The sequence below is a fragment of the Octopus bimaculoides genome, chromosome 4 (genome assembly GCF_046866305.1).
Source record: "Octopus bimaculoides isolate indiv1 chromosome 4, ASM4686630v1, whole genome shotgun sequence".
Classification (NCBI taxonomy): domain Eukaryota; kingdom Metazoa; phylum Mollusca; class Cephalopoda; order Octopoda; family Octopodidae; genus Octopus; species Octopus bimaculoides.
In genome coordinates, this window is record NC_142931.1 from 115883567 (window position 1) to 116171924 (window position 288358).

At 36.6% G+C, this 288358-nt stretch overlaps 8 protein-coding genes and 1 long non-coding RNA gene across 23 annotated transcripts in view; 4 read left to right on the forward strand and 5 right to left on the reverse strand.

Annotated features, from left to right (window-relative positions):
• Positions 1 to 7567, reverse strand: part of LOC128247691 (uncharacterized) — a 9544-nt gene extending 1977 nt beyond the window's left edge. For 2 of the 3 annotated variants that reach the window (XR_016241651.1, XR_016241650.1), the window contains exons 1-2: positions 6996 to 7567; positions 6158 to 6253 (exon numbers count right to left, since the gene is read on the reverse strand). This is a non-coding gene — a long non-coding RNA (uncharacterized LOC128247691). Of the gene's footprint in view, positions 1 to 2256; positions 2361 to 6157; positions 6254 to 6995 lie in introns of all 3 variants that reach the window. The other variant, XR_008264054.2, reaches the window with a different exon arrangement.
• A 14340-nt stretch (positions 7568 to 21907) lies between these two features.
• LOC106872123 (CCR4-NOT transcription complex subunit 1-like) lies at positions 21908 to 86664 on the forward strand. Of its 5 annotated transcripts, none has more exons than XM_089351192.1 (50): positions 21908 to 22216; positions 25472 to 25579; positions 30129 to 30227; positions 30555 to 30735; positions 31592 to 31735; positions 32813 to 32922; positions 33628 to 33683; positions 34886 to 35000; positions 35895 to 35984; positions 37130 to 37300; positions 38899 to 39026; positions 39210 to 39342; positions 39865 to 39972; positions 41216 to 41335; positions 42789 to 42911; positions 46121 to 46269; positions 46660 to 46819; positions 48761 to 48968; positions 51067 to 51183; positions 51881 to 52053; positions 52940 to 53064; positions 53168 to 53278; positions 53433 to 53511; positions 54940 to 55164; positions 56435 to 56575; positions 56864 to 57043; positions 57345 to 57461; positions 57575 to 57685; positions 58452 to 58586; positions 58689 to 58961; positions 59602 to 59742; positions 61415 to 61570; positions 63366 to 63506; positions 64190 to 64294; positions 64405 to 64527; positions 66312 to 66497; positions 66614 to 66759; positions 68099 to 68207; positions 68568 to 68666; positions 69294 to 69361; positions 70926 to 71160; positions 71987 to 72223; positions 73118 to 73281; positions 74135 to 74252; positions 75963 to 76064; positions 78820 to 79101; positions 80093 to 80161; positions 82399 to 82709; positions 84104 to 84238; positions 84919 to 86664. In XM_089351192.1, the coding sequence occupies exons 1-50, from the start codon at positions 22115 to 22117 to the stop codon at positions 85001 to 85003; spliced, it is 7104 nt and encodes a 2367-aa protein (XP_089207318.1). In that variant the 5' UTR covers positions 21908 to 22114; the 3' UTR covers positions 85004 to 86664. The 5 variants fall into 5 exon arrangements, with proteins under 5 accessions (XP_089207318.1, XP_089207319.1, XP_089207321.1 ...); XM_089351193.1 differs by having other exon boundaries at positions 78844 to 79101; XM_089351195.1 differs by lacking the exon at positions 30555 to 30735.
• A 9634-nt stretch (positions 86665 to 96298) lies between these two features.
• Positions 96299 to 158424, reverse strand: LOC106872116 (PHD finger protein 14). 8 transcript variants are annotated; one of them, XM_089351200.1, is made up of 22 exons: positions 158177 to 158312; positions 140611 to 140782; positions 136727 to 136849; positions 134662 to 134936; positions 132073 to 132170; positions 129720 to 129775; positions 127023 to 127123; positions 125417 to 125472; positions 122880 to 122991; positions 121982 to 122076; positions 120304 to 120352; positions 119318 to 119458; positions 118031 to 118106; positions 116392 to 116486; positions 115339 to 115429; positions 113942 to 114048; positions 112280 to 112375; positions 111079 to 111179; positions 108252 to 108404; positions 100030 to 100165; positions 96789 to 96840; positions 96299 to 96643 (listed from the first exon to the last, which is right to left on the reverse strand). In XM_089351200.1, the coding sequence occupies exons 2-22, from the start codon at positions 140672 to 140674 to the stop codon at positions 96612 to 96614; spliced, it is 2109 nt and encodes a 702-aa protein (XP_089207326.1). In that variant the 5' UTR covers positions 140675 to 140782; positions 158177 to 158312; the 3' UTR covers positions 96299 to 96611. The 8 variants fall into 8 exon arrangements, with proteins under 8 accessions (XP_089207326.1, XP_089207324.1, XP_089207325.1 ...); XM_089351198.1 differs by lacking the exon at positions 96789 to 96840 and having other exon boundaries at positions 140611 to 140759; positions 158177 to 158316; XM_089351199.1 differs by lacking the exon at positions 96789 to 96840 and having other exon boundaries at positions 134668 to 134936.
• LOC106872125 (cytochrome c oxidase subunit FA4) lies at positions 140814 to 150041 on the forward strand. Its single transcript, XM_014918994.3, has 4 exons — positions 140814 to 141060; positions 144332 to 144420; positions 145745 to 145802; positions 149834 to 150041. Exons 1-4 carry the CDS (start codon positions 141019 to 141021, stop codon positions 149894 to 149896), a joined length of 252 nt encoding a protein of 83 aa, XP_014774480.1. The 5' UTR covers positions 140814 to 141018; the 3' UTR covers positions 149897 to 150041.
• A 4055-nt stretch (positions 158425 to 162479) lies between the features above and the next one.
• Positions 162480 to 168267, reverse strand: LOC106872127 (large ribosomal subunit protein bL32m). The gene is made up of 3 exons (XM_014918997.3): positions 168135 to 168267; positions 165210 to 165449; positions 162480 to 162741 (listed from the first exon to the last, which is right to left on the reverse strand). Exons 1-3 carry the CDS (start codon positions 168202 to 168204, stop codon positions 162536 to 162538), a joined length of 516 nt encoding a protein of 171 aa, XP_014774483.1. The 5' UTR covers positions 168205 to 168267; the 3' UTR covers positions 162480 to 162535.
• Positions 168268 to 168318: 51 nt separating this feature from the next.
• On the forward strand, positions 168319 to 180307 carry LOC106872126 (proteasome subunit alpha type-2). The gene is made up of 7 exons (XM_014918995.2): positions 168319 to 168471; positions 170983 to 171059; positions 172574 to 172706; positions 173043 to 173165; positions 174764 to 174851; positions 178543 to 178616; positions 179992 to 180307. The coding sequence occupies exons 1-7, from the start codon at positions 168434 to 168436 to the stop codon at positions 180164 to 180166; spliced, it is 708 nt and encodes a 235-aa protein (XP_014774481.1). The 5' UTR covers positions 168319 to 168433; the 3' UTR covers positions 180167 to 180307.
• Positions 180308 to 189905: 9598 nt separating this feature from the next.
• LOC106872117 (src kinase-associated phosphoprotein 2) lies at positions 189906 to 218551 on the forward strand. Its single transcript, XM_089351208.1, has 8 exons — positions 189906 to 190109; positions 204836 to 205009; positions 206753 to 206848; positions 210892 to 210966; positions 211692 to 211808; positions 213476 to 213570; positions 214821 to 214917; positions 217225 to 218551. The coding sequence occupies exons 1-8, from the start codon at positions 190070 to 190072 to the stop codon at positions 217767 to 217769; spliced, it is 1239 nt and encodes a 412-aa protein (XP_089207334.1). The 5' UTR covers positions 189906 to 190069; the 3' UTR covers positions 217770 to 218551.
• A 2902-nt stretch (positions 218552 to 221453) lies between these two features.
• Positions 221454 to 254418, reverse strand: LOC106872128 (alkylglycerol monooxygenase). 2 transcript variants are annotated; one of them, XM_014918998.3, is made up of 11 exons: positions 253991 to 254418; positions 246747 to 246874; positions 242196 to 242347; positions 240337 to 240440; positions 239079 to 239174; positions 237346 to 237478; positions 234685 to 234764; positions 230469 to 230588; positions 225496 to 225612; positions 224424 to 224506; positions 221454 to 221882 (listed from the first exon to the last, which is right to left on the reverse strand). In XM_014918998.3, exons 1-11 carry the CDS (start codon positions 254114 to 254116, stop codon positions 221675 to 221677), a joined length of 1347 nt encoding a protein of 448 aa, XP_014774484.1. In that variant the 5' UTR covers positions 254117 to 254418; the 3' UTR covers positions 221454 to 221674. The 2 variants fall into 2 exon arrangements, with proteins under 2 accessions (XP_014774484.1, XP_089207333.1); XM_089351207.1 differs by lacking the exon at positions 246747 to 246874 and having other exon boundaries at positions 253991 to 254155.
• A 10509-nt stretch (positions 254419 to 264927) lies between these two features.
• Positions 264928 to 265665, reverse strand: LOC106872118 (uncharacterized). Its single transcript, XM_014918984.1, has one exon. It carries the CDS (start codon positions 265663 to 265665, stop codon positions 264928 to 264930), a length of 738 nt encoding a protein of 245 aa, XP_014774470.1.
• Between the last annotated feature and the right edge of the window lie 22693 nt (positions 265666 to 288358).

Here is a 288358-nt window from a genome sequence, read left to right on the forward strand (position 1 = left end):
CTATTTCTAACAGCTCAAGCGATCGTGATTTTAATTTAATTTGCCAAATTTGGCCGGACTGTATTCTAAGTTGAAATAAAACATCGGCTAACTTGTGAACTACATGATATAGTTATATGTGTTTAAAATACAACACATGTAATGTAACTTGAACCGGTTTCTAACCCCGATCGAAACGATTTCCCATTAATTGCATTTTTCAATGTTTTGAGGCAGAACATTCTATTTTTCCATCTCGTGTAGTGAAACTCTAACCAACTCCAAGATTTATATAGCTATCAAACCCCAATTCCCATTTTTAATTTCGTATTCATTTGTTTCTGAGTATCGTAAGATTTTCACTTTTTCTCATATTTATAGGATCCAATCAACACAACAACAGGTCTTTTTAAATCCATTTTTATGAGAAGAACTTGTAAATGTTGTAAGCTGAAAGACTACGATGTTGGTTATAATATTGATTTTCAACAAAAGACAAAAACCATTGAAACGACTTCATTTAAAAGAGGGTAACAAGCACTCGATGCCCTCTAGAACAGCTTTTTCAAACTTTTTTGTCGCGACCCACTGAAGAGCCGGGGCCCCCAGTTTGAAAAACGCTGCTCTAGAATGATGTATAATTGAGGGAGTGATTTTTTTTTTTCACAATGTTCTTATTGTATACTTTAATAAATTGTGTTCTTTTTCATTAAATTATTGTTGTTCTGAATGATTTTAATATTCTCAAATATCGGCTGGTTGTTTATATCTAGCACTTAATTTTTATCAAATTTGGAGAACAAAGTCGGGTACAGTTCAATTTGAACTCTGTCCGTCGATGGATGGAATTATATGCTAAAAGACATATCCTGTTTAAATTAATCATAATATTCGTTTAAGTGTGGAGTCGCAATGGCCCAGTGGACTCGGGTCCATAGGATCGCGATTTCGATTCCCAGACCGGGCGTTGTGAGTGCTTATTGAGCGAAAACACCTAAAGCTCCACAAGGCTCCTGCAGGGGATGGTGGTGAACCCTGCTGTTCTCTCTCGCCAAAACTTTCTCTCACTCTTACTTCCTGTTTCTGTTGTGCCTGTATTTCAAAGGGTCAGCCTTGTCACACTTTGTCATGCTGAATATCCCCGAGAACTACGTTAAGGGTACACGTGTCTGTGGAGTGCTCAGCCACTGGCACGTTAATTTCACGAGCAGGCTGTTCCGTTGATCGGATCAACTGGAACCCTCGACGTCGTAAGCGACGGAGTGCCAACAAACAAACAGTTCGTTTAATTACATTGGATAAATAAGTGAAAAACTGTAGAGTGAAATCCGTTATCTGAGGAAACAAGGTGATAGTCGTTAATTTTGGCTGAAAATAATCATGGAAGTGTACGATAAGCTCAATTATCTCTAACCAATCCCGACCGAAGCATTTTTTCTCCCTTCCTCACTGATGAAGGGCAAAGAGCCAACAACGTTCGAGTTGTCATTGTTCGCAATAGCTGAACTTAGCAAACTGCAGACTATAAATGTTGGCTTTTAATTTTCCCAGAAGTCAAGGATAATCCAGTAACAAGAAAGACCACTATAAGCTTAATCAAAGAATTTAACTTACATAACAAACAGAAATCTGGTGCTCTAAAATGCTGAGTCACCGTTCCGATTGCCAGTTAATATCATGTTGTTGATATTTATTTTACATGTTATTTATTTTTTAAGAGCTTTTCACGAAATTTGATATATAACTTTTCATTTTTTATATACCATTTTATTTGTATTTTATTTATGATCTTTCTCAATAAATTTAATTTCTGCATATTAAAAACACGCACATATATCGTTATCATTTCCAAAACCTGTTGATGTATAAAGATAAATAAAGTATAAACAGGGTATTCAAGGCCGCGAGAGACTAACGAAATAACATAAATATGAGTCTCTGACTTAAAGAAATGAGATGCGATGTTGTTTAGCCCAAGGTTAAAACTTATTGATGTGATATATAAACAAAGGTATTCTATCCGTGACCATCCCATCTTTCTATTGGTTTCTAAGCGTATCATTATCTAATATGTCTTTTACTTTTTCAGACAGTAATGTGTGGTTTAATGGTAATTTAACGGTTATTTCTAGCACGTAGAATCTCCCTTCTACTCGTGGTGTTATGAGGTAAAAAGTCCCCTTCTTCTTTCTTGTTTGTGTGTGTGTGTACGCGAACGCGCTTGAGTCTGTGCATGTGTATTTTCACGTAAATTTAACCCAAGGAACGAGCTTCTACCTGGTCTCTTTCACCTTCCTAGAAGTAGTCTCCTAATATCCTTCAGAATTCACTCTCACGATAGAAAGGACACACGGAATAACATATTCCTAGATATATTAACTCTGAAAAAAAAAAAAAAAATGAAACAGGATTGGCATAGCTGAAATGCTCTTCATAATAGGTTGCTCAGCAGGGTCTGAACTGGGCTGGCTAAACAACTATCCAAATTAATTGCAACAGAAATAAGCTTGTTCAGTCTTTACTTTCAACTATTGATTCTGTTAAACTTTTGCTGCAGATAAATAAATCTATTTATATAATTAGCTGCATGTCTCTATCTCTTTGTCTGACCCTCTGGCATAATACATCATTATCATTACCGTCATCAACATCACCATCATCATTTTAACGTCCATTTTTCCATGTTCGCATGGGTTGGAGTTTATTGAGGCAGATTTTCTATGCCTGGATGCTCTTCCTGTCGCCAACTCCAACTTTTACTGAGCAAGGTAATATTTTCCCCATGGCTAGACATGTTTTTGCTGAATACTGGAAATAAATGATACTGCTTATATGATAGTTTACAAGTATCATGTAATGTCAAGATGAGACAAAAATGTACACACTTATGCACATGTACAACCACACACATATATACATACATAAGCACACACGTGTGTGTGTGAACTCATGTGGTTTAGTATTAGGGTGTTTGGCTCATAATTGTAAGGTTGTAAGTTCAATTCTTGGTGGTACATTGTGTCCTTGAGTAAAACACTTTATTTCATGTTCTACTCCACTCAATTGGCAAAAATTACCTGTAATTCAAAGGATCAGCCTTGTCACATTGAATCTCCTAAGAACATTAAGGGTATGTGTGTTTTCGGAGTGCTCAGCTGCTTGCACTGCTCAGATCAACTGGAACACACATCATCATAACCGATGGAGTACCAGTTTATATATATATATGCTACTTCAGGCTGATGACGAGCAAAGACTCAGAAACATGTCCCTGAATGCTGGGACATAAGGACACAGGAAATGTGTCAAGGCCGACAGGAAGCGGTCCAGCTTCCTAAGGCTAAATAGTAGTATATTCCCTTATTGGGACTGTCGCGTTAAGTTGGCAAACAGGAAGGCTTTGATTGGTCTGGGGTAACAGTGAAAAACACTTACCCAAGATGCCATGCAGTGGGACTGAACACAAAACCATGCAGTTGAAAAGCAAACTTCACAACCGTGCAGCTATGCCTGCACCTATACATCACTGACAAAGAGCTCTGGTGGTATGTAGTGAAACTTTTGCCTAGTTTTGAACCATCTTGCTCATAAAAAGTAAAACCAGCAACAATAAATTAACTGTATCACCATAAAAGGCAAGAATGTCTGCATAAACATGGTTCAACCAATTAGCTGGTATGTAGCCAATGAAATGGTATGCTTAAAAAGAGGTGTGACATTTGCACCAAGTAGTTTTTCTGAAGTTTTGCTAAAAGTTATAAAAGGCTGAAATATTGAACTCCAAGACAGAACAATCCCATGCATGACATGGAACTCTGTCATTCAGTTCCGTAATTCCATGATAGGTTTTTCAATAACTACAGACAATTATCATACAATAAACTAAAATATTATTTCTATTTTACCCAGTAAAAAATTAAAATTCTCTTGTATACTATAATGTGTAAGTTTTTCAATTTAATTTTTCATAGTACATACATGAATACTACTGTTTGAAGTAATAAAATACAGAAATATATATCATTATTAGTGTGACCATTAAAGGCAGCAAGCTGGAAAACTTGTTAGATAGCTGGTCAAAGTGCTTAGCACCATCTAGTCTGTCTTTATGTTCTGAGTTCAAATTCTGCTGAGGTCAGCTTTGCCTTTCATCCTTTTCAGGTCAATAAAATAAGTACCATCTGGGTTGATATGATTGACTTACTCCTTCGTTCGAAATTGCTGGCCTTATGCCAAAATTTGAAACCATTATTAGTGAGGTCATTCTCACTTTAGCACACAGCTTACCAGCCTACCTTCTACCTTCTTACTGTTGTGTATTACCAATGATGACATTATGACGACCACTTCCTGCCAAGGTTACCTTTACCTTTCATCCTTTTGCAGCCGATAAATAAAATACCAATCTATTACTAGGAGTGATAAATATAATACCAATCCAGTCTTGGGTGATTCTCTCTCTCAAAAAAAAAAAAAATCAATTTATGGCAGGAGTGGCTATGTGGTAAGTAGCTTGCTTACCAACCACATGGTTCCGGGTTCAGTCCCACTGCGTGGCACCTTAGGCAAGTGTCTTCTACTATAGCCTCGGGCCAACTAAAGCCTTGTGAGTAGATTTTGTAGATGGAAACTGAAAGAAGCCCGTCGTATATATATATATATATATTTTCGAGCGTGGCCGTTTTCGTGCGGGTGACACGTAAAAGCACCCACTACACTCTCTGAGTGGTTGGCGTTAGGAAGGGCATCCAGCTGTAGAAACTCTGCCAAATTAGATTGGAACCTGGTGTAGCCATCCGGTTGCACCAGTCCTCAGTCAAATCGTCCAACCCATGCTAGCATGGAAAGCGGACGTTAAACGATGATGATGATGATATATATATATTTATGTATGTGCATGTATATGTTTGTGTTTGTCCCCCCCCCCCCAGGACATCGCTTGACAACCGATGCTGGTGTGTTTACGTCCCCGTAACTTAGCGGTTCGGCAAAAGAGACCGATAGAATAAGTACTAGGCTTACAAAGAATAAGTCCTGGGGTCGATTTGCCCGACTAAAGGCGGTGCTCCAGCATGGCCGCAGTCAAATGACTGAAACAAGTAAAAGAGTAAAGAGAGACCTGGGAGAGATGAGCTCTGCCAAGTTTAAACTGCCTAAGACACACTGTATTTCATGATGGCTCCATCAGAAGTTGAGGACCCAAGGCAAGACGTGGCACAGCAATGCTGTGTTAATACAGCAAAGATACCAACAGATGCAAAATATTCAGTGATTCATATCTCCTGTAGCACACATCCCCTTTAACACACTGGAGTGGTACAGATGACCAAGTTGATAGGGTATCCTGGATGACAAGTTCATATTCTGTTATTATGAGTGTTCTTAATATGGCCAATACTTGTGCCCTCAATAACTAGGTCCACCTATCTCAAAATAATTTGGTGTTTAGATCAAACAAAAATGAACTAAGAGAAATAACTCAGAATAGTTAGTGGCATGTTATAAGAAGATGAACATAAACAATTACTAGTCTCTTATGTCTTTTACAGTTCTACTTCAAAGGAAATTAGTGGCAGGGCAGGAAAATAAAACCTGTCTGCTTATGGACTTGATTTTGGCTGTATAACTTTACTGTTGTCTGGTTTTGTCATAGTTGCTTTGCAAGTCAATTAAAGACGCTATTAATTCAAAATTTACTTGCACACACTGAATATCCTCGAGAACTAAGTTAAGGGTACACGTGTCTGTGGAGTGCTCAGCCACTTACACGTTAATTTCACGAGCAGACTGTTCCGTTGATCGGATCAACTGGAACCCTCGACGTCGTAAGCGACAGAGTGCCAACAACAACAACTTAAAAGGCCTCCAAATACGCTCATACTTAAATACATCTTTTTCCATATTCATATCTATTCATTTAGAATTTTGAGTTTAGACTCAAAAAAGAAATATAATGCTTAGGATAACCTTAGGTTTGCTTGTTCTCGAATGAAAAGCTATAAATAAATAAATAAATAAAATTGAAGTGATTGCGTCCTAACAAAAAAAATATCATATATTTGAGGTTTGTAGACTGATCAGAGCTGAAATATTTTCTATCACTGAAAAGAAAGGTAAGCTTTAGGAGTGCAATATAATAGGTGTATGCACAATGCACAGCATCCACGCCCAACCTTACCTTCATTGTTGTCCTTTTTATTGTCATCGTAGTCATCATATTCTCGCATACCCTTACATGTGTGCAACCCCACACCACGAATTTGATTCTTCATGACTTTTTAAAAAATAAGTATTTCTAAATGAAATTTTCTTCATGTACTTATTAAATGGTATAGTTTACAGTTATATCAGAATTTAATGTGGAAAAACGTAGTCACCATATTCTGGGATACCTATACAAGTGTGCCCACCATCAACTTTGTTTCCTCATAACTTTCAGAAAAATGAATATTTTGATGAACTCACTACAACTACCTTTCCGATGGTGTAGATTACAATTATATCGAAATTTAATGTGGGGGGAAAAAATTGGGGGACGCGCACACATACATAGTGGCACGTATCACATGTAATATCTACAAAATGAAACTTAAAATTTTGAAAAAATAATAAATTAAGTGAAGTTTATCACTATGTACGTGTGTGCACAAACCATTAAATCTTTTTTTTTTTTTTTTTTTGTTAACATTTATTTCCGATATCGTCATATATACCATCTGAAAGCTATTTGTAAGAAATTTCATTTAAAAAATATCATTTTTTCTGTAAGTTATGAAAAAACAAAGTCAACTTGTGTGAATTATTCGAAACTCCTGTTCCTCTTCCCCACAAAAAAATTTTTGCCCAACAAATTCCGATATAATTGGAATTTGTCTTATCTGAAAGGTATTGAAATTTTCATTTAAAAATATCTATTTTTCCGAAAATGATAAAGAAACGAAGCCAGGAGAAGGTATACACTTGTTTAGATATGTCCATATTAATTTTTTATTCATATAATAGAGTTAAGTACGAACCAGGTACTTGCATCAGTAAGACCGAGTATGTTCCCTTCGCTTAAATTGACATTCCTATGGCTATGAAAGAAATCAATACAATGACTCGGAAGTATGTATAAAGAAATCAAGAAATGTAACTCTGAGACTGCAAAATCATAATTATCTCCCTTGATACTATGGTCTCCGACTGATGTACAAATTTGAGTTAAGTAATGTCATCTCCCTCTGTACTTTAGTGATACTTTTTTTTATTTTACCGACCCCGAAAGGATGAAAGACAACGTTGATCGGGATGGCATGTCAAATTATGGCTAACGATTCTATCGTCGCCTTTCCGCCTTAGTATAACAGCCTTTAATTAAAGAAAAAAGAAAAAGCCGGCAGTTTTTAAAGAAAGGTATTAGTCGAAGCCATCGACCCCAGAGTCGAGCTTCTTCCAGTTTCCATCTATCAAATCCATTGGCTTTAATCGACCTAAAGTGCAAGTGTCACCTGGTCCACTGAACCGAAAATTAGAAGGTAAACTTCTAACCACAGGGTCACACCTGCACCTGTGTATGTGTGTACCTGCTACATGGTCAGATCATCAGTAACTGAACTGGCAACCCCACTGAGCTTGTTTAGTAAGGTGTATGTGAGTATATATATATACATATATATATATATATATATATATATATATGGATGTATAATGTCAGTGTGCATACTCGACAGAGTGTAGTACCTTGAGAGAAAAAATGAACCTAAGAAGCATCAGTTGTGGTGTGCAAGAGAGACGATTACGCTGGTATGGTCATGTGGCTAGAATGGATGAAGATAACTGTGTGAAAAAGTGCCACACCCTAGCGGTTGAGGGAACTTGTGAAAGAGGTAGACCTAGGAAGACCTGGGATGAGGTGGTGAAGCACGACAGTCGGTTGCTGGCTTTGCTGGGTGGAGGTGCTTATCTCCCCTTTGAAAACATAAGGACACAGAAAATGTGTAATGGCCAACCGGAAACGGTGTTTCCTGGGGCTAAATAGCAGTAGTATTCTTCCCCTTTCATGGGACTGTCACATTAGGTTGACAACATACCATCACTTTATCATGCTGTTACTGTATAAATCTCTCTGAGAGATTTAGAAATGTAATATTTCTATGTATATATATATTTATCATTGTTATTGTTATTTTGGTGACTAAATGTCCTCCCTAATGCCAACTATGTAACAGCAGTGCCAGTGAAGTCACCATACAACTTGAAGACCCTGAACCTAAGAATGGTGGCTTTATGCTAAGGGAGGAGGGGTCAAAGTATGAGAGGAGGAGCCACAGCAGCTACATGGCCATTCACAATTTTTTTTTAAAAAGGGTAACGCGGTGGTGATCAAGGTGGGGTTGGAAAGACATACAAATAGTTGTAATATGATACCTGGGTGGAAGGCAGTGAGCTGGTAGAATCGTTAGCACACTGGGCAAAATGCTTGACAGCATTTTGTCCATCTTGAAGTTCTGAGTTCAAATGCTGCCAAGATGGACTTTGCCTTTCAGGGTTGATAAAACAAGTACCAGTTGAGTACTGGGGTTGATTTAATTGTCCATCCCTTCCTCTAAACTTGCTGGCCTTGTGCCAAAATTTGAAATCAGTATGATATCTGGGTGGATCCTCAAAGCACAAGGTATATAGAAGTGGGTAAGGACAAAGGAATTGGGAATGTGGTTGGATAAAGGCTGTAAAAGTGTATAGGAGAGTGAGAGCAGGGGAATGAGTGAGGAGTGTATGCATGTAATGAATGAAAAACAAGGGTTGACTGGTAGATGTAGTGAATGGTGGATAAGGAGTGTGGTGTCAATGATGCAGTGGAAGTGCATGGCTTAATGGTTAGGGTGTTGGACTCATGATCATAAAATTGTGGTTTTGATTCATGGACCGAGCGATGCGTTGTGTTCTCGAGCAAAACACTTCATTTCATGTTGCTCCAGTCCACTCAGGTGGCATAAATGAGTAATCCTGCAATGGACCATTGTCCTGTCCAGGTGAGGAATATATACACCATGAAACCAGGAAACCAGCCCATATGAAGAAAAGCAACAAAATGATAAATGTTGAAACTCAATACAATGGAGAGAGAGAGAGAGATGACATGTGATTGGGTTGGCTGCCAGTGTGTAGGGGAGAGAGATAAGCATAGTGCATGGGAGTGTGAATGATATATGATATTAGAGAAGGAGAGGCAATTTGGTGGGTGGTGGGTGGTGATCAATGTAAAATTCAGGTAGAGAGGACAGTATAAAGATGAAAGATAAATATCAAAGGAAATGGTTCAAGAAAAAGCTGCTGTTAGAAAGTTGATGGGAGGTGGAGTGACTTGAGAAGAAATTGGGTGAGGAGCCTAGCACGTAAAAAGTACCCATTACACTCTTAGAGTGGTTGGCATTCAGAAAGGCATCCAACCATAGAAACCTTGCCAAATCAGACTGGAACCTGGTGCAGCCCTCCAGCTTACAAATTTCAGTCAAACCATCTAACCTATGCCAGCATGGAAAACACGTTAAATGATGATGATGATGATGATGATGATGATGATGATGATGATGATGATGATGATGATGATGATGATGATGATACATGTGTGCGTGTGTGTATATCATCAGTGGATCATATATCTGAAAAGGAAGCACATTCTAAAGGTTACAGTCATAATGTATTTACAGGAAGTTAATTACATGGCTGGCCATAGAGTGACCAATGGTTTTGCATCGATAAATGGCCATTGGAGTCTGACGAGTCATCTATAAGTGCTTTATGGATGTGAAACCATCAGTCACTCTATGACTGGCCATATAATTAACTTTCTGAAAAAAAAAAAAAAAATATATATATATATATATATATATATATATATATATATATATTCACTTCACTACATTTTTATATTTGCATTTGTTATCATTATTGGCATAATGATTCACCCAAGACACAACAAAATATATGCACACACACACACACACACACACACACACACACACACACACACACACACACAGTGTTATGCTTCAAGAACATAATTTTAGCTGAACTGGACAGGTCTTTTCTGGGACTGCACAATGCCAGTCATTTCAGTCCCTTGTCATCTTCTCTGTGAACTTCAAGGTCCTGAGATCAGCCATCACTACTTTGTTCCAAATCTCTCTGAGCTCCCCTCTTCTACAAAATCCATCCACCATAAATGATCAGCCCTTCTTTATACAACTGCTTCATTCACATACATCAAACGTCATGTCCATACCAGTACAGTCTCCTTTCTTGCAGACTACATCTGATTCTTCTTTCTTTTTACTACCCTCAAGGGGCTAAACACAGAGGGGACAAACAAGGACAGACAAAGGGATTAAGTCGATTACAGCGACCCAAGTGTGTAACTGGTACTTAATTTATCGACCTTGAAAGGATGAAAGGCAAAGTCGACCTCGGCGGAATTTGAACTCAGAACGTAACGGCAGACGAAATACCGCTAAGAATTTCGCCCGACGTGCTAACATTCCTGCCAGCTCACCGCCCTGCAGACTACATCTGATTCTTCATATACCCATTTTATTTCTCAGCACGTTTCATTTCTACTATGTGGTTCATGCACACTTACATTGCTTATCTGACAGAACATGCTCACCTTGTTTCTTCCCAGTCTTCACAATTCCTCTCTATACTCACTATCAAACAGTATCACAGTTTCTAACACAAGCTTCATATAATCTGCCTTACACTTTGAGGGAGAAGACACTTGTTGCCAGTTTTGCTCCATTTATTATTTTTAACTGTCTCTCCCCTACTTTTACACACACAAACACACACACACATGCACACACACACACACACACACATGGGCACACACATGCAAATGAACACGTTTTCTCTCATTGCCTGTCAAATATTTTAATTTATTCTTGATAATATTTCATCAGTTTCCAAGAAATTTACAAAAATGCACAGATGTGAGTTCACACACACACACATACATACACACGCACGCACACACACACACACACACACACACACATGCACATACATGCTCATACACACACGTGGGTACACGCGAGCAAATGAACATGTTTTCTCTCACTGCCTGTCAAATATTATTTTACTTTCGTCAGTTTCCCAGAAATTTGCAAAGATGCACAGAAGTGAGTGCACACACACACACATATACACACACACACACACACACACTCTCTCACATGCACATACACACACATGGGTGCACACGTGCAGATGAACACGTTTTCTCTCATTGCCTGTGAGATTTTATTTTACTTTATTCTTGATAACATTTCATTAGCTTCCAAGAAAGTGAGTGCACACACACACACACACACACACACACACACACACACACACACACTCGCACGCACACACACACACACACACACTTTACTTTCATTTTCAATGCTTTAAGTATCTGACTTTCTTTCTCCCTTCACCCCATTGTTCATTTTCTCTCCTTTTTCCTTGACTTTCACATCTAATCTCACCCTTTTCAGTCACTCCTCTTACTCTATCTCTCTATCTCTTTTTACTCCTCCCTCCCCCTTCACACATTTCATTTAAATGTTACAAACAGGAAAAATTAATATACAAATGCACCACCCCATTATTATATTGGATCTTCTGTAACTCTTGCTGTTAGTATATTTAGTTGAAAATAACTCTAGCTCTTGATTTATAGTATATGAGAAGAGACAAATATATTCATCATAAACTCGGCATAAATTCTGCACTATGGCACTTACTAAAAAGCTTTTAAATTGATTTCTTACACAGAGTAAAGGTGCATGCTTCTTTTCCTTTCATTTTTGAATATTTAGGTGAGCGGAAAATAAGATCTTAAGATATTTCTGTCGTCATAAACAGCATTAACCAAAGTTCAATTAATGAAGTGGAGTGTTACTAGCAAGAAACTGAAATTTGATTAGTGTGCGTATGTGTGCATGCATGCATGCATGTGCGCGCACGCGTGTGTGTGTGAATGAGGAGTGGGATCAAACTGATTTCTACTTTATAAGTATAGCATAAAGATTTAGCAGTCCCAAAATACCTAGGAAATGAAACCAGATTGCTAAGTCCCAGTAATCAGGATTTCATTAGAGATCAGTGACATCAGTGGACAGCAGAAATCACTGTATCAACATGAATGCAATTCCCCACTTTTCCACTGCCACTTGGTGACCAGTGTTGGTTTGTTTATGTCCCTATAATTTAGCAGGTCAATGAAAGAGACCAATAGAATAAATACCATACTTTTAAAATCTGGGGTCGATTTGTCCAACTAAACACTTTGAGACATAGCCCTAGCATAGTTACAGTCTTATGACTGAAATATGTGAAAAGGAAAAGATATATTTCAGGATTCATTTGTAGAACAATGATGGACATCTTTGTTCTAAGCATAATCAAACATCATATACAAACTTAGACTTAGAACTCTTATGAGCCCTCAGACCTTCATGAGCCCTAGGACCCTCATGAGCCCAAGGCCAGAACTTAACCTGATTTCCATGGCATATAAGTGACTGAGATTACAACACTCCCATTGGATGAGATGCCAATTCCTCGCAGGATTAACTTCCCAGTTTTTGCCAGAACTCATTTATAGCTGTGTGAATTGGAATAGTGAAGTAGAATGAAGTGTTTTGCTTAAGAGCACAATGCACCAGCCAGTCGGGAACCAAAACCACAATATGATTGGGATTGTGGCATGGAGGTCCAACTTTCCAAGTTCTTTTACAGGGCTTAGAAAAACTGAATGACTGGTGCAATAAGTGTGTGAATCTGAGAGAGGAATATGTTGAGTAAAATCATAATTAACTGATCCTCCTGTATTTTCTTTTACCCAAAGCCAGGAACTTTTCAGCACCCCCTTGTAACATTTGTAATGGAATAAGCCCAAATTTTTAGGAGATGGCTGGGTGTAGAAATGGATTATTGGGACAACACAAGAAAATTCATCTCCATATAGTATATTTACCACAAGCCAACTTGGCAGTATTCAAACCTGTCCAACCTACACTCACAGAAGTTGGACTTCACAGTGCAAGCAAATGAAACAGACAATTTCACAGACCTCCTCTCAGCCTATCACTGCATGCTGTTAAACACAGTGGTATATCTGTATACAGTGAAACAGAGTAAGACATTTGAAAGTGAAATGTCTTTTTCACAAATGAAATGCACTACTGCACTACCAGTAACAGGGCACAAGTACAACATAGTTATCAAATATTCTATTGACACAGTTTATATTTTGACAAAAATAAATATCACAAACGAAGACAATACTATGATATTTCAAGTCTTCTATGCTTAATGTTCCTACCACTTCTCTTTATAAAACAGAGAGAAAGTGCACCAGTTGCATTGTCACCACCACCACCACAGCCGTTGCTGTTGCAGCCACCATCAAAGTCACCACCATCACCACCAGCACCACCACCACCACTGCTGCTGCTGATGTTACCACTGCTACCACTACCACCACCACCACCATCACCACCACGATCTTTTATGTCTTTATGTCAATTTGTTCTCTCCCTGTTCTGGCATTGATTGCACAAGATTGCACAAGATTGCACTAGTTTTTGACAGTTCTCACCTTTTTGTTTTTTTAATTTTTATTGTATTTTTTTTTTGCAATATACTTGACATCAGAATAAACCTGTAACATCTTGTTTGTTGCTTTCATTTTGTCATTGTTATTCACATATCACCATTTAATGATACTTGTTTAGGTCTATTTATAACACCTCCTCTTCCCCTCCTCCTCCTCCTCACTATCACCATCACCATCGTCGTCGTCGTCGTCGTCGTTGTCGTCGTCATCATCATCATCATCATCATCGTCGTCATTGTCGTCATCGTCATCATCACCACCATCATCATTGCCACCATAATTTTAACATCAATTTTTCCATGCTTGCAAGGGTCAATCAGAATACATTGTTGCAAATTTTCTAAGGCTGGACGTCCTTCCTGCCACCAACCTTTACTTGTTTCCAAGCAAGGTAATAGTTTTCCTATGGCTGGACATATCTTTTTTTGCAAAAAACAAGAAACAAGTGACACTATGTACTGGTGACATTCATTTACTATAATTGCATGATATGAAGGCAAGGACACACACACACACAAACAAATGTACATTACCTTCCTTATCATCATTTAATGTCTGTTTTCCATGCTGGTATCGGTTGGGCAGTTTTGACTGGAGCTGGCAGGTCAGAGGACTGCACCAAGCTCTATTGTTTGCTCTGGCATGCACTAGCATGGCTAGAGTGGGGTGGAGTGGGTGGTCTGCCCTAGGCAGCATTTTTATGGGGGCAGTACCACTTTTGGGTCTGCTGTAGGCAATATGTATTTCTTGTGGGGCCCAAGAGTGGAGAGGGAGAAGGAAAAGAGAAGATAGTAAAGACGTAGCAGTGTTTCACTCATGTTACAGGGAGGGGGTATATATATATATATATATATAGAGAGAGAGAGAGAGAGAGATAGATAGATTTATATATATATATCAGGGACACACCATCTAGGTAGGCAGTGCCTACCTTGGATAAAATAGACTAATAGCAACATTTTCCTTTCATGGCAAAATATGCACCTAATCCAATAAAATTATGAAGGTTACTCTGATTACTATGTATAAAATGGAAAATATTTTAATTTTTTATAGATTAGGTAGTCATAATTTGTCCCTGCGTTTCAATCTCAGTATTTAAGCTACACATAATACTGCTGTAGTACATGTATTGTTTACATTCCTACAACAACGTTTTCTTTACAGGCTATAAAGGCAGAAGTAAATCTGCCTAGAACTCAGTTGTTTGCCCATGTTTCGCTTATTTTTTGTGTGTTTTACTACATAAAGGTCACCGACTGCCAACCTGAGTAATTACTGACGGCACGTGCCTGATACATATATAATAATAATAAAAAGTGCCATTAATAGCCGACAAGAATGCATCGTAGCTCTTAGCACCAGCATTTGAAACTCTGAGTACTATTATGACAATTTACTGATTGTCCTAAACTATACATATATATATATATATATATATATATATATATATATATCATCATCATCATCATTTAACGTCTGCTTTCCATGCTGGCATGGGCTGGACGGTTTCACTGAGGACTGGCAAGCCAGAAGGCTGCACCAGGCTCCAATCTGATCTGGCAAGGTTTCTACAGCTGGATGCCCTTCCTAATGCCAACCACTCTGAGAATGTAGTGGGTGCTTTTTACATGCCAAGTGAAGTGGGATCTAGGATTCGATAGGGTGAGTGGGTGGGTAAGTCTGTAAGGTTGTGAAGAGGATAGTGGGGAGGTGGGTGGATGGGAGGGAATGTAGTGAGTGGGCAGAAATAGTGGGAGGGGTTGTTAGAAGGATGTGTTTGGAGAAGAGACTCTACATGGGAGATAGAAGCTAGGGTGAAGGGGAGGGGAGTACAGCAGTTTGTGAGCATAGCTGTTGAGAAGTTGGGACGAGGGGGAAAAGATTTGTCGGGGGAGGGGAGATTGTGTGCAGTGGTGGGGGTGGGGGCATGTACATAAAGGACCTGCCTTTATGGCTTCGATTTTACATAGCTGGGCAGGACTTTTCAGGTACAAGAAATCATGTCCTCATGGTTAAGGTATTGCATTCCCAATTGCAATTTCATGGTTTTGATTCCCACTCTGGCAATGCGTTGTGTTCTTGAGCAAAACACTTCATTTCATGTTACTCCAGTCCATTTAGCTATAAAGGAGTAACCCTGTGAAGGAATGATGTTCCATGCAAGGGTAGTCTATTCAGTGATATATATATATATATATATATATATATATATATATATATATATGTCCTCCTTCAAATGCTTCAAGATATCACAGTCCTCACAGTAGAACTCTCAATTGATGGTTTGAACTTGGGAGACGAATTCTCACTGCTAGCTCTCACTGTGCATGCAACCATGTGCATGCACATCTGTTGGTGCGCTATAGAACCAGTCTGGGAACTTTTTGATACCACCTCATAGTATGTTTCACTATTTTGTGATCACTTTCTGTGAGCTTTGTCTTCTGTCTAGAATTATGCTTGCCAGAGCTGGTTTTGCCGAGATTTTAGAATGCCAATATGATTTTAGAGATTGTATCTCTCAGAAATATTAAACAATTCAACAGTTTTAAAGACTGAAGCTACAGCCATTCATGCTCCAACGAGCTGTCTTCTTTGGAAATCAGATTGGTTACACATTTTAACTTATTTAAACACAAATATCTGCCAAGAAAGAAAAACAGAGGTCTATATTATAAAGTATAGCATATTCATAAAGGATACGACCACATATGTGCAGACAAGAACAGTTCTGAATTTCTCATATAGAAAAATTATTTTAATAAGAAGAGGCTTTTCCATTATTTTGTCCATACATTGTATAAGTGTTGTGGCGGACGCCCTCCCCCCCTTGAGAGAAGTGGGCTGTTCCACAACCAATAAATAGTGGACAGACGCAACAAGTAGTGTCAGTCTGCAAGGCACTTTTGGTTGTGGCAGTGTGTTTTTTTTATGATTCTGTTCAAGTAAGTGGTGATATTCTTAAAGGTCTCCCCTTGTGGGTGTAACACATCTGTTCCTTGTTGAAATTGCTGTTTGTACTAATGAGTTTTTGTTGAATTGTGTTTTTTCTTCCCATTTATGAGAGAACCGACGAAAAGAAGTGTCATGGAGATTGAACCAGTGAAGAGCCACAGTTATACGGCTGCAACTGGCAGAAGAATTGAAGTAGAAGCTTTGGCGGCTGGGGAAGTTAAAATTGAGCCAAAAAAGCTGAAAGAATGCAGCAAGCTACTAGATAAGGAAGGCCACAACCTTAAACTGACGCCCCCGCTCAAGTTAACAAATGGAGTGAAGAAACGAACTGTGGTTTACAAAACACTAAAAGTATCAACAAGGAAAATTGGAATTGCATCCATAGAAGATATTGAGAAATGTTTAAAAGAGGTTAAAAAGGTGACTAAATTCATAAGAGGAAGAAGATATGGCACAGTGGAGGTGTGATTCGCAAGTGAAGACAAAGCAATAAAGCACTCTACTGATGCCATAAAGACAGAAGAGTGGGTGCTCCTACTGACATACTGTGGCAAGCAAGTTGTCAGAGTAAGGGTGGGAAAAGTACCACCAGAGTTGAATGAAACATGGCTGCAGGGAGGATGTGAAGATCCTGAGAGTAACAAGAACGAAAAGAGTCAACTGGTGGGATATGGAATCGAGATATCAGTACAGACAACTGTAAGTGACATGAATAAGATTCCAGAAGAAATTATATTACCCGAAGATATGAGATTAAGAGTGGTGGTGGAGGGCTGGCCGCCCATATGCTTCTTATGTGGCGAGAAAAGCCCCATGAAGACGAGGTGCCCCAGAGAGAAGAGAAAGAGCAACAAATGGAACAGTCTGAGCAGGAAAGAATGAACGATGTGGTACAGGAGGATGAGAAGGAGACAACAGGAATAGAGGAGGAATTTGAAGTGGTTAAAAAAGAAAGAGGAAGGGCTCTCCACCGGAGAAGCAGAAAAAGGAAAAAAGAGGCAGATAAGGAGATTGAGGAAGAAGTCGTAAAGAATGTTGAAAAAGAGATCAAGAAAGGGGTAGAAAAGGAGGTTGAGAAGGAGGTTATGGAGGAGGAAGAGACAGAAACAAGCATACTTAAAGAGTTTTTAACCAATGAAGTAGAACAGCAATGAGAAGAAACAGCGACACTAACTGAAATGGAAAAAGTGGCACCAAGAGTGGAACATTGCAAACAAGCAAGAAGGCAAAGAAAACAGTTGGAATTTTGTGACATATGCTAAAAGCATAAATACAGAAAAAAATGATAATGAAACTGAAATCCATTATAAGGGTTAAGTTGCTCAAGGACATATATGGTGAAACTGTGAAAGCAATTTTAATCGACAAGGAAAAATATAGCAAGTTGAAGGAAAAAATGTAATGTTGAACGACCAGGATTCGTGGTGGAGTTCGATGAACTATCACCAGTAGTAAAACTAAGCGAAATAGAGCCATACATAAGGTATTAAAAAAAGAGAGTAAATTGTCTTTAAAAAAAATGAAAAAAATGAAAAAAAAAAGAGTAAACAAAATGGTGCTAATAGAAAAAAACACAGAAAAAGAAAAAGATTATAAACTGAAAGTAAGAACATTCACATGGTACTGCATGTGAGTGGGCACATGCAGCCATTTCATCACCATCGATTTCATTGTACATTTTTTCCATTTTTCATTCGTTTTATGTTTTTTGTTCCCACTGTGTTGTTCTGTCTGTCCTTGTGTTGTCTCCTCTGTGTCATGGCTTATGTGCCAAATAAAAAGAATTATAGTTGGGTTGGCAAGTAATTTTTTTTTTTGGTTGTGGCAGTGTGTTTGTTATAATTGTGGTGATATTGTTATAATTGTTAAAGGTCTCCCCTCAAGGGTGTACTACGTTTTGTTCCTTGTTGAAATTTCTGTTTCTACTAACGAGTCTTTGTTGAATTGTGTTTTTTCTTCCCATTTATGGGAGAGCTGGAGAGAGGAAGTGAAGTGGAAACTGGACCAGCAAATAGCTACAGTTATGCGGCTGCAACTGGCAGAGGAACAGAAGTAGAAGCCTTGGAAGTTTGAGAAGTTAAAATTGAGCCAAGAAAGCTGAAAGAATGCGGGAAACTGCTGGAAAAGGAAGGCCACAACCTTAAGTTGATGCCCCCAGTTGACTTAACAAATGGAGTTTAAAAAAAGACAGTGATATACAAAACACTGAAGGTATCGACAAGGAAAATCGAAATAGCTATGATAGAAGACATTGAGAAGTGTTTAAAAGAGGTCAAAAAGGTCACCATGTTTATAACAAGAGGAAGAAGATATGGCACAGTGGAGGTGCAATTCACAAGCGAAGAAGAAGCGATAAAGTACTCCACAGATGCAATAAAGACAGAAGAGTGGGTGCTCCTACCGACATACTGTGGCAAGTGAGTTGTCTAAGTGAGGGTAGGAAGAGTGCCACCAGAGTTGACTGAAACATGGTTGGTTGCCACAGTAATGTACAGTATGGAGGAGTCTGCGAAAATACTGAGAGTAACAAGAACGAAAAGAGTGAACTAATGGGGATACGGAATCGAGATGACAGTACAAGCAAGTGTGAGTGATGTGAATAAAATTCCAGAAGAAATTATCCTACCTGAAGATATGAGATTGAGAGTGGTAGCGGGGGGTAGGCTTCCCATATGCTACCTGTGTGGCAAAAAAGGCCACATGAAGGTGAGGTGCCCCTGGAAAGAGAAAGAGGGAGCAGGAGAGGGTGCATGATGTGGTCCAGGAAGATGAGAAGGAGACAACATGAAGAGAGGAGGAATTTGAAGTGGTTAAAAAAACGAAAAATTTAATCTTACATACAAGCTTATCCCTTGCAACCCTCTCTAGCTGAGCATCCCTAATCTTGTGGGCTCATAAAGTGTTGGTGCCACGTAAAAAAGCACCTGTACTAGTGTTGCATAAAATCACTCAGTACACTCTGTAAAGTGGTTGGCATTAGGAAGAGCATCCAGCCAGCCATAGAGACTATGCCAAAACAGACATGTAGCCTGAACAGCCCTTCAGCTCCTGTCAAACTGTCCAACCCATGCCAGCATGGAAAACAGATGTTAAACGATGAGGATAATGATGTTGACGTGCATCATCATAGCATGTCAGCAAATAGTTTTTTCACTATTTATATAGAATCATAGCCTGGCAATTTGACTTGTCCCTCGTTAGATTCAGATACATGATGTTGATAAGCCACAGAAATGGCGAAATATGGGTATCCATCACTCCTGAATTCGATCCAAAGTTGTCTTGCCTGTCTATAACTTTTAGATGCTTTAACACACAGCATTATGAGGGAGTTGTCCCCAAGTGCTATACCGCAGTGAATCTGACAAACAAATAAAACACACACATTGAATATGTATGATTGAATATATATATATATATTTTATTATATGTATTTATTTTCTCCTAGTTAATAATTAACTCGGACAAAATAAATTGGTTAATAGATACCAGGGTAGCAAAGATCACAAAATGACTGTGGTGTAACTTCTGTTTATGAGGTAGAAACTCCTTGTTATTTTGGGTACTTGAGTAAATATATAAATTTAGTAAATGGAGTAAAACGCATATGTTAAATGAATTCCTTTAACATATGCGTTTTACTCCATTTACTAAATTTATATCTATATATATATATATATATATATATATATATATATATATATATATATATATACACATACACAGTAGGCTCTTTCAGTTTCTGTCTACCAAATCCACTTATGAGGCTTTGGTCAGCACAGGGCTGTAGTAGAAAACACTTGCTCATGGTGCCATGCAGTGGGACTGAACCTGGAACCATATGGTTGGGAAGCAAATTTTCTACACAGCTACACCTAAAACTTTTCCTTGATTGCTCAAAATAGGCTTGAGTTTCAATTTTATTGATGAAGTTTAATAGGACTGGAATATATCCATAGTTGTCATCTTTCCTCGCCTGCAAGTAAAGATGAGATTTTCTCTTATGCATAAATTAATTTTTGTGAAATTTATTCTTAATTGCTAAAAATGTTCTGATTACTGCCTGATATTTTTCTTTTTCCAACTTAGGAGTTAATTTCAATTACTTAGGAATATTTTGCATATGCTATTCAGACATCACTCTTTAACTTATTCATCTCAAGTTATAACTGGTCCAATTGAGTTATATCCCTTCGTTAATTTAATAAAGGTGGAGTTCAAGGCAAACCAATGTTCAACTCCAGAAGAAATTTTTTACCAAATTAATTCCAAACTTTACTTTCTTTTTAATTTACATATATAATTCCTGTCATAAACATCTGTGTGGCTATTTAGCAAAGATTGAGTCGAGGTCAAACGAACTACTAGTTACAAAGTATATTCACAAACGAAAAGAGCAAATCATGAGGAGAAAAACAGAAAGAGAAAATAAAAATTATTTATCCTTAGAAATAAAATGCTAACAATAGTGGAAGCTGGGCAAAGATCGCTTGCTCTATTACCACCAACAACACACCATGAGAAATGTTTTGTATTTGATAGAGTATAAGAACCACAGAAAACATCCCACTCATTAGTTTGACAAGACATCAAGAAAAAGGAGGAATGCATAGGAGAGAGGGAAGGTCGGATAAAGAATAAAAAAATAATAAACAGACGAGAAGGAAAAAAAAGAAAGTAAAGTAAATCACCAGTGGATATGAACTGACCAACAAAGACAAAGTGAAATGGTGTCAGTGATCAGGTCATACATGTACAAATGAATGACTTTTACAACTAATATATAATTACAAAATAGCGGTAAAATAAAAATGACCATAACAGTAACAGTGTATTTTTATTAACTATAACGACACTATTACAATGTAATAATTAGGGAAAATCTCTTTAAAGAATGGTATTTTAGCTTATTACATAATGTATATTCGATTGTTTACTATAGATTTTATGAATTTTTTTTAGATAGATGCTGATAAAAATTAAATTTTCATAAAATATTTTGAACTACAAAAACTTTTATATTTAAATAAAATGCGTATAAAGTAAATAGAAAGAAATTAGGAAATCGGGAATGATAGTAACGAAAAAAAAAAAAAAAAAACTTGTATTAGTGTTACTCATGACAGGAAATGCAGAGAATAGCTCGGGCTGTAGATCATCACGTCTGCACATACATCACGTGATTAAGTTTTAATAATGTTATTACTATTTTCTTTAAGATATTATTTGTTTTTGATTTATTTAACCTTTCTTTAATTAAAAAAAAAATCTTGAGCCTGATTGCTGTTAATTTTCAAGTATTTTAAAAAGTGTTATTTAAATTAGTTCAATATTGTGTGGGGTACGTCTTCAACATGGCCACTGGGATGCCATGTCAGATTCTATAAGCTTATGTGTCAGTGAGAGGGTGTCCCAATGTCGACCCTATTTGGGTCCTAAAACAGGACAGTTGCTCGACGAGACCTTCAGAACTTAAGATAGTCTGAAGAAGGCTTCAAAGTAATTTGAGGCTTTCGCTATTTGTGTTCATGGAATATGAATCTCGATTCGCTGTCGCTTGCTTTGGCTGAAATAAGTAATTCAGTGGCTACTTTAACAAAGAAAAATTATAAGACTATTGTGCCGCAAATTAATCATGTAAGTATTTGATTTCAGTTTCTGTTGTTTGAATAATAATCTTTCAAAAATTATAGCTTACAATTTTTTCGTACCTTAGACTATTTATTTTCCTTTTATAATGTTTATTTTACCCAGTAGTCGTGCAATCCTTTCAAGGCAAACATACCTTGTTTTAATATTCTCACATTACCTCATTCGAATCTTTACTTTATTTCTTCTTCCTTTTATTTTTTCCTGTATTTATATATCTACGTCAATTTTGGACGTCGAAGTAGTTAGTTTTACTATAATGTCCAAAATATTTTTATATTACACTCTTGTTCCAGTAACATGGCGAACGAATTCTTTTAATATGTAAGTGAATTAATAATGTGAGCACGCGTATGTTATCGAATGTGTGCATATATACATATATATTATATATATACATACGCATAGAACTTGGGTTATTAAAAAATAAATATATATCTTAATTTCCCTTGCGTTGTGTATCATTTATATAATACCTCTGAACTAAGTTTCATATGTTGAAGATATACGATTCTACAATATATCAAACAATTTCCAGATTTGGTGTGTACTAATTAACTTATCTAACCTTGATTGGAAGAAGTGAAATAAAAAATTTTTAAATTGTCATTTTTATTCTCCGAAAAATCTGCATTGGAATTTTCTGCTGCTCTGTACCATAACACATTTTTGCCTGCTTTTTTTTTTTTTTTATCTTTTTTTAATGAAGTTATATTTATTTCTATTTGTTTTCCTTTCCAATTATTTTCTTCCGAATTATATTAACTCTAAATAAAATGTATTTTTCTATTAAAAGTGAATCCATTAAAAAAAATAATAACTGCCCCTTGTATTTAGTTTCGAAATTTTAAGAATCAGGCTAAAGACTTAAAAAACAAACAAAAAATTGTACTCTTCGACGATCATGAGTTCTTGAATCACCTGGTCAAAATAGGAATACCCACCCACACCTCATTTGCGTTACTCATGGGTAGGATATTAACTTAGCAGTGCAGCAATACTTTATACACACGCACATACGCACAAACAACTCGATTGACCTGTATAAACAGTTAAGCTCTTGCTCCTTATTTCACATATATTGAATTGATTGTGTTTGTACTAGAAGCTCCATTAAAAAACAACAACAAAAAGAAACATGGAAACACTTCGTTCAATTGAATAATTTGTTTTAAAATGAAGAATATAAAAAAAGTTAAAATTTTAATGTCGCCTTTGGTTGTCGATCAAATTAGAAATATTTTTCATGTGCTATACATGTGTATCTATATATCTATATATATCTGTGTTTTTCACAAAATAAAAATATTCATTAGGTTTTTCACGAAATAAACCCTCATTATGTAAATAAATTTTACACCCGAGTTAAAATCTTCGTTCCTTAACTGTGAAATTAGTCTGTCATTTCTAGGATCCAATAAAAAAAGTCTTTTTAATTTGGAATTTCAACCTGGTGTTACAGGAAACTATCCATGAGGACAATATATATAGTTACTATTGTATCTTAATTGATGCTTAAGGTAGGGGTGGAGCACAGAGAGTAAGATATACTGCATTTTTGACTCTGAGGAAAAAAATTTTTTTTTCTAATGTCGACTACCTTACAAAAACTAGATAAGTAAATGACCTTCCCTAAATGCCTTAAAAATACTAATCTGAACATAATCTGAACACTATTTCAGAAAATTATCTCCATTCTCTTTGAGCATATAGAAAACAAATTAAGGTGGGGCAAAATGAGTAAGACAAGGTCAATTTACCTCTTCGGTTCAGAATTACATTTGAGAAAAGACCTATTACACATCAAGATCCATCCTTAGATCAGAAATGCAACAAAAATTTAAAATATGTAAGTTAAATTGAGGATCTTGGGAAAATAGCACATGATATGAAAGTAATGAAACTCGACTAAATCTAAAAACTCAGCACAAAATATTCTGTACAGCTTCTTGATCTGTTGTAGTGGTTCTCTTCATAATATATTTATGCAGTTAAAGAGATGAAATTATTGAAGTTAGTCATTACTCATTTTGCCCCAGTTCAGACTTTTTTTTTTTTTGAAAATTATCAAATTAGACATTTGTGTAGGAAAATATTGACTTGGAATCCAACAGAAAGAAGGATGTTGGTTGTTAACACAAAAAATTATCTATATATTTTATTAGCAACCATAATTACAATTGTGCCAAATTCAAGGAGAGGTTCCTTAAAAAAGGCACCTGTCACCTGACTTATTTCAAACTCTCAAGTTTTCAGGCTAATTTTTACTTCCAAAAATGATGCAATAGTTGCAATGTAATGATTTCAAACCAGTCAGGAGAAAATGAAAAATCAGAAATTACTCATTTTACCCCAGTTACCAATCTTGTGTTCCCCCACCACCACCATCTATAGAAGAAGAAACGTTTAGAGTGGGACAGCTGATGAATAGAGAAGAAATTATTTTCTGTGTAAATAGAAGATCAGTTTCTGTTAAATGCTATGAAATCCTGATCAACCCACTTCAGTTTACTTCTAGTTCTTACTTCTATCAAACTAGATTTTAATCTTTATTCATTTGCTGATACTGCATTTTGGAATGTGTGTGTGGGTGGATGAGAGGATTATGTTGCTTCCAAATTATCTGGTGATAAAATGTAGTCAGTGGAATAAGAAGTACATTTTTGTGTTATATAACTGAGGTAGCTCCTCCTGTGCCCCTGTGATGTGTTTATTAGAAAAGGGTCTCGCAAATTACTACATTTTATAAAATTGAAGTTTCAAATTTGTTCACAATTGCGAAGAAAGAATTATATAAATTATATATAGGTAGCTTCAAGATCTATTTGTCTGCTTTCATTAATCCCTTTTTATACCAATCTACACAAGACTCTGGTTCTATGATACAAACTTCATGCGAATTTACTTTCCAAATGAGTTATTCCAAATGAGTTATTTCCAAATGAGCTTAATAGAGTTATTTTACTAAAGTCTTCATTTCTAAAATTACTTTAAGCAAAGGCAGAAATATGGTAACAGAAGGGTTAATAAAGAAGAGTGATGCAAAAAAAAAAAAAAAAAAAAATTGCTAGTGTTTTTGGAAAGTGAAAAATGTTATTTCATAGTTTGAAAACTTAGTGAAAGGAGTTTAACAAGGAGTTTAGATTGTCACAACTAATTTGTTCCTCATTATATTCGTTTATATATTTTTATTTTCCATATCTTTAAGGCTCCCTTTTGTCAGAAACCTATTTTTCTTTACAGCTAACCAGTGTACACTGTGCTGATGCAGATCGGTACCTTTTCCGCTGCCTCTTTTCTCACGTTGATTTCAGTGGCGATGGTAAGAGTGGCGGAAAAGATTTCCATCAAGTAAGTTGGATTTTGAGTATTAGATATTTTTTAAAGAATTCCTATTTCTAAATTCTTTAATTTTGTCTAGTGATAAGTATATTTTAAAATATAAGCATTGAAAATCAGGTTTTGTGAGTCCATCACAGATCAGCATTTCTAAGTATTCTGTTCGATCTGTACATTGGATGTTGCAGAAATAACTTTTAGTATAGTAGAGAATGAATGACTTAAAAATTTTGTGATATCGTTTCTCATACTGCTACATATTTGGTTTTGTATGTCTAAAGACATTCAGCATTCAGAGAAAAGGAATGAGGCAATTTCATATTTTCCTGTTACTTGAAACAAGCCCAAAACCAAATAACAGCCTGGGGATAAAATGCTCCTTGTTGATGGTAAAATGGTTGCACTTTGAGACGCTTCCTTTTCAGTAGCAATAACAGCAGCCTTGGAGTCCTTTTACATGACAGCAGTCCAGTCAGTAGCTGTTGAAGCAACTTCCTATGCAGAGCACTTTATACAAAAGAATTTGACAAGCTCTGAAAGCTACATGAAACAGCATCTTTTTGATAATGAAATGTCAGCTTTTTAAAAGTATAACGAAAAAGATAATGTTTTTATAATTACGTTTTATTTTTCAATTTGCTTGAGAACATTGTGTGAGCTACATTAACATATGAAGAATAAAGTTTTGCAATGTATGTGTCAGTGAAAGAACCTATACTTGTTTCGTAGAGAGGAACAAGCTGAATGATCTGCTGGATGTGCAGTATAAACTTGAGCCGAATTTAGCCCAAATCATTTGAAAAAAAGTTCTTAGAGATAAACCCTGCGAGTGAGGTGATTGGTGTGGACAAGCCTAGAATAAGTGGATGCAGCTGAGTGGCAGTTTTGGGTGTTGATGGTTGAGGTAAGCCAAAAACTTGAACAAATTGGATTTCATCTAAGAACAAATACTTCATAAAGGGTTTGAAAAGGCTTGTTTTTAACCTATGTCAAGATGGAAAAGCAAAATCTAAAACTGTGTACCATATATTTTGTTTCTATAATTTAACTGTATATTTTCTATTAGTGTTAATATTTGGAAGCTGTATCAAAATGGCATTGTTTGATTCTGTAGAACATTAATTGGTGCGGGTGTGGCTGTGTGGTTAAGAAGTTTGCTTTCCAACCACATAGTTTTAGGTTCAGTCCCACTGTATGGCACCTTCGTTCTGCTTGACCAAAGCCTTGTAAATGTATTTGAGAGATGGAAACTGAAAGACACCCATTGCATATGTATGTCTATGTTTGCATCTCCATGTTTTAATGTTGTGTGATAGTTATGAGTGTCACTGTTATTCAAGCAGTGTTACGCATTTCCAACATATCCTGTGAAAACATGCCTGGCCAGGGGGAAATATTTCCTTGCTTGTTAACAGGTGAGGGTTGATAATTGGCATCTACTCATAGAAAATACGTCTCAGTCAAATCTGTCTGACGCATGCAAGCATGGAAAAGTGGCTGTTGCATGACTGATGATTGGATCAAATTTTGCTGGTTTAAAGTTTAATGTGCAGAATGCTCCTTATATGGAGCTTTAGCTGATACTGTGCTTTGAAGTGGTGGTGGAGCTTTCTCAATGTTTACAATATAGGATTATATTACATTTCAAGGACATTTTTAGATGGCCATGTTATCTTAAGTGGTCTGTACATTGTTCTTCTGTCTTTAGTACTGCATTGCTTTTCCCTTGTATATATTTTACTATAATTAGATTACACAGTACTTTACCTTAGCTGTTGTCCAATTTTTCATGAACATTGTTACTCCCGCTTTTAAATGTTAAATCAGGTGTTGAGTATTAGCTTGTCTTTTCAAAGGAAAGAGAAGTTAATAGGTAACTTTTGTATATTTTGATGTTTGAAATAATTAAATATTTAAAGTGCATAGGGACACTGTTGAGCAATGGGTGAGCTGTGAGCAGCAAGTATGGTAATAGTTTCTATTTGTTTGAAGCTGTTTTGCTTGTTTTATGCCACTAGTTATCATCTTCATCATAAGCAGTTTGATGGTCAATGATAACTGTCCATATGAGATGTCCTCAATCATATCAGAAGTGACTTGATCTCCACTGGTTTCTATATTTAGTTGTGGGTATCAATGTCCCATCTCATGTTTAGCCACTTTCTTCACCGGGCAGCTGTGAGTAGAGTATTTATCTTGACATCTGAGTGCTTTCCACTTTTTGAACATATTAAAGGATCAGAGGTTTTGATATCTCTTCCATGCTATGGTGCTTAACTTTTTCTGAAATTGGCAGTGTTTCTGGCTTTGTCTTTCCAAGTGATGTTCAGGTTCTCTATTGAGAGTCTTGTCATTAATGTATACAATTTTCTCTACATCCATTTACTTCCCATCCATACCTTTGAACTGTAATAGAGTGGCTAATATTATTACTTGGTTTACTTCCCACTTCATTTAGACTGACTAGTGCTTGATATTCACAGCTGCTTACTCAATCTTTGGAATGTTGAGCTGACCTTCAATCAATCTCATTGTGTACCATCATTATTGATAAAGTAGCTTGCTGCTACCAGTTCCTGTCTTTTGATTGTGATGAGCTTAGGTTGTAACCCTTGGCATGAGTCAGGACTTGGCTGGTAATTATCTTCAGTCTTATGGCTGTTAATTTTCAATGTGAATTTTGTGGCTGTATTGTTCAAAAGCATCCAACTTTTGCATGTTCTCTGCATTATGAGAAATGTGCACAGTCGTCAGCAAACAACTATTCTTTCATTAACATGTTGTCTTTGTTTTAGTTTTGATGTGCAACACCTTGAAAGCTTAACATCAGGGCTTGACTGTCTATGTTTTTGTTTGTGTTACAGAACATCCTATTGAGCATCACTAATAAAGTGAAAGTAACATTGGTGATAGCATGAGGACCTGCTTAATTCCCACTGTAACGTAAGACAATGTAGAATTGGAGTCCATTTGTGTTACCTGAGCCTCATGCCAGGATATAGAAACTCTATCATATGAGTGAACTTTAAGCATCCAAACCTAACTGCATGCAGTAGGTCTCAGCAGTTTACTTTGTTGAATGTCTTTGATAGTATCAGTGACACCATACAATGCTTTAATCTTTCCCCTTATTTATCCCACATATATTGGAGACTGAACACTATCCTTGTATGTTTCATTTGAATCTACATTGTCCGGTAGAACCTCGGCTGTAATATTCTCATTCAGTTGTGTTGGACAATATTCTTGCAAGGGTTCCCTCCACTACAGCAAATAAAAAAAAAATCCTTTGATATGTCCCACAGTCATTCTTATTTTTCACACTCCTGGGAGCCTGGAGTTACTTCTGGCAAGCTTGGTTGCATTGAGTCAACAGTGAAGCATGACTAGATCCTTGCATTAGACTTGTCTTTCTTGTTAGTTTATTAAGCACAGCTTTAGCTGTGCCGTGAAGCAAGGACCATCTTGTATTTATACTGCTTGGTTTTTGATGTTAACCATGAATCTAGAGCCTTGTGCATAGCTCTTTCCAGAATAGCTTACACGTCCTTTCCACCAACTGATCCTGTTCCATTTAGAAACTATTATGAAGGTTATGCTCCATTGAAGGTTATGCTCCATTGAAGCATTTGGTGATATATGTTGCATACCCTTTCATCACTTGTGTACATTACCTCTGTCCTGCATAATTATGATATCTAGATGTCAATACTTTGCTCAGAGGTGCATAAAGAACACTTTCCAATCTTACTTCCAATTAATGATGTTGGTAATGACTGTTGAGAGCATAAAGCAAGAAAATCTCCATTTCAGAAGTATTTCCCTGCCACACTTTTTGCTGATGTTACCAGATTACTTGTTTCTGCTTGTCCAGTGTGGTGTAGAAATCCTGCATTTATATTGTTTGCCTCATTGGGACACACTTCTTATAGTCATTTGTAAAGTACTTTAGAAATTCTCTTTTGCATCGTCAGGCTTGTTGAAGGTGGTATAACCTCTCTCTATGATGGAAACTTTCACATCGTTATTCAGTTTTAATTTGGGTTACATCTCTGCTTTGCTGGTGTCTCACTAAACGGGGGGAAAAAAGGTGTACCCCATCTCCATGTTACTATTATCTTGCAGCTGTTTGGTCTTGTGGAAAGTAGCTATATTGATGTATCTTTCGATCTTCACTTCCATGTATGTGGAATACCTCTTTGACAAGGTTTTCCCATACCATTGAGCTAGATAAACACTCAGTTTCTTGTATCCAAGTAAACTTTTTGCTTAGAATGAGAGACAGCTTGCAGAATCCTTTGTAACCAGCCCCGTATACTTTTCACTTATTGGCATTGTTTCATGGGATTGTTTGTGCAAGATTTGAGTGTTAAAGGCTTTTGCAGTTGCAAGTAGTAACACCCTGAGGGAAAAAAAACAAGAATTTAACAATGTTTTCTCCATTCAGTATATAGCATCTGGTTACTTGATGAAAACTCTTATAATAAATATTGATTACTTAATTGCTATATGTTTTAAATTGTTTCACAAATATCATTAATATAATTTTTTTTTTTTTCAGACCCAGTATTTGATACAAGAGTTCACAACTCTCTTCAGTAAACCTAATTTTGTCTCAACTCTTTGTTACGTTATTGACAATCCATTACAACATCAAAAGGTTTGTGTTGCAAATTTGATCTTTTAATAAATTAAATCTGGTTTAAAACAGTTCTGCTAAAAAAACTTCTGATGTCATGGAAATTAATTTTGTTTGATAGTCTTTGATTATCTGTAAATATTGAAGTTTACAGTTAATGAGTCCCTCTCCCAAAACTTTCTATTCACGAGTAAAATCTTATATAAATTATATGGAAGATGAAAATCTATAAATACTTTAGTTTTATGAAATAAAGTATCAATTATTTCATCTTGAATTTATTTAAATATTTTAATATTTTTTTTTTAATGTCAACTTCTTTATTTTTTTTTTTTCTTCCATGGGTAGTCTTTGAAAGCAAGTCCTCAGTTATTCCCACAACTGAGTAAAGTTTTAAAGTTGACCAGAGTGCAAGAGGTGGTATTTGGCTTGGCTTTGTTGAATTCGTCCAATCCTGATACTCAGAATTACGCGGCCAACTTTGTTAAACAGAAATTACCTGATTTATTGCGATCTTACGTAGATGCAGGTTTGTATATTGAAGGCTTTTCCTATTTCTTTTTGTAGTAAATATTCATACAGTTGAAGGACAGCTTAGGATAAGTAAAAAGATATAGATTAAGTTTGAACTATACATTCATATTCCTAGATTGCAAAAAAATTTGAGTTACTTCTGAACTAAAATTCCTGTTTCTTTGGTTTGGAGAGACTTGTACATATGAGACTGTACTTATTGCTGCTCATGACCTAAATACAGTTACAGGCTAGCATCTAAACAACTGGAGAATATTCAGTTGTAATCCACTTTGTAGCTCAAAGACTTTTTTTTCCTACTTTCAATTCAATACAAAGTGGGTGTTGGTCGTGATTTTATTTCTTTTCATTGATCAGTAGACCTGTTAAAACCTCTTGTACTTAGCTTTTTAAAAGTATATTTAGTAAATAAGGAATATCAATTTCTTCACAACTGTTTTTCATTTTTTTTTTCCCTTATAGCATATACTTTCTTTTAATGTTCATGCATTTAAAAGTATTTCTATCAATTTTAGCAGTGATAGTTCTTTGGTTCTTCATGCTAGTGCATGTGAGGAGCATATTTGTAAAACTTTAAAAAATGTTGGTAAATTTTATAAAAGGTGTAATTTTGAAGGAAAATTTTTAATTAGATTTTAGGGTTGCATGTGTTAGATTTAGGGAAAATTTGTTCGTTCCTCGTCTTTTTAGTTGCATTTGGGACTTACAGTAATAGAATATGAAAACATTGTGTGTGAATACATTGTGTGAATTCCTAGTGATATTAAAAACTAATAATTTTTTTCTCTGCTAGTTAGTTCAATTCTACCTATTTATTTACAACTAAAATTGGCAATTCAATTTATTAACAGATACTAATGTGAGGCAAGAAGGTGGATTACAAGACATTGCTATTGAGGGACTACACCTTCTTTTAACTCATCTTGTTCGTGGGAAAGATCAACTTGGAATTGGAGCTGATCAGAAAGAGGCATTTCTAAATACTTTACGCAAAGGTAAGTTTTATCATTTTTATGGAAGTCATTTATTTAAAATGTTTACGGCATATTTTTGAGTTAGAATGTAATTTGTGTGTTAGTTTGCACCTAGAAGTAGTTTCTTAACAGTTGCAATTGAAACCTTTCAGAATTTGAATAAGAGTGAAATGTAGTTGGAAAAACTGACGGTAGTTGAAAGCAACTTAATGAACTTGCGGAGTTATTTTGTCCATGTAATTAAGTTGTGTAACCTTTCATTACTGTATTTCTTTTGAAATGCACTAATTTTGTTTCAATTAATTTTGAAAATAATGAAGAACTTCGTAAAACAATTTTGTCGTTATTTGGTTGCTGTTTGGCACATAAATTAGCATGGAATTTTGATGGAAAGTTTTAATTTAGATCACTTTAAAGTAGCAAGTTTATATTATAGAACCAGTCTCAGGTGTGTTAGTATCAAGAGGGTTAATCCCTTAGATTGAAAGATGGATGTGAAACCTGAATGTTATCCTGATCATAATGCATTGGTGAATTAACAACTAATGATTACGCAGGAGATTTAGATATTATGAGAAGAATTATCATGAGATAATTAATGCAGTATGTGTAAAGTAGCAACAAACTCTATTTGCAGAAAATGGACCTTGGAAGACAATTAGCACTAATTACTTACTTAATCCTTTTGATACTAATCCACTTGAGACTGCTCCTGCTATTAGGAAACAAACTTGTTTTAAAGTGTTAATTTGAAACCTTTCATTTGTTGGGTTTCAAATATCGGACAGTGTATTTCAACAGACATGGTAACAAAAGGATTAAAGGTTTGCCATACTGTATCAGTTTTTCTCTTTTGGAACATATGCAATAAAGTTGTCTTTGCCTTTCATTTTTTTTTTTTTACTGTTAGGCTTGGCTTATAATACTGGACTATGGTTTTTCTTGTAATTGAACAATATATTTCATTTGATGTACATGTTTTTGCTTATGACTTCAGATATATAAAAGAGTATTAGTCATGGATTTTAATATTAGCTTATTTAATTTTTTATTAGTTGTGATATAGTATCTAATATTTTTTTTTTTTTTTGTCTTTAGATTTTCCTAGGGCGTGTGTTCCTGTTGTTTTAAGTCCATTACTGTATCCAGAAACAGAAGATATTAGTTTAGATACATTTTCAGATACTCTCACCATGCCTGTATCAATGGTAAGTTGTTCACAATTGTTATGTTGTAATTTGAAACAACTGGCATATTATAATTGTTCATTAAAATGGAGGAAATTGTAAAGAGCCAGAGCATATATTAATGTTGAGTTTCTTACTCTTGAATTATGAGTTTGGATCTCACTAGGGTTTTTGACCTTCAGTCTTCAGCGACTGGTAAAATAATCACCAATAACATGCTTGTGCCAATGCAATCAGTTTGACCTCTCGACTCTTAGTTCTGTGCCGAAGTAAAATAAATGGATTGCCTATTGTCAATTTCTTTTCCTCTCAAATATAATAATGTAATTGAAATTGCAATTAGCACATTATTATGAAGAAATCTGCTTACAAGACAGACTTGTGTTTATTCAACCCACCTCCTAATTTACAAAAAACAAATTTTTTTTCTTACCTTTTTACATTCAATAAAATGCATTATTGTGCTAATCAGAAATTGATTAGTTTCAATCTGACATTAATGTTGATCAATGACAACAAAACTGTTGAAAGCACTCCCAATATAATACTAGTAATACCAAGCTTTATATCTGTTCAACAATTCTAACAGTTTGAATCAAATGAAAATGAATTTTCATCTAATTAAGAGAATAACTGAATATATCAACATGGTATAATAAATTTTCTGATGTATCTATTGATTACTTTTCGTTATATAACTAATGAAGTTAAATTTACTTTCATCAGAATGAAGCCTCCTTAGCAGACATGGTCCTAGAAGCTGGCTGTGCTTGTACAAGCAGGTGAGAAGATTGTGGAAATATTTTGCTTTCATTATTTATCTTAATGTTTTCAGTCTTTAGTAATATGTCATGTATTTGGAATATATAAAGAATGGCTATAGTTTTTATATTAATGTGATTGAATCAACCTGAAGAGAAGTGATTTTGAAAATGAAATGGAAAAGTATTGTGAGAAACAATTTTATTTATAGAAATCTTATCTCATCTTTTTTTGGTTCTAGAGGTCAGCAAATATTTACCCCTGTGGGTGTGTGGGTCTATCCAAGTAGTTCATAAACACCTGAAATGATTTTGAGCATTAAGAGTGCTGATTTATTAGTGAACTGAATTTAGAAGAGCTTGGTAATTTGAAACTAAAACTTATTTCTAGCTAAATAATGTGTCAGTTTTGTAAAGTACCACTCTGCAGAGTAGTTTGTTTCAGGAAGGGCATCCAGCTTTAAGAACCATGCCAAAACAGACAACAAAGCATGGTGCAGTCTTCTGCCTAACCAGCTCCTGTCAAACTATCCAACCCATGCCAGCATAGAAAGCAGATATTAAATGATGATTTTCATTAAATGTCTTCAAATATTTCTTATGAAAAAAGCTGTAATGATACAAAAGAATTATTTTTAAATCAAGAAATTTTGTATTAATTATACTTTTTGATTTTAGAAGTTTTCCGGATGGAGTTGGTAAGTTATTAATGATTTCATGAAGGGTTCGATGACCTAAGTTAGCCAACACCTGGTCTAAACACAGTCATCATCCTCTTTTAATGTCCGTTTTCCTTGTGGCATGGGTCTGACCAGAGCTGGCAAACCAGAGAGCTGTACCAAGTTCCAGTCTGATTTGGCTTGGGTTCTACAGCTGGATGCCCTTTCTAATACCAACCACTTCAGTGTGTGCTGGGTGCTTTTAATGCGGCACCAGTATGAGTGCTTTTTACCTTGCGCTGGCACAGGACTCTTGTAGGCTAATCCTCTTCACCAGGGGGAGAAGCCTTAACACTTCTACTGTGGAGGATGGGTCTTCTTTAGCACGGCCAGATGCCAGGCATCCCAGTCCTTTGTCATTTTGCTTGAAAGATTCAGTGTCCTGAAGAATGTTAATAATTACCTAAGATATCTTGTTTCTATTTGTCTTTTTTAACTGCCAGGTTTTGTTTTATATACATGGTTCAATTAATTTGTAATTTTTTGGTTTTTATTTTTTTTAAGTGTGGAAGAATGTCGAAATACACTTTTACAGTTTGGTCCAAAAGAGTTAACGCCATCATCTGTAGCTAAAGTAATGGGGATGATGGCCAAAAATCCATGTGGTCAAATTGACCAGGTAAGTTTCATTTGAAGAATAAATTCTGTTCCAAAATATTTGTCTAGGTAGATAGATAATTGACTTTTACCATAATTGTACACATTTTTTCTTCATAGTCATTTATTTGAATATACAAACGAGCTTCATATGATGCAAGGATTTTAGACAGTTTATATTTAGTCAGTTCTGATCAACCAGCCCTATGACTTAGACATTCTTAAGCATTATATATATATATATATATATATATAATCTGGGAATAGGTTGTCTAATGTAAATTAAATTTTAAAGATAGTTGATAGTTTGAGAGATTTGGCTGCTATTCCCTGGCAGTTGAGTAACCACAAAGAGGGATTTCAATGGCTTGGTTCATCTTCAGTGTTTATCACCACAGAAGTTGACCAAAATATCCTATGTAATCAGACCAGTTAAAACCAGTAGTTGGTAACAACCTTCCCCTACCCATTCTCTGAAAATACATGTCTGTTCTAGAACACTTTGTATATTCCTTACTACAGTGTTTGTTTGTATGACATGCACTGTGGCAGTAATTAAGACATATTACCAATTTTGATGCCACTTCTCTTTTGATTACTTTTGGAATGGCCACATCCATTATAAGCAAGATGGACTCTGTTGGCACATAATCCTTTTTGGAGGAATTTAATGTGGAATTGGCTTTCACTCAGTTTTGCCCTTGCCATTGTCCAATTGTATGTTCAGGAAATAAGACACTTGAAATACTAAATCATAAGAACTTCTTTATCCTCAATGGTTGGGTGCTCAGTGCTCTGCTTTGAATGTATCAAGTTTCTTGTGAGATGCTTACTCTAGCCCTGTTTTAAAATGCTTAATCTAGGAAGAGACAAATATTAGTAATGTTATGTCATTTCAACTTTTGCTTGTTTTCAGAATTCAAATTGGAACAGTGATAAAGAAAAAGACACACCTGGAGTGACAACTTGGAATGTGGATATATTTGTTCAAATTGTTCAGGAGTTGGTAAGATAGTTTGGATGGCTTTTTCTCTTGGATTTTGTTATTTGAAAGTGACTATTGGTGCAGACGTGGATGTGTGGTTAAGAAATTTGCTTCTTCACCTCATGGTTTTGGGTTCACTTTTGCTGCATGGCATCTTAAGCAATTGTCTCTTAAAACCCCTAACCAACCAAAATTTTGTGAGTGGCTTTGGTAGATGGAGAGTGAAAGAAGCCTGTTGTGTGTGTGTGTGTGCATTTGTGAATATATAATGTGTATGGGTGTCTCTTTGTCTTGATATTGTGTGATAGTTGTAAATGAATCTCTCGTACAAGTAGTGTTGTTCATTTTCAATATTCTGGAAAAACATGTCTGGCCTTGGGGAAATACTACCTTATTTGGAAACTTGAAGTTTTGTGTTAATGGCATCCAATCATAGAAAACCTGCTTTAGTGGACATCAAAATGATGATTATTTTTGACTTTACTCTTTTACTCTTTTACTTGTTTCAGTCTTTTGACTGTGGCCATGCTGGAGCACCGCCTTTTAGTCGAGCAAATCGACCCCAGGACTTATTCTTTAGAAGCCTAGTACTTATTCTATCAGTCTCTTTTGCCGAACCGCTAAGTTACGGGGACATAAATACACCAGCATCGGTTGTCAAGCGATGTTGGGACAAACACACACATACAAACATACACACACACATACATATATATATACATATATATACGACGGGCTTCTTTCAGTTTCCGTCTACCAAATCCACTCACAAGGCTTTGGTCGGCCCGAGGCTATAGTAGAAAACACTTGCCCAAGATGCCGCGCAGTGGGACTGAACCCGGGACCATGTGGTTGGTAAGCTAGCTACTTACCACACAGCCACTCGTTAAAATTTATTAAATATTTTTAGACATATTAATGAAATACACTTAATTTCAGTTTATTTTGAAAATAATCAATGATGACTTTAATTATATAACTTCATTTTCATTGAAAAAATTGTATAAGGAAAATTATTTAGCTATGAACACTTTAAAACACAAGTTTTGTGTCATAGAACTTAAACATTTTCAAAGGGATTGGTAACAAGAGTTAATTACTTTGATAAAAGTTTTAAAATTTTCGCTTATTTTGAAATTTGTTTTGTTTTTCTTTTTGTAATCAAGGCTCCAAAATTACAATGGACCGAAGTTGTTGCAGAACTGGATTATGCAAATTTTTCTATACAAAATAAAAAAGGCATGAAACTACTTATTCAAGGCCTCATAAAAGCCTTAACAAATGAAACCTTTCCAGTGAAGCATATTTACAAATCCTGGAAAAATTCCGAAGGACAGGTAATTTAAAAGCAATTTAAAAAAAAAATATTTTTAAGTGATCCATGTGTTTAATTCTAGTTGATTTTGCATGTATATTATTTTAATTTAAGTGGGGGTTTTTTATGTTGAAAATAATTTTAAATTGTCTCTGAAAGGAAAAATTTTGTGTGGAAAATGCATACAAAAAGAAACAAGAAATTTTAGGTTTTGTTGAAAAACTATAGTTAGTTTTGTTCATAAAAGCCTATTGGAAATGTCAATCACTTGGAATGTCAGATTTATATGCTTGGTTGGTGTAGAATAAGTAAAAACTATTTCTTTAAATCTTCTACGTCAGTTGTCATTTTGTAGTAGCCTGGAAACATTGATGTTGACACAATTGTATGTGTTGTATTGATAAATCAACTTGTACAAACTGTATGTTATTATAGCTTATAACTTTTAGGACTTTGTACCTGGACATCCTCTATAATGTATTGAGCATTGTTTAGCGTGGTTTGTTGTTCATAGTTTAGTTGATTTTTAGTCAGATTATGTAAATACCTGAATGGTTTTATATCAATGTTATATCAGTATTGTTAATTTTTCCAAACAAGCAGTTGTTGATGTACTGTGTTTTTGATGGCAACTGGGTGCAGAACAAATGTCTTGAATATGTTTGCTTTCTCACTGAACATAGACATATTGTTTTAATGTCTACTTTTCCATACTTGCATGGGTCAGTTGAGAGCATGTTGGAGCAGAGTTTTCTACAACTGGATGCCTTTCATGTCATCAATCGCCACCTGTTTCCAAGTGGAGGTAATCCCATTCTGTCAAACAACAAACATCCTAGATGTATTTACGTGGACAAATGGAGATATATAACACTGCATGGGCAATCCTTTTGTTTACAAAGATCACACAGCATATCAAGAAGCCTAGACATGCTTTTGCAGTAGACTGTAAGTTAATGATACTGTTAGCAAAGCAGTGTTTTATAATCAGTGATTGAAACATACCTGTTGATGAAGGACATACAAACTCTTTCACGCACTCTTGTCTGTCTGTCTCTATACATACATACATACATACATGTGTGTGTATATATATATATATATGTATATATATATATATATATATATATATATATATATATATATATATATATATATACACACATATATATATATAAAAGCACCCACTACACTGTCTGAGTAGTTGGCGTTAGGAAGGGCATCCAGCTGTAGAAACTCTGCCAAATCAGATTGGAGCCTGGTGTAGCCATCTGGTTTCACCAGTCCTCAGTCAAATCGTCCAACCCATGCTAGCATGGAAAGCGGACGTTAAATGATGATGATGATGATATATATCGAGAGAGAGACACGCATTCATATACACACATACATCCATCCAGCTTGAGTTTCTCTCTACCAAATTCATTCACAAAGTTTTGGTCAGCTTTAGATGATAGATGACACTTGCATAAGGTGCCTGGCAGGTAGAACTGAACCCGAAACCATGTAGTTACTAAGTGAACTTCTTAACCACCCAACCACCTATATATTATAATTTTCATCTTTTGTCAATTTTTCATTTCCTTATATTCATGCTCTATTTTCTTTTGGTATTTTCAGTTGTCTTTTCTAACTCATGCGTTGAAAAATCCAGATATCTTCTGCTTAGCTGATTATCCATATGAGCCAGTGATAACAGATGTTCTTAAAGCCGCTCCTGATGAAGATAACAAAGAAATTCTCACATGGTTTGTATAATTGTCTTTTGGTATTCTAATTGCAATCTGTTTCTATAAATTTTTTTTAACATAACTATGACTTTGATAAAAAAATTACTGCTTTGCTAATAGTTTATTCATTGTTAAAGCGTTTTTAGTATCCCTTAGAAATACAAGACTTTATATTTGTTTAAATATAAATTTTATTTGCAGGAAATCCAAAGACCTTGTCCAAGCTTTGCTTAGACTTTCAGATCTTGGTCATTACCCATTTGTAACAGATCTATTCAAATTTCCTGTCCAAAATTGTCCAGATATGTTGACTTTAGGATTGCTCCAAATTGATGTAAGTTGACTTCAAAAATAATTTAACTCTACTAGAAATCTAGTTTTTTTCACTTGGCCAATTTTGATTGGGCAGCTCTTCTGGCAGTTTATTTCATTTTTTTCTATTTTGGCATACTCGATCTTGGACTATTTAAGCTAATGTGTTCTTTTTTTTTGGCTGGTTCAGTGTGATTTTATGGTTTTGTTGTAATTTATAGCGATTTGCAGCCATATAGAATCTCCTTTACTGGTTCATAACACTGTATTTGTGGTTTGTAAATCTAAACTTACCAGCATATTCCTGGAAGGTGTTACAGGAGGGGATCTATGAATAATGTCTCTCTTGGAGGAAAATGCAGAGAACATTGTATTGATATAGAATCTGTATTAAGGAGGAATAATGCATGTTGGATGAAAAAAATTGCTAAATCTTAAGGGGATTTACAAAAAAAAAAAAAGTGGGGGATGGAGATTAACTTTGTAATTATGTTAGTGATTGTAAAACATTTGCAGTAATATTTAAATGCAAAATTTATTTCAGCTCACATGGAATATCTTGAAACAAGAACTTCTATCCAGTCTGATTCCAATTTTCCTAAATAACCACCCAAATTCAGCTATTGTTTTAAATTATGCATGGCATTATACTGTAAGTACTTGCATGTTTATATTTAATTTTGTTTATTTCCATATTTTTGTTAAAATAAAATATGCTTGGTTTCAGTTAATTTTGAAAATAATAAAGAATTTTAGTAAAATAACTCATTTAATATTAAACTGGTGTTTGGAACATAAATCAACATGAAATTTTGACAAAGTTTTAATTTGGATCACTTTAAAACAAAGTCTGTATCAGATTCTATCATAGAACTAGGGGTGATCTCGGGTAGATTGGTATTAAAAGCGTTTTGGACTTTTTATACTGAGGCTTGATGTATTGGGTTTATGAGAGAGATAAATGGTGGTTGGTGATGCCTGTTCTTTTTTCAACTGTGTGAGTATTATTGTAGCAGTTGAAACTGAAGAGAAAGCTGTGTTATAAACTGTTAAGATTTTAGTAACCCAGTGAAGTTACTCTCCCACCACCCCTTTCCATCTTTGCAAGTTGGGTATTGTGAAATAATCTGCTGGTAAGCGTATGCTTATAGCATCTAAATTGCTTTCGGTTTGAATGCTGAAGATCTGTCCTTGTCTTGACATTGTGCAATAGTTACGAGTGTCATTGTCATACAAGTGGTGTCATCTGTTTCCAATCTTCTGCAAGAATATATCCAACTATGCAAAAATATCATCCTACTTGGAAAGAAGCGATGTGTGGGTTGGTGACAGGAAGGCCATGCAGCCATGGGAAATCTGTCTCAACAAATTCCATATGACTCATGTCATAATGGAAAAAGTAGATGTTAAAGTGATAATACTGTTTTTCATTTTAATTTTTAAGGCATCTAGTTAAATATATATATATATATATATATATATATGGCCGTTGCCAGTACCGCCTGACTGGCCTTCGTGCGGGTGGCACGTAAAAGCACCCACTACACTCTCAGTGGTTGGCATTAGGAAGGGCATCCAGCTGCAGAAACTCTGCCACATCAGATTGGAGCCTGGTGTAGCCATCTGGTTTCAACAGTCCTCAGTCAAGTCGTCCAACCCATGCTAGCATGGAAAGCGGACGTTAAACGACGACGATGATGATGATATATATATATATATATATATATATATATATATATATATAGAAGTGCATGAAGTCATTGGAACTAAAGAAATCCTGAGAACTAAACTTGTGAATCTGTTGAACCCAGTTGTGGAAATGTAGTTACTAGATCCTTTAATTTTGGTACTTGTAAAATGTTTATATTAAAACTTCTATATATAATTTGTTTCAGAATCTTTCCACTAATATTCGCACATTAATAATGCACTCTATGGCTGATTGGTACATGAGGAGCGATTGTCAAGATCAGATTAGACTTGCTAGAATATTAGATGTTGCTCAAGATCTTAAGGTAAGCTTAAATCAAAAATTGTTTGTATTATGTAAGCATAAATATTTATCATGTGTAAGACATCTGACAGTAGAACAACGTAAATATAAACCATTGTTTCTGAAAGACTAACTTTAGGTGCTGTTTTTTTTTTTTGCTTGCATACTAATCCCAGTAAGTGTTAATACATCCAGTAGATGTTGTGACAAAGATAGCGATTTGAAATCAATTTCCATAATTATTGATTTCAAATTTTGGGACTATGCCAGCAACTTCCAGTCAGATAGATAGACTCCAGTGTTCAACTGGTACTTATTTTACTTTATTCCAAAAGAATAAAGGGCAAAGTCAACCTTGGTGGAATTTGAACTCAGAATGTAAAGATGGACAAAATGCTGCTCAGCATTTTGCCTGGTGTGCTAACAATTCTGCCAAGCTTGCCACCTTAATTCCCATAATAGTTGAAAATTTAATCTAGAGAGTAGACCTAATAGAAATAAATTAGACATCTCAGTATCTTTGTTTCACCTCATATCTAACATTCTCAACACCCTCATGTCTTCCATTGACATCCTCCCTCCCCTTCCCCCACTCACTATAACTACTACTACATACCTCTGACTGTGAACTCTCCTCTCCCACTTTGCCTCCCCACACATCTCCATTTTCCAATCTATCTACAGGTTTATTATGCTACTGGTTACTTTCTATCCTGTGCCACTGCTTATAACCTTTTCCTTTTTTGAGGTATTTCTTAGACCTTCCTACCCCATACTGATATTTACCATTGACCACACCCCCACCCTTATGACATTAACTACATTCCGCTCTCTAGCCATCTGTCACTTCTCTTATGAGCTTATCTACCCACCCATCTCAATCCTCAGATCATATTCTCTCTTATATCCATCTTGTACTATCAGATTATACTCTGACACCTTGTCACCAACATCTTTGTCATCTTTTTGGCTACTCTTACCCATTCTTGCTTCTTTCTTGGCAATCTCACTTGTGCTGATGTCATGATAAAAAGCACCCAATACCTTTTGTAAAGTGGTTGGTGTTAGGAAGGGAATCCACCTATAGGAGCTATCAAAATAGACATTAGAGCGTGTAGTCCTCCAGTTCATTGGATTCTGCCAAACTGTCCAGCTTGGAAGACAGATGTTAATTGATGATAGTATACATATGTGTTTTCCAGTGATTTCAGTTTACATTATTATCTGGTTTCACAACTGATCATGTTTGGTAAATTTACACTATCCTTCTTTTCTAACCATTTTCGGTGTTACCTTTTAAATAATCCCCACTCCCATTGCCTTTTAAGGGACATTCTTACATCTCTCTCGATCAGTTTCTAAGTTTCTACTGGTTTACAAACTTAAATAGTATTGATTAAATTGTCCTAATACTCATGTTAATTCTGTTAACTGTCCTTAATAATTGATATTAATGATTTTCATTTTTATTGTAGGCTCTGTCTATGCTGTTGAATGCAACACCATTTCCATTTGTAATTGACCTAGCATGTCTTGCTTCTCGTCGGGAATATCTAAAGCTTGATAAATGGCTCTCGGACAAAATAAGAGAACATAGAGTTAGTATAAAATTTCCAGCATTTAAAAATATTGTTAATAAAAACTATAAAAATAGATGTGAATCCAATTTTTTTAATGTATTATGTACAGATGCAAGCATTGCTTCTTGGTTAAGTTTGCTTTGGAGCCATGTACTGCTGTTTGATAGCACTGTGTGGTACTTTGGGACTACCTATGTCTTGAGTGAAATTTCGTTGATGGAAACTGCTTGGAGCTCTGTTTTGTGTGTGTGTGTGTGTGTGTATAAAAGCACATTACTCGATGGTTAGAGCATCAGGCTCACAATCATGAGGTAGTGGGTTCGATTCTCAGTCTGGGCTCTGTGTTGTGTTCTTGAGCAAGACCCTTTATTTCACATTGCTCCAGTTCACTCAGCTGCTGTGATGTCACTGGTGCTAAGCTGTATTTGCCTTTGCCTTTCCCTTGGATAACATTGGTGGCATGGAGCTAGGAGGCTGGTATGTATGGGTGACTGCTAGCCTTCTATAAACAACCTTGCCCAGACTTGTTCTTCAGAGGGGAACTTTCTGGGCACATCCTATGGTCATTCATGACTAAAGGGAGTCTTTACCCTTATATAGATATATATATATATCAGTGGTGACTGTGGCACTCGGGCTGTTCGGTCTTAGCCCAAGTATAAATTTAGTAAAGTGAACATGTATTTGCAAACTGATTTAATTTCTACCAATACTGACTTCAAATATGTAATTGCAGCCAATAACTCTGGCTCCTTTTATTGAGCCTGGTTGCATTTAATTTATTTTTGTTCAGCATCTGGTGGTGTCTTAGAAGTACCCTGTGGCAAAAAAATATCATTCGTTAGCAGACATTCTCTCGACATCGTTCACCCATGCTTGATTCGGGCTCAGAAGTTAGCCTGAATTGTTATCTATAATCGTAAAAATTAAAAGTAATTCAAATCCAATGTTTTCTTGAAACAATAAATTTCTATAGAGATTAGTATTTAAATTCCAATCTATGAAAAGTTCCCATTCTACAATATTCTTACAGGAACAAAACTTTATCTAGCAACTCGGGCTTATATGAACACGCCTAGTAGGTGTAAAAGACTGTCATCTGTGCTCTTGATAAAAGATGCCAGTTAGATCACTGATATTTATTATGCACTCAGCTGTCATTATTTGATTGCTGTTATTCTGTGTATCTGTGTGCAAAGATCAGTTGTGTTTTGCAGGGTTGCTTTATTTTAACCTTTAACTTAGAAATGGAGAAAGACATAGTGCTAAATATAAAAAGTAAGCCATTTGGGACTAGAAATTTTGCGGAAAAACATAAAATTCTTCAAGCAGGCATGTCTTAAGCAAAATCTGTGAGCCTGAGTGACGCTGATGTGTGTGTGTGTATATATATATATATATATATATATATATATATAATAATAATAATATTAGGGACAAAATCCAAAATTACAGGTAAAAACTCAATTCAAATCAATTTATAAAAAATTAAAATTAAATTGAGCTTTATAGATTATAATATATAAAAATATATAGTTTTAGGGAAAAGAACCAAGTTTCAAGAACTCATCGATGAAAATCCACTATCACATATAGAAAAATTAATAATTAAAAGCACAATAAATGAGTATAATATAAAACAAAGTAAATATCATAATATAAAGATATTGTGCTTTTAATTATTAATTTTTCTATATGTGATAGTGGATTTTCATCGATGAGTTCTTGAAACTTGGTTCTTTTCCCTAAAACTATATGTGTGTGTGTGTGTGTGTGTGTGTGTGTGTATATATACGTATGTATATATATACGTATGTATATATATACGTATGTATATATATACGTATGTATATATATACGTATGTATATATATACGTATGTATATATATACGTATGTATATATATACGTATGTATATGTATACGTATGTATATGTATACGTATGTATATGTATACGTATGTATATGTATACGTATGTATATGTATACGTATGTATATGTATACGTATGTATATGTATACGTATGTATATGTATACGTATGTATATGTATACGTATGTATATGTATACGTATGTATATGTATACGTATGTATATATACGTATGTATATGTATACGTATGTATATATACGTATGTATATATACGTATGTATGTATATATACGTATGTATGTATATATACGTATGTATGTATATATACGTATGTATGTATATATACGTATGTATGTATATATACGTATGTATGTATATATACGTATGTATGTATATATACGTATGTATGTATATATACGTATGTATGTATATATACGTATGTATGTATATATACGTATGTATGTATATATACGTATGTATGTATATATACGTATGTATGTATATATACGTATGTATGTATATATACGTATGTATGTATATATACGTATGTATGTATATATACGTATGTATGTATATATACGTATGTATGTATATGTACGTATGTATGTATATATACGTATGTATGTATATATACGTATGTATGTATATGTACGTATGTATATATGTACGTGTGTATACGTACGTGTGTATACGTACGTGTGTATACGTACGTGTGTATACGTACGTGTGTATACGTACGTGTGTATACGTACGTGTGTATACGTACGTGTGTATACGTACGTGTGTATATACGTACGTGTGTATATACGTACGTGTGTATATACGTACGTGTGTATATACGTACGTGTGTATATACGTACGTGTGTATATACGTACGTGTGTATATACGTACGTGTGTATATACGTACGTGTGTATGTGTGTACGTGTGTATGTGTGTGTGTGTATATGTGTGTGTGTGTATATGTCTGTATATGTCTGTGTGTGTATGTATGTATGTGTGTATATATATGTGTGTGTGTATATATATGTGTGTATATATATATAAATAAAATTAGAAAGTTGCCACAAATACAGATCTCAAAAATAATCACAGTGGTGGATTTGATTCACTAAAACCCTTGCAAGCAGTGCTCCAGCATGGTTACAGTCTTATAACTGGTGACAGCAAATGATTGTGTGTAAGTATATTTGTGTTAGTGTGTGTGTGTGTGTGTGTGTATACATGCATAAGGAAAACCAGTATGACAAGTTTTTCTCCACTTTAAATGTACTAATATTAATTAGTTGCTTAAGAATTTGCTTTCCAGAGGTACCTGACTTGCTCTTCTCCTCTGTGATACTTTTAATTTAATTTTGTAGGAGCCATTTGTTCAAGCTTGTGTAAACTTTCTGAAACGCCGTTTCCCAGCTGTGACAAGTGGTGCAGTTAAAGAAGAACATCAAACAAAGAACAGACTGCCAACAGAGACTGTGCAAACTATGTTATCTTGTTTACAAAACTATGCAAAGTAAGCTACCTTGTATATTTGTTTAAGCTAGCTCTAAGTGATGTTTTATATATATATAGATATATATATATATATATATAGAGAGAGAGAGAGAGAGCTATGTGTATTTTTAAAGTTTTCCTTAGAATTTTTGAGCTTGGATAAGTAAAACATTAAAATGGTACACGACAAATTCTTACATGGTAACAATATGAATTATTGGTTGCTATCTTAGCATGTTTGCCATTTTTCATTAACGTCTGTTGTCCATACTGGCATGGGTTGGACTGTGTGACTAGAGCTGGCGGGGGTGTATGATTGTAGTTTATTGTTTCACATGAAATTCTGCTTCAGGAAATAGTTTTAATACTCAATTGCTGATATATACATTTTATATTTTGAAACTTTCAGCCAAGTCACATCACATGAATTATCTGAAGCCATCTTAACTATAGCTGCTAATGCTAATCAAATATTGAATAAACAACGGCAAATACCGCCTGGAGCTGTTGGAGCCAAACTTAATCAATCTGCTATTAATCCTGCTCAACCAAGTCCAGTTATTGTGAATGTAAGTTGTATTTTTTTTTTTTTAGGAATTATGTTTTCTTTACTACATAAGCACAAGTATTGTAGCTGAATCTGCTGTTTTGTAACTGAAATTTTTGAAAAACTACAATATCACCTGGTGTTACTGTGCACTCTTGAGTTCAAATCCTGCTGAGGTCCTTTTTGAGTTTAAATCCTGTCATGGCCTATTTGGGTGGTAGGTTTAATTTGTGTTATATATATATACATCATTTTATATTTCTTATGCTGTTGGATTAAAATTTTAATAGGACAAAGATATGTCTAGGATAATTTTGTTTTGTTTTGAAGATTTGAAACAAATAATAAAAAGATTCTCTTGATGCATGTTACTTTCATTATTCTAAACAGTTTTTATAAGTTTTTCTTTACCATGTTACTTTGCCAAAGGTTTGTTTCACAAATAGGAATGCAACCGGGGAAAAATATATTTTAGAAATCTGTCTGGTATCAATCCGGTCATTTGTTCACATCATGATTTTCTGTTTTAATTTTTGAAATCACAAAAACTAATGTCTTGTCTATTATATCAATGTGCTGACAATTAATTCCTGTGGTTAATAAAAACAAAAACTTTCATGTTTGGAAAGGAGATAGTAAAAGAAATTCAAACAAATGCTACTGGCCTCTGCACCCACTCACTTATGAAGGAAGGCTATTGGTGCATGCACACACTGCAAGTATTCATATGTATGTGTATACTCTTTACTCTTTTACTTGTTTCAGTCATTTGACTGCGGCCATGCTGCAGCACCACCTTTTAGTCGAGCAAATCGACCCCAGGACTTATTCTTTGTAAGCCTGGTACTTATTCTATCGGTCTCTTTTGCCGAACTGCTAAGTTACGGGGACGTAAACACACCAGCATCGGTTGTCAAGCGATGTTGGGGGGACGAACACAAACACACACACACACACACACATATATATATATACGACGGGCTTCTTTTCAGTTTCTGTCTACCAAATCCACTCACAAAGCTTTGGTCGACCCAAGGCTATAGTAGAAGACACTTGCCCAAGGTGCCACACAGTGGGACTGAACCCGGAACCGTGTGGTTAGTAAGCAAGCTACTTAGCACACAGCCACTCCTTGCAAATGTCTGTAGTGTTAGTTTGACTCTCATTATTTAGTGATGATTTAACACCTGCATCTTAGGGTATGTCACTTGTGAACATTGCTCCAATCTACTCAGCTACAGAAATGAGTTTCAGCAATAGCTAGATTAATCCTAGTGGGGGTGTGTAGCTTAGTGGTTAGGGTATTTGGCCCATGATTGTCATGTTGTGAATCTGATTGCCAGCAGTACATTGTGTCCTTGAGCAGGACACTTTCATGTTGCTCCAGTCCACTCAACTGGCAAAAATGAGTTGTACCTGTAAATCAAAGGTCCAGCCTTGTCACATTTTGTGTCATTCATTTCACAAGCAGGCTGTTTTGTTGATTGGATCAATTGGAACACTTGTCTTCATAACCAACGGAGTGACAGTTCTAGGAAATTAATCTTGTGATGGACTGATGACCTGTCCAAGATGGGTTGTTGTAATCTTAGTTGTGTAAACACATGGAAACCAAGTTAACCTCCAACCTAATGGGTTCTAGGGTTTATGGTGGACTTAAGTCTGTCAATATTGGAAATATGAAAGGCCATGTTTGAATGTGAATTTGGAACTGAGGAACTAAATAATGTCATTGATTATGTTTTTATTGTTACCTTCAATTTTTTTTCTTTTTTCTTTTTTTGTATATAAAAATTTTTGTATATAGTAATTCTGCAAGAACACCCTGATTTTCGAAAGCTGTCTCTGTTTCTTGTTGCAAGATTGTTTGTATATGTCTGCATCTCCCACATATACAGTAATTTTGCATTTATCATCATGCAAACTTTAGGTATCAAAGCAGCTTACACACTTTCTTTTCTAGATGGCTCCCCTTCCTAACATGAATGCTTTGGATATGGGTACCCCGGCAGTGAGTGGAACGTTCCCACAAAGTTTGGCTACCCTGAGTTCTGCTGCTGCAGCTGCTGTAGCTACTGGTGCACCTGGTTCACCTGCAAAAGGATTTCCTGGAATAAACCAAGTCCCAGCTGGTTATGGGTCTATTCAGAATTTAACTACACAATTACAAAGTAATTTTTTCTTTTAATGATTTTTATCTTTCAGAAGTTTGCTTAGTTTATTTGGTGCTTTTTAAAAAATATTCTTTGAAATTGTCTTTTTCTTTACTGGTAGTTTGATTGGGAGTGGGCTGAAGGAAAGAGAGTATAAAGATTTAAAGATTCCCAAACTTTGTAGTACTGAAGATTAAAAAAATTTTTTTTTTTAGTTATTCTAAAACAATGGTTCTCAACTGAGGCCCATATGACCCCAGGTGGTCCAGGTAAGATTTTGGGGTGGGGTGGGGGGCACACAAGCAAAATAGTAAATTGGGGATCCACACAGAAGTATTTCAAGGGTCCATGACAAAATTTTGATTTAGATGTATTTATTACAAGAAACCTTTTACATAGTTCAACCTACAGAAATTATTGTGTGAAAAACTAAACAGGAATTTTGAAAGTACCTATAAAACTAGCTTTTCAACTCCAAACGGCTATGGGGTCCATCAGTAAAATAGTAATCAAGGGGGTACATAGGTAAAAAAATGGTCGATTAAATCAAGGCATATCTACTAAATACTAGATTAAGTATTTTAATAGTATTTTGTTTCTAGAAATAAATCTTGCAAAAATGGTGTCCATTTACTTTTGAGATGTGTGTGTGTATATATATAGTGAGAATTTACAAAAAAAAACAAAGGACAAAGACGTGTGTGTAAACAACAAATAGATCTGTTAGTTTAACGCTCAGGAAGTGAGAAAGTATTTTACATTTCAAGCCTTCGCTCTTTGACAGAAAGGAACACACAAATAAACAGGGAGAGAAAATAAAAAAGGTTTAGTGGCTAGCGATCTATCATGGCAAAATATATATATATATATATATATATATATATATATATTTGTATGTGGTCTTGTCTTGATATCAGATGAGGATTACAAATGAGCATCACTGCCATTTACAATCATGGGGAAATATTACCTTGCTTGGAAACAGGAAGGATATGCAACCATAAAAATTATCTGCCTTTACAAATTCTGTCTGACCCTTGCAAGCATGGAAAGAGAGATGGTAATCATTGATGATAATGATGATGAATGTACAGCAGTATTTTGCTTTTGTGCTGTGTTCCTCGCAGTTTTAGTCTTTTGAATTAATATATATGATATTGATATTCACTGCCATTTGTTTTTAACATCCACTTTTCAATGCTTGCATGGGTTGGACAGAATTTGTTGAGGTAGATTTTCTGTGGTTGGATGCCCTTGTCACCAACCCTCACCTGTTTCCAAGCAAAGTAATATTTCTCCATGGCCAGACATATTTTCATGGAAGATTGGAAATGAATGACACTGCATGTGTGATAGCACTTAACTATCTTGTGAAATCAAGTAATATCCATGTACACGTGTGCACATACACACGTAGACACCTTTCATCTTGTTTCAGCCATGCTGGGGCACCTCCTTGAAGAGTTTTTGTAAATGAATTGTCTCCAGTACTTATTTCTTGTTAAGCTTGGTACTTATTCTGTCAGTATCTTTTGCCGAACTGCTAAGTTAAGGGGATGTAAACACACCAGCACCAGTTGTCTGGTGGTGGTGGTGGACAATCACTAACATAAAGACACACACATATATAGATATATATAAGACGGGCTACTTTCAGTTTCTATCTACCAAATCCACTGAGAAGGCTTTGGTCAGCCTAAGGCTATAGAAGACACTTGTCTAAGTGCCATGCAGTGGGACTGGACCTGAAACATGCCATGAAGCAAACTTCTCACCACACAACCATTATACTTAGATTCTTATTAAAATCATTTTATATTTCTAATGATACTACCTGATTGGAACCTTGGCAATCTTTGTGCCATAATGTCCATCTAGCTAGATTACGAAAGTTGCCAAAAAAAAAAAAAATTTTTTTTTTTTTAGTCTGTTTTAGAGTTTAGTGTATTATATCAGCTAAAACTGATTTATAATTGGATATCTTCCTATAAAAAAGGACATTTTTTATGGTTTGTGAGTTTATTTCTAAACGAATGTTGCAGCAACGTCATTTCTAATATAGTTTACATCCTTGATTTTCAATATTTCAAATATTATTTTTGAAACTTTTTCTTAGATTTAAACTTACAAGCTCCATTGATGACTAGCCGAAATGCTGTCTATTCTCTTGGATCACTGGGTGCACAAGCGACTCTAAAACAACAACCACCATCAAATATAGATAATAAAATGGGTATGACTTGTTTTTTTATTTTACTCTTTTAACCCTTTTGATATATTTCTGTTGAAATTACACTACTTTAAAAAAAAAAATTTTTAATAGTTTCAGCTTAGAGCTGTGAATGAATTAAAAAAAAAAAAAAAAACTTGGTCACTATTAAGCTCCTGTTTGAAACAAATTCCTATGAAATTTAATGAGAAGTTTTAATTTAGATTGCTTTAACCCTTTTGTTGATATATTTTTAATTGAAATTGCACTTCCTTTGTTTCAATTTTGAAAGTAATGAAGAATTTAATAGTAAGATGATTGGGTGCTTAAGGTACATGAGCTGGCAGACACATTAGCATGCCAGGCAAAATGCTTTGCAGTTTTTTTGTTTTTTTTTGGCTCTTTGTGTTCTGAGTTCAAGTGCTAGTGAGATTGACTTTTCATCCCTTCAGGGTTAAAATAAGCATCGATTGAGCGTTGGGGTTGATGTAATCAACTTGCTTCCCCTCTAAAATTGCTAACCTTATGCTGAAATTTGAAATCGTTATTAATCTGCTGTGGAAGGTTTTAATTTAGGTCACAGGACTAGTGGAGTCTCAGGTGGGTTGGTATCAAAAGTTGTATTTTTTTTTTAAAGAATTTTTTTTTTCTTCCATATTTGTTGTGCTAATCTTTGTGTGCTAAGTTGATTTTTTTTTTTCTTCTTTTCTCCTGTTCATAGGCGAACTCAACATATTTCCTGAGAGTAGTCAACAATTCAGTAAAGATGTTGAAGATGAAGCGAATTCCTATTTTCAGAAGATTTACAATCAACCACCCCATCAAGCCTTGTCTATCGACGAAGTGCTTGAGATGTTAAAAAGATTCAGGGAGTCCCAAAATAAAAGAGAGCGGGTAAAGTATTTGTATATAAGATAATTATTATTAGTGATGCAAACTGCAGTAATATTTTCCATTCTAGTTTCCTGGTGTCCTCCAATATATATGCCATCCTGATATAACTTACATTTTAAGTGTGCAGATTTTCATGAGCAAATCCTGTCACAATAGTTAGCAAAGTTGGATAAAGTAACAAGTAGTAGCCAAAGTCTTCTGTACAATACTGCACAATTGTTATTTGTTAATGTTAGGCCAATGTCTGTAACGTTAGCCTAACTTATATTTTAATCAGTGCCTCCGATCCAGACAAATTTCTTCTTTACAATTTCTTGTGTACTCTTGGGGAGGTGTACACTTTTCTTATCTGAATAAAATGCTCAGAAGTTGTAGGTCAGCCTTTACTTGATTTCATAATTATAAATTTTATCCTTCTGACTAATTTCCATGAAATCTCATGTGTGACATTTGTATGCTTTGTCTGTGATAGATTCATTAAAATTGCTGTCTTATTGACCCATTCCTATTTTTAGTTTGTTTGTTTTTTTTTTTAACTTTAAATACTTAGTTATGTATTTCACTTGATGTTATGTATTAAATACTTAATGTTACATATTTCACTTTTACTCTTGTTTGAATACTGATACATTGTTTTTCCCCAAGCCTAGGGAAGCTGTTAACACTCAAGATTTTGTCACTAGAGTTCTTTCTCTTATAGATTACCTATATTCACAACATATTAGTTACTATAAGTAGCTATGGGCTTAATATGCTAAAATGTTTAGACATTTCTTGTAATATGCGATCTTTTGATAGCCTTTCAGTCAGTCCATTTTGTTTGTATTTATTGTAAAGCTTTTTAAAAAATTTTTTATCATGAAATTTTTTTTCTTTTAATTTGTAGGAAGTATGTCAATGTATGCTGCGAAATCTATTTGAAGAATATTGCTTTTTCCCTCAATATCCAGAAAGGGAGCTTCACATCACAGCCGTCCTCTTTGGTGGGATCATTGAACAGGGATTAGTCACGTAAGTTGACGAAATCTTTGTATATTGTATACAGCTTGTTTTATTTTATTTTTTAAAAATTTGTTTTGCAAGCCTTTTTTTGAAATTATTAAAATTTTTTCAGCTATATGTCCCTTGGAATAGCATTACGATATGTATTAGAAGCACTTCGGAAACCACATGCAAGTAAGATGTATTTTTTTGGGATTGCAGCTTTAGACAAGTTCAAAACTCGGTAGGTGGCTATTTACATTTGGTTTATTACTAATTTTTACTCTTGAAATATTTTCCTATATCTTCACATATTTTATTTACGTAATCCAGTTTACTCAATATTTTCTGACTGAATGATGTGATATTTTGTATCTTTTTTTAACCTATTCTTTCAGATTAAAAGATTATCCTCAATATTGTCAGCATGTAGCCGCTATACCTCATTTCTCTCAGTTCCCGCAGCATCTAATTGATGTAAATATTTCACCATAATTTTATTGTTTAAAAAATCTAATTTTTTTTTTTCTCTCCTTGCATCATCATCATCATCATCGTTTAACGTCCGCTTTCCATGCTAGCATGGGTTGGACGATTTGACTGAGGACTGGTGAACCAGATGGCTACACCAGGCTCCAATCTGATTTGGCGGTGTTTCTACAGCTGGATGCCCTTCCTAATACCAACCACTCCGAGAGTGTAGTGGGTGCTTTTACGTGCCACCGGCATGAAGGCCAGTCAGGCGGTACTGGCAACGGCCACGCTCAAAATGGTGTATTTTACATGCCACCTGCACAGGAGCCAGTCCAGCGGCACTGGCAACGATCTCGCTCAAAAGTCTTTACACGTGCCACCGGCACATGTGCCAGAAAGGTGACGCTGGGCACAGGTGCCTGTAATATTTCAAGCATTTCCCTGGATAGATTGTGCTGGTGTTTAGAAGTTTTAAACAGTTTTCGTTATTGCTATGTTTAAACTACTGATAATTGTTGCATCAATATTATTGCCTGGATGGATCACTGACCCATGCCATCACTGCTTTTAACCTACTCTTTCACCATTACCACTTTGTCTCTCCCTTTTCCTTTACACTAATCCCTAACCTCTCTCTATCCCTTCCCTTCTCCCCTATCTCCTTTGTTACTCCCACCCCATCCTTGTTCCGTCTCTTCTCTTTATTTCCATTCTCTCTATCTTGGAGACTCTTCTACTCTGGGCTTCAAGGCAACTCCACCTGTGTTGGTACCGCAAAAGTGCCCAGTACACTCTTTAGGTGGTTAGTAATTGATTGAAGCAGCAACAACGCACAGCTTTAGAGGGTTCTTTAGTCTTGTTGATGGCGAAGGCAATCTCTGTAGTGCTGGTCTCATGAAAAAAATGCGAGTACACCATGCAGAGTGGTTGACATTAAGAAGTGTGTCTGGCTGTAGAAGCCATGTCAAAAATGGGACATTGGAACATGACAGGTCCTCTGACCCATTGGATCCTGTTGAACTTTTCAACTCCTGCTAGCATGAAGAATGGACATAATGTTGATGAAAGTGGAAGGTTTTCTGTTTATTCCAACTTGGACCTCAGTTAACCTTCCTTAACTATCGACCTCCCCACCATTTATTTTTTAATAACTAATTGGGTATACAATTGAATGTAATCTATAACAAAATAATTTTTAAATTATAAACTTAGAAATTAAAAGTTAAAACTCTATGATTGTTTTACAGTGTTTGTTTTCTAGTATAAAATTGAATTGAATTTTTGAAAGTATGTTTTAAAAAGTATATCTTATTTCAGTTTTATTACAATGTCAGTATAAAAGTTATACTTTAGCAAACCTTTGAATGAAAAATCTGTTTTACATCTCTTATTTAAAAACTGTTAATTTAACATAATCGTTTTATTTTTCAGTTTGTGGAGTATGGAGCTACATCTCAAGAACCACCATCACATTCTCAGACCACTCAAAATCTTACGGGAGCAGGTATGGCTATTGTTCCTGCACAAGTGCCTGTTACCACTGTACCTAGCGTTCCAAAGAGCTTGCAGCCGTTATCTATTCCTTCCACAACTGCACCATCAGTTTCAAATGCTATCAATTCAAATGCGATCAGTAAACCTGGGACCATACCAAAAGTAAGTTATTTTCCTGACATTTCTTTGTATTTCTTGTTTTAGTCATTGGTCTGCAGCCATGCAGGGGCATGGCATTGAATGGTTTAGTCAAACAGATTGACCCAACACTTATTTTTAAAATTTGGTATTCTGTCTCTGTTGTCAAATCATTGAGTATAGAGACATAAACAAACTAACACTGGTTGTCCGGTAGTGTGGAAGGACAAACAGAAAACACATACATACATACACATGGTTGGCTGTCACATGGTTTCCCTCTGCCAAATCCACTCATAAGGCTTTGGTCAGCCTGGAACTATAATAGACACTTACCCAGGGTGCTGCACAAAGGAACTGAACCTAAGACCTTGTTCAGAATCAAGCTTCTTATCCACATAACCATATCTGTGCCTTTAGATTCAGTAGTTAATGGTTAGGTCTGTGTTTAAGTTTATAGATGTCCCTAAGATTTACAAGCAATCTCTTTATATTAATTTCTCTTAAAGAAATACTTCTTTGAAGCCATAATTCTCTCATGGAAATAGAGGTAGAGATAGGGAATCAGGTTTGCAGTGATTATTTCGGCAACACCTCAAAATATTTTACTAGTGTAGGTATGACTCAGAAAGAGTTGAGTGCTGTATGTTGTAATTAAATTGAAATCTCACCATGTTATGTACTGCTGTGTACATGTCTTTATCTGTAAGACCACCAAAATATCCTCTTCATTGTGTTGGTGGTCTTGTTGGTAAAGACTTGTTGATGGGCATGACAGCATGGTCAAGAAGTTTGCTTTACAAGCACATAGTTTTGTGTTCAATCCCACTGCATGGCACCTTGGGCAAGTGTCTTCTATTATAGCCCCAAGCCACCCAAAGCTTTGCGAGTGGAGTTGGTAGTGGGACCTGAAAGTAGCTAATTACTTGTGTGTGGGTGTGTTTGTATCACCTTGTCTTGGCATTGCCCGATAATTGTAAATGGGGGTCACTGTCATACAAGTAGTGTCATTCTTTTTAATATTCTGCAAAAAACATGCCCGGCCATGGGGGAAATATTGCATTACTTGGTAACAAGTGAGGGTTAGCAATGGGAAGGGCATCCGGCTAAAGAAGTTCTGTTTTGATAAACTCCATGTGACCCTTATAAGCATGGGAAGATGGATGTTGAAATGATGAAATTTAAAACTCCCAAATAAATTTTATAGTACAGATTTTTAATATATTGTACACATCAAAATGGAATTTTAATTAAAATAGTGTTTGATTATAAGATGTAATTTAACCTTTTGTAGCCTTCCATTGCTAACGCCACCAACATCGACACACTGATTGCTGGACAACAGAAAGAAGAAATTGCTATTCCACCTGAGACGTTTCAAGATAAAGTATTTTTCATATTCAATAATCTTTCCATGTCGAATATGGTCCAAAAGGTAAGTTTTTTTTTTTTTTTTTCCTTTTCTATACCGACCCACTAGAGACTCCCTTTGGTTTTGGGGATAAAAATTTCCAGTTTTAAAGTGATCTAGATTAAACCCTTCCTTTAAAATTTTATGCTAATTTACATCTTAAATACCAGTTAAATAACAAGGTTATTTTCCTAAATTCTTCATTATTTTCAAAATTGATTAAAACAAAGGCAGAATATTTCAATAGAAACATGGTAACAAAGTCATTAAACTATAAATGTTTTAAAAATTGCCCTTTTTTCTTATTACTAGGCAGAAGAATTGCAAGAACATGCTACAGAGGAATATGTACCTTGGATTGCTATGTATATGGTTATGAAGAGGGCCAGTATTGAACCAAACTTCCATGTTTTGTATGCCAACTTTGTAGATGTTCTCCAGATAAATAATTTTTATTCTATGGTGCTGAAAGAAACTTTCAGAAATATCAAGGTAATATATGGAATATTAAACTTATTTTAAAATGTATACATGATGTGATAAATGAATTTATTTTTGAAATTAGAATTTAATTGTATGGTTAAAGATTTCCTGGTTAAAGATTTTTTTTTTACCTGTGCTACATTGCAAGAACATGCCATAGAGCAAGTATGTACCTTGGATTGCTATGTATATAGTTATGAAGAGAGCCATTCTTTTAATTCAAAAAAAATTTTGAAATGAAATCTCAAGCTGAATGAGAACTATTGCAAATATTGTATTTTATTTTTATGGAATAAACTTCTAATTGTAGGTACTATTGCGAAGTGATAAAGGAGTGGCAAACTTTTCTGATAGATCTCTCTTGAAGAATTTGGGACATTGGCTAGGAATGCTTACTTTGGCAAAAAACAAGCCCATTTTACAGATTGTACGTATTCAACATAATTTTTTTTTTTTTTTTGATATTTTTATGAACAAGGTAAAATAGAATGATTATTTGTTAAATTGGTTAATAAATCAATTTTGTTTTTTTTATTTTAGGATATTGATTTGAAAGCTCTACTTTATGAAGCTTATAATAAGGGAGCGCAAGAGCTACTCTATGTTGTCCCATTTACTGCCAAAGTCCTGCAGTCTTGTGCCAAAAGCAAGGTATGTAGTTTTGAACCGACTCAATCGGTCTTCTTAATTATGTAAATTATTATAAGCTTGAGTTATATTTTCAAATGTAGTGTTGGATCCAGTCCCACTGCATAGCAACTATAGTCCTCGGCTGACCAAAGTCTTGTGAGCAGATTTAGTAGATGGAAACTGAAAGAAGCTTGTGTGTGTGTTGGTTGTAAATGAACATCATCATACATGTGAGGTTATCCCTCTCCAGTTTTCAGTGAAAAACATAGTTATGGGGAAAGTATTATCTTGGTTTTAAAAACTGATGGTTAGCAGCAGTAAGAGCATCAGACTGTACAAAATCCATCTTATCAAATTACGTTTGATTCATGCAAGCTTGGTAAAGTGGCCATTAAATGATGCTGGAAGACCATAACTATGTGTTTTGAAGTATGTTAATTGTTAAGCTTTGTTTTTATTTTAATTTTAACTTCGACAATAATAGCAGCAGTGATAAACTAGGTAGTGAGCTCTCTTCCCTCCCCTCCTCTCCTTTGCGACTTAACCCTCCTCATTATTATGAGATCCTTGTAGGCAATGTTGTGCATCTTATAAAAGACCCCTGTCCCTCTTTCCTTTCTCTCTTTGAATTGTTTCCTCAAGATCTTTTCATGTGTACACTAATTATAAATTTTAGTCTACAAGATTAAATCTCTTTGAAATAAATGAGCTAGTTTTAATGCAGTTGAAATACATTTTTAAAAATTGCGAGATGAAAGCTGTATTTTATTTTATTCATTTATTTCAGGTTTTCAAACCACCAAACCCTTGGACAATGGCAGGTATGAATGTTTTGGCTGAATTGCATCAGGAACAAGAACTGAAATTAAACCTAAAGTTTGAGATTGAGGTTTTATGCAAGAATTTACAGTTAGATGTTTCAGTAAGTTGCCTATTTTAAAGAATTGGTGGTTTATTATGCAGATATGAATTAAGTTACATAACTGAATTTTTCCGTTTTTGTTCATTTCTCTTCTTTTTGTAGGAACTAAAAGCTACGAGTTACTTGAAAGATTTAAGTCGATTAAGTACCATTGAAAATCAGCTGTCTGCTCCAGTTAAACCACCTCCATCAGGAACTCCTCAGCAGGATGATATGTCTGTAGCTGTTGTAAGTGCTAGTACTCCAACTGTAATATCAACACCAACTACAACTATTGCTAATGCTATACCAATACCACAGCAACCTCAATTTAGGTACCAAGATATTACCAACCTAGCGTCTGGAATTAGTCACCAGATTGTTATCAATGAACAGGTAAGCTTAACTTTTTAATTAAATCTGTGGTTATGAAGTTTGCCATGCTGGAGCAGTGCCTTCAAGGAGTTGGAGTAGATTGACTCCCAATACTTGCTTTTTTTTTTTTTGTCTGGTGCTTGTTCCATCGGACTTTCTTGCCAAACATCTGGGTTGCAGGGATGTAAACAAACCAACACCAGTTGGTGGTGAGACATACGCACGCATACACATACTACTGAAGCCTTGTGGGTGAATTTGGTACATGGAAACTGAAAGAAGCCCATCGTACGCGTGTGTATGTTTGCTACTGTCTACTTGCCTTCACATTGCATGATTGGTTGTAAATGAATGTTGCTGTCATACAAGTGGTTCCTTCCTTCCCAATCTTCTGTGAAAACGTGTCTGGTCATGAGGAAATATTACGTCACTTGGAAATTGGTGGGGGGTTGGTGACTGGAAGGGTAGCCAGCCCTAGAAAATCTGCCTCAACCAGTTTCATTCTACCCATGCAAGCATAGAAAAGAAAATGTAATGATACTTTGTGAGAATATGCTAAGTGGAATTAGGAAGTAATTTCAATGTAAAATGGTAAGCCATTTTGGTTACATTTTCCAATAAGATATATGAATATCTTTCTTTTCTTTTCTTTTATTTTCAGATTTTGTTGTTCCATAATCATCAGAGTCTAAAGCAGTGTGTCCGTCCTGCCATTGAAAGAGCTATTCATGAACTTCTTCCACCTGTTGTTGATAGGTCAATAAAAATTGCTCTTACAACATGTGAACAAATAACCAAAAAGGTAAATTTTCTGTAATAATGATGCAAATACAAGGTGGGCCAAGTCATGCACAAATTAAGTTCAATACTACTACTACTACTACTGCCACATGTACACACACATGTACACACACACACACACACACACACACACACACACACACAGAGGTGCCATTTAAAAAGTATCTAATACACTCTGTAAAGTAGTTAGAAAGGGTATCCAGCCATAGAAATCATGCCGAAGCTGACAGAGCTTAGCACAATCCTCTGTTATCAGCTTCTGTCAAACCATCCAACTCGTTCCAGCTTGGGAAAACAGATATTGAATGATGTCAGGTTGCATTGTTCTAATGTTTACATGTGCACTATGTTTCTAGGGTGTTAGCTGTCATGTGATGGGCAACTTTTGAAGTATCAAGTATCACAGTATCACATGGCATCATCATTTAATGTCCATTCTCCATGTTGGCATAATTTGGACGTTTTGACGAGAGCTGCACCAGGTTGCAATCTGGTTTGGCTTTGGTTTCTACTGTTGGATGCCTTTCCTAATGCCAACCACTTACAGTCTATGCTGAGTGTTTTTTATGTGGCACCAGCATGGGGCTCTTGCAGGCCAATCCTCTTCAGCAGAGGGAGTAGCATTACCACTTTTTTCTGCTTGTATAGGATGATGAAAGGAATACAAATTTTCAAGAGAAAAATATTTATTACCTTAAATCTTTGGCATTTAACTGGCCATATCCTGGACAATCACATCATCGAAATATCTTAACTATGAAATAATGCATAATTAATTCAAAATAATGTGAATGCTAAATGATTAAAATAAGGGGAATAAAATTCTCATTTGTGTAACTGCTCTGTTATTTACTCTCTCTGTTCTCCTCTGTTCTAATGATACATTCTTTCACAGTCTGTGTGTTTGTATGTAGCATATCTTCATTGCCTGCCACCAAGCCTAGTATGTGCACTCATCCTGGCACCTCTCATGTTAAATGATTTCTCTAGACACGCTTCCAATGTATACAAGAAAGAGTAGAGATACAATCAACCAACCAACATTTATATTGGCTTATTAGAGATATATGGTGTTATGTTACTATCAATCATGATGCTCCACTGTTGTGTGTGCGCGCGTGCACACACACACACACACACACACACACACACACACACACACACACACACACACACACACACACACACAATGGGTCCAGGCTTGGCTGTATAATTAAGAAGTTTGCCTCTCAGTCACATGGTTTCAGGTTTAGTTCTATTGTGTGGCACCTTGGGCAAGTGTTTTTTAATATAGCCCCATACCAACTAAAGCCTTGTGAGTAGATTTGGTAGATGAAAAATGAAAGAAGCCTGTCATATATGTATACATGTGTATGTGTGTTTGCATGCGTGCATGCATGTTTGTGTATCTTTGTTTTGACATTGTATGACAGTTTCGTCATTTCCGCTATTCTGTGAAAAAAACCTGTCTTGCCATGGGGAAATATTACCTTGCTTCGAAACGGGTAAGGGTTTGGTGATGGGAATGGCATTCATTCACAGAGTATCTTCCTCAAATACTCTCTGACCTATGCAAGCATGGGAAAATGGATCTTAAAACAACGGTTATATATGTTCTGAAGAAATTTAGTAGGGTGCAATTATTTATAGGATTTATGTGCTTTTATTTATAGGATTTTGCATTGGATCCTGATGAAAACAGAATGCGTACTGCAGCTCAGAATATGATTTGTAGTATGACAGCAGGATTAACTCTCATCACTTGTCGAGAACCAGTTTTCATGGCCCTCAATAACCATTTGAAACAAGCCTTCTTGAACGTCTTGCGTGTAAGTAATTAATTAGGAATTTAACACAACCACTTTCCAACTTTACTTGAAGATCACTTGTAAATTTGCAAAACTTCAAATGCTTCCTTATCAAATACAATCATATTTTTGAAGTGGTCTCCTTACTATATGTGTTATTGTCTAAAGGGAGGTATTCTCTGTTGATGGAAAGCAACAGCGATTAGATATTCATGTTTGTATCTGCTAGAATGTATTAAGTATGAATAGATATGGTGGTGTTCAGATTCTCGTTGTTCTTGCACCTCATGAATTATCTTTTTATGTCTTCATTCATTTTGGAAATTAAGAATTTGCAAAGATTTAGTGAAACAACTTTTTTTAAGAAAATTTGTATATTAAACTGGTATTTGGAATATTATATAAGATATTCATATAAATTATGGGAAGTTTTAATTTAGATATGAACAGTTTAATATGACGGATGTATTATAAAATCAAAGACGGATGTATTATAAAATCAAAGGCAGTCCTATGCTGTTTATTAAGAGTTAAGATAAACACTGTCATGTCACAAGACATTGTGATTTAGTTTACTATAAATATACAATGACTTTTAGTATATGGAAATTATATGCAGCATACACTGTTATCTCATGCTGTTATGTAGTATGGGATAAAATCTCTAGGTGTATTCTGTAACCCAGTATAGCATTAAAACAAATGACTTATCACTCCAGTAATTAAGTGAACTAGCTACCAATATGTTCTATATGTAAATTGGTCTATCCAATTTATTTAAGCCCTTGGTAATATATTTACCGGTAATCTTTTCATGTACAGTTAAGAGGGTAATGGAGCACTGATGAAACCTTTGCACAGAATTAAGTGTAAACTGCTCTTTTTTGTCCCTGAAAATATATAAAGACAATATGTTTACAACTGTCCATTTACATATGGTACTGGCTAAAATCTAGAAATATGTTTTGTATTAGTTATAAGAATACAAGAATCTTTATTGGAAAGTATATACAAAATTCTTTTCTATTTTTATCATATTCATGTTTTTCCTCATATGCTGAAATGTTTCTTGTACTTTCTTGGGCTTCTGTTGGCTCTTTGAAACTACTACCCTGAGCTACTACAATATATCCTGGCATTCAGATTTTGGTGGATATGTGGGTTTCTAACGATGCTATGGCAAAAATACTTGGAAAGCTCAGTTGTAAAATGCGTAGCTTAAACCTTTTATTACCATGTCTGTTGAAATACACTACCTTTGTTTCAATTAATTTTGAAAATAATGAATTTAGTAAAGTAACTTTGTTAATTAATGTTTGGAACATAAATTGATAGAAAATTTTGATGAAAGGCTTTCATTGAGATAATATTAAACAGAAAGTTTATATTGTTGAACCTCAGGAGGGTTGGCATCAAATAATCCGTTAATGAATTCTTTAGGTTACAAATGTAGAAGTTGAAGAAAAATCTTATCTTGCAAATGATAGTTTGATGTAAATATCATTTGAGGCTAATCCAGTATTCATTAATGTTAGAATTCAAATATTTAACTTCCCTTAGCTACTGAAAGCTTCCATATTGAATTTTGAAACTTCAGAATTAAATATAGGTGTTTTGAATAAAGTTAGATTAAAAGATGTTTTTGATGAATCATATAACCAAGGTATTTAATAATTGTTTTATTAAATCCACTCAGTTATTTGCGTAACTTTTAAATTATTTTATATGTGTAAAAGGTTTTATAGCAGCTTTTTCAATGATTTACTTAGATTTATAACTGATATATTTTTTAGTATACTGTCTTCTCTTTTCATAGAATGCTAGTATAACTCAAAAAGAACTTGTTGACCAAGCAGTAACTCAGTTGGCTCAGGACAATACAGAACTTGCATCAGCTATTATACAGAAAAGTGCAGTTGAAAAAGCTCTTCCAGAAATGGACCGACGTCTTTCTACTGTGAGTATAATAAACTGGAATTAAAAATGTGAATGAATAGAAGTATTTCTAATAAATTTTGTGTAGTCATATCATGTTTAATGTTGAATTACCTGTGTACAAACTTGCGGCTACTGGTGCAGTCTTGCCTGCATCTGCATCTGGTGTCAGCACAGGTGTGACTGTGTGGTTAAGAAGCTTGCTTCCCAATAATGTGGTTTTGGATTTGATCCCATTTTGCAATCAAAGCTTTGCAGGTAGATTTGATAGATGGAAACTGGAAAAGGTCTTGTGTATGTGCATGTGTGTGCTCTCGACTTGCTGCCCATTTCCAATATTCCATGAAAATAGTTTTGTCCAAGGGGAAATATTACATTGCTTGGGAAAGGGTGAGGGTTGGTGACAGGAAGGGGACCTGGCCACAGAAAATTTGCCTCAATGAATTGTCTGACCTATGCAAGCATGAAAATGGTGAACATTCAAACATAAACACTTCGCTAGATTGTTTGAAAATGAGAAAATTTAAAGGCAAAAGTCTGATTCAGCTCAAACTAATATTGCTAGTATGTAAATTCATTCTTGCATTTATCTGATTTTTAGATTGGCAGATATTTTATGTTGAAAAAAATTTTTTCTTTTTTAGTTTTTATTATATTTCTCTTCAATTTAGTTCATTTATTGAAAGGCTACTTCTTAAATTTTAGGAATTTGAACTCCGACGCCATGCACGTGGTGAAGGTCGTCGTTATTGTGATCCAGTAGTCCTTACTTACCAAGCTGAAAGGATGCCTGAGCAAATACGATTACGTGTAAGTAATAGTGTGTTTCTGCTTATGTGATTTCTGTTCTTGTTATTTTACATAGAAGGCCTTCTTGTTGCAAACTGTTTATATAATTTGAAATCTATTTTCCACAAAAGGTTGGTGGTGTCACTCCAGTACAAGTAGCAGTCTATGATGAATTTGCACGCAACATACCTGGCTTCTTACCAATAAATGAAACCAGAGTACCATCTGGCATAATAACAAAGGCACTTCCCCCTGTAAGAATATTTTAATTTTAGTTCAAGCTTTTTTCTTATAATACAGTTCTATATTTAAGAGATGAGAAATTATATACATTATTTACATTTGACGGATATCCGTCAAATGTAAATAATGTGCTTTTTTCTAATACCTTACATTATGCAAATTTTGGGTTGCTTTTTTTATTTTCTCTTATGTTAATATTTATAATTTTCGTTTCTTTTATACATTAAATATTTGACTAAAATTCTTCATAGTGGTGCCCCTGCATGGTCACACTATAATGACTGAAACAAGAGAAAGATGAGATATATATAATAGTAGATAAAGCAATAAGATAGTGAAGTAGGTAAAGCCATAGATAATATCCTGTAGAATATTGGCTTTCCTCAGTCAAATCATCCAACCCATGCTAGCATGGAAAACGGACGTTAAACAATGATGATGATGATTTTATGAAAATATGTTGAAGATTGGGGTTTTTTAAGCCAATATTTTACAGGCTATTGTTTGTTGTTGACACTCCATCGCTTGCGACGTCGAGGGTTCAAGTTGATCCGATCAACGGAACAGCCTGCTCGTGAAATTAACGTGCAAGTGACTGAGCACTCCACAGACACGTGTACCCTTAACGTAGTTCTCGGGGATATTCAGCGTGACACAGTGTGACAAGGCTGACCCTTTGAATTACAGGCACAACAGAAACAGGAAGTAAGAGTGAGAGAAAGTTGTGGTGAAAGAGTAGAGCAGGGTTCGCCACCGTCCCCTGCCGGAGCCTCGTGGAGCTTTAGGTGTTTTTGCTCAATAAACACTCACAACGCCCGGTCTGGGAATCGAAACCATGATCCTATGACAGCGAGTCCGCTACCCTAACCACTGGGCCATTGCGCCTCCACACAGGCTATTATAGTTTTATCTACATCCAGTTTCGCCATGAAAGAAACAAAGAAAATTATCCTCTTAGTTTATAGATTCTTATAATGTCAATAAATGTCTTAGAATTTTCGCTGGTAAGAACAAAATTTCTAAAATAGATGAATGTTGCTGTCATACAAGTAGTTCCTTCATTTCCAATCTTCTGTGAAGCTTCATCTACCTTGAGTTCTACCGAAAACATAATCTATTTCAATTCTCTTCATCAACCTTAATATCTGTTTTTCATGCTGGCATGGGTTGGACAGTTTGAACCAGAGCTCAGCAGGTTCGTTTGATTTGGCATGGTTTCTATGTCTGGATGCCCGCCCTTTCTAACAGCAACCACTTTACAGTGTGTGCTGGGTGCTTTTAACATGGCGCGGCACTGGCACAGGACTCTTGCAGGCCAATCCTCTTCGCCAGCGGGAGCAGCCTTGATGCTTTTATGTAGGATGGGTCTTCTTGAGTATAATAAAGCATCAGGTAGAATTTTTATAATGGAGTGGTTAGTAATTGGAAGGTCATCCAGCTATAGAAACAATGCCAAATCAGATTGGAACCTGGTGCACTCTCCAGCTTACCAGTTTCATTCAAACTGTTTAGCCCATGCCAGCATGGAAAGCAGACACTAAATGATGGTTATGATGTAAGCATATACACACACACACACATACACACATAATTTACGTTTAGGCTGCTTGACAATAGCTTAGCTGGCCAAAACTTTAAAGTCACTGTCAACAACATCCTTGTATAAGAATGATAAATTTGTACTCTACAAAAATATTGAGTAACCTATCAGCTTAATGTTAAATGTTATTTATTATAACTGAACATAAAAACAATTATTAATATAATTTATACATTTGTTTTGTTTTCATTATAGAGCTATCCAGATGGTATGAGCCAAGTATTTGACAAAGTCATTCGTGACATTGAGCAGAATTGCCAGCAACTGTTAAACAGTGTGACCTCTACCCACCTAGGTTTACAGTTGCAAGGAGTCATTGATGCTATTCTTGTTGCCAGAACTAATAGAGATGTACCATCATCATCTGCTCTCGTCCAAAAGGTGATGAAATTTTTTTTTCTTCTTTTTTTACTTTTACAAAATGTACTTTTTTGCTTTTTATCTTGAGCAATTCTGTAAATATAAGCCTATAATAACTTTTTGTTTGATTGTTTTAGGTTGTCGAGGCACTTGTTGAACATTACAGCAGCAGCATGGCCGATCAAGACATGATGAGATTCTGTGAATGTTGCTTGCATGTCCTCAAAGGACTTAGTGACATCAGAGTTTTTGGTCCCCAATGGACAATGAAACAAGTTACTAGGTTTAGTATTTTCTTTAAATTATCTTTGTAACTTTTATTTTATTTTTTCCATAATCATCATCATCGTCATCATTTAGCCTCTGTTGTCTGTGCTGGCATGGGTTGGACAGTTTGACCAGAGCTGAGGGGCTGCACCAGACTCAAGTCTGATTTGGCATGGTTTCTATGACTAGATGCCCTTCCTAATGCCAACCACTCTGAGAATGTCATGGGTGCCTTTATGTGCCACTGGCGCAGGTGCCAGTTGTATGACAGCAGTGTCTGTCACGACTACGATTTCACTTCTCTTGATGGGTCTTCTTCTCAAGCACAGCAATGATTGTTAGACATTTGTTGGTTTTGAATTAATCATACATTATCGTGTAGCTTTGAGATTTCGATGATGAAATTGTTTATCTTATGACATTGTAGGATAGGTGTGGTAGGCAGAATCTGGATGGTTTGAGCATAAAAACTGGTAGAATATTTGGGTTGCATATGGCTGGTTTAAATGAAATTGTGTTTAATGCTTACTCTGACACCACAATCTTTTATTCCTTTTTCCAGCTCCACATGTATTACTCTCACTCACACTTATATCATGCAAGGTAGTTGTTTATTTCCTCTACAGCAAGAAACTCATTCCTGTTCGTTTTCATACCTTACTGTCAAGCCCAAGTATAAAGCCACTTCCCTCTCTTTTATAGTCCCTCTTAGTCGAGAGGGTGGGGTGGGGTCTTAGTCTTGTGAGTTATGTAGTAATCTTACTGGTGCTGGCACCAGGAAACAATAGACACCCCTTACACTCCGTAAGTGGTTGGTGTTAGGAATGGTGACCAGATGTAGAAGTCAGGCCATAGCAGATATTAGAGTACAACACTATCCTTTATCTTGTTTGATCCTGTTGAAATATCCAGCCCATACTTGCATGGAAGATGGATGTTGAATGATGATGATATGCCATTAGCCATTTAATTTTTTTTTTTTAAATGCAAAAATATGAGGTCAGTCGGAGGTTTATTTATATATCACCTTTTAAGGTCCAACTTAGGATCTAAAGAGTCCAAGGACTGAATCCTGTTCCAATTTACACACACACTATATATATATATATATATATATATATATATAATATATGATTGAAATTCTCCTTACTTTCTACTGTCTATAAATCATATGGTAGCAAAAATGAGATTATTAGACCTGACATTTTCACTCTTTGAACATTTTCATTTGTTTAGAAACAGCTATTTTATAATTTTTTTTTGTTTAAACACACATTTAAAATTGTCATAAAGTGTATGCTAGTTTACTTTCTTATTCTATAATTTACACCGCACTTTTTCTTTTAAAATTTCAGATCTGTTTTTGACTGCAGGGAAGAAATAAAATATAATTTAGATGCCTTTGAGCAGCTGCTGAAAAACCATTTCCTCAATATTCAGCAGTTTGATATGTACCTTGCCCAAGTATGTCATTGTATGTTTTTATTTTAGTAGTTTGTAGTCACTCATCTGGTGTCTACTTATATGAAATACTTGTTTAAGATTTAGGTCCTTGAAAATAATCCCTTGTTCTTTAAGTTGGGAAAATAAAATGACTTACTATGAAGTAGCTGTAGATTGTTCTAGCATTTTGTAACTTGAGCCAAGGCTTCATTTTTCTCAAGAATAAGTAATTAGAATTCATTTGTTAAATTCTATTTGAATTCAGTGTTCTCATACCGAACTAGTATCTTCGGAAAAAAAGTAAATACAAATACATTACACTGAAAATCTTTAAATGGTATTTGAGTAATAAGTTTTTTTTTTCTTTTCTCCCCAAACCAGCAAATTGATAATGGAATAAATTACATTGTAATGGTCTTTGCTATTGCCTTGGTACAAAAATTTGTCATTGATGATAAAGCAAGTGGTCTTGTCACTGAGGTAAGTTTGTACTAATTTCACCAAAGAATTGATATATCCCCCACCCATCCCCCAAACAAAAGAAAAAAAAACTTGGGTACAGGTGGGCTGTATGGTTTGAGAAGTTTGCTTCCCAACCACCTGGATTTGGGATTCAGTCCTACTGTGCGGCGCCTTGGGCAAGTCTCTTCTGCCATGATCCTGAGCTGATCCAAACCTTTTAAGTGGATTTGGTTGACAGAAATTGAAGAAGCTCATATATGTGTGTTTGTTCCCTTGTCTTGAGATTACATGATAATCATAAATGAATGTCACTGTCCCACAGGTAATGCCAGTCATTTGCAATAGTCTGTGGAAAAAAGTCTAGCCAAAAGTAAATAATTACCTTGGTTGGAAACAGGTGAAGGTTGGTGACAGGATGGGCATCCAGCTGATGAAACTCTGCCTCAGACTGTCCAACCCATGCCAGCATAGAAAAGTGGACGTCAAAGTGTAAATTTTCCTTTTCCATTTTTAGATTAATTTTTTTTCTTTCATAAGCAGTAAAGCTAGTTTTAGTATACAAGCTTAAACCTTTTTTAATTATAATTTATTTCTAAAATACATTATCTTTCTTAGCTGTTAGTCTTACAAAAATCTCTTTTACAGGCTGACCTTCATAACACTATTGAAGTGTTATTGAGGATACATTCTCGTTCGAGACCTTCTCCTGATGGGTTAGTGATTTATTATTATTTTCTCTCTCTCTCTCTCAAAACCTAAATTTTCCTCTTTTTTTCTTTTTTTTCTTTAACTTTTGCAATTTATGCACATGTGGCCATATGGTTAGTAGCTTGCTTCCCAAAAGCCTTGTGAGTGGATTTAGTAGACAGAACTGAAAGAAGCTTGTGTGCACTTATTGCTTACCAAATAAAGTTGTAAATGCTACTTGCTCTTTCTATACAGACTGTAGAAGTTGCATATACACCCTCTGACAGACATTAACACATTCACAGTCAACACTGGAGTTTTCCAAGAGGACACCTTAGCTTCTTTCTTTTTCATTATAGTCTTGGTTTGTGTAGTATGGTATGCAATTGTATCTGAACTCGGCATAACTTTCCCTGCTAAGGTGGATGTCATTTACTATCGCACCTCACTGACTTTGTAGATGATACTGCACTTGTCTCGTATGCAATCACAAATGCTCGAACTTTCCTCACGAACCTGGAATCTGTTGTTATTGAAGTCCATCTCTCAATAAACTGCTCAAAAACTAAGACCATAATTGTTAGTGGAAATGCTGGTAGGGTAATCTTAAACTTTCATTAGGGCCCATTAAGTCAGTTTCTGGTTTCTGCTATCTGAGTTCTCTTATTTTCTCTACCAGCACAAGATGGTCTGCATCTGACATGCTGTGAAAAAATTTAAAACACATCAGAGCTGTCATCAGACCTAAAACTACGCTTGTTTCATGCTACACAGTAGAATCTGTTCTGCTCTATTGTTCTGAATGCTGATCTCTTGTGTGGCCTAACAGCCATTCCTGGACAGTATATACACTTGCCTTCTATGCAAGGCTTTTAACATGTCTTATGCTGTTAATGTATCAAACAAGTTACTATACGGATTTTTACCATCTGTCAGCCAGACTCGATCAAAGACTTCTAAAATTTGTAGGCTATTATTTTTGTTGAACAAATCAACCTGTCACTGCACTTTTTTCTGTCTATAACTCCATGGGGCATTCTAATCTGCTGGTCAGGTCTGCATGGTGTATTTATTTATTTATGTGTTTCAGCCAAGTGGCTGCGGTCATGCTGGTGCACCACCGTGTATGTCTATGAATTTATGCTATGTGGCCTCGGGACTGCACTGTCTCACAGTTGGCACATTCAATGTCATCTCACAGCCTAGAAGGAAATTTGCTTGCAAGTTGGAGTCCTGTTTAGGTTATGTGACGTAGCCTAAAAGAAGTGTCTGTGTTTGTTCACATCCCCATGACTTAAAAGTTCGACAAAATGGACTGATAGAATGAGTTGTAGATTTTAAAACAAAGATAAGTACTGGGATCAATCTATTCAATTAAACCCTTCAACGTTGTGCCCCAGTATGGTCATGGTTCAAACACTGGTACAAGTCGAGATACTCTTTGTCTAATAACTAGTTTTGGACCCCAAAGGGCAATGAAATACAACTCCCTACTTTTTATTCTCGTACATGTTTCACCATACTTGAGTAGCTCTTTGTGTATTCATTAAGGACATTCACGAAAATATTTTTTTGTTTCCTTGTTAATAGATTGGCACATTTGGTGGAATGCTTGCGGAACAATGGTGACTGTGTCTTGCTGGATAGAGCCCCTGGAGGTCCTACTTCAATGATGCAATCAGGGATTAGTCAGGCAAGAGAATATGATGATCCCCCTTGGCTACATGAAAAAACAGAGAATTTACTGAGAGAATGGGTGAATATGTTTCATTCTGCGGCTGCAGGAAGAGACAGTACAAAAGCCTTCACTGCATTTGTTCAACAGGTAAATATATTTTTTCTTTTTTTCCTTTTTATTTGATTCTCAGAGTGTAAGTATCTTGAGAGAAAAGCTGAACATTAGAAGCATCAGTTGTGGTGTGCAAGAGAGACTATTGCGCTGGTATGGACATGTGGTGAGAATGGATGAGGATAGCTGTGTGAAAAAGTGCCACACCCTAACAGTTGAGGGAACCCGTGGAAGAGGTAGGCCCAGGAAGACCTGGGCTGAGGTGGTGAGGCAAGACCTTCGTACATTGGGCCTCACCGAGGCGATGACTACTGACCGAGACCTTTGGAAATGTGCTGTGCATGAGAAGACCCGGCAAGCCAAGTAAGATCGTTGCCAGTGCCCCTGGACTGGCTCTTGTGCGGGTGGCACATGAGATGCACCATTTTGAGCGTGGCCGTTGCCAGTACCGCCTGACTGGCTCCCGTAGGATTTTCGAGTGAGATCGTTGCCAGTGCCCCTGGACTGGCTTGTGTGGGTGGCACATAAAAGACACCATTTCGACTGTGGCCGTTTTCGTGCGGGTGACACGTAAAAGCACCCACTACACTCTCTGAGTGGTTGGCGTTAGGAAGGGCATCCAGCTGTAGAAACTCTGCCAAATTAGATTGGAGCCTGGTGTTGCCATCCGGTTTCACCAGTCCTCAGTCAAATCGTCCAACCCATGCTAGCATGGAAAGCGGACGTTAAACGATGATGATGATTATTATTGTTGTTGTTGTTGTCGTCATTATTATTATTATTATTATCAGATATACTACTCAGCATTTGAAAATCTAATTAACCATCCTTGTGTTTCTTTCTTTTCTTTTTCTAACTTTAGATGCATGTTCAAGGTATACTGAAAACTGATGATTTGATAACAAGATTCTTCCGATTGTGTACAGAAATGTGTGTTGATTTGTGTTATCGAGCTCTTGGAGAACAACTGCTCAACCCAACATCAATTCGAACGAAATGTTTCCAAACACTAGATGCTTTTGTTCGGCTCATTGCCCTCCTTGTTAAACATTCTGGAGATGCTGCAAATACTGTGACTAAAATTAACTTACTTAATAAGGTCAGTTATGTTTTCATGCCTACCTTCATCTTAACAACATATTTGGTTTTTAGATTGGAAACAATAGTTTTGAGTGATAAAATTTGTTGAAGCTAAATTTTTTTGTTTTAGCCAATTTTGCTTTGGTGTGAAAAATTTTCAAAAGAGCTCTTAACTTTGATTTGTAACCTTTAGTAGATGATACCGTCTTTTAAACAATATGTTCATTTTTAAGCTTCACTCTTAAAAAAATTTTACTTTTTCTAGTGATTAATCGAAGTTCGTATTTGAGGTTGAGCATTGAATGATTTCTGGCTCTTACGAAATTGCTTATATAAATAATTAAAACTGTTTAATAAATTTCACGATTCAAAATTGTAAATAGAAGATTGAGTAGTACATTGGACAAAATACCTTGTGGTACTTAGTTACATTGTAATCAACTTAGTCTGAAAATTCTGTTCTTCAATATGGCCACAGTTCTATGACTGGACCAATGACAGAATATTTTTAATTGAATTGATATATTTGAAAAAGAAGATTACTATTTAAAATAAAGGAGATTATGCCTAAATTTGATTAATTCTCAAGTTAAGTGTATTTATTAACTCTTTTAGTATATTCCTATTGAAATACACTGCTTTTGTTTTAACTAATTTTGAAAAGAGCAAAGAATTTAGAAATTCTGGAACATAAATTTACTTAGAATTTTCAAAGAAAATATTAATTTAAATCACTTTAAAACATATAGTTTGTATTCCAGGACCAGTGGTAGTCTTGGGTAAGTTGATATCAAAAGGGTTAGAGAAAATTTACTCAAGTTATTGTTCTTCAACTAAAATATCAGACATATTACATTCATAAAATTTTTAGGAAATCAAGACTAATGATTTTCTTTTGATTCTGTTTCTTTAGGTTCTTGGAATAGTGGCTGGAGTGTTGTTACAGGATCATGAAATTAGGCACACAGAGTTTCAGCAAATGCCGTATCATCGTATTTTCATAATGCTGTTTATAGAATTAAATGCTCCTGAACCTATTCTTGAGGCTATCAACTTTCAGGTCCTTACAGCATTTTGGTAAGTCTTCATTTGGTTTTGTAGAACTTGAAATGAAATATTGGTCAGTATGACAATTACAGAAATGTTTGCACTATTCTAATACAAGTTGTACAGAAAAGGTGCAGCCAGTAGTGATTCATAAATGAGTGCTACTTAATTACATTGTAGCAAGCTTTTGCTAATTGTTTTTAGGTACCAACATAGTTGTGAGCAGACAGATACTTTTATCTCCACTTTACCTTTGATCTAGTGAAAATCCAGGATGTGACATTTAGAGGGAGAGAGGTCGATACCAGCAGTCAGCTGGTGTTCATTTACAACTTAACATGTAAGGAAAATGCTGCCTGGGCCAAGAATTGAACCCATGATCTTAGCCAAACCCCCTAATCATTCGGCTGCCCACCTTCGTATCAGTATAAGTTGTAATGTGTAGACAAAAGAGTGGACTATAGACTTATATATGCTTGCATGTATATATTTTTATTGAAAGGGGATTTAATCAATTGTAGCAATAGACATTTTTTTCTGATTTCATTGAATGCCTTACTCAAGAATTAACACAAAACGAAACTGGAGATAGTAAAAAGCAAGAAACTAGTCAGCTGTTCTTAATTCTCAACAGAATGCTAGCTTTAATAAACCATTTAATGCCTATTTTAGAGCTTTTTTTTTTAAAGCAAGAAAAGAATAGGTAGATTAGCAAGATTTCAACCATTTTACAGTGCTCTTTAACAAGAGCAGTTCGAGTTTCTGACCAAGCTAATTCATGTACCTGTGAAAGTTGGTCTCTGTATTTTTTGGTATGTGTATTTTTATTTCCAGATTAAAGGTATTCTAAACAGCCATTTTTTTCTTCTTTTTTTTTCTCTAGCAATACATTCCACATTCTTAGACCTGCACGAGCACCTGGTTTTGCATTCGCTTGGCTGGAATTGATCTCTCATCGTGTATTCATTGGAAGAATGCTTGCCCTAACACCACAACAGCGAGTAAGTACAATTATTTATACAGATACAAATTTTACTTGTAGTTTATGAAACATGTTCATTAATACTGATGGCACTGTCTACAAAGTACAATAGCCTGTAGGCTTATCTTCAAAATAGTTTTTGGTTAATTATTGAACATGAAATTCAGTGTTCATTATCCTTGCTAATGACACAATTTTGAATTTGATTTATTTAATTGGGGAAAAACAATATTTTTGATAAGAAACTTGATGAGACCTCTTCATGCTAGTGTGTGTGTCTGTGTGCATACAATAATGTAAAAATGGTAAAAGTAATTTTGGATTTACTGTAAACTGAATGAAACTGGTGTTAACATTTCTGTTGTACAAGAGCTATATACTTGGGCTGTCCCTTGGGTGTTCTACAAATTCATTCTACATCTCTTTATTCAAGATATTAATGCAGTATTAAATTCTACTACATTAAAGATTTCTTCTAGTCCTTTGGTATTGTTTGCCAAATGAATAATTTTTTTTTTAATCACCCAAACAATATCTTTTGATTTGAGTGAAAAGTAACTGGAAGATGATAGTGTTACAAAAGTGTACAATGTTCAATATCTGGAAGGATAAAAATATGGAAAAGCATTAATGGTTGTATTCTTAAAATTTTATCACTGTTGCTGTGTTGGCAGTCTTGTGATCAATGCATTTAGTTTGGGGATTCTTTAAAATTGCTAAATCAGCAGAAATAATCTTGAAATGTCAGCTTAAACTCAATGTTTCAGTACATGTTAGGGGAGACTGCCTACAAAAATAGGCAAAAAATGACAGCTTGTGGTTTAGTAACATTTGGATTATATGAACTAACTTTATGGTTATATTCCTTTGCCTTTGTTTTAAAGGGTAGTGAAATATGGGCAAACAATAAATAACCAGTCTATGTATTTAGATTGGTGTATCTTTATTTCTAAGTTCAAAACTTCACACTTTGACCGGATATGTAAAGGTTGATTAGCCCTTTTGAAACTAACCCACCTGAGACCACCCCTAGTTCTATGATATTAATTTCCACTTTTAACCCTTTACCTTCTGGATTACTCTGTCAAATATAATGCTTATTTATTGACATGCATTATTTCATAACTTCAAGATTTCAATAATGTAATTGTTTATTTTCACTATGGCATTGTAAAGTAGGTGAGAGGGGCCAGATCTGGCCAATTTGAACATAAAACAAGAAGAATATTTGGGTCAGAGTGGCTGGTTTAACCCTTTAGCATTTAAACCAGCCATATCTGGCAAAGATATTCTACTTGTTTTACACTAAAACCAGCCAGGTCTGACCTCTCACATTTGTCCTACAATGTCATTCTAAGACTATGCAATCATCATTGAAATTTCAAAGCTATAAGATAAAGTATGATTAATCCAAAGCAATGTGAATAAATAGCTATTACGTTTGGCAGAACTGAATGTTAAAGTAAAACCTTCCATCAAAATCTTATGTTAATTTATGTTTCCAAACTCCTGCTTAAAAACATGTTATATTCAATAAATCTTTCATTATTTTTGAACTTCATTGAAACACAGGCTGTACAATTTTGAAAGAAATATGGTAACAAAAGGATTAAATCTGCTACACTTAAAAAAAAAATTTTGTAGTAAATATAAAATACATGACTTGAGTTTTTTTTAAAGAAATTTTGTTTCCTAGTTAATAACTGAACTCTTCATTTTCTGTTTTTAGGGCTGGGGGATGTATGCCCAATTGTTGATTGATCTATTCCGCTATCTTGCTCCGTTCCTTCGCAATGCAGACCTAACTAAACCAACACAATTACTTTACAAGGTAAGCTGTGCATGTTTCGTTTCTCTCTGACTCTTTAGCTCCTGCTGAAGTACGAATATTTCCTCGCTTATACAGCCACGCTCATCAAGCAATTTACTTCATTGTGTGTGTACATTGGAGATCTGTTTAGTGTATTTGCTGCAGGGGCTTCTCTTTGCTTCTCAAAAGAGACTTTTGGAATTTTTTAGTTTCAGTTTTAAAGCTGTCCAGGATTATCTCTCTTCAGTATTTCCCATTGAGGAAGACTAAAGAGCTAGAAATGTACATCTGGGAATCCACTAGAGAGAAGCACTGGGCAGATGTGATGTTTTTACTCCTTTTACAATTAGAGAGAATTGTTTCGCCACAGTAACTGCTATCACCAACATACTTTAACTAAAAGTTTGTTTATTCCTAATCACTGCTTGGGGCTATTATATATATATATATATATATATATATATATAATATAGGTTAGTGTTGCACTTGCAATCTAAAGGTTGTGATTTCAATTCCTAGACAGGGCGTTACATTGTGTTCTTGAGCAAAACACTTCATCTTATGTTGCTCTGCAATCACTTCGACACCTGACAAATGGCACACTGCATCTGTTCAGACACTGTTGATTTGATAGAGAGAGTTAGCTATGTGGCATGAACATTTGATCACTATAAAATCATTTGTGCAGATCATTCTGCAAATGCTGGATGCTCATACATTGTCTTTGACAGGAGTCCATCATATATATATATATATATATATATATATATATATATAGATAAATTTAATAAAAAAATTTTTTTTCACATTTACCTCCTTTTCATTTACCTGCTAAATACATGACAAATTTTAATCAATTTGGATTGTGAATCCTGTGTTTCTGTGTATTTGTTTATGTATGTTTTGGACTTTATTTCATTTAGTTGCTGGCATCTGTTTCATTTCCTAGCTTTCTTCAGACAAATTCCAGTATTTCGTTTTGTTTTATCTTTACGGTACAGCTGTTTCTTTCTATTTTACCTTTTTGATACACCTGTCTTATGTAAATGAAGTTCAACTAATAGATAATCCAGTAATTTGCACAATTTTGTTGTGTACTACTTTAATATTGGCTGATAACTGATTATCTATGCTGATTTAAATTCAAATAATGTTATATTTTGTTGTTGAATTTGCCTGTAATTAGATTCACTTTGAGACAAAAATTATGAAACAGATTTGTAAATTGTGTTGAGAAATAAACTTGGTTGTTTCATGAAACAAGTCTATATTCACAGATATTGTAGAATTTAATTGAAACACATAAGAGGTGTATTTTGGTTAGAAATATAGTAACAAAAGTGTTAAAAAGACAAATATTTACTTGTGCATTCAATTCTGGTTTTGCTGCCAATTTTTTAAATATCTCTTTAATCTTCTTCAAGCATAACCTGATCTTTGTAACTAGATTCTATTTTCTCTTCTTTTCTGGACGATCTTCATTTTGGTAGCAGTTAGCATTGGTGTGCTAGTGTAGCATATTCGGCCATCTAATTAGGTTAATCAACTAACTTTAATGGTTCGAGTGACTTTAAAAGCCTTCATGTGTTCAATATTCTCCAAGGTTTTATCTTGTTTTTAATTACCTTTATCACTTATCTGTTGGCTTGTATCTGTTCCACTGGTTAGTATCCTTTTTTTCTTCTTTTTCTGCTTTCATACTTTGAGTTCACTTAGTTCTCAAGTTGTTTTTTTCCTTGTCATTTACACTGAACATTTGTCTCATTTTCAACCTGCCATTTCTCAAGTCATTTTGCTTTGTACCTAATCAGCATTTTACAAAAGGAATAGGTTATATTCTCTTCCATATAATGTAGGACATTGACCAACTGTCTTTTTCTAAGAATTCTGACCTTGTAGGTACTGTTCAGTTCATTCATTGTATTGACTCATTCAAAACTTCTTTTGCACTGATGGAATTATCATCACTATTTTAATGTCTACTTTTCCATTCTTGCATTATTTGCATGGATTCATCATAGTGGATTTTGTATAGCTGGATGCCATCCTATTGCCAACCTTTATCTGCTTCCAAGTATAGTAATCTTTCTCCTTGGCTGGATAGGTTTTTACGACAGATTGAAAACAATGGACACCGCTTGTATGGCAGTGATGTTTATGTACGACTTTTCACGCAATGTCAAGACGAGGAATAACATAGCATATACATAAAACCTAGTATTTTTTTTTTTATGTCATGTGATTGGTTTTATAAGAATTGTGTGTGTGAGGTGTGGGGCGGGGAGCAGATTGCATAATTCCAGTATTGCTTAAATGTGGATATTATTTTAGCTTTCATTATTAATCGTTAATATCTAGAACAGAATTAAGGCAGTGAGCTGGCAGAATCATTAGCAAGCTGGGCAGAATGCTTAGCAGTATTTCGTCCTTCTTTACGTTCTGAGTTCAAATTCTGCTGAGGTTGATATTTTTTTTCCTTTCATCCCTCCTGAGTTGAGTAAGTACCAGTTTAACACTGGGGTCGATGCTATCAACTTACTCCCTCCCACAAAATGACTGGCTTTGTCAGAATTTGAAACCTAAATCTAGAACAAAACTAGAATTTTACTTTTTTTTTTTTAATGCAAAATATATTCAATTTGTTTCAGTCTTCTCAATATGAAACTTACTATTTTCTAATAGTAGGTTACCTGAATCTTTCAAATCAAACTATTTACATTTTCTTTGGTAAATTTTATTCAGTAAATTTTTAATATTGTCAATTTTAACCTCATAGATATGGTTCGGTCGTTGCTTTCAGGGAATGTTGAGGGCTTTGCTGGTGCTCTTACATGACTTCCCAGAGTTCCTCTGTGATTACCATTATGCATTCTGTGATGCTATTCCACCCAACTGCATACAGATGAGAAATCTCATTCTGAGTGCCTTCCCTCGTAATATGCGAATGCCGGATCCTTTCACACCAAATTTAAAGGTTGATGTACTCCCAGATATTGGCAGACCACCAAGAATCCTCACCAACTTCGCTAATATGATCCAACCAGAGACATTTAAAAAGGTACTTTCAATCACATTTTTTTTCTTTATCATTGTGAAAATTTTGTAATGTCCACTTTTCAGTGCTTGTTGCCAAACCTAATCTGTTCCCAGGCAAGCTAATGTTTCCCCATGGCCTGGCATGTTTTCATGGAAGATTGGGAATAGGGGACACTGTATGACAGAGAGAGAGAGTGTGTGTGTGTGTGTGTGTGTATATATATATATGTCTTTATATTAAATGATAGCCATTATGTAATATCAAGGCAGATATACACAACAGGTATGATAGGCTACTTTTATTCCTCATCTGTCAAATCCATTAACAAGACTTTGATTGGTCTGCGATTGTTGTTGAAGACACTTTCCCAGGGACCATGCAATGGGACTGAATCCAAGACCATGTGTTTGGGAAGTGAATGTCTTAATCGCACAGCCATACCTACACCTGCTACAGCTATGCATGTATGTATAGCTATTTGGAATTTTGCTAATTTCAATTGCTTCAGACAATTTCAGGATAGTGTCATACTATTTCAATCAAATTGTTTTTTCATCATCATTTAATACTTATGTTTCCATGCTTGGATGGATCAAATGGAATTTGTCGAGGCAGATTTCCTGTGGCTGGATGTCTTTCCTATTGCCAACTCTCACTTCTTTCCAAGCAAGGCAATATTTCCCATGGTCAGAATACCAGAAACAAAACATCAGTTCTATGACTGTTCAGGTCAAGACACCTAAACACATGCATGTGTGCACATGTATTTGTGTGTGTATGTATGTGTACACACACTATGATAGGCTTTATTCAGTTGTTATCTACCAAATCCACTTGTAAGGTTTTGGTTAGACTTGAGCTATAGTAGACACTTGTCCACAGGGCTGCACAATGGAACTGACCCTGAGACTACATGTTTGGGAAGCAAACTTAAGCACACAGCCACAAATAGTAAATTCATGTCAGTAAAATACATTCATTGGAATTTAATTTTATTTATTTTCTCTTACAGGATCTTGATTCTTACTTAAAATCAAGATCTCCTGTTACCTTTTTGTCAGACCTTCGGAGCAACTTACAAGTGAGTCTTTTGTTTTTATATTTATAATATTATTTGTAAACATCCAAAAGAATGACAAAAAAAAAAAAAAAGAATAAGTTTCATTTGTATCAATTTAGCTAAGAGGAGTTTAGTTTCATTACAGTAACAACAGAGTACCTGTTTGTAATGCCTGCTCTACAAATATCTTAGTGTTATCTTTACCATGTCATAGAGGAGTTGCTCATGGAATTCACAGGTGTAAATTGTTTTGTTGTCTGTAGCATAATTCTGATGACGTACTTTTCATTGCAGTACTATATGCTATAATATGTGGAGGCGCAATGGCCCAGTGGTTAGGACAGCGAACTCGCTGTCTGAGGGTCACGGTTTTGATTCCCAGACCGGGCGTTGTGTGTGTTTATTGAGCGAAACACCTAAGCTCCACGAGGCTCTGGCAGGGGGTGGTGGCGACCCCTGTTGTACTCTTTCGCCCTAACTTTCTCTCACTCTTTCTTCCTGTTTCTTGAGTAACGCTGCGATGGACTGGCGTCCCGTCCAGCTGGGGGGAACACATACGCAATAGAAACCGGGCCCATGAGCCTGGCTAGGCTTTGAAAGGGCGGCGTTTATCGTTTTTTTACTATATACTATAATAGCAGAATAAGCTGCTGTTAAATAGCTGCTTCAGGTACAAATAGATGTATTTGTATCCATTTAACACATTTGAAAATATACAACCTAATATTTCAGTGTTACTATTTTCTGTAAAAATCTCAGATTTATGTATAATATAAAAACAAAAGATTTAAAAAAAAAATTGAGTATAGTTTTTCAAGATTGATAATAGAAAAATATGAAAACAGTGAAATAAAGGACGAAGACCTCCATAAAATTTGAATAAATAAAATGAACGATCAAAAATTTACTTCCTCTATGCATATATGCAAATAAACAAAAACAAACATGGTATTGATTCATTCCTGTCACTTATACACTTTGCGTAATTTTTGTGTGTTCTTTGACTTTCTGTATGACCTTACCTGGTATCTGTTATGAGCACTGGAAACACTATTTCTATTTTTCAGTTTTTTTTTTTTCCCCTGTGACTTCATGTCTAAATGTGAAACTTCCAAGTTGATGGACTTCATATTTTGCTAATTAATGCTCTTTATTGATAACTGATCTTACTACTTATACACATCAGTATAATTTTCATTTACAATACATGCATTAAAACCCAGACTATATTGTATCTTATCTCTATCATTATATATATATATAATGACAGAGAGAGGGGTAAGCAATTAACCTGCAGAGAAAATATATAGTTATAAAAAAACTTTGGCAGATGTTTTCAAATTTCAGTCCTTGATTGATTATATGCTATTCCAGATTAATATCAGTAGATACCTCTAGTGATTATCTTTCAGATTTCAACTTGTCCCTTTTATTTAAAAAAAAAAAAAAAAAAAAAAACCTTTATCAATACTATTCAGGATTCCTTTTCTGTTTTCACAGTGACACAAACTACTTTAGCATTTCCCTAAGGTTTTAGAAATAAATTCAGAGAAGAGAAACTGTTGCAATAAATATGATGGCCTGAGTAAAACAGAAGTTGCAAGTCTGCTGCCAAAATAGTTATTCAGAAGTGGTCATTTTACTTTCCCATATAGACTAGTCATTGAGTAGATTTGCATTACTGTAGACTTTGATACTTGTATAAATTGTAAAGGCTTTTGTAGCCAGTTGTAGCTTAGCGTGTGAATTATAAGCATTGTAAAAATTATTTCATACTGTTTTTATGAAAGCATGTGAGTTTATCATGTCCAAGATTAATTTTTCAGATGATTTACTGAGTTATTAGTCATCTGGTTTTTCAATTTTCTTGTAAGAAATCAGTGTTTCAATTTCTTTTTTCCCTGTTAAGGTAGGAAACTTACGTGATTTTATTTTTTCATTGTTGTTTCTAGTGTGCCAATTAAATATACTGGTGTTTAGTTTCATTTTACAATTTTATAGAATGAGCTGATATTTAGCCATTTTTGAAAAATTAGTATCCTTTAAATAATATAAACAATAACATTTTTTCTACACATAACTGGTAATTTATAAGAAATAATTTTTTCCTAATTGTCATCCAGTTTTCTATCTAAATCTATTTTGCTATTGAGTAACAAACTAGATATTACTTTCTTGAATTTACTTTCTTATTGCAGTTTTATTTTGAATTTCTTGAATTTTCTAATTAATTTCTTTTTTCTTTTTTTTTTTTCCAGTCAACTGACCCTGGTTCCAAGTACAACATATCTCTAATTAACGCTCTAGTGCTTTATGTTGGCACACAAGCTATAGATTACATCCATAACACTGGTTACAAACCAAGCATGCGAACAATTGCTCATTCCTCACACATGGACATCTTTCAGAACTTGGCTGTTGATCTCGATACCGAAGGCCGGTACTTGTTCCTCACTGCCATAACTAATCAACTGCGCTATCCAAACAGTCATACACACTATTTCAGTTGTACTTTATTGTATCTATTTGTTGAAGCCAATGCAGAAGCTATTCAAGAACAAATAACTAGGTATGCTTTCTCTCTTTAAACATTTCTTTAGTTTTTATTTATATCATCGGCATTTAACATCCATTTCCCATGCTGGCATGGATTGGACAGTTTGAAAGGATCTGGCTAACTGCAGGGCTGCAATAAGGTCTAATGTCAGCTTTGGCATACTTTTTGTGGCCAGATTCCCTTCCTGATACACAACTAACATGTATCACTGTCTTAATTGAATCTAAATGATGTGAATGAAGACTTGAAAATATACCTTTAAATATGAGACTTTATCCCTGTATTTTTTGTTTTTAACTCTTTTTAAATAGTAATCGGAGATAATCTAACCTCTTGGAGTTTCCATTTTTTTTTTTTAAGTCGTAGGCGGCATTTGTACAAAATATATTCTAAATTAAAGTGTTTTAAATTGGTATTGAGCTGCATTAGTAGAATGAAACTGGATTAAAAGTCTTTGATGGTTTCATGTTCTCCATTGATTCACCACTTGAGCACGATCGTTTCCAGCTTTGCCTTACTGGCACTTGTGCTGGTGGCATGTGAACAAAACATTGGACTGACTCCTGTGCAGGTGGCACATAAAAAACACCATTTGAATGTGGCCGTTGCCAGTACTGCTAGACTGGCCCTCGTGCAGGTGGCACGTAAAAAGCACCCACTACACTCTCGGAGTGGTTGGCGTTAGGAAGGGCATCCAGCTGTAGAAACTCTGCCAGATCAGATTGAAGTCTGGTGTAGCCATCCGCTTCACCACTCCCCAATCAAATTGTCCAACCCATGCTAGCATGGAAAGCAGACGTTAAAGGATGATGATGATGAGTATTGTCTTACTAATGTGCACACCTTGTGGTCTCATCGATGATCCTGATAAACATCTCTTCATGAAAAAGTGGAAGAAAATGGGTTTTGTTTCTTATTTCAGGACCTTTGTAAAGCCAGCATCATGAACAAAATCATTGATGCCATGATCAAATACATGCTCACTCCATTCCTTACAAAATTGATAAATCCCAATATCACTTAGATTGCTGGTGTGTGCACATGCCACTAAAATATCGCTAATAATTTTCTCCAAGTCCAAACTTCAAGTTTCCTGCACAGATTACAATAGCTCCTGTTTAAACAACTACATTTTTCTGAATTGCTATTACATATGAATTGAAATTTGATAATATTTGCAGTTATTTGTAGCACAGAACGTTGGATTAAATAATCACTTAAATTTATATTTTTCAAGCTTGAATAAGAGTAGTGACTAAATTTGTTGATTTAATCTCTAATGTCAAGCATCTTCCTTTGTTTTAAATCTACTGGTCAAATGAGTAATATTATAAAAAAAAATTTTTTTAAGTATTGTTGTTATCATTATAACTTAAGATTGCTTTCAATTTAATATTTTGCTTCAGGGTCCTACTTGAAAGACTAATAGTGAATCGCCCTCATCCATGGGGTCTGCTTATAACATTCATTGAACTCATCAAAAACCCCCAGTTCAAGTTCTGGTCTCATGAATTCGTGCGTTGTGCTCCTGAAATTGAAAAGCAAGTATCTTATAGTCATGACTTATTTTGAAGATTGAACCCACTCTGTTTTATCAAGTATTGAATGCTTTATACTGTATGCACCAGTCTCGTTAAACTAGAAATTGATTCAAAACAACTTAATGCAGTATTATTTTTCCTTTAGAATGTTATTTGTTTTGGCTATTAAAAGTGCTCTTCTGAGAAATTTGAATACATATACACACAGTATAATCTGAGTGATGTGGAGGCGCAATGGCCCAGTGGTTAGGGCAGCGGACTCGCGGTCATAGGATCGCGGTTTCGATTCCCAAACTGGGCGTTTTGAGTGTTTATTGAGCGAAAACACCTAAAGCTCCACGAGGCTCCAGCAGGGGATGGTGGTGAACTCTGCTGTACTCTTTCACCACAACTTTCTCTCACTCTTACTCCTGTTTCTGTTGTGCCTGTAATTCAAAGGGTCAGCCTTGTCACACTGTGTCACGCTGAATATCCCTAAGAACTACGTTAAGGGTACACGTGTCTGTGGAGTGCTCAGCCACTTGCACGTTAATTTTATGAGCAGGCTGTTCTGTTGATTGGATCAACTGGAACCCTCGACGTCGTAAGCGACGGAGTGCCAACAACAACAATATGAGTGTGTGTGTGTTTCTGTATTTTGTTTTGCTATATTTTTCATCGATTGTACTCATCTTTTTCAGGTTATTTGAGTCTGTAGCTCGATCTTGTATTCAACCTAAGCAGGCACCCAATATTCGGGAACAAGATGCAACAGATGTACATTAATACAAGCACCACCACCACCACCACCACCCCTCCTTAAAAAAAAACACCAAAGACATAAAAGAATTCTGGTCAATGGCAGTGTTACAGCAGTGTTGCACTTGCAACATTTTTTCTCAATGAAGATTGACTTTAATCAATCTTCTAAACTGTATGAGTGTTGTCATATATCCATTGCCATTGGAATAATTTCTTGGATCAAATTATTACTGTCCCGATTTCTAATCAGGCTTTTTCAACTAACATCCTGTTTTTTTTTTTTTCCTCTCTCTCTTTCTGTCTCTCTCTCTCTCTCTTTTTATATAGATAATTTATTTTAATGTTCATTTATCTTGTACTATAAAGATAATCAAATATTTTTAATAGACTTCCAAAAAGACAGTAATTTTCTTTTATGACCAAATTCTCTTTTGTTAATTTTCCTTATGTACAGTGAATCTATTTTATGTTTTATTCTTGTAGTAAAGACATAGTTTATAAATTCTTGAAAAGATAATAGTGTTTCTACTGGGCCATGCTTCAGCTACTATTAAACATTCATGTCTTGATTTTCTTTTTGTAATATATTTTGAAAATTCTCCATTGGAACTCCTAGACTTACTTTTAACCATGCTTTGGTTAAAAGCAATAAATATTTCTAGCTTGGTCAGTTTATCGACTGAGTTTATTTTAATTTTTTTTTTCCTTCTCTCTTTTGACTTACTGGAATTTTCATGGTTATTTGCTTTTTGATTGAATTCTAACTTATCAAAAGAATTCCAGTTTACACAAGCTTTTTTTTTCTCTTGCCATATCATTTTAAAAATGGTTTCTATTTGTGACTTTTGTAAATGCTTATTGAAAATTTTGTATGAAATTCTTTTTGTTTTTCCTTTCTTTCTTTCTTTTGTAAATTTGTTTCTCTTCATTTTCAAACCATCTTTTTATATCAAATTCCTGTATAAAAACTGCTGAAATGTGAATCTGTCGATGCAGTTTAAATGTCAATTGTTTTCACTTCCTAAGTGCCACTGTATCTTTTCTGTTGTGAATATCTCATCTGGATCCAATCATCATCTAGCATATGATATCACCATTTTGTGCAAATAGCCTTACTTAGGGCTCTTGTGACTCCTTTCTGTGAATATCTCCTATGTAGCTAGAGCATTGGCCTGGTCTGGGATGTCGGGGTGCCATTTCCTCCTTTTGCTTCCCAGTAATGATGTTTAAAACTGACCTGTTATTAAGGTCTTGGACTTGAACTTTTCAGCAGATGTGAACTTGGATGAGGAGACTTTCAAAGAAGGGTGGGATCTGAAAATAATACAAACATACATACAACAAAGACAAGGCAGCAAGCAGAACTTGGATATGATTTCTCACCTATGTGATACTTATGCTGAAATTTGAAATAAATTGTTTTTTTTTTTTGTTTTTTTTTTTTGTGCTATATATCATTTTTTCTTCTTCCCCTTTTTATTTAAAACCCAGAAATAATGCTGCTTGATACAGCAATACCTTCATCCCCAATAGTGCCATAATCAATTGTAACCATTTCACCAAATGTATTTTTCCATAACTGCAGACTTGACTTGTATATTTTGTCAAACCATGGAGTATTTTCATCCCCTCTCTCCCTTTTTAAATAAAATTTCTTGGAAGGTTAAGTTTGTGAGAATCTCAAACATGCTTATTTTTTGTTTGTTTTTAATGGTCAGTCTAGTTGAAAACTTTTAAAACATCCATCATATTTTAAATTCTCTTAGATGTTCTTTTTTTTTCTCTTTATTTTTAGTATTTATTCCTTTCTTTTTTAATGTTGCAGATTTCTTAAAACTTGGGTATTAGGTAACATGTGAATCTAATTAAATTAAATTAAAATTAAAATCATAATTTTTGTTCTTAGTTTTCCCTCTCATATTTTTTATTTCCTCAATTTTGATATCACAGATAAGGTTTAGATTTAGATATTTGTTTTGATCTTATAAGTGTTTTAGTTGCTTTGCTAGTAAATCAACCCTATTATTATTTTTTAAAATAGTTTAATACAACTGCATTTAGGATTTTAATAATTTTGGTGGGCAAAGTTAAAACCTTGTACCACATAATACTTAGGCTTATTATGCCAATGCTTGTAGATATTACAAGGTCCTGAACCCGACTCATTTTAAATGTGATTGGAAATTTTGATTATATATTAGGTTAATTAGGATAGCTTCAGAACTCAGTCAGTGAAACTCTTCATTTTCATTGGTTTTTAATTTAATTCTACACTTATACTGTCCTGCATTTCAGTCCATCTTACTCTATAAGTTTGAACCATCTGAAACCATATTCTTGTGCACAACAGCTTTTTACTAAACCGTTTATAGTTTGTGTTTTGCCCCTGTATTCTGTGAACATTTATTTTACCTTGTTCTGGTAATATAAATTTATACTACTTCCTCTTGAGATTCTATAACCATATAATGGTTATATATTTTATGAGCATATTTGCGTACATGTCTTGTCTGCATACACTTTGCTAATATTTGAACTAGATTCCTTTTTAATCACAAATAAAATTAATTTGAATTGATTATTAGGTATACAATTTCAAGATGGCAATGTTTATAATTGATACTTTGGGATATAATGAAATTGATTTATTGTTGGCTTTATAGTTTAGATTTTTTTTTTTTTTTTTAACAGAACTAAAGTCATTTCTTGTAAGAGAGTGACTTGGTAGTATGTATTTTGCTTTTGCTAATTGTTTTTAGGTGCCTATGTAGTCATAAGTAGACATAGGTCCCTTCTTGAGCCTCTTGCTCCATTAGCTACACCAATATTAAACTGGTACTCATTTCATTTGACTAGACTGGAGCAGTGTAACATAATTCCTTGCTCAAGGACATGACACACTTCCCATCCAGGAATTGAACCCATGACCTTATGATTGTGAGTCCAACACTCTAAGGGGAGGCGTCTTCACTAAAGTTCTGTATAATAGCTTGGATTGTTATACTTTTTTTTTTTATCCCCTAAATTGTGTTATTACAAAATTTTTTTTTTTCTCTCAGTATTTTTGAAGGGTAAAATCTAACCTAACTACATAATTTTTCTGAATTTCATTGCCTTGTTCATGAATTTTGCTGACATCTTAATTTTTTACCCCAACACTCCTGATCGGTATATGATAATTCTCAAACATAAGTTTACTGCAGTGTTTGTCATACCCTTCCATCTCCATGATGCATTTTATAGTATCAGAGCCTGCTTAAATCAAAAGTGTTATGACACTATCTGGCCCAAATTTTCTATCAGATTTGGCCTCTCATGCCTGCTCTACAATGTCATTCTAAAAATAAACAAACACGTCATTGAAATCCTAAATCTTCAAGATAATGCATGATTAATTCAAAACAGTGTGAATAAATATAGGCATCATATTTAATAGAGTAATCTGAATGCTAAGGGATTAAACAAAGTATATTATCTTAGAATCGGGAGCAGCCTTGAGTGGGTTGATACCAAATGCTTAAACCAATTGACTTCAACATTGTCACTTTGTACAGTACTGCCAAGTTTCCTCATTGCACATTCTTGACATTTTATAATCCTGCAAATTTTCTAAATGATCTTTATTTATTTATTTTTTTTAAATGGTTGACACAATAATAAGCATATTACATTTCATCTTTTCAGCATATATATATATATTTAATGATTTAAACCCAGGGTTTCTCAAATTAACTATCACCTTTTTTTTTTTTCCTGACATTTTTGCTGTAATTCAACAAAATTACATCACCATTGTTTTAATGTCCACTTTTCCATACTTGCATGTCTCAGATGGAATTTGTTGATTCAGATTCTCTATCTTCAGATGTCATTCCTGTTGCCAAATGAGGTAATATATCACCCAAGCTGAACATGTTTTCATGGAAGGTTGGAAACAAAGGATACCACTTTTATGACAGTAACACTAATTTCCCAACTTGTATGTGTTGCCAAGACAAGGAGATACTAACAGGCACATGACCAGCTTCTTTCAGTTTATCTATCACATCAACGCAGAAGGCTTCTGTTGACCTGGAGTATAGTAGATACTTGCTCAAGGGGCCATGCAGTGGCACTGAACCTAAGACCATATGGTTAGGAAGTAAACTGTTCAATCACAGCCATAGTTGATTCCTGTTAAAAACTAGCAGAAACATAAATATTTGTCAATATAATATGGAATGTTAGAACAATATTTTGATCAGTAATATTGTTTTCAAATTTTGGCACTAAGCCAGCAATTTTGAGGACTAAGTTGATTACATCAGCCCCAGTACTCGACTGGTACTTTATTGATCCTGAGAGGCAAAGTCCTCAGCAGAACTTGGAATATAAGGATGGACGAAATGCTAAGAATTTTGCCCATTGTGCTAATGATTTTGCTAACTTAACTTGCCACCTTTTTTTAATTTTTTTATCACTATTAGATGATCCTTGGGCCTCATGGAGTCAATGACAAGTAACCGAGACCTTTGGAGATATGCTGTGCTTCAGAACTCCCAGCAAGCCAAGTGAGACCGTGGCGTATACCAGTGCAGCATCACCGGCCTATCAAAGAGTACCTTTCAATCATTGGGCAGTAAACTACGCTTTTGAAGACATGTTGAGTCAAGTGAAGTCGTGGCCGATGACGGTACCGCCTGATTGGCACCTGTGCCGGTGACGCGTAAAAAGCACCATTCCAACATGGTCGATACCAGTGCCGCATGACTGGTCCTGTGCCAATGGCACGTAAAAAAAAGTACTATTCGAGTTTGATCATTGCCAGTGCTGCTTGACTGGCTCCTGTGCTGGTGGCACATAAAAAGTACCTACTATACTCTTGGAGTAGTTGGTGTTAGGCAGGCAGGGCATCCAGCTCTGCCAGATAAGATTGGAGCTTGGTGCAGCCTTCTGGCTTGCTAGCTCTCAGTCAAACCGTCCAATCCATGCCAGCATGGAAAGCGGACATTAAACGATGATGATAATCTATATTCAATAAAAATGCCAAATAATTTTGAAATTTAAGGCAGTTAAAAGATGAACTTATCACCCACTCTTTTTGACTCCCAATACTATTATATAAAAGTTTCCACTTTCCTACCAGGCTCTGGTGGCACCAACCACTCTGACAAGGACTGATCAAAACTAATGAGGGCCTAAAACAATTATCTGTTCATCAATCATCTTAGAATTTACTAGTGTAGAATTATTGACATTTTTTTGTGCTTATTTTTTAAAATCTAAATTTTTTTTTTTTTAGCCTTTTATGGCTGCCATAATCAAAATGTATTGCATTTACAAAAATTTGGTATCCCCACCCTTTTTTTTTTCTGTTGCTCAGAATGGTGAAAAAAAAAAAAAATCCCAAATGAAATTTTGTGTAACCATTCATGTGATAATGAATTTATTTTAATATGAACATTAACGTGCGGGTGACACGTAAAAGCACCCACTACACTCTGAGTGGTTGGCGTTAGGAAGGGCATCCAGCTGTAGAAACTCTGCCAAATCAGATTGGAGGCTGGTGTAGCCATCCGGTTTCACCAGTCCTCAGTCAAATCGTCCAACCCATGCTAGCATGGAAAGCGGACGATGATGATGATGATTAACCCTGTCAAGCCATGGCAGGAATGGCTTAATTGTCTTCTGTACCAAATTCCCACTAAAGCAGTAATGATCAATGTGCACAGAAAACGATGGTAAAATACTAAAATCAACTTGCAGCTTTGTCGTCAAGTGTGTTTGTTTCTAACTCATAGGTGTTGTTTGCTTTTGTTTTTAATTGTGAAGAAAAAAAAACGATATGTGATGAACCCAGCACTTTCTCTTGTAAACTAACAAAGCCTGGATTCTGCAGTTGAGGATATTCTTCGGAGGAAGAGTTTACACTTACGCTGGCAATGGGAGTGATTCAAACTGGTGTACATGATGAAAGTAACAATTCAAGTGAACAAATATGGTAGTTGACAGAAAGATCTCTTATTCTAAATTTTTTTTTTTTTTTTTTGTGTGACTTTTCATTTGTTTGTTTGTAATCATTACTCTTGAGCTGTATATGCAAATATTTATTTTTTGATTCAGGATCCCAGGTTTGAGAGGGTAAATTAAAAGGGTGGTTGGATTGGTGATGTAGGAAATGTAGTGATTTGAGGCTAGTATTGAAATAGGTGCAGGCATGGCTGTGTGGTAGAAAGTTTGTTTCCCGGCAACACAATTCCCAGTTCAGTCACTGTTTGTCCCCAGACCAACCAAATCCTTGTGGGTGGTTTTGGTAGATGGAAATTGAAAGAAGTCCGTCATATTTGTGTATGTATATATTACTGTCTCCTTGCCTTGACATAGTGTGATAGCTGTAAACGAGTGTCCTTCATTTCCCGTATTCTGTGAAGATATATCTGTTCATGGGGAAATATCACCCTACTTGGAAATGGGTGCAGATTAGTGACAGGAAGGGCATCCCACTAGAAAGTTCACTTCAACTAAATCCATCCAATTCATGTGAGTATTGAAAAGTAGATTTTAACCTTTAAACTGGCCATATCTGGCCTAAATACTCTGCCTGTTTTATGTTCAAACTGGCCAGATCCAACCTTCTCACACCCACCCTAAACTAATCACATCATTAAAAGCTTGAAGCTATGAGATAATGCATGCTTAGTTCAGAACAATGTACATAAATAAGCATCATATTTGACAGTAATCTGAATGCTAAATGGTTAAAATGATGGTTTCATCACCCACCCCTCTTAGTGATCTACTCATGAAAAATATTTCCTCTGCTGAAGGTTTTTTTTTTTTTATACAACCATTCCCATTTGCTGTATTCATTAAGTAACAATATTTGTTTATGCCTGGCTTTTAATACTTGCACTTTGATTTCAAGTTCTATTATTTTTCTGTTCTATCTGTCAGTATATCAATTCCCTTTTTTAGTGACATGCTGTTTCTATTTCACTTTTATGGGTCAAATGGATGATAAGCACCGGTTAAGAATTTTTTGTGTTTTAGCTCCCTCAAACACCCTGCCCCCTTTTTTTTTTAACCAGAACAGGAACTTGTAATTTTCTTTAAAGAAAAAAGAAATTGCTTAGCCACAGATCAATTGAATATAATTTGAGAGATCTAACTGTTGTTAATGTTGCTAAGCAACCATGAAGTTGCATGCCATCTACCTTTTTATTCATCCCAATGTGCTTGCAACTTCAGCATTGCCTTCCTGGTATTTTCACATATCTTTCTTGAACATAAAGATGCTGGTATGGTTGTATGGTAAGAAGTTTCCTAACCACATGGTTCTGGGTTCAGTCCAACTGCATGGCACCCTGGGCAGGTATCCTCTATAGCCTCAGGTTGAACAAAGACTTGTGAGTGGATTTGGTAAACAGAAACTGAAAGAAGCCAGTTGTATATATATATATATATATATTTTTTTTTTTATACTCTGCTTTTGCTGGTTTCAGTCATAGAACCAGTGATAAGGCTGGGACACTGTTTTCAAGAGTTTTGTTTAATTATATCAACTTGCCTGTCCATTACCCATCTCTTTATCTTAACTGGTTACATTCCATCCTCCCATTTTTAAGAGTTACTTCCCTTTCGGCAATAAATATCAACTCAATGGTTTTAGTACAATTCAACTCAAGCCCTATTAGTCACTTATCCAAGGTGCCACTCACTAGCATGGTTGTGAAGTATCCTTTCTAACTACTCCACTACTTTTTTTTTTTTCTATTTTAAAGCTCAAGGGTTGGGGGCCAGGATTATTCCTAAACAATTGTGTAGGAAATGCATTGACAACTGAATTTAATGTCTGTTGCCACTAATGATATAACTAGATTTTTATTTAATTAATAATTTCTCCTTTCATTTTACAGCCACTCTAGCTGTAAAATGATCACAAATTTAAAGTGGGTTAAGGATGAGAATTCTGTTGCACAGCCTTACCTTAAAAACAAATGTTGCATTAGCATAAGTTTAAAATTCAAACTGTTTTGGAGTAAGTATAGTTCAATGCAAGTTTTCCTTTTTAAACCACCTCCCCTGTATCACTTGGTATTGCATTCTTTTCAACTAATCTTGAGTGCAATGTCTGTCATAAACACCATTTTGAGACAAAAAGAAATATAGGTTTTACTAACAGAATGCAAACCATTTACCTATTTGCTTCAGTCTAAAATTTTTACTTATGTTAACATTTACATCAATCCACGAACATTCTTCTACATTACTGCTGTCCTGAGTTCTGTGAAACTTTCATAAAGCAAAATTAAAAAAAAAAAAATCTATATATTCAGACAATAATTTCAGTGTTGCATCACTACTACTGTGATTGCTGTTTCTCTTGCCTGTTTGCAGGGAGATGTCTATAAGAAAAGAATACACATAGATATTTCTATGAAGTTACATTCTAGAATTACAGCAAAGATAATCTAATGTAGATTACTTTTGCAGAAATAATGTTATGCATTTGTTGGTCAGACTTGTCAGGTGACATAATCAGTAATGGTTATTTTTGGTGTTGGTTATACAATATATATATGGTTTGATTGTTTTTCTTATCTAGCTGGGTTGCAGCTGTACCTGACTAGTGAAGCCAATGGAGCTGATGTTGAGTTTCCAGTGCTTAGATATTTTGAATCTGTTAGGTTGAAATACATTTGGTGTAAGTAATTGGTGCAGGTGTGGCTATGGTGAAGTAGTTTGCTTCCCAGCAGCATGGTTTCAGGTTCGGTCCCACTGGTGGACTCTACATTTGTATTAACATTACCTATCAGAGCAAAGTTTAAATACAAAGTAGCCTGGGTACCAGGGATGAGTTAAGAGAGAGAATTAGGTTTTTTTTTTTTTTTTTTTTTTTTCTTGAAAAAAAAAAAGAATTTTATGTTAGTAAGAAGTGGCAGGTATGGTTCATGTTAGATAAATGTCAAACGATGTTTGTGTCAAGAAGGAGAATTATCCAATAGACTTTGGTTTTATTGGTCATATTTGTCAGGAAAAAAACAGAAACTGAAACTCATGAATTGGTGCTATTGACTTCAATTACTTATAAGTAATTGAATGTTTGTATTTGTGTGGTTGAGAAGTTTGCTTCCTAACCACAAGGTTTCAGGTGCAGTCTCGCTATCTAGGCTAGGTTCTACAATAGCCCCGAGTCAACCAAAGCTTTATAAGTGGATTTGACAGATGGAAACTGAAAGAAGCCTGTCATATAAAAGTATATGTATGTACATTTGTGTTTCCTTGTCTTGACATCATGTGATAGTTGTAAATGAATACAATTGTCATACAAGCATTTCATTTCCAACATTCTGCATAAACATGTCTGACCAAAGAGGAAATATTACTTTGCTTGGAAAAGAAGGGCATCTGGCCAAAAAAAATCTGCAAGCATAGAAAAGTGGACGATTTGTGTCAGGCATTCATCTAAGAGGAATAGAATTCTGGTTAGAGAATCCACAGCATTGTGAACCAAAGGCAACCATCCACAGTGAACCTAGACATCTGAATTGGAGATCACTGACCAGTCACAATTCCAACAGAAGATACCATATAATGTGAGGATCAGATATTGATTCAAGATCCAACTTGTTTGTAGTAAGCCATCTTTTTTTCAGCTACCCATCCTGTTCTTCACATATTCTTAGGGCGAGTTATGGAATGACTACAATGCATCACAGAGGTATTTACAAGGGATGACAAGGTGTGTGACCAGACCAGTGGAAGTGTCTTTTGAACAAGACTTCTCGTAAGTAGCCCAACTGAAGTCAGTGAGTATGGGGAGGCCTCTTGGGTTACCATTCACAAACTGGAGTAGAAGAAAATATGGGTTTATAGGTCTGCTGATTATATAGGACAACCACCAGAGGCATTATTCATGGGCCCTGTTTTTTTTACAAGGTAAGATGCAGTTAGAAACAATGTGTTAGGACATCATGGACTCTCTAACTGAGAACTTGACCTGAGGGATTAATAGCATTAACAATACTACAGATAGATAGCCTCCCAAAGAGGTTGTTTTACTGGACTCTGGTTCCCCTGCAAGTGGAAGCAACCAGGGCTCCTGAATAGGTTACTTTCTTGCAGATGGCAGAAGCATATATAAGAAATGTGGTGCTATATCACATTGAAACATTGGTACTAAATACAGTAATTAGAAAGTAGTAAAGGCACATGGCTCAGCAGTTATTGTTGGGCTCACAATCATGAGGTAGTGAGTTCGATTCCTGGACTGGGCTCTATGTTGTTTGTGAGCAAGACACTTTATTTCATATAGCTCCAGTTCACTCAGCTGCAGAAATGAGTTGCAATGTCACTGGTGCCAAGCAGTATCAGGCTTTGCCTTTCCCTTGGATAACATCGGTGGCATGGAGAGGGGTGATTGGTATGCATGGGTGACTGCTAGTCTTCTATAAACAACCTTGTCCAGATTTGTGCCATTGAGGAGAACTTTCTAGGTGCATCCCCATGGTTATTTTTGACCAAAGGGGTCTATTTTAAGGAACTGAGGATGATAAGCATTGTCAAAGTAAGGAAGGAAGTTGGCTGCACTGGTTGTGGATGGTACTCTGAGAAGAGGTAGACTGAAGAAGACTTGAAATAAAATAGTTAAATCAGACATGAGCAGAAATGCTGTATTCCTGCAGATTTTTAGCAAGCCTGGGTTAGCTAAGAAAAAGAATGAAACCTTCAAATCCTATTAAGCATTTATATAACAATTCTGTTGACCACCAGTGTAATCAATGGATTAGTTTTTGTCTTTATATTTCAACATTTTATTTCAATTCTAAAGGAATAAAATGGTGAAGGATCTTTAGATATTTGAGCAAGAAATTAACCCTTTTCATATCAACCTGCAAGACCACCCCTGATTTTATGACATAAACTCCGTAAATGATCTAAATTAGAACCGCCCATCAAAATTTTATAATAATTTGTTCCAAACAACAGATTAGTAAAGACAAAGTTATTATACTAAATTCTCCATTAGTTTCAAAATTGATTAAAACAAAAGCACTGAATTTCTACAGAAATATGGTAACAAAAGGATTAAAGAGAAAAAAAAAAACGTTTCTCTGGAACACTGACTTTACCATGAGAAATTTACTTCAATGATTATTATGATCACCTTGTTGAAATTTTAATTGTTTGACTAATCTTTAATCAATCATATTGTACATTTTAAAATTGCTTTGAAGGACACTGGTGATCAACTAAATTTAACATTTCTGAGCTAAAACAGTTGATTGACTCGTTTAATTTTAGCCCAGAATTTAACAAAAATTCACAAAACACATCATAGAACAATAAATACACATTTCATTTTCAGGAAATTAATCTTCATTTAAATATTTTAAATGTAAATTAAAAACTAATTCATAGCAAATTCTTTTTTTTTTTTTCTTTTTTTTTTTTAATTGAAGAAAAATTATCCAGTCACTAGTGTTTGTAAGCTGCATGGTGATATGATAATTACAATGTAACCATTGTAATTAGTTACAACAAATTGAGAGAAATGAATCAGAGTTCCATGACTTCTTCAGAATCTTCATTCTCTTCTCGTTTGCCAACCTTTTCTAGTTTCATAGACTTCCGTTTCTTTCCCTTTTTCTGTTTAGAATTTGATCGATTCCGTAGACGCTTTTCCTATTAAAGTGAAGTAAAACACAACAAACAAAAATATTACAAGACACTATCCACAGGAGATTTGTCTGAGAGAAATTAAATGGTTTTTGTTGGTCATTCAATATGAAGGTATCAATAATTCCATGATTTTAATATAAGTTTTTACCTTGTGTATCAGCTGCTATTGTAGTTTTTTTTTTTAGATTTTTTTCTGTGAACTTACAAAGAAAAAAATATGTGAATAAAAAAGATAGGGAATTATTTACAATCAAGTGATATACATATACATTTAGAAGAAGCTGGAAATGTTTCTATAAATGATACTGTCATGAAAGCAAGTATCTTCTAACTTTTGAATAATAATAGTAATAATAATAATAATGATGATGATTAGTTGTTATATAATAATACAAATGTAGTACAGTAGGGAGGAGAACAAAGGAAAACAGGAAAAAGCGCACTCAAGTTATAGTAAGCAAGAAAACAAACAGAACTCTACTCCCTTCAGGTAAATTGCCTTGCTTGATATGTAGGAATGGTGTGGGTAGGAACTCTATACAGTGTACCCAGTGCAAGCTATGGACACATAAGAAGAATCACAGGAAGGTTAATAGAGAAAGTAGTGTTTGTATGTGGAAAGATGCAGAGGAACCATAAACACTAGGGATACATGGGAAATTGATTTTATTCAAAAGCTCTGAAGGATCCCTAAAGGAAGTCAATAGTTTCTGTTACTTAGCTGACCTAATTAGCAGTGGAGGAGGGCATTCCAAAAGTATAGCTGCTAGAATAAGAACAAGCTGGAGCAAGTTCAGTGAGCTGTTACCTCTCTCTGTTGGTAACAAAAAGTCTCTCCTGATGAGTGAAAAGCAGATCGTATGATGCTTGTGTATGAACAACAATGCTACACAGTAGTGAGATGCGGATCCTGAATGCAGAGGACTTAAGACTAGAGAGGAATGAAGCTAATATGCTATGGTGGATGTGCAATAACAGTATGCAATTACCACTAAATGCTAATGTATTGAGAGAAAAATTAGGTGCAAGAGGAATCTGATATAGTATGCAAGAGAGAAGACAATGCTGGTTTGGCCATGCGATGTGTATGGATGAGAACAGCTACATAAAGTGGTTGGAATTTCAGGAAAAGGGGGACCCAGGAAGACATGGAAGGAACTAGTGAAGACTGATCTCAAGATACTGAACCTTAAAGAGGAGACTCAGATGATTGACAGCTTGCTGTACTTGAGGAGACCCATTCATTACAGCAAAAATGATGTTCTAAAACAACCTTTCAGGACCATGTACCTCCTTTCTCTATGTTCCATCAAGCATTTCCCACATCTCATCCTCTAACAACCATCACTCCTCTATCTATGGTACTACTTGGCTGCTGCAATCACTTGAGAGCAGAATTAGCACATATTACAATCCCCTCCCCACTTTCTTTTTGGTTTCAGTAACCTTCCCTCATTCCTGGAATCACTTCCATTTTTCATTATCATCCTTGCCCACCACCTTTCTGTGCCTTCAGCTAGTTCTCTCTCTCTTTTCTATCATACTCCTTCTTAACATCTGCTTTCATACTCAATACCCTCTAATATCTGCTAACTCACCCCATTTACTAAAGCACCCACCCTATGTACCTCTACATCTCCCTTCCTACTGCTTCTAAACCTTGCACATCATGTCACTACTTTCTGATCTATTCTCCTTCCCAAGCCACTTCTGTATATCTCACCTGACCCCTCTCTATACTAATATCTCCCATCAACCACACCTCCACCCTTGTTCATCACTCACTACATTCACCTCTACCCCCCCCCCCCCAATCTCTTATTCTCCTCTCACACCAGCAACTCCCACTAACCCTTATATAATATGTGTGGTAGACTTGTATTTCCTGCATAGAAAGACATCTGAGCTTGTCTCCAAACAGATTTTAGCCTTTCGACACATGGCATAGAACCACTGTCTCTCTTCCCCCTCTCACAGACACCCCTCCCCATTTAGTCAAAGAGGCTTCTTCATTTTTCCTTCATCCTGTTCTTTTCTTTCTTGCAAGTTACTTGGCAACCTCACTAGGGCTGGTGGCATGAAAAAAGCACCCACTACACACTGTGAAGTTGTTGCCTTTAAAAAGGGCATCCAACCATGAAAACCATGCCCAAGCTGACACTGGAGCTTGATGTGGCCCTGTGGATTACTAGATCCTGTCAAACTGGCCAACTCATGCCAGCTTTTTATCGAAGTCAAGAGAATGAAAGGTTAAATTGACCAAGGCAGAATTTGAACTCACAATGTAAAGCTGCTAAGCATTTTGCCCGGCGTGCTAATGATTCTGCCAGTTCCTCACAACAACAACAACAACAATAATAATAATAATAATAATAATAATAATGATAATAATAATTACAACAGTAACAACAATTTGAAATTTTGATACAAGACCAGTAAGTTCGGGGGATGGGGTAAGCCAATTACATCAATCCCAATGTTCAACTGGTGCTTATTTTTTTTACCCCAAAAGGATGAAAGACAAAGCCATTCTCGACAGAATTTGAATTCAGAATGTAGAGATGTATGAAATGTCACTAAGCATTTTGCCCAGTGTGCTAACACTTCTGCCAACTTGCTGCCTTTAATAATAATAATAATAATAATAATAATAAATGCCCTGATGCAGTACCAGGCAGTGGCTTTCATGGCTTCTCATCTTAACTGATTGGAAGTGTTATGTACATTGTTCAGTATTGGTATAAAAGATGGGCTACAGCAAATATTCTGTTCAATACCACAGATATGCTTGTCAGTTATTTAACCTTAACCAGTTGAGCATATCTCTTGGTGGCTGACGATATGTGTATCTCTGATCACGAGCAGAAGTAGTGGGAGAGCATCATAGCCATGTGTTGAGAGGAATTCTTTTGGGGTTTGGATAATTCAACTCTGGAAACATGGGTGTTTTGTTCAACATCCTTAAACAACCTTTATTCAGGGACTTTTTCAGCGGGATGGGCTACTTGATCCGAAGAAAATTCTAACTGGGCCCCACCTGCAAGGTCATGTGCTGTTTATCTTGATATGAGATCATGTCACGCACATATGGTTGTAATGCATGTGCCTGGTGTACCCTTATCAGATGGGTAGTCATGATGAGTATATTGGGCTTTGTATATTTTACCCCAGTGTCACTTTGATGGCATGCATTGCTCTCTCATTCAATAATAATAATAATGATGATGATGATAACGGTTTCAAATTTTGGCGCAAAGCCAGCAAGTTCAAGGAAGGGGTAAATTGATTACATCAACAGCAGTGTTCAACTACTACTACTACTACTACTACTACTGATGATGATGAGGAGGATGATGACAGAGAAAAAGAAAACTAATAATAATACTTACTGATTTTATATCTAATTGTAACTGCTCAAACTTAATTGGTTCCTTGATCTTTTCACGTAGTTTACGAGGAGCGTCAACGTCAACTCCAGTTTCTTCTGAAACATCACTACTTGAGCTGGCACATTCTGAACATTGCCTGATTAGGGAGAGAGAGACACACATACAAAAAAGTAAAATGAAATGAAATGAAAGACCATGGGAAGAAAAACTAACAAAATAAATAACTCTGCAAAAAATAATAATTCTTTCTACTGTAAGCAAAAGGCATGATACTTTGGAGGAGGGGGGATAGTGGATTACATTGACCCCAGTGTTCAACTGGTACTGATTTAATTGACCCTGAGAGGATGAAATGCAAAGTCAACCTGGATGGAATTTGAACTTAGAATGTAAAAACAGATAAAATACCACTAAGCATTTTGTCTGGCGTGCTAATGATTCTGCCAGCTTACTGCTTTAATTAATTAATTAATTAATTAATTAATTAATAATAATAATAATAATAATAATAATAATAATAATAATAATAATAATAATAATAATAAAATCATAATATTTCTTTTGGCACAAGGCCAGTAATTTTGATGGGGTGGGGATAATTTGATTACGTAGACACCAGTACTTAAATGATACTTTATTTTATTGACCCCTAAAGGATGAAAGGTAAAGTTGACTGTGGTGACATTTGAACTCAGAATGTAACAGAAGGTAAAAACAACAACAATAGTTTTAACAATCTGTTGTGATATGGAAAACATTTAGAAGCTGAAAGACAATGCTATAATTAAACACACATGAATTTAATATTAATGCTGAAAAATAAAAAAATGAAATAATTTAAAATTATACGTTAATAAGAGATAAAGCTGAAATATAAAATACTTGAGGTTTCATTAAAAATTCAGCCCCTTTGTAAATTTCTTTGAGATATAACAAGACATATTCAATTATAAATTACCAAGTCTAAACTTTGATGAGCTCTAATAAAACTCAAAATCATGTCCAGAATTAATAAGTCCCATATTAATACTACCTCCATTGCGAATATTTATTTTTCAATAAGCCTACTGGCCACATGTGACATCAGTGACTGAAAATTCAGAGTTATTCTATATATCATTAACAGTAAGGTTTGGCTAGTATAAAGTGAGTGGACACCTGTCACTGAGGAAATGCAGTATGTTGAAATCATGTGATCTAGCTTTTTCAGTGTCCATGCCAGATGGTTCTCATCTGTTAACATTATATGTCTGTGTCCTTAGCATTGTGTCTGTATGCACAGTATTTGGTATTCTAATAATAGATCTACATTAAATAAGATACATAGATTGCCAATCAGTATTAATACTGCTTCCCTCACCAATATTCATTTTATGTCCAGAATTGTCTCCCTTATTAAAATACTACTATCAATATTTAATAAATTAATTATATATATTATGTTACATTATTAGATAAGGGACTAGTAATTAGGAACAGATTGAAGCTCTGCAACTAGCAACTTCTGCAACAAAGGAACTTCACATCACCTACACCACACCACACCACACCACTCAAATCCTAAACAAAAGATGTGAACTTATTTCAACTTGCCGACATCAAATGCTTAAATTATTTCACGTTTCAAAGATGACACACTTGATGCACAATAAATGAGAGCTGACTTCAATAAGTATGTGATCACTTGCAAACACAGTAACCCCAATTTATAAATTAACTGTCATTGTATTGTATATCAATCCATTGATTCAGTACAGTCAATTGAGAGGCAGAGTGAAAGTACGGTACGGAAATGGAATTCCTGTTTACTTTACACATACATAAATATATACATTATATCATGTAGAAGCAAAATGACTAAGCGGACATAATTTTAAAACTCCTTGCACTTGCTTATAAATTGGGAGCTAGATGATTATGTTGAGGCATTGGCTTACAGTTGGATGTTCTTCCTGTGACTAACCTGTAACTATTTTTCAAATAATGGATTGTTTTTTTTTTAATTCCATTCATTTTTGAAAGTACAAGGCTATGATTTATAAGCAGAAAATGAGATGATTTGTAAGTGCCACTGTTTTTGGCTCAATGCTTTTAATGCAAAGATGCAGAAAGTAAACAATTACACTCATATATTATATGAAGAATTTTTCTAGTTTCCATCAACCACTATCACTCATAAGGTATATGTATGTGTGTGTATATGGTGCTCCAGCATGACCACAGCCATAAATAAATAAATAAATATATATATATATCTTCATTATAAGATCATAAATTAGAAGAAGAACATACCCTATAAAATATAGCGCAGTTATTTATTTCTGTATGTGTAAAGTAACAGTTTTAGAGAAAAAAACCATTGGCTTCATATCTAGCATGAACTAAGCAAATCCTTAGTTTCTCTAAATGATAACTGTTCTCAGCAAAGAATGTTTTTTAAAAACACAAGACATAAAGAAGGTATCTAATTTCTTTTTATGGCATAACACAATCGAGGTGTTACATTGCTTTGAGACCAAACGAAGCACTTTTAGAGCAAAGTTCATACGATTCGATATAGTAGACATTTATCCATCGATATCAAAAATGTTACTTGATAGGGCATTAGTATATACGAGACGAATTACCGACATAAGTGATAGAGAAATAGATATAATTATGCACGCTAGGAAAATGCTACTGTTCAACCAGGATTCAACCTGAGTCAAATGAACTGACTCTGAAGGCTCCTTCGACATCGCGATGGGGGCATATGACAGCACTGATATTTGCGACCTTATAGGGTTTTACATTCTGGACACCCTAGGTAATAAATTCTCCTCTGTCCACTTCGGCTTATATTGAGATGATGCCTTAGCCATCTCCAGCTACCTGAACTCCAGGATGGAAGCCGTGGGGAGTTGTTAACATTTTCGGAAATTTTTACTTCAAAATTGGAAAACCTAGCTATCTAGTGAAAGAAGACAACTCGCCCGGCTAAAATTTTTTCAGACGAATATATCTTCAACTATCACCATGCGTTCTTGTGTTTTAACAAAACATTCTTTGCTGAGAACAGTTATCATTTAGAGAAACTGAAGATATATCTAGTTCACACTAGATATGAAACCGATGGGCTAAATGGATGCCCAGAAGATGACCAGCATGGAGGAGAAGGGTCTGGAAGCTTAAAGATCCCGCGAATGGACAGAGATTTAGAGACGTATTACTCAAAGCCTTTGATGAAATAGAAGGAGATATAGCATCACATGATGTGGAAGACAACTGGAGGTTTCTATGAGACAACCTGCTGAGGGCCACTAACCAGATCTGTGGATGGTGCAAAGTCCCCTCTTGACCCAAAGTAACGTCGTGGTGGAACAATGTTGTGACAGGGCTATTAGAGAAAAGAAACAGTCTTGGAAGTACGGTGGTAGCAGGGAATTGTATGAGACTGCCAGAAGGGAAGCTAGGAGACAGGTTTATTTAGCCAGAAGGGAAGCAGATAAGAAAAAATTTGCCAATGTTCTGCACTGTGAGGACCAAAGGCTTGAGGTATTTCGTGTTGCAAGACAGTGTGTGAGAGAGAATCATGATGTCGTAGGAGAAAAATGTGTCCACATGGATGATGGTTCACTTGCATTAAAGGAGGCTGCAAAGAGAGAGGTTTGGAGATGCCACTATGAAAGGTTGCTCAATAAAGAGAATGAATGGGAGAAAGAAAGTCTGCCGAATGTCAACCCAACAGCTATCCAGATTGACAGTACCTTGGTAGATAAAGCAATTAAGGGTATGAAGACAGGGAAAGTCCCCGGCCCATCAGGAATCCCTGCAGAGATGCTCAAAATATCTGGCAGTGTCGGTTATAGCCTAGTCACCCGTATAGTTAACCAGGTGATACATGAAGGAGTCATACCCAGTGACTGGTGTAGCAGCACCATAGTCAACTGCTACAAAGGTAAAGGTGACACTTTAGATACAAATAATTACAGAGGTATCAAGTTGTTGGATCAGGTAATGAAGGTGACGGAGAGGGTCATAGCCCAACTAATTAGGGAGAGAGTCAGTTTAGATGAGATGCAGTTTGGGTTTGTGTTGGGGAAAAGCACCACTGATGCTATATTTCTGGTAAGACAGCTACAAGAGAAATACCTAGCCAAAGATAAACCTCTGTACCTGGCTTTCGTTGACATGGAGAAAGCCTTTGACAGGGTCCCCTGATCTCTTATCTGGTGGTCAATGAGGAAACTAAGGATAGATGAATGGTTAGTGAGAGCTGTGCAAGCCATGTACAGGGATGCTGTCAGTAAGGTGAGGGTTGGCAATGAGTACAGTGAAGAATTCCGAGTAGGGGTAGGGGCCAACAAGGATCAGTCCTCAGCCCCCTCCTATTCATCATAGTCCTCCAGGCAATAACAGAGGAATTCAAGACAGGATGCCCCTGGGAGCTCCTCTATGCTGACGACCTTGCTCTAATTGCTGAGTCACTATCAGAACTAGAGGAAAAGTTTCAGGTGTGGAAGCAAGGATTAGAATCGAAGGGTCTTAGAGTCAATCTAGCTAAAACCAAAGTCTTAACAAGTAGGAAGGCAGACAAACCACAAATCCCTTCAAGTAGATGGCCCTGCTTGATCTGTAGAAAAGGTGTAGGTAGAAACTCCATTAGATGTACCCAGTGTAAGCTATGGACGCATAGGAGGTGCAGCAATAGCAAAGGGAGGCTAACTGGGAAGATAGTTTTTGTATGTGGCAAATACTCAGGTGCTATAAACACAGAAAATGTGCAGAGAACAGCTTCTGTCACATTCCAGGGAGAAAAACTAGAAGTAGTTGATAGCTTCCGTTACCTAGGGGGCCAAGTCAGTAGCAGGGGTGGATGCTCTGAAAGTGTAGCTGCTAGAATAAGAATAGCCTGGGCAAAGTTCTGCTGAGGACATATGTAAGCTTGCAAGGAATGAAGCCAGTATGCTCAGCTGGATGTGTAATGTCAGTGTGCATACGCGACAGAGTGTAAGTGCCCTGAGAGAAAAGTTGGATTTAAGAAGCATCAGATGTGGTGTGCAAGAGAGACGACTGCACTGGTGTGGTCATGTGTTGCGAATGAATGAGGACAACTGTGTGAAAAAGTGTCACACCCTAGCAGTTGAGGGAACCTGTGGATTGAATGCCACGCATCCATTTCCAAGTGTGTGTGTATATATATATATATATATATATATATGCAAAGATAGGTGGGAGAAATAAATGAGGGTGATGACTGACATGTATACGAACAACATAGATAATTAAAGGTATATCAAATACCGTACAACATAAATTCTTGATGTATTACAATTATCTTTGTATCTACCATATGGCAATTGAGACCAAGGCAATGATCTCAAGAATCAAGATTTCTCCCTAACTGACATGTCATTAAAAGGACACACAGACAGGAATGCACGCACGCACGCACTCGTGTGAGTAGGCCAACACAACATTACCCCTAATTGAAAGGGGAACAGAACAATGTGAAATGAAGAATACAATGCATTGTCCAGCCTGGAAAGGAAACTGAACCCACAGTCTAATGATCACGAATGCAACAGCCTAACTATTTGGCCATGCGCCTTCATACATACACACATGTATATATGTGTATATAAGTATGTGTGCGTGTACATATATACACTTCTAGTCTTTGAGGATATCACATCATCAATAAGGGTAAACCATCTACTAACGAATCTACAGTTCAAATTTTCAAATGTTATTTCTTTTCCCCACTTTAATTCTAGTTTCCAGTGTACTTCTGTATAATGACAATGAAAAGAATAGAGACAGATTAAGACTTAATCTTCATGTCATCCAAACCTCCTAGAAAAAGAAACAACAAACAAAAAAAAAAGAACTATACTGTTGTAGTTGTAGTGGTGGTAATGGTGGTGATAATCTAATTAATGACTGTTACTGAAAAATGAGTAAAATGTGTTCGGCACATTCTTGTACAAGAAAGTGAACTAATTCTGTATGGAAACCTCTCCAGAGTAGTTGCAGGGTAGCTAGCTGCCTTATGGATGGATTGAACTGTGTAACTTTATAGTGTTCTTTCTCTTTTTGATTTTTTTTCCCAACATGTTTGTCAATTTTTGTGGAAATCCTTGCATGACAACATCTTAAATTGTTAGTTCATTAACAATTTGTGAAAATAAATAAAGTAGTAGTAGTTAGTAGAAATATCTCTGAAACTAAGCAAAAGTATCGACTGGTTTCACAAATGGAACTTATTAATTAAATAACTTTTAAAATATGAAAAGTAAAAAAACAAAAAAAAAAAAAACACATACTCAAACACTCAGTACATGCAAAGTAAATAAATGTATTAAAAAGAAAACCAAAAAACAAACAACAAAGCAAAAAAAAAAAAAAGCCCAGAACATTCACCCAGCCCTCTCCTGAAACTCTGCCACAAGCAAGCCAGTGTACAGTAAACAGCTTGGCAACATCATATTGCCTGGTATATATTTTATGTATGTCAAAGAACTATGTGTGTATTTATGTATGTCAAGGAAACGATCAACCAACAACATGCTCAGCAGGGATGATCTCAGAATAAAAATGCTGCCAAAACATCTATCTTTTTATCTTTTCTTTGTTTCAGTCATTTGACTGCGGCCATGCAAGGGCACTGCCTTGAGGAATTTTTCATCAAATGAATCGACCCCAGCACTTATATTTTTTAAAGCCTGGTACTTATTCTATCGGTTCTTTTTTGCCAAACTGCTAAGTTACAGGGACGTAAAAGCACCAAAACTGGTGGTGGCAGGGGAAAAACACACACACACACACACACACACACATATATATATATATATATATATATATATATATATATATATATATATATATATATGTGTGTGTATGTATACATACACACACACACACACACACACAATGGGCTTCTTTCAGTTTCTGTCTATCAAATCTACTCACAAGGCTTTGGTTGGCCTGAGGCTAGTCTATAGTAGAAGACCCTTGTCCAAGGTGCCATGCAGAGGGACTGAACCCAAGACCATATGGTTGGGAAGCAAACTTCTTACCACATAGCCATGCCTGCACCTATATTTATATGTATAATATTTTATCCAATATGTATAATATCTAATCCAATAGAATTCTAAACAAAATTCAGAAACAGTTACAAACAATCTGTTTATTTCAGTAAGTTTTCAGTCTTTTATAATGAAACTTTCTTTCTGTGTTTTCTGCTTTTAATAAAATAACTACCTTGAACTTGTAATGGAATCTCTTATTACACATTGCTCCAGTTAAACATTTTATTATCACTATCTGTAGCCATTATATTTATATATCTAGATCATATATGTAGTCCTTCACCAGCTAAGTGCTTTCCCTTCAGAACACCTGGCTCACATATTTTCAATCAACAGCTTAAATCTTGCCTAGAGTATATCAATTTATGTCCCTTTTCCTTTCAGCCAATACATAAAAAAAAGAAACTGACCAAATGATAAAAGAAAGTAAATAAGTATTAACTAAACCTAGTATAAGAAAATGTATAGTTTTCACCAAAACTTTTATGACCAGAAGTATTTAAACTTTTTAAACCAGAAAATGACTCCTGAGAAATGCACACAAAATCCATTTTATTATGAATTGCTCTGGGATAAGGATGAAGTTTGATTAAATTTATTTTTTTTAATGTTTGTTTTTTATTCTTCTGAAGTTACCTTTAACAACCATTTTGTTGTTGTTACTGAACTTAAAACCTGAGAAATTCTACAAGAGCCCAAATTTTTAACTTATTTTCCCCTTGCATCTTTAGCATTTAAACCGGTCATATGTTTTGTGTTCAAAGTGGCCAGATCTGGCCTCTCACACCTACCTTACAATGTCATTCTAAAAACATCATCGAAATCTTGAAGCTATGAGATAATGCATAATTAAATCAAAACAATATGAATAAATAAGCATTACATTCAACAGAGTAATCTGAATGCTAGAGGGTTAATAGAGCATGTAAGATGAAATCTACCCCAAAGATCTATTCACTGTAAAAGAAAAATTTAATGTCCATAATAACTTCATTCCATTTCAGTGCTTATACCATACAAAAACATAAATTTATTCATTTAGCAGCCTTGAAGTAAGTGAATAGTAGAAATGGTGAAATCTTGACATTTCTAGTTTGGTTGCTTTCTAGATAAAAATCAGTTTTAGTAAGGGAGTTGCCGGTTACTTACCAGCCTTGTAGCTTGGTTTTCTTGGGCATACGTGAGAGCGGTGGATCAAGACAGCCAAGATGGTAGTGTTTGCTACATGAATCACATTTGGCCAACAGATGTTGGTTTGTTGATTTCTTACAGATTCCACAACTGCCAATTAACAAGTTATATCTAATAAATAAATAGTAAGAAAAATCCTAAAGTTAATTTTGATGCATTAGCGATGGCCGTTTTTACATTGATTCTTTAATATTCTTGAACGGAGAAAGAACAATGAATACCTAGAGGCAAAATTTAGAAATGCTTTTAAATAAAAAGTCTGTCTAAAAAAAAAAAACAGTCATTAGGAATGAAGATAATCAAGTCACGTAGTAACAGAACTAAACAGCCAGAACCCACTACCCCCATCAAAGAAGTTGAAGAATTAAAGGTGAAAGTGGGATGATGAATTTGTCATGGTCATTATCTAAAAACATACTCAGACATCAGCATCATTTTAACATTCACTTTTTCATACTTGCATGGATCAGATGGAGTTTATTGAGGTGGATTTTCTATAGATGTATGCCTTTACTGTCTCCAACCCTCAATTCTTTCAAAGCAAGATGATATTTCCCCATCACATGTTTTCACAGAACACTGGAAACGAATAATAATGCTTGCATGACAGCGACACTCATCTACAAATGTCATGCAATATCAAGACGAGACACAAACACACACACACACATGTATGTACAATGATGGGCTTTTTCAAATTTCTGTCTGCCATATCCTCTCATATGACTTTGGTCAACCTAGGGCTACAGTAGAAGACATTTTACCCAAGGTATCACACAGCGGGAGAGAACCTGAAACCATGTGGCTGGTGTATTCCACAAAATCCAATTACACTTCAAACAAACAAAACTAATTTCCATTTGTTCCAGGGTGGGACTTATACAGTTGTACAACACAGTAGACTCACATAGTCAGTCTATTAAGATACAAAAGTGAGCCTTTAAATTTAGTTACTGAAACTAGCACAAAGTAAGAATGTGAAACTTTCAATGATACAAACTGTAAAAGTCCATGTATATTACATAGAAGCACTTATTCTTTTGTATGTTTCATTTTTCTATTTAACCCACCTGAGACCAGCTGTGGTCCCATAATATGAACTTGCCACTTTAAAGTGATCTAAATTAAAACCTTCCTTCAAGATTTCAATGTTACTTTATGTTTCAAACACCAGCTTAATAGAGACAAATATATTTTCAAATTAATTGAAAGCATGGCAGTGTATTTCAACAGAAATATGGGTAACAAAAAAGTTAATATATTCTTTCAAGTGCCACTCTGCATTTAGTTGGTCAACTGCATTCATAAGGAAATTACTATAATAAATATTATTATAAATAATATAACAGTGTTATATTATTCAATAAAACATCATTCCAGAAAAACAGGCCAATAAAACACATTTTTGTTTTTCTGAATCAATACAAAACTCAAAAATCATGCAATTTCAGAAGGTAAAGTTGTTAATCATAGAATAAAAAAAAGAAGGGCATGAGAATGGAAATTTTAATAGAACTCTTTCGTGACTAAATCTTATCTACAAAATTAAAATAAGGGTTACAGTTAAGCCTATTTTTTATTACGTCTTTATTATAATTTAAGAAAAGTTATATTGAAACTTGAATCTGTTGTTCTAAATCTGATGGACATTTCAACATTATCATTAATTATTATTATTTAATGTCCATCTTCCATACAGGAATTGGTTGGACTGTTTGCCACAATCCAATGGGTTGGAGAACTGCAACAAACTCCATTGTTTCTATAGCCCTTCCTAAAGCTAACTTCTTTATAGAGTGTACTGGGTGCTTTTTCGTGGCACTGGCATTAAGGAGCTATAGTTGTTGGCTACTAATAACAAAATATTGCCAAAAACACATCAGTGTTTTGAAAGACATTCTTGAAAGCAAAACAGTCTCATTTTTATTTAAATTCTTTAACTTTTTGATACATTTTTACATAATTAATATGTGAATGTCTAGAAATAAGAATACACATTCCCTTTCTATAAAGATATTTCTGTTTATTATTAACAGAAATTTGAAATAAGCTTGTATGCCAATCAACGGCAATATGTATAAATCACAGATGCATATCTGGAAAACCCTAATTAAAACAAATTATTCACTGGCAAAATTTCCCCTTTTTGTTTTATATATACTGAAGATGGTTATAATCATCCTTATTATCTTTTTTAATGTCATATCCTATATATTATAAAACCACAATAGAGAAGTACTTATATATATATATATATATATATAAGTACTGCTCTATTGTTTTATGAGCTAATGTCTAAGCTGGCTGTCATACCTATCTTACTATACAGTTGTTTCAATTACTACCAACATCTCATAACAATCATTTTGTACAGTCTTGCCATGCATTCATATTGTCCAATCATAATATTGAATTTTACCACACATTTATATAATATAGTCTTTTTTTTCTGAAAACAACACTTGATGCCCGCTGTACTTTTCTTAACATTGGATGGAATCATGGGAAATTAAGGGTTTCAGAATTAATGACTATTTAGTAAGCAGCAATGAAACAACAACAACAGCAGTTTTGAAGAACAGTAGAGAAGATAAATAAAATGGAAAGTTAAAAGGGGAAAAAGTGGGGGATGAGATAAAATGTTTTAAAAAGAAAAATGCAAATGTAGAATAAGCAAAACTAAACAAGAGAAAGAGAGAGAGAGAGAGAGAGAGAGGGAAAGAGAGAGAGAGGGAAAGAGAGAGAGAGGAACTGACTGAACTGAAACTGAGGAAGCACAACTTACTGTTGAATGGCAGGTGCTGAAGGAGATTTAGGTTGAGGGTCCCGTTTTGTTGGAGAGCGAGGAGATTTACGTACACGGAACATCTCTGGAGTGTTAATTTCCTATGAATTAATACCAAGGTTTTAGAATGAGACAAGACCAAAGTGGAACATTAAATAACAAATTATACCTAAGGTCATTCCTCAGACACTCAAAATAAAAGATTATGGATGGACTCACAGAATCATTAAGAAAATTATTTGGTTTTGATGAAAGATTTATTTTCTTTAATCCTTTAGTACTCAGATTATTATGTTGAAGGTAATGCTTATTTATTCACATTGCTTTGTATTAACCATGCATTATCTTGTAGCTTTGAGATTTTGATGATGTGACAGTTTTATTCTTAGAATGACCTTGTAGGATATGTAGTAAAGGGTGGATCTGGTCAGTAGAATATTTTGGCCGGATTTGGCCAGTTTAAATGCTAAAAGGTTAATGCTCAAGTAGTTTATAGGTTAGAAGTCCAAATCCTTCGCAAAACTAATTCAGTTCTCCACTCTGACAAGACAGAAATTATTCTACTAGTACATGTTACCTGTCTCCACTTACAATGGAGTTAGTTTCAAGAAAGTTTATGATTTGTGTATTAAAAAAAATGTCCAACAGAACACATACTAATGCTGAAATCTGCAGATTAGCCTGAGTTTCAAGCTGTACTTAAAGCAGTGTTTTTCATAGGGGGTGGTTCTATGAGATTTGAAAACCAGAGAGGACAAACAACAATAACAACAGCAGTAGCACATTTCTATGCTTATGTGGGTCTGATGGAATTCGTTGAGGCAGATTTTGTATGGCCAGATGCCAACGCCCACCTAATCATTTGGCTAGACATGTTTTTTTGCAAAAACTGGAAATAAACGACACTCATATACAACTATCATGTGACATCAAGACAAAGAGATACAAACACGAGTACACACACACACACACACACAATGGGTTTCTTTTAGTTTCTCTCAACTTAATCCACTCACAAGGTCTTGGGTAGCCTGAGGTAATGGTGGAAAGCTCTTACCCAAGGTACTATGTAGTAGGATTGAACCTCAAATCATGTGGTTGTGAGGCAAGCTTTTTAACCACAGAGCCATGCTTGTTTTCAAAGGGAGAAAACTATACATTACAAAAATGGTTATTAATGATAGTAAATTTTTATATTTACCTGTCCTGAAAGATCAGTTAAAATACTCCAGGTTTCTTCTCCGTTTTGTTGCAGCTTGTGAGTGGAATCTTTCAACCGATTCATTTCATTCAGTAACTGAAAAAATTCAAATATAAATACTAGAAACAGAATCACTCAGACAGCTGAAATCTAAATCATTTTCTCTCATCTACAGATAGGGGTCATACTAAAGAAAAAAAACAAAAAAAAGCCCTGTTATTGTTACATGTAAGTCTTAGTAATGCCTTATGTATCTAGTTTGGAAACTAAGAGTTTTGAATTCAATTCCCACAGGAATTGAATATCTCTATAAGGAAAAGAAACAACAGCAAAAGAACGAAAACAAATGAAGTGAATAACCCCTAAGGTGTAAAAAAACAAAACAAAACAAAAAGCAGTCAATATATTTATACTCAGACATATTAGAACGCATATTAGAAACGGTTACATGCTGCACAGGTACAATTAGTGTATTCACAGATACCAAATAAACTGACAAGGGAATAATGATGCTAGTCTACAAACAACATATTAGAATTCATCAATGGCGGCGAGCTGGCAGAAACGTTAGCACGCCGGGCGAAATGCTTAACGGTATTTCGTCTGCCGTTACGTTCTGAGTTCAAATTCCGCCGAGGTCGACTTTGCCTTTCATCCTTTTGGGGTCGATAAATTAAGTACCAGTTGTGTACTGAGGTCGATGTAATCGACTTAATCCCTTTGTCTGTACTTGTTTGTCCCCTCTATGTTTAGCCCCTTGTGGGCAATAAAGAAATAAGAATTCATCAAATACTGCACCATGTCCTGTCTCAGTTCTAAATATTTACACATTAAACTAGAAAGTGTGAAGGCACATGGTTCAGTGGTTAGGGCTCACAATCTGTTGTGTTTTTGAGCAAGACACTTTATTTCACATTGCTCCAGTTCACTCAGCTGTAGAAATGAGTTGCGACATCACTGGTGCCAAGCTGTATTGGCCTTTGCCTTTCCCTTGGATAACATTAGTGGTGTGGAGAAGGGAGACCAGTATGCATGGGCGACTGCTGGACTTCCATAAACAACCTTGCCCGGATATGTGCCTCGGAGGGGAACTTTCTAGGCATATCCCATGGTCATTCATGACTGAAGGGGGTCTTTATCCTAAACTAGAGACAACACAAAAACAGTGTAATTCACACAATTACAGGCTGTATTCAGATATTGAGATTACTCACACATCTGGATAGCATTTAAAAAATATTTAAAAGAAAGCGTGTCCACTTATGATAAATCACTGCTGAGTTATCATACATGCATAATATAGAGTCTCACATGCTAAAACATTTGTCTGGGGTAATTGATCTGTGACATATGCTTAGTCACCGAAAAAGTCTGCTCCTTCAGTTATCTGTTGTGGTGATGACGGTGGAAGAAGCATAAAAAAAAAAGGAGGCAGAAGCTGAATAAGAAGGAAGAAAAAGAAGATGATGAAGGAGAAAGAGTGAAGGGAGAAAAAAAAAAGGAAGAAGAAAAGTAGCAGGAGGAGAACATCTACAACAAAAACAGTAGCAGCAACAAGGTCGAATTTGTCAATGTTATAATGAATTTATTTTTTTCAAGATTCTGTATTTAAATTTATTAATGCTCTGCTTTCTGACTTGAATTTTCTACATCATTACTTACCTGATCATATTGGACTCTTAATATTTTTTGTTGTTCTTGAAGTTTACAGTTCTGAGTTGACAATTCCTTCATGTTAATTCTCATTGTATCTATACGAGCATTTCTATCTATAAAAATGATAAAAAAAGATCTTACATTAGTTTGTTATTAACTAATAAACTGAAAAAAATTTTTTTAATATACAAGTGTGTTCTAACTGCGAAACAACAGTTATTAACCAAATTCTTTCTTCGTAAGACTGTAAAACTTAGCTTGTGAGGAAATTTAAAAGCAGGGAATGTTTTGCTTTATTCATTAATTGTCTCACTACATGTTCGAAACTTTGTCATAAACAATGGACTAAATGGTTTTCAAAGGAGGATTGTTGTTCTAATTGTACCAACGGACCTAACTGGAAATAGACTGGAGATTGCTGTTGTATTATCATCAACTCAATTATATTATAATGAGCAATCAGCAGGGAACCATCTAAATGGCCACTCAATCTGCTAGAAACAGCAACCAAATACCCCTCAAATCACACCTTTTAAAAAACAGAACACATTAGTGACTACAGTCATAGATATAATATGACAGACAAAAGAAAAAAAAAAGAGTGGGTGGGATGGTTACATCTAGAATGCCTCTCATCACAAAGCTGCTGGATCAGCACTGAGATGGGAGGGAGTTAATAAAAAACAACATGCTATGACAGTACACCCCTCATGCATCATCAATCAATGTTTGTGTTTTTTTTTCACTTCACGTTTGTCATTTTTCAGATTAAAACAATCTACTTTATTCCCTGGTTTCCCAGTCATATGGCAATTTAGGCAACATGTTCTCTACAGTCTAAACATCATCATCAATACCATTTCACACCAGCTTTCCATGCTGGCATGACTTGGATTGGTCATCACAGTCTAAGTTGACTCCCATTGGGAACTATGGGAATATGTCATTTGCATGTGTCATTTGTCTTAGTTACTGTGGTTGGATGCCCTTTCTAATGCCAACCACTATACAGTACTGGGTGCATTTTCTTGTGGTACCAATACTAGAAAGGTTAACTAGTCCTTGATGAGACAGGATAGAGGGACCTCAGAGCCCTACACTTTGTTGGCCATTTAACCAACCACTTTACAGTGTGAACAGGAGATGCCAAGTTTCTAATGTGTATTTTTTAATGCCTTTTTTAATGCCTTTTGTGAATGGTGGGTGAGAGGAGAGGAAGGGTTACTGGCATAAGAAGCAGCAGATCAAGACATTTAGTAATCCTGGTCTAAAAGCTTGTAACAGAGTTAACCCCACTAAAAGCTCAGAAAGGATAAGATGGTGATGTTAAACAATAAATACAAAAAAACAAAGAAAGAAAGAAAAATCCTTCAAAAGATGAAATGAAAGATATGCAAACATACCAAGATAGTAGCTTATATATTCTAAGGACATGGCTGGCGACAAGTGCCACTTTTTCCGAGATTCTTGTTTATCTTGAGATACACTTTGGACCTGGTAAAAAAAAAAAAAAAAAAAAAAAAAAAAATCAGTTTGATGTTTGTTTTATGTTCATTATTTTTTTCAAGTTAATGCAGGATAGATGGAGATATCTTTTGAAGTAGCACTTTATAGCTGGATGCACTTCTTACTATCAGCCCTTAATTGTTTTTCAAGTAAGGCGGACCTCTTTATTCCACTGGTCTTCAAAAGTGTAGAGTAACTGGTCATAATGTCAGCAGGGATTGTAAACCTGACATTACTGCTTTACTCACCTAGCAATAATTGACATGGCATGTCAACATCTGCACACACATACACACACAAGCAGACAGACATGCGTGCGTGCACACACATAATTTATTGAAACTGAATGTTTATTTTGAGACTAGAGTTTCATGCCATTGCAATCTTCAAGCAAGAATTGTTACAATATTTTGTATACACACACACACACTCAAGTTTCCATACAATTTCCCCTTCACCAATTGCATTCATAAGGAAAACGTATTTCATGTGTTCATTTTTACAACTGTTTATCCTTGTTAGCATGGTTAGACAAATACACTATTGGATGCCTTTCCTGTTACTAACCATTACCTATGTTTCAATTTTATTTTACATTCTTTGAAGGAGCAAAGCTGGCAGACAAAGAACTGACAGCAATGTTACTGCTGGTAATTGAGCAATATAGACAGAGAAGGCAAATATACATACACACAAGCACACATGTCTATATAAAAAGGAGCTTCTTTCAGTTTCTATCTCTCCACTCATAAGGGTTTAGTAGAAAACATTTAAATCAAGAGAACCTGAAAACATGTGGTTGGGAAGCAATATGCCATGACAGTACACAAGGCCTGTGCCTATATATATATATATATATATATATATATATATATATATATATCATGTGTATGCATGCACACACACACACACACACACACACACATTTAGGGAAACGAGATGTAACTGACCTGTGTTATTATTCCCATCAGCTCAGCTTTTCGCAACATTTTCTTTACGACAGATGGACTTGATGATAAATGTCTAATTAATTTTTGAGTTGGTACTGGTAGAAATGTACAAAAAAATGGAACTGAATTAAAGACAGCTATGCAGAAAAAAAAAAAAAAAAAACATTGAATTTAACAGATATTCTTTGAAAATGATAACTTGTAAAATTAACAAGCTGTACAAAAATCTGTAGAGTGAAAATGTTTTTGTAGAAATTCAAAACTTTAATAACACTTCAGATAATCATATATTTTGGATATTGAACAGAAATCATGGACTTGTGGATTCCCTTGCTGTAGATGACAGATGAAGCTTCAGCAATTTCTTGCTGAACAACTTGCACAGATTTGATTACTGTGGTCAAATCTCTCTGCTGTACATTAGCTCGTAAAATCAACATTGCCTGTAGAGGTGCATAGTGTCCCACATGTCTGAACAGAAATAAATTCATAAAAATCTCCCCTGCTTAAAGCATGCTGTATAATATATATCTCACAGGAAACTGATATAATAGAAGCATTTTGAGTCTAGGTAATGCTGAGTCTTACAACCAAATGTCATTATATGCTATATATATATTGGATTGGTGCATAATTATTGCGGCTTTTTTTCAACAAAAACATCTTTAAATGATGGTCTGACTGTCTGCCAAGCAAATGGGAAGCATGAAGTAGATGGTGAATATGCTCCGGAATAATCATTTAAAGATGTTTTTGCTACATGCTGTTATTGTTTTTGTTGAAAAAAAAGCCACAGGAATTATGCACCAACCCAATATATATATATATATATATATATATATATATATATATATATATATATATATATATATATATATATATATATATATATCACTGGGAACTGATATAAGATGAGCAGTTTGAGTTCAGGTAATGCTGAACCTTACAACTGCATGTCATTAAGATTTTCTTTAGGATATTTCTTCATTGTGATTTTTGTAGAGTAGAGGCAAAATGGCTGACTACATGAGATCAGTGTCACCACACTTTCATAAGTATATTTCTGTTGAACTACACTTTGCTTGTTTCAATTTATTTTTAAAAGGAAGTTAACAAAATAACTTTAATTTTTATCAAGCTAGTGTTTCGAATAAACACTTTAAAAATAGTAGGCTTGTATCATAGAACAAGGAACAATCTCAGACAGGTCATTATCAAAAGGGTTAAGCATGGGCTACACTGGGTAATTGACACTCTCACCCCGTGCTAATGTATGATGTTAGAAGGGCCCTGAATGAGATATTGAATTTGCAGCTTGAGTTCAGATCAAGCTTCACACATTTCACGATATCTGAAAGCAAGAGCCTCTGTTTTACATTCTTCTATTGAATGTTATCTGCATCAACTAGCATTCAAGATATTTGCCTCCACCTAAAAAGCACAAGAATTAATCCTTGACTAAATAACCCTAAAGGTCTGTGAAAAGAGATGAACTTAAAAAACATCCTATGATGTCCTTAAGTTCAACTGATACCCCATTGGTGATAAATGTTGTAATGCATAGCAATAGACACAGGGAAATCTTAACAGCAGGGGCAGGTTGGTTCCTGTTAATTTAGATGATGACTTACAGCCTTACCCCATGATGGTGTACTTCGTGCTTTTGCAAGAAGATACTTCTGACGACGCCTGTTCAGTTTCCTTTGAAATCTAGCCTGAAAAATAAGTTTAAGCACATATATATATATATATATAAGTATACACATACACACACACACACATCAAACAAAGAAGAGAGTAATCACTACTAAAGTTGTAGTAAATATTTATGTCATATATACAGCTGGCCAGCCGTAGAAACTCTGCCAAATCAGATTGGAGCCTGGTGCAGCCTTCTGGCTTGCCAGTCCTCAGTTAAATCGTCCAACCCATGCTAGCATGGAAAACGGACGTTAAACGATGATGATGATGATGACACATGTCCTTGGTAGAAGCAGTCATATTATGTGCAGAAGCTAATGTACGAAAAAGTAGAATAACATCTTATTATCATTATTTATGTCTAGCAGAACTGTTTAGTGCCTCAGACTAAATATTTTGTAGCATTTCCTCTGCATCTTTACATTCTGGGTTCGAATCCATGCTGAGGTCAGCTTTACTTTTCCTCTTTTCAGAGTTGATAAAATAAAGCATCAGTCGAGTACCAGGATCAATGTAATCAACAACTTCATCCTTCTAAAACTATTGGCCCTGTGTTATAATTAGAAAAAATTATATCAGTCTACTTTCTAGGTTTTTACATTTTTAATATAATTATTCCAATATTAAAGAGCCAGTTTGCAAAATGTCTACAGCCTTCTATCCACCACCATCCCAGCTTAATAGCCAGTAGTCCCAACAAATAAGCATAGAGATAACCTTAGCTACCATAGACTACAGCAGTAAAATCTCTTTTACTGCCACAATATGAGCTCAACTGACATTATGGACAGATTTACCTCCCCTGTAGTATTGAGCCTTATGAAATGTCTCTTAACCTGGTAACACATCTCAAAGACAACTTCAGCTGTCTTAAGATTTGTACACTAAATTTCTCCTGCTCTCATAAAGCCATGGTGAACACCTGTAGCATTATTATGGTCAGATAAGGTTTTTTCTGCCATAGTGACCCCTCTAGTATAAATAACTTGATAGTTAATTTTCCCATCATCCTACCAAAACAATCAAGATTTGGAAGGTTTTCCCAAACTGATAGTCCTTTTTCTATCAATCAAACCTATAAATGTTTAATGAAGGGAATTAGAGAGGAGCTAAGTATTTTCATAATGATATGGGTGTAGCAATTTTAGTTATCTAACTTTTATAGCTTGTATTAGTTACAAATAGGTAAATACACACAAATTTTTTTTTCTTAAAATGTGCCTACTTTTTCTTTTTCATCTTCTATCTCTTTTTCTGAATGCATTTTCACATGTGACTGAATGGCCAGCCAATTGCGTCTCTTTGCTCGAGCTGTTGTTTTGTCAGCATGCATTTTGCAGTATGCAAAAAATGGATCAGCAATATCCTGAAATTACAAAATAATCAAAAATTGAAGAATTTTTTTCCCCACTGTATCATCACACACAAGACTGATAATTGAATCATTGATAATTGACATATTGATTACTTTAATACATGAGCTGGCATGCTGCTGATGAAGCTAACAAGCAGAAATATAGTTTTTAAGATATTCTCTCAAAACAAATACTACAGTTTAAAAGGCTTTCAACATATACACATTTTAAGTATGTATACAGATGGTTAACTTTGAACACTGCTTCCATTGTCAATAATGAAAATATACATATTATACATATATATATATATATATATATATATATATATACACACACACAGGGTGCAATGTGTATATATACACACATACATACACACACACATTAATATTGAACAATGGGAATGAGTGCTCAACACCACATTGATGGATAAAGATTCTTTATTTATAGGTTAAGGTTACCATTAGTTTCATGTAAAAAGAGAAATCCCTTAACAATTACCAAACCTGCCACATGGAGGACTGGAGTTTGTCTACACACACACACACACATATTATATTATATATGGTGGGCTTCTTTCCGTTTCCATCACTTACAAGGCTTTGGTTGGCTTGGGGCTATAGTATAACACATTCACCCAAGGTGCCATGCAGTGGGATTGAACCCATAACCATGTGGTTGGGAAGTAAACTTCTTAACCACACAGCCACACCTGAGCCTACCTTCATTTTTAGAGTACAACAGGGATTATTGAAAAAATGCGATTTAGAATTTTTCATGAAGAAATCAGATCATCATTAATAGTAGGAGTAGTAGTAGTAGTAGTAGTAGTAGTAGTAGTAGTAGTAGTACATACCATTACTTCTTCAGGAGGAGCTTCAGCTAATAAACCTTCTCGTTGAGCACTGCATTAGAAATTAACAAAAATATTTTCAGATGGAAGAAAATCAAAGGGTATTGCAAAGACTTCTGAGAAATTATTTATGACTTCTTAAAAGAAAACTAAAGATTTATAGTATAATTAATGAAGCTGAAAATATGATAATTTGAGAAATTATTTTATTGTAGCATGTTTTCACTATGATGTGAAAGGTTTAAAAAATAGTAATTAAAAAGAATCATTTCAGATGTTAAAACCATTTATCACAAGATTTTATTAAAAGACTGCATTACAATTAATCATGGATGTACACATGGCTGTATTAATAAGTTTGCTTTGCATCTACATTTTATTGAGCTGGAATGCACTGCACAGCACCTTAAATATCTTTTACCATCGCCATCTGTGTATCATACACACATAAACCATTCACAGGCATGATGCTGTGGTTTTATTCCAAGAGAAAATGTCTTCATATACATATTGTGTTGACAACAAAATACATTGGAGTGAGACAAACATCCCAGCAGTGACTCTATGCCTAAAAACAATTCCTCCCTACCCAATATATAGGAAACTGTGATTAATACATTCACTGATGTTACAGAAAGCTTGTTGGGCTGTAATAAACTTAGTGTATGCAACTGAAGCAGAATTATATGGAAATCACCATACTTAATGTGTTGTTGTTGTTGGCACTCTGTCGCTTACGGCGTCGAGGGTTGCAGTTGATTCGATCAACGGAACAGCCTGCTCGTGAAATTAACGTGCAAGTGGCTGAGCACTCCACAGACACGTGTACCCTTAACGTAGTTCTCGGGGATATTCAGCGTGACAGTGTGACAAGGCTGACCCTTTGAATTACAGGCACAACAGAAACAGGAAGTAAGAGTAAGAGAAAGTTGTGGTGAAAGAATACAGCAGGGTTCGCCACCATCCCCTGCCGGAGCCTCGTGGAGCTTTAGGTGTTTTCACTCAATAAACACTTACAACGTCCGTTCTGGGAATCGAAACCGCGATCCTATGACCGCGAGTCCGCTGCCTTAACCACTGGGCCACTGCGCCTCCACTACTTAATGTGTACATACATCTGAAAGGCATTATACCATAGTTTTTGTCCGAGAGAAACTGGTTTCATCGACATGTATCAAAAACAATAAGTGCTACACGTCCTACTCTGCTCAGACAATTAAAGAAAGAGAACTCTGAAGATATTGAACAATGATACAAAATTGTTATTTAAGAGTACACAGCAGGTTGAATTTAATAATAGAGCAACTGGGGAAGGTTGAAATGTTGTATACATTGATTGACTCTGTATTGCACTTAACTCACAATAACCCTGACCAGCTAGTGTTAAATAAGTTTACAGTTCACTACTTTAGGGAACAGGAGCATCGTATAATCAACAAATGTTTTATAAGCTTCCACAAAGCTGGAAACTGGAGATGGCATTGGGAAGTTATATTATTGTATATTTCCCTGAACTGCACCAATAGGATAAAGATTATGGTGATGCATCAATAAATCCAATGGATTACAGAACATTATTATTTTCCTTTTGAAGGAAACATTAGGAAAGAACATAAACATTTTAAAAAATGTGTTAAAAAAAAATAACAGTAAAACCATAGAATAATGATAAGAATCTTACCAAGTAACATGAAAGTAAGCCCGGCACATTCCTGCATCACAGCTAATACACACTCCAGTTCGACTAAAGCGGTTATCTTCACATAATGAACAGTCCTAATAAAGAAATAACAAAAGTATTGCAGTATTTCAGTTGAAAAAAGAATTTTACATCAACACAGCAATTAACAGATAAACCATCCAATCATAAACATGCTGCAAAACTGAAAAGTAAGCTTTTATAGTTTTAGAAGGGCAACAAGCCTGACATTTGAAGGGACTCTGTGAATGTTGATATGTATACATACATATCACACACACACACACACACACATATATATATATATATATATATATATATATGAGATTTACAGAAGAACAAAAAACGAAGACAGATGCATAAACAACAAACAGGTGTATTAGTTTGACGCTCGGGAAGGTGAGAAAATCTTAGAAAGGAACATGAGGAAATAAACAGAGAGAGAATACAAAAAGCTTTTGGAGCTAGTGAATGATACATAAATACACACACACATATATATGCATATACATACATATACATATATATATATATATATATATATATATATACACATATATACATGCATATATGGGTATAGGACGTCACAAACAGTGAACAACATGACATACGAAAACAAATAAGTTGAATACATAAACGAGAGAAACAAATGGAAAACAAGACAAGTAACATAAAGAACGACCCTTCATCAGTTGTCAGCTGCCTATCTACTCATTTCAAGCATTGAACGACAATATGAGTTTTCAAAGGCAGTTGCTCCACAAAAGCCAAAATAAAATTTGGAATTTTATGGAGGGTCAAAATAGATAGATGGATGGATAGATAGATAGATAGAGAGTCTAAAAGAAACATTGTAGCAATTGATAAAAAAATTAATTACTTTGGCTCCCCATCTTGCATATGGCATTTCAAATAATGTGACAGCACTCAGTCGGTCAACATCTCCAAATGCTACACCTGGGGTATATAATGCACACACCAAATGAACCCATCTGAAGAAAAACAAAAAGATTAAAATCACCAATGAACTAATGATTATTAGTCACATTAATTTTATCAATAAACACCTTTTTACCATTATACTGATGTCTTACATAAGCAGAAGGCTCTCATGATTTACATGGGAAAGGGAATACATTTCTCAATAATAGGTGAAACGACTACATCATTTAATTTGGAGGAGAATGTAAGCATTGAGAAGAAAACTGTAAAAAAAAAAAAAGACTGGGAATTAAGTCCCTTCCTAGACCTGTTTTGCACTAAGTTAATGGTAAAGAATCATGTCACTTTTGCTGTTCAAAAATCCAATGAACCTGTGATATTACTCCAAGTTATTTAGAATGGTGCTCTAACGTTCTCAAATATTCGTCAGCTCTTTCTTTCAACTATATAGAAAATTGATTCCCAGGAGAAATAGTCAAAATGACTTGAATCTACTCCGGTATCATCTTAATAGGGCTTTTCATCTATCATTAGGGGAATGGAAAAATAAAATCAACACTGTGGTATTTGAAATAAGTTTAATCTGGAAATAAATAAATAAATAAAATAAAACAATCAGATATTTTTTAGAGCACACTAAAAAGAAAAAAAGGATATTTTTATAGTATATAGACTAGAAAGTTCACTTGCTATACGGCAATAGGAAAACGTTTATAGAATTGATATGCTTCTGGCTGATTAGAAAACGGCAAAAAGTGAGAGACACAGAAGAATTTGCATGAGGTTTGTTAAATGTGACTCTCAGAGTAAGTAGATTAACATCTCAGTGCAACAGTATGTATTGGATAGTTACTATTTATCAGTGGTTCTTGACCACTTTTTTTGTGGCATCCCTTTTTAAGTAGTAGTTATGCCTAAATGGCAAGTGAGGTATCACTACTAAACTAACTTAACATAGAGGATAATTTATAAATTCTACTCAAAAAACGGATTGTATAGGCTTTTAATAGTGAAATGATAAAAAATGAAGGAAGACAGAAGTTGTAAATTTACTTTATACATTGCAAGTTAATGACTTCCTGTGTCTAGAGAGACCTGGCTAAATTTTCTAAATCAGGCTGAGCAACTGTTTAGATTCTACACAGTTATTCAACCTGCTACAAATAGCAGCATTCTACTCATCCCTCATTTTATTTTAATAACCATTACTAGTTTTAACATGTATATGGCTTTCGTGCGGGTGACACGTAAAAGCACCCACTACACTCTCTGAGTGGTTGGCGTTAGGAAGGGCATCCAGCTGTAGAAACTCTGCCAAATCAGATTGGAGCCTGGTGTAGCCATCTGGTTTCACCAGTCCTCAGTCAAATCGTCCAACCCATGGAAAGCGGACGTTAAACGACGATGATGATGATGATGAATGCAATTACAACAATAGGTAAAATTTAGTATGCTAATTATGTTACCTCACTTGCCCCCTCACTGATCCCTTTGGGGCAGTATTGCCTACATTGAGAAATCCTGCTGTATATCATAAATTTGAAACAATCCAATGTATAGAAATGAAGAGTAAATAAATGACACATGATGGATGATGTGATAGAAGTAATGTAACCAAGAATGGATAATTTAAGGAATAATACATTATATATTTACTTAATCACTTGTGCAGACAGGCACAGTGCAAGTATGCTGGGCTCATAACCCAGAGTTCTGTAGACTGGAACTAACTCTGAAGAAATGCAGAATATTTTTTGATACTTAGACATTGCAATTGAATCATCTACAAATATCCCAATTATATACATGTACATATGCCTACAGGGATACATACAAATTATATTATGCAACAGAAATATATACGAGGTCAAGGGAGTCACCAAGAGACTAGGGTACAATAAAACTCAAGTTGCATAGTGGACATAAATAACAACAACAGGACTTGTAGCAGTGGTTCTCAACCTGGGTCTATATGAGATTTTGTTGTTAAAATTTATCTGCAATAAATTGGTTATACTTCAAAAATACACAATATATTTTAACAACAGTTATTAATAATATTTAAGCATAAAAATATAAGATTTTTTAAGCATTTTAAACATTGAGGATCTAGTACAGTAAAATAGGAATTAAAGGGGTCTATAGGCCAAAAATAGTTGAGAACCACTGGTTCATAGGATATACAGCATATATATCCAGTCAAGATATTCTGTTTTATGTTCAAACTGGCCAGATTTAGCCCCTCACACCAACCTTACAGTGTCATTCTAAAACTAAACAATCACACCACTGAAATCTCAAAGCTATGAAATAATGCATGATTCATACAAAACAATGTGAATAAATAAGCATCACATTTGACAGAGTAATCTGGATGCTAAAGGGTTAGTTTGTTTTATCGATAAAGAAAATAAAATGAAGAAAATCTAGAAGTGAGATTAAGAATAGCAGAAATTATATTTTGGTTATACTTACTTGCCTGCATCTGTTTCTTTAAAAATTCCACCATAGTTTGGACATAATTCACAACTCTATCAGGCAGGGAAAGATTAAAGAAACAAAAATAATAACAAATAAAAAAAGGGTTAATTTCTTTCCATCTTGCAAATCTTTTATCTTAGAAAAAGATTTATGGGTTAAAACAAAAATATATTTTATGGATATTGGAAGGAGAAAGGTAAAGTTGACATAGGCAAGATATGAACTCAGAATATAATAAGACTTAAATACCACTAGGTGCTCAACTGATTCTGTAAATCTACTGTCCCATTACTTATGGTCATTGATAAAACAATTATTCTCATCAGCACTAATTGCCCCAATTTATGGTTAAATGCTATTTAATATGATATGATGTATTAAGGCAGCATGCTGGCAGAATTGTTAGCATGCTGGGCAAAATGCTTAGCAGCATTTCATCCGACTTTGTTCCGAGTTCAAATTCTGCGAAAGTCTACTTTGCCTTTCATCCTTTTAGGGCTGATAAAATAAGTACCAGTTGAGCACTGGGGTCAATGTAATTGACTAGCCCTGTCCCCCAAACCTGCTGGCCTTGTGCCAAATTTGTAACCAATATGATATGATGTATTTGTGAGCCTTACTGGCGTTCCCACTAATAAGACTCATAACTACAGCACACCAGACTCAGGTATGATAAACATTAGGCTGTTTATCATACCTGAACAAAACGTCCTGATGTTGCCCAAAATGGCCATCGAAATCCCAGCTGTGATGACAAAGTTGCTGTCACCTGTTATTAAAATAATTTGCAAAATGAGCTCACAGAATACATCTCTCTGCATGCACTTCTCAGAGATTCCTCCTCATTGTTTTAACATCCACTTTATCATGCACACAATATGTGTGTGCGTGTGTGTGTGTGTGTGTTTGTGTCCGCCTGTCTGCATATGCATGCATGCATACATTCACATAGGCATGGTTATGCGGTTAAGAAGCTTGTGTCCCAACTATGTGGTTTCAGGTTCAATTCCATTGCATGCCAACTTGTGCAAATGCATTCTATTATATCCTTGGGCTGATCAAAGCTTTCTAAGTAAATTTGCTAGGCAGGTGTATGTGTGTGTTTGTGTGTGTGTGTCCCCTTGTCTTGATATTGTATGACGGTTGCAAATGAGTGTCATTCCTTTCTATTCCTCTGCAAAAGAACATTTCTGATCATGGAGAAATTTTAATTTTGCAGTGAAACAGACAGGGGTTAGTGACAGGAAACGAATCAAGTTGTAGAAAATCTACTTCAATGAATTCCTTCTGACCCATATAAGCACAGAAATGTGGACATTAAAATGATATACATACATCCACACACACACAAGTATGCCTTTGTTTGATGCTAAAGCTTTGCTTTTTCCCTGCTCCAATGTCCACACCTGACATCTGACAGGAAACTCAGAGTAGCCCCAGAATGAATGTTTAACCATTAAAAATGAATGAATTTTACGATATTTATAAACATTAAGTATTTGGGCTTACAAGCATCAAGCATATTTATTTTTTCTTTTGTTTGTATACCAACACATATATAAAAGACAAAACCCAAAACGTAAGTATCATGACTACTTACAGGTTTAACACCAGCTTTACAAGCATCACAAAACCAAGGTTCTGTACTTGCAGATGATTCTGTGCTTGCAGCAGACTGGTTATCACTAATTCCATAACAACCTGCAGTGAACAAATTTTTGTTGATATAATCAATACAGAAAGTTTAAGTCATAAAATTCCTTTGTAAATATCAGATCATTCATAATAAAACAAAGCTACGACAACAATTACATTATAATAATAACAAGAGCACTCAGAGAGCGCAAACCTCTGCCATGGCAATACCAATGTCCTCTCAACGATTAGCCGGAGATGATTTTTAAAATGAGAATATCTGAAATAAACTCGACTACTCTCACAAACATGAAATTCTAAAAATGAACCCGACCACTCTCAAAAATTAAGTAAAAAAAAACCAGAAAAATAATCCAGAATCCTTGTCTGGTACCTGACTGATCCCAATGGTAGTCATGGAATGTGAAGGTAGGTGTGCGGGCTGTGTTTGTAATGTAATGTGTGTCGTCTATGGTGGGAACAGGGACAGTTTTCTCTATGAAAGCCTTTTTAAGTCTATCCACTAAGATAAGTGTTTTTACGACCATTAAAGTCTATAGTGAAACAGTTATCCGTATGTGAAAGAAAACAGAAAGGACCTGCATACGGTGCTACTAACAGAGTTTTAACAACATTGTTGCGCACAAAAACATGAGTCCAAGAAGTAAAACTTCCTTCAAGGTAGAACTAGAAATGCAACTGTCAAGTAGCTAAGAAGTTTTAAACAGGAGCGATATATTCAAAATTGGTAAAACTAAAAATTGTCGAGGATAAATGAAATTTATTACTGTTACTGAATATGTTAGTGTTATTTAATTTCTGAATGGTTTTGCTCCCGTTTGTATAAGTAGTTTGATTTCTTTATCCATCAGTTTCTACTAAGATAGAAATGTGAGTAATATGAATAATAGAGAAACGAAAATAAAACTTTGGAAACAGCAACACCACCATAATTTGTGTGGAAACCATGAGTGAGCTTTCAAGGGAGATAATTAGAGAAAGACTTGAAAGTCAATGTAAGATCGTAATACTACATGTAAAGTAAATATAGCAAATAATCCGGAATCCTTGTCCGGTACTGGATTGATCCCAAAATCTAATCAGTTCATGCTAGTGACAAGGTCAAACATCCCTGAAAGTTTCATCCAAATCCATCGAGCAGTTCTGGAGATATCTTGTCTACAGACAAACAAACACAACTGAAAACAATACCTCTGCCTTCGCTAAGGCAGAGGTAATAATAATAATAATAATAATAATAATAATAATAATAGATGGAATACTAGGCAGTGGCTCTCATGGTTTCTGATCTTAACTAATTGGAACTGTTATCATGTACATGTTTTGCCTTGGTGTAAAAGGTGGTTTACAGCAAATATTTCCCTCAATACTACATATTTGCTTGACCATAACCAGTTAAGCATGTCCCTTAGTGGTTGACGATATGTGCATCTCTGATCATGAGCAGAAGTAGTGGAGGAGCATCATAGCCATGTGTTGAGAGGAATTCTTTGGAGTTTGAATAATTCAGCTCTGGAAACATGAGCATTTCATTCTTCATCCTTTAACAACATTTTTCAAGGACTTTTTGAGCAGAATGGGCTGCTAGACCTGAAGAAAATTCTAACTGGGCTCCAGCTGCAAGGCTATGCGCTGTTTATCTTGATATGAGATCACCATGTCATGCACATGCTTGTGATGCATGTGCCTGGTGTACCCTTATCAGATGAGTGATCATGATGGGTATATTGGGCTTTGTATATTTTTACTCATGTCATTTTGATGGCATGTGCTGCTCTCTCACTCAATAATAATAATAATAAGCCTACAACTTGTCAGGAAAGAATAAAAGAGGTGACAGAAAGTAGCAATGAGACAAGTAAAGACAGACAGTAATGGAAGCCAAAAGTGCATGCATAGTATTCAGGATATCATAAAAAGACAGAAAAGTGAACAATAAAAGAGCCATAAAGTGAGGAAATGGTGCAGAGGTATATGCCAAGAGCATTGAATTTTGGAAAGCATGGAATTTTTGAAGGATGCAGTATTCTGACAGCTATTAACTGATGCTGGTGGTATATTCCATACTCCAACAAATCTGATTGTGAAAAAGTGTTTCTGAAAGTCATGGTGCTGTGTTGTCTCTTGATTTCATAAGTATGCCCATGAATGGTTGAGATACTGAATTCAAATAACATGGCCTATGTTGTTGTTGGAAAGACGGTGAATAAACTTATGGGCTTCTAAGTCAGCTGCAAGACATCAAAATTTTATTCATTTGCTTGAAGCTAAAGCTTCACTCTGCTGTTGTTTCAAGGTCCACTTATTTATCTTCAGATTATTTTAATATGAAATCAATTTAAACTACAGAAGAGCCAGTGAATTAAGATAAAGCTTATAGTTTAGTTATTCATTAAAATATTGCTAGAAAATGAAAATACACTTGAAAAATTTTATGTGAGAGGAAGTACTCATCTTTAATAGTCAAGACAAATATATGCTTTCTCCCTTTGAGAGACATTCTACAAGGTAGAACAAGAATGGCTTCCAGTTTCCCATTTTTTTAAAGAAGCCTAGATAAGCCCCTATCTGGCTCTATAATCTTCAGACAGATTTACTGGTAGATACATTAAAATATACATTTAAAAAATATAGCCCTTACCTTCATGAACAGATACACCACAATTATCACATTCAACAATTTCATCATCTTCTTCACTATAAATGAAAGAAAAATAAGACTTAAATAAAAATTATAAACAATAAACAAAACATAACATTAATCCTTTTGATACCAACCTGGCTGAAATCACTTCTGGCTCTGTAGTACAAATGCCTTGTTTTTAAAAGTTCTCAATTAAAATCTTCCACCAAACCTTAGTCACTATCTATGTTCCTAACACTAGCTTAATGATAACTACGTTATTTTACTAAATTCTTTGTTATATTTAAGATTATTTGGAAGAAACACAGAGCACTTCAACAGAAATATGGTAACAAATGGGTTAATAAAAAGAAAACAATTTCATGTCTTATAATGGCTTATGAAGTGTAAATGATAGAATTTTGAGATGTTCTTTTATTCTTTTACTTGATTCAGTCATATGACTACAGCCATGATGGAGTACCACCTTAAAGGATTTTAGTTGAAGAAATCGACTGCAGGACTTATTCTTTGCAAGCTTAGTACTTATTCTACCAGTCTCTTTTGCTGAACCGCTAGCTTATGGAGACATAAACACACTAGCATCGGTTGCCAAGTGATGGCAGGAGGACAAACACAGATACACACATGTACATAAACATGTACATATATATATATATATATATATGCAGGTGCATCCAGTCCACACTGTAAAGTGGTTGGCATTTGGAAGGGCATCCAGCTGTAAAAACCTTGCCAAAACTGACCTCGCCTATGCTTGTACCACGTAAAAAACACTAAGTCGACTCTGCTGGGTGGTGGGTGTTAGGAAGGGCATCTTGCTGTAAAATCCTGTCAAGACAGTGACAGAAGTTTACCGCAGGCTTCTGCCTTGCCAGCTCTAGCCAAACCGTCCCACCAATGCCAGCATGAAAGACAGACGTTAAATGATGATGATGATGATATACAGGGTGTGATGGGTAAATTGTCACCATTTTATATTTTTTAATTACACACATGCGCATTGTTTGTTTTTGATTTTGTCAACTACACAGCATAGTAGGGTCAGTTGGGCACTGTCTGTGAGAAAAACAGCACCATGATGTAATTCACTCTGCTAGAAATTTGGAAATGACATACTGTACTGCTTGGCATTCAGGCCAGAAATTCCAATACTAACATTTCAGAGTGTTTGGGTGTCAATCTGAGGACATGTACCGAGAGTGATAAAAATCAAACATCCAGTCAACACCATGGTGTTTAGAGTGATCACTAGTGATGGCGACGTTATGCCTCCATTCATCTCCCCACACGGCCTCAGACTCAATGTGGAGGCCTACATCAAGTGCCTGGAGGAGGTAGTGCTGCCCTGGGTCAAAAGGGTGGCTGCTGGAAGACCCTATGTCTGGCAACAGGACTCTGCACCATGCCACACAAGCAGAAGAACTCAGTCATGGCTGCCAGATAATTTCTGCGTCCACATCATCCGTAACATCTGGCCATCTAACTCCCCAGACTGCAACCCGCTTGATTATTATGTGTGAGACGCAGTTGAGTGAGAGACCAATAAAACTCCTTGTGACACCAAGGATGAAGTGAAAGCAAGGATTATGGCAGCATACACCAACTTAAACAAGGAGACCATCCAGAAGAGTTACAGGAAATTCCAAAGTCATCTGGAGGCCATGGCTGAAGCCAATGGCAATTTTATTGAATAAATTTATTCTTTAGTATTTCAAAATATTTTAATGTAATTTTGGTAAATATATGTTAAAATGTGATGTCAGTGTTACTTTCATTTTTGTGTAATTTAGATGACAGTTTATTCACCATACCCTTTATATACAATGGGCTTTTTTCAGTTTCCATGTAGCAAATCCACTCATTATCATTTCTATGTCATTATCAGTAAGGTACTATCAAAGAAATTTTAAAAAATGATGTGTATAACATTTATAATGTATGTACAAATATTGAATGGCAACTAGCTGAAATATTTTGTGTCTGAGAAACTTCTTGAAGATACTTATGTGTTTAAAAAAACACACGTTTTCATATACATTACAAATATTATTTTCCAGCTATAAACTGATGTCACAAGAACGAAAGCATGTTCAGCTCACAACTGAAAATAGTAGTGGTATAAGAAAAGCAGAACATTATTTATCCAAAATATGTGGGTCCAGAATGATTTTGGATTTCAGAATGATTGTATATTTATATCTATAAATTACTGCATGTAAATTTTCAATTTAAGTAGACTGCAAGGAATGGAGCCATCTAAGTTGCCTAAGAACACAGTGAAGATATTTGCTAACACACTCACACTCACTCACATATGGAAGGTAAAAATATGTAAGATTCCATTTACCTAATATCACCTAAACATACACAACAGATAAGAATCTTGATTTGACCAGCTTTGGTTGGAATTGGTGTAGCTGAAGTAATGACATTTCCTTGGAGAGGCTACAAGTAAGAAATAGATTAATAGAATATTAGATTATTAAAAAAACACGCAAAACAAAAAAAAAAAACAAATAAGAAAATGTTCCTTTTAAAATCTTTAGGTTAATAAATTCACATTAGCAGTATTCGTGGAAATTTTGAGTTACTCTGAAAGCTGTAAATGGTTAGAAATTTATAAGAAAACCATGAAATATATCCTTACATATATATCTACATATATACATACTGACATACATCATCATCATCATCATCATCATCGTTTAACGTCCGCTTTCCATGCTAGCATGGGTTGGACGATTTGACTGAGGACTGGTGAAACCGGATGGCAACACCAGGCTCCAGTCTGATTTGGCAGAGTTTCTACAGCTGGATGCCCTTCCTAACGCCAACCACTCAGAGAGTGTAGTGGGTGCTTTTACGTGTCACCCGCACGAAAACGGCCACGCTCGAAATGGTGTCTTTTATGTGCCACCCGCACAAGCCAGTCCAGGGGCACTGGCAACGATCTCGCTCGAAAATCCTACAGGAGCCAGTCAGGCGGTACTGGCAACGGCCACGCTCAAAATGGTGCATCTCATGTGCCACCCGCACAAGAACCAGTCCAGGGGCACTGGCAACGATCTTACTTGGCTTGCCGGGTCTTCTCACGCACAGCCCATTTCCAAAGGTCTCGGTCCGTAGTCATCGCCTCGGTGAGGCCCAATGTACGAAGGTCTTGCCTCACCACCTCAGCCCAGGTCTTCCTGGGCCTACCTCTTCCACGGGTTCCCTCAACTGTTAGGGTGTGGCACTTTTTCACGCAGCTATCCTCCTCCATTCTCACCACATGTCCATACCAGCGCAATCGTCTCTCTTGCACGCCACAACTGATGCTTCTAATGTTCAGCTTTTCTCTCAAGATACGTAGAGAGCTTTCAATGAGTATTTCATATACTTCAAACATTCCTTAAACAAACGTTTTCCACTTCCATATTCCCTTCAGTAAGTACACTCTATCACTCCTTTTGCCTCTCCTTTCCTCTATATCACAACCTCCTATGATAAAAATGTTCTATTGCACTCTTTCTCTCCAACTCTTCTTTCACCTGACTATTTAACTGCATAACACAACAGAAATCACTTTCTCCTAGCTCTTATCACTAATACTCTTCTCTGTTTCTCTTTTTCCCCCTCTTCTTTCAAATAATCATGTGACAGCATCACATATTAAGCCTTAGCATATTAACATATAGATACTAAGGACCTTTTACATCGATTTTGAAAGAGGTTTGATCCGAGATCATAGCAAGAAACTCAATCTGTTTTCTTGTTACATAGGAATAAAACATCAGTAACAAGGTCGTACATTTATTAATGTACTTCGTAAATTTACACTAAAAAAATAATAAAACAAGACATTCAAATAATAACTATAATAATACTACACTCTCTGAGTGGTTGGCGTTAGGAAGGGCATCCAGCTGTAGAAACTCTGCCAAATCAGATTGGAGGCTGGTGTTGCCATCCGGTTTCACCAGTCCTCAGTCAAATCGTCCAACCCATGCTAGCATGGAAAGCGGACGTTAAACGATGATGACGATGATGATGAATAATATCTTCTTCAGTTAGATGACTTCAGCATCAAAATTAAATACATGAACTAAATTTCTAATTATGCTCAAATAAACAGGGAGTTTAAATATATGTCTTGGGACCATACTTTGGTCTAATTCATATCAAGACACTATACTTTCAAAATAAATAGAAAGAATCTGACACAGCATTTTTTGTTAGTAAACTTCAGACGTATGTAACCTTTCAGAGATATTGTAATCTTTCTATAGGGGGAGATAATTGTTAGCTTTATATAGACAGATGGCTATAACAAGATAAATATAAAAGAAATGGTGAATATGACTGGTGCTTAATTTTATTTTCTTTCAGATTAAGTGAGTGAAAGATGTATCTCACCAGGACAGTACACAAATCTATTAAGGAGCTTCTTCAAAAAGTGTTAGTGCTACATGAACTGTAATACGGTACACAATTTCCTGCTCAGACACACAAGTCTACTTTTTAAATGCACACATTTTCTATAACGTGCAAGTGTACATCATAGTTCATTTACTTAGTGGATTCTCTCATCACTGCTTCGGCAAGCGTGGTGAAGAGGTTTAATAATGTCAGTTCTTGAAGAAATAGAAACAGGATTTCTGGTAACTATTAGGCAGAGAGAGCTACAATATTTGGCGCATGTCATCAGTGCCTAGCATCTCAGTACTTTATATTCAACATAGAAGATTCAATAGGAAATGAGAAAGAGAGAAACTAAGAAGACACTGGTTCTACAACATCATAATATGGACCAGAAGGCCTCTGGCTGAAAATACAACCATGATCAGAATCAAGAATCAATGGAGAGAGAAATATTGCAAGCATCCATTGCCCCTGACCTTCAGCAGTAGGGATGGGAGTAGACAAGACAAGGTAATAAGAAATATAAGTTATTTACATTTACCAGCTGAGTCTCTGGACATTTGTCAAAAGACTTTTCTGTAAAGACATTAACATCAGTTGATTTGTCTTTTTCACTTAACAAAGGACCCATCAATGAACTGAGTGTTGTCGTTTCATCTTCCTCCTCATCATCCTCATCATCATCATCATCGTCGTCGCTTGGCTCATGGGCAGCATCAGGGTACTTGAGTTCAGAACCAGGAACACTCCGATCAGAATCACTTGCATCATCTTCTTCCTTAATAGATATGTCGCTTCCAGAGTCAGATCCTAGAAATAATTAATATCATATATAATTATAAATAAAACATTTTATATATATATATATATATATATATATATATATATATATATATATGTAATGAGTATGTAGGGATAAATTATCCAGGTGAGTACCATCATAGATCTCAGGTATATTCCAGGTTCTAATTAACCACATCAAGTAGTAATAAACATTAATGATTGCTTAGTGTGAGCAATCATGCTGTAATTTTTTTGGTGGGTAAGTTCAGGTTTGCTTCTCTAGATTATGAATATTTTGAAGAGTGTAAATACAGAGACTGTACATCTTCAAATTTTTCTTTTAATTTTATCAATTAAGTTATACAGCATAACTAACTATTAAATTACTACTATAGCCCCAGGTCAACCAAAGCCTTGTGATTCGATCTGGTAGACAGAAACTGAAAAAGGTCTGTTACATATGTATACACACACAGAATCGTTAGCATGCCAAGCAAAATGCTTAGCAATATTTTGTCTGCCATTACGTTCTGAGTTCAAACTCCACTGAGGTCGACTTTGCCTTTCATCCTTTCGGGGTTTATTAAATAAGTACCAGCTATGCACTGGGGGGGGGGGGGGGTCAATGTAATTGACTTAAACCCTTTGTCTGTCCTTGTTTGTCTCCTATATGTTTAGTCCCCTGTGGGCAATAAAGAAATATATATATATATATATATCAAGAGATAATATTTATCTCCACTTAAATATGGATGTTCTATTAGAAGAAACTATACTGCAGTAGTTACCATGAGAGAAACTCTTATATTGGCTTTTGGTGTTTATATCGTTAGCATAGAAATAAATTCCCACCACCTCCATATATACATCATACACATACACACACACGTGTGTGTGTGTATTTATTTCTGTACTTCTTCCTTTTACTCTTGCACTCTCTGTCAATGGTACCATATAACAACAAGAATTATTATTATAGTTAGGCTGGGCTTGTGCCAAAATTTGAAACCATTATTATGGCTATATGAATTATTTATCAATAATTATTAGTAATGAACATTCATCTAACGACTCACACACATAAAAGATTATTGATTATCAATAACTGTGTACAAGGTCGGTGGTCAGTATCATCAGTCACCATATTTACTAGCCAAAACAGTGGACAATCAAGTCAACTCTAGTCTTGTAGTCTTTCCATTTCTTCCAAAGGTCATTTATCAATATTTTATATACCAAGTCTAAAGGGACATAACAAAATACCAGTAAGTACTTATGCTTACCATTGCACCAGATCCCATTTTGTTTAGGACAAATAATGACAAAAAAAAAAAAAAAAAATTTGTGGCCAATACCAGTGTCATGCAGCTGGCACATAAAAAGCACCCTTCAAATGTTGGGTGATATGCTGTGCTTGAGAAGACCCGTCAAGCCAAGTGAAATCATAGTTGTGGCCGATGCCAGTGTTGCATAACTGGTAACTATGCTGGTGACATGTAAAAATCACAGTTTCAAACATTGGGCCTCACACAAGCAGAGACAAGTGACCGAGACCTTTGGTGATATACCATGCTGAGATCGTAGTCATGGCTGATGCCGGTGTTGTGTAACTGATACATGTGCTGGAGGCACATAAAAAGCATCCATTACACTCTTGGACTGGTTGGCATTAGGAAGGGTATCCAGCTGTAGAAACCATGCCAAAGCAGATTGGAACCTGATGCAGCTCCCCAACTTACCAGTTTTCAGCCAAACCGTCCAACCCATGCCAGATGGAAAATAGATGCTAAATGATGATGATGATGATGATGATATACCTTTCACATGTTTTTCAACTTCGAAGTCACTATCGTCTTCACTATCATCTAATCCTCCAAAATCTATCTGTATTAGGTGCTTTTGAACAGGTTTTACACGCCGTTTCCGAGGGTCCCGTTGAACTGAAAAATAATAACAAAATTTAGAAAATAAATAAGATTTTTACAAAATTAATAGAATGACATAAATATATACTTTATATACATATATACATTAATGCCTCGATATGCAAGTTAATTTGTTCCTGGAGACCGCTTGTAAAGCAGAGTAATAATTTCCCATGGTAGTAATGTTATAAATTGTAATTCGGTCTCCGAAAAATATTTTACCTATAAAATTTATAATATTCATAAATAAATGGCAATAAAACAACAATAAGATGTAAAGAATATTTTGTGTAAATAAAAAAGAATGTTAAGATCATTTATAATAAAAAATATTATTATTATAATTGTTTTCTGAATCACTTTCACTCGCACTAGACTTGCACATACCCTCTCACTTGTAGACGTGATCGGCAATTCACAAGCACTTGTAGACATCATGATCATCATCATCCTCGTTTAATGTCCGCTTTCCATGCTAGCATGGGTTGGACGATTTGACTGAGGACTGGTGAACCAGATGGCTACACCGGGCTCCAATCTGATTTGGCAGAGTTTCTACAGCTGGATGCCTCCTGCAGTTGTCTTACTACAAATATAGTATCAGTGGTGCTTTTCCCTGGCACGAACCCAAACTGCATCTCATCTAAACTGACTCTCTCCCTAATTAGTTGGGCTATGACCCTCTCCATGACTTTCATTACCTGATCCAACAACTTGATACCTCTGTAATTATTTGTATCTAAAGCGTCACCTTTACCTTTGTAGCAGTTGACTATGGTGCTGCTACTCCAGTCATTGGGTATGACTCCTTCGTGTATCACCTGGTTCGTAATATGGGTGACTAGGCTATAGCCGACACTGCCAGATATTTTGAGCATCTCTGCAGTGATTCCTGATGGGCCAGGGGCTTTCCCTGTCTTCATACTCTTAATTACTTTATATATCATCATCGTTTAACGTCCACTTTCCATGCTAGCATGGGTTGAACGATTTGACTGAGGACTGGTGAACCAGATGGCTACACCAGGCTCCAATCTGATTTGGCAGAGTTTCTACAGCTGGATGCCCTTCCTAATGCCAACCACTCCGAGAGTGTAGTGGGTGCTTTTACGTGCCACCGGCACGAAGGCCAGTCAGGCCGTACTGGCAATGGCCACACACACACATATATATATATATATATATATATATATATATATACTAGCAGCTAAGCCCGGTTTCACCTAGTCAGTTTGGATGATGTGGCTATAAAACCTGCTCTGTGTAAGCACTCGACTTGTTTGGGCATGCTTACATTAAAAAACAATTTTAGAATGACTTTTTTCTGTCAAAACGCTAAAAATAACTGACCAAGAAAAAAAAAAAAACCCCAAATACTAAGCAAAGATGAACCATCCCATAAATATACACACACACGTGTGTGTATGTGTGCATATATCAACTTATTTGTAATTCTCCTTATAGAAAGGTCCAGGTTATTCATTGTTTGATAGGCTCATGGCTCATGCCCAGACATAATATTTTGTACAGCAGACTCTTCTTCCATTTCCTCAAAGCCTTTAACGTCTCTTGGAGGCACAGCTTCAAGCCATGCTGAGCTCCAAGCAGCATGTAAACAACATACTGAAACCTCCTTCCAAACAGCTACAATCATTAACACTGCTATTGAACTTATTTTTCAAATAGTCTTTTCGGGTCACATCATTGGAAGAAGTGGCCTGAATACATTTTCAAAAGAGAGTCTTTGTATAAAGTTTTTTTTTTGTTGCTTTTTTTACATTTGAAATGACCTGCTGGTACATGAGCATAAGAGAGGAAGTTTTGTTGGTAGGTAGGAATAGCACTTTTACAAAACTAAAGTGTTCTGGTTATTGGTCCATCAAATAATGAGGGTAGGTTGGGTATTATCCATGATTACTATGGCTAATAGGGGAAGAGTGTTGTCTGTGAGGTACTCATGCACAGTGGGGTAAAACACCTCAGATAACCAGTCAGCAAAAAGATCTCTGATCACTCAAACTTTGTGCTTCAACCACCACAAAACACCAAGGTAGTTCTTATAAACGTCTCTGAATGCTCTGGGGTTTTCTGAATGGTAAATGAAAAGACGTTTTACCTTACAGCCCTCAGAAATAAGGTCAACAGGTCTTTCATCAGCCTGACTGAACTCTCCCACTTAATATTCCACAAAGCATCTTCGTTTGTGGTTCGTTAATCAAATTTTAGTTCATCATACGAGTTTAATTTTCTTTAGAAAAAACGTTCGTTATTCAATTTGTTCATTGGAGAACCGGTCATATATGTGAACACAACAGTATATGTGTGGGTATTTTTTAATTGACAAATGTTAGAAAAGTGACTCAAGGGCAGAAAGTCTCATGCATGGTATCTATCAAAAGAAATTGTTAAGCCTTGACTTATTTTTGCAACTTTCTGAATACATACATACATAAACACACACACACACGTGTTTGTACATGTTATATATATTCATATATGGGTTAGTGCCATGCACGAAACTTTCAGCCTTTGAGTCAGTTTGTAACTTCTGTTAATTAGAAAAAAAAAATATATATATATATATATATATATATTCATGTTTAAATATTCACACACATACGTACATATGTGTGTGTGTGTGTGTGTGGAGGTGGGGGAAGAAATAAAGAGATGTTCTGATGTAGTGTTTAACTTTAGAAATATTTAGAGAATTAACCGACTGAAAAATATTGGAGAATGGAAACTGAAACACACACACAAATGCGTAATCAGTAAATGTATAACTACAAAGCCGGTTTTTTTACATTATGCAACATCTTTTATGGCCTATGTCTTCTAATTCTAGTAACCGCGTAAAACTAGTAGGGTTGGAACAAGAATTATATATATATATATATATATATATATATATATATATATATATATATATATATATATATATATATAGCAATAATAAAGTCTGGAAATTTTAATCAATTTTCGATACTGCAGAACTTCATCTTTCAAGAATTACAAGGGTTCTTTTGATGCGTCAATGTTCTGATTAGAAGCACCAATTGGACAGAATTTCAAGAAATTGTCTAATTGATAATAGCATCAGATCTTTTAAAAAATATCAGCATGATTAATAAAGGAAAATAATATAAATCATAGAACAAAGGAATATAAGTATGTCCAGGAGAAATTATTTCTTTGGAACTGCAACAAGCTTCTTGTAATGTTGGACTTAGGTAACCCATGGCTGCGGGTGATTTATCAATCATGTGCAAACTTCAGGCCATTTTCATAAAGGCACAATCTGCTATTGCATAATTTTGTTGATTTTTTTTTTGTTTTTCTTTTTTCATTATTCGAAATTAACCAAATTCTTTAATAATTTTAGAAATCAAACTGAAAGTCAAGTAAAAGCGAAAAAAAAAATGTACTAATTTATTTCTCGAAATGTGATAATCAATTAACAATATTTCAAACTGAAACACTAATTTCTACATTAAAAAAATCAGAACAAAACAATTTTCTATAGAGTTGGTCATAAAAAAAAAGAAACAAGAAACGAACAAAAGGAAAGTTGTATGTGTTTGCTATAAGTTTATCTGTTTTGAGAATAGAGTTAATGATTAGCGAAAGAGGAGATTAGATGCAAAAACAGAAAGGCATTTCCAAGAAATAACCGGCTTTTACCAATTCCATTCCCAAATGTCACAGCAGAAAATTAGAGCCGAAATCCCGTGAGAGTAACAAGAGATGGATGTAAAACAAAGACATAAACTACTTACGCATTGTTTTATATAAAAAGCCCACACTAGGGTCAACACCGTCTATACTTAAATCTTCAGACATTTTATTAGCAATTTTCACAATTCCCAGTTGTTAATATTTTGGTTCAACACATAACATAGTGGTATACATAACCGGAAGTTAACCTCTATAACATCGGAGAAAAAAGACCTAAAATAATTATTTAAGAAAAAAATATATAAAGTCAACATATAAATAGAAAAAAATTAAATCATATCATAAATATTAATTTGATTAAATATTTAGTGCTCATAAAATAACTACTAATATTGTAGTTACTGCAAACCTTAAATCTACCTCCGGTCACTGATCTCATCTGTCGACGTTCGTGGAAGCTTCATCTCTGGTAAATTGTTCAAAGGGGAACTTTTGAATTTCAACTAACAATGAAAGGATTGAGTTTGCAGAGTCTGAAGACTCACCCATCTGTATGTATCTTGGAAACAGTTTTATCTTTGTTAACTATTTTCAGTTATTTTAATTTACCAAGGTCACTCCTCATGTTGATGATAATTTTAGCGAAGGAATATAACACTCATCTGTTTCTATCAAGAATTTTGTTTATCTCGCTATCGTTTTAGGAACATTTCCCCTTATTTTCAGAAAAAAAATCCCAATTAATATTTCCATTAATTAATAAGGTAATAAAATTAACCATCTCACCTCCTCCTTTCCCTCTGCCCTTTACTTTCCCTCTTAAAAGATGTTTTATTTTACACTTCACGCAAAGTTTTTGTTATCTTTTAAAAGTGTTATAATTTTAATTCTGATTACGAAAACGTTTTAAAATGTTGAAAGCACTCCAAGATAGCATTTTCAACATGTGTTTATGTTACAATATTAATTGTTCTTTGTATGAATTTGTCCTAAAGTTGTTTACTTTAACCTCTTACTTCTGTGTCCTTCATGAAGGTTACTTTTGTTAAATATTTTACCTTTTATTTTCATTAATTTATTTTGGAGATGCTAGACTGCGGTCACATCCCCTGTTGTTTGTGTGTGTGTGTGTGTTTTTTTGCTTTTTAGATTAGTGGGTGTGGAGTAAATACTAACTCTCGGTTAAGATGGGATTGGTATGTTTCCAAATTCTAACAAAAGAAAATTTATTTAAAACTAGGCAAATGAAATTAACGTATGGCTTCGATGGGAATTGCAAGATGCTACTGCTAATAATTTAACACAAGCATAGCTAAAGTCCCAATGGGTGGTTGCAAGGAAATATAAGAAAGTACAAAGTTCATCTGCAAACCAATTATTGGGTGTTGGTTACTGATGGTGGTGGTTTAACTCTAAATCAGCCATGATCACCCAGGTATATGATGAAAGAATCAAATAATACCGATGAAAGACCCTCCAGTGTGACCAAGCCGCCGTCTTTTGAAATAACCAGAGCTATATTGTCTCATCATTCTTTTCTTTTTTGAGACGTTAGTGTGTAATTTGAGTGAGAATTTGCTGGCGGCATATCAGGTGGGCGAATTATTTATTCTCAGCTGTTTATATGTCAGATGTCACCATTCCGTGTGTGTGTTGAAGGTTAGAATCTTTTGAAAGGTTATCAAAGATTGTAAGACCTGAGTAGAGAGGATACATGTAATGACGCAATGTTATTGAAAACATTTTCTTGTGCAAGCATTCATTCGAACTGCGAGATTATATAAGCATTTTTTAAAGAATTATTTTCGGTCTTTCGCCGATGTCAGAGACATTATAACAGTCTGCTGATGCAAGAGCATAGAAACATTTTTAACTTTTAAGAACACATCTCAAAGATTGAAAAACCAAGCTGATTGCGACAGCGATGATATTATGTTTTTAGATAAAAGTTTCATTGTAATTGTCTCGATAATAGCAGTACTAGCTAATTAGAAAACTAAAAATGTAAATCTTAAGAACAATGAAAAAGAATTGTTACAAACACTGACCAATTTAAGATGAATGCCTTGAATATGAGATATCCAAATCACAAATAACGAGTGTAAGTGAACTTAAATCCAAGGCCATGAGATCATCATCGTCATCGTTTAAACATCCAGTTTTCCTTCACCTGTTTGCAAGTAGTGTGATATTTCCCCATTGCCAGACATTCTTTTGCAGAATATTAGGAATGACGGTCACCATTTCTGTAACAGTGACACCTGTGTACAACTATCACTTGATGTCAAAATAAGGAGACCCTAGTACTCACACGTACATGTGTATATATATATATATATATATATTATCATCATCATCATCATCGTCGTTTAACGTCCGCTTTCCATGCTAGCATGGGTTGGACGATTTGACTGAGGACTGGTGGACCAGGAGGCGACACCAGGCTCCAATCTGATTTGGCAGAGTTTCTACAGCTGGATGCCCTTCCTAACGCCAACCACTTCGGGAGTGTAGTGGGTGCTTTTACGTGCCACTGGCATGAGGGCCAGTCAGTCGGGTACTGGCAACGGCCACACTTGAAATGGTGTATTACGTGTCACCTGCACAGGAGCCAGTCCATCGGCACTGGCAACGATCTCGCTCGAATGTCTTTTCACGTGCCACTGGCACAAGTGCCAAGAAGGCAACGTTGGTAACAATCTACAGCCACGCTCGAAATATATATACACACAAACACACACACACACACACACACGTGTGTGTGTGTATGTATGTATAACAGACTTCTTTCATTTTCTGCCAACCAAATTTACTTACATGGTTTTGGGCAGCTCAGGGCTATACTGGAAGACACTTGCCCAAAGTGCCTTCGCAGTGGCAGTGAATCTTAAACTAAGTGGTTGGGAAGCAAGCTTCTTAAACACATAACTGTGCCTATCTCTTTAGCCATTCCTGAGATATCAGCTGAAAATTGCTGGATTTTCTACAAATGAAGTGGAAAACTATTAAGTATTTTCCAAGACTATCAAGAAAGAACAAAGATGAATATTTTCATGTGTAAATAGTACATTGTTAGCATCAGAGGTAGATATGAACTTAAACTTTTGAAAGAGCTTATGTGTGGAAAATTAAATTCTCCTGTGCTAATTTTTAAAATTTTCATTGAGAGTCCTGATTTACAGATCACCTTGTGATGAAGGAAAGATGAAATAGCATCCCAACCACATAGTTCTGGGTTCAGTCCCATTGCTTGGAATCTTCTACTTTAGTCCCATTTTGACCAAAGCTTTGTAAGTGGATTTGGTAGGTGGAAACTGAAAGAAGTCTGTGATATGTTTGTGTGTGTTTTAGTGTTTATGTTTGTTCCTCACCACTGCTTGACATTTGGTGTTGGTTTGTTTACATCCCCATAACTTAGTGATTTTGCAAAAGAAACAGTAGAATAAGTACCAGGCTTTAAAAAAAAAAAAAAAGCACTGGGGTTGAGTTGTTTGACTAAAAGCCCTTTAAGGTGGTGCCCCTGTATGGCTGCCATCCAATGATCAAAACCACCCTTGGTTCTTTGATACTAAATTTATCTAAATTTAAACCTATCAAAATTTCATGTGTTCCAAAATTATTTTCACTAAATTCGTCATTATTTTCAAAATTAATTGAAACAAAGGTTGTGTATTTCTACAGAAATCTGGTAACAATAGGGTTATCATCATCATCACTACTAGCATCATCATCGTTTAACATTATTTTCTGAAAAAAAAACGAAAATTATTTTGATGTTTAATGAAATTAAGTAAACTAACATGTTAACTGAAAATTTTTCAGCTGGTACCTCTCTATGTGTTCGTTGGTGCTGGAATGGCGGGTGCCTTTTTTTACATTACAAGGTTAGCCACAAGGTCTCTTGATGTCAGGTTAGTAGTCTTTTACTTTATTTTTATTTTTTTAACACAACGCATGATTGCTATATTAATGTGGTTATGAGTAAAATCAGTGTGTACTCATACTGGATTCCTGGAAGCAATATTATATTAGTACAGAGAGGTTTCTCATTTTGTGTTATGTCTTGTTTTACTTCTCTTCTTTTCAACAGTAGCATGACCTTGTAAAAACACAAGATTGGATTGATAAGTAGTTTATAATAATAATCATCATCATCGTTTAATGTCCACTTACTATGCTGGTATGATACAGAGCTGAACCCGGAGCCATATATTTGGAAAGCAAGCTTCTTACAAGTGCTTTGATATGTTTAAATATATTGATATCATATGCAGTCTCTTGAGAGCCTTTTTTCTGATTTACCAGTGATTATCCACTCTGATAGATGCTTACAGTAGTTGTAGCAAGCTGTTGTTGTGAAGCAGCTATTTTTATGAATCGGTCTCCAGGAATAGAACATCTTCAGGCTGTTTTATTTAAGAAAAATATCTTAGTATTTTGGTATTAATATTTCTTTGATGTAAAATTAGTGTTTCACTTGGTGGTACTTTCCATCACTTGCTCTCGTGGCCTGAAACCTCAACTGGTCATTTATATTGACCAAAATAAGAATGGCTCCAAATTTAATTGAAACTCACTTTTTTTTTAATGTTTTTGACTATCCCATCACCCCACATGTTCATATATATATATTCATAAAGGCCTTTAACATATTCTGAAACAGGGTGTTGCTAATGTAGTATAATATAGTACATAGTACATAATATTGAAACACTACTTATCTCTGGAAATCCAAATCACAGTATCCTCTTTTGAGCAGTTTCTAAACATCTTAACTCTTATGACCTTTCATCATATCTAGATTAAGATTTCTCAACTACAAAAAAATTTGGCCCCTGACATATCTGGCTCTTTATATAGTTTTGAAATTCTGCACTATAGAATATTGATCCAAGTTTGGCAAAAAATTGAATACATGAAAAGGCTGTTGCTTGATAAGCAAACTTTCCATCACAAATTTTCTCTTCAGCCAACCCAGGCCATCTCAGCTTGAACATGTTATCTACTGGTACTCATTTTGTCATATTTCCTGCTCTTTATACCTTGGTCAAGCTTTCTTTAGAATTTCATCCTTCTCTTGAAATGTAACTATTTACAGCTTCTCATCTGTTATTATTGGTGATTCAAATTTACTCATTCATCATAGATTATAATCAAATTGAAGATATGAAAATAATCATAAATTATCTTGTTTTGTAAGTTAACATTTTCTTTCTTCTTTGTATTCTCTAAAAGCTGGACAAAGAGCACTGAACTCCCATGGACTCAAGTGTCCCCTACACATCAGTATAAGGTAAAATCATTCTTTCTTTAACTCTGTTGGTACCAAGTTATCTGAAACCATCCTTGGACATTTTGATACAAATCTCTTGTTTTAAAGTGATCTATAGGCGCAGGAGTGACTGTGTGGTAAGTAGCTTGCTTACCAACCACATGGTTCTGGGTTCAGTCCCACTGCGTGGCACCTTGGGCAAGTGTCTTCTACTATAGCTTCGGGCTGACCAAAGCCTTGTGAGTGGATTTGGTAGACAGAAACTGAAAGAAGCCTGTTGTATATATGTATATGTATGTCTGTGTTTGTCCCCCCAACATCGCTTGACAACCGATGCTGGTGTGTTTACGTCCCCATAACATAGCGGTTCAGCAAAAAGAGACCGATAGAATAAGTACTAGGCTTACAAAGAATAAGTCCTGGGGTCGATTTTGTCGACTAAAGGCGGTGCTCCAGCATGGCCGCAGTCAAATGACTGAAACAAGTAAAAGAGTAAATTAAATCCTTCCATCAAAATTTCATGTTAATTTATATTGCAAACATCAACTTAATAGTGACAAAGTTATTTTAATAATTTTTGATTATTTTAAAAATTAAACAAAGGTGGTGTGAGTGACCATAAACATGAGAACAAAAAGTTTAACCTTTTGGTGTTCTGATTACTCTGTCAAATGTAATGCTTATTTATTCATATTGTTTGAAATTAATCCTTCATTATCTTGTGGCTTAGAGATTTCAATGATGTAATTGCTTATTTTCAAAATAACATTGTAGGTAGGTGTGATAGGCCAGACACAGCTGGTTTAAATGCTAAAGGGTTAATCATCAGAGACAAACTGATAGACATTTGTTTTTTCTGAGCAAAATGCTATTGTCCATCTCTGTTACTTTAGTTCTCCTAAATCTCAAGGATTGATTATCGGATTATCTGCAAATATAGCCTAGCAATCGATCTAGTGAGAAATTTCTCTCTCATCTGCTTATTAACTTAAAGTTGAAACCACACACTGGCTCTCTGAAAATTGTTTAGGAAATGCTTGTTATTTTTAACTATGCTAGAATTTAATACAAACAAAAGATTTTTGATGCTTAATTAAATTAGTTATTTATTAACAACTAGCTGTTGCACCCGGCATTGCTTGTGTTTTGCGTGTTGAAGTTAAGCCCACCTCTGACTTTGTATTGAAATCTTCTACGTTCTCTGTGCAACTATTACTCATTAAGATGTTATATCTGGTTCAGCATAGATTTTACCTGGTTAATGCTTTTGACATACTCCTACATACTGGACCATCTGAAATCGCAGTCAAACTTTTGGGTGTAGCTTGCCCTGTTGAGAGTGATGTTTGTTTATTTCTCTCCCCTTAATGCCACCCTCTGTACAAAATTGATCAATGTGTCCACTCTCAGCACAATCTGAAGAAAAGTGTTAAGGTTATGTCAGAAAATAGAATCCATGTGACCATTTACATGAAAATATCCCATTGACTTTTAAATCTCAATGCATTATATGAATAATTGGTGTTTCATATGTCGAAGTGCTTAATTTTATTCATGGGTCAATTTTATTCATTATTTTATTGTGAGTGAATTTTGATGAGTTCTGCCTTTCACCAGTTTAATTTTAATTCTACCATATGACTCTGACCATAAACTTTACCTAAATGTCAAATTTCATCAAAATCTGATGATTTCTTAAAATCCCCCATTCATGCACAATTATTGATTATTTTTTTCTAACTCTCTTCCTTCCGTGTTCTGTCACTAACCTCCTCCTTCCCAAGACACTCATATCCCTCCATTGATCATGCCTCCAATCTTGTTCCATTCACTGCATTCATCTCTAAGCATCTGTCACTCTCCTTTTATACTCTAAAAAAGAGCTTATCCGTCCCCGCTTCCAGATTCTTGCTATTTTCTCCTATACTCATGTACTTGTGGAGGCGCAATGGCCCAGTGGTTAGGGCAGTGGACTTGCGGTCATAGGACCGCGGTTTCGATTCCCAGACCGGGCGTTGTGAGTGTTTATTGAGCGAAAACACCTAAAGCTCCACGAGGCTCCAGCAGGGGATGGTGGCGAACCCTGCTGTACTCTTCCACCACAACTTTCTCTCACTCTTTCTTCCTGTTTTTGTTGTGCCTGTAATTCAAATGGTCAGCCTTGTCACGCTGAATATCCCCGAGAACTCTGTTAAGGGTACACGTGTCTGTGGAGTGCTCAGCCACTTGCACGTTAATTTCACGAGCAGGCTGTTCCGTTGATCGGATCAACTGGAATCCTCGACGTCGTAAGCGACAGAGTGCCAACAACATGTACTTGTATCTTAAAAGTATGCTCTAACACTTCATCACCACCTTCATTGTCTTCTTCACAGCTATTCCCACTCACCTTATATAATGTTGGGCAGCCATGCATCACCTTTATAACAAGACAGTTGTACCTGTCCGTCTGTCATACTTAAGCCTCTCGACACCTGGCATAAAGCCACCACTCTTTCTACTATAACCCCACTCAGTTGAGGGGTCTTTTTCTTTGTTTAAAAGGGATAAACTTGGCCACCAATGTAAAAGCAGATCCAAATGGACTAAGTATATAATACAATATTTTTCTTGGGTGCATTAGAAAAAGGGATTCTGGACATTTCTATTGTTCACCTTTATAATAAATATTTCTTACATAATAATTTTAGAAGTGGCAAAAAAAAGGGAAAGAAGATATTTGCTTTTCTCAAGGCTATGAGGAGAAAATATCACCATGGCTGTGTGGTAATTAGCTTGCTTACCAACCATGTGGTTCCGTGTTCAGTCCCACTGCGTGGCACCTTGGGCAAGTGTCTTCTACTATAGCCTCAGACTGACCAAAGCCTTGTGAGTGGATTTGGTAGACGGAAACTGAAAGAAGCCTGTCGTATGTATGTATGTATATATATATATATATATATATATATATAATACATACAAAAATAAGAGGAATGACCAGCAAAAGTGAATATGCTAGACCACTGGTTTTAATTGATTAATATCAATTTCTACCCTCATTAATAAATTTTATATATATATATATATATATAATATGTTTGTGTTTGCCCCCCCCCCCCATCGCTTGACAACTGATGCTGGTGTGTTTACATCCCCATAACTTAGCGGTTTGGCAAAAGAGACCAATAGAATAAGTACTAGGCTTACAAAGAATAAGTCCTGGGGTCAATTTTCTCGACTAAAGGCAGTGCCCCAGCATGGCCACAGTCAAATGACTGAAACAAGTAAAAGAATAAAAGAAAGAATCATCTCTAGGGTTCATTATCATTGTTAGCATTTCAGCATTTAAAAAATTTCTCTCCCCCCTCACTCACTCTCTCTTTCTCTCTCTTTCTCTCTCTCTCTTTCTCTCTCTCTCTTTCTCTCTCTCTCTCTCTCTCTCTCTCTATATATATATATATATATATATATATATATATATATATATATATATTTCGTTTTTGTATCTGTATGCGTGTATTAATCATATTGGTGTAATGGCTCTCTCTAGACAAAAAATATACACTCACACACACACAGTGTGTAGAACACAAAGTGTGGTAGAGATATTGCAGAATAGGATTTAGATGGATGAGAACTTGAAGTCCCAACTCCTTCATCCATGACTAGTGCCTCCACTGTTAAAAGTTAGATAAAAGAATGATCCTTGTTGAGCTGTTATGGAGGTAACAAGAAAGATAAACACAAATGAACCTTATGCAAATAATTACATGGAATACAAAATACAGAATAAGGAATAAAGTAAACCAAAGAGATTGTGTAATAGTCTATTACATGACTCCATTTGTTTACTTTATTCCATGCTCTGTATATTTTATTCTATGTAGATATTCACATTAAGCCTACTTCTGTTTATCTGCCTTTCTAACCCTCTCCATATATATTCATATATTCCTGTTGACATAGATAATCTACTATCTGGCACATTGCCACTCCTTGAAATGTTTATTTGATATATGCCAAATTCATAAACTTTCATTTCCTCTTTTATTTTTTTAATTTGTATTTTTCAGTTCTATTCACCAAATATAAAGTACAGTGAACTAAAACACCCCGAAGAACGACCAGACATTTAAATTAATTATGTCTTAGGACAAATGAGCAAGCAGCATTAGGAACTTTCGACAAGATCTTTGGGTTTTTTTTGTTTTTTTGCAAATCTAATTAGTTATACAATTGTTGTACATCAATAATAAAAGATCTTTCGTGAACCAATCCTAATATTTCTCTTTTGTTATTTTCTACAAGCATTAATTGTTGACCTTGTTAAATGAAGGCAAAAGAAATAACAAATTTCAAGCCCACTATCTATGAATAGTTAGTGGGCTGTCCTGTGTATCACATATGAGATTCCTTGTCATCCATGCATCATAAATGATACACATTCCTAATTTTTTTTCAACTTCCAAAGTAACAGGGGACATTTTAAAAGAAAACTTTGTTACTCAGAACATATAAAACAAGCGCTAACTAAAAATTTCAGAACAAACTTGTAAAAGTGCTTTGGTTAGACAAAGAACCAGGACAGAGGAATTTATTAACGGTCTGGTGGGTGTGAGTGGTAGTGTCAGGCTGTTCTGTTTATGCCTGTTTTAAAACTTTTGAACTGGATAACCATGACTTTGCCAAGCTTTGTCTTTCTTTGGTTGAACACCATAAACCTATCATTGGTGTCTTATACATGCATGTATGTGTGTGTGTATATATATATTGTTTGTTGTTGGCACTCCGTCGCTTACGACGTCGAGGGTTCCAATTGATCCTATCAACGGAACAGCCTGCTCGTGAAATTAACATGCAAGTGGCTGAGCACTCCACAGACACGTGTACCCGTAATGTAGTTCTCGGGGATAATCAGCGTGACATGGCTGACCCTTTGAATTACAGGCACAAGAGAAACGGAGTAAGAGTGAGAGAAAGTTGTGGTGGAAGAGTACAGCAGGGTTCGCCACCATCCCCTGCCGGAGCCTCGTGGAGCTTTAGGTGTTTTCGCTCAATAAACACTCACAACGCCCGGCCTGGGAATTGAAACCGAGATCCTACGACCACGAGTCCGCTGCCCTAACCACTGGGCCATTGCGCCTCCAAACATATATACACACACACACACACATACAAACACGTAATATAATTTTGAAATTACAAACGTCTAGCCACTTGAGACTTGTGAGTCCTCTCTCTTCATGATCCTAGCGGACAAAATGGAAAAGGCGTTGCCCTGGTAGATGGTGAGGGAGACATACTGGAACATCCACTCTTGGTTCATGGGGTTCACATTTGCTGATAGTCATCTCTGCCCTGATAGCAGTGATGTAGTGTAGGACCCAAGAACACTGCCACAGGCTTGACCACAAATGTCAGAGAGCAGCTGATACTTTGACAATTTGCCCTTTTCAGCTTGATGAGCAGCAAAGCCTGGGCTGGTGCTAAACACCAGGTTGCTGCTCAAAAACACAGACACCAAGCCTTGGGAAAACACCAATGTGTAAATAATTGCTATTCAACTGAGTGCCGGTTGAGAGTGATGACACTATTGTGGGGCTGGGAGGCTGAGTGGAAACATGCCAGATGGTACACCTGGTTGTCTGATCAAGCTACACTGGATGGCATTATATTTGTTTTGACAGGATTGGGGGGTCTACAAAGGGGAGAAGGAAATGGATATCTGCAGGGGGTGAAGGAAGAGCTGGTTTCATGTCAGGGTCAATTGCATCTAAGGAAGTAATGATTGCACACTGAGACAAGCCATGAAGTCCTCTGCATCATAATTAATATGCATGATCTCTGACTTGGACAAGTTGATCTGAAGGCCAATGTTCGCCAGAGTGGGAACTATCGATCAGAAATCAAGGCAGACACTTTCTGTGAACATCTCATTGTCCGGTTACCAGATGTTGAAAGCAGCTGTGATGATCTGAGCAATGCTGTCCACCCTGAAAGCAAAGAGATGGGGGTGGGGGTCCAGTGGATCATCCTGTTGGACGTCAGTCAAGAGGTGTATGACCTTATCTGCTATGAGGAACATGCTCAGAGACCCATATAATAGGCAAGGCAGTGGGTAGGCAGACAGGCAGGCCTAAAGCAAGTGGTCATGGTGCAGAGAGTTGAAGGTATTTTTCATGTCAAGCTTAATGAAGTGCCTAGGATCACTTGATGCTGGCTGAGTAGGACAGTCATCAAAGAACTGTCTTGCAGTGTGGGCAGCTCCCTTGCACCTGCTGGCTGCACCAGGCTGAGTTTCTTGCCTAGTTCAGATGTGAGAGACCTGCAGGTGACCTTGGTTGCAAGCCTCCAAAAGACATTGCCCACAGCAATGAGGCATATGCCACCATCCTTCTTCATGAGAGCTTTTATGTGGATTGAAAAGATTATGTGGCTTGGAAATAAGGGTCCAGGGTACCGTAAATAAACTCATTAGTGAGAGCCATAATTGTATGCAGCAGGTGCATCCAGCTTCGGCAGTAAGGGGAGACATCAAATTTTTGAGATGGTTGGGTCAGAGATCATCAATGTCTCTGTTGTTAGTGGCAGGTAAGCCTTCAGAGCAGAGAGGATGTCTTTCTTGGAGGCCATGTATTGTAACTGAGAGTTGGGTAGAGCTATGGGTCTGGTCTGCAGATGGCTCAGGATGTTTGAGCTAAAGGGTGGCCAAGACCTCCTTGATAAAATAGAGGACGGTTTATTCAGAAACTACTCTGATGGCAGCTGAGACATCACCCTCATTGTGTTTGTTTATCCACTTGTACGAATGCTTTGAGCTAGTGTCAGAGGTGGAGGACTGCAGGCTCATGAATGAATGGAGTGCAGCATGTTCAGACACACTGGACATGAGCGCCTGCTGCCTGAATGTCAAAATGTTGACCCAGATGAAAATTTTTGACAGGCCACCTTGATCAGCACCTTTATTGAGGAGGCTGATTGCAACTAGAGCAATATATAATAGTCAGTTCCAATCACTGAGTTGACCAGAGTCCAAAGCTATACCAACTGAAGATGTGTTGGCATCAACCACCAGCACTCAGGTCGCTTTCAGGATCTCAAGAAGGATGTTTCGAAGCTTCCTGAGCCAGGTGATATTGGACATTGAGCAGGCATGCTGTTTTGTTCAAGGGTGTGGTGGATGACTGCAGGTGTACAGCTGAGGGGAATAGGCAACTGCTGCATCTCTACGTCGCGTGCACATTCAAGGTCTGTCGTGTGAGGCCAACTCAGGAGAAATGATGGGAGCAACCACACCCTGAGCAGTTCACACCTCTTCTACCTGTTACAATAAAAGGGAAGAGACAAACCTGAAAGAAAAGTTTTAGATATTCGAAATCTTGCCCCCTTTTTTCCCTTTCCTTCTCTTTTTTCTTTTACCCCGTGTTAAGCACAATACTCGCATGGGATCTGCTTGTCCAGTGAATTTCAACTATTTTTATGTGTAAATGGTGAAGGCATGTGGCTTAGTGGTTAGGGTATAGGCTCATGATCATGAGGTTGTGAGTGCAATTTCCAGTGACGCGTCGTGTCCTTGAGCAAGACACTTTATTTCACGTTGCTTCAGTCCACTCAGCTGGTAAAAATGAGTAGTACCTGTATTTCAAAGGGCCAGCCTCGTCACACTCTGTGTCACGCTGAATCCCACTGAGAACTACGTTAAGGGTACACGTGTCTGTGGATTACTCAGTCACTTGCACGTTAATTTCACGAGTAAGCTGTTCCGTTGATCGTATCAGCTGGGACTCTCGTCGTCGTAACCGACGGAGTGCTCTTTTGTGAAGGCGCAATGGCCCAGTGGTTAGGGCAGCGGACTTGCGGTCGTAGGCTCGCGGTTTCGATCCCCAGACCGGACGTTGTGAGTGTTTATTGAGGGAAAACACTTAAAGCTCCACATGGCTCCCGCAGGAGGTGGCGGCGAACCCTGTTGTACTCTTTCACCACAACTTTCTCTCACTCTCTCTTCCTGTTTGTGTTGTACCTGTATGTCAAAGGGCTAGTGTGTCACGGTGAATCTACCCGAGAACTACAGTAAGGGTAAACATGTCTGTGGAGTGCTCAGCCACTTGCACATTAATTTCACAAGCAGGCTGTTCTGTCGATCAGATCAACTGGAACCCTCGTCATCATAACCGACGGAGTGTCACAATGTGTAAATTAATTGCAGAAGCAATGTATGCAAGGGAGATAACTTCTGAGGGCTTATAATGTGAATCATGTGAAATGTTTAATTGGTAGCACACACACTCGTAAAAAAAAAAAAAAAAAAAAGACTTCGGAATGTGTAACAATAGCTAACATTCAAAACGACCTCTTGCATGAAATGATGCCAAGTCAAGAAACTGGAAAATTTGATGCATTGCAAATCTTTTCTAACACGTACTAGCTAGTATATACAAACGAGTTCAAACAATATATCTAATGATAATTCTAATTTTGGCTCAAAGCCCGAAAATTTGAGTTGTGGGGAGCAAGTCGATTACATCAACCCCTCTACTTACCCAGCCCGAAATGATGAAAAGAAAAGTAAGCCTTGTTAGAATTTTAACTCAGAAGGTAAAAAACCAGAAGAAATGCTACAGAGAAGTTTGTTTGAAATGCTAACAATTCTTCCAGCTTGCTGCTATCTGTTCATGAAAATACTAATAATAAGAGAGTATTGTAGTTCGCTCGAAGCATTGTGTATTGTTTGTAAAGAATAAAAAGTTTAGAATGGTATAACAATGCACTATAGAACAAAAAATGGACTATATACCTGTTGTAACTTGGTTATCTATAGTCCGATGATATTTCGGAATTACAATTCCTTCTTCAGATCTTATTTGCTGGAGTCTAGAGACTAATAATAAGCTTATTGTATATAATGAGATGTGCTACAACTCGTTGGAAAAGTGTAAAGGCGGGGTACAGAAAGGGGTAATAAATCAAATAAACAAAGGTATCAATAATAGCCTAATAGATCACAAAAAGACAAAAATGAATTGTAAAAAAGCCATAAAGAGGAAAAGGTATGTTGAATAATGTCTGAATTTTGGGAAGCGTGCAATTTTTGAAGGAAGCAGTACCCTGACAGGTAACAACCAATATGGATAGTTTATTCCATGCTTTGACAGTTCTGAGCATGAAACCATGTTTCCTGAGGTCATGGGTGCTATGCAATGCCCGGTCTGGGAATTGAAACCGCAAGCCTACGACTGCAAGTCCACTGCCCTAACCACTGGGCCATTGCGCCTTCACAAAGGAGCACTCCGTCGGTTACGACGACAAGAGTCCCAGCTAATACGATCAACGGAACAGCTTGCTCATGAAATTAACGTAAACATGAATTAGACTACCATCATGAGCTATGTATATATTGGTTTTAAATTTTGGCGCAAAGCCTACAAATTCAAGGGAGGGGGTAAGTCGATTACATCGACCCCAGTGCTAAACTGGTGCTTATTCTATCGACCCCCAAAAAGGGACGACAGGCTAGGTTGACCTTGGCAGAATTTGACCTCTGAATGTAAAGATGGACGAAATGCCACTAAGCATTTTTGCCCAACGCAGTAACAATTCTGCCAGCTCGCTGCTTTCATGAGCTCTAAATATATAATTAACTATAGGCAAGAAAGTTTTAAGCATTTCAGCTTACCTATTGAGCTACAGATGCAAAGTACTTTGTTAATTTAATGTCCGTTTTTTTTTTTGTTGTCATATGTATATATATATGTGTGTGTGTGTCTGTGTTTGTACCCCCAACATCGCTTGACAACCGATGCTGGTGTGTTTACGTCACCGTAACTTAGCGGTTCGGAAAAAGAGACCGATAGAATAAGTACTAGGCTTACAAAGAATAAGTCCTGGGATCGACTTGCACGACTAAAGGCAGTGCTCCAGCATGGCCACAGTCAAATGACTGAAACAAGTAAAAGAGTATTGTTTAGAATGTGGAAATGTGTATGATAGACTGCAGTTCTATTAGAGTTAATGTTATGTAGTCTTGAGTTGAGTATCTACTTTGCTTTCTTCTGTGGAAAATTTTTTATTTGTTCAAGTCAGTTTACTAATACTCGTACTCCGTGTTCCATGAGGAAAGAGCAAAATAAAGTAAAGAGATCATACACTAATTAGCATTGAATAATTCTTTCTGAAATACATCATCAAAATTTCTTAGTGTTATAAAGAATTATGTAGACTAGCTCTGCTGTTTAACAGACATTTATCACCATCAATAGTTAATGTCCGTTTTCCATGCTGGAATGGGTTGGATGGTATAACAGGATCTAAGAAGCCATAGGACAGCACTGGGCTCCAATGCTGGCTTTGACATGTTTTCTATAACTAGATGCCCTTCCTAACACCAGCCTCTTTACATTATATCTATTGCTTTTTTTCGTAACCCCAGCACTAATGAGATCGCCAAGTAACTTGCAAGACAAAGTAAAGAAAGGGAAAAAAAAAACTCTTGACTGAGTGAGGGGTATATCTGAGAGAGTGGGAGGTAGCTTTAAGCCAGGTGTTGAAGGCTACAGTAAGAGAGAAAGCATAGAAAAGTGGGCATAGAAATGATGGATGACTGATGATAAACATACACACATACATGCATACATACATTTCAAATTTTAGCACAAAGCCAGCAATTTTGGGGAAGTGGGGAAGTTGATTACATTGACCCCAGTGTTCAACTGCTACTTATTTTATCAACCCTAAAAGGATGAAAGGCAGCCTTGGCAGAATTTGATCTCAGAACATAAATATGGGTAAAAATTCTGCTAAGCATTTTACCCAGTATGCTAATGATTCTTATTTCTTTATTGCCCACAAGGGGCTAAACATAGAGGGGGCAAACAAGGACAGACAAATGGATTAAGTCTATTACATCGAACCCAGTGTGTAACTGGTACTTAATCTATCGACCCCGAAAGGATGAAAGGCAAAGTCAACTTCGGCGGAATTTGAACTCAGAATGTAACGGCAAACAAAATACCGCTAAGCATTTCGCCCGCCATGCTAATGATTCTACCAACTCGCTGCCTTATGCTAATGATTTGTCACCAGTATGCTAATAATTCTGCCAGCTTACTGCCTTTATACATGCAAACATATTGACAAGAAGTAAGCTACTGACAGCCTATATAATCATATAATGAGTCATCGAATCAACTTATGTGATGTGTCAAGGGTATATTTGCCTTTCAAAACATCTCTCTCTCTCTCTCTTTTAATTTGAAAGATATGGGCTACTATTTAATATTACAAGTTCAAAGGAGTGAAGTTGGGAAGTAAAAATGCATCACAGACACTGTTTGTTGAAAGCTTACTCTCTGAGGGAAAAGATTTTCTCTCCAGTGAAGGACAGATTATATTATGCTTGTGTATCAAGTGCAATATTATATGGGAGTAAAACAAGGACAATAATTATGAAGAATTGCGCTGACACTAGAAATGAATTAGGGACGCATGTTCTATTTGATGTGTAATGTTAGCATGCATAAATGATGGAGCACAAATGAACTGAGAGAAAAATAATGTGTGTATGTGCGTGCATATGTGATGTGTCATCATCATCATTTAACATTCACTTTTCCATGCCTGCATGGGCTGAATGGTGATTATGGAGGCAGATTTTCTATACTCAGATACCTTTCCTGTCACTAATCCTTTCTTGTTTCACAGCAACTCTTTTACTTGTTCCAGTCATTTGACTGTGGCCATACTGGAGCACCGCCTTTAGTCGAGAAAATCGACCCCAGGACTTATTCTTTGTAAGCCTAGTACTTATTCTATCGGTCTCTTTTTGCCGAACCGCTAAGTTACGGGGGACGTAAACACACCAGCATCGGTTGTCAAGCGATGGTGGGGGGACAAACACAAACACACATATATATATACATATATACGACGGGCTTCTTTCAGTTTCCGTCTACCAAATCCACTCAGAAGGTTTTGGTCGGCCCGAGGCTATAGTAGAAGACACTTACCCAAGGTGCCACGCAGTGGGACTGAACCCGGAACCATGTTGATATTTTTTGCAGAATATTGGACATGAATGACACTGCTTGTGTGACAGTTTCATTCATTTACAACTATCACCCAATATCAAAACAAAGGGACACAAACACACACACAGAGTCATGCTCATACACACATACCTTCACGCAAACACATTCACACACACATGTAGGATAGACTTCTTTCAGGGTTCGGTTCACTAAATCCACTCACAAGGCTTTGGTCAGCCTGTAGCTTTAAGAGAAAATACTTGCCCAGGTGTCATACAGTGGGACTGAATCCAAAATGATGTGGTTCGGAAACAAACTTCTTAACTATGCCACCATAACTGTGCCTGTTATTATAAGAAATTTGAAGTTTACAAATAATAAATGGGATCTTACCTTTTCTTTATCCTCCATATGTAATAGGCACTTTTTAAAAAATATCTGTTTGTGTAGTTTCTGTGGCCATGATACTTAATGCTAAGTTCATTTAGTTCTAAATAAAGATTTGATCAGTTTGTGTAAGTGTTGAAAAATTGTACATTGCTTTTCTTAGTCGGTTCTGCTAAAATTCAAGTTTTCCTGTTTGCTGCTTTGAATTACTATAGGAAAACCACATTTATCAGCAATGCTCCTTAAATCTTATTGAGTCATATCAGTGTTAGACTTGTTGTATACTTCCGTTACACAAAACAAATATCTTTATTCTTATATATATATATCTCCAATGGAAGCCACTTATAATCATACATATTACCAAATGGTTATTGTTATCAGTCAACTGTTTTTATTGAAAGGCCTTCATCCTAAAAGGATCATAATAAGAGGCCTCCAGTGTATGTGTGTATATATATATATATATATATATATATATATATATATATATATATATATACATAAAAAGCACTTAGTCCACTCTATGGGGTAGTTAGTGTTGGGAAGGGCATCCAGCAGTAAAAATCATGCCAAAACAGACACAGTAGCCTGGCTGGCTCCTGTCAAGCCATCCAACCCATGCCAGCATGGAAGACGGACGTTAGATGAAGATGATACATACATGATTACATACAAATTACGTCTTGGTTTTGTTTAGTGGCTAAAATTAAAGCATGTTTGATGTTCTAATTTGCTTCATAAATTTTCTTCCTCCTCTAGTTTCCATTTGAAAAGTATCCATTGGTAATGCCAATTGTCCAGTTGTACGTGTGTGCAAACTATATGTTAATGGAGAGTCTATAGTGGTCTTCATTGCAGTCTATATATGACTGAAAATAAGGCTTAGGGAAGGAAATCAGTTAAATTTAATAACCTGATATAAAGATATGTTTGCTTTTGTTACTAGAACTTTGACCCGGATAAGTTTTCAATTTCCTTTTAGTTTTTAATATACTTGGTAATATTCAAATTCCTTCTCATAAAATTAGTAATCCAGAACCAGTGTTTTATTACACTTCATTTTATAAAACATAGATATATTATACAAGTTCCTTTTTGAAAAATATACTTGACTTGTGAATATTTTCTCAACCTGCAAATATCTTGAACTTTATTCTCGTAAATAAATAACTATGTTAGCATTATTATTTACATTACTTTCTTTCTCTCTATTTGTTAAAATGGACTTTGTACTTATTTCAAAAATGCATTTTATGCAGTTATCAGCTTAGTAATTTAAGTGCACACTTGACAATTGCTATCTTCTTGCATATTTTCTGTGTTAATAATATCAAGAATTAGAATAAAATGGAAAGAAATGGGAGATCACTAGACGAAATTTCCCTACAATATTTAATTGTATGAGTCTGTTAGTGAGTGTGTGTTTGTTACGTATGTTAGGCTGATGTCTGAGAAGCAAATAAAAAATAAAAATTTTGCTACACAGTGTAATTATTTACTTCTACCAAGAAAGAAAGATAGATAGATAGACAGACAACTATCTATCTATCTATCTATTTATCTATATAGCTAGCTATATATATATATATAAATATTTGTATGTATGTATTTATTTATGTGTATATATTATATGTGGAGGCGCAATAGCCCAGTGGTTAGGGCAGCGGACTCGTGGTCACAGGATCGCGGTTTTGATTCCCAGACCGGGCGTTGTGAGTGTTTATTGAGCGAAAACACCTAAAGCTCCACGAGGCTCCTGCAGGGGATGGTGGCGAACCCTGCTGTACTCTTTTACCACAACTTTCTCTCACTCTTACTTCCTGTTTCTGTTGTGCCTGTAATTCAAAGGGTCAGCCTTGTCACACTGTGTCACGCTGAATATCCCCGAGAACTACGTTAAGGGTACACATGTCTGTGGAGTGCTCAGCCACTTGCACGTTAATTTCACGAGCAGGCTGTTCCGTTGATCAGATCGACTGGAACCCTCGACGTCGTAAGCGACGGAGTGCCAACAACAACATATATCATATATATATATATATATATTTTACTCTCTTACATGTTTCAGTCATTAGACTGTGGCCATGCTAGTGTGCTGCCTTTAGTCAAAGATACTGACTCCAGGACTTATTGTTTGTAAGCCTAGTACTTATTCTATCAGTCTCTTTTGCGAAACCGCTAAGTTTCAGGGACGTAAACACACCAACATTGGTTGTCTAGTGATGGTGGGGAGGCGGGGCAGACAAACACAGACACAAAGACACACACACATAAATATATATACAGGCATACCTCGACTTAAGTCATTTCGATTATATGTCGTTTTTCAAAAATAATATATGAAAAAATAAAAATCAAGTCAAGTCATTTTACTCGACTTTACATCTGTCTGCCACAAATATTGGAATCATAAAATTACTAGAAAACCGTTAAAAGCACATAAAATCATGTTACTGTACAATAAATAAGAATAAAAGCATATAAAATCATATTAAAATATGTACTGTAAATGTTAAGATACACACCATAAAGTAAGCGAAATCATGAAATCAGCCGTGTTGTCTTATTTATCGGTCTTTTGGAGCTCATATTGTACAGTATCCCAATATCTACCATTAGGTGTCGTTGTCACTTGTGATTCCTGCGATTGTTCTGAATGCAGATTTGCTTATGTCTGTTTATTGGCTACTTTCTCATTCTCGTTCATTTGTGGCTTTATTTTTTGCCCCTATGGTTCCTAAGAAAATTCATAGTGAAAGTGCTAAGCGTCATGCTATAGTGCTGGAAGATAAACTGGCTATGATAAAATGCCATGAAAGAGATGAAAAAGTGGTAGTAATTGCATGATCTTTTGGGATGAGTCAGACAACTGTATTGATTATTGTACATCATAAAGACAAGATTTTAGCACGTGTCAGATCTGAAGCACCAGGGATGAAGAACACTGTCAATAAGAAAAGAGGCAAAATCTTTGAAGAACTGGAAAGTCTTCTTTTTCTTTGGATTGTTAGATTGAATCGTCAGCATGCTACTATTAGTCAAGAAATCATTCAAGAGAAAGTGTTGTCTTTGTTTGAGAACCTGAAGAAAAAAATATCCAAATGAGAAAGATGTAGAGTTCAAGGCAAGTCAAGGATGGTTCATGAGATTTAAGGAGCAAAGAAGTTATCACTCCTTTAAGAAGCAAGGTGAAAGTGCATGAGCTGTTGAACAAGCAGCAGAATTTCCTAATGCATTAAAGAAAATAATCGAAGAAAACAGGTTTCTTCCCGAACAGATTTTCAACGTAGATGAAACTGGATTGTATTGGAAAAAATTGCCAGACCGTTCATTCATTCTCAAGGAGAAAACTATTTCAGGCTGCAAGGTCTCAAAAGAATGTGTGACCGTTATTGTTAGAAGGTAATTTTACAGATTTTAAGTTAAAACCATTGCTTGTGTCATGCACACAACTCCTGTGCCCAGAAGAACATACCCAAGGCATCTCTCTCTATTATATGGATGGTTAATTCAAAAGCATGGGTTACTGTTGTTGTTTTTGAAGATTGGTTCTTCAATCATTTTATTCTAGCAGCAGAGAAGTACTGAAAGGAAAAGGGAATTCCTTTTAAGGTTTTACTTATCTTAGGTAATGCTCCTGGCCACCTGCAAAACATCGTAGATTTTGACCCCAATGTTACCGTCGTATACCTCCCTCCGAACACCATGTCTCTTCTGCAGCCAATGGATAAGGGAATAATTGCTATCTTCAAGCGTTACTATATGAAGTGTATGTTGCGGCAAGCAATAACTGCAACTGATCTTGATGAGTCCGTCACACTTTGTGACTTTTTTTTTCATATTCGTTTACTACATGTTGTACATCTATTACACGATTAAAAAATTTTATTTTTGCTCAAGTCAAACACTAGAATTTAAAGGTCATGGTCTGACGATGTGAATTTTCCGATTTCTCTCCTCCACCACCCCTGTTCACAAGCATGCATTTTTTTCATATTCGTTTAGAGCAAGTTGTTTTACACCTATTACACTATTTTTTCTTTTTCTTGCTCAGGTCAAACACTAGAGTTTAAAGGCCATGGTCTGACGATGTGAATTTTCCGAGTCCTCTCCCCGACCCCCCCCCCCGTTCGTGAGCACGCATTCTTTTTTTCATATTCGTTTACACCTATTACACTATTTTTTCTCTTTTGTTTTTTGCTCGGGTCAAACCCTTTAGTTTGGACCAAAACCTTTTAGTGTTTTTACTGTTTTTTGAATAAAGAACAGCATAAAAATAAGAAATAAATTCATAACAACCATTGCATTTGTTTCAATCATTTACTTTAATATAAAATACTAATAAAAACTAATCTCAAAAATTCATTTAGCTTTAATTAATAAGCTTTTCGCAAACCAGGAAGGTCTCGTTTTCTTCACTTTCACAACGTATTTATCATGAATACTTTCTTCTTTTTCATTTTCATAAAGCACCACTACTTCTTTCAGAGGAGCAGAATATTTCAGATCATCTTTGAAAGCTTTCTGCATGAGTTTAGTCTCTTGTCGTACTTTATCGTAGCAGTTACCTGTTCAAAGTGAGACAGAAAGACAATAATGACAGGTAATGAAATTGAATAATTTCTTATATTATATCTCATCTCTCAGTCACAAGTCACTCTTTCTAAGTACTGATTTCCCTATATATTTGATATAACAAGTCACTAATAATATACAACTTGCAATCACTGTGGTTAAGAAGTATGCTTTACAACCATGCGATGCAGGTGGGATCTTCCTCAGTGGTACTTTGGACAAGTTTCTTTTACCAAAGCTTTGGACTGACCAATGTTTTGTGATTTGAGTATGGAAACAGTGTGGAAATGTAATGCCTATTTTTTCACAATGTATGTTGGCCAAAAGATCAATGAAGTGGTTTGCTTTGCTATCATATGGTTTTGGGTTCCACTCCCTGCATGCCCTGTTAGATATGTGCCTTTTACTATACCCTTGGGCTGACTAATATCTCACAAGTGAAATTTGTTGAATGGAAACTGTATAGAAGCCTGTTGTGAATGTGTGTGCTTCAGCATGTTTCACATTGTCACCATATTAACAAAAATGGTAAGTGTTTACATCAGATGCTGGCAGAATCGTTAGCATGCCAGGCGAAATTCTTAACAATATTTCCTCTGACACTATGTTCTGAGTTCAAATTCCGCCAAAGTCGACTTTGCTTTTCATCCTTTCGGGGTCGATTAAATAAGTACCAGATACGCACTGGGGTCAATGTAATTGACTTAGTCCCTTTGTCTGTCCTTGTTTGTCCCCTCTTTGTTTAGCCCCTTGTGGGCAATAAAGAATTAAATAATGCCTAATAGCTTAGCAGTTTTATCATGTGTGAAGATCAGTGGAATAAAATACCTTACTTGAAAAAGAGGTAGAAGTTGGCAACAGGAGGAGCATCTGGCTACAGAATACTGCCTTATAGTAAAAGGAGCAAATGTAAAAAGGGTGATGATGACGTTTTTGAATAAAAATACCCTGTACAGTGTTTGTTCTGCCTGAGTTGCAGAGACAATCTCATGTTTTTCTATCCACTAAAAACAGTAAATTGGTGACCAAAATTACTATTATTCACCAAATGTATTAAAATCGATAAATTAGATAGCAATAAGTTCTACAGATGTCATGTATCTGCTACATATTAAGATTAAGGATTTTCAGTTAATTAATTTCATCTTTAGAGATGCGTCAGTGTCCTAGAGTATAAAAACATTATTACTCTCAATTTAGAAATTATAGCTCCAAGTGTGAATTAAATCTGGTACCACATACACCTCCAGGGATAACATAAACTGAAATGTAATGCATATCATCATCATCATGATAACATCTACTTTTCCAAGCTAGCACAGATCAGATGCCCTTCCTGTTGCAAACCCTCACCTATTTCAAAGTAAAGTAAAAAGTCTTCCATGGCCAGACATATTTTCAAAGAAGACTAGGAACTTGTGTGATGCTGACACTATCTTACAACTATCATGTGATGTCTGAGATGGGGAGACACAAACAAACACACTCACATATATATATGATGGACTTCTTTCAGTTTCTGTTAACTGAATCCACTCACAGAGCTTTGTTGACTTGGAGCAGTAGTAGAAAACACTTGCCCACGGTGCCATGCAGTGGGACTGAACCCAAAACCACATGGTTGGGAAGTGAGCCTTTTAACAACACTGCTATACCCAATATAAAATTTTACTTTGTTCATCATCGTTTACTGTCTGCTTTCCATGCTGGCATGGATTGGACAGTTTGACATGGAGCTGTCCAGGGACCAACTGTCTGTTGTGGCATGGCTTCTACAGCTGGATGCCCTTCCTAATGCCAACCACTTAGCAGAGTGTGCTGGATGCTTTTTATGTGCCACTAGCATAGGTGCTTCCCAAGTGGCATATCATTTAAAAAATAGTCTGCACTACAGTATATTCCACTTCTTAAGTCTACACCTTTTATTTAACTACATTTTTTCTTGTGTCTTCCGTCATGGGTGCCTTCTATTCACATGTTGTTGGCACTCCGTCGCTTACGACGTCGAGGGTTCCAGTTGATCTGATCAATGGAACGGCCAGCTCGTGAAATTAACGTGCAAGTGGCTGAGCACTCCACAGACACGTGTACCCTTATCGTAGTTCTCAGGGATATTCAGCGTGACACAGTGTGACAAGGCTGACCCTTTGAATTACAGGCACAACAGAAACAGGAAGAGTGAGAGAAAGTTGTGGTGAAAGAGTACAGCAGGGTTCGCCACCATCCCTTGCTGGAGCCTCGTGGAGCTTTAGGTGTTTTCGTTCAATAAACACTCACAACGCCCGGTCTGGGAATAGAAAGGGCGATATTATGACGACGAGTCGGCTGCCCTAACAACTGGGCCATTGCGCCTCCACTCACAACATGTAACACAATTATGAAATAATAAAAGTAACAACAATATTGCCAAGAAACTAATTGTGTTTAATAAGATGATATGAGATTCTTTAACAGTTCTTACCGCAAATAGTGTCATTTTCGTGATAATGTCCACACTGAAGACATGCAATAATATTTTGCTTTGGTCTTGCATGTTCAAAATGTTTCAGTTCTGACATTTTGCGTATTTTACGTTTTTCAGTTGATCGTCTGCTTTTTGGGGCACCCCACAAGAAACTTTCAAAAATGGAATCAAGAATATTTGAGGCCTTCTGGTAAACGTCATTTTCGGTATCGGTTGTAACAAATGCTAGAGCTGGTTCTGAAACATGAATTTAATATTTCCATTAATTAATTAATAAATTAATAATTTGTGTATAACTAATAAAAAAAAATATTATAAACTTCTTTCATTGTATTTATAATATGGATTAGAAATTTTCTAATATATTCTTTTCTAATTTCCTAAAAGACTTTCCTCAGAATTGGGTACATGTTTTCAACACACAGGTAGTTTATCAAAGAAATAGCTTTTTCTCCAGTTTCAAGAAGGTAGGCTGTAGGCTTGTAGTACTTCTGGAGATGGAGCACAAAGAATATTATAGACCAGATTTTAAAGAAGGAAATTAAACAAATAATAATTATCGCCACCATTTCTGTTTTATGTCTGCTGTCCAAGCTAGTATGAGCTGGATAAATCTGTCTCCCAAATTAGGTTGGTAGGCAGAGGGTTACCACATGTTTCATTTTGGCTTAGTTTTGATGGCTAGATGCCCTTTCCTAGTACCAGCCACTTTACAGAGAGTAGGAGATGCTTGTCTATGCCACTGGCATAGAGGTAACTTTAATCACGTCCTTGACTAGACTAAAGGGTCTTAACAATCACACACTTTACAATGTGTACTGGATGTGTTTTTTATGACACCATCACTAAAGAGTTATCCATGTCCTCATCACCACTAAAGGAACTTTATAACACCATGTCGCTGTCTGCTCATCAATCTCTTTACAAAGAAGCACGAGTGATGGGAGAAATGCCTAATAGTGGAATGAGTGACAGGAGTACTCTGTATTCTGAGAAAGGTATTCAAGGCAATATGACTGGGATAGTAGGGAGGTGGCAGAAATCTATGTTAGCCAGGGGATAGAGTGATGGCAGAAGCACAGGACGTGAAGGAAAAAAAGTAATCTAAATTAAAACCTTCCATCAAAATCCCATGTAAATTTAGATTTTAAACATCTGCTTAATAATGGAAAGTTATTTTGCTTCAATTCTTCATTATTTTGAAAATTAACTGAAACAAAAGCAGCATATTCTAACAGAAATTTAGTAACAAAAGGGTTAATGCTTCTGGTTTAAAGTGAACAGGCTCTAGTTTTCTAGTACCTTTGATAACAGAGTTCAGAAGGATTCTTTTTTCACTGAATAACGTTAGAAGTTAACTGTAGGTTGAAGTAAGGGAGATAATTCGTTTATCACCTGATACTTTTTTTTTTTACTTGCTCAGGTTAAAAGAAGACACAGTGCCCATAGGTTTTCAGACCTCTTGGCACAGGTAAAACTGAAGCTATTAAGGTTCTTCTTGAATGTTTGTAAGACAATACTTGCAGAAAGACATGAACAGGCAAGAATTTCAAGAGGAACGATGATCTACGACGGAAAGCCGAAATGGGAGATTAATACGGGGCCTGAGAGAGTTGGTCATAAGAGAGGAGTTGGTAGATAGAGGCGACATGAGTTCAACCATTTCCGAGAAACAGAAGCCATTATAATTGGAGAGAGAGAGAGAGAGAGAGAGAGAGAGAAAGCGAACAGTTTGCTTGTGGGTCTGTGAGTGACATTATGCCATTCAGTTAGGTGGCCTTTTTTCTGGATGCAGTCTAAGATGTCTGTGTTTGTGTCGCAGTAACACCACCCCAGCTTTGCGGGCATTACTCCACCGTGGGCCTCATTTGGGCTTTGTAGAATACCAATAATTGTTGGGTGGAGTTGGGTGATTTATCTTCTGGTTCAGAGGATATGGGCAAGTCGTTGGGTTGTGATTGTAGCTATGTTGCATAACATTTAGACTGATTTTTATACATTCTAATTTCAAATCCCGTTAAAAACAGCTTTTTCGAATAACCAGATGGGGCGATTTTCCCGGACCAATGTAACTCTTCCACGCCAGACACCTCGATCAAGCAATGAAGCATGAATGTCTGGTCTGGCCTTAATCACATTGGTCTTTTGCTAATTAAAATATCTCATCTGCGTACGCCACAACTGCATAGATGATAACAGTAGCTCGCTAACTGAACTGATTGACCCTGGCAGTTGATAGTTTGTTGTTCGTTCATCCTTGCCATTGATTCAATTAGTTCATTTTCCGAAACAGTTCACATGTTGCATCCCAATGATTTCAAGGTACCCTGGCTCGGATGGTTCCATGCTGTTTAACCTATAGTTGGGACCATGATAGGTGCCACTACTGCGGAACAATAGTAGCTAAGAGGTGATTCCACATTCTTCAAAACTCCAGAATTCCCGAAATAGGGTCCAATTACAGGATGCAGTTTAAAGGACTTAAACAAATTTGAATCCTCCAACAATCGATATAAGTACCAGTTATATACTGAGTCCATTCAGTCGACCGTATCTTATAAAGTTTGGCTGTGGCTTTGCTGTAATTTAAAAGAAAATATAACTATAAACTGAACTTGAAAAAAAAAAAAATTATCAGGAATATTAAAATGTATAAGCAGACCGTCTCTTAATATTTTATGGGTAAGACTTACAGGATCACATGTAACTGAAAAGGAACAGCAGTTTCATGAGATTATATTTACTAAAATAAAAATTGAACAACAAATATTTGTTGATTTGTGTGTGACATTGAAACGTGTGCTGAATGTTATAGTGTGTAGGACCGAGTTTCAAATGAAGTCTCAAGATTTTTCAAACAAAATTGATAAACACAAACACTTACAACTGATAAATAAATATAATTTCAAAACTAAATCTTACTTGGTGATTGATTCCAATTCAATAATCGAAAAATATCTCGTTCCAGTCGAAGAACTACATTTCTCAACATGCTGTCTGTAGTTTAACTAGTTTATGGTATATATATAAACTATAGTTACGTATAAATATTACAATATCTGAAATTAAGAATTAGCAGCAAAAATAAAAGAAATCAATAATATTTATTTTAATTAAATATTATATGTGAATTTTGTAGTCAATTTATATCTAATATTTTATTCATCATTTAATTTTATCTTCGGCTATGAAATTTACTTTAACACAATTCATTAACCAAAATGTCTGAACGATACAGTTTTTCCCTGACAACATTCAGGTAATGTATTTACATATTTATTTATATATATTACGATATTTTTCACTGTTGATCATTTCATTTTACGGAATACTCTATTGTCTCTATCTTTTGTTATGATTATTGTATTCTGCAACTCAAGGAAATATATATTAAGGAATCCCTGAAACTCGTTCAATTTCTGCTTTCTCATCCATTCGCAGCATGACCGGTCTCTTTGTCGCTTCAGAATGTTTTAAGATATTTCACTATATTATTTATATTTGTTCTTAACTATACAATCCCGAAACCGTAAGATCTGTAAGTTACTAAATCAATTTGTAAAATTATGTTCTTACCATCGTGAATATCTCTATTTTTAAATACTTGGTACTTTAACTGCTTTTGCATAATTGTATTTTCAAAATGTTTTTATCCTCGTGTTGGAAGGTTTGAGATTGTTGGGCAAAAGAAAGAAATATTGGTTAATTAAAACAAAACAATTCTGATAGCAACTGGAAACCGTACGATTAACATCTTGGTACTCTTCTTGAATAGTACCTAACATCTTTAGCTGTTAATTCTGTACAAATTGGCAAGTTCGAGACTAATCGAAAGAATGTCGTTAATTTTTGTATAAAGTATTCCACGAGAAACGTGCGTGAGTATAATGCTATATTGCTGGATTATTGTATATAAAGATTGTTTTCCCTCATTTTCATTAATTGAAAATATTCTTTTTACTTAAAAATCTCCTATTGAAAGTTCAAAGACGTAATCTTTTCATGATCACAAGTTCCGTACGAAGTCTGGGGTTTCCGTAGCGGTAAGGTATTGGAGAACAAACCTTACTCTGTTGGACAAGAAATTTCTCTAGAAAACCCTACTATCTATTCCCAACAGCTAAAGAAACTCATACCAGAAAGAGGAGATTTGGACGTATGAGTTTGCTGTCCATTACGCTATCTGCACGACCATTTAATCTCAGACAACTTCTGGAAGTAGGCTTATAGCTTCAGTTCTTTTTCATTTGGTCTTATTTGACAGTAGTCACAGCGGCTTTGGTTGAATCTCTGCTCCTTATTCTTCCAGGCATGGTTCAGTCTTTCAAACCCCACTTATTTTGATTTACTACCCTTTCCTTGAGATTGTTCAAAGTATTCACAACTCACGAAACGAATTTGTTTACTCTCATTCTTACTTACTGTTTGTGCATTTTCTTATCGTGCTTCCCTGTCATTTCTTCTTGGTTCACAAATATATCGTCACAAAATTCTTTATTTAGCTTCCATTCATGATCTTAAAAACCTTAATCATGTCCCATGTGATTTATTGTAAGCAAGGGCAAGCAAAGCTATCTCCCTGATTTGTTCCTCATATGAGAGTTTTCTTAATGCTGGGAGAAACTTTGTGACTCTTTGCTGTACATTTTCTACTATTTTGGTGTCCTTCAGTTTATATAGGCACCAGACCTGGATTGATTACCTCACTGATGCTGTATTCAATGTCTTGAATATTGCTTTATTCAGTATACTGAAGGATCTTATAAACCCTACTAACCTGTTATTTATTTTCTCTACTGAGTGCTCCCTAAACTTCAGACAGTTGCCTGCCAGAACACACCTGGCTCTTTTTCTTATGAAATTTTTTATTCACCTATTTCATACTTTTTTCTTGTTATTCTTCCTATCTCATAAATCTGCATTTTTTTTTTTACTGTTATGTTCCATCTTATATCTGACTATCTTTCTCTTCACTATGGTTTTCCTAATTTTATGCACAACACCGGTGAGACTTACTGGTTCATAGTTTCCAGAATCACACTTTTCCCCATTCTTGAAGACTAGTAATTTTAGCTTTCTTCAGTTCCTTGGATATATCTTATATGGCTTGCTAATAAAAAGATGAAAATTAATTCCTTTGACCTCAGAAGTGATTCTATTATCTCTTTGACAACTTTTCAGGTCTAGGAGATTTGTATCTCTTTAATATAATGCTAGCTTTCTTAATGTGTGTTTTATCTCCATGGTTATTAAATAACTAGAACCTTGTAGGGATTTCTGTCAGGTTCTTTTGTGGACACACTACTAAGAAATCCTGTGGGTACGTTAGCATTTTATTGTTGTTAATTATTTATGTCACACCCATGCTATTCCTATACAGCTCACTTAATCAGGATTTGTTTTCTTCTGTTTGTCTTCAAACATATTTTTAGAATATTTGAAGATTTGTCATATTTAGGCATATGTCAATTTGGGTTTGACATCTTGAATCATTTCCGATAACAACCTCTCTGCTCTTTTGATTTTGTACAGTGTTAAAGTTCTCTCTTATTCTAGCTATATCTCATTCCATTTTCTCAATTTTGTTAGTTGCACCTTCAAAAAAAGCCGGATCCTCTTCAATTTTATTGTCACTCTGTTAAGTAGTTTGCACTAAGTTGCAATTGTAAAACACTTTAAAATTGTGAATCAACTTAAAGCCCTATCAATACTTGCAGTTGAATAATGTTTCTTTTTTTTTTTTTTGCTTTATTTTATTTTCATTTTACAGCCCTTCAGGTAAACTTGTCCAAATTGAATATGCTCTGGCAGCAGTTGCAGCTGGTGCACCTTCTGTTGGGATTAAAGGTAAATACATTAATATAATTTTAATAGATGTACATATGAATTCCTGTTTTTATTGGCTCAGTCACTTTATTAGTAGCATCTAAATGTGTGACAGGTTAGTCATCTATGTACTGTGAGGTAATATACAGTACTACATTTCCATTAGTAAATTTTCATGTCAGTTAATGCTTGATATTTCTTTTTCCCATTATCTTTTATCAAATCATCATCATCATCATCATCCTTTAACATCTGTTTTTGATGTTGGCACGGGTTGAACAGTTTGACCAGAGCTGGCAAGCCAGAGAGCTGCACTAGGTTTCAGTCTGATTTGGATTGGTTTCTATAGCTGGATGCCCTTCCTAATGCCAACCACTTTACAGTGTGTGTTGGGTGCCTTTAACATGGCACCAGTATGAACACATTTATATGACATTGACACAGGACTCTTGCAGGCCAAGAGTACTTTAAAGGGTATAGTTCTAGCAGCTATTTCCATTTTCTTTCTATTATTCAAAATACTGTTTTACATCCATTTTTCCATACTAGTACAGCAATAGATTTTGTTGCAACAATTTTTTTTTAACAACCGGATACCTTTCCTGTTGCTAACCACTCAGCTGTATAGTCAATATGGGATCTATTAACAGTTAAGCAGTTATATGCCATCTCTACATTACAATACTTTACCCGTAATTGTCAGCTCTGTTGATAGTCATATTGGTTGCCTTACTAGGTGGACTGAGGCAAGCAGTATGATGAGCTTTACCCAGAAACATAACACAATAGGTATAGTAAAATTTTAAATAATGGTCAGGTGCTCAGTAGTTAAGCACCTTTACCTCACATCCCATCTACTTGTACTGTTGTACCTTCTTAGTAATCTTGTCTTCATCTCTTACTAAATTTACTAACCCTGTCTTAAAACGACCTTCAGTATTGTCTTAGGAACTCAGGGTTCTGCCTGGATTGACTCTTTTTCTTTTTTTTTTTATCCTTTGCAACTGATAAAATAAGTATCACTAACATACTATAAATACTACATGTACAACATTGATTTTCTGGCTCCTTTGATTTCAAAGCCTTTCCAGATTATTGATTTTGCTGAACCCAAGGGTGTTCATTTTGGTCTACACATCCTAAATTAAACAAATATTAAATTTAAATGATTAAATCAAGTACAGGTTTCTGTAGATTACTATATATGATACTAGGTTATTAATACTGTACTGTGCAAGATACCAGTAAACTAGTCTGGCAGCCATGGGAATTTGAAGTTCTTGCTTGTAAATTAGTGCAGATTATAAGAGGTTCTGGACCATCATAGTTTACGAAATGGTTTTTTTTTTTTTTTTTTTTTAATATACTTGTACTTGAATTCAAGAAAGGTTGCAGTTCTTAATCCCTCTTGTGTTGTGGTTGGTAGAAATAAAGGTAAAAATAAATTTTTAATGTAATACATCTAATTAGGAAAATCATTAATGATAGCATCATTATATTTCAGAGATTTAAAAAAAATTCTTTTACATTTTCAGCATCCAATGGTGTAGTTTTGGCCACTGAGAAAAAACAAAAATCTATCTTGTATGAAGAACATAGCATTCATAAGGTTGAATGCTTGACTAAGAATATTGGAATGGTATACAGTGGAATGGGTCCTGACTATAGGTAAATATTCACAGCATCAGCTCCTCTTAAGTTCATTAATCTTAAAGAATTCACTTTTCAGCTAGATTTCCATACTGCTAATAAAAAGATACAATTTACTTATCTTCAGCAATTTTTTCTGTACTGCAGATAACATAACCAACTGTGAGACTTCCACAACTAACGATTAGCATTTTTCAAATTTAATAAATTATTTTAAAAAATTCATGTGCATAGCTGCTTGTCAAAGACAAGGGCAAGCTTATACCAGACTATATCAGATAAACAAAAATATAGACATCACTGCTATTTAAGTTCTGTATTTCTGTTAAAGAATTATTCTTTCCTTTTCTGCAGAGTATTGGTGCGCCGTGCTCGCAAACTTGCTCAACAGTACTATCTTGTGTACCAAGAACAGATTCCTACAGCTCAGCTAGTCCAAAGAGTTGCTAATGTTATGCAAGAATTCACACAGTCTGGGTAAGTAAATTTAGCTATTGTGGTAAACTTATAAAACACTATAAATTACGTCAAAAAAATTTTTCCTTTTTTTTCACATATGTTTAAATATGCTTGTATTAGTGAGGTTGATCTGTTGGATTAATTATTTTTTTCATAGCTTGATGCAGTTGGTGAATCCTATACTTCAGCTGACGAGGCTTTATATGCAATAATGTACTGAGTTGTCTCCCGTGCTTCCGCAGCTCGAAGCAATGTTAGCTAATTCTTAACGTTTTTACTTTGAGCAATTAACCTTATAATATTGTAAGCATTTGTAATAATCGTTTCTGCTAAAGGCACAAGACTTGAAATTTGTGATGAGGGGACTTGGCTGGTACTTATTTCATCGACCCTGAAAGGACGAAAGGTGGAATTTGTAGCATTTATAATAATAAAATTTGCTGCTTTTAAATAATTTTTGCAAACTTAAGTAAACAGAATTATGTACCTTACTCAGAGAACAAAACAACAGTCAACATAGTTAAATATGAACTTCTAAACATGTTAGTAGTCAGATACTTCAGCCTTATAACTGTTGTGTTCCTTGATAAAAATAGAATAATATTATTGATAATTGTTTATTTGTAGTAAAGATTGTTTGCCAACATAACATGGCAGTCCTAGTTTAGGACGAATGTTGCTGTAATTTAACCCCAGGAGACATCGTCTCCAGCTGGCTATACGACACGATCAGTGTCCTTATATTTTCGAACAAGGGAATCTAGCACCCCCACTTGTATATTTATTTTCAATTTAAGAGCTATAACATTTAGTTTGTTCCCTGTACACTTGGGACTACCTGTCAACACACAAAGGTCAATAAATAAAGGTGTTAGTGGTGTAATATGTCAATTTAGTTAACTACATCCCCCACATCAAACATTTGTCAAATTACTGTTGATGGAAAGTTCTCTGTGATACAGCAGGCAATGCAATAGTTTCATAATCCAAATTCTTGCCTGGTTACATGTAAAAAATACCCAGGCCACTCACTCTGTAAGGTGGTTGGTGTTAGGAAGGGCCTTCAGCTGTAAAAACTATGCCAAAACAGACAGTGAAGCCTGCTGCAGTCTCCTGCTTAGCCAGCTCCTGTCAAGCCGTCCAACCCATGCCAGCATGGAAAACGGATGTTAAATAATAATGATGATGATGTGTAAATATGTGTTATTTCACATTTTAAAGTTCAAATTTTTCATATTTCTCTGGCATCAATAACAAAAATCACTATCTTGTTCTGACGTTGCTTTATAATCTTTTTTCTCTCCTGAAAAAAGGTGTCACTAGGCATAGTAGATTATTATTATTGCTGCTCTTTTGAAGATGCAATAAATATACAAAATAAGGTACTAGATTTGCTATTGTTGATTGAGTAAATAACGTACAGGGTTTTAGGCACTTTTTAAAGAAACTCTGTTAACTAAGTTAGCTCCAGCCAATAATTGCTTGCATTGTTTCATAGCATTTTTAACAATACAAAACAAATAACATTGGCTTGTCATCATTATCATTTTGTGTCTGCTTTTCCATGCTTGTATAATAATGATTATTTGCTTATCTTAAACTGTCTTTTATTGTAGAGGTGTTCGTCCATTTGGTGTTTCTCTTCTGGTAGCTGGCTGGGATGAAGATGAGCAGAAGCCATATTTATATCAATGTGATCCATCAGTAAGTTTTTAACATGTTCTATTACTGGTTTTAGTTACTGCACTGTAGCTGTGCTAAGATGCTGCCTTCAAGGATATGGTTGATTGTATTAATCCTGGACTGGCTCTTGTGCGGGTGGCACATAAAATACACCATTTTGAGTGTGGCCGTTGCCAGTACCGCCTGACTGGCTTTCGTGCCGGTGGCATGTAAAAGCACCCTCTACACTCTCTGAGTGGTTGGCGTTAGGAAGGGCATCCAGCTGTAGAAACTCTGCCAAATCAGATTGGAGCCTGGTGTAGCCATCTGGTTTCACCAGTCCTCAGTCAAATCGTCCAACCCATGCTAGCATGGAAAGCGGACGTTAAACGACGATGATGAAAGGATAAAGTAAACCTGGGCAAGATTTGAACTCAAAATCTAAAATAACATAACCAAATACAAGGTACTTTACCCAACTTATCTACTGATTATGTCACCCACTCATCATAAGGCTTACAGAGTGACCTGAGGCTTACAGCACTTGGGTCACTCCAAGCAGTCACCCATCAAAGTACTAATCAAGTGTTCAACTGAGAATCTGTATTTTCAGTATGATATTATTGTCTTCTTCATCTTTGTCATTGTTTTACACCTAATTTTTCTATGCTGGCACAAATTGGATGGGTAGAGCCATGTTTGTTTGGTTAAGAAGTTCACTTCCCAATCATGTAATTTTAGGTTTAGTCCCACTGCATGGTATCTTGGGCAAGCGCCTTCTCCTGTGACCTCAAGCCAACAAAATCCTTGTGAATGGATCTGATTGGCAGAAGCTACAAGAAGAATCTGTTGTGTATATCTATGTAAATGTGGCTCTGTGTGTCTTTGTCACCATTATACAAGTAGTATCACTGATTTCTTGTCTTCAGTGGAAACATGTCTGGCGATAAGGGAGATATTAGCTTGCTTGAAAGCAGGTGAAGATTGGCAGCAAGAAGGGCATCAAACCCTAGAATTAAGCATAGAAAAGAGGACATTAAAATGATGATGATGAGATTGAATGGGTTTGTTCTAGCAGAAGGCCTCATCTCTTGTTATAGTCCTTCATTATCGGTGATGATATTACTTGCATGATAAGGCACTGAGCTGGCAGAACTGTTAAGATGCTGGGCAAAATGCTTAGTGGCATTTTGTCTGTCTTTACGTTCTGAGATCAGCTGTCTGTTATCCTCTTGAGGTCAATGAAGTAAGTACTGTCAAGCGCTTGGGTTGATGTAACTGACTTCCCCTTCCCCTCTGAAATTGCTGACCTTGTGCTAAAATTTGTAACTGATATTACTTGCATAATAATTAGCAACTAATAGTTAGTAACTGAGGAGTGGCTGTGTGGTAAGTAGCTTGCTTACCAACCACATGGTTCCAGGTTCAGTCCCACTGCGTGGCACCTTGGGCAAGTGTCTTCTACTATAGCCTCGGGCCGACCAAAGCCTTGTGAGTGGATTTGGTAGACGGAAACTGAAAGAAGCCCGTCGTATATATATATGTATATGTGTGTATATTTGTGTGTCTGTGTTTGTCCCCCTAGCATTGCTTGACAACCGATGCTGGTTTATGTCCCCGTCACTTAGCGGTTCGGCAAAAGAAACCGATAGAATAAGTACTAGGCTTACAAAGAGTAAGTCCCGGGGTCGATTTGCTCGACTAAAGGCGATGATCCAGCATGGCCGCAGTCAAATGACTGAAACAAATAAAAGAGTAAAAAAAAAGAGAGAGATATAATCATATTCATTTATGATGACCTGCATTAGGGAAGGAGTTATTTTCTGTCACAGTAAACACATTCTCATAGTTCATTCATTTGTATTATGAAGGTAATTATTGCTCAGTAATTATGTCTATAGCATAAACTAAACATTTACCCTTCTGTTACCATATTTCTGTTGAAATACAACACTGCCTTTGTTTCAGTTAATTTTGAAAATAGTGAAGTTTATTTAGTAAAATAACTTTCTTGTTAACATGGAATTTTGATGAGAGGGTTTAATTTAGATCACATTAAAATAGGGAATTTATATAATAGAATTAAGGGTGGTCCCAGTCAGGTTGGTCTCAAAAGGGTTAAGGACAATAAACATTCTCAGGTTTTCATATTTTATCGTACTGCAATTTTATTTATTTATTTACTTATAATTATTAGCATGTATATTTTTATACTAACATGAGCAATGGTTTTAGTTAAAGCAATTATTGTACAGATATATACCATATTTATTGCTAACTACAGATGCAAGTTTAGTGGGGTGGTCAAGTTCATTTCACAACTATGTGGTTTCAGGATCTGTTCCATCATCCCTTAGTGTGGTTCCTTGGGCAGTTATCTTCTACTGTGAAACTATAGACCAAAGCTATAGTATTTTGAATTTTTACCATACGTTATAAAATTGGCTGTCTCTGACCCCAGAATAAAACATCTACTGAAAGTGATAAGTGAGAGTAGATAGTATGTGAAAGAAAGGAGCAGGAGACAATTCCAAAAGAAGGAGTTAATGAATTGTCTTCCCTTCATTATTTTAAACTCAATGACATATAAACCAAGGGTGAGGGAAAGACCTCGCATTTTAATGTATTTGCTTATCCTCTTTGTGTTATATTGTATATTCCATTTTCATGCTCTAAAATGTGATGTATGAAAGAGTATACATATCAGTATTGTTGGGCTGTATGCTATTAACAACCTCATAATTATGAGGTTGTATCAAAAAGTTCCCAGACTAGTTGTGTTTAAGAAAAAATAACTTATTTACCTTAAGTTTTAACACCATCTCCTTCGAAATAGTCACCTTGCACAGCAATACACCAATCCCAGCGTTCCTGCCACTTTCGGAATCTGACCTGGAAGTCATTTTCTGTAAGCAAGTTGAGGAGCTTCTGCAATTCACTTTTGATCTCAACAATGGTGTTAAAACGATAACCTTTGAGCTGCATTTTCATCTTCGGAGAAGAGACGGAAGTCTGCAGGTGCTAAATCTGGCAAATAGAGCAGGTGTGGAAGTGATACCATGCTGGTTTTTGTGAGAAACTCATGAGTGAGGAGAGCTCAGTGATAGAGTGCACTGTCATCATGAAGAATCTAATCCTTTGTGCTCCACAGATCCAGTTACTTTCTCCGAATGTCTTTCCTCAAATGCTTCAAAGCGTCTTAGAAGAACTCTCAGTTGATAGTCTGGTCCTGGTGGGCAAATTCTCAATGCATAATATTGCGAATGTAGCAAAAAACGATGATCATGCTCTTGATTGAGCTGCAACTCTGTCATGCCTTATGAAACGCATAGACCACTTGAAACATTGCGGACAACCCATTGCCTCATCGCCATAGGCTTGCCAAAGCATGCTCAATGTCTCTAGCAGATTTCTCAAGTTTAATGCAAAATTTCACGTTGATTCTTTGTTCCCGTCTCTGACAAACTCACAAGCTACAACATACATGTGATCACAAAAATACAAATTTCACAACTTGCATAGTAAACACAGTGATTTCACTTGATACATTGCCTTATAAAGGTTCACTGCTAGCTCTCATTGCACACACAGCCATGTGCTGCCATCTATTGGTGTGCTACAGAACCAGCTTGGGAACTTTCTGATACCAACTTGTATAATATCTCTTGTGTCAAATGTGTTTAAAATTATTGCATGAACTACAGGACTGATAATTTTGTTTTTTTCCTTACAGGGTGCATATTTTGCATGGAAGGCTACAGCAATGGGTAAAAATTATGTGAATGGGAAGACTTTTCTTGAAAAAAGGTCAGCATTTTATAATTTTCGTTTCAGATTTGTATTCATTGGTTTTTTTAATCAGTGTTTCTCAAACTAAGTTGTACTAGGGATAGTGGAGACAAACAAGGTGGTCAGTAGTGGTGAGTGATAAATGCAGCTGTACAGGGTTTTTTTTCCAGTCTTTGTCTCCTGTTTAAATACTCTGTGTGTGTGTGTGCATATCATAGGGTAATATTAGTGGCTAAAATTTTGTTTTGACATTCCATATTATATTGATGACTTAGGTACAGGTAGTCTTTTAATGCTGACCAACTTGTCAGCAGCAATTTTTGAAACTCTGCCAAATCAGATTGGAGCCTAGTGTAGCCATCTGGTCCACCAGTCCTCAGTCAAATCGTCCAACCCATGCTAGCATGGAAAGCAGACGTTAAACGATGATGATGATGATGATGATGAATTGTAGCAAAGGGAGCATTAAAAAAGTGTTAGTAAAAAAAGAAGCAACAGTGAAACAGAGTTTGAGAAGCACTGTTTTAAATAAAGAGATATTTTTTGTTAGACTTTCAAAACTGCTATTTCGGTTTAAAGAGAATTTGAGTCTTGTGCAAACTACACTGAACAATAATTATTATATGTGTGATGTAGCTGTGTGGTTGAGAAGCAAGCTTTTTAATCACATAGCCATGCCTCCACTTACAACTCTCTCTTTTTTCTTTATAACACACACACACATACACTGATTGACTTTAGAGGAGGTATCAGACATTGAAATATCTAGTTTCACATATCTGATATATATTATTAAAGTGATATATTGATGGCTCTTATTGGGCAATCTTTATAACTTACCACACACCTAGAAATAATGATTCTAAGAAAACACCAATAAGAAAGTTAAAGAAGTGATTTTAAATTCTCAATCGCAGAATAATGCTAATAATATAGCCTGAACAGGATAAACTACCCCTATTTTGCAGAAAAAAGTGTAGGTGGCTAGCTGTGTTTCTGCAAAATAGGGGTAGTTTATCCTGTTCAGGCTATATTATTAGCATTATTCTGCGATTGAGAATTTAAACTCACTTCTCTAACTTTCTAAGACATCTCAACGCTTCTAAAAGCAAACTTCGTTTGTTTATTTACGTTTGTCGTAATTTGAATTTAACCAATAAGAAGTTTAGTGTGTTGGCTGTTATGATTATTATCATTATAATCATGTTTGACACAATTAATATCTCAAGGAGCTAGGGTTAAAGCAAAAATATTAACTTTTCTTTCTGCAAAGCTGTAATGTTTTTTTGGTAACCATTTCAGAAATCTTCTAACAAGCTTTTGAGAAGTGTTGTCTGTTATCATATCTGGACTGTTTAAATTTTGATTAAATTGATGTTTATTCTGCTTGTAGGTATAATGAAAATTTGGAACTTGAAGATGCTGTGCACACAGCTATTTTAACATTGAAGGAAAGCTTTGAGGGGCAGATGACAGAAAGCAACATAGAAATTGGAATCTGTAATGCTCAAGGTTTCCGGCGCCTTGAACCATCTGAAGTCAAAGACTATCTTGCTTCAGTATCCTAATTTGTTACTCTTCTTCGCTGTTCTTCATCCTACTTTATTCTGTATCTAATGATCAAAACATCTCAGTGGGCCAACTGTCAATAGTGAAACTTAATATCAGCTTTTATGGTGTTTATTGAAATAAACTCTACACTTATCACATCTTGTGTATTTTCATTATTTTTAAACCAAATTCTTAGCAGTTCTATTTGAATGTAAAGTTTTTTTTATTTTACATGTATGTATGTATGTATATAGATATGTATAATAGCAAATCTACCCATCTACAATGGGAGCATAAAATGAGGGAGGAAAGTCATAACAGCAGTATGTATTGAGAAATGTGTAAATGGACTTGACAGATTACTGGGTGATGTCTTAGAGAAATTACATTATTGTTGATACTACAGCATTCTATTGTAGCTACATGACGTGTTTGCGACTAAGTGATGTGATGACAACTCCCGAACTAAAATAGGCTCTCACTAGGGCTCGAAACCGGTTTTATAAAACCGGTTAAAACCGGTTTTATATTATGATCAGTAAAACCGAAACGGATTTGCCAAAACCGATTTTAATGCTTGTTGTTTCTTTTTTTTTTTTTTTCGCAAAACATTTCTTCATTTTTTTCTTTTGAAGAAATATCGTTGAAACTGAACTAACTGAACTGTTGTCGGTCGCCTTTAGTTGAAAGTGCTGTCTGTTTCATTGAAACATATCGCAACATATCAACATATTCTTACCTTCTCTCCCCTTGAACCTTAGATCAGCACCTTGTCATTTCCTTCACTAACCCCTGGCTGACTCTTTGAATTTGGAGGTAACTGACTTTATTCAGAGCAAGTCAAGGGGATGCTGTTAGTCATCAGTCAGATGATCTTTCCCATTGAGCATATGTAATAACCAGTTCAAGATTCATTTCAAGGAAGAAGCACTAACTAATTATTTTCTTAATTATTTTCATTAGCCCTAGCATGATAAAAAGAAAATCAACTGTTTGGAATTTTTTCGATAGGAAAAACAAAGATGAAGCTTAATGCAACAAGTGTGATAAGATCATGAAGTCTTCTGGAGGATCTACTACGTCTCTGATCTTGCACTTGAATAAAATTCATCAAATCGACATAAATCAAGATGCAAACCAGCCTCCTGTGAAGATGACAAGAACAATGGAACACTTTTTAACAAAGAAATCAATGGAAGAAGTAGTTTCAAAATTAGCTGATATGGATGGATTCTCTTTCAATTCAATCGCCAAAAGCGATTTTATACAGAGAAATCTTCATAGTCAGAGAGGCAAATATGATAAATTACAACTAACATCTGCAAACGGAGCCAGGAATATGGTAATGAATTATTACATAACCAAGAAAGAAGAACTTATTCGTTATTTCGAAAAAGAAGTAGCGCTGGGGATTCACTACTCATTGACATTGGATGAATACACATCAATTCAAAATAAACGATATATGAACATAAATGTTCATGAGAAAGACAATCATTGGTCGTCGGGTCTTATTGAGATCCACGGCTCCCTTAATAGCAGGAGAACAGAGCAATTTGTGAGAGGACGTCTTAGTGAATTTGGATTGGATTTGGATATACACATTGTTGGCTGTACGACGGATGGTGCTTCTATGATGGTGAAATTCGGAAAAGAAATAAGACCTGATCACCAACAATGTCTCACACATTGCATACATCTGTCTGTGATCGACATTCTCTATCAAAAAAATATTGAAAATATTGCCTCAACCGATGAGACTGATAAAAAAAGGGAAGAGATCGCTATAACAGACGATAGTGATGATGAAGCTGACATAAGCCAACAGGACATACTTTTTCAAACAGATTTGGCTCACGAAAATGCTTGTTTTCCCCAGCTAAAACTTGAATTTAACAAAGTTTTAAATAAGGTAAGAAAAATTTCAAAACTTTTCCGTAAATCTCCTACAAAAAATGAAATTTTGCAAGATTTTGTACGAGCGAACTTTGATAACAGAGGATATAAACTTATACTGGATTGCAGAACTAGGTGGAATAGCATATTCCATATGATTGAGAGATTTTTGAAATTGAAAAGCTGCATTCCTAATGTTCTACGAGCAGTACTTTCCACATATGCTGTGGCTGACGAAGAATGGAAATCTCTCGATTTACTATATGAAATTCTGCATCCAGTAGAAATTATTTTGAAGGTTATTTGCACTGATGATATGGATTTACTGAAAGCGGAATATTCTATAGAATTTTTATTGAATAAACTTAATATCGTCGGCAACCCTTTGGCTCGTGAAAGGCTTATGCATAGATATAAGAGAAGAAATGTTGAAACCTTGACTCCCTTGAGGTATTTACATAACCCAAGGAAGTTTAAAGATGAATTAATTTCTGGACCTTTTCTTTTTTTAACGAAACAACATTTAAGGAAGTATGCTGAACAAACATTTAGGAGATAATTTCCTGAACATGACGCTGAGAACACAACAGAATTATACAAAGAAAATGAAATAGGAGGAGACCTAAAAACAAATGTTACTGTTGTCCCATCTACTTACGAAGGTAATGAACTCATGCGTGAATATACAAGCGCAATGAAGGAAGAGCCCAAGATAGTAGCAGATGGATTTGAAATCTCTAAAGAATTCAAATATTTTAAAGCAACTTCGAACAGAAGTGAAAAGCTCGAGAAATTTTATAGAGCATTGCTTACAACTAAAGTAACTAGTGTCCAGTCGGAAAGAGCTTTTTCAGTTACTGGACTTTTCAACACAAAAATTAGGACAAGTTTGTCAGGTAAAACACTGAATGCATTGTGTTTTTTAAAAGATTATTTTCGAAGGAAAGTGAATCATCAAGCAAGTCAAGAAACTTGATTGATTCTCAAAAATAGAACGACTTGGAAAAACGTTGCATTCCTGATTAAATAAATAAAATACCATTTTTTGTTATTGTTTGTACATAGATACAGATACAGGCACCACCAACATATTTGTGGATATCAGTCAAACTGTTACTTTCTCTCTTTCTCTGTGTATGTATATAAACAAAATACAATATATGACAAACTTCTTCGTTACAGGGACACCGCTCTAAATCCACGAAAACCTGTTTTTAACCGGTTTTGAGAATTACTTGTACTTAAACTCGGTTTTTTGAATTATCGGTTTTGTGCGAGCCCTAGCTCTCACCCTCTGTGTCATGAACAGTTATGTGGCCCACTCTTAATAAAAGCCAGAGCTTCCTTCGACCACTACATAAAAAATATTAAGAAAAATTGTTATTTAGATATATTTTTATTTTAGTTGTTTACACTATTTTACACTTGTTTATACTTTTATACATTCAAAATTCACAAACTTCTTTATTTAAATTATGAATCATATTCCTTTTGATAATTCAAATTACTGGAGTCCATTTCTCTACTCATAGGAGTGGGTAAAAATACAACTACACGATCTAAAGTCTGACCCTGTGCTTTGTTTGCTGTGAATGCGCAAGTGAAATCTTTAGGGTCGCAAAAAAGCAAACTTAGACTTTACCTCTCACTGTCCTATGTAAATAATCTTTTCTACTCTAGGTACAAAGCCTGAAATTTTTGGAGAGGGGCCAGTTGATTAGATCAACCCCAATATGCAACTGGTACTTAATTTATCAACCCTGAAAGAATTGAAAGGCAAAGTCAACCTCAGTGGAATTTGAACTCAAGAACATAAAGACAGACAAAATACTGCTAAGCATTTCACCTGGTGTGCTAATGTTTCTTCCAGCTTGCCACCTTGTTCTATGCGAATAATGTCTGGATGTTCTCGTACCATGGGTTATTTTGATTGACAAAACTGAGATGTAAACAACAGCTGCTTCGATTAGCCATTTCAAATCCTGCTCGAGACTGACACACTTTAATAACCACTAAATAATCAAACACTTTTTCCATTTCATTTTTGCTATTAACCATCCTCACGACCCCCTTTGTGTCTGATCACTCTTAGCAGACGGCTGGACCAATAGTTATGATATTTTGGGGGATTACAAAAACTCTCATCAGGAAGGTTTTTGGCATAAAAAAATCAGCAAGTATGATTATTTCGTGGCTATCAATTTTTGAATTGATAAACCACCTTCACATTTTTATTAAAAATTCACCAACCACGAGTAACTCTGAATTTTCATCTTATAGTTCATGGTAGCACAGGGCTTGGAATTTTTCAGCATTAGACTGCATATTATTATCCTCAGTCCATCTGTAAATTGAGTTCAACTCCTGCTGCAGGTGTGTAACGTTGCTGGGGTTCTGTATCCTCTCCGAGACTTTCATATCATCTGTGTAGCTAGTAAGGGTGACTATCCAGGCAGTTGAGGGCATATCTGAGAGGGCTACTATGAAAAGCAGTGGTTCCAAGATAGTACCCTGTGAAACACCGCTCACTATTTGTGTTTGCATTGAGGTGGCTCCATTGGCCTTTACTGCCTGGATTCTATCTTTCAGAAAGTCATGTAACCACTCTCCAAGTTTTCCAGCTATGCCGAGATCATGCAGTTTGTGGCATATCATACCATGATCCACTTTATCAAAAGCTTTTACAAAATCAAGGTATATTACATCCACATTTGAGTTGTTGAGTAACTGCCTCAACGCCCAATCATAGTGCTGTAAGAGCTGGGTCAGGCAGCTCCTACCTGGTTGAAAGCCATGCTGGGTATCACTCAGCAAGTTGTTTTCTTCAAGGAATGCGATTAGTTTCCTTCTGACTATCCATTCCATGACTTTGCTGATGTTTGAAGTCAGAGAGATAGGCCTATAGTTTTTGGCATCTGCTCTGCTTCCCTCTTTATGGATTGGGCATATTATTCCCTCCTCCAGTTTGCTTGGCGGCTTGCCATTTGCAAGAAAGCTCTGGAAGAGAATCTGTAGGAGTTTTGCCAGAGCATGCTTACACAATTTGAGGTGGATTGCTGGGAAACCATCAGGACCAGCAGTTGAGTTTGTGTCCACCTCATCTATGGCTAGTAGTATATCTTCTTCACTAATGTTGATGTAATCCATCGTAACTGCCTCACTGGTTATAAGTGAGGCTGCAGAGAAATTCACTGGTTTGTTCACTTGTCTGTGTTCCAACAGGGTGGTAAGGACACTTTTGAACTAGTCATTCAGTACCTCACTGATCCTGGTTGGACTATCTGTGAGGGAACCATCTTTTTGGAAGAGGGGTCCTATCTTGCAGGTTGTAGTTTGCACAGTCCAGCATCTCTTGAGCAATTTCCATGCGGAGTTGATTCTGCTGCTCCACCAGTACCTTGGGGACAAATTTTGTTAACACTTTTTGCATTCACAAATCTTCCATTAAAATGCAATGTGCTGATCCTGTGCTTATTCCCACTTTGTGTGCAACTTCCTGGATTGTTACATGATGATCTTCTATGACTGCTCGCTCAATTGGCATCTTCTCAATTGGCATCTTCTCAATTGGCATCTTCTCAATTGGCATCACAGTTCAGCTTGTGGATGGCCTGCCTGAGTGTGCCTAGCTCTCACTTAGATGTGGCCATATCTGAAGTGGTTGTACCACTCCTTGATCTGAGTTTTGCCCATGACATCATTGCCAAAGGCCTGCTGAATAATCTGGATGGTTTGAATGAGTATCACGAAGCTTTTGGCAAAACTTGATGCAATATCATTGCTCGATGCATTTGGTGAAACAAAAATCTAATGAGACGCACTACACGTCTGTACTCTAGGCATAACAGCTGAGAACTGACAATTGTGTGAAATTTTTCACACATGCACAGAAAGTGGGGCATCATCAACCGAAAGGATTTTGCCTATTCAGCATTAATTTTGGTGGGAAATAAATAAAGTCAGCTACCTTTTTGAATGCATCTCATATATGTGTGTGTATGTTTGTGTCTCCTTGTCCTGATGTGGCATAATAGTTGGAAGTAAGTGTTGTAGTCATAGAAGCAGTGTTGTTCATTTTCAATATTCTTTATAAACATGTCTGGCCATGGGGAAATGTAACTTTACCTGGAAACAGGTGAGTATTGGTAACAGAAATGGCATCTGATTGGAAAATCTGCCTTAACAAGCTCCATTTGTCCCATACAAGAATAGACAAGTGAGCATTGAAATGATGATGATAATGATTGGATGTTGGTTAAGATGTTTTGGGAAAAGTTTTATATAAGTACATATGCAGAGTACTTTTGCATATATATAATTATGCTAAAACATTAAGACGATCAATTGGCAGAGTCATTAGAGTATTGGGTAGGCTGCTTTGCAGTATTCATCATGGATCTCTGCATTCGGAGATCAAATCCACCATGGTCAACTTTCCCTTTTTTGAGGAAAATAAATAAAATACTGCTCTTAATTCTTCTCTCTCACTTTTTCTCGGGAAGAAATAGGCTGTGTTTCAGATATAGAGAGGTATGGGCTTTGCCAAATTGAATAAAATTTTTTTTTTAATCCCAAAACTTGACTCCATCAAGTGTTGAGTGCACCTGTCACCTATCATATTTAAATTCTTTTAACAAAAATATGACCAACAAGTTTTGCAATTTTATTTTCTATGAGAGAGCAAATGATTGTATTTATATGTTATCAGACAAGTGCTAATGTCAGTGGCTACCCTAATACCAACACTGCATTGTATTCATTGTGGACTATTATCTCTCAAAAGGGGCTGGTAGCCACCCTCCCTAGGGGTGGGGGTTGAGTGTGCTGGAAAATTGTGTATGGATACTCTAAATAGAGAACGGAAATAGGGAAGGTGATAGATGCGTCTGTACAGTTGTTTTTAATCTTTGCTTTCTGTGTATAATATTCAAACAAATTTTGATGTAATATTATAAAACTATTTATTGTCCACAATCACAATAACTATGACAATATCAACAATAATAATAGACTTTGGAATGAGTAAATAAATAAAAGCAAATATATATGACCTATACATGTAAGTTACATAGAAAGGAAGAATTTAAAAGACATTGTCAATATTTGTGGGTTTTTTCATATATGTAATAAAGATGGCCACTTCGTCTATAGCATTAGGTCCTGATGTGTGTGCTTCTGCTCATTGTCACAACCCTTTAGCATTTAAACCAGCCAAATCCAGCCCATATATTCAACCCCTTTTATGTACAAACTGGCTAGATCTAATCTTTCACACCTACTCTGCAATGTCATTCTAAAAATAAATAATGACATCATTGAAACCTCAAAGCTATAAGACATTGCATGATTATTTCTAAATAATGTGAATGAATAAGCATTACATTTGACAGAGTAATATGAATGCTAAAGGGATAATACATCAAGAGTAAATCAGTTCAGCCTGAACTTGCCAGTGTTATTAAAATTTTTGGTGTTACTGGGGTAGTCATGATGGGTATATCAGGCTTTGTATATTTGTGCCTCAGTGTCACTTTGATAGCAGGCAGTGGCTCTCATGGTTTCTGATCTTAACTGATTGGAAGTGTTATCATGTACATTGTTTTGTCTTGGTATAAAAAGATGGGCTACAGCAAATATTCTGCTTAATACCACAGATTTGCTTGTCAGTTATTTGACCTTAACCAGTTGAGCATGTCCCTTGGTGGCTGACGATATGTGCATCTCTGATCATGAGCAGAAGTAGTGAAGGAACATCATAGCCATGTGTTGAGAGGAATTCTTTTGGGGTTTGGATAATTCAACTCTGAAAACATGGGTGTTTTGCTCAACATCCTTAAACAAACCTTATTCAAGGACCTTTTGAGCGAGATGGGCTACTTGACCTGAAGAAAATTCTATCTGGGCCCCACCTGCGAGGTCATGTGCTGTTTATCTTGATATGAGATCACCATGTCGCGCACATATGGTTGTGATGCATGTGCCTGATGTACCCTTATCAGACGGGTAGTCACAATGGGTATAATGGGCTTTGTATATTTTACCCCAGTGTCACTTTGATGGCATGCATTGCTCTCTCATTCAATAATAATAATAATGATGATGATGTGCTAACGATTCTGCCAGCTCGCCACCTTAATTATAATTCTTTCTACTGGAAGCACAAGGCCTCAAATTTCGGGGAAGGGAATAAATCGATTACATCGACCCCAGTGCATAACTGGTATTTATTTAATCGCTCTCGAAAGGATAAAAGGCAAAGTCGACTTCAGTGGAATTTGAACTCAGAACATAGTGACAGACGAAATACCGTTAAGCATGATAATAATAATAATAAAACGATGGCAAGAAAAGCCCCTACATGGTAAATACTGGGCTAAACTAAATGCGAAAGAAATAGACAGAGAAAAATCCCAGCAATGGCTGAGAAGCTCAGGACTCAAAGCAGAGACTGAAGGATTTTTAATTGCTGCACAAGACCAAAGCCTCCCCACCAGAAATTACCAAAAACACATAATGAAAAGAAATATAACAAGTAACTGTAGAATATGTGGAGATCGACAAGAAACAATAAATCATATTATCTCTGGCTGCCCAGTCCTGGCTAAGAAGGAATATATTCACAGACACGACAGAGCTGGGACCTATATACACTGGAAGCTATGCCAACATTATGGAATAGCAACAGAAAAAAGATGGTATAAACACACGCCAGAAAAGGTCACAGAAAACGAGAAAGCAACCATACTCTGGGATATGCCAATACACACAGATAGAGAAATTAAGGCAAATAGACCAGATATAGTTGTCAAAGATCATGAAGGAAAAAAATGCCTTCTAATTGATGTTTCAATACCAGCAGATGACAACGTTTCTCTAAAAGAAATGGAAAAACTTTCAAAATACAAAGACCTGGAAATAGAGATAACTCGAATGTGGAATCTAAAAACAGAAACAATTCCTATCATAGTAGGTGCCTTAGGTATAATAAAAAAATATTCAGACAAATACATAACAAAAACACCAGGACTTACAAATATATATAACATACAGAAAATTGCACTACTGGGTACTGCACACATTCTACGCAAAACACTTTCAATACAGTAAACATAAGAGCACCACAGCAAACCACAGCACATACCCAAGGCGCACAGAGCTGCGCTCGGTAGTGAAGTGAAAGCACGTTATAAAAATAAAACTACTGAATAATAATAATAATAATAATAATAATGGTTTCTTAAACATTCTCTAGAACAACACTGTACAAATCCAAATATATGGTACCCTAGGCATAACACCTACATGAACTTCTAGCTTGTTCTCTCTTGAGGTCTCTGGGTGAGACTTGGATCCAACTTGTACAAATGCAAAGCAAAAGTCAAACATAAAATAATATGCATATTGCGCTCAGGTTCGCCACAACTCATCGAAAAGGGTAAATGAGGGGACAAAAAGAAGCGATAATAAAGTAAAGAAAGACAGCAATGAAAGCTGGATGTGCATGCATAGTACACAGGATAAAACACGTAAAAGTGCTGTAGAGAAGAAAGGGTACAAGTGGCACATCAGGAGTGGTGTAAGCAAATTTTGCGAAGCGTGGAATTTTTGAAGGAAGCAGTGTTACTGACAGCTAGCAACCGATGATGATGCTGGTGATGATGATGATAATAATGATGACGACGACGACGATGATGATGATGCCGATCCTCCTCTTGTTTCTTTTCATTATCATCATTACCACCATCACCACCACTATTACCATCATCCTCATCATTAGTATGCAAAAGATGAAGGCTTCAATGACGACGACGACCCTGCAAGTCAGTTAGTAGAATACGCATGCGGGTCCGAAAACTAGTTGCAGTTTACGGATGTAGGCAGACAAGCGAAGAGAAGGCAGCAAGGCAGTAAAACAGACACAAGTTTGACAACCAACAAACTGACATTTTATTTATCCATTTTTCGTCGTTGTCAGTTTTTCGGCGAAAACAGTTGGTTTTCTTGTTTTCATGTGATTTTGGAGAATGGCGAAAATTTACGAACCGGTCGGTAATCTACTGAGAGGTACGTGTTTAATTTGTTACATTCCTACATCACACACACACACACACACACACATACAGATATTATATTCCTTACATACTCTTACAGGGAAATGCAGATTTCAATTAATAGAAAAACCTTTGAAGTTCTGTCTCATTTTCTCTCTCGTATACATCATATTCGGTTCATTTAAATCTTCATTCATTTAGTTCCTCAATAAAAGTAAATACCAAACGTACAGAATAAACCATTTACTAAAATACAAAATCAGGAACACACAAATACACATACATTCGGAGACATACTAATACATAGTCGTATAAGCTTATTAAATGTAGTTTCAGTTAAGTGTTAATTCTAGTTTGTTCCTACGTAGGATAAAATGGTAAGGAGCGGAACAGGCGTCGAGGCTGGTTTTGTTCTCATCTATGTCGTACCTCCGAGATGGAGTCATTCTTGCTTTATTGTTGTTGTTTAACCGCAGGTCAGCTCTGATGAATCAGATCTATGATCAAAGAGACAGGACGGTCACTTTTTAGCCGCGGACATTCCGTCTTTTTAAAAATTTTGTTATATCAAGAACTACATTGTCTATTGTATTCCCCTTTATCAAATAAAAAAGAAAAAGGAAAAATTCGACTGCTATTTTCAGCAGATAGGATGGCTGTATAGAGGTCTGTAGGAAAACGTTTATTCGTTGCATTTTATTTTGCTTGTCTGCTCGAAGCTCGATTTTCCTATCATATCGGAATGATTGATAATTTAATGTTTACGTGTACCGTCACAGTCCGATATATAAATATATACATTAAAGTATAAAACCAATAATCGCCAATATACGAATGATATATAGGCACGAACCCAGATCTTGTTCATTTTGATCATACATACATACACATATACACACGCATATATACTCGACATTACTTTTGCCCTTGCGATTTTGTTGTACACACATACATACGTGTGTGTGTTTAGGGCAAACGTAAATATAACCACACACACACACACACACACAGTACAAATGCACAAAGCGATTTACATGAATACATTGAATACATTTATATACATAAACAAAATATAACCCATCATAGACATTTTTTCAGTATCAGCCGGTGCAGCTGGTGTACATCGCTAGTGTTACTTACATTTATGAAATTATAAATAACAATTCTTGCATTTATTCATCTTTAAATATTATGAAACAACATAATCGAATCTTCCTCAGCACGGGCCGTTTGGTGTCATGTTACTATCGTTTTGTGAAATTAACATTTGACATCCTGGAGTAGCTTCAGAATTCCCAGTTACGAAATTCTAATATCTAAGCAAATCAAGGTATTAGCATTCTTGAAATAAATAAGATGGTTGTATAAGTGTGTGTGTGTGTAGGCATAAGTTCCATGCCTCTCTCTCTCTCTCTCTCTCTCTCTATATATATATATATATATATGCATATGTATGTATGTATGTATGCAGATATATATATCATCAGTTAACGTCCGCTTTCCATGCTAGAATGGGTTGGACGATTTGACTGGGGACTGGCGAACCAGATGGCTACACAAGACTCCAATCTGATCTGGCAGAGTTTCTACAGGTGGATGCCCTTCCTAACGCCAACAACTCCGAGACTGTAGTGGGTGCTTTTTACATGCCACTAGCACGTATATATATATATATATATATATATATATATATATATATATGCATATATATATATATATATATATATATATGCATATATATATGTATGCATATATATGTGGGATCTTTATGGTGTGCATATACATATATATGCATGGGGGTGGGTGTGTATATATATATATATATGCATACATATATATGTGTGTGTGTATAATACAATATATATACGTATAATATCTATCTGCTTATAATTACTATAAGTTACCAAATAAATATGCTTTTTGCTTGAGTTATGTGTGTATGTATACATACTCACACTCGTGTCTGTATGTATAATATATATATATATATATATATATATATATATATATATATATATATATATATATATATATATACATGCACACACACACAAACACACACCGTGAACAGTCTGTTACGCAAACTAGGTGCTGTAATTATAAGTTGTTCTGTAAACCTTTGTCGCCATGATACATCTTCCTCTTTAAACTTGCTGTTTTTTTAAAATCAGCATCTGCATTTTTGTGGTTAGATTTTCGAAAACCTGTAAAAAGGAGTGTGATAGTCAATTCTGAGATGCTTCAAGTGCTGACTCTAATTTTTCTCGAGAACCTGTTTCGTTTACGAAAAGGCTTATTATTATTTTCGGCAGGCACCTCAAACAGTTTCATATTCTAAATGACTGTTTTACTTTTAGCCATTTAGTGTTATATTACGTTAATTGATAAATTATTCAAACACTTAATTAATTTGTAAAGAGATTATAGATATTAGTTTATCGTTTTATAAAAAATTTAGTGTTTATTACTTTGGGTGATTGGAGTGATTGATGCCGTTATAAATTTGGTTATAATTTACATTACATTTTTAATGTATTTCTGTTGTAATTTTATATTTAATAGCATCTAAAAATAAAACAGTTGTTAAATAAATAAATTATTAAATATAAAAGGCGGTGAGTGTGTATCTCCTACAAAAAGAAAAATATAACACAAACTGTTGATTTTTGCTTTACTTAATTACAGAATTTGTCATAGGGCAAAACATCTTACGATGGGAAAATCCTGTTGCTTGCAATAGAATCCGGATATATTTTATTGTTAACAATATTTAACCTATGTAATTATATACTGATAAAAAGAAAATGTGAGTCAATGAAATAGTATGAACTAATAGATTTATCAGGTTATAAGTTATATAACGCTTATATAATACAGTTCAGTTTGTTAGCAATGGATGTCCTGTATTCAATATTTTCTGTTCACTGTTCAATATCTGTTCATGCATATCATACTACACTGGAAATTTCTGTATTTCTTGCTGATGGAGAGAAATGGTATGAGTCATCTGTGTGTATTGAAAAGCAAGAGACTCGGAGTAGTGATGGGAATGAATCATCAGCTTTAGCTAAATAAATTAATTTCTTCTAGTTGTATTGGGTACCTTATTTTGTTTTGCATACACAAACTGATCTCTCTCACACTTTGTATTTGTGTTATCTTCCTCCCTCCCTTCCTCTCTTTATGCCTGTGTATGTATGTGTGTCTATGCGTGTATATATATGTATGTGTATGTATATATATATGTGTATATATATATATATATATATATATATATATATATATATATATATATATATATATATGAAGGGCTACGCCCGAAACGTCATACACACTCTCTCTTTCCTTTCCTGAGCGTCCAATAATACTATCCATATCACGTCCTCACTTTGTTGTTTTTTGTTTTTTTGTTATTGTTTTTTTAACTATATATATATATATATATATATATATAGAGAGAGAGAGAGAGAGAGAGATGTGTATAAGTGTATTAATGATAGTCTGTATATGTATATATATATATATATATATGTGTGTGTGTGTGTGTGTGTGTGTGTATATATATGTATATGTGCATGCATGTGTAGATTTTTTGTGTGCATGTTTATAGTTTTAAAGCAATCTCACCTCAATGCACTCAGAAGTAGAGTTATATATATTTACTATTGGTTAGTTTACAGCTTTATAAACCTGTTTCAGACAAAATCACAAAGACTGAATCAGGTTTAGGAAGCTTTTAAATGTGCCAAGAGAAATGAAGTGCCATTCAAAACTTTTTATTCTTTACAAACAATACACAATGCTTCAAGCGAACTACAATACTCTCCTATAAATATAATCATTGTCATCTTCATGTCTGCTTTCCATGCTAGCATAGGTGGGACTGTTGAACAGGGTCCAGTAGGTCAGAAAATCACATTTTGCTCTAGTGTTAGGAAGGCCATCCAGCTGCAGAAACCATTTGGGAAGTTTTCTATAATTGGATGCTCTTCCTAATGTCAGCCATTTTACAATGTACCAAGTGCTCTTCATGGCACCAATACTAGTGAAGTCACTGTGTGGCTTGTAGCACTAAAGTGGTTGGTGTAGTAGAAAGGGAGGTGGTTTTATGCTAGGTGTTGAGCGGTTAAAGCATGATAGATGGTGCCAGAACAGAATAGAAGTTTCTTGTTGTAAGAGATACATGGCTATCTTGCATTATATAAGGGTAGGTTGAAGTAATTAGGGTGGAGCTGGAAACAGAGATAACGATAAGTGTGATGATGTGTCTGAGTCCAAGTTCAATGGAAGAGTGAATGGGACAGAAGATCAAGTGGATGGATAAAGGCTGCAAGAGTACTGGAAATAGTAAGAGATGGGGCACAGGAGTGAATATAGCAAATGGTCAGTGGTAATTGTGAGTGTGAGAATTGGCGATATGAATGAGGGATAGATGTCAGGAGAAGTGGCTCAGTGGAGAGGAAGTGATAACTGGCACTTATAGAAAGTGGTGAACAGAAAAGAAGCCAAGAGTGTCAGGGAGAGTGAAACACAGATAATAGCAGAGGTGGAGGTGGTTAGAGGTACATAGGGGTGAATGTAGTGAGTAGCAAACAAAAGTGGCGGCTGGTCAATGATAAATATGAGATGACGTTAAGAGTGAGGTATGTGTGTCAATAGTAAGTGGCTTGGAGGAGAGAGAGTGAGGACTGGCAGCTTAGAAATGAGGAACCATAATGTTAAGTATGAAGGATGGATGTCTAAAAGAAGTGGTTCCACAGAAAGAGAGAGAGAGAGAGGGATGGTGTTATATGTAATTCTACTTTAATTACAGTAGCAAAATAATGCAATATTTAGAAGAGTGATGGAAGGATAAGGGGTGGGGAGATGATTTTGATAATAGTGCACTTTGAGTACCATTTGGCTTTTGAATGCTTTTAGCAGAGTTCACACTGTTATAAGCATTTGGACCAGGCCTCTGGTTTAGTGATTTCCATGAGCATTCTATGTACCATCACCTTCTACACTTTCTTGCCCAATTCTTTCCCCTCTTTTCAAACATTCAAGGATTTCTCACCAACCCTGATCCCTCACATCTCTTACACCCTAACCACACTTAATTCTCTCTAAGGTAGAAATTTCTCAGCCCCTATCTATCTCTCTTGTCCATAGTACACTCTCTACTCAAATTTGGCTTCAAAATGTGGTGTCTGCATATATATATATATATATATATATATATATATATATATATATATATATATAGACTCCACTCTCTCTGCCTTTCATTTTTCTTGCCTGAATTTGAACAATAATGACTTCCAGTCATTCTGGCTCAGTTTTCTCTCTCCCTCATTCACCTAAATATATATGCCCCTTCTATCACCCTCTGAACTTCCTAAACCTTCAGCAATTCTTTGACTGCATCTCCTGTTGCACTGAGAACATTTGTCTCCCTTTTTGAAATTATTGTCCTAGGTGACTTCAATGTTCACTACTCCTCATGGTTCCCACACTGATGCTGCCAGTGCAAAGGCTGAATCCTTTGCTATTCTCAACTTTTTACACCAATGCATTTTATTTCCTGCACGCATCCCACATGGACTCAGACACTCAAACACCCTTTTCTAACCTAAAAACTCGACCATTTCTAAACCATATCCTTCTCTGTACCTATTGAATCATCTAACTACTGCTTCATTGCAATTGTCCAATGTGCTATCACATATTTGCATAGTACCCCCTTTCTTTAGATACTATAGCTCTTCAAGACTGGTTGGGATTCTACCAGTTTTATGTCACTTACCCCTGGCTGTACATGTGCTTAATTCTTGACCTACAAATATACTGTCTCTTGTCTCTCTACCTTTTCTGTCACTTCTATAAGGGTCTCTGTTTCTTGGAGCTGGCTGGCTTTGTGCCTCCTCCATTTAGGTACCTATGACACACCCATCTCCCCACTTCTCCTCATTCTTGGTGCATCCAACTTTCTCAGCCCTGCATTAACCAATACACCCTTTCTCTCCAGAAACTTCTCCCTGTTCACGTCTTTCCTGTTTGGTTTAAACAGAACAATTATAATATCAAGCTTAGCCTCTTGGACAGCCTATCCCTTCTCCAGACTTCAAAAGTGAAATATATGTGTGTGTGTGTGTGTGTGTGTGTGTGTGTGTGTGTGTGTGTTAAGTGAAAATGCATGGCCTAGTGGTTAGGGTGTGGTACTTACAATCACAAATTGTGGTTTCAATTCTCAGACCAGGTGTTGTGTTGTGTTCTTGAGCCAAACACTTCATTTCATGCTGCTCTGTGATCATTTTGATATTTGACATGCAACACGCTTGTGCACCTGTACAGGTAATGTCAGTTTCATGGAGGGAGTGAGTTTATGTGAACACAAACATCTGATCGCTATAAGTAAATCATCTGTGTGGTTGTTCAGCAAGAAATTGCAGAACTCTCATCTGTTGTCTAATGACAGAAGAGCTCATAAGACACACACACACACACTATATATATATATATATATATATATATGCACTACATGTATACTTATATTCTCTCTCACACACAGACACACTCATACAATAAGCTTTCTACACTTTTTGTGTACTATATTCACTCATATAGCACTAGTTGGACTAAAGTTAGAGACTCTTGCCCAAGTTTCTGCACAGTTGGACTGAATTCTAGAAACTATGTGACTAAACCTGAAACCTGAAACCATGCAAAGTGGATTTCTTAACCACATAGCCACACACATGATTTTTCATTGAGTTTTATTTAAGTTCTTCTTAAGAACATTCAAGTCGTTCACTAACAAAGTGACAAGACTTTCTGGAGTTAAGAGAGTTCCTGGTCTTGAGTTGGTGTGTTGATTGAGCTGCTGATGCATACACCTAAATGTGTGTATCTATTTGCCTAAAAAATCTCAGATGTAGAATCCTTGGAATGTTTTACAAATCTTCACTGTGCTGCTAACACTAGTCTGCATTTGGGAATTTTTTATTTTTATTCATGGATGTGATGTTACATATTCTTGGGGTGCTGATTTTAAATATCTAAACCATTTTGCTCTGTCACATAAGGATGTTGAATAAAATGCAAATTATTAATAATAATGAAAAATGTGAATTTTTAATAAATCATTACTTTATTAAAATGAAGCAAATAATCAAGGAAAAACTCATTCTGTTAGTTTTAAGAACATATGTTTTCCAAATCAACATGAAATGAACCACGTTCATCATGAAATGAATTAGAATTATCAACATCAAACCAAATGAATGTAAAAAATATGCTCCTAATGGTTAGCCTACATATTGATTCAAAGGAAGGACTGTTTTGATTTCTGCTTGTGTTGTCTCCTTGTATTGAGTTTCCTATTTCTTTATTGCCCACAAGGGGCTAAACATAGAGGGAACAAATAAGGACAGACAAAGGGATTAAGTCGATTACATCGACCCCAGTGCGTAACTGGTACTTAATTTATCGACCCCGAAAGGATGAAAGGTAAAGTCGACCTCGGCGGAATTTGAACTCAGAACGTAACGGCAGACAAAATACTGCTAAGCATTTCGCCCGGCGTGCTAACGTTTCTGCCAGCTCGCCGCCTTTATTGTGTCCTTGTATTGAGTTTCCATGCTGCAAATGTCTTCACGGAACTGCTCACCTTGTTCCTCACTGTAGTCCCCACAATTCTTGAGGAAATCTTCACACTTATTCTAGACCCAAGTTGTTGGAAACTTGATATCAGGTCTTGGATCATTTTTTCATATTCTGGGGAGCGGCTGTTTCTCAAGAAGTTTTGGTCACTTCGACACCTGCTATAATACTTCCTCAAAATGCTTGTCCCTCATCAGTTCCTGAATCTGAGGGCCAACAAAGATTTCTGCTTTTAGCTTGCCTTCACTTATATGAGGACATTTTGACTCCAGGAACTTGAAAGCAGCTCCATTCTTGTTCAGGGCGTTTGCAAAATTTTTCATAAGCCCTAATTTGATGTGGAGTGGTGGCTGTTATGTTTCCCTCGGGTGACTCGTAGAGATAACACAACGAGTTATACAATTTAATTATTACATTTATTGTTCAATTACATACAAAGAACGCACTCACCCAATGTTCGTTATGAATAAACAAAAGTCATGTCCGCCATATATATATCAATGACATTATACTACGACAGTCCCACAAGACAACAACAATGAAACAATGAACTCAGACGAACCACATGACACACGGAACGTCAGACGAATTACATATCTAACAGTCCATATAACACCTCCCCACTGAAATTGATGCTACACAAGAAGTATCAACAGCAAAGTCTCTCTTGGGTTTTACGGGTTCTCTTGGACCGTCTTGGGTTGTCTGGTCCATACTCTGGAACGGGTAACATGGTCTTGGGTCTGGTTTGTCTTTGTGTTAGTGGCACAGTTTCCGAGATCTCCATCGGGTGATCTGTTGCAAATTCAAATACAGTGTTTTCTGCATCACCAGGTTCATTGTCTTCCTCAGTTGTGTACCGCGGTCGCAGCTGTTCCCAGTGTCGTCTCCACATCGGGCCATGAGGTATGACCTTCACGTTAAAGCAGCGAGTACCCAATGACTTCTTAATGATTGCTGGTACCCATCGGGGATCTTTGTCTCGGCGAGGTCCATAGTATAGTGCATACACAGGATCTCCGGCCTTGTACTGCCTGGTAACTTTAGCGACATCAGCCGAGCTTGGAGTCACCTGAGACTTATGTGCTTCCTTAGACTGTTTGCCTTGAGCAATATGTGCTGGCGATGGCAGCAGAGAATCAATCCTTGTTCGTATCTGCCGGTGATTCAAAAGTTCACTTGGAGAGAATCCACAGGATGTTGGTGTTCTCCGGTACTGCATCAAGAATTCTTGAAGTGCTCGTGTTGGCGGAAGAGAAGACTTCCTCAGAGCTTGTTTGAAGGTCTGCACCAAACGTTCCGCTGCTCCGTTGGTAGCTGGGTGGTAAGGTGCCCCTGTCAGGTGTGTGATCCCGCGTTCTTTGCACCAGCTCTGGAACTCCTCAGACGTAAAAGTTGGTGCATTATCGGTGACCAGTGTGTGAGGAAATCCAAAGTGCGCAAAGTCTTCCTCAAGCAGATTCAAAGTGGCTTTGGAGGACGTGGAGGAAGTAGGATGAATGCATGGGTACTTGGAATAAGCATCTGTGATCACCAGTCAATCTCTACCCATAAAATTTATTGCATGGTCCAGATGTAAGCGGCTCCACGGCTTTTCTGGTAACATCCATGGGTGAACTGGAGGCTTAGATGGCTGCCTTTGATGTTCGTTACATGAATCACATCGTCGACTGGCTATCTCTATAGCAGCATCGATACCAGGCCAATAAACAGCAGTTCTTGCTAGTTGTTTCATGCGTTCCATGCCAAAATGTCCAAGATGCAGAAGATTAAGGATCTTTGGCTGCAAGCTATGTGGAATCACAGCTCTAGATCCATGTATAAGGCATCCATGACAGATACTAAGTGAGTTTGATAACTTACGGAACTTGTTGACTTCGTCATTGATCTCCATGTTCTTTGGTGGCCAGCCTTCACGGACGTAGCGCATCACTGCAGATATCACTGGATCTTTCCCTGACTCTTGACGGAGGACGTTAGCATCCACAGGTTGGACTTGAATACTAAGAGCTTTGATGGCACACACCATGTCTATGTCTTCACCATTTTCCTTTCTGTCAAAGTCGTTGTCATCACCGAATGGCAAGCGACTGAGGGCATCAGCATTGCCATGATCTGCTGATTTCCGATATTCAATGGTGTAGTCAAACTGGTTCAGCCACAGGGCCCATCGTGCTAGTCTGTTAGCAGCGAGAAGTGGCGTCCCTTTCCTCGGACTGAATAGTGATGTCAGTGGCTTGTGGTCAGTCACGAGTACGAATTTACGACCGTACAAATATTGGTAAAACTTCTGCAAGCCAAATATGATAGCTAGGGCTTCCTTTTGAATTTGACTGTAGTTACGCTGTGCAGAAGTGAGAGTCTTGGACATATTGGATATTGGGCGCTCGCTTCCATCAGGATAGCGGTGAAACAGGACTGCTCCAATACCAACGTTTGATGCGTCACAGGCTAGTCCCAAAGTTTTGTTTGGATCGAAGTGTATCAGAACTTGACTTGATGAAAGTACATTTTTCAAGTGATCAAAAGCTGACTGTTCCTCATCTCCCCACTTCCAAATAGTTGACTTTTTTGTAAGGCAATAGAATGGCTCTGCTATACTGGCTAGGTTTGGGATAAACTTTCCATAAAACTGAACTGAACCTAGGAAAGATTTCAAGCTTGATTCGTTCGTTGGAGATGGCATCTTTAAGACTGCTTCGACTTTGGATCCCTTAGTGATCCCCTCAGTCGACAAAATGTGTCCAAGGTATTGTACACTGGGTAGTGCAAACTGGCACTTTTCACGGCGACATCTGAGTCCATTGTCGCTTAGACGTGTGAGCAGACACTTTAGGTTGTTTAAGTGACTGTTTGCATCTTTCCCACTGACGAGCATGTCATCCTGGAAGACGGCCACTCCAGGTAGATCATGGGTCAGGTTTTCCATGATCTCCTGAAAGTAACCAGGTGCTGACTTGATTCCGAAAGGGAGTCGTTGTTGCAGGAGTACTCCACGGTGAGTGCTGAGTGCGAGTCTGCGTTGACTTTCTGGAGCCAGCTTGATCTGATTATAGGCATCAGCAAGGTCTATCTTTGTATATCTGAATCCACCTCCGAGTTTCTGCATCAGTTCAGCAGGGAGTGGCATTGGATGACGGTGATCAGCAAGTTGGTCATTAATTCCCACAGAGTAGTCACCACAAATCCGTAGTTTGGGCTTCAGGTTGCTTGAAGCGTGTGCTTTACGAATCGGTACCACTGGCGTTCCGTATTCATTGAATTGAACAGGCTTCCAGATTCCCTTGGCGATGCCGTCTTCGTAACCTTTGGCCAGGTCATCACGAAGAGCAAATGGGACCGGACGTGCCTTGTGAAAGACTGGTGTTGCGTCCGATTTGAACTTCACTTCCAGTTCAAAGTTCTTGAGACATCCCAATTCTTGCTTGAAAAGATCTGGAAATTCATCACACATGTTGTGACAATCTTGCTGCAGGGAAACATAGGGCTCGCTTGAGGTCTTTGGATACATCCCTTCTGCACCTTCCCTCTTAGCTTGGCTGTCTATGCTTTTCAAACCTAGAGCAGTGTCTACGGAAATTCCCAGAGTCTGGATAGCATTCCGACCCAGCAAATTAAGATCAGAGATCTTGGTGACTATGTAAGGTATAAGATCCTGCTTACCAGTTGTTGGATCCTTGGTTTGGCCCATGAAAGTTCCTAGAACAGGCAGGTTGTGCTTGCTGGCAGATTCATAGCGATGCGTGACATCTTGCAGCTTTGGTCTTCCAAGTTGTTTCCAGACTGACAAGGAAACAAAATTGCCTGTAGTAGCAGTGTCCAATTCCATTGTGAACAGTCTGTTCTGGATTGTTACTGGCACAATTAAACTATGAGTGTCTCGGGGAAACTTCACCTAGGATCGCCTTGACTAGCTCAGCTTTTGTGATTCTTTTCACGGGAGTTTGTGAATGACCATTGCGTTGCTGATGTTGTTTTTTCCTACACACCGCTTGCAAATGACCCTTTTTATCACAAAAATGACATTTGGTTTCCCTGAAAGGACAGTCTGTTGCTTTGTGGGCCTTTCCACATCGGTAGCATTTCTCCTGGTTTGTGGAATAAGACTGCTGATGTTTCTTTTGAGGACTCTTATTCCTGTTCTGCTGGACCTTGTACACCTGCTTGGTTTTGGAACTGTATACAGTTTCTTTTGCAACCTTTGCTGCGTCTTCAGTCTCAATGGCAACCTGGACAGCACGGGCAAAATCTAGTTCTGAGTCTTTTATCTTAAAAAGCGCCTTCAGAACCGCTTCATTGTTAACCGAACATATGAATCTCTGTCTCAGAGCTTCATCCTGTGGGTTGGTGATCGCTGGAAAATCACAGGTAGCTGCATCCTGGCGTATACGTGCTGCCAGCTCCTGGAGAGTTTCGCCTGGCTTCCGCTGCATATCACTCCAAAACTTGAAACGCTCTCTCACAATGAAAAGTTTAGGGTCGAACTGTTCCATCATGAAGTCAACGATTTCGTCCATTATCAAGTTGTTGATATCTTTAGGCGGATTTTGTTGGGTAGCCAGATTAGCAAGTTGTTTGTAAACAGTAGCAGTCTGATTGGTCAGGAACACTTGTGCCATGCGTTTTTTCAGGTACAGCATTAGCAGCCACAAACGTACGGAATCTTGACCAGTAATCAGGCCATAGTTCTGTCGCTGAATCAAATGCAGTAAATGGTGGAATCGACACTGTTGTTGAAGCAGCTGAAAAATAGCCACTAGAATCGCCTTCAACTTGTCGAGCACCAAACAGTTTTAACAGAGCGTCCATATCTCTCTGATGTTGTTGCATTTGCTTGTCCATTTGTTCCCTAAACAATTTAATAAGTTCTACTGTCTGTTTTTCAGCCATTGTTATTACGATGAATAATTTTACGGTAAAGTAAGCATGTATCCTATCGGTCCTATCGGCGACGCCAATAAACTCTGTTATGTTTCCCTCGGGTGACTCGTAGAGATAACACAACGAGTTATACAATTTAATTATTACATTTATTGTTCAATTACATACAAAGAACGCACTCACCCAATGTTCGTTATGAATAAACAAAAGTCATGTCCGCCATATATATATCAATGACATTATACTACGACAGTCCCACAAGACAACAACAATGAAACAATGAACTCAGACGAACCACATGACACACGGAACGTCAGACGAATTACATATCTAACAGTCCATATAACAGTGGCAGTAGACTTTTTGTGGGGTCAACTAGTGGCATAGCTTTCACATTGTGATTTCTGGGTAAGAAGCTGGTTCTTGATAGCTAGTCTTTTTGTTCATTTTGTTGGCTGTCTGCCCTACTATCTCAAAGACATAGCAAACAGGGATACCTAGTGTATCCCTCTTGAAAACCTAGTAGGAGAGCAATAACTTTTAAATCACCAGAAATGAGAAAATTGTGATTATGGTACTTGATTGCAGTTATTATTGTCTTCATATTTTTCTATGTTTCTGGCATTTGGACACTATGGCCAGTTGGCACAGATTCAGTTGTGTTGCCATTGTAGAGAAGAACAGCCTTTAACTTCTGTTAGAAGAATCAATGAAGAACCTCTATTCATCTGCTTTGTATGACATCCCCATGTGTTCAATAAGGCCAGACATTTGAATAGAAAACTAAAGAATCCTCTTTCTCAAAGAACTCAGTGAATTCCGCTTCACGATGATGGTACCAAGCAAATGTTGTTCCAGGAGCCAGGAGCTTGTGTTCCTGCAGTTTAGAGCCAAATAACTGTGCACTTTCTTTTGGAAGGTTAAGGTCTCTAACCAAGTCATTGAGCTCAACTTGGTTGAATAATTTGGGATCATCATTTGTTGGTGGCTCATAGTCTACTTCCATCTCATTAGCATCACTGGTATCAGACTCTGATGGAATTTCCCATGTTTCAGGAGGCATGGGTACAGGAATATCATTTGAGTGTGGAACAGGCCTTATTGCTGAAGGAATATTTGGGTATATTATGTGATCTATAGTCTTCTTGTTGAATCCAAAGTAGCAGTCATCATAGTGGTTCATCTGCTCCCACCATACCAAAGGTCATACATTTAAGTTTTCCAACTGACCACATTTGAGGCTTACTGAATCAACTCTTGCAAGCTTTATGAGGTGCAAATGGCTTGTCCTGGTCTCCCAGTTTGCAGCCAAAATATGTTAAGTAGCAGCACTTCAACAAAGGAGTAATATTGCTCTGGGAATCTGAAAGGGTGAATTACCCACTGACATACAATATATCTGGTTAATTGATGCAGCCTCTAGACATTTTAACAGACTGAAAATAAAGAAAAATATATTAGATTTAACATTTAAGTTGATATAAAGTATGCATTTTAATTTATCATTTACTTATGTTATACAAAAAGAGAAAAATGGCGTCTCTGTATAACTTGACAACTTGATGTGATAGAGATGAATAAAAAACACAATGACTCATTATTTTTCCATATATATTCAGAAAAAGATACCATACAGTCAAAAAAAAAAAAAAATCATGCAGACCAGTGTAATAAATTGGATTTGGAGAATCCACATCAGTTTCTTTTGCTGTTTCTTTGACAAACCTAGTATTTCTTGGGTTTTGCATAAATTTGTAGGTACAAATTACAAATGAGAATTTATAGTCAGGGTACAGGAGCTGTAAGTTCCACATTAATTCACCATAAGTGTTCTCTTTTTGCTTAGATTTTTGATAGTGCATGTATGTATGTGTGTGTGTGTGAGATGTTTTCTGAGTAATATTTTCTGCAAGACTTAGGATAGGAGACAAAAATATTATGAGTGATAAGAAGTAGAGCGATGAGTATAATGACTAGTTTTAAGTGTTATTTCTCTTACTTAAAGACCAACAATATTGTTAGTCATAATGTTGAAATTTGAAATTAAGCATTTTATCTACCAAGCTTTTACACAATTCCTTTTTTTTTTGTCTTCTTGAAAAACTAAAATTTTTGTTTTAAATGACAAAAATACAAACAAGACAACACAACTTAGTGCTTTTTAAAGTGATATTTGAAAATTAAAAAAAATCTTTTTTGTTATTTATTTCCATTCAGATGTAGAAAAATTTCTTTTGGAAACATTAAAAAATGAGAATCTCAGTAGCAGTACAAACAAAAGCCGGAACTTACTTTTGGATAAGTTAAATTATTTGAAGCAAGAATACCCTCAGCTTCAACTTGATGTTGTTCCACCAGTAGGAACTAGTCCAAAAAGTGTGCCGAAATCAAGTGAGTAGTAATTCTTTCTCTTTTGATTAAATTTGAAATTAAACATTTTATTATGTATGTGTTAAAACATTTCCTGTATAATAAGGAAATTATTATAATTTGGTCTAGAGTGTGCCAAAAATCAAGTAAAAATGAATTTTTTCTCTTTTAAACAATGAATTATTTTATGTAAATACTAAAACAATTTCACTATAATAAGGAATTATAATTTGCTTCCAAAAGTGTGCCAAATCAAGAATTCTTTCTCTTTTAAATAATGGTTTTTATTATGTCAGTACTAAAGCAATTTCAATATAAGGAATTTCTTATAATTTGGCACAGTCTTTATGAACTAAGATGCTGTTCCACTAGCTACATCAAATTTTACTTTAGCCATTTTGTCTTACTTCTGAAGCTGTTAGCGTTTAAACTGGCTATATTCAACCCAAATATTCTCCCAGTTTTGAACTGGCCAGATCCAGTCCCTCACACCTACTCTACAGTGTCATTATAAAAATAAACAATTACATCATTGAAATCTTGAAGCTACAAGACGATGCATGATTAATTCAAAACATTTGACAGAGTAATATGAATTCTAAGGGATTAAAAACTGAAGTAAAAATAACTATGCAGTTGCTTCATCATCATCATCATTTGATGTCCATTTTCTATGCCGGCATGGGTTGGACAGTTTGATAGGAGCTGACCAGCTGAAGGGCTATTCAAGCACCATGTCTGTTTTGGCATGGTTTCTATGGTTGGATTCCCCTCCTTATGCCAACCACTTTACAGAGCGTACTGGGTGCTTTTATGCAGCACCAATATGGGTGCTTTTTACATGGCACCAGCACTTACAAGCCTGCAAGATTAAGGATGCTCAGCTGGAGAGGGTTGCAGGGGATGAGTCTGTATGCAAGGGCAACTATGCTTAGCTTGACATGTTTTTTCAAGCACAGCAAACCGCCAGAAGTCTTGGTCCCCTGTCATCCACTCTGTGAGGAAACAAAACAAATATAAAATATTAGTCAATGACTAATATTTTAATAATTTTAATTTTGGCAAGTTCAAAAGATAACTCTGGATGTTTCAGTGCTATTATGACCTCATCAGTTGAGTATAGACTTCACTATATTCAAGAGACAGTCATTTAAATAAATGTACATTATTTGTTAGTGTAGGAATATGGAATTGTTCTAAGAATATATTATTTGGATAACAGCTATGTAAAAAACTAGTGAAATTGGTGTTAAAATATTTAATCCTTTTTTATTCCAACCCACCTGAGACCATCACAGGTTCTATGACACAGACTGCCTGTGAAAAAGTGATCTAAACTAAAGCCTCTCATCAAATTTTCACCAGCTCAATAACGACAATGTTATTTTGCTAAATTCTTCATTATTTTCAAAATTAATTGAAACAAAGGAGATGTACTTCAGAAGAAATATGGTAACAAAAGGGTTAATGAATGGAATATTAAAGATTTACTTGAAATGATTATGTGGTAAGGAAAAACAATAGAAGAAGACCAAACTGGACAGATAATACACCATGCTTAATGTTTCAGTTTTCACTGTTCTGGGTTTAAATTCTGCTAGGATCTACCCTGCTTTTCATACTTAGTAAACTACTGAGGCTGATTCAGGTGGCCATATCCTACCTCTTTACTTTAACAGCTATCTTCATTATATTATCATTTAAAACTCTGTTGTATTCTCTGTTGTTTTATAAAATATTCCTGGAGTTCTGTTTCCATTTTAGGTAGCAGTGTTGGTTTGTCAGATGATAGCAGAGATGAGTCTGCATTTACTGGGGGAAGTACAAACACTGAGGAAGATGAAGTTGGATATTCAGACTGTAAGTATATTCCATGTTTTACATTTTTGTATTTATCACAAGAATTTATCACTGTTTTATTCATTTTCTGTTTACAATTTTGAATTTAAGAATGGCATGGTATTATTTTCCATTGTTGTAGTGTTATGGATTAACAGAAATGTTGGAATGTGAGACATAGCACTCGTAATATTTTGTCTACCAATTCTTGTTTAAAAATAGTTCTGAACTCAAATATATGGCTTTCATCCTTCAGAGATTTATAGAATAATTAATAGGTATGCACTGGTGTTAATGACTTCAGGTATAGCTGTTTTGTTAAGAAGTTCACTTTGTAACCACATGATTCCTGGTTCCATCTGAGAGTATGACATTTTGGTCAAATATCTTTTGCCACAGCCTCAGGTTGACCAATGCTATGTGAGTGGAATTTGGTAGAGAGAAGCCTTATAGAGGTCTGCAATCTACATTTGTGTATATCAGTGAAGGGTGTAAACATTGTTAAGAAACCAACATGTTAGTGTCACACCCATGCTACATTTGTCTTCAGAAATGTAGTAAACTAGCGATCAATTACTGAAAATTCATAATCAGTGATGCCATTGTTCATAAATTGTGGCATAAAAGAAAAAACAAACAAAACAATTGACTACACCATTTTGAGCGTGGCCGTTGCCAGTACCGCCTGACTGGCCTTCGTGCCAGTGGCATGTAAAAGCACCCACTACACTCTCGGAGTGGTTGGCGTTAGGAAGGGCATCCAGCTGTAGAAACTCTGCCAAATCAGATTGGAGCCTGGTGTAGCCATCTGGTTCACCAGTCCTCAGTCAACTCGTCCAACCCATGCTAGCATGGAAAGCAGACGTTAAATGATGATGAGGATGATGATGTAATGTTAGGAGACACTTATTCTGATTGCCATGCAATCTAGTTGAACTGGGAACCTTGTGATTATATAGTGAACTCCTTGATTATTCAGCCAAGCTGTGTCATAATCATCATTTAATATTTGCTCTTCTTGCTGGCATGGGTTGGATGGTTTGAAAGGATCTGATGAGCCAGAGGAATGTATTAAACTTCAATATCTACTTTGGTATGGTCTCATCAGCTGGATGTCCTTTCTAATACCAACCATTTGATAGGATAATGGGTATATTTTCATGGTACCAGCATTATACCCACATTAGTGAGGTCACTGTGCAACCTGCAAGACTAAAGGGGCTCGTGTGACTGAAAATAATTAGGAGAGACAGAGAAGGCAAGACAATTTTAGGTTAGATGCTGGATGAAGGAAAAATAGGGATGGAAGGAACAGATGTGTAGTTATGAGAGGGTAGTAATGGAGAGAATAATAGAGTAGTTACTATTGGGGGAAAGAGTATGGAAGGAACAAAAGAAGAGAAAACTCAGCGATTAGTGAGAAAGGGAGGAACAGTGGTAAGGGTGAGGAAGTGGGTTGTGTAGAGAGGGTCCAGGGCTACTCCTGCAGTATAAGGGTGAGTATGGGCAGAAAGTCTTACACCTTCTGCCTATACGAAAGAGAGAAAATAGATGAGCATGGCTCATACAAACTAAATGAAATTTTGTTTCATTTTCATTTCTAATGTTCTGTTGAATAGATTAAAATTCTACTTAACTTTAAGTAGCTTCTGTTAATAAGATGAAATTGAATCAAAATATTACTGACATACAATATAGACACAGGCATGGCTTCATAGTTAAGATGTTCGGTCTTTTTCAACTGTGTTGTCTTGGGTTCAGTCCCACTGCTAGCACCTTGGGAAGGTGTCTTCACTTTAGTTCCAGGCTGACAAAAGACTTGTGAGTGGATTTGGTAGCTGAAACTGAAAGGAGCCCTTTGTATATATATATATATGTACTTATACATACTCTGGGGTCTTGAATAATCGTTCCCCCACTGCCCGCTTATTAATTTTTCAGATTTTTCCACCCTCCCCATTTTTATTCCAACCCTCCTGCTAATTAAATTTTGCTTATCTATCTACGGTGAAACTTAATTGTAAGCTATTCATATTCATGCGACAGCCTGAGAATCTAATGATAATTTTATTTTACGTTAAAAACATTGTATATATAAAGAATAAAAGGTTTTGAATGGTACAACAATCCACTATAATACAAAAAATGGACTATATATCTTGGACTATAGATAACTAAATTACAACAGGTATATAATCCATTTTTTTGTATTATAGTGCATTGTTGTACCATTCAAAACCTTTTATTCTTTACAAACAATACACAATGCTTCAAGCGAACTACAATACTCTCCTATTTTATATATATATATATATATATTGATAGAAATGGTAAGACAACAAAAGAATGAAAGAGACCTCGATATTATGTAAATAGAAGAATTTATCTGTAAATATAATATGTGACAATTATTCGGTAGCCATGATAAAACTCCGAGTTTTGGATGTCGGGGCGGAATCCCACGCTGGCATCTCTTCAGTTATCGGGCCATCAAAAAAATGCATTTTTTTGATGGTCCTATAACTGAAGAGATACTGGCGTGGGTTTCCACCCCGACATCCAAAACTCAGAGTTTTATCATGGCTACCGAATAATTGTCACATATCATATATATATATATATATATATATATATATATATATATATATATATGACAAAAAAGAACAAGTAATACTATTTGTTATAAAATAAATAGGATATATAAACTAAATAACTAATTCTGGTTTAATAAAAAAAATCAAAGGGGACAACGTAGAAAATTTTAAAGAATGATTTCTCATTTAGGCACAAGGCCAACAATTTGTGGGGGAGGCACAAGTGAGTTAAAGCGACCCAGTACATTATTGGTGCTTTATTTTATCGACCCTGTAGATATGAAAGATAAAGCTAACCTCAGCAAGATTGAACTCAGAATGTAATGGGCCATAACTCTATGCTGCAAAGCACGTTGCCCGATGATTAGGCACAAGGCCAGCAATTTAAAGGGAAGAGGAAAGTCGATTAAACCGACTCCCGTTACTAGTAGAAAACAACAAACTCTAGGGAATTCATTATTATTTCGACTGGCACAAATTGTAAATCAATGCACTGGGTCCAATAGTATTTACTGACAGGAGGCCACAACATACATAGATCAGAATTGGGCCCCTAAGATCTGTGAGACACTCTGAGCAACTGCCCAGTGTGCTCATGCCTTAAGTCTGCACTGCTTCTTCTTCCCCTTATGACTGGGTTCCAACCTGGGCTGCAGCAACAAAGTTTACCTGCCACACTTCCCAGTCTAACATCACTGCCTCAGTGTCCTGAATACATTCCAGGCCAGTATCTGCCATCAAGTTGTTGATGTGAGTGTGACGATTTTTCCTCTTCTTACATCACCATGAAATGGGTTCCACAAGACTACTCTGGATGCTTCCAGTTCTGGGTGTTGCACCTAGTGACCAGATAATTGTAGCAGTCTACTTAATCTTCTCACTAACTTTTGGCAGGTCTCCATAAAGGCATTCGTCATATGTTGCTGCTATATCACATTTAGGGACATTCATTGCATCCATATCAAAACCAATGCTATTATATGGCAGTGAAACAAGGACACTGACAAAGAAATTGTCAAACAAGCTAGATGCTTCTGGGGTTGATAAAATAAAGTACTGGTCGAGAAATCTGATTTTATTTCTATGGTGCATCCTAGTTGTGAATGGAGTTATAACAGAAAACAAGACAAGATATTGTTTTTTAGGAAAAACTATCAATCACCTTATTAATTTCTCATTTTGCCATTAAATTGGGGTTGAAAATTTATATAGCTTGCAGTGGAAGCAAATATTTTCATTTCTTTTTTAATTATTTACTCTTAGAAGTTGAATACATCCAACTATTGCTAAAACATAACAACGAACAATGAAACATTCATAGGTCTCAAAGTTTTGCTAGTGATCTAACACTAACCCTAACTCAGCTGTTAGCATCTAGATTTGTACAAATAATAAAATAATAAGGAAGGAAAAAATTCTCAATTTATTTCACTGTATTATTGTTGAAATTTTGTTTTTCTTTCTTCACAGCAATTCCCTTCATAGCTGCCACAGACATTGTAAACGCTACCAAAACCGGCTTTTTAGAAAAGAAACGCAGAAAAGGTTCCGTTTTTGAAAAATATATTTCAGATTTGCAATATTTCAGCATATATGTTTTTTAATTTTATTTGTAACATTCTGATATATCATTGTCATCATCATCTCACATATATGTATGGCACTCTGTCGGTTATGAAAACAAGGGTTTCACTTGATCCAATCAGTGGAACAGCTTGCTCGTGAAATTAATGTGCAAGTGGCTGAGCACTCCACAGACACATGTGCCCTTAACCTAGTTCTCAGGGAAAGTTCACCGTCATCAAATCACCACAGGGAAAGTTCACCATCATCAGTTCACCATCATCAATTCACCATTTTTTTTCAATAAAATAGTTTTTAACTATTAATGGTGAGATATTAGGGATATATTTTTTTGGTGAACTTTCCTTGTGGTGAATTTTATTCAGGGTGAATTGATGGCAGTGAACTTACCTGTAATCTAGATATACACACATATATATGTGTACCTCTCTCTCTTAATATATATATATATGATGTTAAACAATATAGTCATCTCATCCAATCTAGCACAGATTAACAGACTTTTAAAAAATGAACTAGCAAATGAACAATATATATATCATCATCATTTTATGTCTGTTTTGCATGCAAGCATGGATTGGATATATGAGATTTGTTGTTCAGAAATTAAAACTATTTTTAACATAATAAATGTATCTATCATATTATCGTATGATTATTTGTGAATCAATTAATTTCTATTTCAGAAAATGTACTGCTTTTCAAGTCCTATCAAAAGCGCTGGTGTGTTCTCAAGGATAATATTTTATACTATTATGATAAATCTTCAGATAAACGTCAATTGGGTGCTTTTATCCTGAAGGGTAAGTTTCATCCACAATTTTTACCCTTTTCTTGTTCTTTTTGAATAATGTTTTGAAATTTGTAATTTTCATGCTTAGAGGGTTGGGTAGGAACTCTCTCTCTCTCTCTCTTCATGATGCCTGTTTTACAAATGTCAGTAATCATGGTCTTCTATGCAAAAGTCTAAAGATTCATGCATTTTCTTTGTAAAGATAAAGCAGTGTTTTCTCATTGTGTTCTACAATTCTCCAAACTCCTGAACTCTTGATCAAGAAGCCTTACCACCAGATGTGGTTTAATGTCTTTCCTGGGACATTGGGTAGGAACAATGATGGCTAAATTAGCAGAGTACTGGACAACTAGCCAAGCGATGAAGTCATATCTTGTGACTAGTGTTATGTTGTGTCATGGCTATGCAGGCAATGAGTATGTGTAGAGGTTAATGAGGCTATTGATACTGCAGCTGATTTTTTTGTCTGGGTTTAGTGTTTCATTTTTTTATCTGGGTTGAGTGTTTCATGGTGTACTCAGGGCTTCCATGAGAAATTTTGTGAAGTGATAGTTGTTTCTGGGTTCTGCTGGTGGTGGTAGTATTGGTAGTGAAAGGAGAACTCCCCTCAAAATTCAATGTAACTGAGAAGTTTTTCTTTTATATTTTTTATGAGCGAGAGGTCCATAAGTATTCATGGAAACTCTTTCTCAGATGTCTGGGCCCTAGATCAAGTTACTGTATGGATCCATCCCTTACAAACCCTGGTGGTGCTGCAATGTTGTGTGTGTCTTTGTAGTATTCTGGATTATTTTTGTAGTGTTGCTGGGTGATGTCATGTTCTAGGGTATTATAGCATCAACTGGATGTTAATGTTCTGGTGTGTTGTAATGTTCTTGTTAGATGCTATAATATTTTGAGGGTATTGTAGAGGTACCTGAGAATCTGGAGAAATGATTCTACTCTTAATGGCAGAGACTGCAAGTGTTAGAATTTAGTTCAACAACAAACTGTGCTTCTTGCGTCTCCAGATGGTCTTTCATTTTTAGTGGTTTGGGCAGCTAGTTGAAGGGTTTGCTGGGTTTGTATCTTATCAACACAGTATTATCTTCAGGATCTGAACAATCAACGCTTCATTGGTGCAGTCCATGTAAGGGAAAATAGATACAATGAGCTGGTAAAGCATATCTTATACATACATAGTGGAGACAAGTTTCCAGTGGCTTGTAGTAGGTGCCGAGTTCAAATTTTTCCCTGGGTGTAGCTTAGAGAAGGATGGGCCCTCTTGGCTTAATATTCTTAATCAAAACAAAATCTTTTAACTTACTCCATTGACATGATGATGCATGGCCTAGTGGGTAGGGTGTTGCACTCATGATTGTCAGATCACGGTTTCCAATCCTGGATCTGGTGGCACATTTGTGTTCTTGAGAAAGGCACTTCATGTCACATTGCTCATTCCACTCAGTTGTAAATGAGTTCCAGTAATAGCTAGGAAGCTAACACTGTGGTGTAAAAACATCCTGTTCAGGATGTAGTGATGTAATTTCAGTCACTTATCTGCTGTGGAAACTGAGTAAAACTCTAGGGCTCATGACAGACCTACTCTAATGACATAATAGATCACATGACCCTTCATTAACATCACTTTTAAAATTTGCTTAATTTTTCTTTTCTCTTTTGCATTTTTGCTTTTAGATTATGAAGTAAGAACAAATCCAAATGTGGTAAAAGAAGCGAGCAAAAAGGAGCTGAGTTTTGAACTTGTGTCTCCAGGAAAACGATCTTATCTGGTAAATTTTGTTTATAACATTTGTATATATTCTTATATAGATAGTACTGGATCTTTCTCTCACATTACTCACCTCATCATCCTTATTGCTGTGTCCCATTCTTTCTCCCTAATCCCTGATACTAATACCTTCTTTCTTTTACCTGTTCCTTCCATACTCTATCTTTCAATAGTATCTTCTCTGTTATTCTCTACACTACTACCCTCAGCTCACCTAAAATCATCACATTCTCATCTCTCTCTCTGGTCTATCTCCACGAACCCAAGATCCTGTCTTTTCTTCAATCATCCTGTTGCCACAGCCATTCTGGATCCTCAACATCCACATCTTTCTCTCTTTCATGAACCCTCCCCATCACACTTTCCTCCCTATTTACACTTTAATCCTTTAGCATTTGGATTATTTTGGTAAATGTAATGCTTATTTATTCACATTGCTCTGAATTAATCATGAATTGTCTTGTAGCATCAAAATTTTGATGATGTGATAGTTTATTTTTAGAATGACATTGTAGGGTAGGTGTGAGAGACAAGATCAGCTAGTTTGAACATTGTTGTTGTTGGCACTCCGTCGCTTATGACGTCGAGGGTTCCAGTTGATCTGATCAACGGAACAGCCTGCTCATGAAATTAACGTGCAAGTGGCTGAGCACTCCACAGACACGTGTACCCTTGACGTAGTTCTTGAGGACATTCAGCGTGACACAGTGTGACAAGGCTGACCCTTTGAATTACAGGCACAACAGAAACAGGAAGTAAGAGTGAGAGAAAGTTGTGGTGGAAGAGTACAGCAGGGTTCGCCACCATCCCCTGCCGGAGCCTTGTGGAGCTTTAGGTGTTTTCACTCAATAAATACTCACAATGTCCGGTCTGGGAATTGAAACCACGATCCTATGACCGTGAGTCCGCTGCCCTAACCACTGGGCCATTGCACCTCCACAGTTTGAACATAAAGCAGGCAGAATATTTTGGCCGGATACAGCTGGTTTAAATGCTAAAGGGTTAAACATAGGATAGCACTGAACTCCACCCTATACAATACACTCCCTCACCTTTACTACTCTGCTCTTCTCTTTTTCACAAACCTTCAACACTAATCCTTTCCACACTCCGCACCAACATTGTTTACTTTGTTACTCAGGCCATTACCATCCTCCCACAAAAATAGGTTCCCTTCATCATGCTTTACTCTCTCTTGTTATCCCATTTAAAGTTGAATTTACTTTTGATTAAACTATTTTATTTCTTTAGTTTGTGGCTCCATCCAAAGAAGAACTGGCTGATTGGAAGTCTTCCATTGAAAATGCTGCTTTGAATATGATGACAAGTTCAATGATGGATGATCAAGGTAACCAATTTTATCAATTCTTTTACCTTTTAGCATTCAAATTGGCTGATTTTCACTACCTTACATCCAGTAATATTTATTTTATTTTGAAAAGGAAGTTGCACTAACATATAATGAAGTTGTGGCTTTCATCCTTAGCCAATTTGCATTAGTATAGGGATGCTAATCATTTTTCAAACCCCTCATTCCTTTGGATTGATTGCTGTGAGTTTAGACTAAAGAACAAATAGAATTTCAAGGCTCTATCACCAAATAGAATTGTTGTAAGAATTTGTAAAATCTCTATTCTATGCAGAATCATTTATACACAAGTCACCTCCATTTTAATATAAAATCAAATTAGTGATTTTGGTCATTGAAATGTGGTTTTGTGAGTTACATGGCAATCGCACTTGTGTTGGTACTCGAAAAAAAGGCACCCAGTACTCTCTATAATGTGGTTGGCATTTGGAAGGGTATCTAGCCTTAGAAACCTTCCTTAAACTGAGATACTGGAACAAGATGTGTTCCTCTAACCTGTTGCATCCTGTCAAACCATCCAACACATGCCAACATAGAAGACAGATGTGAAATAATAATAATGATGATGGTGGTGATGAGGATAATGTTTGTTGCAATGCTGCGGTACCACCTTGAATGGTATAGTCGGCCACATCAACTTCCAACACTTATTTTATTGATATCAGAAGGATGAAAAGCAAGGTGTATATGGACAGGATTTGGCTTCAGATTGTAAATGGACATAACAAAAAAAGAAAAAAACAACAATTTATATTGCCTGATGCTCTACTGATTTTTACCTTCCACATGTCTTACAGGGGACCAGTAATTAGCCTGATTGGGTCACTGAAAACATACAATCAATAATTGTTCATAAATATATATACCTATGTATACATACACACGTGAGTGTGTATTTTAAAAAAAATCCTTATTTTATGAGTAACTGATTTTATCTGTAAATATACAAAACTTTGGCAATAAATATATCACTCAAGACCCAATCTTCTTGCACAGAGAGTATCTATGTAGTTGCTCAACTTGCTGGAAAAAACAGCCAAATCTTCCACAAATCTTACCTTATTATCTCAAAAATGGATAATGTAATTCTTGATAATACAATTGAACATGAGGTGTTCATGGCTGGTCACAACAATCTTCATGTGGTAATTCAATAGGAAAATACTGCTTAGTAGCTTCTATTTGAGATGTGATATATAAAATTTTAATTCAGTACTACAAACTTAGGGAACACTTGTCACCTTACAGAACTGTTAATGCTGACAGCAGTGAACTATACCACCCTGTGGTATCTACCACTCAGCGTTTAGTAGACTTGATGATTGAGACTTAAAATGTCATGACCACAAATACAGCATAGTGCTAATAATCAGACACACACTTCTATTCTGGTTGACCAATACTTTATAAGCTTAGCCATACTGCTGCATAAATGTGAAGGTGCGTAGCCTAGTGGTTAGAGTGTAGCGCTTACGATTGCAAGATTGTAGTTTCAATTCTTGGATCAGGCAGTGCATTGTGATTGTGAGTAAAACACTTCATTTCATGTTGCCCCAGTCCACTCAGTTGTAAATGAATTCTAGCAATACCTGGGAAGCTAACCCTGTGATGGACTAGTACCCTATTCAGGTAGGAAGTATTGTTATCTCTCACTTATATGTCAAGGAAATCAGGTTAAACTCTAGCCTTATGAATCCCGAGGTTCCTGACAAACCTAACTTAAGCTACTGCTGCATAAATCATGATATTGACCAGACTATAGGATGTTGTCACACATCACTGGTTACAATGTGCTTCACATTGTTTTACCTTTCAAGTGATACCACCCCACTGGCTCGGTGAGTAGGCCAACATTCTCACTGATTGGAAGATTTACAGCTGAGTGGGCTGGAACAACTTGAAATTAAGTGTTTTGCTCAAGAACACAATAAGCTGCCTGGTCTGGGAATCAAATCCACAATCTAGTGAACCCACAATCTAGCAATACCCTAACCACTACGCCATGTGCCTCCACTGGTGGTGCATTATCTAACACACTCACTGGTTCGATTTTCATTCATTTATTATTTATATTTTTCCTTCCAAAACTTTCATTGCTTTTGCAACTTTGTCAATGGATGTTGACTTTCAACTTCCATTGACAAAGTTGCAAAAACAACGAAGATTTTGGAAGAAAAAGCATAAATACTAAATGAGTGGAAATTGAGCCAGTGTGCGTGTTAGATAATAAGACATTAAGACTATGACTTTCTTCAGACGTAACAAAATATGTTTTGTATTTTTCAGATGGGGAGAGCATTTATGAAGAATTTGATGAAATCTTGCCTCTTAATGGACGGCCATCCATTGCTGAAGAGGTGTATGATGATAACTTAAACTGTCTGCCAGATGATGTTGAACTAACATCAAGCAAGAAAGCTGAGTTGCCTCCTATCCCAGGGTCACCGAAGCACTTGCTTCTCAAATCTAATGCGTCTCCTCCTCCCCCAGCTCTGCCAGAAAGAAATCCTCCAACTGTCCGCCCCACTGAACCAGCTGCCACCGATGATGGTCTGATAGGAGAAGTGTACGATGATATTGGCACCGATGTACAGAAGTTCCTTCGAAGCACCAAAGTGGAAATAAAGCCAGATGACTATGAGAACATCTATTACAGTCTTTGGGATTGTGTGGCAGATGACAGCACCGAGCTTGCTTTTAAAGAAGGAGATCTGATCAGGATTCTGAATAAAGAATATGATAAGCAGTCTTGGTGGATTGGAATGCTTGATGGCCAGATTGGTCTGGTGCCAAAGACATTTCTCACAAATGCCTATGAGTTAGTTGCATGAAGATATTTGATATGCTTGTAGAAGAGATGTAACCATTAACAAAGCTATTCCTCATTATTTGTGTTTGTTGTACTATGCCATTTCTGAACAAAAGAATGATTTTATTATTTTTTTTTATTTTAAAAAAGAAATCTGTTATTGTATTCTAAAATAATTGTATTATCTATGTTATCATTGCTAATGACATCATTTTAATCATCATTATCATCATCATCATCATCATCATCATCTTCATCATCACAATCATTGAATAATAAAGACTCTGTGTTTTTCTATTAACGAACTGTATTATAAAATCATTTATATCTCACCAAATAGTTCTTATTTTATTCATTTGTAATAAGTTTAATTTGAGTCTTTAATGATTTTTTTCCCATTTTTCATCGATAAATGGAAAAAAAAAAACCCCTAATAACTTTGGTTTGGAAAGCAACCTGCTCTTTTTTTCTATTTTCTTTTATGTTTATCTATAAAATAGGGAAAGAAAAACAAAGTTGTCACACAGATAACTGAATAATTACTGCCTCTCTGTCATGATGTTTCATAAATGCTGGCAAATGTGGTATAAACAAAATAGGTTTCTAGAAGAAATATAAAATCTATGATTTTTTTTTTACTCTATTCCATGTGAATCAATTGCCTTCACTCTTGCTTTATAGTTCCAAATGATGTGTAAAGATAATTATTTTTGTTTTATTATTTTTATTGATTAAAAGTGCTATGTAAAAGAAAAAATATAATATACATGTTAATCTCATCCCGATGATTAATATATGATCTGATTTGTTATTTTCTTGTTTTATTATTTCATGATGTTCATGATACAATTGAATTGCCATTTTTTCTTTTATACTGGCCTCATTAATTGGACTGCAACCATTCAGGGGATACCATCTTCAAATGTTTTAGTTGATCGCAATTACTACCCACCAGTATTTGTTTCAGCTTGGCATCTCTTTTATCAATATCTACTTATTCAATTGCTAATGGTATGTGTCTTTTTACAAAACATGTTTTATACCAGTAAATCAGTAAACATAAACAATATACATTCATGGTGGTGTACACACACACATGCACACACATGAGCATATATACACACACATATGCGCACACAAGCATACACACACACACACACACACACACACAAGCACATAAATGCAGAACAAAGTGGAAAAAATAGTACTCAAATACCGAAGGTAGAGTAATATGCTTTTTATTAAAGCCACAAAAATCTTCACAAACTATTACTCAAAGTTTCATATGACCATTTGTAGGGCAGTTGTGATATTAGTAAATTTAGTATGATCACATCTGTCTGATGAATGGTAACTGAGTAACACTTTGTGAAAATTTTTTGGCTTTAATAAAAAGTATATGTGTGTGTGTGTGTGTGTGTTGTTTGTTGGAAGAAAAAGAACTTAATACCTTAGTATAGGTTAATAATATTTTTATTTTGCTTGAGTCAGCCTGATGACTCAGTGTATGCACAGGGGTAACTGCAGAGTATCAAGCGACTGACTCAACTAAAATAAAAATATTATGTATATATATATATATATATATATATATATATATATATATATGCGAGTAAAAATAAATACAAAAAAGGTGGTTTTTTTGTATGATTGTGTATAGAGGAATATATTATTTTGTTTAAAAGAGTTCCAACACTGTCTGTTTTTTATGTTTTATTTATATTCCTGCAGAACCAATGTGGGGTATAGAATATGGAATATACAATATATAATATAAAATAAAATAAAATAAAAATGGATGGCACCATGAAAGAAAATATTGAATGTAGATGAAATATTGAGTGTTCAATATAAAGGATCAAATATATAAATATAAATATATAAAGGCAACTCGAGTTTCAGGGCTATTTCCCTTCGTCATGGCCGGTATGACAGACTTTAACAGACTGTCTGTTAAAGTCTGTCATACCGGCCATGACGAAGGGAAATAGCCCTGAAACTCGAGTCGCCTTCATATATTTATATTTATATATTTGATCCTTTATATTGAACACTCAATATTTCATCTACATTCAATACTTTCTTTCATGGTGCCATCCATTTTTATTTTATCTTATTTTATATTGTATATTGTATATTATATATTATATATTGTATATTCCATATTCTATACCCCACCTTAGTTCTGCAGGAATATAAATAAAACGTAAAAAACAGACAGTGTTGGAACTCTTTTAAACAAAATAATATATATATATATATATATATATATATATTTTCTTTTGTCTTTTATCTGTTTGTGTCATTAGACTATGGCCATGCTGGGGCACTTTTAGTTGAATAAAACAGCCCTAGTGCTTACCTTTTTTTTTTAAAGTCTGGTGCTTATTTTATCACTCTCTTTTTGCTGAACTGATAAGTTATGGGGACATAAGCAAACCAACACCTGTTGTCAAGTGGTGGCAGGGAACAAACACAGACACAAAGTCACACACACACACACACACGACGGACTTCAATTTCCCTCTACCAAATCCATTCGCAAGGCTTTGGTCGGCCCAAAACTATAGTGGAAGACAGTTGCCATAAAAGATGAAAGACATATATATATATGTCACAAGCTTCTGCACAGTTTCCATCTACCAAATTCAACTCACTTGGTTGAATTTGGTCTCTGCTACTGTATTTTTCTTGTTTTAAAATTAAATTTTCAAAAATTGAGACAAAAAAAATGAAAGCAAGAACTTTAGTAAGGCACAGGCTTGGCTGTGTGGTTAAGACGCCTGCTTCCCAACCACATGGTTCCGGGTTCAGTCCTACTGCATGGCACATTAGGCAAGTGTCTTCTACTATAGCAGTGGATCAGCCAATGCTTTGTGAGTGAATTTGCAGAACAAAGACTGTAGAAGTTCATGTGTGTGTTTGTGTGAGGATATATATCAATGTGTCTGTGTTTGTCCCACCTTTACATGATGACTGGTATTGATTTGTTTATGTCCCTTTAACTTTGCAGTTCAGCAAAAGGGACCAAGTACCTGGCTTAAAAACAAGATATAAGTACTGGGGGCAATTTGTTTGACTAAAACCCTTCAAAGCAGTATCCCAGCATGGTTGCAGTCCAATGACTGAAATAAGTGAAAGATATATATATATATATATATATATATATATATATATATATATAATGTGTCTTTGTGTCTGTGTTTGTCCCCTGTTCACTTGACAACCGATGATGGTTTGTTTACATCCCTGTAACTTAGCAGTTCAGCAGAAGACCCCCAATAGAATAAGTAACATACATAAAAAAAAAAAAAATAATAATAAGTACTGGTATTGATTTGCTAGGCTAAAATCCTTCAAGATGGTGCCCCAGCATGACTGCAGTCCAATGATTGAAACAAGTACAAGACAGAAAATAAAGGGACATGTTGTCTCCACATAACTGTGTATCAAGATGTGCGTTTCTCTGGGGTAGGAGTGTCTTGGCTGCTTCACTTCTGATATTTGCATTTCCTATGTTCACATTTGGTACAATGTGCTTTTCGCATATTTTTCATCTATTCATAATATTCCTCACAAATACTGGAAAATAGTGAGTCAATAAAAACAACAGAGCACCAAACTGGAATCTTAGATACATTCCTCTGTAGCATTATGGCTCAAATCCCAGTGGGGTTGATACAATATGTAACAGTAATAAACTGGAGCTGATTCATTTGTTTATATTCTTGTCAAGGTAGTTTTGTTTTGTCAAAAGATATCAGTTAATTATTTACTGTCAATTTTTAAAGAGAATCAATATAAAATCCAATTATAAAATATTTGTTTACATCACATTAATGTATAATTATTAATTGGTAAGATATTTGGTTGTGAAGAACATAAAGTGGTAGTTTTGAAGAAATGTCTTTCAGAATTATTTTGAAACTAAGCTATCTTTTGATCTTTTAATTGTTGTTTGCTGCCACCAAAGAGCAGGGCTAGAATCCACAGAAGAGCTGAGATGCCATAAAACCAAGGTATCATTGTTACAATCATCTCATTATAAAACTGTGACAGCACCTGAAAGTTGGCAAGTTGGCTAATGCACAAAGCAGAACCACAGCGGAGAATTTCCATGTAAGTAGCGTAAGACCTAAATGAAAAGAAATAATAAATGAAAAATAATTTAGTCAAAAAAAAAAAAAAAATGGAACAAAGTCATAGATACTAATATGGAAACCTTAGCTAAGTTATATAAATATCCTCTATGCTTTATTTTGACATTATTTGTATATACATCAAAAGATTAATATAACAGGGTAGTGAGTTAAAAGAAAACACTAGACTTGAATAAAAAAACATTTTAGAAATGACATTTGACTGGACTTCATACTATGTAACTTGGAATAATAACAATCTTTTCTACTATAGGAACAAAGTTTGAAATTTTAGGGGAAGGAGTTAGTTGATTACATCAACCCCAGTACTCAACCGGTACTTATTTCATTGAATGCAAAGGATGAAGGACAAAGTTAATCTCAGTGGATTCAGAATATAAACAGCTGCAAGAAATTCTGCAAAGCATTTTTGCTGACATACTAACAATTCTATTAGCTTGTCACCTTAATTCTTTCTAATATTGGCAAAAGGCCTGAAATTTTTTGGGAAGTACTACTTGATTACATTGACCCCAGCGCTCAACTGATACTTATTTTATTGACCAAAGGATGAAAGGTAAAGTCAACCTCAGTAGAATTTGAACTTGGAGCAAAAGGAGCTGGAAGAAATGCTGCTAGCATTTTGCAACATGTTAGCAATTCTGCCAGCTCACCACTTTGAGGATAATTCTAAATTTGGTGGGAAGGGTAAGTCAATGTAATTGACACTGGTACGTGAGTGATACTTATTTTATCAACCCTAAAAAGATGAAAAGCAAAGTCAACCTCAGTGGGATTTGAACTCAGAATGCAGACAACTGAAAAACATGCTGTTAAGCATTTTTGTCCAGTGTGCTAATGATTCTGCCTGCTTGCCATCTTAAAGACAATAATACTAGTTTCAAATTTCTGGCATAGGGCCTGTATTTTTTGAGGGGAGGGGAGGAGAAGTTGATTACATCGACCCCAGTACTTGACTGGAAATTATTTTATTAACCTCAAAAGGATGAAAAGCAAAGTTGACCTTGGTGGAATTTGAACTCAGAATGTAAAGATGGATGAAATGCTGCAAAGCATTTTGTATGGTGTGCATGAACTTCTGCCAGAGTGCTGCCTTAATAATAGTAATAATGATAATAATCCTTTCTACTGAAGGCACAGGGCCCGAAATTTAGGGGAAGGGACTAGTTGATTACATCAACCCCATTGCTCAAAGCATTTTGCTCGGCATGCTAATGATTCTGCTAGCTCACCACCTTAATAATAATAATAATCTTTTCTACTCTAGGCACAAGGCCAGAAATTTTGGGAGTGGGGCCAGTCGATTAGATTGACTCCAGTATGCAACTGGTACTTAATTTATCGACCCTGAAAGGATGAAAGGCAAAGTCAACTTCGGCGGAATTTGAACTTGGAACATAAAGACAGACAAAATACTGGTAAGCATTTCGCCCGGCATGTTAATGTTTCTGCCAGCTTGCTGCTTTAATAATAATAATGATAATAATAATAATAATAATAATAATAATGATAATTCTTTTAAATTTTGACTTAAGGCCAGCATCTTTAGTCAAGAGGGCAAGTTGATTGCATCAACTCTAGTAATTGACTGGTACATTACTTTATAGAACCTGAAAGGATGAAAAGCAAATTCAGCCTCAGCAGACTTTGAACTTGGAACATAATGAGCTGTGAGAAATAACACTAAGCACTTTTTTATGATATGCTAATAGTTCAGCCAGCTCTCTAGAAATGCAGCAAAATCACCCTCCAATCACACTCTGTTGTTTCCGCAAAACAAAAAAAAACAAAAAACAAAAAAAGGAGTACTAGAAAATGTGGTCTTAGATACAATGTATCTGAAAAGTGAAATAGATTCAATGTTTGCAGCTAGAGTGCATTTTTGATCATATCTGGCTTTGGGCTAAACAACAAATATTACCACTGTGTATAAGAGCATTTATACTGTGGTTCTGTTCTGAACCATAGAATATCTGGAATACAGTTTCTGTGGATCATGCCTAGTTGTTTGATTGATTACTTGTATCCCACAGGGCTGATTAAGCTTACATATAGTTACATATGGTGGAGGCGCAATGGCCCAGTGGTTAGGACAGTGGACTCGCGGTCATAGGATCGCGGTTTCGATTCCCAGACCGGGTGTTGTGAGTGCTTATTGAGCGAAAATACCTAAAGCTCCACGAGGCTCCGGCAGGGGATGGTGGCAAACCCTGCTGTACTCTTTCACCACAACTTTCTCTCACTCTTACTTCTTGTTTCTGTTGTGCCTGTATTTCAAAGGGTCAGCCTTGTCACACTGTGTCACACTGAATATCTCCGAGAACGACGTTAAGGGTACACGTGTCTGTGGAGTGCTCAGTCACTTGCACGTTAATTTCACGAGCAGGCTGTTCCGTTGATCGGATCAACTGGAACCCTCGACGTCATAAGCAACAGAGTGCCAACAACAAACCCAACAATGGTGATTAAGCTTACATATTAAGAACAATAAGAAGTAAAATTTTACATCAACTTACCTTTGGTCAAAGATATTACCAAAACAGGATAAAGAATATATAATGAATCCCAAAACTGCTAGAACAGATTCTTGTGGCATCAACTAGAAAGAACAAAAGAAGGCAGGTTATTATTATTGGTTTCAAATTTTGATACCAGACCCAAAATTTCGGGGTGGAGGGGTTAAGTTGATTACATTGACCCCAGTGTTCAAGAGGTGCTTATTTTATTAATTTCAAAAGGAAGAAAGGTAAAGTTGGCTTCTGCAACATTTGAACTCAGTACAAAGATGGGTGAAATGTTGCTAAGCATTTTGCCTGGCATGCTAATGATTCTGCCTGCTCGCTGCCTTAAGTAAGTTATTAATAATATTGGTTTCAAATTTTGGCCAGCAAGTTCGCATTGTTAAGTTGACTACATCGATCCCAGTGCTTAAATGGTACTTATCTTATTAACTTCAAAAGAATGAAAAGCAAAGTCGACCTTGGTAGAATTTGAACTCAGAACATACAGATGAATGAAATCCTGCTAAGAATTCTGCCTGTTGTGTTAATGATTCCATCAGCTTGCCACCTTATATAGGTTATTAATATTAATATTAACAAGGTCAGCTTTACTTTTCATCTTTCTGACTTTCATAAAATAACATACCAGTCTTGTAGTGAAGCTGGTTTTTTTTATCCTGTTTGTGTTGCTTAACAGTTGAACACGCTTACTAACTCTTCAGAATTAAGCAAAAAGAATAAGGTATCATAATACATAACTCTTTGAGACCATCCTACATGAATCTGCCCTTGATTGTACATTACAAACTTCCTAATTTAAAGTGATATAAATAAAAACTTCAAAATTTCATGCTAATTTATGTCTCAAACAAAGTAGTTTTACTAAATTCTGTAGAATTTTCCAAATGAATTGACTCAAAGACAGGTATTTGAAAAATACTACCTAAAACATTAGATTTCTCTGCTTTCATGGCATGGCTTTGAATAGAATACGAAGCTTCATATTATAACTACTCAACTATACAGTAAATTCTGTGATTTTTTTTTCTTTTTGTTCGGTAATGAAATATGATGAGAGAAAACTTACATGGTTAACACTCAAAATCGTTAGGAAGAAATACGTGACTGCAGTAAAGTGGAGTAAAACATATATACTGCACAAGTTGGAAACTTCTGTGGTGTACCTCCGCACTGGACGTTCTACCTAAGAGAGATAAAAGAAAAAAAGATAGGAAAAATAGTAGTTACTTCAGAATGCTATTTTATTGCTTTGGCACAATAGATATACACCTCTACTGCTCAAACAAATGGCATAAATGACATATGACATAAATCCCTTCATCCTCTAAAAATGTTAAGGTTGTGTCTTGATATATTAATGGAAATGAGTAAACCTTGCAATGTATTTTTCCATGTAGTCATAGCAGGATACATCTGTGAACAAATAGGGTAGAGTCTCACAGATGTAATACAGTGAATTAAAATAGTTTAAATAACTGTGGTAAACCAGGTATTTAGTTGGTCAAAAATCCTGCTATGGAGTATTTGAAATTTAAAAATAAAAAAAGCAAGGGAAGTAACTCTCATAAGATCAGTTGGTTTGATATTTTTGGAAAATAAAGACAATACAGATTGGAGTTGATCTGGTCATTAAAGTCAACTGGGGAAAGCAGCTGACATGTTTCAGCCTTATTAAACCTCTTCAGCAAGGAAACTCAGCTAATGAGGCTAAGAGATATGAGAGTATTGTAAAACAAGCTACTTAAATCCACTCATCAGGCTTTGGATGGTCAAGGGCTATAGTAGAAGATACTTACTGAAGAGACTATACTAGGACTGAACCCAAAACCATGAGATTGGGACACAAACATCTTAACCACCCAGTTTCTTGGTTAAGTTGAACGATTGAAACTGTTCTTGTGATGCCACCACCATTATTAAAACAGGAGATGATAATTCAAAGCCAGATGGCTGTTGTTGTTCAGCTCCATTTCAGCTCTGTGATAATCCTCCAGACTGTGATAATCTTGTTTTTTTTTTTGTTTTTTTTTCAGGCATTATGTATCTTGAACTACATTATTAAATGTATCTTTCCTTTTTTAAGATAGTAGGTATGATATATGAGAATGTTTTGGCTGTTATTTCTAGCATGTTGAACAACCATACGGGCTTCCCATTTGGCTCAGTAAAGGTATTAATTAATTAGATTTCTGATTCATGTCAGGTCTTTGCCTATTTAATTAGCAATTCTTTTACATTATTATTCTGAACAGAAACAAAGATGAATAAATGAAATATGCAAATATATATACAAAAACACATACAGACAAAAAGAAAATATTACACACAAAGAGAAGTACACAGACTCATACATTTATTTAATTATTTATAACCATTACTGTAATTACTTAAGGACAATATAATTCCTAAATACAATGCAACTCACTCATTATACCTAAAAATTAATAATAAAATGTATTCTTTTTACTCACATACATGTGTACAATGCTAACTTGAAGTTCTCACCCTGGTATTTTGTACTAAATTTCTTGCATCATACACAAGTATATATGATATATTGTTTATCAAAAGTAGATGGGCAATTGTGGAGGTGCGTGGCTTAGTTGGTTAGGGTGTCAGCATCATGATCGTAAGACTGTGGTTTCGATTCCTGGACCAGGCGACACGTTGTGTTCTTGAGCAAAACACTTCATTTCACGTTGCTCCAGTCCACTCAGGTGGCAAAAATGAGTAATCCTGCAACAGATTGGAGTCCTGTCCAGAAAGGAGTAATGCTGTGATGGACTGGCGTCCCGTCCAGCTGGGGAACACATACGCCATTGAAACCCGGAAACCAGCCTCATGAACCTGGCTAGGCTTTAAAAGGGCGCATTTATTAATATTATTAGATGGGCAATTCCTTTGACATGAGAAGCCAATATGTGGTCATTCAACCTTCTAGAAATAGTAGATATCATAATATTTAACTGTTTTGAAATCACCCTGCATGAAACTGCCCCTTGTTCTATATTACAAACTTCCAGATTTAAAGTGATTTAAGTAAAAAAAAAAACCATCCAAATCTCATGGTAATTTACATTTCAGACAATATTATTTTACTAAATTCTTCAGAATTTGCCAAATGAATTGAATCAAAGGCATGTATTTCATGGGTACTGCCTAAAACATTAGATTTCTCTCCTTCTGTAGCATAGCTTTGAATAGAATAAGAAGCTTCGTACTATTACTCAACTACATAACCTACTGTGATTATCATCATCAGTTAACATCCCCTTTTCTATGCTGGCATGAGTTGAAAGGTTTAATATGAACTGGTGAGCTAGAGGACTGTATTGAACTCCAATGTCTGCTTTGGCATGGTTCATAAAACTGAATGCCCTTCTGAATGCATGTATACACACACACACACACACATATCACGTGATCACGTGACTGACCAGGCCATCAGGTGTTGTTATACATCGCTGGTCACAATGCGCTTCGCATTGTTTTAGCCTTCAAATGACACCACCCCACTGGCTAAGCGAGCAGGCCAACATTTAGAAACAGGAAGAAAAAGTGAGAGAAAGTTGTGGTGAAAGAGTACAGCAGGGTTCACCCCGCCCCCCTGCTGGAGCCTCATGGAGCTTTAGGTGTTTTTCGCTCAATAAACACTCACAACACCCAGTCTGGGAATTGAAACCATGATACCATAAACTAATCTTCCCCAGTGGAAGAAGTCAATTTTCATCCGGATAAATATAATATAATATATGGAGAAAGCCTTTGACAGGGTCCCCCGATCCCTTATCTGGTGGTCAATGAGGAAACTTGGGATAGAAGAATGGCTAGTGAGAGCTGTGCGAGCCATGTACAGAGATGCGGCCAGTAAGGTGAGGGTTGGAAATGAGTACAGCAATGAATTCCGGGTAGAGGTAGGGGTCCACCAAGGTTCCGTCCTCAGCCCCCTATTATTTACCATAGTCCTCCAGGCAATCACAGAGGAGTTCAAGACAGGTTGCCCCTGGGAGCTCCTCTATGCTGATGACCTTGCCCTAATTGCGGAGTCACTATCAGAACTAGAGGAGAAGTTTCAGGTGTGGAAGCAAGGTCTAGAATTGAAGGGCCTTAGAGTCAACCTAGCTAAAACCAAAATCCTAATAAGTAGAAAGGTAGATAAAACACAAACCCCTTCAGGTAGATGGCCCTGCTCAGTATGTAGAAAAGGAGTAGGTAGTAACTCTATAAGATGTACCCGGTGCAAGCTATGGACACATAAGAGGTGCAGCAACATCAAAGGCAGGTTAACTAGCAAGTTAGTTTTTGTTTGTGGCAGATGTTCAGGTGCAATAAAGACTGCAAACAAACAGGAAACAACTTCTATCTCATTCCAGGGTGAAAAACTAGAGGTAGTCGATAGCTTCCGCTATCTGGGCGACCAAGTTAGTAGTGGGGGTGGGTGCGCTGAAAGTGTAGCTGCTAGAATAAGAATAGCCTGGGCAAAGTTTAGAGAGCTCTTACCCCTGCTGGCGACAAAGGGACTCTCACTCAGAGTAAAAGGCAGACTGTATGACGCATGCGTACGAACAACCATGCTACATGGCAGTGAAACATGGGCTGTAACTGCTGAGGACATACGTAAGCTCGCAAGGAATGAAGCCAGTATGCTCCGTTGGATGTGTAATGTCAATGTGAATACCCGTCAGAGTGTAAGTATCTTGAGAGAAAAGCTGAACATTAGAAGCATCAGTTGTGGCGTGCAAGAGAGACGATTGCGCTGGTATGGACATGTGGTGAGAATGGAGGAGGATAGCTGCGTGAAAAAGTGCCACACCCTAACAGTTGAGGGAACCCGTGGAAGAGGTAGGCCCAGGAAGACCTGGGCTGAGGTGGTGAGGCAAGACCTTCGTACATTGGGCCTCACCGAGGCGATGACTACGGACCGAGACCTTTGGAAATGGGCTGTGCGTGAGAAGACCCGGCAAGCCAAGTAAGATCGTTGCCAGTGCCCCTGGACTGGTTCTTGTGCGGGTGGCACATGAGATGCACCATTTTGAGCGTGGCCGTTGCCAGTACCGCCTGACTGGCTCCTGTAGGATTTTCGAGCGAGATCGTTGCCAGTGCCCCTGGACTGGCTTGTGCGGGTGGCACATAAAAGACACCATTTCGAGCGTGGCCGTTTTCGTGCGGGTGACACGTAAAAGCACCCACTACACTCTCTGAGTGGTTGGCGTTAGGAAGGGCATCCAGCTGTAGAAACTCTGCCAAATCAGACTGGAGCCTGGTGTTGCCATCCGGTTTCACCAGTCCTCAGTCAAATCGTCCAACCCATGCTAGCATGGAAAGCGGACGTTAAACGATGATGATGATGATGATGAGGACTGGTGAAACCGGATGGCAACACCAGGCTCCAATCTGATTTGGCAGAGTTTCTACAGCTGGATGCCCTTCCTAACGCCAACCACTCAGAGAGTGTAGTGGGTGCTTTTACGTGTCACGAAGGCCAGTCAGGCGGTACTGGCAACGGCCACGATATATATATATATATATATATATATGTATGTATAGATGCAGGCGTAGTTGTATGGTAAGAAGCTTGCTTCCCAATGACATGGTTCAGGGTTCAGTCCTATTGCATGACGCCTTGGGTGAGTGTCTTCTACTATAGCCACAGGCTGACCAAAGCCTTGTGAGTGGATTTCGTAGACGGAAACTGAAAGTAGTCTGTTGCATATAGGTAAATATGTGTGTGTGTGTGTATATATATATTCACATCCTTCCAAGATTACATTTGCTACTACCCCTACACACCATATCCCTGACCTCACCACCTTTCATCTACCTGTTGTTCATTTCCCTCCCTTTTTATATATTATATCTGAAATTAGATGCCTAAAACATCTTTGAAATGTAGTTTACTACTTAATCAGAGTATATTTGGGACTAAACAACTACAACAACATGAATACTTAAGTTAATATCTTATTTTTTTCCTACTAAAAATGGAAAACCAAATCATTTACACCAAACTTCATTTCTGCCTAAATCTAAAATACTTACCTCAGGTATGTGGCAATCTTTTGGGTCTTGTCCTGGAACCCATGCTGGGCCTCTTAATAGAACACTCAAGAGGTTTCCTCCTTGTCGCCATTTCTTCCAAAGGTGCTTCCAATAGCAAAGCTATATGTAAATATAAAGAGATAATTAATTACTAAGAATATGAAAAAAAAAAAAGCAAAACAAAGCAAAATGGAAAAATTAGCTGTGTGGTTAAGAAACTCACTGTGCAAACATATGGTTTTGAGTTCACTTCCGTTGCATGGCACCTGGGCTGATTTGTGCTTTGTGAGGTGAATTTGGTTGATGGGAACTAGTGTAGCAAGCCCATTGTGTATGTGTGTGTGTGTGTGTATGTGTGTGTGTGTGTGTGTGTGTGTGTGTGTTTATTGTTAACTTTTGGAAAGGAGAGTACTCAATATCATAGTAGAGATTAATGATATATTTTATTTTGGTTGAATCATTCTCTTGCTTCTCTAAGTATCACCTCAGAGTAGCAAGAGAGTGATTTGGACCAAAATTATATACATATATATATATATATATATATATATATATATATATAAATATATAGTTTTAGGGAAAAGAACCAAGGTTCATGAACTCATCGATGAAAATCCACTGTCACATATAGAAAAATTAATAATTAAAAGCACAATAAATGAGTATAATATAATAAAAAGTAAATATCATAAGATACAGATAATAAAATGACTACACGTGTTTCATAACTAATTTTCAAATAGAAAGGAAATTTAAATCGATTAAAATCAATTAAAATTATCGAAAATAAATTCTATTCAAAAATATATATATATATATGTGCAGGTGTGATTCTGTTGTAAGAAGTTTGTCTCTCAACAACATGGTTCTGGGTTCAGTCCCACTGTGTGGCACCTTGGGTAAGTGTCTTCTGCTATAGCCTCGGGCTGACCAAATCCTTGTTAGTGGATTTGGTAGATGGAAACTGAAAGAAGCCCATCGTATATATATATGTATATATCCATGTGTGCGTATTTCTGTGTCTGTGTTTGTCCCCCTCCACTGCTTGACAACTGTTAGTGGTGTGTTTACATCCCCCTCACTTAGTGGTTCAGCAAAAGGGACCGATAGAATAAGTACTAGGCTTTAAAAAAATAAGACCTAGGGCTGATTTGTTTGACTAAAACCCTTCAAGGTGGATCCCCACCATGGCTACAGTCAAATGACTGAAACAAGTACAAAATAAAAGATATATATGTGTGTGTTTGCATGTGTGTGTGAGTATGTGTGTGTTTGTGTATATATATGTGTGTGTGTAAGTATGTATGTATGTATGTGTTTCTTTCCTCTTTTACTTGTTTCAGTCATTTGACTGTGGCCATGCTGGAGCACCGCCTTTAGTTGAGCAAATCGACCCCAGGACTTATTCTTTGGAAGCCTAATACTTATTCTATCGGTCTCTTTTGCTGAACCGCTAAGTTACGGGGGACGTAAACACACCAGCATCGGTTGTCAAGCGATGTTGGGGGGACAGACACAGACACATAAACACATATATATACATATACATATATATATATATACGACGGGCTTCTTTCAGTTTCCGTCTACTAAATTCACTCATAAGGCTTTGGTCAGCCCAAGGCTATAGTAGAAGACACTTACCCAAGGTGCCATGCAGTGGGACTGAACCCAGTACTATGTGGCTGGTAAGCAAGCTACTTACCACACAGCCACTCCTGCGCCTATGTGTGTATATATAATATATATATATTATACACACACACACACACACACACACATAGACATAAGCCTTGTCAAGCACCAGTCACTGATGTTACCCTTGACTGAACCAATGAGATTGTTTTCTGGTCAAAACTCAGGTACTCAGTTAAAAACAAATAAGCACTGAGTCCACTGAACCAATGGCTTTATAAGGGAATCAACCAACTGGAACAGTGGAAAACTGACAAAAACAAGTTACCAAGTCCTTTAACAACAATAAAATGAGAAAATCAACCAACCAGAGCACTGGATCTCAACTAAATCAAAATGTTTAACAAATAAATGATGTCACCAGGAAGTCAACTAGCCAGAATGCTGGACTTTGCAAAAACAAAAATATTTGACCAAGACATTCATGACATATTAAGGTGGCCAGCCAAATGGAGAAAAACAATCAGAACTCGATCCTTTACCATAAAACACACACACACACACACACACACAAGCACACATATATATACACACACTCACAAAGCAATTTTAATGTAAAATATTTTGAACTCTTACGACAGAAATTGCCCCCAAATTTTTTTCTTTCCCTCTATTTTTTTCTCTTACTCTTTTTAAAAAGTTCATTGTATCTAATTGTTAATATAACTCAATATTGCTGGACTTTCAGTCATGTGACTGTTATGAACTTAATTGAACATTTGAACTTATTTTAATGTCTATCTCCCTCGAGACTTTAAACTTTCCTAAATTCTTTTCTTATTCATATCTTTATTTTTGTCATTGATAAACAAAACATTATCAAAACCGGTTTGGTATTTGAATAAATCTGTTACAAAATTTTAAAATAATCACATGTTTTAGATTCAGGTGCATTTTGAAACTCTGAAACAATTTCTCATATATCATCATCATCATTCAACGTTCACCTTCTATGCTGGCATGGGTTGGATGGTTTGACAGGAGCCAGCCAGGTAGAAGACTACAGCAGGCTACTGTGTCTGTTTTGACATGGTTTTTATGTCTGGATGCCCTTCCTAACACTAACTACCTTGCAGAATGAACTGAGTGCTTTTACATGGCATATATGTGTGTGTAAAAAGCATCCAGCACACTCTGTCAAGTGTTTGGCCTTAGGAAAGGCATCCATCTACAGAAATCATGCCAAAGCAGACATAGGACCTGGCGGAGTCCTCTGGGTCATCTCTTCTTGTCAAACTGTCCAACATATATACTGTTGAAGGTTTTTTGAACTGTGATATTTGCCTTGAGAAAGCATGACTTATAGGCATATAGTGCTTGAAAAACACAGTTACTGTCTGAATAAATAGGTATACATTGATTGTTGGTTAACTCGTTGAACTAAAGGTTCATCTCAATCATCACATTGTGTAGTGTATTCAGTTAAGACGCTGAACTCTCACTGACTCAGTGAACCTAGAAATAAATAGGTACAATATGGAGCTAGAATGCACCATTGTACCAGGAGCACAGTACAATTAACAATCCATTTATTAGCTTGCAGTACTGAATTGAGATCTTTATTTTTTGACTCAGAAAATGTAACAGGACACTGGTAGCTTCTCAAGGTAAACTTTGAAGACTTCATCTGGATAATTTTTATGCAATGTTATGTACTATGCTGTCTTATGCTGATATAAATAAAATAAATGCGCCCTTTTAAAGCCTAGCCAGGCTCATGGGCCCGGTTTCCCGGTTTCAATGGCATATGTATTCCCCGCTGGACAGGACGCCAGTCCATCGCAGCGTTACTCATTTTTGCCAGCTGAGTGGACTGGAGCAACGTGAAATGAAGTGTTTTGCTCAAGAACACAACACATCGCCTGGTCCAGGAATCGAAACCACAATCTTACAATCATGGTGCTGACACCCTAACCACTAAGCTATGTGCCTCCACTTATGCTGATATAGTTACATATAACAGTTGACTCAGTAGATATCACACAAGGTTATCCACCATCTTCCCAACAACAATAACTTTGGTCACTTTTTTTAATTAAATATCTTTACCACCTGTGGACATGCTTATAAAATCAAAAACAACTTAGTACCCATGATATTCAGGATCTTTTTTCATGCTCAGAAATATCACAGTATACAATAAAACACCTCACATCAGTTGTCAGCTGTCAGAACACTGCATCCTTCAAAAATTTCATGTTTCCTAAAATTCATCAATACTGTTCTTGACATGCATATGCACCCTTTCCTTTCCGTGGTTCTTTTGTTGTTCACTTTTCTGTCCTTTTGTGTTTTATTCTGTGTACTATGCATGTACTTCTAGCTTTCATTACTGTCTTTCATTACTCGACTTATTGCTGCTTTCTGTTCCCCTTCTTTTATCCTTTTCTGACAAGTTGTAGTGCATGTGAGCACTGTATACAACAGGCTCATTATTATTTTTTTTTAAACTTTGAGAGTATGGTATGTTACAAGTTGATAGAAATGACAGATTTTCATATTGCCACAAAGAAACACTTACCTGTACTTTAAAAGGTTCAAAAGTGTTGATGGGTGAAACCAGACCAAAAATCACCTCTTCTTCCTCAGCTTGAAAAGTCCCTGTGCATGAATATCAGTTAAAAACATATGTATATAGACATAAATTCATACTTATATTAATGAGGTCAAGCTTTTTTTATCAGGAAGTATTTTAAACATTTTCATCTATCGATAGGTATGTAAACCCATTTATGCATTCAGTACTTTTAATAAACTGACATAAGTTATTAAAATTGCACATGTTGATAGAGTATCTCTACTTCTATAGTAACTCTTTTACCTATTCTTCTTCATTGCCTGAAAATAATGAGTCGCAAGCAGAAGCGACATTCCTTCATTTAATTCTTGAAAAAGGTGGGTTGCAGGCTGTCTGATATCCACAAAAGGCTATAGTTTGTTTATGGAGATAACATTATTAACAAGAGCAAAGTACATCGATAAATGAAGTTTAAACTCTTTAGCATTTAAATCAGCTGTATCCAGCAACAAATATTTTACCTGTTTTATGTTCAAACCAGCTAGATCCAACTTCTCTCATCTATCCTACAATGTCATTCTAAAATTATACAGTCACACCATCAAAATATTGAAGGTACGAGATTATGCAAGATTAATTCAAAACAATGTGAATAAATAAGCATTACACTTGACAGAATGAAGGCTTAGTGGTTAGGGTATTCAGTTCATGACCGTTGGGTTATGAGTTCTATTCCTGGTGGTGTCTTCTATCCTTGAGCAAGACACTTTATTTCATGTTGTTCCAGTCCACTCAGCAGACAAAAATGAGTAGTACCTGGATTTCAAAATGGTTGATATTTTCTTCAAACTTTGCTTTTATTACATTTATTCAAACACCAAAGAATCCCTCTCAACACATGGCTATGATGCTCTCCCACTACTCCTGCTCATGATCAGAGACACACATATTGTCAGCCACTAAGGGACATGCTTAAGTGGTTAAAGTCAAGCAAATCTGCGATATCGAACAGAATATTTGCTATAATGATATTTCTGCTTCAGCAGCTCGGTACTGAATCAGTCTGAAATGTAATGGAAAATAGGTCAGTTTCAGAACATTGATGTCCAGGTCACAAAAGCAAAGTTTGAAAGGGAATAGTAGCCATTTCCTTCTGTTTCTAGATAGAAGCAAATAACACTTACTGATCAAAGACAAATAATAATAATAATAATAATAAAAAAATAAAATGTTTGTTACATGGTATTATTCACTTGGTTATATTGGCATCTAGTATGTTCATTGATGTTCCTCACTGTAGTTTTCAGTGGAATTTAACCCTTTAGTAGCCAGATTATTCTATCAAATGTAATGCTTATTTACCCACAATATTTTGAATTAAATATGCATTATCTCATAGTTTTGAGATTTTGATGTTGTGGTTATTTATTTCCAGAATGTGAAAGGGTGAACCTGGCTGATTTGAATATAAAAGAGGTAGAATATTTGGGCTAGGATGAGAAACAAATCTTTCTCTGGAAGGGTTAATAGTTTGTAATCAGTCAACAGTGGTCCAGTGTCCTAATGCCAAAGGCACTTGCTTCTAGCAGGCTCAGTGTATCTAGCTGTAAATATGCACCATGGAAAATTACAAGGAGAATGAGCACTGTATAATTTAAAATTGTTTTGTTAGCATTCTATGCTTACTTAAAGGTATTCTGCTGGCTGAAAGAGTGAAAATAATACGTTGTCTTATAGTTAGCTTGAAATAAAGATTGACTGTTATGTAAACCTCCTCGAGAAGGCTGGAAATCAGAGCATTTTCCAATCAATGTTGGATGTAGAGGGTTTGTTGGACACAGTGTGAGACGACTGTTGTTATCGTTAGGCCTAACTCATCGTAAGGTAAATACCACCATGACCAATATCCTAACTACAGTGGAGAAGGCTAGCCACTGGATTTGGTTAAAAAAGAGACGATGAGTGATGGCGAGAGAAATATTGAGCTTTATTTAATAACCAATTGATCTAGCAACCGGGGCCTCATATCAGTGAGTGGGGCTGGTGCACATTGATGGCGTCGAGAGGTAGGCCCCGAAACAGCGTGCATTCTCTCCTGATAACCCCATACATTTGCTGGCTTCTGATATGTGGAGTTCTTGACTGGTAGCACCACTTGCATATGCGAGTTGTTTGCAAGACATGCTTGTAATGAATCTAGGCATTAATTCTGATTCAGAATGCATGTAGAGGCTAATATGTAATAGTGCATTCGATATTAACCTTTTAACATTCAGATTACCCTGCCAGTTGTTATGTTTATTTCCCGACATTGTTTTGAATTAATCATGCATTCTCTTGTACGATCACAATGATGTGATAGTTTACTTTTAGAATGACATTGTAGGCTAGGTGTGAGAGATCAAATGTGGCTAGTTTGAACATAAAACAGGTAAAATATTTGGGCCTAAAATAGCCAGTTTGAAAACTAAAAGGTCAGACACATCTGGCACAAGTGTTCACCCTACAATTGTTGGATTACTTACTCATTTGTAAGAGATTCCACTACCAATTTCCTTTCCAAAATTTTGAGAGTTCAAAGATGATCAATAGAAATATTTAGAAGAAAAAATAAGAAATAAAAATAAATGTAAATAAAAAAATGAAAATATTCTGAGAATTTACCAAATAATTTGTCCCAAATTATAAGGCTTCCACCATAATTTTTGTCAATACAATAAGGATTTCTTCCATGGTGAACTCTATGGTGACTTGGTGTGTTTAGAAAATATTCAAGTGGTCCAAGAGATCGAATATACTGAAATAAGGAATGATATAAATTGATTAATTATTTGCATAACATGAAGAAAATCCCAGAAGCACTACTTTTGGCCTAACCTGCTGGAATGTTCTCCAAAGCAAGATTTAGTATATTTACATACACATAATATATGTTCTTTCTGCTGTTTTTCTCCAGGAAACCTATGAACAAAGGCATTCCAGTAGTGACCAATCCATCTTTTTCCTATGTACAGAGAACCCAAGAACACATTATCCATTGTGTTATTTCCATAGTAGATAGTCAGATTCAAGGGGATTTGGCTGCTACATCCAGTAGTTTGAGCAACAACTTAAAGGCTCCCTTGTTAGCTCGACACAGTATGTAACATGATATTTATAGTGAAAGGTATAAGTAAATCTTCATGGGTTACTATCAAATCATCACATTTTGTATGTGGTAAGTTTTATAAGGTATCTCAACATGGGCATAACTATGTGGTTAAGCAGTTTTCTTTGCAACCATGTGGCTCTGGTGAACCTCACTATGTAGCACTTTGGACAAGTGTCTTTTGCTACGACATCAAGTTGACCAATACCTTGTGAATAGGATTTAATAAATAGAAACAGTGCAGTGGCCCATCACACACACACACACACACACACACACACACACACACACACACACACACACACACACACACACACACACACACACACACACACACACACACACACACACACACACACACACACAAGATATGCCTGGGAAATTATGCATTGTCCACCATATTCTCCAGACCTCACACCTACAGATTACCATTGCTTTAGAAGTTTACAAAATTATTTGAGTTGATACTGTGTGATAGATGTGAGTATCACCATCATACAAGTAGCGTTATTTTTTTAGTCTTCTGTGAAACATATCTGACCAAGGGGGCATCTAATTTTACTTGGAAACAGGTGAGGGTTGGTGACAGGAAGGATACCCAGCTGTAGAAAATCTGAAACAGGAAGAGCATTCAGCTGTAAAATCCCTTCTCATCTAACCCATACTAGCATGGAAAAATGAATGAATGAATGAATGAATGAATACTCTTTTACTCTTTTACTCTTTTACTTGTTTCAGTCATTTGACTGCGGCCATGCTGGAGCACCACCTTTAGTCAAGCATATCGACCCCGGGACTTATTCTTTGTAAGCCTAGTACTTATTCTATCGGTCTCTTTTTGCCGAACCGCTAAGTTACAGGGAAGTAAACACACCAGCATCGGTTGTCAAGCGATGTTGGGGGGAGAAACAGACACACAAACATATACACACGCATACATATACATATATACGACGGGCGTCTTTCAGTTTCCGTCTACCAAATCCACTCACAAGGCTTTGGTCGGCCCGAGGCTATAGTAGAAGACACTTGCCCAAGATGCCACGCAGTGGGACTGAACCCGGAACCGTGTGGTTGGTAAGCAAGCTACTTACCACACAGCCACTCCTGCGCCTGTAGTAAAAATACTGTGTAGTAAAATACAAATTTCTGACAATAATTGAATATTTATCAATGAAAAGGTTAAGAAGCCGGTAGGATGTTTCTTGCTTCAAAGAGGAAAGTTTTATAATTGTAATGAATGACTTACTTCTGTGTGAATCCAAAACTGGTAAAGCAGATTTAATTGCTCATGTACCATATATATAGATACTGGGATAAATAATGCCATCGGAGTATAGAACGCCTGTATGAGAAAAAGAGTAAAACATAGATAATAATATTTAAGAAAAAACTAATACTTATGTGTTACATTGTCATAACATTTAAGACTCAACTCAGGTCTATGGTAGAAATCACTTGCTCAAGGTGAGGCTTAGTGGGACCAAAACTACAACACCTTGATTATAAGGCAAATTACCTAATCACTAAGCTATGCAACAGCACTCAGAGTTGTTGGCAAATAGATTCTTCAGTCCTCCTTTCAAGTTTGCTCTTTAGGAGAAGACAAATAAAACGATGTTGGAATTGAACTAATAAATAAATGCAGGGATTATAGAAAAAAATATTAATGGAATGAAGGCTTTTGTTTTTGTCTCAAAGTAAAAACTTCTGGAAGCAATTAACATTTGAAATGCTATGTTTGCAGAAAAATGTGTAGGGTTGAGGAAGGAAAGGTGCTTATGGGGTAGGGAACATAACTGACTATAATCACATTGAAGATAACAATGATGATGGTGGTAATGGTGGTGAAGGTAGTGATGGTGGTGATGTTAGTGATAGTGATGATTGTACATATAGAAGTGGAGGTTGCAGTGGGGGTGATTATAATATTGGTGGTGGTGGTGGTGGTGGTGATGGTGGTAGTACTGGTGGGTATACTGGCGGCGAGCTGGCAGAAACGTTAGCACACCTGGCGAAATGCTTAGCTGTATTTCGTCTGCCGCTACGTTCTGAGTTCAAATTCCGTCCAGGTCGACTTTGCCTTTCATCCTTTCGGGGTCGATTAAATAAGTACCAGTTATGCACTGGGGGTCGATATAATCGACTTAATCCGTGTTTGTCTGTCCTTGTTTGTCCCTTCTGTGTGTAGCCCCTTGTGGGTAGTAAAGAAATAATACTGGTGGTGCTGTTGTTGTTGTTGTTGATGCTGCTGCTGCTGATGATGATAAAGGTAGTGGCGGCAGTGGTGGTGATGGTGGATGGTGGTGGATGGTGGCAGTAGTAGTGATGATGATGATGATGATGATGATGATGACAAAGCTGGTGAGTGGTAATGATAGGGGAGGCAGTGGTGGTGGTGATGAGATGATGAGATGATGACGATGATGATGATAATGATGATGATGATGACTATAATGCTGAAGATTAAAACACTGAATTTAGTTGTACATCAGCCCTGTACCTACCCAACCACTGTAGACCTGAAAGACCGATTGTCTTGTTGCTGTTGAGAAGTTATAGTCTTCAGAACTGTGATGTACTTGGTGAGCAGACCATAGGATACTAGTCTCTGGAAAAATAAAAGACAAACAAGGGGGTTAGGAAATAACGAAAGAATGATCACAACAAATTAGGGTCACCATATAGTATTAAAATTGAGCTGTCAAAGTCATGTCTGTATGGAAAAGTGGACATAAATATGATGATGATGATGATGATGATGATGATGATGATGATGATGATGATGACGACAGTGGTGGTGGTGGTGGTAGTGAGGTTGATGATAATGATCATGATAATGACAACGAAGACGATGATGCTGATGATGCTGATGTGGTGGTGGTAGTTGGGGTGGTTATGGTGGTTGTGGTAGTAGAGGTGATGGTGCAACAGCTGGTGTTTGTGGTAGTGGTGGTGGTGGTAGTGGTAGCAGTGCTTGTGGTGGTGGTAGGTATGCTTGTAGTCATGATGATGATAATGATGGTGATGATGATAATGACAATGGTGATTTTGATGAAGATGATGATGATAATGGTGGTGGTGGTGGTGGTGGTGGTGGTGGTGGTGGTGGTTTTGGTGGTGGTGGTGGTGATGATGATGATGGCTTCTGGTTGTGATGGTGGTTGATGGAGCTTGTGTGGATCAGATAGAATTCATTGCGAAAGATTTTCTCTGATTAAATGCCCTTTGTTTTCCCAATTCTCACCAATTTCCAAGCAACGTGATGCTTTCTCCTGGCTAAGTATTTTTTTTTACAGAGGATTGGAAAACAAAGGACATTACTTCAATGATGATGATTTTCATTTATAACAATCATATGAAGTCAAGACAAGGAGACACACCCACCATCTTTCCAACAACAACTTAGACACCTTTTCAAGCTCCATATTCTTTTACTCTTTTACTTGTATCAGTCATTTGACTGTGGCCATGCTGGAGCACCACCTTTAATCGAATCAAATCGACCCCCAAGGACTTGTTCTTTGTAAGCCTAGTACTTATTCTATCGCACTCTTTTGCCGAACCGCTAAGTTACGGGGACGTAAACACACCACCATCGGTTGTCAAGCGATGTTGGGGGACAAACACAGATACACAACATATACACACACATACATATATATATATATATATATATATATATATATATATATATATATATATATATATATACACAAACATATATACGACGGGCTTCTTTCAGTTTCAGTCTACCAAATCCACTCACAAGGCTTTGGTTGGCCCGAGTGGATTTGGTAGATGGAAACTGAAAGAAGCCCGTCGTATATATGTATATGTATATGTATATATGTGTGTGTGTGTTTGTGTGTCTGTGTTTGTCCCCACAACGTCGCTTGACAACTGATGCTGGTGTGTTTACGTCCTTGTAACATAGCAGTTCGGCAAAAGAGACCGATAGAATAAGTATTAGGCTTACAAAGAATAAGTCCTGGGGTCGATTTGCTCGACTAAAGGCAGTGTTCCAGCATGGCTGCAGTCAAATGACTGAAACAAGTAAAAGAGTAAAAAGAGTATGCATACATCACGCACGCACACACGCGCACACACACACTCCCCCCCCCCCCCCCACTTATATAAAGTATCTGATAGACAAATCAGTAACGGTGTAGTTTCATATTTGTTAAATCTGTTAAAAATAGCAACAAAATCTCCCTCTTTAAAAGAGCAGGACACGTTTGATAATATGGGCCTGTGTTCACAGTCTGGAAAAACATTCATGAAATAATCACTTTAAAAAAGCAGAGTGCTGAGTCAGGCATGTTGGTATCAAAAGCAATAAAAATCTGAAAGCATCATACTTTACCATGTGCTAGACGATGGAACCAGTAGTAGGAAAAGTCAATGGCTAAAAGAGTAATTATCCAAGTATATGGTGAGTTCCATTCCAGTTTTACAATGTGGTAATTATTGTATACCCACTGGTAAATATTCAGAAATATAGACCTCAAAAAGATCCTGTAATTAATAATAATAATAATAAAAAACTTGAACATTATTATGAAACTATAATATCAAGTAAATGAATTAAAATCTTATCGTCTTTTTCCCTATTTGAAATCAATTTGCCAATTATACTTCAGTATGGTTAAAGGATTGTCATGTCATATACATAATTGTCCATTCCATTTGACTGTTAATTTTTAAATATGTTTTTCTATTTGTTATAAGTTTGTTTCCCAGCTATATGGTTCAGGGTTTAGGTTCAATCCCACTGTGTGGCACCTTGGGCGAGTGCCTTCTGCTATGGCTTTGGGCTGATTATGAGTGGATTTGGAAGATATAAGCTGAATGAAGTCTTTTGTATATATATATGTCATCATCATCATCATTTAACATCCGTTGTCCATGCTGGCATGGGTTAGATGGTTTGACCAGGGCTGGCATGCTGGAAGGCTGCATCAGGCTCCAGACTGATCTGGCATAGTTTTCTGCAGCTGGATACCCTTCCTAACACCAACCGCTCTGAGAGTGTAATGGGTGCTTTTACATGCCACCAGTATGGGTGCCATTTGTGTGACACCAGTATCTGTCACAGCTGTGATTTTGCTCAGCTTGATGGGTCTTCTTCTCAAGCGTAACATAATACCAAAGATCTTGGTCATTGCCTCCATGGGGCCCAATGCTTGAAAGGAACTCAGTCACTTTGCTTCCGTCAGGCCCAACACTCGAAAGGTGTTCTTTATGTGTCATGGGTACGGGCGCCAGTTATGTGACACCAGCATCAACCATGACTACAATTTCACTTGATTTGATGGGTCTTCTCAAGCACTGCATATCGCCAAAAGTCTCAGTCACTAGTCATTGCCTCTGTGAGGCTCAAAGTTTGAAGATCATGCTTCACCACTTCATCCCATGTCTTCCTGGGTCTACCTCTACCACAGGTTCCCTCCACAGTTAGAGAGCAACACTTCTTTACACAGCTGTCCTCGTCCATATGCATCACATGACCATACTAGCACAGTTGTCTTTCTTGCGCACCACATCTGATGCCTGTTATGCCTAACTTTTCTCTTAAGACGCTTACATTCTGTCAAACATGCACACTGATCTTTTGTAGTAAAGATCAGTGTGCATGTTGAACATGCACAAGAGATCTTTTGTAGTTAAGATTGTTTGCCAACACAACATGGCAGTCTCGGTCTAGGACGAATGTTGCTGCAATTTAGCCCCAGGAGACATCGTCTCCAGCTGGCTATATGACATGATCTGTGTCCTTACATTTTTGAACAAGGGAATCTAGCACCCCCACTCAGCTCAAAACAATATCTGTGTATCGCGATTTCCGGGTTATTTCCTGTCATCAGCACAGAATAATGGGGCTAAATTACAGAAACATTCGTCCTAGACCGGGACTACCATGTTATGTTGGCAAACAGTCTTTACTACAAAGTACTGCTGCTGAATATCTCACATCTGAGATTTAAAAATAGTAATTTTCTAAGGGATCTTTTATTCTATGCATCTTTGAAGGTGCAAATCCAGGGGACAATTTGTCGATAAAATAAATGACAATGACTTCACCACTTTTAGCTTACTGATTTTCAGAAAAGTACAGACATAAGCAAATACACACACACACACACACACACACACAAATATGTATGCATACATAAATAATACATACATTCATACATATATACACCCATACACAAACATATATGGTGGACTTCTTTCAGTTTACCTTTACCAAATCCACTCACAAAGATTTGGTTGGCACTAAGGCTCTAGAAGAAGATATGAAATCACTGATCATCACCATAAGATAGTTGCTCAATCTTCTAGAAATACCAGCTAAATCTCTCACAAATCACACCCTACCATCTTAAAAGTAGGTGGATATATTGGACAATGTAGCCTTAGATATATAAAAAAACAGATCAGTCATGGCTAGAGTGTCTTTGATAATAGGTCTGCTCAGTCAGGGATAACTTGAGATTAAACAATAACAACAGAAGCATTGATGATATCTTTGGGTGTGACAATGGACTATTTTCTCTTTGATGCATATATAGGTTATAATATATATATAAAAAAAGGACCCTCTTTGGTCATAAATGACCATGGGATTGGACCAAGAAAGTTATCCTCTGAGGCACAAGTCCGGGTAAGGTTGTTTATAGAAGACTAGCAGTTTCCTATGTATATCAACCTTCCCTCTCCACAACACCAATGTTATCCATGGGAAAGGCAAAGGCTGATACAGCTTGGTACCAGTGATGTCACAACTCATGCCTGAGAATTGAACTCACTACCTCATGATTGTAAGCCCAATGCTTTAACCACAAAGCCATGTGCCTTTACTATTATAATATATAACCTATGTAAATTCCATTGAGGTTGACTTTGCCTTTCATCCTTTTGGGGTCGATAAATTAAGTACCAGTTGCATACTGGGGACGATCTAATCGACTGGCTCTCTCCCCCCAAATTTCGGGCCTTGTGCCTAGAGTAGAAAAGAATATGTAACCTATATATTTATATTATAAATGTGTACAAAGACCCAGAACATTATTAACCCTCTAGTATTTAAACTAGTATATCCAGCCAGAGTATTCTGCTTGTTTTATGTTCAAAGTGGCCTTATTTGGCCTCTTACACCGACCCTTCAATATCATTCTAAAAATTAACAGTTACCTCATCAGCATCTCAAAGCTACAAAAGATAATGTATGATAAACCCTTCAGCATTCAAATTACTCTGCTAAATGTAATGCTTAATTATTCATATTGTTTTGAATTATGTACTGTCTCATAGTTTTGAAATTTTAATGATGTTATTGTCTATTTTTAGAATGACATTGTAGGGTAGGGATGAGAGGTTCGATCAGGCCAATTTGAACATAAAACATGAGGAATATTTGGGCTGGTTTGGATATGGCAGGTTTAAATGCTAAAGGGTTAATTCAAAGCAATCATCATCGTCATCGTCGTCGTCATCGTCGTCGTCGTCGTCGTCGTCGTCGTCGTCGTCATCGTCATCATCATCATCATCATCATCATCATCATCATCATCATCATCATCATCATCATCATCATCGTTTAACGTCCGCCTTCCATGCTAGCATGGGTTGGACAGTTTGACAGGAGCTGGCCAGGCAGAAGACTGCACGTGACTTCTGTGTCTGTTTTGGCATGGTTTTTACTGCTGGATGCTGTTCCTAACACTAACCACTGTGAATAAAAAAAAGCATTAATTTTGACAGAATATTGTGAATGCTAAAAGGTTAAAGACCAATATCTAACTTCAGGTTTATTAGTTGAATACTAGCACTATGGATTCCTGTAATTCAGAAAGGATTACCATTTTAGCAAAACACTTAATGAGGGGCAACAAATTTCTGCAATTTGTGAAAAATTATTATGGAAACTCTTAACTAATGATATCTAGGCTAAAATTAATGAATTACAAGACTGGAAAGAAAGGGAAGAAAAACATATCAATTAACAGATTACTCACTGAAAAGAGTGGATAGCAAAATCATTTATGAGCTTAAATAAAATAAGTTGCAGTATTGAGTAGTATGGAGTTACTTCCCTTTAAGTTCTGAGTTCAAATTCTGACAGGCAAAACCTACTTTTCAGTTTTCTCGTGTTAATAAAGTAAACAGTAGCCAAGTATTGGGATTGATTGAATCAACTATACTCTCCTTGTTCCCCATATCTGTGTTTCTTGCACATATTATTATAATGAACTTATTGTATACAGTGCTCAGGTACATTACAACCTATCGGAAAAGGGTAAAAGAGGGGACAGAGAATGGCAATAAATCAAGTAAAGAAAGACAGTAATGATAGCTAAAAGCACATACATAATCCTTTCTACTCTAGGCACAAGGCCCGAAATTTTGGGGGAGGGGACCAGTCGATTAGATCGACCCTAGTACGCAACTTGTACTTAATTTATCGACCCCAAAAGGACGAAAGGCAAAGTCTACCTCGGCGGAATGTGAACTCAGAACATAAAGACAGTTGAAATAACTGCTAAGTATTTTGCTCGGTGTGCTAACATTTCATATTCCTTTATTGCCCACAAGGGGCTAAACATAGAGGGGACAACAAGGACAGACAAAAGGGGTTAAGTCGATAACATTGACCCCAGTGCATAACTGGTACTTAATTTATCGACCCCAAAAGGATGAAAGGCAAAGTCGACCTCGGTGGAATTTGAACTCAGAACGTAACGGCAGATGAAATACTGCTAAGCATTTTGCCTGGAATGCTAACGTTTCTGCCAGATCGCTGCCTTAAAGGCACATCCATAATACACAGCATAAGACAGGAAAGTGAACAGGAAGCAAGCAATTTTTGAAGGAAGCATTTTGGCAGAAATCAAGGTTCTATGAGTGAAAACTTACAATGGAATTCTTGATAATATTCCAGCACTGATTGAAGTGAGACCATCAGAAATTCGTACTTTCCCATGACCAAAGAGCAAGCTAATAAATGCTTCCACCAGGACAAAGGTTATGAAAACTGGTGATGCCTGTTGAAATAATTTATAGACGAAAATTATTATAAACAATTAAAGAAATCATAAAGAGAAATTCAAAACCTGAATATATATCACCATCATCATCAATGTCTGCTCTCCATGCTGGCATGGATTAGACGGTTTGATTGGACGAGCCGGAGAGCAGCACCAGGTTCCAGTCTGATTTGGCATAGTTTCTACAGCTGGATGCCCTTCCTAACACCAACTACTCCAGGAGTGTAATGGGTGCTTTTACACACACAGACACAGACACATACACACACACACCTGCTGAGTATCCTGTCATTGCTGGGTAATTTTCACAGCAAAATACCTTGACAGACTTTTGGAATAGCACACCCTCATAAGTTGTTTTTTTCCCATTTTGAAGGGGATTTTTCAGATTTTTTACCACTATACTTTTGAAATGATAGGGGAAGCTTTTTATGAAAAAAGTTTTGAAAATTTATGACCCCTCCCCCTCCCCACTACCCTTCTGGACTTAGTTTGTCAAATTTTTGTTTGCACTACACACTTAAAAAACAAGTGAAGTCATCTGTTCTGAAAAAAAAAAAAAATGAAAATTTATGTATTTTTCAACCTTCCTCACTCAGTACCAATTTTGGACAACTTTGAAATTAAAAAAAAAAATTTTGGATATTGGCAATCATCATTGCAACAATCCCCTTTTTATTTTCTTTCCAACAGAAAATGAAATGTAATTTAAAAACAATAGTGAAATCCTTTTTAATATTTTCATTAACTCCACGTCTGCCATAAGTCCTAAAACTTTTGATTGAAAAATTATTTTTTAATCATAGTTCTAGAGTATGGACAGTCCAAATATGAAATTTGTTTCTGTTTATATTTTCAAAATAATTTTTAGACAAACATAGGAGTGGCTGTGTGGTAAGTAGCTTGCTTACCAACCACATGGTTTCGGGTTCAGTCCCACTGTGTGGCACCTTGGGCAAGTGTCTTCTACTATAGCCTCGGGCCAAGCAAAGCCTTGTGAGTGGATTTAGTAGACGGAAACTGAAAGAAGCCCATCGTATATATGTATATATATATGTATGTGTGTGTGTATATGTTTGTGTGTCTGTGTTTGTCCCCCCAACATCACTTGACAACTGATGCTGGTGTGTTTACATTCCTGTAATCTAGCGGTTCAGCAAAAGAGACCGATAGAATAAGTACTAGGCTTACAGAGAATAAGTCCTGGGGTTGATTTGCTCGACTAAAGGCGGTGCTCCAGCATGGCCACAGTCAAATGACTGATACAAGTAAAAGAGTAAAAGAGTAAACATGTGAGCGATTTAATGGAGATATAGCTGGTGTTTCTAGCATATCCCACGACCACCTGGTGCCTTCCTAGTTTCTTTGTAACTCGGACATGTATTGATGTTTTTCAATATTTTTCTCTCCACAAACACATTTATTTAGAAAAAAACGTGTGTTAAGCTAAGGAAAAATATTTTCCAGATATTTAGCTGTTTTTATCTCGCATTCAGAGTTTTCTGGTGAGAGCTTGATATTTTTTTATCTACTGTTTCAGGAGAAATCTTCACATGCACAAACATGTAGTGGTTTCAGGCCTGTAATAGTAATCAGTCCAAGCTATACTTTTCCAGTCTGTCATGTCCAAAGATGATTGTTAATTTACCTTTTCATACTTAAGGAAGGTTCTTCAACATGAAACCATTCAGTAACATGAACTGGCTGTTATGAAACCAAACTTATGATATTGTATGAATAATATCATATATACAATATGATATTGTATTAATAATAGTAGTGGGTAGCGATTTTCTTCACTACTTCAGGGAGTGACGATCCTGCCTGACATAAGTCCCGGGCTTAGCTGACTACAGCTGACTGTACCAGGTATGGGCCCCTATCCGGAGTGGAGCCCCGTAGGCGGTTTAGTGTTTGACTCGATACTCTTCTGGCAGCTCCTGCAACCAAGCTGGTGCCAAACGTAATGCCCTGCACTCCTTTGGACTATGTCAGCAAGGTCAAGAGAGGAATCCTGTGGCCATGCTGGGGTACTGCCTTGAAGAACTTTTAGTTGAATGAATTGACTCCTGTGCTTATTGTTTTGTTAAGTCTGATACTTATTCTGTTGGTCTCTTTTTGCTGAACCGCTAAGTTACAGGAATGTAAACAAACCAACACTGGTTGTCAAGTGATGGTAGGAGACAAACACAGGCACAAAGACACACCTACCCACAGGTTTCTTTCAGTTTCTGCCTACCAAATCCACTCACAAGGCTTCGGACAGCTTGAGGCTATAGTAGAAGACACTTGCCCAAGATACCACATAGTGGGACTGAACCCAGAACCATGTTGTTTGGAAGCGAGATTCTTATCATACACCTATGCCTGCACTGATATTATTGAAAAGAGAATGAGATTCAAGATACTGGGGAAGGCTGCTGCCGATGGCTGTGTCCATCACCTTTGAGATAATGGATAAATCTGTGTTAGTGTGAGTTGATAGAGTTGGAAGAGTTATCTTTCTTGGGAATAGAAAACACTATAGCAATGTTTCTGAATACTGGAATATATCTCAAAAGACAGAGAGATAGAGAGGAGAGAGAGAGGGGGAGAAATAGGAGAGAGAGGGAGAAAGGAGAGAGAAGAATTTGGTGAGGATATGTGATGTTCTAGCTGCCTTTTTAACTCTATCTCTCAACACTATTTTCAATATTTTTAACTGTTTTCAAAAGTTAAAATCTTTTAAACTATATTTTCAATATGGACACTGACAAAAAAATTATCAAACAGGCTAAATGGATACTACACTAAGAGGATACGAATGACCCTAAATGTGAAATGACAGCAACATATGACAAATAAATGCCTTTATGGAGACCTGTCAAAAGTTAGTGAGAAGATCAGGCAAAGGTAGCTGCGTGCATCGCCCAGTACTGGAGGCATCCAAATCAGTCTTGTGGAACCCACTTCATGGTGATATAAGAAGAGTAAAATGGCACACTTACATCAACAACTTGATGGCAGACATTGACCTGGGATGTATCCAGGACCTTGAGGTAGTGATAATGGACGGAAAAGTGTAGTGGGTGAAATTTGTTGCTGTTGCCTGGGTTTGAACCCGGTAATAATAATAATTCGATACTGAGTACTCCCTTTTCTTCCTCTTGTTTACACTTACATAAACATACCCACAATAATTGTTGTTGTTGCTTTCTTTTTGTGTGTGTGTATGTATTTATATATCTATGTAAGTATCATCATCATCATTTAACGTCCGTTTTCCATGCTGGCATGGGTTGAACGGTTTAACTGAAAATGTAACTCTGGCATCAGCCATGACTATGATCTCACTTGGCTTAACAGGTCTTCTGAAGCACAGTATATCACCAAAGTTTCTAGTCATCTGTCACTGTCTCCACGAGGCCCAAGAGTCAAATGGTGCTTTTTACATGCCACTGGCATGGGTGCCAGTTATGTGACACTGGATTCGCCGGGCCATGACTACAATTTCACTTGGCTTAATGGACCTTCTCAAGCATGGCATATCGCCCAACATTTGAAGGGTGCTTTTTATGAGCCAATTATGCAACACTGGCATTGGCCATGATTACAATCTCACTTGGCTTGATGGGTTTTCTCAAGCATGGCATATAGTCAATGGTCTCAATTACTAGTGATTACCTTTGTGTGGCTCAGTATTCAAAGATCATGGTTCATCACCTTGTCCCATGTTTTCCTTGGTCTACCTCTTCCACAGGTTCCCTCCACCATTAGAGTTCAGCACTTCTTCACACAGCTGTCCTCGTCTATACACATCTCATGACCATACTAGCACAGTTGTCTCTCTTGTACACCACATCTGATGCCTCTTATGCCCAACTTTTCTCTCAAGATGCTTATACTCTGTCACACATGCACACTGACATTATACATCCAGTGAAGCCTATTAGCTTTATTTCTTACAAGCCTATGTACATCACTGCCGTGTAGCATAGCTGTTCATACACAGTTATCATACAATCTGCCTTTCACTCTGAGAGAGAGAGAGAGACCCTTTGTTACCAACTGAGGTAGGAGCTCTCTGAACTTTGCCCAGCCTATTCTTATTCTAGCAGTTACGCTCTTGGAGCATCCACCTCTGCTACTAACTTGGTCACCTAGGTAATGGAAGCTATCAACTACTTTTAGTTTTCCCTGCTGGCATTTGACTGAGTCTATTTTCTGTACATTTTTAGAGTTAATTGTAACTGTGCACCTTCCACATACAAAATCTATTTTCTTTGTTAACCTTCTTCTGATATTGCTGCACCTTGTATGTGTCCATAGCTTACACCAGGTACATGTTATGGAGTTTCTACTTACACCTTTACTACAGATTGAGCAGGGCCATCTACCTGAAGGGGTTTGTGATTTGTCTGCTCTCCAACTTACTAAGATTTTGATTTTTGCTAGATTAACTCTAAGGCCCTTTGATTCTAGACTTTGCCTCCCCACTTGAAATTTCTTCTCTAGTCCTGGTAGTGATTTGGTTATAAGTACAAGGTCATCAGCGTAGAGGAGCCCCTAGGGGCAACCAGTCTTAAATTCCTCTGTTATTGCCTGGAGGACTATGATGAACAAGAAGGATCTGAGGGCCAATCCTTGGTGAATCCCTACTTGTACCCAAATTCCTTGCTATACTCATTGCTAACCTTAACCTTAATGACAACATTCCTGTACATAGCTTGTACAGCTCTCACCAACCACTCATTTATCCTTAGCTTCTGCATTGATCATCAGATAAGGGAGCAAGGGACTCTGTCAAAAGCTTTCTCTATGTTGACAAAAGCCAGGTACAGGAGTTTATTTTTAGCCAGATATTTCTCCTGCAGTTGCCTAACCAGGAATATAGCATCAGACATGCTGCTGTCTAGCACAAATCTGAACTGCATCTCATCTACACCAACTCTCTTCCTAATTAATTGAGCTATGACTCTTTCTGTGACTTTCATCACCTGGTCCAGCAATTTGATGCCTCTGTAATTATTCCTAAAGTGTCACCTTTGCTTTGTAGCTGTTGACTTATAATGCAGCTGCACCAATTGTTGGGTATGACTCCTTTGTGGACAACCTGATAAACTATATGGGTAACTAGGTTATATCCTACTCTGCCAGATATTTTGAGCATCTCAGTGGTGGTTCCTGATGGGCTGGGGGCTTTCCTTGTCTTCATATTCTTAAGTAAGCACACACACACACACACACACATGCACATACATATATACATACATACATACATACATGCATGGCTGTGTAGTAAGAAGTTTGTTTCCTAATCACATGGTCTTGGGTTCAGTCCCACTGTATGGCACCTTGGGCAAGTATCTTCCACTATAGCCTCTGGCTGACCAAAGACTTTGAGTGGATTTGGTAGATAGAACTGGAAGGAAGCTGTCACACACACACACACATTTGCATGTATTTGTGTGAGTGTGTGTGACTCCTTGTCTCAACATCATGTGATAGATGTAAATGAATGTCACTATGATGCATAAACGTTTCCAATCGTTTGTGAAGAACTTATCTGGCCACAGAAAAATCTAGCCTAATAAATTCCAAGTGACCCATGCAAGCATGGACAAGTGGGCATTAAAACAAGAATGTCAACGACGGTAGCAACGACGACGACGACGACGATGATAATATGTATGCATGTTGCTGTTATTTTCATTTTCAAAAGAATTAGAGAGAAAAAAAAAAGAACAAAAAAAAGTTTTTAAAATGTGGTTGTTCTTAGTTTTTGACACCAATTCTAAACAAGAGCAGAGAATTACATTTATGTATTTGTACCTTTTATAATTATCAAACACTTAACAGATTTATGGATTAACATAAAATGGTAAATCTGATAGTCATTTAAAAACGTTTTAAGATATTATTTGGACGAGACTATTTAAATAACTAGGTTTCTTTATGAGATTAATAACAATTTATTGGTTTTGAACTTATATTTTTGGCAATTCTTGTTCAATAAAAAATTCCTAATTAAATCTAATGTAATTTGCAGCATTTTAATTTAGGTTTAATCTGACGAATCTTAAATCCACCGGAAGTAACTCAGATTTGTGAGCAATAATCAAGAAATATACGTTAACAGAAAGAGGGTGTTGCTTTCAACTTATCAGTACAAAATTCATAAAGTATCAACTTACACTCCGTGTGTTTGTTTGCGTGTGTGGGTATGTGGGTGTGCGTTCTTACGTGCGTGCATGTGTGTGTGTATGTGTTAATGTAGGAATTCTTTATCTCTTATTTTTTTTTTTACTTGCTTCAGTCAGACTGCGGCTATACTGGAGCACCCTATTAACCTAAGTACTTGTTATTTCTTTCTCTCTTTCTTTCTTTTTTGCTTGAAGTCTGGTACTTATTGTGTATCGGTTTCTGTTGCTAGACCACTAAATTACTGGAGCGCAAACAAACCAACACCGATTTTCAAGCAAGCGATGTGCATGTAAGAAACGCACACACACACACACATACACACACACAACACACACACATACACACACACACACACAACACACACACCACACACACACACACACACACCTGACGAGTTGGCTTCTTTTGATGAGCCTAAGAAACTTTAGATATGGTCCCCGAATCAAATTATATGTATGTATGTATGTATGTATGTATGCATGCATGTAAGTATGTATGTATGTATGTATGTATGTATGTATGTATGTGATGAACTTCCGCACAGTTTCTGTCTCCATCATTCACTCACACGGCCTTGGGCTATAATAGAAAACACTTGCTCGAAGTAACATACGGTGGGAATGAATCTGAAAACATTTCCCTCACCCCCCCTTTTTTTGTCTTAAAAAGACATTTTTGAATCGTCTTTGAAATTTTTTTGTTTTTGTTTTTGTAACCTGAACTTTGGATTTACTGAACAAAGAGCCATGTTGAAAATAATTTCCCCTTTTTCGTGGGTATAAAACAGTGGGAACGTAAACGTGTTTTTGATGTGGCTATTGTTTATGTTGGTCACAGCGTTTAAGTAGTGGAATAATACATGAGAGATAGAGAACAAGAAGGAACAAGTGAACGAGAGAGAGAGAGAGAAAGAGAGAGAGAATTAGTTACCTCTTTTTCATATTCCGGGACATCTTCAGGATACTGAAAAGAAGTTTCGTTGGGAGTCACCAAATAAAACATACGCCTCAATTTACTCCCAGTTGGACTGAACCAAACCGACTGCAAACTCTCCATGTTTACTTCTTGTTCTGTCTTCTTACTTTGTTTACAATTTCTTTTGTGTCTTGGTGCGATCGGATGGTTAGAAAATAAAAGAAATAATAATAATAATTATATTTATAATAGTATTGTGTCTACAAATATTATTACTTATTATTGTCTAAGTACTACTATAATAAGAATTTTTGTTTTGTGCGATGCCTATCTTTTGCCTGGAACGGTTAGCTGAGACAATCTCCGCCCAGACCTACATTAGAATGAGCAAATGTAAATAAATTGTCGACTGCTAATTTTTTTACCCCCACTTCTAAATGTCCTTCCTTACATTACGTCATGACGTTGTGTCATAGTTTAAAAGATAATAACTCAGATTTCCTCTTGGTTTTACAATACACGTATTCATTTATTAATTTAGCTGATGATTAGAAATCTATAAACTCGTTCATGCACACGCATTTGTGTGATACTTTGTAAAGTTAGGTACAATATCCATTCAAACATTTTGGTGGGGAAAGCTGAAACTGTCGATTGATTAGCTATGTACTTGCATAGGTATTTGATTGGTGTTTATCTTATCGATCGTTGTAAGAACAAACAGTGATTCGAACTCAAAAGTACAGAATCGTAACTAAATATCGCAACATTTTGTCCAACGCTCTACCAATTCTGAAGCCCACAGCTCTCACACTTGTACACGTGATGGTTCCTGATTTAGGTACAAGGCCAACAATTTTAAGGAGAGGAGTTCAATCGGTTCTATCCACTCCAGTACTTGACTGATACTTTATTTTATCGTTTCTGAAAGGTTGAAAGATAAAGTTGAGCGCGGCTACACTTGAAATCAGAAAGGAAAGAACCGAACGAAACACTGCAAGCATTTTGTCCACCGTTCTATCAATCTACTACTCTCACACACGTACACCAAATAAAATTCACATAAAACATGATAAATTCGCGTGTCACAAGTTGACGATAGGCCTAATGTTTTGGGAGTGGACAAAACTGAAACTAGAGCGACACATACCAATGATACCACAGTGAACATACCAATACATATATAGGAAAGTTGGTTATACATCATTAGATGTATACCTGACTTTCCTATATAATATTAAGAATATAACGGAACGCTGAACTCCAGACTATCAACTTAAACAACATTTATTCAGGTGGTAAATATATACATCTTTAGCTCTTGTTTGTTGTTACAGCTTCTGTGTGTGTGAGCATTGTTGTTGGGACGTTGGTATGTAGATGTAAGCGAGCTGTCGAGCGTAAGTTCGAAAGATGGAGAGAGACAGCTAAACATGTCCATGCTCAATCACTGGCCAGCAAGAAAGAGACAGAATAGAAGCGGGAACGCTTGGTTGTTGAATTCCACGCATGCGTGAGACTACGCATGCGCACGGCGTTACTACAGGGCTCCCTTGCCAGTGCGGAAACGCACGATAATATGAAATCTGTTGGAACGCCTGAGGCAGGATGGCCACTGAAAACCACCCACAAGATGTAGCACAATCACACAAAGAGAAATGAAAGAAATGAATGTGCACTCGTGAGAACATGCATGCAATGTACAAATGAAAGAAAATGTGTGAGTGCACAAGTGTGTGTGAGAAAAAACACAGAACATATTAAATGTGTCTGTAGAGACAAAAAATCCAGTTCGTATAAGAATTCCACAAGGAGATAGAATGTCTGTACTCAGGAAGTCGTGGTCGGTGAGCAGAGCTATAGTTGAGCGTCGGAATGCTAGTTGTGACCGGTTACTTGGTACGGAATATTCTATAAAAGTTACACAAGGAAATTTGGTCTGTTGATCGTGAGTGGAAACATCCACTCTAACAGAGTCGATAAAACCGAGTGTGTTGATCTGGTGTGTCCCTGGTGGTGGGGTTGTTGGCGCACGACACTGTGGTAGACAGTACATTGATGGTGAAGACGTCGGCGCAGGAACTGTAATATAGCTGTGTTCTGTATGTGTGGTGGTAATAATGTTGACAGTGGTAATGATGTCCTGTTGAAACTTGGCGACGTCGGGGGAATGCTTGTAGTTGGTAGTAGTAGCTGTTGTCGTCGCGGTGGTAATCTTGGTTGAACGAAGCTGGTGGCGAAAAGGTCGCTCGGTGATGATGGTGTTTGAAGAGGTGCGCTTTTTACAGACGGTCGACAGACAAATCTCTGTATGACCATTAGCGAAAACCTCGAAGAAAATTTTCTTAACCCAAGATGAAAAAACGACCGTGCGAACTCAAAAAGGAGAAATGGTGACGAATGGAAAAACAGAGGACTCCTTTTATTTAAACGTGTCACACGGTCGAACACAAAATAATATATCAAAGATGATATACACAACTGTATAAAATGAATAACAACAGATATTTAGTGTGGCATAAAAGATGTATGTGTATGTGAGAGTGTGAATGCGACATATAAGAACATAATAAAAGACAGGCCGTCTATATGTACGTGAGATATCACAGCAGATAGAAAGTCAGTACACGTGAGAGTTTTATACCAAGTTCTTGAGTACACAATAAGTCGTGTTGACTATGGTTGGAGATGTTGGTGGTCATCGTTGCTTGGTAGTTCAGTCTCCATGGCCGCATTTGTTCTTTAGTCGGGGCTCACCAGTTATAGGTTGGTAGTCCAGAATCCATGCTGCGTTTGTTTCTTCGTCGGGGTCACCACTTTATAGGAAAGTGGGTTATTGTAGCTCAACGGGCTGCGTGTTCGAATCACGTCGGGGTCACCACTTTATAGGAAAGTGGGTTATACATCATTAGATGTATACCTGACTTTCCTATATAATATTAAGAATATAACGGATCGCTGAACTCCAGACTATCAACTTAAACAACATATATTCAGGTGGTAAATATATACATCTTTAGCTCTTGTTTGTTGTTATAACTTCTGTGTGTGTGAGCATTGTTGTTGGGACGTTGGTATGTAGATGTAAGCGAGCTGTCGAGCGTAAGTTCGAAAGATGGAGAGAGACAACTAAACACGTCCATGCTCAATCGCTGGCCAGCAAGAAAGAGACAGAATAGAAGCGGGAACGCTTGGTTGTTGAATTCCACGCATGCGTGAGACTACGCATGCGCACGGCGTTACTACAGCCTAATGTTTTGGGAATGGACAAAACTGAAACTAGAGAGACACATACCAATGATACCACAGTGAACATACCAATACATACAATAGTGAACTTTGTGTCAACATATCTAATGCAGGAACTGTAAAAAAGTTAACTATAGAAAAAAATGCGGTAAGAATATCTGTAATATAATATAACATAATACAATGTAATTTGATATAATATCTAAAGGAGGTAAAGACCCCCTTCGGTCACGAATGACTATGGGATTGTACCGTAAAAGTGTTTCCTTCTTAGGCATGTAAAATTTTGATAGTTGTCATAGAGACTTTAGAAATGTCTGAGTGTTCAGCACTAATAGGGAAAAACACAGTTTGAGCCTTTTTTTTACAAAAGGAATGCTGAAAAATGCAATAATATACAATGCAGTCAAATATAAATTGTCTTGGAGAGTTTCTTCGGCCAGTGCACTGTACGGCCAGACCTAGTGACATAGGGTTCACTTGTGGTAGTTCTCAACGATGAAGGTGGAGTTTTCACAGGTGTATGTGTTGGTGATGGTGATGATAAAGGTGTATGCGTTGGTGATGGTATTGACAAAGGTATATGCAAAGGTTGAAAAGTGAGTATGTCAGTATTGTCAACGAAAGATGTAGTTTTATCAAAATACGGTTTCTTCAGACGGTCGACAGACACGGTCTCCGTACGACCATTAACGTCTATTTAAAAAATTTGGGTGTGCGAGAGAGCACACGAAAGGGTCCTTTATAAGGAGAAACAAGGGGTCCTCTGACAGAATCATCCCTAACAAACACATGTGTCCAAGAATCAATGTCTGATGGCACTTTAGAAGGTGGAAATTGTTGCCGGGGACTCATGGTAGGAAGGTTAGAAAAATAATCTCGTAATCGAGTGACATAGGATGCTGGATTTGGAGGCTGTAATTTGTCTGGTACCAACATCGTACCAGGCAATGCCAGTGTGGTACTGTTATATGGACTGTTGGATTTGTGTTCGTCTGAAGTCCTGTGTCAATGTGGTTCGTCAAAGTTCATTGTTTCATTGTTGTTGTCTTGTGTGACTGTCGTAGTAAAATGTCATTGATATATATGGCGGACATGACTCTTGTTTTATTTACAACGAACATTGGGTGAGTGCGTTCTTTGTATGTAATTGAATAATAAATGTAATAATTAAATTGTACAACTCGTTGTGTTATCTCTGCGAGTCTTCCGAGGGAAATACAACAGAGTTTATTGGCGTCGCCGGTAGGATACATGCTTACTTTACCGTAAAATTATTCATCGTAATAACAATGGCTGAAAAACAGACAGTAGAACTTATTAAATTGTTTAGGGAACAAATGGAAAAGCAAATGCAACAACATCAGAGAGATATGGACGCTCTGTTAAAACTGTTTGGTGCTCGACAAGTTGAAGGCGATTCTAGTGGCTATTTTTCAGCTGCTTCAACAACAGTGTCGATTCCACCATTTGCTGCATTTGATTTAGCGACAGAACTATGGCCTGATTACTGGTCAAGATTCCGTACGTTTGTGGCTGCTAATGCTGTACCTGAACAACGCACGGCACAAGTGTTCCTGACCAATCAGACTGCCACTGTTTACAAGCAACTTGCTAATCTGGCTACCCAACAAAATCCGCCTAAAGATATCAACAACTTGACAATGGACGAAATCGTTGACTTCATGAAGGAACAGTTTGACCCAAAACTTTTCATTGTGAGAGAGCGTTTCAAGCTTTGGAGTGATATGCAGCGGAAGCCAGAGCACGTATACGCCAGGATGCAGCTACCTGTGATTTTCCAGCGATCACCAACCCACAGGATGAAGCTCTGAGACAAAGATTCATATGTTCAGTCAATAATGAAGCGGTTCTGAAGGCGCTTTTTAAGATAAAAGACACAGAACTAGATTTTTCTCGTGCTGTCCAAGTTGCCATCGAGACGGAAGACGCAGCAAAGGTTGCAAAAGAAACTGCATACGGTTCCAAAAGCAAGCAGATCTACAAGGTCCAACAGAAAAAGAAAAAAGAGTCCTCAAAAGAAACATCAGCAGTCTTATTCCACAAACCAGGAGAAATGCTACCGATGTGGAAAGGCCCACAAAGCGACAGACTGTCCTTTCAAACAATCCAAATGTCATTTTTGTGACAAAAAGGGACATTTGCAAGCGGTGTGTAGGAAAAAACAACATCAGCAACGCAATGGTCACTCACAAACTCCCGTGAAAAGAATCACAAAAGCTGAGCTAGTCAAGGCGATCCTAGGCGAAGTTTCCCAAGATGCTCATAGTTTAATTGTGCCAGTAACAATCCAGAACAGACTGTTCACAATGGAATTGGACACTGCTACTACAGGCAATTTTGTTTCCTTGTCAGTCTGGAAACAACTTGGAAGACCAAAGCTGCAAGATGTCAAGCATCGCTATGAATCTGCCAGCAAGCACGATCTGCCTGTTATAGGAACTTTCATGGGCCAAACCAAGGATCCAACAACTGGTAAGCAGGATCTTATACCTTACATAGTCACCAAGATCTCTGATCTTAATTTGCTGGGTCGGAATGCTATCCAGACTCTGGGAATTTCTGTGGACACTGCTCTAGGTTTGAAAAGCATAGACAGCCAAGCCAAGAGGGAAGGTGCTGAAGTGATATACCCAAAGACCTCAAGTGAGCCCTATGTTTCCTTGCAGCAAGATTGTCACATGTGTGATGAATTTCCAGATCTTTTCAAGCAAGAATTGGGATGTCTCAAGAACTTTGAACTGGAAGTGAAGTTCAAATGGGACGCAACACCAGTCTTTCACAAGGCACGTCCGGTCCCATTTGCTCTTCGTGATGACATAGCCAAAGGTTACGAAGAAGGCATCGCCAAGGGAATCTAGAAGCCTGTCCAGTTCAAGGAATACGGAACGCCAGTGGTACCAATTCGTAAAGCACACGCTTCAAGCAACCTGAAACCCAAACTACGAATTTGTGGTGACTACTCTGTGGGAATCAATGACCAACTTGCTGATCACCGTCATCCAATGCCACTCCCTGCTGAACTGATGCAGAAACTCGGAGGTGGATTCGGATATACAAAGATAGACCTTGCTGATGCCTATAATCAGATCAAGCTGGCTCCAGAGAGTCAACGCAGACTTGCACTCAGCACTCACCGTGGAGTACTCCTGCAGCAACGACTCCCTTTCGGAATCAAGTCAGCACCTGGTTACTTTCAGGAGATCATGGAAAACCTGACCCATGACCTACCTGGAGTGGCCGTCTTCCAGGATGACATGCTCGTCAGTGGGAAAGATGCAAACAGTCACCTGAACAACCTAAGTGTCTGCTGACACGTCTAAGCGACAATGGACTCAGATGTCGCCGTGAAAAGTGCCAGTTTGCACTACCCAGTGTAGAATACCTTGGACACATTTTGTCGGCTGAAGGGATCACGAAGGGATCCAAGGTCGAAGCAGTCTTAAAGATGCCGCCTCCAACGAACGAATCAAGCTTGAAATCTTTCCTAGGTTCAATTCAGTTTTATGGAAAGTTTATCCCAAACCTAGCCAGTATAGCAGAGCCACTCTATTGCATTACGAAAAAGTCAACTATTTGGAAGTGGGGAGATGAGGAACAGTCAGTTTTTGATCACTTGAAAAATGTACTTTCATCAAGTCAAGTTCTGATACACTTCGATCCAAACAAAACTTTGGGATTGGCTTGCGACGCATCAAACGTTGGTATTGGAGCAGTCCTGTTTCACCGCAATCCTGATGGAAGCGAGTGCCCAATAACCAATATGTCCAAGACTCTCACTTCTGCACAGCGTAACTACAGTCAAATTCAAAAGGAAGCCCTAGCTATCATATTTGGCTTGCAGAAATTTTACCAGTATTTGTACGGTCGTAAATTCGTACTCGTGACTGACCACAAGCCACTGACATCACTATTCAGTCCGAGGAAAGGGACGCCACTTCTCGCTGCTAACAGACTAGCACGATGGGCCCTGTGGCTGAACCAGTTTGACTACACCATTGAATATCGGAAATCAGCAGATCATGGCAATGCTGATGCCCTCAGTCGCTTGCCATTCGGTGATGATAACGACTTTGACAGAAAGGAAAATGGTGAAGACATAGACATGGTGTGTGCCATCAAAGCTCTTAGTATTCAAGTCCAACCTGTGGATGCTAGCGTCCTCCGTCAAGAGTCAGGGAAACAAACCAGATTCTCTCCAAGTGAACTTTTGAATCACCGGTAGATACGAACAAGGATTGATTCTCTGCTGCCATCGCCAGCACACATTGCTCAAGGCAAACAGTCTAAGGAAGCACATAAGTCTCAGGTGACTCCAAGCTCGGCTGATGTCGCTAAAGTTACCAGGCAGTACAAGGCCGGAGATCCTGTGTATGCACTATACTATGGACCTCGCCGAGACAAAGATCCCCGATGGGTACCAGCAATCATTAAGAAGTCATTGGGTACTCGCTGCTTTAACGTGAAGGTCATACCTCATGGCCCGATGTGGAGACGACACTGGGAACAGCTGCGACCGCGGTACACAACTGAGGAAGACAATAAACCTGGTGATGCAGAAGACATTGTATTTCAATTTGCAACAGATCACCCGATGGAGATCTCAGAAACTGTGCCACTAACTCAAAGACAAACCAGACCCAAGACCATGTTACCCGTTCCAGAGTATGGACCAGACAACCCAAGACGGTCCAAGAGAACCCGTAAAACCTAAGAGAGACTTTGCTGTTGATACTTCTTGTGTAGCATCAATTTCAGTGGGGAGGTGTTATATGGACTGTTGGATTTGTGTTCGTCTGAAGTCCTGTGTCAATGTGGTTCGTCAAAGTTCATTGTTTCATTGTTGTTGTCTTGTGTGACTGTCGTAGTAAAATGTCATTGATATATATGGCGGACATGACTCTTGTTTTATTTACAACGAACATTGGGTGAGTGCGTTCTTTGTATGTAATTGAATAATAAATGTAATAATTAAATTGTACAACTCGTTGTGTTATCTCTGCGAGTCTTCCGAGGGAAATATAACAGGTACCATACAATAATTCTGCTTCAGAAAAACCAAGATCTGCTTTAACCACAGTCCGGCATCCAAGTAGGACAACAGGAAGAAATTCAGTCCATGACTGCGGATTGGGCGAGGCGCGCAATGCGGCCTTTAGTTGCCTATGAAAACGCTCCACCATCCCATTAGAAGCGGGATGGTAGCTGGGGGTGCGTATATGATGCACCCCCAGGATTCGTGATAACTCACGAAATAATGTTGCTTCAAATTGTCGGCCACGATCCGAAGTCAAGCTGGACGGCACGCCGAACCTAGAAACCCAGCCAGAAACGAAAGCTCGTGCAACAGTCTCAGAAGTAATATCTGCTATAGGAATGGCTTCTGGAAAGCGGGAGAAACGATCAACACAGGTTAAGAGATATGAGAACCCGCGACTCACAGGCCATGGTCCAACCAAATCAAGGTGAACATGGCGAAAACGGGCCTCTGGAGAAGGAAATTGTCCGAGTGGGGCACGAACGTGCCTATGGACTTTCGCACTCTGGCACTTCATGCAAGAGCGTGCCCAAGTGGTAATTGATCGCCGCATGTTGGACCAGAAAAACCGAGCAGTGACAAGTTTTACTGTTGCAGAGATGCCCGGATGTGACAAGGAATGAAGGGCATCAAAAACAGAACGTTGATGGTTCTCAAGTACTATATGCCTAGGAGAACCGGTGGATGTGTCACACAATATAGAGCCTTCTGACGAAGGGAGTGGAAGATAGGCAAATTTACAATTGTTGAATTTTGGCGAAGTTAAATCTAACGTCGACAAAAGAGGTTGGTCCTGCGAAATAGCAAGTAAATCAATTGTTGCAGGAGAGGAAATAGAACTGACAGGGAGTCTCGAGAGAGCATCAGCAGGGATGTTCTGCTTCCCTGGCACATGACAAATGTCACCTGTAAACTGTGAAATATAGTCCAGATGACGGAAAGCACGAGGAGAGAGTTTGTCTGTTTTAGAAGACAGAGCAAAAGTAAGGGGCTTGTGATCAGTATAAATCACAAACTCCCGTCCTGAAAATGCCGAACCGACATAGATCGCTAATAACTCACGATCAAAAGTACTATACCTGCGTTCGGCAGGCTGCAATTGGCAAGAAAAGAAAGCCAAAGGTTGCGTTTGGTTATCTACGGTGTGCTGCAAAACAGCACCAACCGCAGAATCTGAAGCATCTACAGATAAAGAGAGCGGAGCATCAGGAGCCGGATGAGCAAGAACAGGGACGGTGGATAATTCCTGTTTGACGGACTCAAAAGTAGACAACGCCTCTGCAGAAAGAGTTAGTTGAGCATCCTTCTTAGTTTGGCCTTGTAGTAACCTTGTTAAAGGAAGTAACTTGTCTGCACACCGGTCTATAAATCTTCTGTAGAAGTTGACCATGCCTAAAAAATGGCGAAGTTGTCGCAAAGAAGTTGGAGGGGCGATGCGTTGAATGGCATCGACTTTAGCAGGTAGAGGTTTGATCCCATTAGAATCAATATAGTGTCCCAGAAATTCCATGGAGGACTGCCCGAAAACACACTTATCGGGGTTTATCTTCACATTATATGCGCGGAGTCGCTGAAAAAGTTGACAAATGGTGGAGATGATTCTCTTTTGTATCACTAGCGATGAGTATGTCATCGACATAGGCGAATACAAAATCAAGTCCACGAACGACTTCATCTATAAATCTTTGGAAAGTGCTTGTCGCATTCCGCAGACCGAAACTCATAAAAAGAAATTCAAAACAGTCAAAAGGAGTAGTGATGGCAGTTTTGGGAATGTCCTCTGGATTAACTGGAATCTGGTGATAAGCGCGAACCAGATCAATATTGGAAAAGATAGTGCAACCGTGTAGATTTGCTGAAAAATCCTGCAAATTCGTAATTGGATAACGATCTGGGACCGTTACAGCATTGAGTCGCCGATAGTCCCCCACCGGACGAAAATCAGAATCACCTTTACGCGCCAAATGAAGGGGAGATGCCCATGGGCTGGTGGAGGGGCGTATCAGGCCGAGTTGAAGCATGTGTTCAAACTCAGCCTTAGCCGTCTTAAGGCGGTCCGGTGCCAAACGTCGTGGACGCGAGAGAACAGGCGGCCCAGTTGTTTTGATATAATGGAGAAGGGAATGAGCGGGCTTCGCCGGCTTGAAAGTGATGTCCACCAGCTCCGGAAAGGAAACTAGAAGAGAATGAAAAGACATCCCCAGCAGTGGCAATAAAAAATTCTGAGCTAAGAGGGGAGTTGGTAGAGCTCTTTGCCGATGTAAAGAGGGATGTCGAATCGTCGACAAGCCTCCGACGCCGAACATCTACCAACAAGTTAAAATGATTTAAAAAGTCCGCACCCAAAATAGGATGTGGAATGTCAGCTATGACAAAAATCCATTGAAAATCTCTACGAAGACCAATGTCTAGCCGTAGAGAAAGCTGACCAAATGTATCTATCGGGGAGTAACCAACGGCGTGCAACACTATAGGCGAACGCTTAGGTTTATCAGTACAAAAGCGAAGAGGCCAAATACTACAACAAGACCCGATGTCAACCATGAAGTACTTCTTCGACACCTGGTCCCGGACAAATATTGCACGATTAAAGGTAGGTGCAGAGGAAGAAATAGACGTGCTCAATTTCCTCCTTTGAAGTTTTTTAAGAGGCTTTATAGGAGCACGGTTGAATGCACTTGTGTGCCTTATCAGCGAATTTCGCATGATAATAGCACATACCTGGTTGTGTTTTGGAAGGTGAATTCCTTCGAGATCTGTCACGAGAGCATGAAGAAGAACACTTGGTACGGCACAGATCATTCACCCGACGCGTAAGTTTATCTATTTTGTCGGCAAGAACATCAAAGGTGGAGGATTTATGTGAGGCTATTGATGAAGCCTCCGAAGAGACACAGGCGCCGTATGCAGGCTGTGCGGAAAATTCAAGAATTTTGTCTGCCATGGTGGCGACTTGATCTATAGTGTTGGCGTCAAGCGCCGTCGCCAAAATTGTGCGCACGTGAGCCGGCAGACGCGAGAAGAAAATCTTGCGTAGGAGAAGGGCGTCAGTTGACTCACCGCTCAACACCCTTAGGTGACGTAAGAACTCTGAAGGAGTCCTGTCACCTAATTCTTCATCAGCCATCAGTTCATTAAATCTGCTCTCGGCAAACTTCGTGGTTCTTCGCAATATTTCTGCCTTTATAGGCGCATAAGTGGTGTCTGGGTTCGGGGATGTAATTAGATCCCTGGCAGATGTTGCAAGTGTTGTAGACAAACTACAATAGAGGAATTTCAATTGATTTGTCGGAGAAATTCCGTAGGCATCAAAGTGAGCCTCTAGCTGCGCGAACCATAAGATGGCATCACCCGTGAATTGTGGTAACATGTGGGACGACATATTTGTTCGAGAATGATTCCGTCAAAGTGAAAGGAAAGAAAGGGAACAAGGAATAAAATTTTCTCGATACGAGGACACAAAAACAAAGCCGATGATAAGAAACAATAATTTTGTTGTTGTTCTTGTTATGTGTGTTGAAACAACAGTTGCACAAGAGAGAGAGAGAGAGAGAAAAAAGTTTTTCGTAAAACAAAAAAACAATGGTGTTTGCTTTTTTTTTTTCTTCTGTTCGTGCGAGTGTGTATGTTGCTTGTACTGCGTGCAGGGAAAAATATTTTACCAACTTTCTCGTATTTTTTTTTCGCAAGAGAGTTATAAGCAGGACAGGACAGATAAATTAAATATTGTGTGTCTGTCGTCCTATACAGTTGTCCTGATGGCAACACAAGTTACACTGTTGAGGTTATGTAGTCCAATTGAATTGACACCATGTGGCTTTGTAGCAAATGCTTGTTATTGTTTCATTCTTTGTCTCTTTCCAGTTGAAGAGTTGTGTAAGAGAAAATTTCGTATTCGTACTAGGAGTCACCAGTGTAAAAGTTGAATAGTTGTCATAAAGACTTTGGTTTCTCTCTCTATCACCTTTCAACAGCATTATATATGAAGAGACATTAGAACAATTTTACAACGTAATAAAAAATGTTTTATTTTTTTCTTGATGCTTGGTTTCGCATTTCCTGTCATTCAGCTTAGCAGCCGCTGATTGAGTTGTATTTTGGTATTGGAAGGTTAAGGGCTTCCTTGATGCCTGCCAGAGAAGCAAGTAGCTATCACCATCGAAGGCATCGAGGTGAAGAGTGCTTCGTTGAGGAGCGAGTTGTCACGTAGAAGGTCTGTCGCGCAACTGCCTAACAAAGTGAAACTCACTCTTTAAGTACCAGTTTTACTACGCATGCGCACTCGAGGGGCTTCCGGTGGTGAAGTCCCCTGCGCATGCGCAGAATAGTACTTCATCAATGGCGGCTATAATTTCGCGCCACTACAGGCATAAGTCCAGGCAAGGTTGTTTGTAAACCAGCAATTGACCACGCATAACAGTCACATATATCGTATAGTGGTATTTATAGCCATATCAAATTTCCAAATCTCCCCATGACATTCTTTTCACTCCAAAACTTTAGTAATCTAGCAAAATAACCTTGGCTAAGTCTACACGCACTTAGTTTGCTTCGAACTACATCCGTGGACGGACCTTGAATAAAGTTGCATAGAATGCTAACCAGCCAAAAGTAGTTGGATGCGAATGCAAATGCTAGTTTTCTATGCGGCAAAGATGTACGTCGGACAAATTTAAACCAAACATGGTGTATAACTGACTGTAGGAAAAAAATATGCAGTTGTACTAATCTGCGCATTCATTGTAATTGTCACACACACACACACACACACACACACACACATATATATATATATATATATATATATATATATATATATATATATATATATATATATATATATATATATATATAGAGAGAGAGAGAGAGAGAGAGAGAGGCAATGATGTAAATAAACAAATAAAACTGCTAGGGTTAGATATACAACATGCAGTTTTGAAAATGAAAGCAGATTGTTTTGGAAAATTTTAAGCGATGGCTACTAGCATGAACGCACACATATTTTGTAAAGAATGACAAAATTCGCCCCAAACGCAAATTTCTGCGTGCACACAGCAAAGAAGTTAAAGACGTAGCGAGGCTTTTGCCTAGTTTGAAACCGTCTCGCTCAAATTCCCTGTTTAGAACCACAGCCTAAATGCAAGACCAACCGCAAGAGATTAACAGCCTCTCCATAGCAGATAAGCTTATATTGTTCGACCAATCTGTATCGGCTGGTATGTAACCAATAAATTAGTATACTTGGAAGAAAGCTGTGTGTAATTCTCGCCAAATTGTTTTGCCAAAGGTTCTAGAAGCTTTGCCAAAAGTTATAGAACTTTGGATATTGAACTCTAAGACAACGATCTTAAGTGACGCACAGAACTCTGTTACTCAATTCCATGGAAGTATTCTCACGTTTTCTACTTGTTTTGTCTATAATAACTATGAACAATTATCGAACAGATAACTAAAGTATTCTCATTTTACGCAGTGAAAATTTTCAAAGTTATCACTTGCACAAAGCGTATGTTATTTTCAGTTCGATTAATTCATTGTCCATATATAAGTGCGTGGAGGCGCAATGGCCCAGTGGTTAGGGTAGCGGACTCGCGGTCATAGGATCGCGGTTTCGATTCCCAGACCGGGCGTTGTGAGTGTTTATTGAGCGAAAACATCTAAAAGCTCCACAAGGCTCCGACGGGGGATGGTGGCGAACCCTGCTGTACTCTTTCACCACAACTTTCTCTCACTCTTACTTCCTGTTTCTGTTGTGCCTGTTATTCAAAGGGCCAGCCTTGTCACTCTGTGTCACGCTGAATATCCCCGAGAACTACGTTAAGGGTACACGTGTCTGTGGAGTGCTCAGCCACTTGCACGTTAATTTCACGAGCAGGCTGTTCCGTTGATCGGATCAACTGGAACCCTCGTCGTTGTAAGCGACGGAGTGCCAACATATAAGTGCAAGTGTTCGAATTTTCGAAATAATAACAACATAGAAACGTACATTATTATTGGTTTCAAATATTGGCACAAAGCCAACTGGTTTAGGGGAAGGGCTAAGTCGATTACATCACTCTAGTGCTCACTGATACTTATTTTATCGATCCCAGAAGGATGATGAAACGTACATTATTAGGCAGCAAGCTAGCGTAATCGTAAGAGTATCGGACAATGTGCTTGGTGGTGTTTCTTCGGGCTTTTTACGTTTTGAGTTCAAATTCTGCTGTGATTGACTTTTCTTTTCATCCTTTCAAGGTCGATAAGATAAAGTATCAATCAAATACTTGAGTTGATGTAATCGACTGTCCCCTCATTTGAGCCAAAATTTGAAACCTTTATTAGTGCGGTCATTCTCCCTTTAGCACATAGCATACCAACCTATCTTCCTTCTATTGTGTATGTATTACTAATGATGATATGATGACCACCTCTATAGAGGAAACATGAAATTTGGTAAAAGGAAACATTGGGTAAGCTCGTCAGAAGAACCGTTACTGTTCATGGGATGGGGGTAGACTTAAACAATTACTTAGTTTAACATCAATACCTGGTCCTTGAGGTCTTTTAGCGGATTCAACCCTATCTAAAACATATGAACCATGTCTCTCGTCTGAGAATGATTTCTTCCCTTTCTCTCTTCATCCGACCTGTCTCAGTGGTCCCTGAAAAGGGTCATGATGCTGCCCTGCCTCTACTGATTTAGAAATAGAAAAAAGAAAGTTCTTGAAATGGCATAAACTTAGAAGATTCTATTAGATACCTTCAAAAACAGAAAATAAAATACTTGTTTCAAATTTTGGCAGAAAACCAGCAATTTCGGGGGAGGGAATAAGTCGATTACATCGAACCCAGTGCTCAACTGGTTCTTATTTTATTGACTCCGAAATTATGAAGGTCATTCTCGACCTCAGCAGATTTTGACCCTAGGACGTAAGCATTTTGCCCGGCGTGCTAACAATCCTGCCAGCTCGTCACTTTAATGTCAAGAATTGGATAAAAATAAATTAAAGTGAATTTATAAGGACAGCACTAGAAAAGAAGAAGAAAATGAAGAATGGTGTGGTTGGTTAATATCAAGAATTGGACAAACTTGGAATACAATCAATGCACAGGGGCAACACAAGAAATACCAAGATAGCGATCTAAGACACCCACAGAGAGCAGTTGATACCATTTGACAACTTATACTTATCCTTGTTGTTATTGTTGTTGTAATTTTTGCTTAACCTCTGGTCAATCCTTATCAAAGGCATCTAGCTGTCACTATCCCACGGCATAGAGTATCTAGAACTGCATTATCAATGATCCATTATTATAATTGCCTTTAAGGCGGCGAGCTGGCAGAATCCTTAACACGCTGGGCAAAATGCTTAGAGGCATTTTGTCCGTCTTTACCGTTCCGAGTTCAAATGCAGCCGGGCTCGATTTTTGAACACTGGGATCGATGTAATCGACTTATCCCGAAATTACTGGCCTTGTACCAAAATTTGAAACCATCTTATAATAATTCTGCTTGTTCCTCCGTTACTTAGCCCGTCTGTAACGCTTCCATGTGATTAGTTGAAGGGAGAGAGGGGAGGAGGAGGTGGTGAGGAGTGAAATGTGTAATTTTTGTTTTGGAACTAAGTTTATTCTTCCGTAACTTAGCCCGTCTGGAACGCTTTTGCGTGACTAGTTGAAAGGAAAGGCGAAGAGCGAAAGAAAAAGGAGAGAGAAAAAGAGGGTTAGGCGAAGAGTGAGAGAGAGAAATAGGGAGACTGCTGTATATTAAGTATATAAAAATTGCGCATAAAGTATATAAAGTGTATATATAAATTGCATTAATTAATCATCGTATTCCAATTTCCTTCACCTTTCATTGATTAGCAGATAAGCGACCATCTTTTTATACAAACACAACATAGGCTACACTTTCAGGTGTTTTAGAAAAGTTTTCAGAAATAACTCAATAGGTTTAATTCCGTGAAATATTCACGGGTCCCGTTAAAGATTATAATTGTCTTTCCTGTTCTTTATTTTTGTTAATTCTGCTGTGTAGGATTCAAGAGAGATTTAGCTGTAATTTAAAGTAGATCGAACAACAATGTTAATCTTTTATTAATTCTTTTTGCTACTGATAGTATATGTAGGCAAAGCTTTAAAGGTTATTTTCTGCTTTTTGTCTGTTATTTGTTGTTTCCCATAATTCAATAATTTAATATTTTTCGTTTTAAATAAAATTATATCTCTACTTTAAGGCGGCTAGCTGGCCGAATCGTGAGCACGCCGGTCAAAATGCTTACTGGAATTTCGTCCGTCTTTATGTTTTGAGTTCAAATTCCGCCGATGTCGACTCTGCCTTCTATCCTTCGGGGGTCGATAAAATAATTACTAGTTGAGCACTGGGGTTGATGTAATCGACTTAACCCCTCTCTCGAGCTTGCTGGCCTTTTGGCCAAAATTTGAAGCCAATGCTATTGACAGCGAGCTGGCAGAATCGTTAGCACACCAAGCAAAATGCTTAACGGCATTCGCTTGTATTTACGTTCTGAGTTCACATTCTGTCGTAGTCGGCTTTGCCTTTTATTCTTTCGGAGGTCGATAAAATAAGTACCAGTTGAGCACTGTGGTCGATGTAATCGACTTCCCCTCTTTCCCCAAGTTACTGGTCTTGTACCAAATTTTGAAATCAATATTATATTTCTGCTCTAATAAGTTAGTGAGTTCATAGAATAATTACAGCGCCGGGCAAAACGAAACAAAGAAAAAAACTTAAAGGCATGTCTTCAGGTTTTTGACGTTGTGAATCCAAGTCCCACAGGTGTTGGCTTCTCCTTTCTGAATCGATAAAATAAGTACTTGTGAAGTACTGGAGTCAATGTAATCCTCTTAAAATTGCTGGACTTGTTCCAAAATTTAAAAGGAAACTCGTTTTAACATTTTTGTTAAAGCAGTGTATTTTACTCTAATTTTCCAAAAGCAAAGAGGTTCCCAAAGTAACAAAACTGCTTTTTTCGTAATAAACAACAATAACAACAACAAAAAGATAATACAGAGGATAATAGAGGGTAACTCTTTAACGCTTTTTTAAATATGTGTCATCCAGATAACAGAACCTATCTACTCTTAAGTTATCAGAGCGGTCCATGGTCTTCAGTTCAGGGCTGTTCATTTCATGCCCTTTACTAATTTATTTTTGGTTTGCCACTAATCTCATTACGTCTTTTGTTTATCCATTCTTTGGCTCTGATTGTTTAATAATTAGTTATTAAAAAAAAATAAATTAATGGCTTAGTTAAAGGAGGAAGGGCAACGGTCATGATCCCCTTCAAGGGCCTCTGTTGATAACAGGAGAAAAGAAATAAGTGATTCTTATGTGGAAGAGTTGCCACGAATATTTGCAACGGAGTGAATTTCACTATAAGTACAGAAGGAAGAAGTGGTGGTGCGAAGCAAGGCAACACGTTAAATCTATAACTAAAAAATGTCTTTGGCTTCTTTCATCTTTCCATGTATATACGCTCATGCGAGCGCATGTCTGTATGTAATTATTCAGTTTTATTTCAAGATTTCTTGCCAATAGAGAAAGAGCCGGTTTTTCACCGAGATCTAAGGCTCCTTCATTGAAATTTCAACATGAACAACAGGGTATTTTGTATGTATGTATGTATGTATGTATGTATGTATGTATGTATGTATGTATGTGTGCAGGTTTGTATGTACGTATGTATGTATGTTTGTATGTATGTATGTACGTACGTATGTATGTATGTATGTAGTCAATTTAAACATGAACAAGCAAGAAAAAACGGAAAAAAAAAGAAACACGAAAAACAACGCGAGGACGTGGAATAAGTACACGAAAGGAAAGAAAAGAAAGAGGATTTAACGTTTCGATCGGAGATCTTTGTCAGAAATATAGGAAAAGTCCAAAGAAGGGAAGACGGAGAAAGAAAATCGCCAACGATGCACTATGTATGTATGTATGTATGTATGTATGTGTGCAGGTTTGTATGCATTGTTTAATGTATTCTGATGCATATAATTGCATATCTAGATGTACTCACATATATTTAAATGATAAACTTCTGGAAAGTTTTACAGACTTTTACAGTTCCAGTGATGGATTGGATCTGTAGTCTTCAAATGAGTTTTCTCCTTTCTGATTTTGAGAAGCCCAATTTTTCAAAACTGGTATTTAGGTAGTGTGTTACATATTCCAGGAGCCCAATAATTACAGGTATAAACTTGAGCTTGTAATCTGGATGGAGTCGCTGCAGATTTCTCAATAGTTCAGCGTAAGTATTTGTATGTATGTATGTATGTATGTATGTATGTATGTATGTATGTATGTATGTATGTATGTATTTATGTATGTATGTATGTATGTATGTATGTATGTATGTATGTATGATCTTTTCTGATTTTAATTATTCAAATTCTTCCTCTGAGGAAGGAGATGGTTTCTGATAAAGATACAAACCTTCATCGCTGGAATGTAGATAACAAAAACAGTGTCACATTTTAAATTTGAGAAAAGTTTTGCAAATATTTACTGTTCCATTTACAGGTTGTATTTGTAGAGTGCAAGTTAGTCGGTTGATTTCATTTTCTGAAAATGCTATCTTATGCAGATTGTCATTTTGACATTTATTCACGAAATCAAGTGCACCAATTATTATTGGTATAAATGTGAATTTACAATCTGGATATAGAAGCTGGAAGTTTCGAAGCCGTTGTCAGAGATATTCACATCAGCAGGACAGCTGACCGTTGTGACGGTACATACTTTTTCTTGTCTGTTTCAAACAACAATATCCGGACTGTTATGTTTACATTTGATAGATGTTTTGATGGGAATGTTCCACCAGTATTCCTTGTGTGTATATTTGTGTATGTTTCCAATAAGAGGGTTATTCTCTATATTTATTCCAGGATAGTCTTTTTTTCTGAATTGCATTGTACGTGGTCTGATCAATAAGTATCCGGACTGTTGTTATAGTAACGAAGCTAAAGCACAGAGAGTAAAGCCGCTAGGCACATACTGACCTTAAACTCTGCTGTGCATGCGCACAAAGTTTTAAAGTTCTAGCTTACTTCTACTGCTTACAGCAGTGCTTGGAAGGAAGGTGTGTAGCGTATGATCGTGGCATTGACCATGACAGAGAAAGCTGAGCAGAGAATCTGCATCAAATGTTGCCAAAAGTTTGGCGATACCTGCTCAGAGGCCTACGCAAAGTTTTCAAAAAGTTTTCATCGTTTTCGACACAATCAAGGAAATCTTGTGCAACTGAAACCTAAGTATCTTTTTGGTCAGCTGAAAACAGTTTTGGCACTAACTTGATAGACACGCGTCTCATATCCAGATCATCAGCGATAATGGACTGAACTGAACCGTAACTAATCTGCACATCCTCTGATAACTCACGGATGGTGATTCGACGATTTCCCCTCACAGCTGCACGCACATCTGCGATGTTTTTCTCAGTTCTTCTGGCTGCAGGTCCCCCCAGAACGTTCGTCAATGTCGACATTTTTTCAGCCATCTTGGAAAACGTCTGAACCACTCGTACATTCCTCATACACTCCTCATACACTCCTCTCCATACACTTTTTGCCATGGTCATGGTCAATGCGACGATCACACGCTACACACCTTCCTTCCAAGCATGGCTGTAAACAGCGGAAGTGAGCTAGAACGTTAAAACTTAGTGTGCATGCACAACAAAATTTGAGGTTAATTTGTGTCAAGCGGATTCACTCTGCGTTCTTTAGCTTCGTTACTATGGCAACAGCCCGGATACTTATTGATCAGACCTCGTATACTGCTTTTGCGATATCATTGTGTCCGTAGGGAGGTAGTACCTTCACATTTTTGGGCAACTGCTTATCACATGTATGATGCCATCTTCAGAAATATGACATATCTACATTTTCGGTTGCATGTTGGAGCTCCAAGGGACTCACTGTTTCATTTGTTTATTTGGTATTTCTCTTGTTCTTGGATTGCAAATGCATAGCCTTCAAAGTGTAATGTGATGGAGTGGTTACGAGCCCAAAAGAGGCTGCACTTCATGTCGATATTACTGCTTTCTTCAAGTCTTCGGGAAACATACCTATGCACAGTGGTTTTGGTATGCTGAGCATTTTACATGCAGGTCTTTGAGATACGGTGGTCCAGTTGTTTTGGAGTTGTATGGGAGGTCATACAACTCACGTTTTCTGAAGAATTTCTAATCGGAGATACCGCTCATGTTTATCCTGCATGTACAATTTTGTCACTCCTATTAGCAAATGAAACATGTGTAATGGTGAATAAATAATACGAAAAAAATTACCAATCTCCTGTTTTGATATATGGCACGTATGTATACAATTACATCTATCTATCTATCTATCTATCTATCTATCTATCTATCTATCTATCTATCTATCTATATGATTGTGTATATGTGCCTATATTTGTACATAGTTTCACTTACACACACATATACAAGCACATATATGACAGTTATTGAACATTACGTAATATTACGCAAGTTCACATGAACTGCGAAAGTTCAGAGATAATAATAGACGATTAATCATAACGTAAACATTAAAGGCAAAAAAAAAAAGCAACTACAGAAAACAAACACAACAAAAAGACAAAAAAGAAAATTAGAAAGAAAACGCATTATGAACAGTCACGCACCCAAATTCTCTCAATCTTCCTTCTCTCGCACTCAAACATCTCCCTATCTCTCCAGAATGTAATGATTCTTTAAATATTCAATTTCTATAGTCAATTGTTGAACGTCGCGAAACATACCGTCGATTTTTGTTCACTATTAATATAATTAAGGCGACGAGCTGGTAGTATCGTTAACACGCGAGGCAGGCAAAATGCTCCGATGCATTTCGTCCGTCGTTACGTTCTGAATTCAAGTACTGCCGAGGTCAACTGTGCCTTTCATCCTTTCAGGGTCGATAAAATAAATACCAGCTGAGCACTGATGTCGATGTAACCAACTTAGCCACTCCCCTCGAACTTGCTAGCTTTGTGCCAAAATTTGAAACCATTATTAACATAATTAGTAAAGCACCCAGCTGACAGAATTGTTAGTATGCTGGACTAAACGCTTAGTGATATTCTTTCCGGCTCTGCATTCCGAATTCAGATTCCACCGAGGTCGACATTACCTTTCCTCCTATAGAAGCTCGTTGAAATAAGTACCAGTTGAACATTGGTGTCGATGTAATCGTATGGCTCCTTCCCCACAAAATTTCAGGCCTCATGCCTATAACAGAAGGAATTAACATAATTAGTATTTAATTAATTGAACCCAGAGTAGTGAATAATAATTCTTTCTAATTTTGGTACAAGGCCTGGAAGAGCTTTGGTTTTCTCTTTCTTTTCTGTATGTCGCATCGTACTAGCTACATCTCTTTCTAAATATTTGAATGCATGATTCTAGTTTAATTCTCTTATTTTAGTAACTGTATTTTAATAAATCTGCGATGGACTGACATCCCGTCCAGCTGGGGAGCACATACGCCATTGAAACCGGGAAACCGGGCCCATGAGCCTGGCTAGGCTTTAAAAGGGCGCAAGCATTTTAATAAATACTTTCAGTGTTATCTAATTCTTATAGAAGCTCGATGTACATTTGTTAAATCCAATAATCGCTTTATGTCATGCAAAAATATATGAAGAATTTCAATTAGGTTTCAAATCAGTAACGCCTTTTATACATAATTTTACGCAACCCTTTGAGACGAGATGGTTTATTGCTTGTCCATAGATCGTACAACCATTGGTAGATTTATTCGATACTAGCGGGACCCGCGAATATTTCACAGAATTAATGGCAAACCTATTGGATTATGTCTGAAAACTTTATCCAAAAATCCTGAAAGCGTAGCCTTCATTGTGTTTGTATGGAAAGATAGTCGCTCACCCGATACTCATTGAAAGGTGAAAGAAATTGGAATACGATGATGATTACTTAATGCATTTTATGTTCTTTTATTCTTTTACTTGTTTCAGTCATTTTGACTGCGGCCATGCTGGAGCACCGCCTTTAGTCGAGTAAATCGACCCAGGACTTATTCTTTGTAAGCCTAGTACTTATTCCATCGGTCTTTTTTGCCGAACCGCTAAGTTACGGGGACGTAAACACACCACCATCGGTTGTCAAGCGATGTTGGTGGGGGTGGGGGCAAGAAAGACACCCAAACATACACATACACACACATACACACACACACATGTATATGTATATATATATATATATATATATATATATATATATATATATATATATATATATATATATATATATATATACGACGGGCTTCTTTCAGTTTCCGTCTACCAAATCCACTCACAAGGCTTTGCTCGGCCCGAGGCTATAGTAGAAGACACTTGCCCAAGGTGCCACGCGGTAGGCCTGAACCTGAAACCATGTGGTTGGTTAGCAAGCTACTTACCACACAGCCGCTCCTGCGCCTATGTACACTTTATATACTTTATGCACAATTTTATAGATTTAATACACAGCACTCATAAAATAAATATTCACTCTGATTTTTCTATTTTTCCCGTAAACAAAAAAATATCGCTGTACTTGTCATACAACCTTTAGTTAAATTGCACATATTTGTCACGTAAATAAATGTGACTATTTCACGGAATTGCACTTATTCGCATGCGTTAGGTGACAGGTGATATAAAATTAAAAAAATAGTTCAATTAAAAAAACTTTTTTCACTATTTACTCACCCCCACCACCTCCCTGCCTCCTCTCTCTGCTTTCTCTTTCCCCTCTCTCTGCCTTTAACCTCACCACCCCTATACTAAAGTTATATTTTTAACTCTCCTCCTCTATACCACCACCTTCAACAAACTTTTTTGATCACGTAATAAATATTACATTTCTCCTGTTTCACGTCATGGACGCTTCTCTCTCCCTCTTTTTCTCTCTCCCTCTTTTACTCTCTCCCTCTTTGTCTCTCTCCCTCTTTTTCTCTCTCCCTCTTTTTCTCTCTCCCTCTTTCTACCTCACTGTTCGCCTTATCCTATTTTTCTCTATCCTTTTTCTTTCTCCTTCTTGTACTTCCTTTCCCTTCAACTAATCACGTGAAAGCAATACAATTACGTTCCCTCTACTTCACGTCAAGGAAGCTTCACTCTCCTTCCACTCTCTTCTCTCTCTCTCTTTCTCTCTCTCTCTTTCTCTCTCTCTCTTTCTCTCTCTCTCTTTCTCTCTCTCCGTCTTTTATGTTTCCCTCTTTTCTTTCTCCCTCTTCTTCTCTAATCACGTGAAAGCGTTACCGACGGGCTAAGTAACGGAATGACAATCAGAATTATTATAAGATATTCTATTATATTAATGCGCGTGTATGTAATTATGTATATGTGTTCAGCCCCGAAAGGATAGGAAAAGGTGGTCCTCGAGAAAAACGAATTTGATTTTCGAGATCTGCGTCCCAAAGAGAAGGCCGTCCCTAAATAATAATGACAAATAGAATTTTCTGCGAGATATAATTCAACTTTTAGATTAATATCTCTCCCATTCTCTATTTATCATCATCAGTCTCTCTCTCTCTCTCTCTATTAATCACCTCTCTCTCTCTATTAATCACCTCTCTCTCTCTATTAATCACCTCTCTCTCTCTATTAATCACCTCTCTCTCTCTATTAATCACCTCTCTCTCTCTATTAATCACCTCTCTCTCTCTATTAATCACCTCTCTCTCTCTATTAATCACCTCTCTCTCTCTATTAATCACCTCTCTCTCTCTATTAATCATCTCTCTCTCTCTCTATTAATCACCTCTCTCTCTCTCTCTCTCTCTCACACACACACACACACACATACACACACACATACATACACACACACTCTCTCTCTGTATTTGTATTATCTCTAACGCATTGCTTTCATTTTCTTTAAAACCTCGTCTTGTGATGTTTACTCTCATCTTATCACAGCGATTACGCACAAGTCCTGATTTCTGATTGGGTAAAAAAAATGACCAAACTTTAAAAAACTCTAACATTTTTCTAGTTCAAATTCTGTTTATGCAAGTTTTAACTTTCATTCTTTCAAGGCCAGTAAAATAAAGAACCAGTCAAATACCGGGGTCAGCTTATATTTTTATGCAGCATTTGTGATGTGAATGGAATTACTGGAACGAAACTAGGATGTAACCCTACAGCAAGTGTCAGAAGAATGTGAAAAGATAGTCAAATTAAAACACGACACAGAGGAAATTGAACGTAAAGATTGTTTTCCAAGTAAAGTAAGTGCGAAATAGTCAGAATAAAGATAAAGTGTTTTCTAAAAAACATGAGAAAAATCAGGAATTTTTGCAAGAAAAATTGCCCACAATAAAAAGTAAACATTGTTCAAAAGTAGATGTTCTGTGGTCGAGACTACGCATCGACGTTGCTGGTCCTTTAAACGCTTATTACTACTTAGTGATGTGGAGGCGCAATGGCCCAGTGGTTAGAGCAGCGGTCATAGGATCGCGGTTTCGATTCCCAGACCGGGCGTTGTGAGTGTTTATTGAGCGAAAACACCTAAAGCTCCACGAGGCTCCGGCAGGGGATGGTGGCGAACCCTGCTGTACTCTTTCACCACAACTTTCTCTCACTCTTACTCCCTGTTTCTGTTGTGCCTGTAATTCAAAGGGTCAGCCTTGTCACACTGTGTCACGCTGAATATCCCCGAGAACTACGTTAAGGGTACACGTGTCTGTGGAGTGCTCAGCCACTTGCACGTTAATTTCACGAGCAGGCTGTTCCGTTGATTGGATCAACTGGAACCCTCGACGCCGTAAGCGACGGAGTGCCAACAATTACTTAGTGGTAGTTGATAGTTTCTCGAAATGGCCTGAAATTTGTACATGTTAAAAACCAACTTCCTCAACTGTGATAAATTTTTTACACGGATTGCTTGCAAGATGTGGCATCCGAGACAAGATAGCGTCTAACTATGGAAAGCAATTTGTGTCTAGCGAATTTTAAGAGTTTTGTGAAACGTTCGCGATAGAACATGTAACTACTGCGCCATGCCATCCCAGATCTAACGGACAGGCAGAATGCTTCGTCGACACCTTCAAAAGATCCCTTAGAAAATCGAATAAGGAAGTCACAGATGAGGTAGCTCTACAATAATTTCTTAGAGTGTACCGTGTGATACCAAATCCGAATACACCAGCAGGTAGCTCACCAGCGGAGCTGATGTTTGCAAGGGAAGTAAAACCAGTCTTTGATAAATTGCTACCTGGCAAGAAAAGAAAAAGTGCCAGGGAAGATTCTTTAAAGTTGGCGAAAAGGTGTATATGACGGCAAATAAGAATGAAAAGCAGAGTTGAGAAGGTGGTGTAATTACCAAATGCATAGGTAAAAATGATGTATTGGGTAAAAAGTAGAAAAAGGCATACAAAAGAGACATAGGAAGCAACTGAAAAAGAGATTCGTGGAAAGCGAACCAAAGATGTTGGAGGAACCGATGGAATGGTCGTACGATATGTTCCAAGTACCAACGCCACCGCAGGTGATTGAATCTAAGCGTACACGAGAGAGGAAAAGAAAACACACAGAGTTCCTGAAAAGAGATGCCAAGCGCAAAAAATATTAAATTGTACGAAAAAAACTCAAAAAAAGGGAGGCGGGGTGAATAAAACAAATTATTGCTAAATAAAATGATACTTTCTAAGAAAAACTTAAAAGGGGAGATGTAGGAAATTAATAATTGTAGTAACGGCTGCGCATGCGTAGAATTAAACAAGCAAGCGTTTCCCGCTCAATTCATTCTCTTTCTCGCTGGCCAGCGATTGAGCATGGACGTGTGTTTAAAGCTGTCTCTACATCTTTCGGTCTTATACTCGACAGCTCGTTATTCTCACCTCTAAAGATGTATAACTAAAGATTTGTATGTTTTACCAAGTAAATAAATGTTGTTTAAGTTGTTTAGTCTGGAGTTCAGCGTTCCGTCTATTTCTTTAATTTTATAGTAAAAAGTCAGGTATACAATCTAAAGATGTATAACCCACTTTCTACTAAAGTGGTGACCCCCGACGAAGAAAAAACGCAGCATGAACTACGGATTACCAACTTATAACTGGTGAACCTCGACTAAAGAACAAATACAGCCATGGAGACTGACTCATTACCAACATCTCCAAACATAGTCAACACGACTCAACAAGCGCGGCTTTTTTTCTCGCCTCTGTTGGAGTGGATATTTTCCACTCACGATAAACAGACAGGAATTGCAGCCTGCGACTTTCCAATTGTGTACTAAAAAAAAAACTTGGTATAAAACTCTCGTGTACTGACTTTTTAACTGCTGTGATATCTCACACACATATAGACGGCCTGTTTTTTATTATGTTCTTATATGTCGCATTTCACACTCTCACATACACATACATTTTTTATGCCACACATTAAATCTTGTTATTCATTTCGCACGGTCGTTCTTTCATCTTGGGTTAAGAAAATTTTTCTTCGAGGTTTTCGCTAATGGTCGTACAGAAATTGTGTCTGTCAATCGTTCTGTAAAAGCGTACCTCTTCAAACACTCATCACCAAACAACCTTTTCGCCACCAGCGTCGTGCGCCAACCAAGATTACCACCGTGACGACAATAATTACTACTACCAACTACAAGCATTCCCACCGACGTCGCCAAGTTTCAACTGAATCATTACCACCACACATACAGAACACAGCTATAGCAGTTCCTGCGCCGACGTCTTCATCAATGTACTCTATCTCGGTGTTTTGGGATTTTTCGCAGTCTATACTACAGACACTTTTACTATGTTCTGTGTTTTTTTCTCACACACACACTTGTGCACTCATACATTTTCTTTCCTTTCAGGGAAAACAAACTCTCAGACTTTTACATCGCGTGATTCCAGTATTCCTGGACAGTTGTCATCACGGTTGTTTTGTCATTGTCATTTCATTTATACGATGCATGCATGTATTTCACAAGTGTACATTTCATTTCTTTGAATTTTCTTTGTGTGTGTTGTACCACATCTTGTGGGTGGTTTTTCAGTGGCCATCCTGCCTCAGGCGTTCTAACAGATTTTATTTATCGTGCGTTTCCGCTCTGGCGAGGGAGCTCTGTAGTAACGCCTGCGCATGCGTAGTCTTACGCATGCGTAGAATTAAACAAGCAAGCGTTTCCCGCTCAATTCATTCTCTTTCTCGCTGGCCAGCGATTGAGCATGGACGTGTGTTTAAAGCTGTCTCTACATCTTTCGGTCTTATACTCAACAGTTCGTTATTCTCACCTCTAAAGATGTATAACTAAAGATTTGTATGTTTTACCAAGTAAATAAATGTTGTTTAAGTTGTTTAGTCTGGAGTTCAGCGTTCCGTCTATTTCTTTAATTTTATAGTAGAAAGTCAGGTATACAATCTAAAGATGTATAACCCACTTTCTACTAAATAATAATGGTACACCCCTCTCACGTGACTAATGGAATAACCTAGTCACTATAAGTAAAGAGAAGTACGTGAAATACCGTACGTTGTAGGCGGTCAGAGATAGTTTTAAACAGTTTAAAACAGGTGTCAATATTGACGACTGAGGGTCAATGTGGTTATCCAAAGGGACGATAAACGTTGGAAACGATCCTGAGCATTAGAAGTGCTGAATTATTAGCGAACTGAATCTGAAAGAGCGCGGTTATTTAAATCTAAAATTCTCCAATTTCCGGCCAAATATCGGTGCAATAACAAATATCCATCAAACCCACATTTCACATTAAATATTCTGACTGTATAAATAGAATATGACTGAATTTTTATTGTTATTTATCAATTTCGCTGAATATTGTTATTTAGTTTCTTTAAATAATTATCAAAAAGTGATAATAACACGAAAGAACGAAGAAATTATATTTTAAATCAAGAAACTCTTATTAATTACACTTAAAAAATTTTTTTTTTAGATATTTACATGGTGGGGGTTGAAACATTATCAACGACTCCATGAAAGGGGTCAATGATGTAAGCAGAACATTAACATCGTCAATCTCACCAATCTCGGAAGTTCTGCAATGCTCATGGGTTCTGCCCCTTCCTTCAAAATCAGTAATCAATCCCGCTCTTCCGGTTTCACTCTAAATATAGTATTACTCTCCAAAGGAATAACCAATCTATTGTATTATATATGGGAGAATATACAAATAATAACAACAGACGAGGACAGGTGGTGTAAATAACAAAAGTATATATTAGTATGACGCTCGGGAATACGGAAAGTCTTTGACGTTTCGAGCTACGCTCTTCAACAGAAAGAATACGGAGACAAGGAGAAAAACACGGAGAAAAAAAAATTGAATAGTGTTCAGTCAACGGTCAATCATAATAATGGCCGATCATAACAATGGCTGACCGGAAGTTAGAAATTCTTATTTCAGGAGAGCTAAGAAAGGGGGAGATAACAAACGGTGATCGGGAACGAGGGGCTGTGTGTGGGAGGTAGAATGCTGGTGGTCTTGACGTATGTAGTGTGAAAATGGGGAAGGGAGAAAGGGAGAAAGTAGTTGGTCAGTTGTAGTGTGTGCGTGGTGTGATGCGAGGGTATTGGTGTGGTGTGATGTGAGGGTGTTGGGAGGTGGGGAAGGCATGGGTGGAGTGTGGGTTAGGCTGAGGGTGGGGTAGAGGTAGGGGTCTGTGGGTAGGGTGGGGTATGTGGGTAGGGGTGGGTGGTGGGTGTAAGGAATTGGATGGGGTGGAGTGGGAAGGTAGAGTAGGAGTGTGTTGGGGTGTGGTGGGATGAGCTTATGAGGGGGTGTTGACGAGGAGGGAGAAGGGGAAGGTGGATGTAAGAGAGGGGGAAGATGGGTATGGGAGGGGAGAGGAAGAGAGGAGAGAGGGTGGGTATAGGAGAGGGAAAGTGGATTGAGAGAGGGGGAAGGTGGGTATGGGGGGAGAGAAAGAGGGGAAGGTGGGTATGGGGGGAGAAAGAGAGGAAGAGAAAGAGAGGAAGAGAGAGTGAGAGAGAGGGAAGAGGGGTATGGGGGGTAGAAAGAGAGGAAGAGAAAGAGAGGAAGAGAGTGAGAGAGAGGGGAAGAGAGTGAGAGAGTAAGGGTGAGAGAGTAAGAGAGTGAGAGAGAGGGGAAGAGAGTGAGAGAGTAAGGGTAAGAGAGTGAGAGAGAGGGGAAGAGAGTGAGAGAGTAAGGGTGAGAGAGTAAGAGTGTAGAGAGTAGGAGAGTAAGAGTGTAGAGAGTAAGAGTGAGAGAGGGGGGAGTACGAGAGAAGAGAGTAAGAGAGAGGAGAGAGAGCAGGAGGTGGGGGAGGGGAGAGATGGGTGGTAGGAATGTTTAGGCTTTGGTTTGTTTTTAACAAGCAAGGGCCTATAGTTTTGTGGCGTCATTTTTCGAATTTATGTTGTTTCCTCCCCAAAAGGCTATTCGCTACCTGATTTAGAGAAGATCTCTCTCTCTCTCTCTCTCTCTCTATCTATCTATTTGTCTGACTGTCTATTTGTATGTATGTCTGTCCACCTATTGATTTGTCCATCTGTCTTCTATCTGGTGTCTGTACGCTCGTCTGCTTCTCTGTCTGTACGTCCGTCCGTCCGTCCGTCTGTCTGTTTGTCTATTCTGAAAGACTAGAAGGAAAATGAGTCTCATTCCAAATGTACAGTAATCTCTGCAAAGTGAATTAGGTTTACTAAGCAAACGAAAACTCGACTATACAAATATTAGAAAGATCAGCAGTTTAATTTAATGTAGTTGTAACTAAAGTCCTGCAGCAAACAAATGGATTAATAATCCTTTCTACTATAAGCATAAGGCTCGAAGTTTTTTTGGGCGGGGGTCTAGTCGATTATACCCACTCCAGTACTTGACTGGTACTTAATTTATCGACCCCAAAAAGATGAAAGGAAAAGTCAATCTCGGCGAAATTTGAATTCAGAACGTAAAGACGGACGAAAATACCGCTAAGCGTTCAAACGATTCTGCCAGCTCGCAGTCATAACAAATGGCTTAATAATATAAAGATAAGAACACTGCAGATTTATCAAGTTTGCGCCAATAAAATTTTGGCCCCCTATATCGAAAATTTAATGTTTCAGTAGAAGGATTTGACGGAACGGAGGACTCCAAATAGTCTGCCTCATCATCTAAAAAATATTCATTAAATGCACATATGTGGAATATATTCTTTTCTACTTTAGGCACAGGGTTCGAAATTTTGGTGGGAGGGGGCCAGTCGATTAGATCGACCTCCTCCGTACGCAACTGGTACTTAATTTATCGACCTCGAAAGGATGAAAGGCAAAGTCGACCTCGGCGGAATTTGAATTCAGAGCATAAAGACAGACGATATAACCGCTAAGCATTTCGCCCGGCGTTCTAACGTTTCTGCCAGCTCGCCGCCTTACATATGTGGAGTATATTGAGTTTAGTTTTCTGTAACAGAATGAAAGACCACAGCATGGATGGATCTAGAAAGAACCAAATAGGCATATTTAAGGAATATAACCTGGAAACTGTCGCCAGTACCAAATTAACTTACCAAATATTACCGTTGACCTGACTATAGGGAACAAGCATTCCTTCAGACAACTAAACAATGGCATTTTATATATAGTAAACCTCCAGATATTGCAAAATGACTGAGTGAATATCTTAACTATCCTCTGATAGAATGATTTTCAACCAGGCTATCCTCTATTACAATCTAAACTATGAAGAAGCAACTTTAATATGAAAGTAATTTATAAGATTACTTATCTATGATATGCATTTCGAACGACCTATGTCACTTATTCGGTACAAATCGGTACAAACCTCGTATGTGTGTGTGTGTGTATACACACACACACACACACACACACACACACACACACACACACATACATAAAGCAATAAGAAAATGGAGGGGATTAATAGGTGGTATTCATCAACTTACAGACATTGTATTATGTCAATTTACTTGTTTATTTGTTTACTAAAAGGACAATAATTACAATATACAAACACATGTGGCATATTATGTAATATCAGTAATTATAAAAATGACATATAGTGACAGAAAATGGGATAATATCTCAACTGTTTCAGTCCAGAAGTGACATGCCTCATTCTATCTTTATCACTCCAGTAGACTGGAGTAATTAACAGATGAAATAGAGGTACATGGATGATTCTCTAGGCCTCTTCAGAGATTTTATAAAGTTCATAAGGTTAAGTTAGAAATATAAAAACATAAAAATATAAAAATCGTAAAACCCGTGAGTTATTCCGTTATTGTTTTGTTTATAGAATAGCTGGAATCTTACTCCATAAATAAAACAATAACGGAGTAACTCATCACAGGTTTCTAGAAGTTTGGATATTATTGTTAGAATTCTTACGAACTAATTGTATAAATTCCCCCATTCCAAACACAACTAATACGTACGTACCTCATAGGTTTTTGATGTAAATATATATAGGTTTGGTATTCTTCCAGCTGTATATTAGATAGGTATTATCTCTTAGTGGGTTGGATTCACAACCCCTAACTTTCTTGGATATATATATATACCCGGATGTATATTAATAACACTGATTGATCACTTGATGATGGATGCTTCTGATCATTAAAATTCACTAACTGATTAGCCCCCAAAATTTATAAGTAAAAATATTGTGTTAAGAAGTTGCAGGAGATATCACAGAAAAGTATCGACTATCTAATAAACAAGCTTTAAGGAATAATTAGGGTCAAGACGTCTTCTGCTGGCTATCGAATTAGATGTTAAGATGAAAAGATAAATGGAGAGAAAGGGAAATGGAAAATAGGCAAACCAACAAATAGATAAAGATATAATATCAATTAATAATTTTATTAAAATAAAAATCTATCCATTCTTATCGGGCCTATTTTAAAAAAAAATAAACTTTGTACTCATTTATAATCTTTCTCTCTCATCCCCCTCATTACTTGTATGTAATCCCTCTGTATTTATTTCATCAATTCATTTATCTATTTTTCTCATCTTCCTCCTTACCTTACATGTGTTTCACTTCCCCAGTTCTTTTATCTTTGAATCAATCATATCTTTGCTCTGTGTAATAAAGTATGTAGCATTGTGGATTGACAAAGAGTAATGATTAATTATCTGCCTCGATAGCTATACAATGGTTGCAAGTTAGGTGTTTGATAATTTTTTTTGTAATCTTCCAGATAATATATCAAGTAGCGTTTAGCGTGTGATTTAATGCGTTTTTTAAATCCTGGTAAACACATAAAGAGTAACTTTTTTTAAATGCCACGTAGACAAACAATTGTTTCTCATTTAGGCCCAAAGCTAACAGTTTTTCGGGGAAGAGCTATTAGTCTATTACATCGACCGCGTGTGCTTGCCTGGCACTTTGTTTTAGCGATGAAAGATAACGTTGATCTCTGCAGGATTTCAACTCAGAAACTAAAGTACCTGAAAAAATACTGCAAGATATTTATGCATATATGTATACATCCATGTAATGTATGTATGCATGTATGTGCGTACGCATATACGTATGTAAGTATATCTACCAATTGAAGTCTTCTCTCCTAAGACCAAGGGAAGTCTTTGCTCGCAGATTCAAAGACCAACTGAAGTCTTCCCTATTTCAAACCGGCATCAGCCCTGACACTTGGGAAACCAAAGCCGCCGACTGTCCATCCTGGCGGAAAGCAGTTCATTTCGGCTGTTGCTTTTGAAGAAAGGAGAAAGACTGAAGAAGTAAAAAGAAGGCAACACAAAACTCAGCAACTTCAGCCAAGACCACCTCCCGCACGCGAAATTTTTTTCCCACGAGAGTTCCGGATCCCAGTTACGAACTCATTTGCATAGAGCCAATCACTGCTCAACTATCAAACTAATTTATGAGCGCATAACAAGTGATAGGCGTTAAGATAAGCTCACTTGGGTAAGGAATGACCCTTCTACTTTTCACTTTTAATAATGCTTGTTTTTGTTCTTGCTTCAACCATGGCTGCCTCTCCGTAGTTATTTGTGCTGTTGTTTACTTTGTAAAACAGTAAGGGGAGAGGGTTGCTAGCATATCACTCTCTACCCACATTTTTCTCATCCACATATGGAGTCCTAACAAAATCCGATAATAGGCATAGATGCAAATCTATCTAATTACTTGTCTCCTAAAATCAGGCATAACTTGGCGATCGGTCGACTTACAACACCGTTCTTCGTCTTGAGTTTACTTGGTAGAGTGTGTTTGCTAACTTGACAAGATCAAGGTGAGCTCTTATTGGCTGTATGCAAATGAGCTCATTACTGGGGCCCGGAACTCGCGTGGGAAAAAAACTCTCACCCTGCTATGCGATCAGTGCTCGAGACTGTTTCATCCCCGATATGACCTTCTGAGCCATCTTGCATTCTATTTCTCTCTCTCCCACACACACAGGTATGTATGTGTAAATATATTATATATATATATATATATATATATATATATATATATATATATATATATATATATATATATATATATGGATACATATACATATGCACACACACATGCACATATATTATGTGTGTGTGTGTGTGTGTGAGTGTTTGTATATACACACAAATACAGAGAAGGAGAGAGAAAGAAAGAGAGGATGAGACAGAAAGAGGAATGGGTTTGGGGAGAGTAATACAGCTACACGCACATGAGCATGTAGCGGTGACTTGATGCGGAATCGCTAGTTACGTGGTCCGCATCACGACCGAATCACAATAGCTTTACGTGATCGGCCAATTAAACAGCTTGAAGCTTTCACGTGATTTAATCTTCTAGAATCTTCTTTTCGTACCCTATAAAAGGCCGCTTTTGGTGAGAATTAATTGTAGAATGTTGAGGCAGCTGAGCGACGTGTGTATCCATTCTTGTTACACCAAACAGCTTAAACCGTTCGGCTCACATTTTTACAGCCAGACGATCCAGGAAGACGGCTAAGACAGAATGAGCTTATAGATGACCATGAACCCCTGTCATCACGAAGATAGCTTAATTATTTTGAGATATGTTGGACAAGCTACATGTTTCCGTACTTATAGCTTGCTCTAACCTCAGAGCAGTATCTCTCTCTCCGTATATAATTACTGATATTAACT

Bases quoted from the DNA above. Each gene is read 5' to 3' on its own strand.
- LOC106872123 (XM_089351192.1), top strand. From the start codon at position 22,115: ATGAATCTCGATTCGCTGTCGCTTGCTTTGGCTGAAATAAGTAATTCA. The intron at 58,962-59,601 runs GTAAGCTTAACT...TTTTATTTTCAG, and splicing joins AGATTGTTATCAATGAACAG to ATTTTGTTGTTCCATAATCA. The intron at 69,362-70,925 runs GTTAGTGATTTA...CCTTGTTAATAG, and splicing joins TCGAGACCTTCTCCTGATGG to ATTGGCACATTTGGTGGAAT.
- LOC106872116 (XM_089351198.1), bottom strand. From the start codon at position 140,674: ATGTCTGAAGATTTAAGTATAGACGGTGTTGACCCTAGTGTGGGCTTT. The intron at 118,107-119,317 runs GTAGGCACATTT...CTTATTTTTCAG, and splicing joins TAGAAGATGAAAAAGAAAAA to GCTAGATTTCAAAGGAAACT. The intron at 100,166-108,251 runs GTAAGTAACCGG...CTCCCTAATCAG, and splicing joins AAAACCAAGCTACAAGGCTG to GCAATGTTCAGAATGTGCCA.
- LOC106872118 (XM_014918984.1), bottom strand. From the start codon at position 265,665: ATGTCGTCCCACATGTTACCACAATTCACGGGTGATGCCATCTTATGG.
- LOC106872126 (XM_014918995.2), top strand. From the start codon at position 168,434: ATGTCTGAACGATACAGTTTTTCCCTGACAACATTCAG. The intron at 171,060-172,573 runs GTAAATACATTA...TTACATTTTCAG, and splicing joins ACCTTCTGTTGGGATTAAAG to CATCCAATGGTGTAGTTTTG. The intron at 173,166-174,763 runs GTAAGTAAATTT...CTTTTATTGTAG, and splicing joins CAAGAATTCACACAGTCTGG to AGGTGTTCGTCCATTTGGTG.
- LOC106872117 (XM_089351208.1), top strand. From the start codon at position 190,070: ATGGCGAAAATTTACGAACCGGTCGGTAATCTACTGAGAG. The intron at 210,967-211,691 runs GTTCCGTTTTTG...TTTCTATTTCAG, and splicing joins AGAAAAGAAACGCAGAAAAG to AAAATGTACTGCTTTTCAAG. The intron at 211,809-213,475 runs GTAAGTTTCATC...TTTTGCTTTTAG, and splicing joins GGGTGCTTTTATCCTGAAGG to ATTATGAAGTAAGAACAAAT.
- LOC106872125 (XM_014918994.3), top strand. From the start codon at position 141,019: ATGAAAGGATTGAGTTTGCAGAGTCTGAAGACTCACCCATCT. The intron at 141,061-144,331 runs GTATGTATCTTG...AAAATTTTTCAG, and splicing joins GTCTGAAGACTCACCCATCT to CTGGTACCTCTCTATGTGTT. The intron at 144,421-145,744 runs GTTAGTAGTCTT...ATTCTCTAAAAG, and splicing joins ACAAGGTCTCTTGATGTCAG to CTGGACAAAGAGCACTGAAC.
- LOC106872128 (XM_014918998.3), bottom strand. From the start codon at position 254,116: ATGGAGAGTTTGCAGTCGGTTTGGTTCAGTCCAACTGGGAGTAAATTG. The intron at 246,875-253,990 runs GTAACTAATTCT...TTATTTCAACAG, and splicing joins TCCCGGAATATGAAAAAGAG to GCATCACCAGTTTTCATAAC. The intron at 239,175-240,336 runs GTAGGTACAGGG...TTTCTCATACAG, and splicing joins TTCAGGTCTACAGTGGTTGG to GCGTTCTATACTCCGATGGC.
- LOC106872127 (XM_014918997.3), bottom strand. From the start codon at position 168,204: ATGTTGAGAAATGTAGTTCTTCGACTGGAACGAGATATTTTTCGATTA. The intron at 165,450-168,134 runs GTAAGATTTAGT...TTCATGTTTCAG, and splicing joins GAATTGGAATCAATCACCAA to AACCAGCTCTAGCATTTGTT. The intron at 162,742-165,209 runs GTAAGAACTGTT...CACTTTGAACAG, and splicing joins CGAAAATGACACTATTTGCG to GTAACTGCTACGATAAAGTA.